Source organism: Mus musculus, chromosome 14, assembly GCF_000001635.26.
Source record: "Mus musculus strain C57BL/6J chromosome 14, GRCm38.p6 C57BL/6J".
Taxonomy (NCBI): Eukaryota; Metazoa; Chordata; class Mammalia; order Rodentia; family Muridae; genus Mus; species Mus musculus.
In genome coordinates, this window is record NC_000080.6 from 32,951,322 (window position 1) to 33,195,114 (window position 243,793).

The window sequence follows — 243,793 nt, forward strand, 5'->3', positions numbered from 1 at the left end:
GGGGCGCTCTGCCACATCACTTACTAGCATTGAGAGTTTCCCAGTCAACACATGCGGCTAGCATCACCTGGCTTGGCTGCCAGTGTCTTCTTTTTCCTCTCTGGCCAGCTCTCTTCCAACCCCATATCCCACCAGGACCACAGAGGGCTCTTCTGTTGCTTGCAGTAGCATGTATCTAACCCACGATGTATAGCTGGTCATTCCCCGACCAGGTATGCTCTCCTTCTAACACATGCATGGCTGCTCCCAGGCTTCCCTCAGGATGCAGCCTCACTCTGACCTATGGTAGTCTAGTCTACGTGATGGGTGCCTGAGTTGTGGCCCTCTTTACAGCAGTCAGCCAGCATCTCCCTCTTGCACTGGGCTTGGCTTGACACAAGGATTGTAGAGAAGAAGACGTACCCTGTGTGGGTGTAGGGACTGCTCAGGGAGAGGAGAACACACACATAAAGTGTCTCCTCCATTGCGCTGTGTAGGCAGCACATGTAAAGGGCAGAGGTGAAAGATCACACTGGTGACCTGGTCAGGTTCGGCACGGGAGGAACAGGCTAGGCTGTATCTCAGAGCCTGGTGAAGGCTCCTGGATCAAGTGGTTCCCTGAAAGCTTATGAGGGTGGAGTTCAGTGATTTCTGGGCTGGGCTTCACAGCTCGCTCTTGACTCTGATGTGCAGTCTGATGTCAGAGAGACTTGCCGAACCCAGTACTTTCCCCTTGAATGTGGCATTCATATGAGCTTCTTTTACTATAAGGAGTGGAGACTCAGTGACATCACAGCACCTGGATCAGTTTACCCTTTGGCATCCAGAGCTTTGAAGGACCTGTCCCAATGTTTCTGGTGTCCCCTGATACCCATCTCCTGGGACACTAACCAGGCACCATGCTTCTCCTTAGCCACGAGCCTCCTGTTCCCTGATCTCCTTGAGTCTATCTGTGAGCCCCCAAGAGTGGAGCACCTCTGTCTTGTGGTATCAATATATGAAGACACTTAGAAGAAACAGATGCTTCATCCAACAGTAGTTCTGAATGAATGTGGCATGGATTTGCAAGAAGCCTGGGACTGCGAGTCAGTCTAACAGCATGAAGACAGAGGCAGCCATCAAAACAGGGGGAGATGGAGGTACTATTGCCAACTGGAAATGCTACCTGAGCCCCCTAAAATGCTCACCTCAAAGCAGTGATCAGCACTGTGGCCACAGAGAAGACAGCGGCAGGCTCTACCTGGCCCCAAAGCTGCCAAGAGGGGGCCCTGCTCTAAATCCCAGACCACTGCTCACCATCCTGAACCTCAGAGGGCTGGGTGCACAGTTGCTGAGAAGGATTGTGGTCCGTCTACACCGCGAGATTCCTAGGTCCTCAGGCTTCTCCAGCTACTGAGTGGGAAAATGTCTTCCAACTGGGTTTGCAGCCTCCTCTCCTGTGGCTTGGGCACTGAAAGGGTTTAAGGAAATCTCTCCCCGCCCCGTCTCTGTCTCTGTCTGTCTCTGTCTGTCTCTGCCTGTCTCTCTGTCTCTCTGCCCCTCTGTCTCTCTGTCCCTCTGTCTCTCTGTCCCTCTCTCTGTCTCTCTCTCTGTCTCTGTCTCTCTGTCTCTGTCTCTGTCTCTCTCTGTCTCTCTCTGTCTCTCTGTCTCTGTCTCTCTATCTCTCTCTGTCTCTCTGTCTCTGTCTGTCTCTCTCTCTCTCACACACACACACACACACACACACACACACACGCACACACACACCTTAGAAATTAGTTTCCAGGCTCCTCTATTCAGGCATCCTCCTCCATCATGTGTTTGTGGACATACTTTCCAGCTGATGCTGTCCAGCTGAGGAATTTCCTACTATGTGACAGTGTGAACATGAGACACAATCCATGGAAACTGAACGTCAGACTTCAGAGTTCACGCTGGTCCTAGGCTTGTGGTACTGGGCAGCAGCATCGGGCCTCAGCTCCAGTCCAAAGCCCCAGGACCAGGAAAAGCAACAGAATGCTCAGGGTGTGAATGTACAGCAGTGTTCGGTTTAGATGTCTGTTTGCAGTTTGCTGTAGCTTTGGGAGGTACAACCATATCCCGCATAGGGCAGCACTGGCAGGTTTTCTAGAGCCACTTCCACACTGTGAAGACAGCACATTCCATCAAGCAAGCCTTTGCACCATTTCATGTCTTGTGGGCTAAACAGCATGTGGGTTCCCTCATAGCCTTGCCTGCCGGCCCTCAGGGTGCATAGTTTTCTGGGTTTTAGCGGGGGTGGGGGGGTGTTTTACAAATGCTGTCGTTGTCTCCATGTGCTTGCTTTCCCCCCCCATTCCTTCTTCCCTCCCTTCTCTTCTCTCCTCCTCCTTCCCTCTCCCCTCCCTCCCTCCTCCTTCCTCATCCCTCTCCCCACCCCTTCCCTCATCCCTCTCCCCTCCCCCTCCCTCATTCATCCCTCTCCCTCCCTCATCCATCCCTCTCCCTCCCTCATCCTTCTCCCCTCCCCCTCCCTCATCCCTCTCCTCTCCCCCTCCCTCATCCATCCCTCTCCCTCCATCCCCCCTCTACGCTCCCCCCTCCCCTCCCCCTCCCTCATCCTTCTTCCCTCCTTCATCCCTCTTCCTTCCCCTTCCCTTCCCTCCCCTCCCTCCCTCCCTCCCTCCCTCTCCCTTCCTTCCTCACTTCCCCTTCCTCTTTCTCCCTTCCCTTCTTTTCCCCCCTCCTCTCTTGTTCCCTCTCTCCTTTCTTTTCTTCTCTTCTCCTTCCTTTCTTGGTTCCCTTTCCCTTATTTTCTACTAACCACTTATTTTTAAAACTATTTTGAGGCTCGAGTATCCCAGGCTGGCTTTGAACTCACTAAGTAGCTGAGGATGCCCTGATCCTTTCACCTCCCTGGTGCTGAAACAAAATCCTGTGCCAATGCTCCCAGGTCTTATTTGCATTTTAATGACAGCGACATTGAGAGCCTTTCTGTGTGCCTGTTTGCCAAGCAGGGATTTTCTTGGTTTGAAGTGTAAGTTCAAGTGTCTTGTGTGTTTTTACTGTATTATTTATCAATAAACTTCAGGAATTTTTCATTACGGCCTGGGTGGGTGTCACTATTGCTTCTGGCCCCGCTCCCTTGGCTTGGGAGAATGTGTTCAGGGTCTCATTTTGGGCATATGCTTCCTAGACAAAATTCACTTTCTGCCCTAGGACCCTGGTAAGGACAGATTCTTTCAGAGGGCCCCAGGGGTCCCAGGGACACTTGAATGCATAGCCAAGGCTTTCCTTTCCATCTATCTTTGTGTTAACTACACAAAGCCACAGACTGCATCCAACCTGTGGCTTCACAGATCACAGATGCATAAAGGGAGTTAGTGTTGAGAACAATGAAATGAGTGACATTGAAGACAAATACTGTGTATATAACCGAGTGGGTGAACTAGACAACCTGAGAGTGCTGCAGCAACAGGGAGCCATGTCACATCTCAGAGTGCTGCAGCAACGGGGAACCATGTCACATCTCAACGGGAACTCACACAGCTAGAGGCAGAGGGAGGGAAGGAGAGGCCAAGGCACCGGTCTCATTTCGGACTCTGTGTGAAAACTACATCTGCTCTCATGGCTGTTACTGCTTCCAAGGCCCATGCTCTGTACTAGGAGTTTCATACAATTATCATATTTAACTTTCAGAACAACCTACACATCATTAATTGCTTTTCCCCCCTGTGCTGTAAAACGACAATAAGAGGTTTTGTGTAACCCACAATGGCCACAGATTTTAAGGAACTCTGCCTGGGCTCAGCCCTTTTCTGTCAGTTTCTCAGCTTGGCATAGACTGTATACTCAATGGACCCCATGCAAGGCAGGTGACTGAACGGCTTGCCAAGTGCTTCAGTGGATGGTAGCATCATCTCTATCAGTAAGGACTCCTGTGCAGACCTCAGGCTGCAAAGCATCACTTTTATGGCACCTGTAGAGTGTTCTTTGCCCTTTCCCATCATGATGGGATCATGAAAGCTATTGTGGTACATTCCTGGTAAAAGATAGTGAAGAATCTTAGACAGGGGTGTTACGAGGATACAGCAGTTTGGCAGAGCTTAGCTCAGATCTCAGCTCAAGGCAAACACAAGTACTCTCTGAACCTCCAGGAACTTGGGGGCAGGAAGCAATTTGGGGTATCCTGCTGTTTACTGGGGAGGCTAACAAAGGCACTTCAGGAAGCTTGTCTTAAGAGAAAAACTGAAACCAAAGCACGCACACACAAACACACACACACACACACACACACACACACACACACACATGCCTGCAGTTGACACGCCCCCACGCACGAACACACCCCTACCTCCGTCTGACATGTGATATGTGCCCAAGAACTCACTGATAGAAAGCTGATTTGGGCTCAGCAAGATTTGATTTTTATGTTAAACAAATTTCATCTAGATTTCCATCTGAAGAGTCTATTCCTCCCCAAATGTGCCCTGCCTTGCTGCATTTTAATATGGGCAAATCCAATCTCTGAGTTCTCCACAGTCCCTGAGACTCGGTTCTCCATGATGGCTCCTGCTGCTGGTTTGGGTCAGGCAGTTTCTGTCACTTCCATGGACCGAGCTTCTCTCCTGGAACATGAAGGAATGAAAGATAGGGGCCAAGGTAGATCAGGAGGCCATGGCCTGTGAAAGATTGCCAGAAAGAACCTAGAAGTCCCTTGGTGGTCCCAAGACTCATGAGCCCTCTCTGAGACTCCATTGTTAAATGCCAGTCTTCTCTATATAAACAATTCATTTGTCATCTATATAGTCCTGATAGTCACCATTTGGTAAATACAAACACAAGACACCTGGTTAAAATTGAATCTCTCAGGTACAAGGAATATTTGGTGGGTGTGTGTGTGTCTCAGGTAAAGCCAGTCCTGTCCAGATTTACAGAAGGGTCTGTCCTGAGCCTTTGGGAGACAGCTGCCAGAACTCATGTGCCCATCATTATGCCAACCCTGTGCTTTCAGAGCAAGCCCTGTTCTCCTCAGTCCTCTAGTTAGGATGAGTCCAGCTGCACAGACTGCCTTGCCTCATCCCTCATAGGATGCAGCAGGCTGAGTGAGGATCAGGGCGTGCATTCTGAAACAAATCGCTGGACTAGCGCATGCCCCTGGAAGGTGACCAGAGCTGGCATGTCCCTGTGGAGTAGAGGCTCAAAGTGAGGTGAGTGGGACCCTTGTAACCAGTGTGGTAGGGGCCGCATGGCTGCTGGGCCAGAGCTGAGCAGATTACAGCGGGTGAAGTATGAGGTCCCTGACCTCAGAGGCTTTGGAACCACAAGCTAGTTGGCCAGCTGCGTGGCAGAGGTGACAGCCTCTTCATTCCATTCTGTCATGTTTCCTCATGTTTGAAGAGGAGGCCTCCCGTGTACAGTGCCAGGACTGCTGAGAGCCTGGCTCCCATCCCAGCGTGCTTCAGAAGCGGCACAATCCAGTGCGCACTTCTGCAGTGGCCTCAGATGTAGTGTGGGGAGCAAGTCTACGTGCTATCCTCACCCCTGTTGCTCCCTGCCTCCTGCCCCTCTTCCCAGCCTTGTCACAGAGCTCCAGCACAGGGGCTGGCTCAACAAGACACACTAGTGAGTGAACGGATGGACACATTATAAAGTGAAAGCTTGCAGCGTGCCATGGATGTCAGCCTGAGCTGGCTCCTTCCCCAAGCATTTCATTGTATTTATGATAAGTCATATATCACAGAATGTGCCTTACTCTATATTCTATCATTTTATTATACACTGAACACTATTTCAATCTCGTGACAAGTCCAAAGACAGACACCGGGGTCCTGTTTTACAGATGCAGAAACAAGCTGCGGTTGGCAGGAAGTAGAGACGCTAGTAGTGAATGGTCCCAGACCCGTCACCTACTCACTTAATGGAGTATTTCCAGCTCTGTCTCAGGTACCATCTGTGCCTACAGGCTTTTCATGGACCCTGCTCAGACCTCGGCAAGGCAGCAGGGATCTGGATAATTGTCTCTCCTTGTCCCCAGTAGCTGATGCTCCTGCTTTGACAGACTTCAGTTGTGGCTGTGATACCAAATCAGCTCTCTCTCTCTCATCCTCCCCAGGCATCTGCCCTGTCTCCCCTCCATCAGACCAGGGTGCCTAGTACCATGTGACTGAATGACTGAGGTCACTTAGGTCAGCAAGAACCTCCTGCTAAAGCTGCCACAAATGCCTGGCCTTAGCCTCTACTGGATCAGGGCCTCTCGACCTCACCCCAGCTCTGCTCTGTCTTCTCTAGTCCCCCACCTCACCCCAGGATGATCTACTGCCGATGCCTCAGGAGTCTGCAACCCAGACTCATCTTCCAGGGTTCAGGGACATCTGTGTCCTCCTCTGGATCAGTATGAAGCAGTTTTCCTCCTGCAGGTAACATGCATCCAAGACCCCATTGCCAGGTGCCACCAAATCTTCCCAGATCCACAGCAGTGGCCAGTTCTCCCATCTTGTCCCATTCTCCTCCACAGTACCCTATCTTCCTGCAGCTCCTCCCCATCCTCACAGTACCTCCATCAATTCCATGGTATCCATCTTTCCCTGGCCACATTCTATCCTGCACACATGACACCCCCACACAGTTCTCCTCTAACTTCCTCCACACATGGAGGGTGTTTGTTTGGACTCCAGCTTGTCACTCCTGGGACCATCAGCTCTGAGCTCTGCCACACAATCCTTGCCTAGCTGACTCTTGGGGAGCTGCTCCCTAAGGAGGGCCATCTCTGATCCTTGCTCTCACTCACACTGCCCTTCATCAGCCTCCAGCCCCTGGATAAAGGCAATAGCTTCCACTTTGGTCCATTGGCTCTTCTTTCCTGCAGCCTGACACGCCCAGAGCCTTCGCAAGGGATACTGATGGATTAGTATCCATTAGAACTGGTGTCATTCTAAGAAGATAGTAGGGTCCAGACAGGCAGAGGGAAGGCCACACAAGGATGCAGGATACAGGAGAAAGTGCCTTCTACAAGTCAGAGAGGCCCAGAAGGAAATGAACCTGTCTGCACCCTGGCTTTTGACTTCTAGCCCCCAGAATTATGAAATCATTTCTGTCACTTAAACTACCCAGCATGGGGTACTTTTACACCCCTGAGCTAACTGCAGCTAGAAGGTCGCCTGTGCCTACTCTATAGTATGGGATATCGTTTCTTATCACCTCGAGTCTCCCTTGTTTGCATCGACACCTTAGCCCTAAGACTCTAGCATGAAGACCCAAGCTTGTCTCCTCTTGTAGTTCAGACCCAGCAGGAGCAGGTTGAGGCTAGGCTGGCAAATCCCAGAACTATTTGATAGGGGGTGAATAGAAGCTAAAACTCTTACAGAATGAGTGGACTGAAGGCAGACTTTTGGCCAGCATACCTTTCGACTCTGTATAAATGCTAAAGATTGTGTTTTGAAAAATGCCTGCAGGCCCAGCCCTGATATTTATGGCATGCCTCTTGGCCTTCCTAAGGAGCAGTATTCTCTGCTGTTATATTTATAGCCCTCCGTGCAGACCCAGCCGGACAAGGGATTGCAAATGGACTGTCTGCTAATAGTGCATGCAGATGATGTGGGAAGTGGCATGATCCTTGATCCCAGGGTCAGACGAGAGCCCTTCCCATCCGGGGAGGCTGTCCTGGACCAAGGAATAGGCCCCTCCCCCAGCTTCCTCTATGCTGAACCCTAGAAGTTTACAGATACATCAGGATGGCCGGCCGTGCTCTTTTGCTGTTTCCGTGTCCACACACTGCTGCTCCTTCCTTAATATTTATCTTTAGGTCGACTTACTACTCCTTAATGGTGGGATGACTCAGAGCCATCAGACACCAAGTTCATTTTCCTACCACCCCTAAGCCCGGAGGACAGACAGCCACCAGAGCCTCTCCGGGCTTAGAGAAACATGAGGTGCCATACCCCTACTTGGGCCCTATGGGGGAAATGTCAGGAAAAGGACTGAGGAAGGCTGAGGGATTTACTCAATCCCTATTTCTCCAAGATGAGCAACGGCTCAAATCAGCATGAGGGGCACAGTGAAAAGACGGACAAGATGACCAAGACAGGGCCTGACTGGAAACCGCTACCTGCTTTTGTTGAGGTAAAGTTGAGGGAGGGATGCCCAGGCCTGGTGTATTGTTCTACCTGACACTCCTGCCAGGTGGCAGTCACATGTATGGCCTGTGGTGAGCAACAGTCTGCCCGGCAACTCCTCTCACTCCCAGGAGCCTTGCTGACGTGTAAGAATTCAGATGAAACCAGACAAGGTAACGCTCAAGCAGCCTTCCATTAGGAAAATGGAGTTTTAATAAAATAAAGACAGTGGGGTGGTTTCCATGAACCAATACCCACCCCCTCTTCTTTTCCCAGTGCAATAAGCCTTGGTGAAGTGAGCCACGTAGAAATTTCCCATGCAGCGTCAGTTTCCAGCATCAGTGTCTACCAAGATCCTTCTTACAGAAGTCCCATAGACTACAGACATGTTTAGGGTACACGGTGCAAACCATCAGGGACTCCTTGAGAACTGTGTGGAGTGGAGCCCCCCCAAAACTTGCTCTGGTTAAGCAGCCCAGGCTACACATCATCTTGTGCCTGTAGCCTGTTGCTGCCGACCCCAGGGCTCCAGGCTTTCAGGTCGGTCCCTCCAGCTCCTTGTCTCCTACCCATCAGCAGACCAGCAGAAGATTCGCCCCTTCTCATCGCCAACCAAGAGCTTGCTCTGGTTCCTTGGGAAGATCAAGAAAAGGTAAGAGTGCTGGAGGCCACTGCATCAGAGCCACACACCCCAGCCAGCACTCGGGAAATCACAGGATGCATCCCCAGCCCAGGCAGAGCAATCAGCATGAGCTCCAGGGAAGAGCATAGGCCCATGCTTCTCCTGCTGCCCCGCCCCCACACCACCCCATGTAGGCCAGCCTGGCATCCAGAACACTGTGCACTTCCTACACCAGGCACTGCAGAAGGCTACTGCAGGCCAGGGAGTGAAGAAAGAGTGGAAAGTCAGTTGCTCTTGGGACTGCAACCCCTTGGAAGAATTAGCTGGATCACCATGACAGCTAAAATAATAGCCCAGGGTCAACTTTGAGACTACTCTGCATTGGCTAAGAGACTTCATAAGGCATTCCCCCTGCCCCCCCCCCCCATGTACCACGGTCATCCTGAGCATGTTAGCATCACTAGTGGGATTCAGGACAAAAGGACCTCTTTAAGACAAACCTACAAATTATAGTTCTCTACCATTTGCGTCTCTTTGTGAATCTATGCATACTCGTGACATAGGGATCAAGAAGAGCACATGGGGATTAGCAACAAGATGGGCCTGCCTGGGTCCCTGTAGTGATGTGATCTCCCTGGGTCTGATCATTGAGAACCCAGCTGGAAATGTTGGGACTTGGCTAGGTTGGCTGTAGCGCCCTCTGCTGGAGTCCTGGAGAAAGTTCCTCGGCTCATGGGCTGCTCTTACCTAGTGATGGCCAGAGCTGTCACAGCAGGACTTGCCTTGCTGGGCTTGCCACTCAGAGCAACACTGACATCCAGCTCTCGGCTCAGGGCAAGATTCTTGGCCCACTTGTGACCTGTGGAAAGTGTGAGAGAGGAAAGTTAGAGCATTGGCGGCTGCATGCACAAAGCCTGTGCACCCAATACGTAGGACCACACAGATACAAACATTTATATTTGTGGTCAGCAACTTGTTAAATTGAGGGGGAAAATATATTTAATCTTGGCCTGTGCTGTTGCAAAAAAGGGCCGTCCCAATTTAATTTGCAGGCTGTGATAGTTACATGTGCTGACGTGCCGTGGTATCCATTGTGTACCAAATTGGATTTGTGTATTATTGCTTTCTAAATTGCATGCCTAGTTCAGCAAAATTGTTCATCAGTGTTTACTGGCTTTATGCTTAATAAGATGCCCCACAATACCTTGCTGCCAGGGTGTAATGCTGCCTGTAATTGCCTAGTAAAAATAAATTACATAAAGTCTGCATTATCAACTTAGCTAAATCCTCTCACACCCAACCAATAATTAAATGCTGAGAGAATTTTCTCAAAAAAAAAATATAACTCAATGATTGTTACCTCACTCATTCTAATGACTGCATTTAGAGACAGACAGTCATTCCTTCGATGTGAAGGGTGAGATGGAGAGACAGCAAGTGGGCATGGCCCAGTGAGAGCACTTCATCATCTCGGGACCTGACTGCTGTTGTATCCCCGCCCCAGCCTTGCTGAAATGGCCTCCTCTGGGTGGGGAAGACCCAGTGCAACAGGGAACACATAGGATCTGAGTCAAGAGTGCTGTCCATGGATGGAGACAGACACTTGGAAATCCTAGCACAAGTCCTAACACCACTCCCTTCCTAAGTCGGAGACTAGGGGCCGTTTTCCCAAGCAACCGTGCTCCGGTGGGCTAGTTCTTCCCACAGATGATGAATAAATGAGTTCCAGGCAGAAATTAGATTACAGCTGCCCACAATGCATATCCTCGGTATGTTTACAGATCTCCTTCCTTGCCCCTGGAGACATTGAGGGTGTGCAATAACATACACACCAATAGGACACATATGCAAATATTCACATGACACATGTAATTCTGATCCCTTTCCAACAAAACGGTTTTGAGCATTGTGACGAGGGCATCAGGCTTCCTTAGAGCCCTCCAGTGGGTTACGTTCATAAATCTGCTCTAAGATTCGTTGACTTTAACAGAGATTCTATCAGATTTTTTTTTAACTATTTGTGCACTACTTTGTCTTTTAATCCTATCGGTGACCCCAATCCGGAAAGCCTACTTGCTGTCGATTCTGCAGGGCAGCAGTGACCTCAGGTCAGAACAGACAGCAGAGGAAGGATGAGGGTCCTGAGACTTCCTGTCAGCTAGAAACGATCTTGTAATTTCCCTAACGTCAACATCGCTGTGTTCACAAAGGAGAATTTTTTTTTTGGAATCCGAGGAATGAATTCTGTGGAGTGGATTCTTATCTGTCCGTCGTTTCTCGATGCCCTGTATTCTACAAGATTGGAATCACAGGGAATATTCTTAGCTAGCAGAAAAGAAACAGGACCACAGCAGCTGTGGAATGGAGTTGGGTCTACAGCCTGGTCCCCTTCCAGTTCTTCAGACCACGTGACTACTTCTGTTTGAGCCAAACAGAAGCTGGGGGCCCATTGTCCCCGTGCTGAGAGTCTGTGAGCTGGGATGAGTTCATACTTTAGGAATATGAAGGGGGCAGGTGATCTTGAGACTAAGATGACATTCAGTGTCACATCTGTGACTTGTTTCACAAATAGTCAAGGGAAAAGGATTCCTGAGCTGGCTCCTCCCATGGGACAGAAACAGGATTGAGGGTATGTGATTGCTGCTCTCAAAAGAAGTGTCCAGTTCCAGCACACATAGCTATGTGCTCTCTCTCACACTCATCATGAGATGACTCCTCATGGCCTCAAGCACCGGAGGGACCAGGACACTGAGCTGAACACAGTTCTTGGTCTTTTGATGTTTATGCTCTGACTCAACCCAGATTATGACAAATTCCTAGAAGTGCTAAAGGAAGGGATTTTGGGTATCAGTTGAATGTAGGACACAGTGGAGCCCCAGCAAGTTCTGTCTGTTTTCTCGGGAGAACTCACAATGAATGTCTGCATGAATCAGGGAGGCACAAAAAATGCAACAGAGGTAAACTAATTGAAAATGACCACCATGCCCAAAGTATCCCCCTGAGGTTGGAAAAAGTCCCCTCCTGTGGGCAGTAACAGGAACTCTTGGCAGATTTGGGGACTCTCCAAATATAGTAAAGCACTTCTTCCTTCATGGGTCAACAAGAGAGACAGCTTGGTGCTGGACCATAATCTTCTGAAGTTGGGGCTGAGCAGGAAGGATGTTTGCAGTGAAGACAGGGATGGTGGAAGGGATAACTGAGTAGCTAGAGGTGCAGTGGTGTCGTTTTGATGATGAGGGCTTTGCCTGCCTTTGTAGCAGAGGGGCTGGTGAGGGCGACTGTGTGATCCTGTTTGAAGTCAGCATCACCACCGCTGCTTTAGTGGCAGAAGTGGACATGGTGGCAATCTTTGGATGACTTTGGGCAAGTTACTGAGCCTCTCTGTGCCTTGGTTTCCTTATCTCTAAGTTGGGCACCTTGCTATAATCTCCTGTTCAGCACTGCAGTCAGAAAGGAGAGGACACATGGAAGGGTTTTTGGCAGAGTGTCTCATGCTTTAGGACATTGTCCCCCTGTGATAGCCTTGGTGGTGGAGACGGCAGATGGGTTTTGCACTTCAGTCTCACCTGTCACATGAGAAGAGGGTTCTGCCATAGAATAGTGCTCTCTTGTTTTTTGTGCATATCACCTGGGAATGTGTGTGACACATCCAGCCCAGGAACTCTGAGCTTTTTCAGTTGGTTGGTCTGAGTCCCAGGGCAGGAAAGAACATTTATACTAAGCCTCTGGCTGAACTGAAATGAGGCATAATGAGGGCTATTGGGGCATCTGAGGCATGATAGGTCTGCCTCCTCCTCACTGGGCGTATGGCACCTTTCTTCTGCTTACAGGTTGGCTGTCTAGATAATTAACCAGCAGTACTCAGGTGCTGGGTTGTGGCTTCCAGGACCATCAGAGAACATCAAAGGAGAACATGTGGATATATATACCCACTAAGCCCTGGGGCCCCTGACACCCACCATATCCTAGTCCACTGGTCCAATAGAGACTGCAGAGTCCAGCAGAGGACTCAACAGAGCTTCACATACTGCTTCCTAGTACCCCCAGTCCTTGCAGGACACAAACTATTCTCTGATGCCCCCCCCCCCACCCCGTCATGGCCTGGATCTGAAATGTCTCTCCTAGGCTCATGCGGAGAATGCTCTGACTCCAGCCCATGGGACCGTTTTGAAAGCACTAAAGAGGTGGGGACTGTTTGGAAGAAACGTGTTGTCTGTCAGTGTCACACCCAGCACCAGTCCTGGTCTCTCTCCTCCGCTGCATGGGAACACTGCCATTTCACATTCCAATGCCACAAATGCCACCATGCTTTACCCCCCAGTGAGAATGCCTGAAACCATGAGCTCAAATAAACCTTTCTGTCCCGGAGTTGTTTCTGCCAAGCAGGTATGGTATCACAAAAATCAAAAGTAATGTGTGTAGTCCTCGAGCTTGGCAGCACTTCCCTGCACTCTGATGCACCATGTGGGGCTGCAGCCCTGGTGCCGAGGCAGGGGGAGAGGCGTACAGGAGGGCAACATGAGTCAAGATCTCCAAGCAGGTACCTCTGGGGCTTAGGGGCTCCGTGGAGGGCTCCTCCATCACTGCCTGCCTGGGAACAGGCATCTTCACGTCCTCTGTCTTCCAAATCTGCCCAGAAAGGAGAGCACGTGTGTCATGGCCTGGTAGAATTATACTATCTTCAGGGTCAGGGTTGCCTGTCTCTGTTCCCTCGCACCTGGGGGACCCTGGCAGATGGGGATAGGCCCTGATCACTCATTTGTGAATGGTGTCATCGGGATGTGGGGTGTTTAGGTTTCAGCTTCCCAGGAGGTGCTTCAGCCCGTAAGGGTTGCGGTTTGCATAGCTTCACTTTTAAATAGATCTCCTCCTCCTTTCTGCAACCCTATATCATCAATTCCACATGTCTGGAGGCACATGCACCCATGAGTAAGCATGCGGAGGTCAGAGGTCAATTTCCGGTGTCTAACTTTCACTCTTATCCTATGGTTTGAAACAGGAGCCCTCGCCAAAGCACTTACCGTTTCAGCTAGACTTGGCTAGTTAAGCAAGCGCCTGTCACCACCGCCTAATACCTGGACTTCACACAAATCACTTTTTTTTAGACCTAGCTCCCGGGGGCTGGGAGGTTCCAGTTCAATCACTATGCTGAATGAATGAAGGCTGAGTCCATAGTTATTCCTACACATGCTTGAGCAGGCTCAGGGAAGTCGTGTCCACGTGGCTCAATCACCCCAGCTGCTCTTTCTCATCTTGGTTCAGATCATAACCACCAAACCTCTCTCTATGTGACCTTTCAATGTCTTGGCCAGCTAAGGCTAGGGGTTATGTGCCCCTCACTGAGAACACTGTAGGAGAGGCTCCTGGGGCATCTCTCCTCAGGCTTATCTCTTGCCATCCATGCTGGCCCACTGACCTCCACCTATACCAGCTGTTCCTCATTCTCAGATCTCAGCTAAAATACCACTTCTCCTGAGGTATGCCTGCCAGAGAGAAATCCATTCTTCACTTGAGCCTGACTGTATCGCTTCCCTTCTCCTCCAGAGGCAGCATCTTCTCACAGGTCAGGGCGTTGGGTGAGACTCCTGATGAGCCACACTCTTCCCCATTCTTTCATCCTTCTTGTCAGTCTCAGAAAACCTATCCCGAGTCCTGCTCTTCCCACCTCGTCCCCTGAAGTCAGTGTTTCCTTCTCTTCTTGGCTTCCTGGAGGTCCTTCTGAAAGCTCATGCTACTCTCTGATCTCAACTGTGGCACATACTACATGCAGAGCATATTTGTTTCTTTTTTAAAGCCTGGGTGTCCCAATAGAAAGGGTCTGCAGTGGCTCGTATGAGATCTTGGCATGATATTGAGTTAAGTAAGTGGATTGATAGATAGATGGATGGTTAGCTAGCTGGATGGAAGTTCTGATAAGTCGATGATTGGGTTACTGGATCGATAGAAAGACGAACAAAAGCATGGATGAATAATGAGTGAGTGCATTGGTAGGTAGAAAGATAAACAGTAGGTGGGTAGATAGATTAGTGGATAAATGGTTTGGTAGGTTGGCTTAATTCGTTTTATATGTTTTCCAGTCTTGTGCTATAATCTACTGAACTTAACCATTCATCAGGCATACCTTATAACACACACACACACACACACACACACACATGCTTGCTGGCTTGCTGGCTTGCTCACCCAATAACTCTCTCTCATTTTTCTCTTTGCTATAAAAATGGCCGCCCTTCCCTTCATTTGCTATAGGTATCTGGTATGGAATAGTTTCAAATTCCACATGCAGTATTTGACCCATGGAAGGAGTGGATAAACTAGAGAAACACAGTTACCGTGCTGGGTACTCATTCTGCTCAGAACTTCACTTACCCGAACCATTCCGTCCTTACTCCCCGTGATGATCACGTGGCTTGCATCCCACGCTGGCCCCTCTACTATGCAGCAGCACGTTATGGTTCCTTCTGGGCCCCAGGCTGTGGTAATACTGGCCAGGGGCTGTCCATTGACATTCCACAGGGACAAGTGGGCTCCGGCACAGGAGACAATGGTTCCCTATAGCAAAGAGATCTGGCTTTATTTTATGCAAGATTCACCAGCAGCATACACAGTACATATGCTCAGTCATCTATAAGTGGTACACCAAAGTGCCCCTATTTCATGTCTTCTTACAGGCTTCTGATCTCATCAACCCACTTATACATCATTTGATGGTGTTATTGAGATATCATGGAAACTAGGTTTGTCCAGGTTAGAAGAAACAGGTAACAGGTGTGTGTGTGGGGGGGGGTATGGCTTTTAAGGGTGTACCTTGTCTCTGTCCTTTCTGAGCCCTCTATTTCCTGAATGTCATGAATAAACAACCATCGTGCCCTTCTCCATGTTGTTCTGCCTTGACTCGGGTCCCAAGCAATGGAGCCAGCCTAGCACAGACTGGAATGTCTAAATAGTTAGCCAAAATAAGCCTGTGCTAGGCTAACTCTAGTTCAGGCTTTGGGCTCCTCCAAGATCCTGATCCCTTATAATATCTTGACTTCCAGGAAAGATACAGTCTGAAGACGGCCCCTGTCTCTCCGGATAAGGGGCTGTCCAACACTGTCTCCATGAAGAAATTTGGATTTCATCTAATGGAGGACAGCATACAGAGGTGCCAGTGACAGTAGGTAGCTCATAGAACCCTGCAATGTCATTCTGAACCTTCAGGAAGGGGTGACCCTATTGTCTCCTAAAAGGTTCATTTATATCTTGAGCCTTGGTCTGTCATGGGCATATTTTCCTGACAAGCCTTGCTGTGCAAATCCCAGAGCCATATCTCCTAGTGCAGAGGATGGTTGGCACACATAGGGTCATATCCATATTTGGGAATGATCATCTTATGTCTGTCCCTGGGTTTTCTTTTGCAGCACTGTCCAAAATACTATTGTGCAGGCTCAGAGACAGGGGAACTGGACCCAGAAATGGGGAAATAAAGCAGGTCTCACCGAGACATCACTGATGGCAATGGCTGAGATGCCTTCCCGGTGGACAGGCAGGCAGGCCACACGAGAGAGGTGGTCCAGGTCCCACAGGATACAAGTGCGATCCTGGGATCCGCTCACCAGGAGGCTGAAGGTGACAGAGGCTGTCAGACATGTGACCGCCTGAGTGTGTCCATACAAGGCCTAGGAACAGGAGGCACAGCCACAGGTTAGGAGAGAGACTTGCAGTATGGCTACTAATAGGTTGCCTCTGCTTCTGGGGGCCAGATGAGGAAACAGAGGTTCAGAGTGAGTCAGTAATTTTACAGACAAGTGATTACGTGGGGGTGGGGGGCACATGTGTGTCGGCCTCTCAGTCACATCGACTCCTAGGACCTGGGGAGAAGCAATAGTCAGTCCCTTTGTAGTCGTCCAGCAAGGGGCCCAAGTGTCCTTATGCCTGTCTGCTCCTTTTAATCTTCTTGAATCTGAAGCAGCCCCTCGGACTGTGAGTATGCAAAGGTTTCAAATGGCAAAAGACAGCCAAGCTAGCAGGCTCAGCAGATCTGGGGTCTTAGTGGATATGCTCCTGGTCTGTTAAATGAGAAACTCTGGTAGTGGCACCTTGGAATCTGCATTTTCTCACACACCCCCATCCAAGAAGTCTCATGCATACTTAAGTTGGAGATGTATTACACAATGAGAGACTTGAAAAAAAGCACTCCTTAAACCAGATTGGAAAGAAAGACTGCAAGCCAGGTCATTATATAAAAAGTGTTCAAACTTTTGTTGTTTTATATTGAGAAAGGGCTGTTAACAACATAGCCTAGGCTAGTCTTGAACTCGTGAACCTCCAGTCCAAACTGGAATTACAGTGTTAGAACTATCAGCATGAGCCACTGGGTCTGACTAAAGATGTGCATCAGCATCAGGCTGACAGGTTTGGCAGAGAGCACTTTTACCCGTTGAGTTTTCTGGCTGGCATAAAATGTGACTTTTTCAGACCTATGGATATGATATAAGTTCATGCCCTATGGTGTCTTGGGGACTTGCTCTAGACCTTCAGGCTTGGGCTATTTGGTCTTAGGCTTCATGGCTGGCTTTGAAGACAGTTCTTTCCAGATATCTTAAGGGGCCAGGTTCCTCCTGGGCCCAGTGCTCCTGGCTATAGTGAAGACTCCACCCCAAGCATCCCAGAGAGATACCTGAGCTGGTTCTATTTGAATATGCCTGCCATTCCTTAGCGTCTGCCAGAGGAGCTCAGAGGTGGCACTCCGGATGGGGCTGGGCTGGCTCAGCAAGGACAGAGCTCCAGCCCTGCCTGGCAGAGATAAACTGCTCACTCTTTTGGGTCAAGTAGACTGAGCATCATTTTTCAAAGCTGTCATTTTGCCTGGTCACAGCTATTAAAAAATTTTGCTACAAGCTCCCATTTGTCCTCAATGGATCCTAATGAGACATCAACCAGATGGTGGTGGCAAATCTCTGGACATGACCCATTGAAGTTTGAGTTGTCTCAAAAGCATGAAAACAGAGGAAAAAAAGAGATTGACAAGAATCCTCTGACCTTCAGAATGACCTGAGTCTGATGATGAAGTTCTGACCATGAAAGACATAACACCACCAAAGGACACATGCAAAGGGACCCTGACAGTCCCTGAGGTGGGTAGTCTGGGGCTTCAGAGAGTATGGCTCTGAGTCTGAGTGGCAGCACAGGCTGCATTGTGGACTCAATCAGTCTGCTTTGTGCAGAGAGGACTGTGTGCACGGCATGGTATGGCATTGCCTACATAGGCATGGTTTGCTGACATCCATCGGCCCAGAAACTACAGCGTCAGGGGACATCCAGTGCACACCATCTTGAAAGGCAGGAGACCCAAGGCAGAGCCCAGCAGTTCTAATGTGCACCCAGTGGGCTCTTTTGTCTTCCTTTCCTTTCTTCCGTCTCCTTTCTTTTTTTCACTTTCTTTTCTTCTTTTTCTTTGCAGAATGCATGTAACTAAAACGACTTTGTTATATCATCCTATGTCTAGCAAAATATAAATACAACGCAGTAAAATCAAACCTCTCAAAAATAATTTCCCATGACAGCCTGTTGTGGCAAGGTGGGTAGACTCAGTTAATTGTTGATGGCATTGGAGAGCTATAGGGTAGTTTTGGAAAACTTTGTATGATTGCTCAGTAACCCTCTTCAAACTACATCATAAGGAAACAATTAGTCAGAAGCAAACAGCGCATATATATATATATATATATATATATATATATATATATATATATGACATGTCTTCTGTGGCACTGTTGAAAATGGTTAAAATTTGCAAATAACCTAATTGTCTAGTTTTAGAAGAAATGGTTTATTAAACCGTGGTACACTGACATAACAATTGAAATGTAATTTTATGGAAATGGAATCATCTGGAACAATTGAAATGCAAATTATAGAGGCTGTAGAAAAATGAAAACAATTTGATAAGCTAGCTGAAAATGGAACAAAAATATCTGTATAAGACTTGGAAAGGTATAAATATGCATATAGGGGTCGGTAGTGTGCAGAGATGAAAAATTTTTATAGAGAAAGCAAAGAATTTCTTATTTTTAAAATGAATTTAAAATTGCCTTTAATGTTTCACGTGTTTGAAAACAAACACATTGTGAACTGTATTGAAACTATTTCATAAAGACATCAAGGAATACAGGTCAAGGACAGGCCCCCTTTGATGAACAGCTGGAGGTCTCTGTTCTCAGCCTGCTGTGGGCTCAGTCCATGGCACCTGTCTGAAAAAGTTCCATTTCCTGGATTTATGAACTTGAGACACTTGGCTTCTTTCTTTCTCTTTTTCCTTTTCCTTTTCCTTTTCCTTTTCCCTTTCCCCTTTCCCCTTTTTCCCCTTTCCCCTTTTTCCCCTTTCCCCTTTCCCCCTTTCCCCCTTTCCCCCTTTCCCCCTTTTCTCCTTTCCTTTCCTTTCCTTTCCTTTCCTTTCCTTTCCTTTCCTTTCCTTTCCTTTCCTTTCCTTTCCTTTCCTTTCCTTTCCTTTCCTTTCCTTTCCTTTCCTTTCCTTTCCTTTCCTTTCCTTCCTTCCTTCCTTCCTTCCTTCCTTCCTTTCTTGTTTTTTTTGTTTTTTGTTTTTTGAGAAATGGCGGTTCCTCTGCATAGCCCCTGGTCCAGGAAACTGATTTTTTTTTTTAGCCCAGGGCTACATGGGAGCAACAGTGTCATATGCTATGGTCAGGCGTCCATGGAGGTGCCTGCTCATCTGATCTACTCAGGGATTGAAACCATTCCCAAAAGACAGAGCTGTCTTCCAACTGACCTCCACTCCTGCTTTGGCACCATGGTTGCCAGAGATACCACATCTATGAAGGGCACATACCTGTCGGAGTTTCAGACCTCTCGGGCGACCTTTGACCAGGCTCAGCTCCCAGATGCACACCACTGCGCTGGCCCCGGATGTGACGATCATCGTGGGGGAAGGGCATACAGCGCACAGACAGGGACCCCAGGCAGCCAGGTTCTCAAAGGTCATCAGGATCTGTGGGAGATGAATACTGAATGCTGACACAGCAGATACTGAGCAGCCACGTCAGAGAAGTTGGGAGCCCATAAGTGAACCCACAGCCAGGCTTAGGCCATTCCTGATGTGTTCCCACTGGAGAGCTCCTACTCCAGCTTGTCGGGAGAGGCAAACAGGCAGAAACTAGCTATGCAGACACTGTAAAAACCCATGGACATGTGTGGAGTGTGGGGCAGCTTAGCCTAAAAATACTGTGAGACTATTACACAGGCACACACACACATACAAATACACACACACACACACACACAGAGAGAGAGAGAGAGAGAGAGAGAGAGAGAGAGAGAGAGAGAGAGACTGCCCTTCTTGCCCTTCTTCTTGGAAGCTGTTAAATGTTCAGCCTGAGCCTTTCTCATCTGAGTGGTGCCTGGGGCGAGGGGGCCCAGGCAATTCCACCCAGCATAAGTGCACATCTGGGTGGGCTCTGGGTAGCCCCATGGTCAGTCAGATTTGGTTGCTTGGGGTAATAGTGTGCTCTGCCAACCTGAAGTGCACCTGGGAGAGAGTCAAGACCCCCAAGCCCTGCCCCGTCACCCCAGGCTGTGTGCCGTCACCTTGTCAGAGCCGTAGCTCCCCAGGCAGCAACTGAAGTCATCAAAGCCCCAGCTGAAGGTCCTGTTCCAGAGAGGGGGCATCAGCAGCTTGTTCTTCTCCACTGCCAGGATTGACTTCTCAGTAGGGACGATGTGGCCGATGGCCCCTTTGGGGGATTCCGACCCTAGAGAGAAAAGGTACATATCTGCTCCCCAGTGAGTATATTGGGGTATGCAATGAGGAAAGCACCCCCTTTCACTGCACCCAGAGAGGAGACGCTGCAGAATACAGAGCTTCATTAAGCATCCTGCCTGGCCAGGAGCCACTGACTGGGGCTCCGGTGCCTCCCGTTTAGGAGCAGCCTGAGTGCCCCTTCTCCAGCTCCAGCTCTAGCTGGGACTCACAAGTTTCAGTGACTCCATCGGTGATATCAGAAGAAGCCCACATAGTATATTGGGACAGATGATCCAAGGCCACAGAACTTGGGTGACTCTGTCCACCTATCCTTCCTGTGTACTTTGGAGGACATGTGACCCTGATCCCACCATAGCTTCACTACCTAAACTCTGGAAGCCATCCCTGGCCCCAGTTGGAATCCAGCTCAGAGGTCAGCTTTCTGATGACCAGCTGGTATCCCAGGGAAGTCTACCCCTTCCTTCCTGCAGTCTCTTTGGAGAAGCAGAGATAATGGTCCCCTCCCAGAGTACGCTTCCTGGCCAGCACAGGCATACATAACATGGAGATCAATCTGTGTTCGATGCAGATATCCCTCTCTAGCACTGTTACAAGAAAACCACCCTCTTCCAGAACTCTACAATTCACACAAGCTAGGAAGCTGTAGGGCTGAGACTCCCAGGTACCTGCCCCAGGGCACATGTGCTTAGCTGTCAACTCCATACATATGTGCATCTGGATGCTTGAGAGCAACAGGGGTTGCACAGCCTGTCATTTGTCTCTGGAGGGGTGTGTATGGAATGTGTTTTTGTATGTGTGTGCAAGAGGTGTGTGTGTGTGTGTGTGTGTGTGAGAGAGAGAGAGAGAGAGAGAGAGAGAAAGAGAGAGAGAGAGAGAGAGAGAGAGACCTGTGGATCTTAGAAGTCAGGGCCTAACCTACAAGTTCCAGATACATTCACATCAGAGATCACCCTGCAGTGCCCACTGACTTTGGAGACAAAGCCATTGCAAAACTCACTTCTTCCCAAGCCTGGGCCCTTGAACTCTTAGAACAGTGTTTCTCAACCTGTGGGTCATGACTGCTTCAGGGGGATGACTTCAAATGATTCTTTCACAGGAATCACATAACAGATATCCTGTATTTCACATATTTATATTACAATTTATAACAGTAATAAAATTATAGCTATGAAGTAGCTATAATTTTATGGGTGGAGGTCACCATTACACAAGGAACTGTATTGAAAGGTCACTGCACACCATTGCATACACTAGCAAGATTTTGCTGAAAGGACCCTGATATAGCTGTCTCTTGTGAGACTACGCTGGGGCCTAGCAAACACATAAGTGGATGCTCACAGTCAGCTATTGGATGGATCACAGGGCCCCCAAGGAGGAGCTAGAGAAACTACCCAAGGAGCTAAAGGGATCTGCAACCCTATAGGTGGAACAACATTATGAACTAACCAGTATCCCAGAGCTCTTGACTCTAGCTGCATATGTATCAAAAGATGGCCTAGTCGGCCATCACTGGAAAGAGAGGCCCATTGGACTTGCAAACTTTATATGTCCCAGTACAGGGGAACACCAGGGCCAAAAAGTGGGAGGGGGTGGGTAGGGGAGTCGGGGAGAGGGTATGGGGGACTTTTGGGATAGCATTGGAAATGTAAATGAGGAAAATACCTAATTAAAAATTTTTAAAAAAAAGAAAGGTCACTGCATTAGGAAGGTTGAAAACCACTGCTCTAGAGGAACCCAGTCCCTAAAGAGAGAACCCCGAGACAAGGCAATCCCAGGCACTCACCTTTGACTGTGACCTGAGAGGGTCTCAGTGCTGGCAGGCTGTGGAGGAAGGACTGTGAGTGGCCTGGGAGGCCTACAGGGGTGGAAGCATCCTTTCCAGGCCCTGGGTTTTTCCCTGTGGTGTTTCTGGATGGGTGGGGTTTAGTGAAGATCTGGAGATACAGACAAACACACCACACAGGTCATTAGGTGCTAGATGCCTTAGTGGGGAGCCGTCACCCTGTGCATCACATCTGAATCTTTACTCTGGGCACCATCAGGGCTGGCCTTTCTCTAAAAGAACACAAATGTCAGCAGCCTCCTCAGATGTTATAGATGAGGGGCCAGGGGCTCAGAGAGGGGCTGCTATTTTTTCCAAGTCATAGAACAAGCTCTTCTGTTCTCAGCTACATCTTGATATCTCAGCTCATTAGGAATAATAGTAATATCATACCACCATATATGTTACAGAAGAACATAGCATTATTCCATGTCAATGACATCACCTTACCCTAGTTCTAGAGGCCAGGGATGACTCTCCCTTCACTGCTAACAGGATAGAACATCCTTGTTCTCTTTCCCAAGCATGCGCTGCCCACTCTTGATAAAGCAAGATAAATGCTGTGGGCTGCAGTACTTACCTGCTTGGGCACCTGTCCAAAGTTGCTGATGAAGCCCAGGATGGTGCTCTTGATCAGCGGGTCAGTGATGCTGCCCAGGTCTATTCTATCACCGTAGAAGTAGGGGTGGAAAGTGTTCACTGCCTCTACAGCAGCCGGCCCCTGCTGCTTATACCCAAAAATTAGGTCTATCCAGTGGTGGAGGTTGCTGCTGACGAAGTCACTTTCCAGAGCCTGAAGTCAAAGCCCAGAGAGTGTGAAATCTTAACTAATGCTTTAAAACAAACAAACAACAAAAGCCCAGTTCTCTACATTTAAGCCACTGTGTGAGGGTGTATATACTGTTGTCTTAGGTGTACATACATATAGAGGCCAGAGGATAACTGCAGGTGCCAATCTGCAGATGCAGCCCCTCCCCCATTTTAAGTTTTCTTTTTTTTTTTAATTAAATTTTATCTCTTTTAGACATGGTCTTTCATTGGAATTTGCAGAGCTTCCCAGACCCCAGTGAGACCCAGGGATATTTCTCTTTCTACCCCCTAACATTAGGCTTACAGACATGTGCAGCACCCAGTTTTTAATTATTGTGGGTGTGTCATAGCATCTCTTTCTGGTCTGATTAAGTTTCTTAATGACTAAAGACAATTTGGTTTCCTTATCTGTGTTTCCCTTCAAAACCTCATGATAGATGAGAGCTCTCTAGGGTCTCCAAGCCATCTCTGAGCTACACTGAGAACATAGACCAGGAGTGGCTCTACTGGCGGGGTTGCTGAGGGCACTGACATGCCACCAGAGAGTCAGACTCACTCCCGGTCATGATGCCCATCACAGCAACCTGTACAATTGCAGAGCAAACTGGTGTTCTTTAAACATCCAGGAAAACAATAATCCCTGGCCCCGCGCCTTCTCTGGTTTCTCCAGACATCAAAGCCTCAAGGTTTATTCCCTCCAGTGAGACAGAAAACTCTGTGGAGATGGGGAGATGCGGGAGCGCACATCAGGACAGACTGGAGTGTCTCACCTGTCTGTGCAAGCTGATGAATTTCCTCGGATCCCCGTCAGCCCAGGGAGGAAGCTGCACATCCCCCAGTGTCGTTCCATCCTGCATGCAGCCTGGGTGTGAAGGGAAACAGGCCAAAGTGAGTCTTCCTCGCTAGGTTCATCAACTCTGTGTTGTCTGCAACTCTGTGAAGGTTACAATGTGAGCTGCATCCTGCTAGACCACACTGCCTCCTGCCACTTCTATCCGCAGAACCCCCATTCCTCCTCTGCTTGGCCCTACATTGGCATCCTTCATGAGGTCCTCTTGGCTTCCCAGGTAACACTAAAGGAGATTCCCAATAATACACTATTGCTGTGTTTCCCTCTCCATTAACAGCGCCTTTTACCTGGAGACTGACCCAACTGAAGCTGGCAATAATAACCCAAGCATACAATCACGCAGGTCTATGCTAGGCACAACGAGTAGTTCTTGGCACACAATATCTTCCTAGGTCTTCAACCAATTATAATGCATTTTTAAATGGAGAGCTCTCAGACAGTAAGAGGAGGAGCCTGGATCCCAGCCCAAGACTCTCCTGTCCAGCAGCTACCAACTTTGAACAAGCTACTTTGACTTCTAAGGGACTCGGTTTCTCCATCTGTAAGTGTGACAGTGATGACAAAGCCATGTGGGGCTGGCATGCAATGAGAAAAGCAAGCATACAACACACACAAAACAATACTAGCCTAGCCATGACCAGCGCTCGGCAACGCTCCTATGGTCTTGCTTGAACTCATGGAGTAAGTAGAAGAGCATTGCCCAAGGAGGAGAAGGAGAGGGGATAGTGGGGAGAGGGATTTGTAAGTGGGGGAGACTGGAGAAGAGGGGCAAGAGGGAAGAGGGAAGGGAAAGGGAGGGGAAGGGAGAGGCTTCGATGAGGATGTAGAGTGAATAAAGAAATGAATGAAAAGTAAAAATAAATAAAAAACAAAACCATTCCCCTGTAGTCCGGGGCTTTCTGGCTGTGCTGAGTCTCATTTCCTCGTTACTCAGACCCAGCTCCAGTCTCCTCTTGGGGAACAGCACAACAACACAGTCTCTCCAGTTCACCTGAGAACCTGGACACTGCCAGGCTCACCAAGGACCTGTGTCAGGCTGGCTAGCTGGACCAGAATTGGAGTGGCTTCAAGCACTCCATGGCACTGTGGCCCCATGCTCAGGGCTGGAAACCTCATGAGGGTTTGTGGGGGAAAGATCTCACATAGCCTGGCTTGAGGTTCAAACCCTTGCTTGAAGGAAACTGGGAAGGACGAGCCTGAAGGATGCTAACTATCTGACTCTAAGTGTTTTCTGCAGCACCCACAGCTTCTCTTGACCTGGCTGGAGAGCTTGCCTAGATCCTGTCCCAGCTCTGATCATACATCCCCTCACTACATTCCTTCCCCTTCTCCTCACACGCATTCACAGGAGAGATGCCAGGTACGTGCACATCCTACTGGGCCTCTGTAAACTTCCATGCCTTCTCTGAAGCAGGAAGAAGGCCTGACACATCCTGGGCTGCAAGGTGGAAGATGTGGCACCCGGCAGTCAGACAGCAGAAATGGGGCTGGTGAGTCTCAAGGTTAGGAGCCCCGAGGGCAGGCAGTGTTAACCGGAAGTCATCAGCAAAGGTTCTAGATTGCAGGGTGCTATCTCACTACACACTGAGCCTGGGATCCTCAGAGAACAGGTAGGTACTCCGTGCTGTTCTGGAAGCCTGGAACCCAGCCAGCATCCTTCCCCAGAAGCCACTTGTGCAACAGCATTCTGTCACCCAGCAAGGACTTCATCTCCAATGCACTGGTCCTGATTAGGGGCCTGGTAAGTTTTCCACCAAAGAGACTGATGACATCGGTGTCTCTCTGGAGACCTATAGGAGAAAACCCAAGCTCCCTGGACCCAGGCTCACCAGGTTTCCCCAGTGTCTCTACTCACCAAACTCCACTGCATTACAGTTGGTTAAAAACTCGGGCAGGTAGAAGAATTCAGGTGTCAGCTCCCTGACATCGCTCATGTTCTCTTTGGAGGCAGACTCCCACGTGCTCTTTACACTGTGGAACATTCTATCAGCCACATCAAAGCTTCCGCCCTGTGGGAGAAAGGGTCACATGATCAGCCTCATGTGTGTGTGTGTGTGTGTGTGTGTGTGTGTGTGTGTGTCTCCCCCTCCCCCATCCATTCAGCCTCAGGGGATTGAGTTCAGAAGTTGGGAATGGGTTGGCACTTCCATTTTGCAGACCAGAAAACTGGTCCTTAGGACTTTCCCCAGGTCATTAAAGCATCGAACAGCAGGCTGGGGCCAAACCAGTGCCGTAAAGGGCAAATTTTCCCCTGTCAGTTCTGAAGGACATCTCTGGAAATGGTGCAAACTTGCCCTCCTGGGGAGGGGTTGGGAAGGGGACGGTTGAAGAGCTCAGCTCTTTCTGGGAAAGGAGAACCTGTCACATATGTAAGGTGTGTTCCCCCTGGGCAACCTGGTAGACAAGGACTGCGTGGTCCGTTTTCTGAGCCAGAGGCATTGACCAATTGTGAGCCACGGATCACACAGATGTCCGGGTCCTGTGAGATCTCGACCACAATACACAGCTTGAAGAGGCGCCTCCACCCAGGCCACTGCTGTGTTAAAATCAGGAAATGATGTCCATCATCAGGTTGAAATGGGAATGGAAATGAAGTGGGGGAAATGTAAATAAATCTGCACCTAACGAGTCGCTCATTGAAATGTATTAAGAGCTTTGTGTATTTAATCTGCAGCCTGAGCCTCACACTGTGGGAGATTGATGTCTTCTCACGGCCCCATTTTTCCTTTTGCAGCTTTTATAAGTGCTGATGGTAATCTCCTGAGAAACAATATGATTTGGTAATAAAAAGATTACCTGTATTAAATAAAAATAATATATACATAGGAAATACTGTTAGCGCTACAAATCTGGTTAAAGATATTACCACAAAGAAAAATGTTATTTTTTTCACAGCTGTCTAATGCATTTTAGCAAAAGTAATATCTTTAAAACTTAAGCCTGTATTATTTATAAAGGAAGCAATAACTGATTTTCCTATTTCCTATATTAATAAATGTATTTGCATACATTTGTTTCAAAATTAATGGGTTTTCTCACTTCTGCAATACAAAAGAAAACACCAAATTCCCTAGAAGAAAAAGTGGAGTTGCTTTGTGGTATTGTGAGTGTGTGAGTTGTCATATGCTCCAGTGGCTGCTGGTAGTCAGCCCCAGCCAGAACCCAATTCTTAGGGAAGAAGGCAGGGGTGACAGAGGAAAGGGCAAGAGGCAGAGGCGTGTGCTGCGTGGTTCTGCCCTACAGAGTGACCCTGGGAGGAAAGGCCACCATGAAGAGTAAACAAGAGCCAAAGGCAGTGTGGAGATGGGGACAAAGAAAATGGCAGGCAGGCACGAGGCCCCCCCACTGAGATCTGTCCCCCTGGCATGTGTCTTTCCCTGCACATCATGAATGCCGAGTACCCAAGTGGCCAGTGAAGAGGACATGAAGATCACCACCACTAACAACATCTCGATGGCAGACGATTTTCTGTGTGCCAACCCCAAGCCAGAAGGCAGTGGAGACAAAATGAGGCTACAGAGCTCAGAGACAAAAGGCTCGCACACATGGCAAGACACCAGCAACATTCTTTGAATACACTAAGGATCTCGGGATCCAACCTGAGGTATCCTGATCATTTATAATGTTAAGAAGGGCTCAGCAATATTGAAAGATACAAATCAGAATTATGAGTGGAGTGCTGCAGGGACAAGGGCATGCCAGGATAGGTCTGGACACTCAGTTAAAATCGGGGAAATGTTGGTTCTTGGGCGAGTACACAGATTATAACTGACTCGCACCAAAAAACAATGCACTTTCCTGAAGGTAACACTCCTTGTGTGTGCCTTTGTTTGCCACTGACCCTGGGTAAGCCCTTCAGGCGTGGCGTTCTTAAATCTGTCCCTAGCATGGCAGGGAGAGGAGGTCAGGCTGAAGACATTCCAATCTGAACCCATACTCAAAAGAAACTCAGTGTTCAAGGACATATGACTACACAGGTACTCTTTCTTAAAATTAAGTTTTATGGTGTTATTTTTAATTGAGTGTGTGGTTTATAAATGTGCACAAATGCTCATGTCAATAGAAGGCCAGAGGCAATAGATTCCCCTGGAGCTAGAATTACAAGCTGTTATGAACCATCCAGCATGGGAAGTAGGAATCAAACGCAGGTCCCCTGTGAGAACAGTAGCTACTCAGAGCCATTGAGCCATCTCTTCTGCCCACAGTTATCCTTACGCTATATCCTGAAACCCTTCCAAGAAAGACTGAAGCAAGTCCGTCCACTCACATCCAGCTAAGGGGTTGGATTGATCCTATGAGCAAATTGCTGTCCTATTAGCTCTGTAGGCATTTTCCTGACTAGTTTAGAAGTATCTCGTGGAAGCAGGGCACTTGCTTACTGGCGTCAGCTGATTTAAACGACTATCTGCCCATCAGGCAGTGAGCCGTGGCAGAGGGCACTGTGCTGTCACGGGTGAGAATTTCATCGCTTACTTACAGGACGAACGTTGAGTTTTCAAAATCTCTTTAATCACCTACCTATCCCCCACCCCCGTCAAGCTTCAGTGACTGTTTTGGTTATGAAATCAATAATCTATATGCCCAAGTGGATATGTGCATGAGAAGGTAAGATATAAGCCCAGGTGGCATGCTAGGCATAAGGAAAGCAGCACCAGATCAACAAGCCCTGTATCTTTTTTTTTTTAATTATTAAATTATCTGAAAAGGTTTTTTTGTCTGTTCTCTCTCTCTCTCTCTCTCTCTGTCTGTGTGTGTGTGTGTGTGTGTGTGTGTGTGTACACACACACCATGTGTATGTACTGTTCACAGAGGCCAGAGGAGGCATGGATCCCTTGGAACTGAAGTTACAAAGGTTATGAGCCACCACATGGGTGCTGGGAATTGAACCCGGGTCTCTGGAAGATCAGTCAGTGATGCTATTAACTGCTGAGTCATCTCCCTACTCTTTGCATCTTGATCCAGTATACTCCAGGGACTAGGGAGTGATCTTAGTCTTCAGATATGAGGAAGAAAACCAGGGGCTCTCTAAAAGGATAAAGAGAAGTGGAGTGGAAATCACTGGAAACAAAAGGTAGGGGGTTGGGGGTCGGGGCCCCTCTAGTGCCTGGGATGGGGACAGGAAGGTGGTGAAGGCCAAGAGTCCTTAGGGTGGGAACAGGAAGTAAGAGAGGCATTGTCAGGGCAGCCCATTAACCCATTAGAGGGGGAAGGGTGAACAGGCAAGAGAAACCTGGGTGTGTATCCCCTGAGCCTCAGCTAACAGCCCACCTCCGCATCCTACTCCAGAATGTAATGTTGTGGGTGGCATGTGGGGGCCCAGGCACTAGCTGACCTGCTATCAGTTGGGATGGGTTTGAAGCTGAACAGCCCCCATTCTGCTTTCCATACGTTGAGGCCTTTCCCTTAAGCAGGTAAACCCCAAAGCATGGTGACACCCAATCTTTTTGCTGTAAGCGAATGTATCACAAGAAGACCGGCAGGCAAAAACTTTCATCCTCACTGCTGAGTCAGGGGGTTGACAAGGATGGGGCAGCTGCAGCTCAGTTACAAACCATCATGGAGAAAGTCTAGGGACAGTTTCCCTGGGGCAGTCAGACATTACCACATGTGCCTTTCTCAATACTCGAATAATCAAAATCAGACCATACTAGAGACCCTGGAGAATTCTTGTCAGGTTACAGTTTGGGACCTTGATGACCCCTATGTCCTGTTGATACCTTCAAAGTGTGACTGGAGGTTTTCTGGTCCAGCCCTGTCCTAACCATGCCCAAAGTCTTGGGTACCAAGAGTAAGGTACGTGGCTCAGAGGCAGTGGCCTCGCGGTGAGCTGTGATGACATCAGGTAGGATCCACAGAGGTATGACCACTGACACAGTCTCTTTGTCTTCCTCATATTACTGTCACCCTGATACCTACTGGAAGCCCGTAGGTAACAAGCCAGGCCACGTCTACCCCAGGGTTCTCAGTTTCCTGCAGATAATGTCTGCCTAGCACAATGCCCAGCCATCTTGCCTCAGGTAGTTTGGAAAAACCCATCCCCACTGCTGGTAACAGCTGACTTCGCAGGGGTAGGACTTAATTAGCACAGTGCTTTATTTCCACTTCTTATTAAATACAGCAGCTGCCACCACACTGTGTCCTTGCTGGGAACAGGCTGCCTTGCTGGGCACTACCCAGGCTGGATCTCATCTTAGGCCTGAGAATATATGGTGCTTTTGCTAGGACAGAAACAAGTGCCAAGGCTAAGGTCTTACAGCAGGGGTGTGGCCTCACAGTGACTCAGCTTTCAAGAGACTCACAGATTCTGGATCTCTATAGGCAAAGCTCATGAAAACTATACAATATTTGGCTTGTCATTAAGGTGTAGTACCAGCTACTTGCTCGAATACAATAGTCCACTTCTCCCAGCAACAGCAAAACACATAATTAACACAAGTCTGGTCCCACTCCACATATATGCTACCTGCTCAGACCACATATCTCACACATTTACAGTTGGCATTCCATAGCTGAAGGATCCACATTCAAAGATGCAACCATAGACTGGAAATATTTTAATAGATCAGGCTGTCTCGAGGTTTTTATACCCTTTTACTCTTCTCACAGTCTACCGAACCATATAGTATTACAACTGTTTACACATCATATGCACTGGAGTGGATATTATAAATAATCTATAGGTAGTTTAAAGTACGTGGGGGATGTATAAGTTCTATGAAAATATGATGCCATTTTATATAAGTCGTCTGAGCATCCTCTGATTTCAGTATCAAAGAGGGGTCCTGGAACCAATCCCATGGATAAGCAATTATTCCATATTTTATAGACTATAAAAATCTATCATTGTATTGACAAGCTTGGGCAGGAAGATAAATACATCAATACTAGAGGAGCATCAATTCTGAAACAACCTAAATGTAGTCGCATTTAACCACAGGCTGTAAAGAGCCTCTTACACAGGGCCAGGGCACAGTATATGGAAGTCCAGTGTCAAACTGTGTGAAAATCCTGGTGCTGCCCACACCACTAGGTCCAGTACATGCTGAGCCAGCCATAATGCCAGATTGTTCTGTGCCAGCCTGCCAGCTGCTCAGCAGGCCACACCAGATGAGCCACATAAGTGGTAGCACAGACATTCTGTGGCTGATCCACTGGCATGCTCTGGCATGTCACTCTGGTACTTCATATCACTGAACTGCATGTATAAAAATAGCTACAGAGGGTGATGGTGAGGTGGCTCAGCAGTTGAGAGCACCCTCTGTTGTTCTAGAGGTCCTGAGTTCAATTCCCAGCAACTACGTGGTGGCTTACAACCATCTAGAATGAGTTTGATGCCCTCTTCTGGCATGCAGATGCACATACAGATGAAGCACTCATGTACATTAAAATAGATAAATAAATCTTTTAAAACATAGCTACATGGGAGATACTGTGTGATGTATATTTTGCCACGATAAGAAAGCTTAAACTTTTTAATGATACATGTAAGGTATTTGATTTGGCACCATTCAGAAACATAGTAGGTACTTGAGTGTTCCAGACAAGTGCTGTTACGAAGCAAACGCAGCATCTCAGCCCTCATCTTTACCTCATGAATAAGGAAACTGCATCCCAGAGAATGCAATAATCTGGTCAACATCAGATGACAGAGCCAGGACACAGTACCCTGAGGCCCCAGCCGGAAGCCCATGCATCCTCACTCTAACGCACTCACATTAGCGGTGAACAGCAGAGCCTGCTCAGCTCAGATTGGAAGAACATGCCAACACCCATAAACACACTGGCTCCACCTTCCTACAAGCACAGAAGGCCTCACTGCAGGCATCCTGGACGCACACACACCCCAACCCTCCGACTCATTGAACTTAGAAGTCAGATCCTCGGGAGAATGAGACAACGGGGGCGGCGGGGGGGGGGGGGGTGCTGATCCTTCCTGCCACCACAGAGGAGGACAAGCGAAGTTCTCCTGGGAAGAAACAGACCTGCCCCTGGGAGGCAGATGAACTCATACAAAGATGTCAGAACATTTCTCAGGTGATCCGGTGAGGCCTAGGACTCCTTCAGCAGATGTGGCCTTTGTACTTTTCAGAACTAAAACTGTTCTTGTTTTGTTCTAGGAAAGGACAGAGGATTGCCGGGTCTTCGGGCCAGTGACAACCAACTGAAGAAGTCACTTAAATGTCAGCAGCTAAGACAGATTAGTGTGGGGCAGAGGGGTTACACAGAGAAAGCAGATGGTTCCAACTTGGTTGGGCCAATCTGCCAAGGACAATCTCAAACCAAAAAACCCAGAGAATCCCACTTGAGATTCTCAGTGTGGTCACTCCAACAGCTACACAGGGGCCTCCTAAAAGCATACAAAGTTGGCTCTGATCATCTCACCCTGGGTTAGACCATATCAAACAAGTTTGAACCAGTTATTAGAGGAGCAAACTGGCTAAAATAAATTTACCCCAACCATTAGCAGCAGGGTAACCATTATCCAAATACTCTGGTGGGCTTGCAGGACCTGTTTCACCTGGCTCATTCTGCTCCGGGTTGCTTTATGGTAGTCCAGGCTGTCTTAACATTGTTTAACCCAGAAGAGACAAGTTCAATTCTGCTCAGATCAGATCTGGTTGGTCACTGACGGTAGAGGGGAAGTAGCCATGGTTACTCACTGGAGCGAGGGGCTCTCCCCACATTTTCTCATTTGTTCTTCTGGATGATCCAGTGGTCTGTGTATAACCAGCCCTCATGTCCAGAGGTAACACGACATGTGGGATATTTGTATGTGTTAAGTAGCATGGCTGAGATGTAAATCTCACAGCATACCCTGTCTCTAGTCCTCCCCAACACCCTGTCTCTAGTCCTCCCCATCTCTTCCCTGTGTGGAAAGACCCTTAGCAACAAGTGAAGCTGGGACCTCTAGCTTTAATGCATCTGTCTGTCGGAAGGGCCAAAGGGGAGGCTGTGAAGGCATCCTGAACATTTGACTATTTCAGCTCCCTGGCTGGAAAGCAGCAGCGGAATCCATCATTATCATCAGCAACAGTGATCATCATTTCTTGTGGATTAATGAGCAACATCTGGATGAGATTCCTGGCATGGGGTAGAGCTCTGGGACCATTCATTCTCCAAACTAAACTTACTTAAAATGCTTGTTGCCTGAGAAAGACCCAGGGGAAGCGCACTTATTATTTTTGAGTGGATTTCCAGTGATAGGGGGTTATACAAAGTCTAGACAAGCCACACAGTCAAGGAGAGGGGAGTCTGTGCCAAAACATAAACGATGTGAGTGGGTTCATCCCTTCCTGGAGAAGCTGCCTGACCTTCCTTGGCTTTCCACTGTTTCCCAGGGATGGGGAGTGCGTTCAGTGCCGACTGGGGGTGGCTCTTGTCTCAGGGACAATGTTTTCTGAGTAACCAAAACTCACAGTTTCTCAGACACTAAAGCTCCTCTGAGATAAGGCTCAAGTGCTAGAGTTAGGCCGTGGGTGCTCTGTAGGCCCCTGCTCCTGAGGCCCGTGGCTTTCTCTTGTAGAATACTGTAAGGTAGTGACCATGCCAGCCATACACTCAGCCTTGTAGTGCTTTCTCTACAGTGAGCTCCACCAGCTGGCTCAAGCTCTGCCTCTGAATGGGTGCAGGATTCCGGTGAAGAGTTGAGGAGGGAAGAGGGACAAAGAGCATCTCTGCACTGCCCCACTGCTGTTCATAAGGAACTCTGACTTAGAAATTGTGCATATCCAGGACTCCAGCACTGGTTCATCTCCAGCTCCCTCAGGACTGCCAGACTGAAACAACACAGGCGACCTAGATAACTGAAACTTCAGATAAGCAGCAGATAATCTTCCAGTACGTCCTTTTTGAGTGAAAGCCACTGTTTATCCAGAACTGAAACTTAGCTAGGTATCTGCTTTCTTATTTATGAAACCTGGCAACCCTAAGCTGGTAAGATAATGGTTTGTTAGCTTAAGGATGGGCAAGATGACCCGATGACCAGTTTCTTTTGCTAGGTTAGACAGTTTTTGTTTTGTTTCATTTCATTTCAAATATCCATTTGTCCCAAGGAGCCTTTTGGTTGGACTGAGCACAGATCTGTGCTGTCTGATGGTCACTCCCCTTCTCTTGACTGAGCTTTGACTGTGACATTTTCAGCATCAACAATTTCTACTTTATTTTCTATTCTATCTTATTTGTATTAATTTTTCACATGTCCCACTGGAAATTTTATTATTCCATGCTATTTGGTTTTTTTTTTTTTAATGACAATCAGGCAGATACACAAGTATTGATGATAACAAACTGCCCTCCTCTAAGCATAGGAACCAGCGCCAAGTTAAGGTTTGAGTTCTCAGAGAGGAAGCACCGTCATTATCCAAGCCTGGGACTCGGGTGTGTTCACGCCCTCGCACTCAGGAAGGAGTAACAGCAGCTTACCTGTAAGGAGCAGAAGGCCTGCGTGAATGGTGGCATTCGGACCAAGTAGGAAGCGACAATGATGGCTGAGGAATAGTGGGTGTAGTAGTGGCACTGCACGGTCATGTCTCCTGCAACACAAGGGTGCATTTGAGGGTTGCTGTGCTGTGCTTGACAACAGTATCTCTAACTGCACTCATTGAGATTCAGGAAGCAAGAAGACATACAGCAGAACATTAAGGCACTAACAGATCCGATGGCATGCAAATATGGCAAGGATTGTAAAGGCAATGTCCAGAGTTTGAGGACTGAGTTTGAGAGCAAGTCAAAGGTAGACTTCTATCACTCACAGGTAGTTAAGTGCAGATCCCTCCATCTTCCCCACCCTTAGAGATAAAGCAGTCAGCTCTCAGTATGTTTCCATCCAGGACAGCCGTTAAAATCTCTCCATAGGTTTTTGTTTTGTTTTGTTTTGTAAGTTTTCCTTTTATTTTGCATATGGGAATGTTTTACCTTCATTAAGTAAACCACAAACAAGCAATGCCCACAGGGGGCAGAAGAGGACATTGGATCCCCTCTGGAACTGGAGTTACAGATAGTTATAAGTATGGGTGCTGGGAACCAAACTGGGGTCTTCTGCAAGAGCAAGAACTGTTCTTAACTAGCGAGCCATCTCTCCAGTCACCTTAGTTAAATTTCTAAAGGTGACACCTGAACTTTAGTATTGTTCACAAATTCTTCCAGGTGATTCTCTCATGCAATCACAACGCCAACTGCTGGATTTGAGAGTTCTTTATTTAAGCTCAAGGATTGGTAGACTGGGTGATCAACTAAGTCGTTACTGATCTTTTTCAAGAAGTTAAGAAAAGTGGCACTGCACACGCTGTGTACACTGGTGTGTGTGCATACATACAAGCATGTGCATGTGTAAACACACACACAAAGAGAGAGAGAGAGAGAGAGAGAGAGTCAAAATTAAGCAAGTATGTACCCACCTTCAATCTTTTCAACATCTTTAAACCTCTGGGTAAACTTCAACTTCCTTTCCTTGGTCTGAGCCCCCATTGGCTTAGAAAGATCCCGGAAAGTCTTGGGATTCGTCAAGTTCAACATCTAGAAGGCAGATGTGCAGCTGGGTTAACTCCCCCAGCCCCCTGGTGCCCCAGGAGCCACGCTCTTTAGTTTTATGGCTCCCTTTATTGGTTTATTGTCATTTGGTCTGAACCCCTGTCGTGATTAGCTGGCTACTTGGAGTTTTATGGCCCTGAAACCAGTGATCCACAAAGACTTAATAGGGGAGAGAGGAGAAGTAAGAGGAGGGAAGATTGAGTTCAAGCTGAGCCTGTTCCAACTTGACCCAAATCAGAACATGACCACCAGGTACTGAGAAGGGACTTTGAAAAGAATTCCCATTGCCTACATGACTTTTAACTGTTGCCCTTACTAAATAATTTACTGCAACAGTTCAGGGACCTGCTTTGAGTCAAACTGATTTTACAGGAAGATAGAAGTGATTTGTTTGGGGTGGAGGTGGGGGGGAACCTGCTCATTTTTCTGGGACCCAACCATCTTTTGGACAATTAAGACACAGAATGCTGGCCCTGCTCCTGACCTTGAGAGTTCACCTTGGTGGGGATGGGAAGTACATTGGTGACTTTAGAGACATGCTCTGTGTGTTGGGAGCCAGGGGAACACAGAGTATCCCTGGGGGTTGCATCTCTTTGAGAGGGATTGTTTCTTCCTAAAACTCTCTTCACTAGCTTGTACACAAAGTGCTCTAATTCACTGGGCTAGCACTGAGTCACAGTCCCTTGAGAGAGGGACAGTGCTGTTACCACCTCAAAGGCTGGCAGAAAGCAGTCAAGGACAAAAGAGAAGTAGCCCCTCCCCAGGTTCCTGACAGGTCAGAATGGTTAATAGCTACCAGAGCTCCTCGATTCCCCAAATTTCTAGATGTTCAGGAGAAATGTCTCATGTGTGTGCTTGTGTGTGTGTGTGTGTGTGTGTGTGTGTGTGTGTAGGAGAAGGCTGTGTGTATGTGATATAGGTATGCTAGTGTTCAGGTGCCCATGCCATTCAATACACTAGTAGGGTAGAGGATGGATCTTCACTAAATTAGAAGTCCAGTGCCATGGCAAAACTAGCTAGCTAACAGTGCTGGGTTTCCCATCTCTGCTCTTAGTACTGCTATGATAGGACACACTGTCATGTCCTGCTTTGAACACCTTTATGCTTGTGCACAAAGTACTCTAATCCACTGGGCTCTTTCCCTGCTTCCCCCACCCAATTAAAAATATTTCCCAATTTTTAAATACAAGAAAGTAAACACAGTTATAAATACAAGGTATGTGTTAAACAGAGAGCATTTATATAGTAACTACCACTTTACAAGTATGGGTGAATCCTTTGACTTTGAAGGTTCATTTTTGTAAGACCTTGATTACGGGTGGATCATTAGTGTGAAAAAAGAAGTGTGGCTGGTGGAAAAATGTTGTATTCCCTGTCTTAAGTGGAGATGGGAAGTCACAGAAGACTGAGCCTCCTCCATCTTCCAACCCTGGCCTCTTCCACATAAGCGTTCATAGGCCAGGGTGGTCAGGCTTCTCTGAACTTCTATTCTTCACACACCTCTCCTGATAACCATCAGGGTCTAGATCTACTCCGTGACTCAGTTACACACACACACACACACACCACTTATGCTTTGCTGTGTGGTTTTCCTCCTCCTGACTCCTGCTTGCTGAGATGAAAAAATGGAGGTCGAGCGAGATGAGAGGTTTGATCTAGCTATGACCCTCTCCATTCATGGCATGTCTTCGGATTCTAGAGCAACACCAGGCAGAGTGAGCTACTATCCTTTTCTCTTCATCTCTCTGCCTCTATCTCCTGCCCCCTCTCTCTGGACACACTGATGTTAGGAACAAATCCTATGGCCAGGCTCACTGTCAATGAAGCATTTTCATGTTGTCTTACACAAGCATGTCAGGAAATGGGCAACAGTTTCCTTCAGGGGTGACAGGGAGGCCTCTGAGGCTCATGTCAGGCACGTGTTGATTAACATAATCACAGATGTGTTGATCACCTCACCGGTGCATCTGGATCAGGAACCCAGGTAAAGGCTGGCACAGCTTCAGGAGAATCTAGTGGCCTTGAGGCCCAGGAAGCTGAATCTCATCGCAAATGTCTGTGTGCTCATGACAGGGGTAGAAAGCCTCAGAAAGCCTGTGTCATGCTCCAGAGGACACCTTACCTCTGAGGTGTAGTCAGCGAGGACCCAGGGAAACACGGGATACTGCATGTAGTCATTGTAGGTCCTTCCGGCCAGTGTGTTGAGGTACATGAGGTATTCAAAGTTGCTGATCTCCCTTTTCTACCAGAAGAGACACAAGGTGACAACCCAAACACATCTGAGACCTTTCTGAGGTCATTCGGGCCTCACCCTCAGCCCCCAAGAGGAAACCTAGATTTCAGGACAAGAAAACGGAGGTGAATGGCACCTAAGCTCTCTGTCTACATCTTATGCAGGAACCCACACCAATGCAGGGTGGCATCCATTGATCTGAGTATGAATGGGAAGAGGCTATGTTGGCCAAAGAAGAAGCAAAGACCAGCAATCTGAAGCGAAGGGTCTGGCTTTCTTTGATCTTAAACCTCAAAAATGACACTCAAGAGCTAACTGAAGGCCAGCACAAATGCTGAAGATGAACCCATTGCTGACCCTTCCACCATTAGAAAAAATGTACTGAAAATGGTAGCTATGGAAAAGGGAGCCCTCACTAGTCTCCCTCTGATGCTCTGGAAAAGGCTTTTTTCCATCTGTCTATATTAGTTTAATACTCTCCCAAGGGCTCTCTGGCTTAAGCTAACCATACACAGATGGATATGTGGGATACATGTGGAAATATCTGCAGGGATGGCTTCTTTGGGGTCTCTTCTTCACTAAGAGCACAGGCTAGTGACTCATTTGTTGTGCTGGGAGCCACACATGTCTTCCTAAGAAGTGATGTGTGTGACACCCCCTTCTCCCCAGTGTGTGTACTAGTGCACGGCCTTAGGGAGGAGAAAATGTACATTCTCTGGGTCATCGTCAAAGACTGCTCAAAGACAAATCTTCCATCCTGAGATCTTGTCAGAGACAGGTCTGGAATTTAGTAAATTTGAAGCATAAACTTCGTCCTTGAGTGTGTGGCACACTTCTTGCAAGCTCTGACTCCTTCCTACTTTACCTCCTGCAGGGTGCCCCACCACCACCACCATCACTGGTGAGCAACTGTTACCTGCCACCTCTGCAGCATGGTCCTATCGAAGCCTGGGTGTTTCCTGTGGTACAGAAAAACACAGTGTGATTAAACATCCAAGACATGAACATGAGTATGGGAAATAGAGATTCCTGGAGATTTGTGGGGCCAGGGCATTCAGGAAATTCCCAGACTTCCACAAGCATTTGACAGTTTTCAGAGGTCAGCACAGACACATTGTCATCTTGGCTCTCTTGCCTCAGTCTGTCTACTAAAGGTTAGTTTTTCATACCCACCACCCTTAAACACGTTCCAGAACATGGTGAAGTGTAACCTGCAGAGATGTCCCCAGAACACGCAGAATGGGGTCATGGACCTCATTCCCAGGCCTTCCTGGATTCTCATGGATTCTTATCACTTGGCCTCCTTTGCCTCATATATCCTCTTAGACACCAAATATAAATATAGATGTGATTCAGGGGAAAATGCAAACACCATAAGGGGAACTATACATTAGTCTACAAACTACTGTTTGAACTCAATAAGCCTAATTAACAGTTTCTAAGTGTGCTGGTGTAGAAAACATTTTCCCATACAAATGTCCATATGCTTATGTTATTTTGTTTTTAATTATTATACATGGACTCTGGCCATATCACTTCACTTGTTCAACAGGCTCCTGAGAGACCAGCTCACATTGCCCTGAGTTTGACAGCTTCAGGACTGTGCCACACAGGTGTGTTTCTAGCTGTCACACTACTGGGTTAGAGAGTAAGGAACATTTTTAGCTTTGAAATGATTAAGCAAATGCCCAGATATTTCTTTTAAAAGGTGGCACTCTCTTACACTTCTACAATTAAGACACACAGAGTGAAGCAAGGCGATAACAGTGGTGGGTCTATCTGGAGGAATGCATTGAAGGGTGCATCAAAACACACACTGTTGGGAAGGGTGTGTGGGGAAGGGGCCCTGTCTCCTGCCATTCAGCAAGGACATGTAGAGCTCAGTTCTTCAGCCTCTGTGCTGTCCTTGGCCATGACATGTAATGTCCGTGAGAGTTCCACTCCACCCTCAAGATCAGGTCACTGCTCCATCAAGTCAAACCATATATCACATCTCCCCAGACTGTTCATCTTCTGGTCAACTGTTCACAAATGTCCCCCTACTCCCCAATACACATGTCACCTGGCAAGGCCTTCCAGTACTCCCTCCTCCCCACAGTCATACATGACAGGCTTCCCTGATGGCTATAAAAGCAAGCAGAGCCAAGCTAGTGACAGTGATCACTGCTACTTGGAACCCTCCAGATAGCCCTGAATGTTCTGAGCCTTCTGGAGCCAAGAACATGTGGACCTGGCATTTTGAAACCTCATAAGCTTAGATTTTATTTTAAAATATGAAATAGCTGTGAGAATTTGGGTTAAAATGTGGCCTTTCAGAGTTCAGGAAGTGAAAAGGCCTCTATCACCTGTCCTTTCAGAAACATTCTAGAACTCTGCCCATGGTCATTTGTGAGGTTTCTCTAGAGCGGAATGGAGCTGGGGAGAGCAAGGGTCTCCTCTCCCTTCCTCTAGATCATCGGCTATGAGCTCCAAGGAAGACCCATCCTTTCTGTTACCACCAGAGAAAGACGCCATTACCAAATGGTGGTAAGACATCCAACCAAAAGTGAGTTCTACTTTTTGACATATGGTTTCTCAACCATATCTTTTTAAAGTACGTCTAGCTCTTGAAATACTCCACGAGTTGGTTATACATACCTGGTGATTAATAAAAAAAAAATCACTTCTTTATCTGATAAATTGCTTTGTCTATCGTAATAAAGTGTGTTTGAGATTAAATAAGATGTCAGATGCTGCTCTTGACTTTCTAAAGCCCTCCTGAGTTTTGGGAAAGGCAGGAATGTTAAAACCTGTGGCTTTGAAGCAGAGAAAATCTGGACTCTCATTCACTTGACACCATTTGACTAAGACTCAGACAGAGGGACACCAGGACTGTCTGAAACGTTCTTAGCTCATACATTCAACATGCTAGCCACACTTATGTAGTAGTGTGGAGAGCAAGTGTTATTGTGAGTATGGATAAGGCTGGAACAGGTATGGGCACAGACTCCTCCCTCATAGGTGTGACAGTTAACAGAAACTGGCATCAGTCAAGCACAGCAGGTTGACTGTTTTCTACTAGAGAAGGAGGAAGAGTGTGGTAGCAAGAGCGGGGACCTGATTTCTATTGAAGATGTGCTCAGTTCTTTTGATACCCTTCTGGGTGATTCTGAAGTGATGTATAACCTCCTGTCAACCCAGTTGGTTCCCACAGTTAACCAGAAATCCATATGGAGTCTGGGGCCCATGGGCAACTTGGAGCTAAGCTTAGAGGAACAGAGGACTCAAATGAAGCCATTGAAGACGAAGGGGTGTGACCTTGTCTACCCTGAAGGTGACCCAGCTTGGTCTTCACAGAAGATACACCTCATCTACTTCCTCTCCATCCCTGAGTACCATTATTCACTCTCTTGTGGATGACTTCCAAAGATGAGAAGGCAATCTCCCAAGAACTTCATATTGGATCCCCTTTCTTTATTCTGAAGGGATTTTCAACCAGGTTTCTCTATTGTTATATCATGTTACCTTTGGACCTTCCAGACCCCAAATACCATATAGATCAATGCTTAAGGGTTACTTTATGGCCATGCTTTGATTCTGCTTGCTGGGGACAGCTCTACCAGACCATCACAATACCACATGACACCAATCTTCAGGAAGGGTGGTAGTGAGTAGAATCTCAGCTGTGTTCAAGAACACACATCTTCCTTAGAGGGCTCAATCGACCTACCTAGAGGTTTTGGGTTGTTCTCAGAAGAGGGTTTTGGTTTTTTGGTTGTTTGGTTGTTTGGGTTTTGTTTTATTTTTTTCCTAAGTACCTGAAATCTGGATCCTCTCCCCATCCTGGAAGGAACCTGGGGCTCCTCCCTAGCTCCTGCCTCTTGGACTAGGAGGCTAGGACTAGCCCCAACTCAGAAGACATTCAATGAGGGCCCAAAGTTTAACATGGGTTTCTGAGTCAGAGTAGAAAGATCTTCATACCTTGCCTCCAACCCCCCAACTTCTCCCTTGCTGCTTTGTCTTCTAAAAAACAATTGTAAAGGCATGATAGACCAGGCATGCAGATAATTGGGAGATCTGATTCTCAAATGAAGTCATTTCAGCAACAACAACAATTAGGCAGAAACAACCCCGCACAAACCCAAAATAAAGAAAATTTGCCAATTTCAGCAAACTGGAACCATATCTCTGCTGGTGGGCATGTTGTGCATCTCAGGACAGGGAAGCCTGTGTCTTGCACTGTTCTGGGCCCCATAATGTTCTCTGAATAGGGAAAGAATGTGCTAAAGGATGCTGGGGGCAGTGCCTGACATGAGGAGTCACCTACCAAGAAGTCAAGAGGCTGGCACCAGAAACCTACTTTGCAAATCACCTTGTTTGACCCTTAGGAGCAAATGCAGGTTAACCTGAACCCCAATTTTCAGATTCAGGTACTAGATCAATAGCAATCAATAGGCATAGAGGCTCACACATGTAATCTCACTACAAGGGAGGCTGAGCAGGAAGATCACAGAGTTTCAGGCTACCCTGGGCTACAGGGCTAGACCCTGTCTATAAAAAAAGAAAAAGAAAAAAAAAATCTAGAAGACAGAAATATACTTTCAAATTAGAGGCTTCCCTTGACGAATGGACTGCTGATCTTTCCCCGATGGTTTTCTCTGCCACCTCCTTAGCATGCACACTCTGTATACAGTTCTAGACCTAATAAGAATATTTGACGACTGTTCTAGCCTGGTTAGATTATACAGCTACCTCATCTGTGTCTGATTCTCACTAAGGCCCATTTCCTCCCCATGAATGACGATAACAGCCTTTGCACTGTACCTTCTACTACATCCAGATGCCCGAGTGACACCTGGCTTCCTTTCCATACGAGTTTACATATCAGCACTTTAAAGATATTTTTCTTCTTGTATGTTTTCTCTTATGAAAGATATTGATTTTATATTTTTACTTGATTTCCTGACTTTTAAATTGTTTTCTTACTTAAATTACATATATATTATATATTTCAATTACAAATATACCTTGCAGTAAATTTTTGACTATTTTTTAAAATATCTAATTATCCTTGTTAATTCAATTAAATCACTTATTGTATAGATTCAGCACAGCATTTTATCTTTATCTTTAAACTTAAACATGAAATAGTAGTGGTATAATGCCATCAAATTCTTTCCTTAATGGTGATTTTTTAAAATATATTTTGGGATTAAAATTAGTTTATTTTGCTCTTCTATACTTTAAATTTTTATTGCTTGGATTAATTATGAATTTAAAACATTTACTTATTGATAGCCATTCTATCTATTTTCTAATTTATGTTCAGTTAGAGGAGTTTATATTAGTTTTTATTTCTATACATTTTGCTTCTGCAATGTCATTTTCTTATTTGCAGAATAACATTGTTTGGCTAGTTTTCTTAAATACTAGAAAGTTAATCTAAAGTAGCCTTTTCAAGCTGTGGGCGGTGACCCCTTTGGAGATCGAGTGACCTTTGCACTGGATGACCATCAGAAAACACAGATTTTTATATTATATTTTATATTATGATTCACAACAGTAACAAAAAATACATTCAAGAAATAGCAACCAGTTGATTTGACGGTTGGGGTCACCACAACAGGAAGAACTGTATTAGAGGATCGTAGCATAAGAAGGTTGAGAACCACTGAGCTAAAGGAAAATGATCATTGGCAAAATAAAAATAAAAAGCCAAGAAATACACAGGTATATGAAGGGCAGCCTTACTCCCTGATGGGAGTATCACAGCAGCACCAACAGGAAAGGCCATGCTTTCACATCACAGCCACATTTACTGACAACAATCAACAGAAAGTGATGGCCCACTAGTGTGACCTCATGAGCTTTGTGGTTGCTTTGATCCAATAGGGTTAAAAGAAAAACAAAATTGCAAGAAAAATAAACTCAAGTAAATAAACATATAAAAGACAGCCCTCCCCACAAATGAAAAGCAGGAAAATGCACAAATACATGAAATAAGAAGAAAGTCACATATGAGGTCCTGGGGCTGGGTGCCCCGGGGACTTTTCAGTGTCACTAGCATGGTTGCTATGGAAAGCTGCTTTGTTGAAAACTCTCGCCCTGCTGCTGGAAGTGGGAGGATGCACCCAGCTGCAGGGGTCACGTGTTTGGATTACGGCTCAGATTCCCGCTTCCTGGAAACAAGGTACCCTGGAAACACTTTGAAGCTTGTTTTCCTTTCACTTCGTAGGCTGGCGTCAAGATTATGCTGATTAACTCCAAGTCCCAAGACTCTTGTTGGCTGGAAACCAAGTTTCACAGCAAAGGAGCTTAAGGACAAAAACACAGGTAAGGCTTTGCTCCCTGGTGCCTGTTACCTATTATTCTCTTTCTGAACTGTGCTTTTCCCTCTCCTCTGAGGGATCAGCCTTCAAATGCTTGCACTCTCCTCTGCTTCCTTTACCAAGTCTAGACGCTAGCTGATCAGCTGATGAATTATTTAGGAGAGGAGGCCACCTACTCTGAGTCCTGGCCAGGACAGCTGGCTGGGGACACAGGCTGATCTTCAGGTGCCTGGAACCGTGCACAAGCTTGGCAGGGGAGATATATGACCAGTGGGAACCTGGGACTTCTCTAACGCCTTTGCTGGCCCATAGCAGGGGGAGATAAGATGCAGGCTCAGAAATGCAGAGAGTCTATGCAAAGTCGCAAGTAGGAGGGACAGAACAGTGAGTGGCCTCCAGGCTAGAATGACACATTGTCCTCTGGGTTTGAGTGAGGGCCTCCAGAGCAGAAGGGAAGTTCTGAGACAGTCACTGTCTCCTGCAGAGTTCTGGAGTGCCCAAGCTTGTCTCCTGATGGTTTGTTTGGGCTGGTGCTTGGCATCACTAGCTTCTTTGTGAGTTTCCAGGGGTCCCCTGGGGCTGGGAGGCAGACAACTTTCTAAACTGCTCCCTTCTGTTGGCAGAGTGATGGGGAACAAGGTGATCTTTCCAGGTCCCTTGTATCTGTGCTTACAAAACCCTAGGCAAGTAACCGAAAACCAGCCCTCAGCCTCCCATGGGAGCTGCTGCAATCAGCACCTTAGATCATCACCTATTTGATTCACCAGTCATTCCCAGCTATCAGTCTCAGATAATGAGACCTCTTAATACCATGGGTCTGTGACCTACACACACCTTCTTCTCTGTCTTTGAAAAGCCATGAGGATAGGACTTGGCCTGGACAGGATAAACGTCCCCACAGGACCTAGCTCAGCTCCCTCCAGTTCCTAGGGAAAATGATGAATCAGGAGCTTGCCTCTTGGCACAGAAAAGCCAAATGCATTGCAGGACACTGTACAGTCAAACTTCCATGGAAAAACTAACTGGAACAGCACATGGAAACAAGAGATGCTGGCTCGAAGACGGGGTAGGGTGTGGCCCAATAAAGGAAAGGCTGTCAAGGCTTGGACTTTATTCCTGGAAGTGGGGTGTCTGAGTTAAATGAGATGAGACTCACAACATACTGTCACAGAACCTAATGCCCCATTAAAAGGAGAGGAAACAAATAGTACATGCCAAGGCCTTAGAATTTTTCAGTCTATTTTTGAGTTTTCTCTGTCTGGCTTACAGTCTAGAAGGCTCCAAACTGCTCATACAACAGACACAAAACATACCTCTGGGGGCACACTACCTTTCTCTCCTGCTACCCTGCTCTGTCTTCATCCACTTAACTTCCCCCCTTTCTGTCTTCCCAGCAGTCAGCTATTCCTAGCCAGACATATGCAGGCCTGCCCCTGAGCAGGCGACACCTCTCACACAGACTAAGCCGTAGTCATTCACTGCCTGTCACCTGACCAATAAGTACAACCACAACAAAACAATGGATGAATGAATGCATGATGTATGAGTGAATGAATGAATGAATGAACGAGTAAATAATTAGCTTGAACTGTAGATGTAAATACATCTATAAGCTGCTTTTACACTCTTTTATTGCTGTTGTGGTATTGACAGCATGTGTTTAAAGGTTGCAGTGGTTTTGATCAGGAGTCTGCAAGGACTATTTCCCAAGTCCACTATTGATATAACAGCAAGTGGGGAGTGTCTAGGGCTGACGGTGGGAAGGAGGAAATGGTATGTGTTTCTTACAGATTAATCTTAGTCCACAGGTGCTGGCATCACCCAACACACCCCTTAGTATATGTTAATCACTTCATTTATATTTTTAACAAATTATAATTTACTGATCTATTTTGCAGATAAGAAAACTGAGCCCAGACATGTTATAGCACCTCAAACAAGCTGGCAACCATGGTGCCTACTGCTTAATCCTCTATAGTGCTTGCACACACATCTGGAAAGGAACAGAGCAGAGGGCTCCAACATGGGTGGTCTACACGATTAGAAGCTTTGTCTTATCCTAAACACAGTAGTAATAGTTTGGATCATTCTTGGTAACAGTCATGTCTGTCTGTCCAAAGTCAGCAGGAAGAGGCCACTCATGTGCTTAACATCTTAGAGTCTTGCTCTTACACACACACACACACACACACACACACACACATACACACACACACGTACACACATGTACACACGCACACATACACAATTAAACAGGGCAGCAAAAGTCATCAAAAATTTGTGTAACATGAAAAAAGTGTCCTTTTGTATGAGTGTATGTGAATATGTGTGCAAACTGCAGAGAGTCTGGAATCTGCTGACAAGCAATGCTCTCATCTCCAGAAAGTTCGATTGTTGCTGCTTATCTGCTTCTTCCATTGCTTATAAGAACACTGGGCTCATGTGGGCATTTAATACTTTGTTATTATCTTAAACACCTTATCTTTTTGTACTTTCAGGGTTTGTTTCATATTTAATTCATTCTGTGACTATATAGTAATTATTCAACAATCATTGTTTATTCCATGTTTTAACTGCTTCTATTTTATATGTGGAAAGTTCTATATTTGTTCCCTAAAGACAGTCTTAGAAACAGCTCCCTCATCTCTTCATCTCTCCAACCCAACCTCCAGCATCCACCCTAGACCATCTCTCCCTCTGAATGCTTTCCCTTCTCTTCTGGGTTTTGTAGTATGAATTTTGGTTTCTTTTAAAAAACACAGAAATATTATGGAAATATGCTTTTGTTTTAATCTCAGGTGTGGGATGGAAAAAGGACTGCTTCAGATTGTCCACAGCAGCTGACTATGATTTATCTCGTGCTATAGCAGGGGTGTGATTTTTCCAGCGGCAGATAGTTTCTTCAAGTGTTCGACATTTGGAATTCTGGGAACTTTTCAGAGAATATATAAATGCTAAGGCCCTGAGAGAAGGGGTTATGGGTTGTTAGTTGGTTACTGTTACTTGCAGTTTTTTAAGTAGTCATTCACAAAGAAGAAACAAGAAGAAATTAGATGGTGAAGATCAAACTTGTACCAAGGAACTCGATGCCTCTAATCAGCAGGAAGTCGTCTATCAATAACTTGACCCCCTTTCTCCTCTGTCCTTTTTTCTCTCCTATTAATTGTCAGGGGGTGAAAGGGTGGAAGAAGAGGGGTGGAGAAGGGTGGAAGAAAAAAGAACCCATAAAGTAGAATGTCAAGTCACAAGGTTTAACTCAATTAAACCAGCTTCAACTATGATGCTACTGAGCCCTTCTAGCATACTCACATACCACCACACATGTTAACATAGAGGGAACATGTCTGGAGAGGTGGATCATTAACCAGGAACACTTGCTCCCAGAGGACTCAAGCATGTTTCAAGCATCCATGTAAGATAGGTAAGTCAACCACCTGCAGCTCTAGGACTAAGAGATCTAACACTGACTTCTGGTGCGTGCACGTGTGTGTGTGTGTGTGTGTGTGTGTGTGTGTGTGTGTGTGTGTGTATGTGTATATATGTGTGTGTGTGTGTGTATGTGTGTGTGTGTATACCTACTATATATATATATATATATATACACATATACATACACACATACATACACATATGTATATATATATTTATATATACATATACATACACACACATATATATGTTTTTTTAACTGAAAGTATTCCTGACCCTAAGAGTGCCACACCCAAGGCTAGCCATCATATTCAGTGACCAACAAACATTGGCATGCTTGAATCTCCTTTAAGCCACAAAACTTTAAAAAACATGTGTTCTAGAAATCATTTTAATGTATATAGAAAAACAATAAATCAAGTTAGTTGTACCAGGGACAAGAGGTTTTGTGCAATGCACACAAAAGTGCGTGTACTGCAGGCATCCCCACATGACATGGGCCCTGTGCACCTTGAAGGGTCCACGTGTCCCTTTGTCTTCCAGGATGAAGAAAAAGCCCAGGAGGCAATGATGGCTGACATAGTGCACCAGTGGTTCTCAACCCGTGGGTTGTGACCCCTCTGGGAGCTATCCTGCATATAAGATATTTACGTTATGATTCATAACTAGTAAAATTACAGTTATAAAGTGGCGAAGAAATATTTTTATAGTTGGTGAGGGAGAATCACCACAACACAAGGAACTGTATTTAAGGGTCACAGAAAGGTCAAGAACCACAGTAACACATGCAGGTGTCAGGCTGAACCCCACAGTGGGTTTCCATTCAGCCCAGGTCCACTGCTGGCAGGTTCTATCCCACGGTTCGTGCTTCTCCCCTGACCCAGCCCCTTCGAAGGCTGCCATGCTCTTCGCCGGTACCTCAGCCCAGCCTTAGACTGCGCCTCTGCATTCTCTATTGCCAGAAGAGGAAGCTGAGTTCACAGGGTTCAGAAGGCTGCCCAGCCCCCACCCCCGCCCCGATGATGAGCGGGGAGCAGGTGGTCAGCTCTGTACATCCACCCACTCTGCCATTGCTTCCCTGAACCCCAGTTTTCTGGTCTGTCAGAGGAAGGGTGGCTGCGAAAGAGACAGGGAGCAAATGTGTCTGTGAGAGTGGAGCTTAAACCAGGGTGGCTGCCACAGAGCTGAGCCCTCTGCCCAGCATCTAGAAGCAGTGTGTCTGACAGGGGGTCCTTTGTCCTCTGCTTGCGTTCAGGCTGCTTTGCCTGTTTGGAACTTGGGGTTGATGAACAAGGCCTTTCTAGTCTGTTAAACTAATAATCTTAAAATTTTATTTTAATTGTAAGGCACCTATTCCCTTTTGTTCCTTTAACAAATCCAATTAAAACAGAGTACATCCAGAATTACAAAATAGATGCTATTAAACCAATAAGAAATCATAATCTTTCGTTATGGGGCCATGTGACCCCTGGGGAACTTTTGCTCCAAATAAAAGTTGAATTCTTATTACCCACCAGGGGGAAGAGGGCAGCTTGACGGATAGTGGCATCCAGGCTGCATGAATGCCAAGCCATGCTGCTGCACAGAGAGAAGTAAATAACAGAGGGCGGGCAAGCCTGCAAACACAGAAGGTCCCAGCAAGAGCCACAGAACAGCATTACCAGATTAACCAGATAGCTGCCGGATCAATGGGCGATCACCATGTGATCACTGCTGTTCTTCAGGCTGGGGGGTAGGGGGGCTGGGATGGGCGGGGGAAGAAGATTCCTCCTCTTCAATTTTAGAACAAATCTCTGTGTGAGCTGGGCCAGATCACTCATCCCCTCCCCCACCCAACCACTCAGCACCCTCCCCTGCAGAACCGGGAAGAGCAGCCCTGATTCTGAGGGGAGGTGTAAGGATGGAAGGAAAGACAAAGAAAAAAACCCCAGGGAAGAAAAGGGCATGTGTGTGTGAGGCTGATTCAGCCAGGTGACACCAGGAGAGATGGAAAGGGGACAGGAAGCATCAACCTACAAGTGATGACAGATGATGTGTGTGTGTGTGTGTGTGTGTGTGTGTGTGTGTGTGTGTGTGTACAGCACAGCTTGTTGCCTGCCCATAGACCATAGGCCCTGGTAGAGGTGGAGGTACCTCTCAGAAGGCTCTCTCTCTCTCTCTCTCTCTCTCTCTCTCTCTCTCTCCCTCCCTCTCTCCCTCCCTCTTTCCCTCCGCCCTCCTATATGTGCATAGGTATATGTTTATGAGACAAGGTCTCACTGACCTTAAACTTGTGATCATCCTTTTGTCTCTACCTCTCAAGGCCTGGAATTGCAAGCACCCCCCACAATTCCCAGTACAAAAGTTAGCTTTTAATGTGAGCTCATGTGGAGAACATCACCCAGCACTCTCTGGGGCAGAAGTGCGACTGCTTAGGTAGGGGCAAGGAATGCAGGTCACTTCTTAGCACAGGCCATGCCTGTTGAGAATCCTGTCTCCTTACCTTCTCAGCTCATTCAGTATAAAAAATGTTCAAATTAAGTTGACTCGATGGTTACAGAAGGAGCTGAAGGACAAAATCCTCATCTTCATCACTGCCCACACAGGCAAGCAAGGACACACGTTTATGTATGACTTCTAAAATCTTTCTCTCATTTGCTTTAAACAGTTAAACTACCCCACCAATGCTATTGAACATTATTAAAACTTATACCATATATACACACATATGTGCATAAATATACATATATATTCTCAAATATAGATTCTGAGGACCCTAATACTGAGAAGCTGGGGACCCTAACACACTTGGATCCTACTGTCACAAAGGCTACTAGTAAGGATTCACCTTCTTGGAATGGAGTATGACGTTAATATTGTGTTGCAAAAGGCTGGGCAGGGCTTTTAGTCTGGGAATACATGGATTCCAGAATGCTTTCCCCATTTGAAAGTCAATGAGAGCCAGCATTGTGATGCCTTCAGGAGACATTTGCCACTATTCTAGCACAGCTAACACAAAGGAGGTTGAGAGACAGCAGATTACAGTGGAAGTTTGTGTATACCTTTAGCTATCAGAATTATCTACATTTGACTTTGACTGTGCCCTGTGTGCCCTGGGGCAGGTCACTTGATGACTCTGAGTCTTAGTTCCTTTCTTTTAATAAGCAGGACCAGTGTCTGGTGTAATGCCCATAGGACTGGACACATGAGGGCCCGGTAGCATGCTCACATCAAGGAATTCAGCACATCTCACCTAGTCAGTGACGGTGCATGACTGACAACTGGCAGCATTTTCACAGTAAACTTCAGGAAACCCTCAGATCAAGTCCCTGTAAGATCTATTCACACTGTCCACATCTGTCCTAAGTAGAGGGAATTAATAGAAAGAGTAGAGCACTTCCTAGTTATAGCCCACAGCAGTCCCTGGCCCAGAACGGATGCTGGGTGAACAGTAGTTCTTTCCTCCTGTGCAGAGACTGCCTACGTCAGAAAGCAGGGCTGATGTGGGGGAGATCTGTGAGGAGTTCCAGAATCATCATCTCCATACAAGGGACTCAGTGGCCTCCATGTCCCTACAACCTAAGTAACTAACTCGGGTCCTAGGAGTGAATAGACCTGTTTGGGGGAAGGGACTGAGGACACAGGAAGTGGAGCCAGCTTGTTCTCTGCCCAGTAAACGAGATGGGATAAAGAACAAACAGTATCCGAGGATGCTCAACCTGTGATGATCAGGCCTGAATTTATCGACTTTCAAGTGTGATAAAAGTAACACATACACAGCGTTGTACTTGAAGTTTGAATCTGTGTAGTTTTCCCAGTCTAACAACGTGACATATGATGATCCCCCCTCTCCTCTCTAGCAACAGCATTGTACAGGTGCTATGTGGCTAAGCTGGGATGTTTGGGGTATTGGATAGAATCAATGCATTGTTCTCTTACAAGTGAGGAGGGTTTGTTGGGGTATATAACATTATGCCTCGTTGATAAACATTTGTGCTTTGGGATTAAGGGATTTCTCAGGGAAGTTCTTGTTACCACCTAAGAGACAGCCCACAAGCCTAGGGTATTTCTCATCCATGTGAAACAATTTCCTCCAAATGGTAACATTTGGTGGGTCCAGTTCAATTATGTGTCTATGCTACATCTAATGCATCAGCCAAAGACTGAAGTAATTACTATGTTACTATGTTGGGAAGTTATTCAATCATATTGAACCTGTAAAAACAGTTAGTGTTACTTAAAAATGAAGTCCAAGACTCTTGAGTAGGAAGCACCAGACACACATACTAGCATTATGATGGTTATAAGCATCTTAGAGCTCAAGATGCCTGCAAATGTTTTGATGGCTTTCAAATATAGGCTGCCATTACATTTTTAATTTAGATATCCATGGGGTGTCCTTCCATGCTGTTTCATTCACAATGACTAGATAGAAAAATTATTCACAAATTAAAATCAGACCAACTGGCCCACTTTTTCTACAAGTAGAAAACACTGCTAATTGCAAAGGACAAGAAAACAGGGCTTACTTGGAACCCTCTTGTACTGGGCTTTATAGTTGTTCAGGTGCAACAAAATCTATGACCCATCTATTCCTCCCTCCCCCCCTCTCCTCACCCACAGCCCATCTGTCTATTATATATTATATGGAAAGATCATCTGTTTTACTTCTCTACTGTCAGTATTTACTCTCCTGTTCCATGGGTGTATGGGCCTGGCCTTAAGCAGAAGAGTTACTAGGGACAGGTCCCTGATTTCTCTGTCCCTGAAATAGACTATCTCATGGTACTGCCTGATTTTAGTGATGGTAAAGAGCTTCCAGCCTCAGAAAGGTCTCTGATCAGCACAGCGCACCATGCCTTCCACAGCTGATGATCCCAGCTATCAAAGGGTGACCTTGAGGACATGCATTAAGGATGCGGGGGTGGGGGTGGGGTGCTTCTCATGCTCCCACCTGGCTTCATCTGTCTGGGGATCCAGACTCACTAGGGAGGTTTTAAAGTGCATTAGTCCAGTCAGGCCCCTATTCTGCCTTAAGGTGATTAATGGCTAGGCTCTGAGCCAAAGGTCCTATTGGAGAGGGGCTCCTTAATGGAAGGGTATGCTGTAGCCAGGTCCTCACTGCTTCCTTGCCTCCACTGCTCAAACCTGGTAGGGCTTCTACCCACAGTATGGGTGGGCTGGGTGAGCAGGTTCGGCTGGTCTGGCTGAATCCCAGTCTAATGGAAGCGTCTTTTCCTGTCTAGAAGCCTTCTAACCAATGCTTAAAATTTGTCTCCAAAGAAGAAAGCCCAATGGCAGCCAACATTTGAATATGCAGGGCAGTCTGGTAGCCAGGATTAGTGACCATCTGGATTTTTAGCTAGTAAAACTTGAGGTGAGAGTTTATTTGAGACTTGTGTCATTCAGAAGCTAGATACCACAAAGAACCCCAGTGCATTCCATCAATGAGTAAACAGATGGACTCAGGTAAGAATAAACAAAGGTGCTTGGTTTAAATAGGTCCCAAAGGACTAAGAAGGACCTCAGACAAAGGGCAATTTTATTTACTACATTTTTAGGCTCCCAGCTATGGCTGTCAAATATAGGACTATACAGAATTGAGACAGATTATAAGTATATAGGCTTTCCTGAACGGAGTTCATCTTTGTGTGTGTGTGTGAACTCAAGTGTAGAACAGTTTCTTGGACATGCCTCCTGTGAATCTCTCTTCCCTCCATTCACAGCAAAGCCCAGGTGCTCCACACCTGCCTGCTCTTTAAAAGACAGAATGGGGCTGTTGTAGACATACACAATCCTAGATGTCCATCCATCCTAGGCTGAACAAAGAGGCACAGGAAGAAAGTCAGAGATTGGCCATACAGTTCCAATTAGTTTCAAGTTCAAAAGAACATCTTAAAATGTAGCTACAATACCATCTCTCCTTTGGGGAAGCAAATTTCTGAGCTATAGATAGATAGATAGATAGATAGATAGATAGATAGATAGATAGATAGATAGATAGATAGATAGATATCTCCAAGAAACTGTGCCCAGAGCAGGGTCTAGGCAGGTCCACTATCACTAGAAAAGTCACACAACTGTTCCCTGGTAGTCTAGTGTCCCCACCCTGTAGTCCCTACCCTGGTGGATCCATTTCCTGCAGCTACATAAATGGATTCACTCATCATGCAGACCATTCCAGTGGCTTCTTCTGGGAAGCAGTGTGCTTTTAGGAACAGCTTAGGTTGTTATACATACGAGTGAATGTGTTCTTTTTTACAAACCGTTCTTTATAAATATTTGAAATGCATTTTTATGTTTCACAGATACATCCTAACTATGTGGGATGAGGTATGACATTTCAGTGCACACACACAAAGTGTAAGAAACGGGCAGAGGCAGTTAGCATAACCTCTCTCTCTACTCATGCTCTGCCATATGCAGGTATAAGGAATCCATGTACTTAAGGACGCTCTTCCCTTTTGGGGAAATTATGGACACAGGAATAAGCTTTCATATGAATGTGATGGTTTTCTTTTCCTGGAGTAACATGCCTGCTGGGGAAGACTAACCTCTTATGGTGAGACTGTGGTTAATTTTATATGAAGGAGCCAAACTGTCTCAAGGCTGCCCTACTGTGTGCCCTACTGTGCTCACTCCATCTCTGTGCCATTGGTTTTATGTTTGTTTTCACTATAGGCCTTCTTCCTGTAGTCTGGATTCCTGACATTTGCTTACAAATGCTTCCCCCATTCTCTGACTTACCTGAACATACTCAATAGTTTGTTCACAGAGCAAACCTTTTAATTTTTCAAGCCCATTATTTTTTATAACATCATCTTTTGGAAAATGTACTTTTGCCAAACTAGAGGTCATAAAATTTTTCTCCAGTTTCTTCTAAAAGTTTTATAGCTTACATCCATATCCATGATCCACTTTGTGTTAATATTAGTTATTTTCATTAAGTTGTTAATAGATTATTTCACTTCTTTAAACAGATGGGTGACCAACTATTACCCAACACCATTTGCTGAAAAGTTTGTTTTTCTACTAAAATATTGCCAGAAATCAGCTGACTATGTTGGTTACATTTGTACACATTTATGTTCTAGACAGTGTTTTTTGTCTCATTACTCCACATATCTGTCCTGCTGATAACATCTATTAATCACATGACAAGTTTTTAAATTATTGTAGACAAATCTTCCATTTTCTTCTGTTTTCAAAATTGTTTTTTGTTTCTAGTTCCCTTATCTTTCAACATTTTAGAATTTTAAAATTTTAGGAATTCTTATGCATACAAACATGAAATATAAAATCCGTGTATAGAGAGATATGTATAGATATATATATATAGAGAGAGAGATAGAGAGAGATGTATAGAGATATGTACAGAGAGATATGTATATGATCTTGCTGAGAGTTCTTTTGGAATCATAGTATTTTGACTGATTCCAGGAGAAATCATATGGGTTTTCCCATTCATGTGTGCTTTGCTTTTACATTTATTTAGATTCTTTTCTTAAGTCAGTATTTTGTAATTTTCACCATAGAAGTCCTCATTATTATATATCTGAAATATATAAACCTTTCTTTTGGGAACATTTTTCTCCCTCAAGTTTTAGCTTCCAATCATTACTTAATAAAATGTAGATACGTATGTTAATGTTGGTTCCTAAGATTCTGCTAATCTTGGTTATCAGTTTAAAGAATGTTCAAGAAATTTTGTGATAATCTCTATGTGGACAATCATGTAACCTGTACATACAGACATCTTTACTTCATTTCTAATGGTATGCTCTTTTTTTTTATTGCATTATGTCACTGCCTAGAATTTCCAATATTATGCTGATAGATACAATTGGACCCTGGTCTTATTCATACCCCTGTGTTCAGGGAGATATTCAGTTTCTTTTAAAAGAAAGGGCTTGGATTTTAAGTTATGTACATGTGTATGTATGTGTGTGTGTGTGTGAGAGAGAGAGAGAGAGAGAGAGAGAGAGAGAGAGAGAGAGAGAGAGAGAGAGAGGGAGGGAGGGGGAGGGAAGGAGGGAGGGGGAGAGAGAGAGAGAACCTTAATGTAATATGCACAAAGGCCAGAAGGGGCACTGCATCCCCTGGAGCTAGAATTACAGGAGGTTATAAGCTGCCCAAGGTGGGCACTGAGAACTGAATTCCTGTCTACAAGGCAGAAAGTGCTCTCAATGGCTGAGCAGCCCTTCTGGGCCCTAGATCTTCCTCCCACTTTGAGAACAAAGGTTCCTAGTCTACCTTGAATCACTGTTTTGCTCTCACGCACTGGTTTTGATCATCTTCAGTTTTGTTCAGGCTGTGGATTATCTTTGAATGCGCTGCTCCCTGGATGACTACTACCTGGAGCAGTAGACCTTAACCTGTGAGTCACCACCCTTTGGGGGTCCCACACAGATATCCCAAATATCAGATATTTACATTACTACTCACATCAGTAGCAAATATACAGTTATAAAGTAGGAACGAAGTAATTTTAAGGTTGGGGTCACCATGACATGAGGAACTGTGTTAAAGGGTCACAGCATTAGGAAGGTTGGGAATCACTGGTCTAGAGCCTACTCCTTCCTAGCTGTTGACCTCCCTCACTTCTGGGCTTCAGTCTTCCTCTCTGAACAGCAGAACAGCACTGGATCTCCTGGGAGACACTACGTGTACCTAGTAACTTATGTTTAGGAGCCAGCATCATGAGTGCTATGCAGCACTAGATGATCTATATTCCCTAGGAGCTCTGTAAAGAGACCACTTTCACAAATGTGGACACAGAGGCAGAGAGTTTAAGCAAAGTGCTAGCTGCAAAACTTGACTTCTAAGACAAGCATGCCGAGGAGGCCAGGATCTTCTGTCACCCTCTACATTCTAGGGGCTCTGTGTAGTGCTCTCTCTATACATGTCATCATACCTAGTTATGCAGAGCAATCTTTACTTGATGTCAGTGTGAGATGTCAGTGTGAGGGATGTGGGGGAGGCTGTGGAGCATTGGAGACAGACAAACATTCCCAGGGAACTTTGCCAGGGCCACCCTGGGTGCCTCCAGGAGCTTCGCCAGACCCACCCTGGCTCCCTCCAAGCCTGGGGAGAGGGGTGGAATTCTGGGTGCTGCTGTGAAGATAAGCCCCAACTCCCTAGGCCCAGGACTGTTCTCATCACTCTGCAGTCACACTAACCAAGGCCTGCTAGCTCTTCTGGGTCCCAAGTGTGAGAGGAATGTGATAGCCATTTTAAACACTCATTCTGTTTCCTCTCTCCAGGCTTCTGCTGCCTCTGACAGCAGCAGCCCCTCCCTCCCCAGGATGGTCTCCTTTTGACTAAGGAGACTATATGTGAGTCAGTGAGGTAGCACATAGACACACACACACACACACACACACACACACACACACACACAGGTTGAGGCATGCACACAACCTGGAGTCGGAAGGCTAATTTTCAGGACAGTAGCCAGAGAATGAGAAAGAGAAGTACTGAATATCCTTCAGTCCCGTGCCTCTAACATCTGGGAAACTGAGATCTGAAGAGATGAAGAGAGAAGACCTCTGGTGTTGGTTGCTACTGCAGCTGCCCTGACTCCTCTCTGTTACTGTTTGGTTTTGATTTTGAATTTTTGCCCCTCTTTATCATGGGGGTCACAGCACAGTGTGGTGTCGCCTACTAATTATATCTGTCTCTTCTGTTCTTAACAGAGCTTACCATCTAGCAGTTTCATGTGACTTCTTCCTCAAACACATCACCATCGGCTCGGGAAGGACATCCTTCAAATACACTCCCATACTTCGAGACCATGGCCAAAGGAGGGAAAGGCCCCAAGGGCAAAAAGATCACCCTTAATGTGGCAAAGAACTGCATCAAAATCACATTTGATGGGAGAAAACGCCTTGACCTGAGCAAGATGGGTATCACCACCTTCCCCAAGTGTATCTTGCGGCTCAGTGATATAGATGAGCTAGATCTTAGCCGGAATATGATCAGAAAAATTCCCGACTCCATCGCCAAGTTCCAGAACCTGCGATGGCTCGACCTGCACAGTAACTATATTGACAAGCTCCCTGAATCCATTGGCCAGATGACCTCCTTGCTCTTCCTCAATGTGAGCAACAACAGGCTGACCACCAACGGGCTTCCTGTGGAGCTGAACCAACTCAAGAACATCCGCACCGTGAATCTGGGCCTTAACCACCTGGACAGCGTGCCCACCACACTGGGGGCCCTGAAGGAGCTCCATGAGGTGGGGCTGCATGACAATCTGCTGACTACCATCCCCGCCAGCATCGCCAAGCTCCCCAAGCTGAAGAAGCTCAACATAAAGAGGAACCCCTTCCCAAATGCAGATGAATCGGAGATGTTCGTAGACTCCATCAAAAGGCTAGAAAACCTCTATCTGGTGGAAGAGAAGGATATGTGTTCATCCTGTCTGCAGAGATGCCAACAGGCCAGGGACAAGTTGAATAAAATCAAGAGCATGGCCCCCTCTGCACCGAGAAAGGCCCTCTTTTCCAATTTGGTTTCACCCAACTCAACAGCCAAGGATGCCCAGGAAGAATGGAGGTGACCTGGGACCCTGAGGCAGGAGGGAGAAAGGAGGGAAGACGAGACAGTAGGCTGTACCCAAAGGAGAGGGCTCTTGTATTACTGTGGGAGCCTTTCCACCCAAGCCATAAAACACCATTCCCTACCTCTTGGACTATGGTTTGGTTGATTGAAGGGCTTTTGGTTTCTTGCCAGTCTGTGCAGTTCACTTCTTTCCTGCACACACATACCCATGTTTGCAAGCACAGGGAGCCAAGAAAAAAGCCGCATCAATCTGTCTATCTCATTTCTGTTCTGAACTCTCCTGGCAGCCAATTATGACCAGGGAACTAAGGCTACCAACATCCTCTTACTATCACTGGCATTTAGGGACATGTTGACAGCCCCCAAATGTAAAATTCATCCTACCAGAAAAGGTTGGATCTAGGCCTTAGAGGCCAACTATCTGAGATCATGGGTTGGTAGGAGAGTAATGGCTGAGAGATGAAGCATCAGCATTAAATAGCACCAGGAAAGCCAGAGGCAGTTCTTTCTCTAAGTTTGCAGTTGCTCTCTGAGCTTTCCTGAAGGCCTTTGGTTAACTGGATATGTGCCAAATACCTTTTCAGACCCTTAGGGAGAGAGGTGTGTGTGGGTCATTGTGGTAGGTGCAGGCAGCATGTGCCAAGGAGAAAAGCTTGGCTGTCATTGTACAAGCTGGAAGAGAGGCCAAGTAAAGAGAGATGGGCAGAACATTCTGACCTGAGGAACTTAGGGGTCAGGGACTTTACCATTTCAACTTCCATAAGACAGTCATTCGCAGGGGCATTCACTTTCACAGGCTGGGCTGGCAGCAATAAAATCCATAGAGTGTAGAATTGGACAGATGAAGGTTTCTGGCAACTCATCTATCTCCTCGGGGCTCCTTACTCCTTACTGTCTGGTTCCTTCATCGGAGAAAATGAAATGCTAGAGCCTGTGGACTTCTGAGGCAGGTGGCCTGGAGCAGACACACAGCAGACTCATTTCCTCTGAGAAGGAAATCCCGGTGTGCAGCTGAAGGACGGCTACGGGCAGAGTCAGGAGTTGCATCGGTTCCTCAGGCAGAAATGGCAAGGGTGGAGGGAATGTTCCCACACTGTGCGCTCTCCTCAGACCTATGGTGCCTCTTTCACTCACAGCCTCACAGGCATGGGAGTGAAGGGCAGAGGAAACACCTTGCACAGGCCTTCCCCCTGACTTGGCTGAGTGGGTGGCGAGCTCTGCAGCAGTGGCCAGTGCACACAGTTCTGGAGGCCTCATTGCCGGGGCTAGCTCATTTCTTCTTCACACCATAAATGACAGCAGACAGCACCCTTCATCTTCCAGCTCCTAGGGACTCATTTTCCTTTCTTGATGCTTAGCTTGCAACACTCCGAATCACACTTTCAAAATCTCAGAATAATCTAGATTCAAATTTCCCATTATGGTTTCCCCAGTTATTAAATATTTTTCATTTAATATTATTAATAAATTAATATTATTAAATATTTCATACCACGTCCACAATTTTTTGACATAAGCCAGCTCTTCCTAGTTACTTTTCTATATATTTCCATATGACAAAAATTAGTCTTCATGTCACTTCTACCCTGTTTTGAAGCCCATGTTGTCACATAGTCTTTGGAGCCAACATTGTAAACATCTGCAAGACAGTTGTTCTCATGGCATGCATAACGACATGTTCTTGTGGGCATTAACATTGTTTCCAATTTTGCACTAATGGAAATATTTCTGTGATGAGCATCTCGATTGTCACGTGGTTTAGATTATTTTCTGGCAGTTCTGCACCCTGAAAATAGTGTGTCCCAGGCACTATTTTAAAATAGTTGTGACACATACCATCGAGTAGACTGTATTTAATTCACCAGTAACATACATCACTAAATCTGCTCACCACATCCTCCTCAATGTGGTCACTTCTCTTTACATCTTTCTCCCTCTTTAATATAGCTGATGATTTATTGGAAGCCCATCGAAAGATGAGGCTGCTGCCATATCTGTAACAAGGCCCTAGGTATGAGGATCTGCAGGAAATATCTCTCGGGAGTGGAAATGGTCACTCAAACAGCCCTGATCTCAGAAGAAAGATACCCTCAGGTCTGCTGCTGGTACCCACAGCTACATCGGCATGAATGGATTTCCTGGCCTTTGTTTCTTCTTCTCTTCTTTTTCCCCCCAGACAGGGTTTCACTATGTAGCCCAGGCTAGCCAAGAATCCACTGTATAGACCAGGACAATAAGCAGATGATGAGACAGTAAGAGAAGTACTAAAGCATCCTCCAGCCCAGCCTTGCAAACATCTGAGAAACTAATGTCTGAAGATGTGAGCTTTGGTGTGGGTTTCTGTTGCTGATTCTCTGACTCTTCTCTGATATCCCCTGTACCATCAGGGATCACAGTACAGGATGGTGTCCTCTCCTAACTAGACTCATATTTTCTCCTCTTCTCACTGGGACAGTCTTCCAGAAGTCAGCCTGTCTCTTCCTCCCAAGTGCTTGGATTAAAGGCACCACCCTTAAGCTCTTTCCTCTTCTCTATAATTTCTAACATTGCCATGAAGAAAAAAAGACACTTAGAACCCTCTCTTCCAAGTTTTAGGCCAATCTTTATATAAATAAATTCATACATTTACTAGCCAGGTCTTAAGGTTGGGAGCTCTGCTAACAGAGTTAGACCACACAGGAATAGCGTATGGCTCTGCCTTTTAGATGGGAAACTTACAGGGCTTCCATTGGTGGCTCGATGGCCATCAGTGAAAGTAGACATGGGGATGGTCCCCTCTGTTGCCAAAACTAGTGTTTACTTTCTTTCTCTCTTCCTCTCTTCCCCCTTCCCCTCTTCTTTCCTTCCTTCCTTCCTTCCTTCCTTCCTTCCTTCCTTCCTTCCTTCCTTCCTCCCTTCCATCTATCCTTCCATCCATCCTTTTTTTCTTCCTTCCTTCCTTCCTTTTCTTCCTTTCTTCCATTCTTCTTTTCTTCCTTTCCTCCTTCCTTTTCCTTTAGCCAGCATCAACAACACCTTCTGTCTAGCCTGTGATAAAATAGAAGTACTGAACATTCCTGCAATCCCAACACTTGAAAGACTAAGGCAGGAGGATTGCTGAGTTAGGTAGCAGCCACAGTTAAATAACAGGATTAATCAACCTAAAAGAAAAGATTTTAAAGGGCATGTTTTGGGAATGACAGACACAGTTGTCATTTGAAACACAGGTTTCATTCCTTTCGTTTCTTCCTCCATTGTGGCTTTTAGCCAGTTTGTGACTCCTTCCTCATTAGGATTCTGGGGTTCTTTTTTGAACCCAAATCTGGGGTTCTTTTTTAAACTGCTTATTACAGAACTTTGGATTTTTGTTTGTTTGTTTGTTTGTATGTATGTATTTTTGATGCTAGTGTGTTAAGACAGAAGAGGCTCAGAGCCCAGTGCTGTTTGGACATCCTTGGTATGGTCTGCATGAGAACCCAAAGTGTCACTTCTGAACTCCCTGGAGAAGTATGGATGGTTGCTTCATTCTTGCAGAACTGCACGGTGCATGTGATCTAAAATGCACTCAGATAACACAGCTTCTTCTGAGAAGTGGCTGGATGGAGTATGTGGGCCACTTGTCTTGTCCCTTTTTGAGGTCCTAGGTGAATTCAAACCTCTAGTGCCCCAGTTAGTATATAAAATAAAGGATGTACCCATTAGGAAGCCAGGCTCGTGACAACAGACACATCTTCTCTGAGCCTGATGCTTCTGGACCCACACAGGAATGTGGTCTAGAAAGAGCAGTAGCCAGTGTGTGGGTGCTGTGTAGATCAATCGCTTGCCTGAAGCACTTTCTCTAGAGAATGTGTAGTATGTTTTCTAGGCATCCATGGAAGTCAGCAAAGAGGAGACACTAAGGAAGACATTGCAGCTACATCCTGTGCCAGGAAGGGTCTGGGTCTTGACTGCAGATTCCTCCCTCTGCTCTCTCTGCTGTCCTCTCCCTGACTCTTCTCCAATGAGCTGCCACATCTCAGCATGGTGGTCGTCAAAAATCTCCTCGCAGATTTGAAGTCCTCTGACTAGCTGGCATGCATGTTGATTCTTTCTTTCCATCCTCAACGAAGCTGCTCCCTGCACTTTGATCTTTTCTGAGTTTTAAGAAGCGTTTTAGCATATTACTGCATCAGGATTGAGAACCAAGCAGGCAGACATCTTGAATTTGTCTGGCAGGCACTCCAGTTAGACACATTTTTAGCTAGGAAGTGTTGGCTACCAGACAAAGACTGGTGAGATGGAGCACTTAGCAGTCATAGTCTACATCTTACTTAATATTGATGTTTTTATCCTGCTATGAAACACCACTGCCATGTTTTCACTTAGCTGCAGTAAGCCTAGAAAGATTTGATACAAAGCCATAGGTGTCTCTTTCCTCAAGCAGAACAGAAACTATGCACAGTGACAGTAGTCCCTGTTCTCGAGAGCCAGGTATAATCTGGGTGACCCTGGAGTGACCTCAGTATGACCTCTGTTTTGCCCTGGTAGCCTGGAGCAGTTGCCTTAGTCTCTTGTTATCTCCATTCCCCAGGTTACGCTCACCATCCACCTTCTAGAGTAGCTTATGGCAAAATACATGAAGACCAATCAGCTAACAGAAATAAACGACTCTGAAGAGGAAGAGTCCCAAATTAGAAGACAGAGTGGCACAGGGAACATTCTGGAAGACAGGCTCTCCGGTGCTGCCCAAGCCACTGAATTGCTTTATGATTTTTACTTTGTTTACCTTGTTTCTATGCTACCTGTTTGTGCAAATGTCCTTGAAAGATATTTCATGTGGTTTTCTAGATGTTGTAAAGAAAACATGTAAGAAGGTTATAGGTATACATTGATAGACAATTAAAGACTTAAGAGTCTACAGTAAGACTGAAAAGTCTTTCATTCTCTACATGCCACTCAAAATGATACAATATCACCACCAGTAACTTATGAAAATTACATGTATATAATTACAGACATCAAGGAGCCAAGACACATAAAAACACACATCTAGAGAAATACATGCACACTATGAACAAATTGAAGTGGAATTTTAACCATTCCCTTAGTTGTACACAGAAAGGTAGCAAAAGAAAAACAGAAATAAAGAAAGCATAGACAAAAATTAAAAGGTCCCGGTGTTCTAACATCTTAATAATTACACTAAATGTAAATGGTCAGTTTTATTTGTAGTGGCTCAAAAAACAATCAAATGGCTTTTAATCCACAAGTAGGTGAACAAAGTCTGGTGTTACATTTTACATAGAAAGTACTAGTCAGCAATAAAAGGAGACAACCGATTTGAAATTACAACAACTTGGACAGATCTCAATGGTGGTATTCTGGGCTTTAAAGGGCCAGTCTCCAAAAACTACACACACTGTGATTATATTTATAGAATATAAATGTGTCTCTAAATGATAAAATGCAAGTGGTGACAGGGAAGGTCAGTTGTCAATAGTCAAGAATGGCAGGCCTTTCAGCGGTGAGCTTCATAGTGATGAAGTGGCAGTACAAGAGCTGCCTTTGAAACAATGAAGGGATTGCACATGAGGATTACGGTGGCACTCACATGAATCTGGGCACAAGGCAAAAGACACATCACAGAGATGTAAACAGGCATGGGTGGTTCTGGTCTTAAAGCTGTATAATTCAGAGGTTAAACCACCTGCTCCCATGGAGGGTGGGGAGTGGATGATGCATGTGTAGAGACTCCACAGTTTTACAACTTCCTATGACTCTACCGTCACTTTAAAAACAAACCTTAAAACAATTACAGCCTAGCCTCAACAACAGGCATGTCTTTGTACCTCTCTCCAGTACCTACTTAAGAGTCACTATGTCATAGTTAACATGATACTCTAGCAGACCCAGTAAGCCCTGAGCTATATGTAATTCTTCAGCTATGCCATGGAGTTAAGGCATTTCAAGCAAAGGGACACTGTACCTTCTGTTCACTGGACTCATTTGAAAGCACTCATTGTTGGTTGTATCCTTGCAGGTTCTAATAGATTTGCTTTAAAAAAAATAACATGGCTTCTGTGTCTATGTTCTAGGCTTCTTGGAGTTGGCTGGGCACAGGTTTATCTGGGGTAGATAAACAACTAGGCTGCTTCCCAGCTTCCCTAACCACATGGTATTACAGGAATGTGTGGGGAGCATCTGAATGCTGGGATATTGGTTGTCACACTCATTCTGACTTAGTGGCAGGCATTTATTCTATGTCTGGTTACACCTGTTATTCCGTAAGCCCAAAGGGATGGATTGTTTCAGCTTCCACCTCTCAGGGCTCCAGAGCATCAAGAAACCCAGGAACCAGATTGCTCCATTTGTGGAGGAGATGAAATGATCTTTACTAACAGAATCACGTGCATTACAGGTATCAAGTCCCTGAGCTAGTCACAGACCCTGATCTCTGAGGAGGGGGACTGGAGGCAGAGCCATGATAAGAAGGGGAACTTGATGTTAAGTCCAGGCACTGTCCCTGACCACAGAACATCACCATCTTACACGACTGGTGTGGCTTTTTGTTACTGACATTCTAAATTCTTTGTCTTTTATGATTTTCAAAGAGAATTTATAAAGGTAATAAACAGAGAGCCCTCAGTGACAGAACACTGTGTTTAAACATGGGTTTTGTGAACTCTAGAGCACTGGATGATGTTCCCAGAAGAAGATAGACGATTCCTACAAGCATCTCTGTGCTTGAGGGCGTGCTGGAACTGTGCCAGGAACAACCCAGAGTGACCCAGGCAAATCCTGCCACGATGTGAAAAACCATCACAGTGGAACTAAAAGAAGATATTGCACATGTGCGAGAAAGCACACAAGGATGAGTGAAGACATTACACATGTTTGACCCATCACAGAGAACCATCACTGTATCACCTGACCGGCATCTCTGTAGGGATTCCCAATGTGGTGGGCATAGCCAGTTAATCTACATTATCTCCTCTATCCCATCTCTATCTGCCTCCTCCCCAACTGGACTAGAACTTGAGACAGGGAGAGGGTATGCTTGGCTGGGGCAGAGCCTTTTAAGAGTCTGAGGACAATAGCCGAAGAATGGTTATGCCCAGTTGTGGAATCTCTAAGTGCTTCACATGATACTTTTTTTAAAAGCACGCTGTCCTGATCTGACCAATGTAATAATTTGATTGGTTCTCAGATCAGCATGTAGTGTAAATTGAGAAAATGAAAATCGGTTCATGGACATTTTGCTAAAAATAACCCAGATAGAGTGTATGGTTTGAGGCAGACTTCCTATGTGACTGTTGGTCAGACCACGCTGGAAGCATGGATGCTAAAGTGTTCGTAAATCCTGGCTGGAACAGGACTGTCTGGGGAAGTCCTTGCTTGGAAGACAGCTACAGCTTCTAGGAGACTTTCATGAGCCTAAAAAGCCAGCTACACATGATGATGAGCTGTGGTGGTGTGTCTGCTTTTTGGCTTTTTGTTTGTTTTGTTTTTTTTCTTCAGGCACATGAGGTAATGAGCCCTCTCTTTTGCTTCTATTCATTCATTTGGGTGGCTGATGACAACTTACAGTGAAAATGACCTGAAAGCTCTGAGGGTAGACAATGATCTCTACTGGATGTTGTCCCTGGCCCTCCTGAAAGTGTCACAGATATCTCTAAAGTCATGTGTCCCAAACAAAGCTCCAAATACGCAGCACCTACTGCCCCCCATTCTAGCTGTCTTCACGTCATTTCCCAACTACTCAGGTCTAAACCTTCCACTTTCTCTAAGTCTTCGTTCCCTCTCACGAACACCCCACACTAGTTATCAAATCCAATCGCCGTATCTTTAGCACACATCCACAGTCTGACTAATCATATCTCATCTGCTGGCTTTTACCCACTACCAGTATCAGTAGCCCCGGGTCATTGCAGCAGGCTTCGCACCAGTCTCTCCTTTTACCCCTGACATACCTGACCTAATTGCCAAGGTAATTCTTCTCAAACATAAGTCTGGTCTGTCCTTCCTCTGTTGTCCCTCATCCCCTACCTCCCAGGTATTCATAAAAATAGCACCATGACCAAGATTCCCCTAGGATTTTATAGTCTCACCAGCAAGCCTCTTTATCTCTTCCTATCGAGTGCCTAAAGGCCACACATAGCAGCCTTTGCTAGGCTAACCAAGCTAGCTCCCTGTAGGGATGCAGTTCTGCTCCCTAGTTCCAGCAAAGTTCCTTCCTGGTCCTCTCTAGGATGATGGATCTGTCACTGACCAAGTCTTAACTCAAGTTTGTTTTCCTTTTTAACCCCTCGCCACTCCTTTTGTTTCTCAGACTAAATGGAGATGTGTTCCTCCTCATGAGAATAGAATAAATTCAACAAGAAAAAGGGAGTGTGGCATTGTTTCGCTTGTCAATTCGTTGAGCCCCAGACACCACATATCACAAGCTACCAATACTTTGAATAAATAGGTCAGACCCATCCATCCTTAACACAAAGTTACTACATACTATTCCTGGGATGACAAGTGCCCTGCCCACACATACTCCTGGATAAAACCGGTCCCCATTTCCCTATTCTCATTCCCACCAGAAATAACAATGTTTACTGATTCTGGGTTGGCATTTCAAGGAACTGGGCTCCTGTAGAGGAGATGCCTATTTGGGGACAGAACACATGCTATGCCCAGCAGGATGACCCACATACTAGGCTTTTAGGTTCCTTTCTAACTCATGCCCTGGCCACTATACTTTGTATCCCTTATTCAAAATGCTTAGAACCAGAAATGTCCAAATTTCAGATAGTTTGGGAGTTTTGATATCTGCATATACATAATGAAGTGTCTTAGGTCTGGGACCTAAGTCTCACCAAGAAATTCATGTTGGTCTGTCAGCAGGCTCAATGGTTGCTTTGCATGCATCCTCTACACAAATCTTGGAGAACGTTTTAGGCAATACTTTCAGTATGCCTGCCAGGACTGTGACCCATGTGTCACCTGAGGTAACACACAGACATTTCTACTTGTGACATTCCATTGGTACTCATAGATTCAGCTTTTGGAGAGTTTCAGATTTTATTAAAAAAAAATAAGCTGATCCTATCTTGATCTAGTTTCTGAACATGCAGAAACCCTCATGGCTGTGCACACCCCTTCCACAAGGCCTGGTTCAGGCTGTACTGGAGTTAGTCCCCCTGTGGCAGGGGATACTTGTAGGTCAGGTTGGAAAGGAACTTGCAAACAAACCAATGTGCCCTTTGCATAGCTCCAGAGCGGGTGGTTGAAGAGAAAGCACGCCTCTGAACCGACCTTACCTTAGGTTGAAGGGGTCCTCTGTGGTGCCTTTCCCTTTCAAGCTGGGTTGAAAAGTGCTAAAGCTAAATAAAAAGAGAAATAGTTTCATCAGCAGAGTCACGGACCTCCCACCAGCAGCAGAAACATCCTCAGACCTGGTAGTTCCATATCCCCTATCCATGTCCCTTATTCCATGCTGACCACAGGGCCTTGGGCGCCTCTGAGGTACCCACTCCTTTAGCAGCCTCTTGCATCACCCATTTTAGGTCTACTGATAGCAACAATACTTACTGAATCAAAGGGTTTGGGGGTCTTTTGTGGGGGACCTAAGCACCTTACATTTCCATGACCAATTTGACAAGTATTCCTGTGTGTCATTGTGGGTTCAAAGGTTATCTTAGGTCTCCTAGAGTACACACTGCATTAGAGCTTCCATTAGGCCATCTCCACTGCCCAAGCTCTGGGTAACATTTGAATCTGACATGCTCTTCACCGGCCCTGTGGAAAGGCTTGGTTCCCAGGGTGCTGCTATGGGAATGTGGCAGAACTGTGGGGAGATGGGACAGAATGAAGGTCTTTAGGTCATGGTTAGGCCAAGTCTTAAGGGACTGTGGCGCCCAAGCTGCCACCTCTTGCTCCTGTTTGCTTCCCTGCCATGAGGTGACACCTTTGCCTCATGCTGTTAGCATGATGCACTGTTGAGCAACAGGTCCAGAGTAATGAGGCCAACTGGTCAAGCACGGGCACCTCCAACATGTGACCTCAAATAAACCATCCCCTTAGAACCTGGTTGTCTCAAACACACCACTGGGGTGGCAGAAAGGAAATCCTACATTGCTGAAAGGTCATGAGGCAGCTTAAACACAGCATGTCTGCTCAGCCTGTTCAGACAGCGGGAGGTGCCCAGACTGTTTTAGAAGGCAGAGGAGCCAAAATGGGTGTTCCTGGCAGGCACAAACCTGTGCCATGTTGTCCTCCATTCACACACTGAGCCCTGAAGGTGGCAACTAGCCCTGGGGTCACTTACCAGCCAGAGCCACTAGGAAAACAAAGCTGGAAGTTCCCCCATGTCAGGGGGTCAGAGGTCACCTGCTCTCCCTGGCCCCTGCCTCTGTGTGCTCCGCTGGTGACCAAAACCCTGACTTTCTCTAGTTTCTCTGTGGGACTGTCCACTTCTCCATGACTTCAAGTAACGATAGAAATAAATAACTCTGCGTGTCAAGAATCCAGATGCTGGCTGCCATTGCTTAGATTGACTCATCTACTTGGAGAAGAGAAGGGGGCTGGAGCAGGGCAGCAGGCTTCTCTTAGAGAAGATGCTTCAGCGTGCACATGGGAATCAGTGCTTCAGGGGTTCTTCCAGTGAAATATGAGATCGGGATGACTAAAATTGGAATGCAAAAGAAAGATTAAGCCAAAAAAGAAAGATTTGGAAAATTAGAAAATACAGCCAAAATATTCTGGCAGGTCCATTGCACACCAGCTTCTTAAAAAGCCTGTGTCAGCACAGCTTCCTCCCTTCAGTCTCTGCCCCCGCTGCCCCAAACAGGCTCCTCTGGTTTGGTTTGTACTTTGTTCCAAAAGTCAGAAAGTACTTTGTGCCTCACCTAAATTCTGCTTGCTACGGGTTGGGGACACTTGCACAGAATAGGGCTAGGATCCCTCGCTTCTCTGGTCACCATTCAGGATTGTAGCTTTGAAAGGAGCTTTTGCCAGTCCTTACCTTTTCAAGGCTTTACTCCGGTCGCTGTTATAGAAGACTAAGAGCTTGGAATACCCGTTTTGGAAGAAGATCTCCAGGGCAATATCCTATACAGAGAAACTCCTATTATTATGAGTGCTGACTCCCAGACTGAGGTACTCCTGGGTATCAGAGCAAGCAGAGACTGGGCACATGGGTTTCTGTGGTAGGAAGCCCTTATGGTTAGCACAAACCTCTCTCTAGGAGTGAAAACCTTGGTGATGGGTGAATAGGGCTCTGATAATAACATGTGCAGATGAAGCAGAAAGTGAAGGCTTTGTTTGTAGATAGGTGAAGAGCCCACAAAGAGAGCATGCTCAGTTGCACAGTCAAGTTGCATGCCATTTCTGGGTCATAGGTTTAAAGTAGGACTCATTTCACCAGAAACCCTCAGAAGCTACGGAGTAGGGATGAGTTTCCAGCTGGGCACAATGCTCTGCTCATCTGTGGATGTCAGATGATGGAGTGCTCCCCACACCCATTTCCTGCAGCCATTCTGGTGTGACTACACTGCGATGCGTGAATCAACTTTACATGTTGTTTTTTTTTAACTTTTCCTTTGGCCATTTTCTTCTCTCTCTCTCTCTCTCTCTCTCTCTCTCTCTCTCTCTCTCTCTCTCTCTCTCTCCCTCCCTCCCTCCCTCTCCTTTCCTTCTCTTCCAAGCTATTCATATAATAGACTTGAAAGAAGGAATCCCACAATTCCAGATGTGGGAGGAGCCTTGGGGATGACATGGCATCATGGACGGAGAATTCTCGGGGGTGGGAGGAGAACCAGGGAGTCTGAGGCCTGGACAAGGAGGGCTAAAGTCAGAGACTTAGATCTATGGTTAGTTAGGTACCCAGCAATGAACACCACCTGCTTCTCCTGGTAATCAGTAAGGTTTTCCTGCCCCCAAATCCCAGCAAGAGTGGATTTACATGGGTACCTCCGAGTCCCTTTGTACCACGACATATAAGGATGTAGGAGGCTTTTCTCTACAAAGAGAAACATACACAAGACAGACAGTGAGATCTGATCCCTAGAAGATACAGCTTACTCAGATCCTTTAAGTGACAAGCTCTAACTCTCCTGGAAGAACCCAGAACTGGATAATCAGTGTTTCTCTCTCAAATACCCTGTTCACTGGAGACATGGATACTCTTCCACTGACCTTCACAACCACCCAGAAACAACCACCTGGAAGCCATTTTCCAGGAAGGAGGAAACACACTCGCAGTGACGCTAAGTTGTGAGTGTAACCCGCAAGACAAGTGTAGAAGCTTAGGAAGGGACCAGCCATCCACTGTGCATCCAGTATGTGCTCAGTGCTGTGTGCACGGTGTGGAAAGGGCAAGGCATGGCTGCCATGACCGAGGGTGAGATGGCTTGGAGAAGTGATCAAGGGCTCTCCAGGGCCAGCTACCTTGCCTGGCATCTTCCTGGTGGGGACTTCTTCCTTACTCTGCGTCCTCACATTTGCCATGTCCTTTAGAAAGAGCTCAGGATCAGGAAAAATAGCAGGAAAGCCTTCAGGTAAAAGCAGCAACAGTGGAGAAAAAGCAGTTGGGGCCAGCGGGATAGCTAGAACTCTAGAATTTACTCCCCCGGAAGATCTTCCCGAGCTTCAAACTTTAGGGAATAACAAGGCTCCTGCAAGAGGCTTTCAAGAAGAATTAAAGTGTTCCACATAGCCCAAATGAAGCCACAGATCCAAGGAGCCCTTAGTAGGTTCTTCCAAGTCAAGTAGTGCCCCTTTCTGTCCTTGGGAAGTATCCCAGAAACTGCAGAGAGGGATGAACCCTGGCCCTCTCCTGTTGGGATGGGTTTGTGCACTGTGTATTCGGATGCTGATGTCTATGCCCAGACATCTGGTTGCAGTCTGGGAGTCGGCATGGTCAAGTATCTCTGGTCTCAATGTTAGGTAAAAGTTGTTTTCCATCCCCTCTGATTGGCTAATAAAGAGCTGATTCAGCCAATAACTGGGCAGAGGAAAGAGGGAAGGCAGGGCTTCTGATCCCAGTCAGACGAATCCAAAGAGACAATTGAGAGAGGAGGGGAAGAGAAGAATGGATGGAGAGAACAGGAGTCATCATGAAGACACACATGGATTAGAGAGAGCCTGAGCAAGACTCAGAATACATGTAAAGGATCACCTGACTGGGAAGTGGCCAAGCTAACACAGTCGGGTTAGACTGATGAAAACCTACCCAGTTAACAGGGCTTTCAGCTTGTTAATAAAATATACCACGTCTCTGTGTCATTTATTCAGGAGCTAAAACAGGATAGAGAGGGCATAGAAATGTGTTGCCCTTGGGAAGCAAAGGGGGATCTTCCTGTGTCTTGAAGCTACCTTGAAGGCTTGGGGAGGCAGCCCTGTCCTTGCTGAGTTAGACTCACGGAGGAATTTTGGGGTGTACACCACTGGGGTCCAGAGCTCTTCCTCCTACCCATGCTGCAGGTGATGCTTCTAAATGGAATGTTCTACGCAGAACATTGCGCAGGATCTCATGGCTGAACCCATTCCCTTACAGGAGCCTCTCCATCTCTGATTAGAACCTAGGACGCCATTGTAAGAAGTGGGGAGGCTCTGGGAGATGTGTCAGAGGGAACAGCCATCCAGTCCCTAACTCGTTTGGCCTGGGAGATAATGAGAAGCTCAGAGCCAGGCAAGCTCTGGGGGAAGTCAGGAGGGGACTGGTGACATGTATTCAGGATGCCTCTGGGTCACAAGCTCTCCGTGATGCCCACGATTCCTAAAGCTTCAACCTAGCTTTATATCACAAAGAAGATGCTGACTCCCAGAAGACTCGGTGAGCTAGAATAACCCAGCAGTTTTTGCCTTGGCTGGAGAGCCTGTTGAGATTGCCAGAGCTCCAAGTCCTCTGGGATCCAGATGAAGCCCAGGGAAGTAATAGTCAAGGTTTCTCCACAAGAGTCCTGAGCTATTAATAGGAGCCAAGAGGGATCACAGAGACATATGTCTGATGACTCCTGGTTCACCTGTGTCATGATAAGCAGACCACCTCCTTATACCCTGGGTGGGTCAGGACCCCTCAACTAACCTGAAGGAGAAAGCGGGCCTGCCGGAGCTCTCTGAGGTCACTGTAGGCATGGCGCTGGCAGGAGTAATGGTCAGAGGACCGGTCTTTGCTGCACATGTTGAAAATGAAGGGGTCACTGATACTGAAAAGGAAATAAGATATGATGTGTACACACGTGGACATCCATCGAAGAAGGTACTTACAGTCTCCCCCCGCCCCAGTTACTCCCCTCTCCTGGCCCCACAGTTTTCAGAGCTACCCTGGAAAAGGGCTGTAGTTATGCCAACTGCTCTGCTGATTTGATGAGCTGATGGCTTCCCATATCTACTCAGTTCTGCCCTTGAAGAGTAGGCAGAGAGCTAGCCCAATGGGTGAAGAGTCATGTTGACCCAGGGTGCAGGGGGTGGGTATGTGAGAAAACTCCCTAGGTTCAGAAGTCTGCAAATTTGTTACACCACATGGATCTATGGTACTTTAGACCCATGTCCTCCAATCTACCCTGCAAGCTGTTGAGAGAGACCACCCAGAGTGGTTGGATACACCTGTCATGAGATAGACCACCCAGAATTGTTGATGTACCTGTCGTAAGACAGAGAGCCAGTGAATTAGAAGACATGGTATAATCTCATGGCAGGAAAAAAAAAACAGATACAAGAATTCATTTGGTTTGCAAGATGCAGGCTTTGTTGAGAGAAGGGCGTTGATCATCTTCTAAACTTTCCAAAGTTAGGCCTTAGAGGGCAAGCAGTATCCTACCAAAGAGCAGAGTAGAGACTTGCATGACTTAAGTCTCACCTCTTCCAACATGGAGGGGTAGCCTGTAGGACATAGAAGATGATCTGGAAAGGGATTTCCATCAAAGGGTTCAGAGCAAGCCTCTCTCCTTGGAAGGAAGTGGAGGGGGCAGAGAACCTCAGATATGTCTGAATACTCATTTCCAAAGAGAATGTTCTGTGTACTTGAGGTGTACTCAGTACTCACACAGATGGGGTCTTGGGAAATAAAATTAACTCTCTTTATAGACAGATCCATTTATGAGTAGCTAGGCCATGTGGCCAGTATATTTGTATTTATTTAGATTCTATTTTATCTCAAACTCTGTGTATACCACCGCAAACATTCTGAATATTCTGATAACATTTCCCTCCCAGATAAATGGCACTTGCCCTAACACATTTATGTCCTAATCAGAGGACTAGAGAGGCCAGAGGTGAAGGAGCCCTTGCCAAGGTGTGGATATGAGGGAGGGGAGTGGAGGCAGGGAAACTGTTTCATCTCCTCCTGGTGCTAGCCCTAGAGTCACCCATGAGGTCCCATGCCACCACTCTGTGGCTGAGAGTCACGTTCTCACAGACCTGGTGGGGGGTTCTGGTCTAGACCCTGGTGGCCCAGGTTCCATACTACACAGAGCTTGGAGTTTCCCATCCAGCTGAAGGTCCCTGTAGGACAGGGTGGAAATCTGGACTCTTTGGGTAGCTCCTTATACAGATGTCTTCAAGGACACAAACTTAGGCTCTTTGCTACCCCTCCTGGTGGCCCCTCTGCTCAGAGACGCATTGCTGTAGGGCTAATCAAAGAGAAAATGTGGTTTTGGTTTTGGAAGCCTTGGCCAGGAGGCTGTTGCGGGCTGGAGCCCACTGTGCATTACTAGAGCCACCGCTGGGTGGAAGTTGAGTTGTTTCCAAGTATTTCTGACTTTCACGGGGAGTGGGGGGGGCAGTGGTGATTATTCCACCTCCCACCCTTTGCTTAAGCTAAACAGCATTCAGGCCAAGGTCTGGTGGGAATGACGAGCGAGTGCTAATCTTTCTTGTGCTCCATAGGCTCCTGCTATGAGAACTACAGAAAGCACTCTCTACACCTTAGCTCCTTCACAGAGTTGTCCAGCATCTCCTATGCAGGCTGGGTGAAGGCAGCCTCTACTCATGGCCTCTGTTCCCTTGTCTTCCCCTGAGCCTTGTGGATGCTTGCTAAGTGACCGCCATGCTCCCTAGCTGCCCAGAACTCCCACATCCACTGTTTATTTTGTTCCTAAATGAGTCTCCCCATGCATGCACCGTGTTCCTTTCCAGCTATAAACCTGGAAGCTGCTTTCCAGAGGCAAGACTTCCCCAAAGGTTGCAGTTTGCTATTGCATCAAACCCAGGTCCTCTTGACTCTTAAACTCAGCAGTGTCACTCAGCAGTGTCCTTGGAAGCTCTCCTCAGAGTTGTTGCGGAGCCTTTTCCAGCTCCTTCACTTTAGTTTACCCCATGCCTTAGGCCCCACAACTGATACAAGTGAACCATGGGTAGCCTGTACTAGAACATGGGGCTTTGGGGCGAAAAGAAGCAGCCATGTTTTTCTCATGCCTCTTGGTCTGTGTAACTACATAGGACAGAACGAGCAGCCACGGATCCTCAGAAAAGTTAAACTATGTCATTGTTGAGTTCACTGATAGACATCCAAGTTGAGGCTGGCTACATGCAGCATTTATACAGGTGTCACTGGGTGCTCTAGATAATCATTCTTACATATCCTGCTAAGTAAATCAAGATAGATCAGCGCTCAGACATCCAAGGTTAACGGGAGGGAAGGAGCAGGTTGATCCTAGCTCATTATTAGGAGGATGCTGCTCAGAGTTCTACTTCCGGGCAATCACCTCCCCATATCAAATTGTCTAGAGTTGCTTTAATATAGATTTTAATAATTATATCAGGAAAACCCACTAAGTCAGGTAAATGATGGCTGTGATGCTGACCGGCCTAGTTTTCAACAGCTGAAGTAGGCTTCAAAACAAAATACACTTCAGTTGGCCTCTATTTGAAGTCATTTAATTTTGTAAGAATGATAGTGGTAGTGTGTAGCTGGAATCTCTCAGGGATCTAAACATTTTAGAGATATCGTGTCACTGTAGCTGTGGAGCCACCACCATGCACACACATGGTGGATGCGTAGTAACTGCAGAATTGAACTCAACAGAGAATTGATGCCCAACAATCCACGGACAGGAAGTGAGTGTTCCATACCTGATCTCCAAGGTTCCCATAGATGCCACCCACTGTTTAGGGTAGAACTGTGACTTCCTAAAGAGATAGGTTTATGTCACAATGTGACTTTATTTGAAAGTGGGTCGTCTATAGAAGCCTTCAAGCTAAAACCAAGTCACTGGAGTGGGCCCTAAACCAATATAACTGATGACATCATAGAAGGGTACTTGTGAACCCTGAGAAAGAAGACATTTGTATAGCTGGCCGGTGTGTCTATATACAAGCCAAGGAATTCCAAGGATAGCCCAGACACCAGAAGCTGAGGGGAAAGAGAAAGGCTTCTCCCCTTGAGCAGCTGAGGAAGTGCTGCTGACACCCTGACCCATCCTTTTAGCCTGTAAGGCTGCGTAAGTTTAAAATTCTGTGATCCTTGCAAGCCACCAAATTCTTGACAGCCCTAACAAACTAATACAGCCACTAAACATTGCACTGAGGAGAGAGCCCAGTGCCACTGAGAGCCAAGCTTCTCTGGACCTTCTCCACCTCTGCAGTACATGCCTAAGTCCAGTCACTTCGAGCGCATTTAGTGTTCTTGGACTTGATTGGAGATATTTTTATGGTGCAGCAGCAAGCTTCTTCCAAGGTCTAATGCTCAGCTATGCTCAACTCGATGGCTTTTAGAGAAGCATTTCAGGGTTGGTTCAGCTTTATTTTTAACAGGCTTATTTATGTACCTTCTTTAGTCTCCATGGTCAAAATACAGCCCAATTCCCATTGATCTCACAGGATCTGGGAGCCTGGCTGGGATCGCTGCTTCTCTCTTAGCACTTTCTCAGGTCTTAGAGAAGGCTGGTGGGGGCAGTGACTGTCTGATTAACAAACACTTCCTTGGGGTGACTAAAAATACCCAGGCAATTCCCTGGAGATATCCCAAGGTAGTCAGTCATTTCCATTCTACCCGAGTTTTAGAAAGTACATTTCCAGACAAGGGAAATCACTCTTGCCATTATAAGTCAAGTGTCCAACCACTGGGCTTATATTACAAGTGCAGGGATAGACGACTTGATGATTAAAACAAAGTGTAGCTGATCAATAACATCTTATCTAAGGCTAGCTTAATCCAAGCCCAAGTGAAGTTAGAAGCAATGGGTTGTGCATGTCGTTACACGGGCATGCTGAGCAATAGAAAGAGCAGAGAGCTTTCATCAGCAAAGAAAGGCCAGCCTGCGGACCCAGTGTCCGTATTGATCAGTATCAATAAAACATGAGTGAGAAGATGGAATGAGTGTGCCAAGTATTAATTATGCTCCTCCAGCTTTGGAAAATCATCAAAGACTTGTAACAACGGGAGAGATTTTGGTATGAATAAAAGATGGAAATTAGCAAGAGAGGATGTCAGTAAGTATAATAAAGCAAATTTCAACCGTAATCTAAACAGGGTGGGCTGGCAAACACTCTTGCACATACCCTTTAACTCCGGCTTCCTGAAATCACGATAGCTGGGAGTTAAAACTCTTACCACTGACAGGTCAAGACGGAATTCTTTGCCAACATCTGTAAACAATGGCTTTCGAAGTATATAGTCCCCGATGACTGGTAGAATCAGCCTGAGCTAGGAGCTGGCAAAATATCAGATCCCACCAGACCTACCAAATTAGAAACTACAGAAAGGGTAGAGCCTAGAAGTCTGTGTGCTAATGATCCTTCTGGGTGACTCTGGAGTAAGCCACTTTGAAAGTCACTAGACTAAGAAGTTGCTCTGTCACCAGAGGAACCATGGCAGACCACAGTGAAAAACTCTCCATCTATCAAGAACAAAGACCATGAGAAAACACACAATTTGACAACTGCAAAACACTATCGGTCTGACTTCGGATGGTTGTCCTTCATGAGCACAGAGCACAGTACTCTGTGGAGTACTAGTCAGTAGGAGCTGGCTGAACTCCAAAAGAGCAAACATCTATCATTACAGAGAGGCCTTAAGGTTTTTCTGCTGATGATGTCTGCTACTAGTTGTGGAAAAGACAGAAGACATCGTTTCCTCACTTGGTCACTTCGCATTGTTTTTTCTTGAGATAGGATTCTCACTTGTAGCTCTTGCTGGCCTCACACTTGGCATCTCCGTGTCCCAGCCTCCTGAGTGTTGGGGATAACCCATGTGCCACCCTACCCGGATAATTGTTGGAAAAGTACTGTCCAAACCTCGGCCTTATTAGATTCTAGCCATATCATCAGGCAGCTCTCCCTTCCTTCATCAGTCAGGATGTCTCCCAGCTATGGTAACAGAAGAGCCCCTGTATCATGTATGCTTTGTTCCAGAATGATAGTGTGCTCTGACCTCTTTGCCAAGAAGCCTGTCTGTGTAGCCCATGTCATTCCAGTGACTTGGGCAGCAGCCACTATCTCATAAGAACAGTGGGCAGTCAGTGAGTCGTTGAATACATACCCTGATGTGACTGAAGTCTGTTATCCAAGTAACCTGAGGGAAGGTCCTCAAGTACTAAGACACATGGCCTGGCAGGGGAGACATACAGGGCTGCCATGTTGCTACCCAGCCCATAGGCTGTCTTTGGAGAGTCATCTATTTTATTCCATGGCTCTAAGCCTATGATAACCAGTAGGAAGGGGAGAAGAGGAAACCAGAAGTAGGCAGGGCTTGGGGGAATCTGCTGGGGGAAGTGGAGAACTCACTTGGATAAGCAGTGGTGGGTGCAGTAGACATCGCCTGTAGGAGACAGAGTAAAGTTCTCACAGATGTAGAAGTGATGCTGGCCAAAGAGCAGGATCCCCTCTGAGACCAGGTGGCCCTGCACAATCACCATGGGGACCTTCTGTGACACCTGGAGGGAGAGAGGGTGCCAAAGTCAGACCGCGTGCCTGGGAAACACGCCACGCCCGTGATTTTTATGAAGAACTCACAGGACAGTTGGAACTGTCAGTGGTAGTGGCTTGCAAGAATGGCAGGCTACACAATCTCAACCACAGCCCATGTGGCACAGTGATACCATCATCCCATGTAGTTTTTAATCTACATATGGACACAACCATTCTTATCAATCCATCTGGGTGTCATTTAATATATATATATATATATATATATATATATATATATATATATATATATATGTATTTAACATATACATATGTATCATTACACCATTTCTCCCTTCCCTTTCATCCCTCCAAATCCTCTGATATATCCCTCCTTACTCTTTTTCAAATTCAAGACTTCTATTGCTATTAATTATTGTTTTACACACACACACACTCACATGCACACATGCGCATGCATACATTTATGCATACATATTTTTAAATACAACCTGTGTAATTATGCAGTCTGTGTAATGTTACTTTTAAGTATGTTTTCAGGGCTGATAATTTGGTATTGAATAACCACTTGGTGTGCTCCAACAGGAGACTATTTCTCCTGTTCTCAGCAGTCCTTAGTTGCCAGCAGTTCTTTGTGTAGGATTGAGCCTCGTTTGCTTTCTCCTATCCCCATTAGCACATCTATTGTCCTTGTCCTTGTTGGATAATGTTTAGGTCATCATGTTGGTGAACTTTCTAGGAGTATCTTCTGGCCCTTCCTAGGAGACACATACCACAACAAATTCCCTGATTCTCTGCCTCTTACAATCTCTCTGCCCCCTTCTTCTGCCACATTTCCTGAGCCTTATGCTGGGGAGTGTTTTGTAGATGTACCACTTGGGACTCACTGCTGTGGTTCCTAAGCATGTCAAAGTTGTTTCTCTTCTGTTAAGCTCCACGACAAACAAAGCATTCCCCAGTTCATATCAAGACAAGTTTTACTGGGGACAAAAACTTGCCCAGGTAATAGCCAATGAATAGCTGAGCCAGGAGTAGAACCAAGGTATGTTCAAAACAAGTGTAAGATTGGTACTGCTGTCTCTGTAAAGCCAAGGCAAGCATGGGTATTGAATGTTCATTGTCCATGTAGAACCTTGCTCCTGGACCGCAGGCCACACTCCTTCACTGACAGAGAGCACCCGGGGCGCCAGTGACAAGTTGCCCTCAACAACAGGCCAACATGAATCATGAGACTAGAGCCCCTTTGCCTCAATTCAGAGCCACTGTTTGGGTGTGATTAGCTCTGCATTACAACCATCCTGGGTCAGCTCTGACTTCCCCACTCCAAAATACTCCCTGAGAGCATAGCCACATGGAGATTCCAGCTTGCTTTCCAAGGATTCTGACCTGTGACAATGCAATGACTTACATTCCAGCAAGAATGAATAAATAATGAATGAAAACCAAAGGGACTAAGAATAAGGCCAGCGTCCATATTGTCTCCAAGTATTTCCATCCTTACAAATGCAAAACTGAAAGGCAAGGGTGACACACACCTATAATGCCAGCACTAAAGTGTGAAGGGGCAGGGGTGTCTGGGTGAGATTGACCCAAGTATGTGTGTAGTGTGTGTGTGGTATGAGTGTGCGGTATGTGAGTGTGTAGTGTGTGTGTTGGGGGGGTGGGTAAGTGATGTGATATGTGTGTGGAGTGTGAGTCTGTGGTGTGTGTGTCTGTGGTGTGTGTGTGTGTGGGTGTGTGCATGTGTGTGTCTGTGGGGTGTGTGTGTAAGTTGGGGAATGATCTAAAGGCTGAATGTGACATGTGTCTGTATTCCCAGTACTTGGGATTCTAAACCAGGAGGATTAGTTGCAAGGCTTGTTTGAAGCCAGGCTGCACTATAAACCCCATCTCTAGAACTAGATAAGTAAGCCACGGTCACAAGCACTGTGGTTTGAATGTGGTTTGTATCAGCAAAGCCAGAGCTGAGGTTCAGTTCCTGCAAACAGCCTGAGCTGATGAGGCCTTTGGAAAAGGCAGTTAGGGCTTCACCGTAGATTCAATCAGTTTGCTATTTGGTGGACTCAATGGTTAGGTTTGGTGGATTCAGGAGTTTAATGGACCCAGTGGTTTAGTTTGGTGGATTCGGTGCAATGAGGTTTGGGGATGTTTCATCTTACAGTGAGTTTACAAAGATTAGAGGGGAACCAGGCTAGGAATCAGGGGATGTCTGGCTGCCTCACAAAGGCCTTCTGAATGCAAGCCCCTCTGGGCTTTCTTTACACTTTTCTGTCTTTACATAAGTGCCATGTTTCACACAGTTACCTTGTTACAGCTAGTCTGCAGCCCACTGCAGGGCCCCTTCCTAATGACCTCCTGTAGACTTGTCTGATTTTTACTATGTTGCAGGATATTTGACCAATCTTTTATAGATTAAATTGCTTTCAAATATTTGGCATACCAGAGCTGCCAAACTCATTGTGAATTGGTGGGTACAGCAGAGGAATAAAGTTCTATTAACAAGACTGGAGGTTCGGGGTGAGGATGTTTTAAATTCCCATAGCTATTGCCAATTGCTCCCTTGTAAATCAGCACTAAATTTATGCCTTGCCACCGTTGTTAGGAAGGTGCTACAACTTGAATCCAGTTTGACTATATTTTCCAAGAACTCAGTCTAATGCCCATTGTGAGGTAAGAGGGTATAAAGGAGGGCCTTTTGGATTCCCTCGCATGTGTGGTATATTTATTGTATACTTATAATATGTAGTATAGTAGTATATAAAGAATATCATCAGGGTGAAGCCTCTAAGACTGGGTGTTTTCCTTAAAAGAATATCAGAAGAAAGACACACATTCACACATACTCCCTTTATCTTACATGATGCCCTGTGTCACCCTGAGACTCTGTCATTTAGAAGATAATCACCGCATACGAGCCTCCAGCCATTCAGACTCATAAACCTAAAGAAATCTCTTTTCTTCATAAAGCACTAAGCTTCAAGTCCTTTAGTATAGTATCACAATACAGACTGATAACCTAGAGTTATGCCAGGCTGCTTCAACTATTTTTTTTCCCTGTATCTTTTACAGGTAAAATTTGGAGGTCCCATCCCCAAGTTCATAAGGTGACACCTGAAGCCACAGCACCAGCCCTGGCATAGGCACCCCTAGAACATCTCCCCTTCCCTCGATGCCATCCCCATTAAACCCTCCACAGTTCCGGCAGCGGGGCTTTGGCTCACATGCCACAGTCTGATCTGATGCTTCCCTTTGGGAGGCTTAAGTAACAACCAGAATAAACCAAACCACAAGAAAAATGTCTAAAGAGAGCTGGGTTAATAGCTTAAAAATTGATTCTGCTAGAAAAGAAATGGCATTTTAAAATCTAGAAAACGAGCCCAAGTGAACTATTACCTGCTCTTCCATTTAAATGAGCCCTGAGAGGGCTCCATCCGTGTTTACTCATGACTAAGAAATCCCTCATGCCTTGATGCTATCGATCACTTCAGACAAGGGGAACTTTTGCTTCTCCAGGAGAACTTTTTAAAGACCTGCTAGATGATGTATGGTCATTCCCAGTGGGTGGATAACTAAGAAAGTAAATATCCCTCCATCTGCGGATGGTGGTGACCAACAGGTTGTCTGGAAAGCCGGAGAGGCTGGAGATAAAACACGAGGGACAACAACAACCGGAGTCACGGAGTGTCAGCTTGTAAGAACACATGGCCCCAAAGCCAGATCTCAGTGATGTGTCTAGGAAGGGCAAGGGAAGCTGTCGGTAGCATAACTAGTCTATAATCTTGTGCGGCACTAAAGTGTGTAGATGGAAAGGCTGAGGCCCAGACGGGTCAGTGGAAGCAGCCATCATTGGAGAGGCCCACGTCTATTTTCTCTCTTCTGTTTCAGGTGAACAATGTAACTCTTTCCTGGGCCCTCAGTTCATGCTATTAGGACTAGCGAACAGTTCAGGGACAATCATCCCTTGATATCCTTGGGGACACTTCTAGAACCTGTGTCCACTGTCACCAAATTTCACAGATACTCCAGTCCCTTCTGTCTCTCCTATTGCTTTAAATCATCTTTAGATGATTTATAATACTTAATATCATGCCAGCACTGTCTACACCGCTATACTGTGTTGTCTAGGGAAGAATGGACAGATTGGAGTCTGCAAGAACAAGAGCTCAGTTCAGACACAATGCTTTATTTTATTTTATTTTATTTGCTTCACAGGTGGTAGAATCTATTGACAGCCTCTGAGGTTATGAGGGTTTAATTATATACTTAATTTTCAAAAATATTGCTGAGAAAAACTAAATTAAAACTACCAAAAAGGGACAGGCTACCAAAATCATAATTGGGTTCGTTCCCCAGAAAACTCTCTACTTTTTCTAAGTGGACCACAATTACCTTGAGCTTCAGTCACACTAGGAATGAGAGCAAAGAATCCTAAAGCAATAGGTTCCACTAAGTTTGAGTGCCTCAACGCAGCAGCAAGGCAAAGAAGAGCAGCGCTGGGTCTCTTTAAGAACTCTCTCCCAGACAAGGAGCAGGAACGCCCCCTGCCTGCCTACCTGTGCCATTTCCACAGAAGCAATGAAGCCAAGCCTCCCTCCTCTCTCTGCAGGCTCTGGGGACCAGGTGGAAAGACAGTGACTTTGACACTGTTTGCCTACTCCAGTGTAATGTGAAACATACCACAAATCCCAAAGATGGTTCAAAGCACAGCGCTCACCCCCGCAGTCAATGAGGATATGTATTAGCAATTCACCCACAGTGTATCTAGCAAGGATCTCTGAGTGTTATAAACCTGGATTTGAGGGTCTGCTGAGATTGCAATACTACAAAGGCTCCGTGTTAAGGCTCGGTGGTCAGCTGGCTGATGGGATAATGGTCAGGGGACTGGATGATGAGGGATCTAGCCTAATTAATCAATGTATTAATCCACGGATGAACTTGTCATTTTACGCCTTACTGAGATCTGAGCTCTAGTTGGAGAAAGTGAGTCACTTTGGGCCTTTCCTTTGCCTGGCTGCTCTCTCTCTCTCTCTCTCTCTCTCTCTCTCTCTCTCTCTCTCTGTGTGTGTGTGTGTGTGTGTGTGTGTGTGTGTGTGTGTGTGTTTCCTGGTCACCAGTGAGCAACCAATCCCTGCCACGTGTTTCAGCCACCATGATATTCTCCCTTAGCTCAAACCGAATGCAGCAGAGCCAACACCTCTACTAAATGTAAACTAAAGTAAATCTTTTTTTTAAAAGTTGTTTTTCCCAAGTGTTTTGAAACAGTGACAAAAAGCTAACTAAGAGATATGTCCTGGAAACAGCAGAACATTGAGTCCTAAAGGCTGCTGCACAAACCTCATCCTCCCAGACCACTTTCTAAAAGTTTCATTCTAGCAGGTGCAGAGTTGGGGCTTAGAAGTAGCATTCTGAGACCACACCTAGGAGATGCTGGTGTAGATGATATGAAGAACACTCGTTAAGAAGGTGAGCCAAGGACACCAACTAGGCAGAGAGCAAAGCTGTTTCATGTGATCTAAGGGTATTGCTTGGAATACACCTGTCTATTGGTTCCTTCATTCATTCAATCTTGCACAGCAGTATTAGCAAATGCCCCACTCACTGGAGAAACAGAGGGAATGGAATCATGCCTTCAAGAGGTTTATGGTCTAACCAAGGCCGCTGTACAGCTAAGATGGGAAAGGACAGGCATTTGAAAGTGCAGTGAAGCCTATGTCTAGCATAGGCTGCATGGGAGAGACTAGGTCACAAAGAGGTAATCCCAAGGCTGGATTAGGGTTAACATACATACATACATATATACATACATACATACATACATACATACATACATACATAGTTAAATATGTGTGTGAAAGAAGCACTTCTGTATAATTAGGAAAAGGGCCAGCCATGCACATGCATACATGTGCACATATGTATGCATGCATATATATGAGCTTATGCATGTACAAAAATGAGGAAGGCAAGTTATAGGTCAACTCAAGGATCACTTTGTATAAAAGGTATGTTGCAGAGGGCCTCGAAGGCATTTATCAGGGATGATGTAGACAGCTGTGCTTTTTATCAAGTCCTAGTGATTCACTCAAACAGGCAGTTCAGAAACAACAATGTTAATACCCTCGTTAGCCTCCTGCAAGCAGCTTTCGTTAAAAACACCTGGGAAGAGCTTGTGAGCGATGCTGTCCAGAGCAAAAACTTCTCCCTTTGATCTGGCTATCACAGTCCAAGTCGCATTTGGCATTCAGTTTGTAGGCAAAAAGAATTCAGTTGTTTAATTTGCCATGGAATCAAAGATAATAACAAACAGCAGAGAGAATCTAACACTGGAATGGAGTTCTAAGCCTGGATGGATCCAGAAGTTTCATGGGAGGGTATGACATACTACCCCCAGCATGGAGTGACTGACGGGCCCACAATTAACATGCATTAAATCCACCACACAAACAGCAAATGGAGCTGTTTGCAGAGAAATGTGCTGTAGTTCTGGGAATCATTAATCAATGGTGCAAAGGCAGCGCTGAGTAACAGAATAATTACCGTCCCAGGTATTGCTGGAGGCAGCAAGGGCTCAGTTGATCACACAAGGAAATGAGTTCCGCTGAAGCCACCCGGAGTCCCAGGGCTGTGACAGCCCTGGGTCTTGGATAGATTCTGCAACTCCAAAGGTCTCAGCAGAGACAGACCACCAGGTTCACTAGAAGGAATTTATGCCCTGGGGTCTCTAGGAATAAGAATAAAGGATATTGGGGGCGGGGGGAGAAGGAGACTCTGAGATGCAAACATGATTACATTGCCATGTCCTGTTCTAGGAAATTTGGAAAATGTGGGAGGTCTGGTGTACTGTGAAGACAGGGGCAAACTTTATATTTGCTTGAGTGTGTTCATATTCTGAAGTCCCCAGACCCACACATCCCACCTCAAACTCTAGTTCCACGTTTGACAAAAGCAATGGTAGACCAAGCAACATCACAGAGGATGAGGGATAAGACCATGAATGAGCGGAAATAAGGTCGCCATACACTAGTGATCAGGCATGGCAGACTAGAGATAAAGTCAGAGTATGCTGAGCCCGAGGCCATGGTGTGTAATGAGAATATTCGTTTCCCATAACGTAACAAAACCCAGGTCTGTTAGGGGAATATGTTTTTGTTTTTAATCCCAGGTGTGGGATACGGGGCTACTTCCTATTGTCCCCAACATCTGACTATGATATTAGTCTTGTGCACTGGCATTTTGCCAGCTGAAGATAGTTCACGTTTGAAATTCTGGGGACTCTTCACAGGGTATATAAATGCCCGGGCCCTGAGAGGCAGACGTTGCTGCTCCTCACTGTGCTGTTTGCTGCTTGCTGGATTGCTGGTTGCTGGTTGGAGATATCCTGACAACAAAGACCAGTCTTGCCTCCAAAAACTCAATGCCCCTAATCAGCAGGAAGTAGTCTGACAAGATCAACACCCTCTTTCCTCTCCAACCTTTCTCTCCTGCCTGGGGGGGTCGGAAGGATGGGATAAAGTTTGGGAGGAGGTGGATAAAAGAATCCAATAAAGTAGCCAAAAGTCCAATTTCAGTGATAAGACTCTGGTAGACCGGGGATGAGGTCATTATAGATCAGAGCTAAGGCCACAACAGAGCAGGAACTATGTCCTGGAGACTATGCATGTGACCTATGCAGGAGACTCAAGCACAACCTATGAAATGAATCCAAGCATCACTTGCAAAGCACCAGTGCTCAGCCTGGGCGAGACTCATCTTGTACAGACTTGCTTCCAGTTCCAGGTTGCTGATGTTGGATTTCCTTCCTCTGCACCCAGCCTCTCCCTGCAGGTACAGGATCACAAGCTCTAAGTAGGAGCTGGCAGTTTCAACTTCTTCACATCTTTCTACCCCTGCTGGGATTCAGGCACATTCTGGGGACCCCTGCTGGGCACTGTGATAGCATCCTGCTGTGTGACAGGGAAGCCAAGGAAGACTGAAGCTTAAGTAAAACTCCAGGGAGGATGAAGTCTCCGATGCTTGCCTTGCCTCCATATGGGAAAGGCAGTTACTTATACACAGTCCGGATTCTAGTCCATCAGAATGAGGCCCCAAGAAGGCTGTCACTGGACATGCATGTGCCTGAGAAAGCCGTACAATGACAAAGGAAAGACTCTCAGACATAGGGAATGTGTCAAGGATTTCTGTCAGCTGCAAGAGGTTGGAACTGGGATTCCTCTGGGCCGGGTCTATAAACCTCAGAGCTTATCCACAGTTGTGCCCAGGAAAGGCTGAACCCCAAATGTCACCTTGTTGGTCTTGGAAGAATAAGGAGCTTCCTGGATCATCTAGTGAGGCCAAAGTGAGCTCTGACTCCAGCAGCATAGGATTCCAGCAGAGATGAGCCACAGAAGAGAAGACAAAGACTGGGTAAGGCAGAAGAAGAGAGATTCACCAGAGAGAAAGTTTTGACACAAGCCTCTTGCTGCCTAGGAAGATGGGGAGAGGGGACCACAGGGCGAGGAATGCAAGCCTTTCCCAAGAAGTTAAGCAGGACTCAGCTGACAGCCATCAACCCTCACACACACAGAGGCATGGACCAAAGTCCACCAGCATCTGAATGAGTCTGGAAAGGAATAGATTCCCAGAGCCTCCAGAAGGCTCCCCAGCCACTGGCAGCATCCCTGTACTCTGAGGCTCTACATGAACCAGCAGAGCCCCACAGTGCTGGATTCCCCAGGAAGTTACTACACATTGTTTCAAGTCACTAAGTTATATGTCCATATGTTAGCAGTGGAAAACTAACAGAGCATTGCAGGGCTGGGTTTCTTCCATACTTATTTATTTTTATTGGTTATTTATTTATTTTCACTTTATGTTGGTCTTGAACTCTAGAACTCTGGACCTAAACAAGTTTTTGTCTTTATAATTATTAATTATTTTGTTGCAGCAATCTGAAGCTAATATACATTCCTGTGCCCATGCTGGGACATCTAAACACCACCCAATAGGACCCCAAATTGTGTGCCCACCAGCTCTGGCCTGTCTCCAAGGCTGGCACATACTTCCTCTCCATGCAATCCTTTGGAAGATGTATGACACTACACACAACTCAACCCATGCACTCCTAGGCCTGAGAGATGGTCAGGGAGCATGCTGGTGGGCGTGTCAAAGCATAGTGCCCCTCCAGGTGTAGGTGTACTTTCAGGGTGGCCAGATTTTGGTGGGAGGCCTAGGAACTGCTACAAGGTCAGGTTAAGCATTTAGAAGACATTTTATACAACACATTGTTAGCTTGAGTCTCATCTTGTAGATGTTTTGACATAGGGCATATAGGAGACCATGGAAATTAGGAGGCTGCCCCCTCTGCTTATTTTGTATGTAGTAGGCAGGTGTGAACATTATTGAAGATCCCCTATATGAGCGATGTCATCCTAGTTCTGTGCCATCAGACAGTCTTAATGGATTACCGAGACTCTACCAATGTGTTTATTACCTTTTCTCCATCAAGAAGCTCTTGTAAAATGACTTGTCTTTCCCGGCACAATTCCAAGAAGTCTTCTGAGTGCAGGCTTTCATGCAAAGCAGGAAAGAAGGTCAGTTGTGTGCAATCCACTCCCACCTCATCCGGCCTGCTCTCAGCTTCCTCTGTTGTCAGCTCATCTGCAGTCATGAAAACTGGACACATTGTCTTGGTGTGAGCCACATGACGTCACAATGGGAAGCATACAACATGAGCCTTTGTCACTGAGAGGAACTGTGAGGCTCTGGTGTAGAGGTGGTCAGTGTGCCCTTCCATGGTTCTGAGAAGGAATACCGCCACCTGACCTGTGTTATAGCTCATGTACCTGCAAGCTGGTTCAACTGGGTGTGCCTAGCCCTGGCTCCTCTATAGCTATCAAATGGATGCAAAGCAACATTTTGGAATTCATTCTCACTGATCAATGGAGCATCTCTCCTTAGGTCTGTCTAGGATTTGCTCCTTCTGAACCCATTTATTCTCTCTTCTACAAGGGTGTCATTGATATAGTTCTAAATAACAGAAGCCCCAATATTTTGTTTAAAGGAATCAGAAATGCCATGGTGCACTGATGAACAAAAAGAATAAGACACTTGTGTGCCCTAATGCATGACAAGTCTCAGTCTCCAGTAGGTGCTCTGGGCTGGACACTGAGGTAGCATCTGTCTATACAGTCCTGTCTCAGCTACAGCATCTCACCCTCAGTTTGCAAATGAAAATATCTGAATACGGCTTGAGACTCTGCCCATGGCCATATGGCTACTGAATTGGAGGGGACGGGAAGCAGGCCTTCCTGAGTACAAAGCAAGCTCTTTTCTGCCTCAGTGTGTTTAGCTGCACTGTTCACAAAATGACTAAACAATTCTGCTATCCTTTCTATATGTATATGTGATTTTTAACATAATGTAAATGTTGCATTTACAAATTTTCACCCAAGATTATGCCATAAGTACTTTCCCAATCCACTTAAAAGTTTTTCCAACAATTTAAAAGGTATAGAAGTATTCCATTGTGTAGCTATTTCGTTATCAATAAGTTCCTCTTCTGCTGCTTAGAGACACAATGGCTTTAGCAGCAGCAGCAACAACAACAAAAATGCAACTTTGCCGTCATTTCTGTTCATTTCTTGATTTGTTTTCCAAGAGCCAGGACATCTGGACCTAAGCTAAGCAGATGACAGAATGGATGTCCTCATCTTGCTCTTTCTCTACTCACGTGTTCCCAGTGTGCCCATGGCTGCAAAGGGCATGCTGGTCATACTGCAAAGCTATGAGCCATTTTCTTTGTGCCAAAGCTCAGCTCTTTAACAACCTTGCAACCTGGGAATCTTATATCTGGAAGGATAAAAGTATCTGCTGCTCCCAGGGCCAGTCCTCACTGGCTTCGTCATCTGAACAGAGCATAACTCTGAAAGGATTGGCATCTGAGAAGGTCCTTATTACTCTTTTGCAAGAGATCTGCCATATTAGGGTCTGTACTGGCAATATTAGGAAGCCCAGGTTATAGATACCTAAAGGTTCTGCCCATCCAGCTAGAGGATGAAGCTGCCCAAGGATACATCTATGGAAAGACAGCACACACTTCCCATCACTTAGCCCCTACCTCTGAGAGGTAGAGCAGGTGAGGATGCTGTGATGTTGGAGCTAGGAGCGTAGAGCATAGAGAAAAGAAGCTAATGAGCGGGCCACAGTGGAACCCCAAAGTCAATCTGATATCAGAACCTGAGATTCTCAGGTCTGGGCTTGTGTTACTGCCAGCTGGCAGGCAGCAACCCTATCAGCAAACCTGCTACTCAGGCAGCAGAGAGAGAGAGAGAGAGAGAGAGAGAGAGAGAGAGAGAGAGAGAGAATTTCAATTTTCTGTTTTCACTTGTGTCTATCTTTTGAACTCAGACCTGCAGCCTGTGATGTGAGGTCCTTAGATCTTAGGGGTGGCCAGTGGCTACTCTCAACCAGTGACAGCGTCTCTGCACTATTAAGCCCAGCTCTTTGCTGTGTGTGTGTCTCTCTCTCTCATGTGTGTGTGTGTGTGTGTGTGTGTGTGTGTGTGTGTGTGTGTGTGTGTGTGAGGTGTGTGTGTGTGGTGTGTGTCCTAGATTTTCAGCAAGTCAGAATTGACTCTACACATCGTCTTTAAGTCTGATGTATATGATGACTGTCATGTAGTTTGTGTTTTGTAATAGAAGAGTTCAATGTGAAAGAATTAAATATCTATACCATCCATTTTTATTCTAAGAGATATTACTATCCTTCTACATGTTTTGATCATATACAGAACATGTATTTGAACTGATTTCGGGCACTTTAAAAGTCTACCCAATATACCAAACTGATGAGGCACCCATGCTTACTATTCTAAGCTTACTAAAACTCTCCCACACAAAGAGCTCTGGCCCTGGATAAACCCCATACATTCCGAAGCACAGAACTAAAAGGTTCATGTGCCAGCAACTCCTGTTCCTAGCATCCCTTCCCCTCTACACACACACAGTGATATCTTTCGTGAGGTATTAAATGAAATCAGCAATATGTTTAATTACTGAAAAGAAAAAGATGAATTTATAAACTTGATACCTTGGTTTCCAGTATTTGTCTGAGAAACATCACCCTTTCCTTCTTGGCTCTCCTGAAATAGGATGAAAGAACAGAGAAAATAAATCCCAAGCATTGCTTATACCTGACTCCTTTCCACAAATTCACAGATACATGTATAATCCCCTCAAGTTACTCCAGACTCGGCTACAAGAGGAAGACTAGGCGAAACCCTACAGGATCATGTCAAAATGCAAGTGCTTATTGTTTCTCAGTGAGAGCGGAAACTGCAGTCTTCCTTTAAGTAGGATTTACAGTAATTATCAAAGGAGGTGCCAGGGTAGGATTACACAGGATGTTGGATGTCTACATGTGGTCAGTCTGAAGGGGAACTGGGCTAGACAGCTGGCCGTGGGGACCAGTAGCCAAGTTACAGAGGCAAGCCTTGGCATTGTTGCCCACATAATGGACAAAATACCTTTCTCCTGCCCCCAAATCCTACAAAATGATTTGAGGGAAATTACTACAGGCTCCTAGTCATTGGTGACAGTTAAAATACAAGTGTCTACTACTGAATAAATTAAACTTTCTCATTAAGTTTTAGCGATCTTAGTATGCATAAACACCACATCTTGGAATGGATAACAGGAAAATTCCCAGCACCCCAACGTTCCCAGAGGCTGTCATATGATAATAATTTTAAATTAAGAATATTCAATGAGGACATAAAAAAACTATTGCCAGTTATTTTTCTTCATCCACTATAAAATAGATTCAAATGAATTCTGCCCCTTAAAATGAAGAAAATATGTTTCTGATGACCTAGTGGTAAGAAGTTCAGGGGAGCCAACTCACAGGGCTAGCCAGATCCCTCCTCTTGGAAGTCAATACAGCCTGGGTGTTATGTGGACTAAGCGGGTCACTGGTTTGAGCTTGCAGAGTTGCTGAGTTTAGGAGGTTTTATTCATTGTAAACTTATTACAGGATTTTGTGCAATAACAAATTCCTAGCAATACAGACACCAAATGTTCAATGACAAAAAGACTCATGTGAGTAAGCAGTGGCCAATGCCAGGCAGGAATCCTCCTGGATGTTGTGGGTTGCCTTGTGGTGATGGGTCAGGGTTTGATAAGTATGACCCACTCACACATTGCCCCACCCACTCACCCACCTATTCATTCAGGCTTTGGGGGCCTGGGGTTTAGTGCCTCACTTTTTTCCTTGTTAAAACGCTTCAAGAACCAAGTTTGTGGATTCTCCTGAGGACTCTCCTGCATGCTGTCTTCCTGGTAAGGGGAGGGGTGGAGAACACACAGCCATCTCTGCACACTTCCCACCATACCCAGCACCTACCTTGTATCCTAGGTTCAGGGGCTCCCATGCTAACAGGTGTCTGATGCGTTTCCTCATGCGAGCCGGTCCTTCCCTCCCATCCAGTTCCCACCGGGAGCAGCGTGTGGATTCTGTCATTTGGCCCCACAATCCCAGCTCCCCAAAGAGCTGTTCCCGCATCCTGGCCCAGGCTGTGGCTGCCTTGATGCTGCCACTTTTCCTCCTCTGCAAAGCAGAAAAGCAACACCACACTTAGATGCCTGCCCCTTGCAGGCCTGCCCCATAGCTCCTATGGTGGTTATTGGAGAAAGATGGCCCTCCAGGTAGCCCTTAGGCTTATATAGCATCCTCTCTGGAGCCAGGACCGGGCAAGGAGAAGGAAGTTATTTCTCAGGTTCCAGATCATTGAGATCTGGAATGCGGAGAAAGAGAAAACTGCAGCCTTTGGCCCTCCTTATCATAGACTGTTGGTGGGACTGGGCAGGCAATATTGAGTCCTAAGGATATGGGGTTTCCATAGCCCCTGCCTTCTGAAATAGTTCTTGCCCCTCCAGGAGACCCAGTCTGCTGGCAGGGTAGGGACCCACAGTCCTGCGATGACTGATGATTTGAGAGTCAATCTCATCTTTGGGCTTTAGAATCCACGGTGATTAAATAAGACGCTTGCCCTGCATGGTGCATGCGAGCCTTCCCATCCTAACGTCATATGATTCTTGAATATGTACGGGTTCTAGAATAGTCAAAAAAATTAAAGCTTGAGTGTATTCGCAAGTAATCTGACTTTCATGAAATCCTCGATTTGTTTGTGTGGTTTTTACTTCTCTATCTTCTGCTGCCACGAAGCTTGAACCTTTTATAAAGCACACGGACACCCTACACTGTTTTTGAAGGCCATACCAAGGTTTCGTTCACACCATGCCTATCAAAGAAACAGTTTAGTTTGAATGGCAGGATTAACTTCAAATGAACTGTTGTAGTTCTTCAATTATTTGACGTCATTTGTCCTAAATTTTCATTTCTCAGAAAATGGCCAGGTAAATATAGTAATGAAAGTATCAGATGTCTCAAAAAACCAACATAAACAGACAAGAAAGATGCACATGTGTTAGGCTACTTTTTGGGCATGGTGCTTTCTGAGGCCCAGGCAGAGGAAGTCCACAGGGCATTGTTCCTTGGGCAGGGATTGCCCTGCAGATATGTGGCCTGACACTGAGAGTGACTTTGGACAAACTAGAAAGTGATCTTGTTTCTGAATGAGACCCGGTGAACAGAGGGAGTTAACCCCAGACCCACCCTTTTATCCACGTGCCTTCAAGCTTCAAACTCACAGTGTGTGTTTGTGAGAGAAAACTGATGACCGAGAGAAGGACAGACAGACAGACGGACAGACAGACAGACAGACAGACAGACAGATAAAGGTGGGAGAGAGAGGATAAAGAGTGAAAGACAGGAGAGGGAGAGGAAAAGAAAGGGGAGAGGGAGAGGGAAGGAAGGGTCAGCAAGGAGGGAGGGGATGGATGCTGGTCTAATGGGTCAAGCTCTGCTTGAAGTCTGCCTTTCTCCGAAGTGCCTTATCATTTTATCAGTTGCATAAGCCAGTCAGAGTTGATGCCCTGACCCTAGCTCCTGAAAACGCTGTGTAAAGACTTAAGGAGACAGAGTCTGGGAGAGAACAGAAACAGCCCATCAGTCCCCGGTGAGCCCAGAGGACTGCACAGCTCTCACACACAAAGAGCAAGGGTATTGGGAGTGGGGTGGTGAGCAGCACCTTGCAATGAGTTTTAGGAAGCTCAGGCAGGCTCAGGCATGCCTGTCCACCACAGCAAGACTCCAGCATGGGAATAGCATGGTCCAAGCACGGAACAGAAGCAACTTCTGCAGAGAAGACAACAGACTGGGCTTGGACAGAGCAGAGGGAGGGACAAGTGAACGCCTCGGAGAGGAGGGAGGAATGGCGGCAGAACTTTTACAGCTGACAGAGATGTGGCAGGGAAGTATGTATCGGATAAGACAATGCTGGGGTGACCTCCAGGGCACCGTGTGGAATAGCCAGGAATGCTCTGGGCTCCCTCCATCTCTGGGGACCTCTAAGTGTTGGGTCAAGTGGAGGCTGGAGAAGTCTTGTTATTGGGAGCACTGCAGCACTGCCCCTGTCTCCACTGTCATCTCCTTGGGAGCACAGTGGTTTTCAACATTCCTGATGCTGTGACTCTTTAATATAGTTCCCCATGTTGTGGTGATCCCCAACCATAAAATTATTTCATTGCTATTTCACAACTGTAATTTTGCTCCTGTTGTGAGTTGTGATGTTAATATCTGATATTCGGGAGATCTGAGATGCGGCCCCAAAGGGGATGCAACCCACAGATTGAGAACCGATGATGTAGCAGAAGCTGACCCTTAGAAAACATCCGATTTCAGAACACTGACTTCTGCCACATTTTGAGCTTATCCCAAGAGTCAGGGCTCACACCTCTCATCCCAGAACTTGGAAAGTAGATGTAGGTGGGTCTCTGTGAACCTACTGTAGCCTGAGATGTCTACGTAGGGAATTCCAGGCCAGGCAGGGCTACATAGCAAAAACACACTAGAAGTTGAGCTTGGCCTTTATGGACATGATGTGCACTGAGAAAGTGGGCTGGCCCTCAGAAAATGGGGTGAGCGCTCCATTATCTCCAGCAGACAGTGATTACATCTGCAGCCCTCTAAATATTGAAACACTTTAAATATTTAAAGACTTGGAAACATGAAATATCTTCCAAAATGCTGATTTTTCTAATAATAATAAAAACCCTAACCAACAGTAAATCACACACATTTTTCAAGTACTTTCTGAATCCAAGTCAAGTGAAACCGACTTATGAAACTGAGCCAGACTAGCATTGCAGGAGGCTGGTGCCTCCCTTCTGGGCTGGCACTTCTGTTGACTCCTGGCCCTACCCACAGGAACTTTTGAATTTGCAGAGTCAGCAGGAACTTAGACTGCCCAGACCACTGCTCTCTCTTCTAGACAGAAATTAGTGGCCCAGGTTCTTGCAACAAAAATATAAGGCTCTTGGTGAGATCCTGATTAAAAAGTGTTACCTTCTGCCTCAAAATAACACAGGTGTGATGACGGTTTCTCTAAAATAAAGACGGACACCCAAACTCATCCATTTTCCCTTTCAGTGGTAACTGAACTTAATAGCCGCATTGCTCACTCAGACAAAATGAGCAAGTCAATTTGGAGGATGAACTGATATTTGAGGGACTGTCCCACAGCCACAGATAGTACCCAAATATGTCAGAAGACGCCCTCCAGCTATGTAAGGTAGTCTGCAGTATGTAAGGAAAGCGCTCATGGCAAAGTCTTGGCCCAAGTCTTACTAGATATTCTGGCTGATTGCTGTGACAGCTTCCAAGGGCCCACCTCAAGCCTGTCTCTCACACCTGCAGGGTCTGATGTCCGACTAAGTTGTGCTGATAAACTGAGTAGCTAAGTGTAGGCTACATAGCTCAGGAAACCCTAATCCCTGCGCATGCCTGGGCTAACAAGCCTGTTACCTAGGCCAGGAGGTCTTCCGGGTCTCAGCGCCTGGGCTCTGTTCCTCAGCCTTTAGCCCTCCTCCACTGCACACCTGCACACCTGTGCGCTAAGGATTTCTTTTCCCCATTGAACTTTCACAATGGAACATTCCAGTTTGAGCCTTGCCACCCTGTCCTGTAGATGCTTCTTCACCCTTGCCTTCAAGGCAGAGTGGATGCATTATCAGTGCTGTATTTTCAGCACAGGATGTAGGCTTTGGCATAGACACGTTCCTCTGCAAATAAAAGATTGATATGCTTGGACACTGCATGCCATGCTCACTTAAAATGTTCTATTTTAAAAATCAATTAAAACCCAACTTCTTAGCCACCACATAAGCATAGGTGGAATATCTGTTGTCTCCCAGTCACAGGCTAAGGACATCTTTGATCTTTCGATCTTCATGGTTAGGAAATATCTCGGAATGGGGAAGCCTGGGGTTCAAACGGTGCTCTGGCTGGCCTGGGCGTGATCTGCCTTGACTGTGCAGAAAACACACCTGCATGTGTCCTTATTGGTGACAGCCCTCTGCATTTAGAGTCAAAATCCAATGTGACAGGTACCTCCTGTGGTTTGGCCCCAGCTTCATCTTCACTCTGTGTCCCAGGCTCTTCCACCACTTCTTCTAGCTAAACAATGGTATCCAGTTCTTTCCTCCCTCAGGACCTCCACATGCATTTCTCTCTGGCCAAAACACGTTCCTAAAAATATTTCACCCCATATCTTCCTCTTCAGATCTCAGATTAAACATTCCCTTACTCAGACAAAACATCTGGTAGTCCAAATTAGACTCTGCCTTTTGTTAAAATCTCTTCTTTCCTTGCTAAATCCATACCATACCACAAACTGGAGTTTTATTTAATAATGTGAAACTTCCCCATATAGTGAAGCCATCCAAATAGGAGGCCCAGTTCGGTGTTTTGTGATGATGCCTCCAGCTCCCAGCAGGCTTTGAGGCACCTTGAGATCTCAGCGTCCACCGACTGCCTGGTGAGTGAGCACAGATGTGAACACTAGCAGGGACCAGCCCCTCTGTTGCTCAGCAGTGGCTGCTGTGCCCAGTGCACGAGCCAAGAAGGGTGAGCCCATCACTGCGAGTAGCTGTCGACTTTTGTGCTCTAAAATGTAAAACAAAGGCCCTCTGATTTTCTCTCCTCTTTTTCTCTCGCCTTCTTTCTCTTAACTCAAGGTTGCTCCAAGCACACTCTGCGGTAAGAAGGTATGCTTCGTTTCTTACCTGCACATAGTCCTTGTATATAGATGCATACAGCTCCTGTCCTTTCCTTCTGTAATTCTCGATGCAGGACACAAAATCCTGGAGAAGAGAGAAAGGGAGCCACAGCTTAGTGATACCTGGGAGACTGGACTAAATGCCTCCAGTCTGACCAGTTGCCATAAGAAACGATGGTCAAGACTCTGGTGGCAAAACCAGGCACAGGCTCACGACTAGTGATTTTGCCTGTGCTGATCCACTAACAAGACACATTCACATCCACACTTGTGTGTCCCTTTCTTTTCCAACCATGAGAGACTCAGCCCTCCTCTTTAAAATAATCACCAAAATGTAGCCTCGGCTAATCAATCTGCTTTACCACAGTAAAGAGGCCGCCAAGAGAGAGAAGACTTGAGCCACAGTCTTGGAAAGAAAGAAAACTCATCAAGGTTTGCCTAATATTAATGTTTTTGCTTCTTTCCTTGAGATATTTGCATATTTTTAAGTAGAACAGGAGGTTGGACCACTAAGTAGAAAGTATCCTGTAGAGAGATAAGTTTAGTGGGGTTTATGGCTCCAAGGGGGTGGGTGCAGCTGGAGAGTTTATAATTTCTAAGTCCACCAAGATGTTCCAACATGGGAAACAGGTCAGTAAAAAGAACCACACTCGGCTTTCTGCATTTGCAACCTCCTCTGGCAGCTGGTAAGGAGAAGCAGGTTGAGATGGAGAAGCTGAGACGGTGAAAAGCTGAGAAGGTAAGAAAGGGCTGCTGCAACCTTCTTTATTTTGGAGGGCTGCTTCAAGAAGTCGTGGTTATAGAGTCAGCCTGCTCATGAACCAAACTAGTGGCTTCTGACACACAAAAACACTGTTTTTATTAGAAAACAAATGACCAATGGACAAAACTACAGTTACTACTATTTAGTATTTGGCAGATATTCTCTTGAAAATGACCCAATGGGATAAGCCATCACCAGTGAAACAAGTGGAGGCATTTGTTACCGAATGTGGCCAAAACCAAGAGGTGACCGGTCAGGACGCTGGAAAACCTGGATCCATCCCTGAATGTCACAACAGCCAGGGGATTTTCTGATTAGGCAGCTGATGACTTGAGCATGCCTTTTTTATACTGTGTGCCCTAGGGCTTTTATTGCTGTGATAAAATACCATGACCAAAATCAACCTGGATGGAAAGGGTTTTTTTGTCTGTTTGTTTGGTTGGTTTTTTCCACCTTACACCGCTCAGGTCACACCCCATCAGTGCGGGAAGTCAGAGCAGGAACTCAAGACAGACACCTGGGTGCAGAACTGAAGTACAGACCACGGGAGAGCACTGTTTACTGGCTTGCTTCCCCATAGCTTGAGCACGCAGAAACCCCTGCCCTGGGTTGACAATGTCCACAGTGAGCTTGGCCCTTCCATACTGAACATTAACCAAGAAAATGCACTACAGATTTACTTACAGACCAATACTATGGAGGTGGTTTTTATTTTCTAAAATAGTGTAAATCTGGATTTTACTTATTCCAGAGCCAGCGGTGTTGAACAGCATGTTTCTCACTGTAGCACACTTACCCCATTGTTTCATTGTAAGCGTTCTCTTGTAAAACCCCTTTCTGTATCAAGGCTCCAACCTGGACCTTTCTCCTTCCTTCCTTCCTTCCTTCCTTCCTTCCTTCCCTCTCTCCGTTCTTCTCTCCTTTCCTTCGTTCCTCCCTCCTTCCCTCTCTCCCTTCTTCCCTTCTTTCCTTCTTTCCTTCCTTCCTTTTTCTTTCCTTTTTTTCTACCCTGATTAAGGTTTCCAGTTTCCCTCCATCTACTCCTCCTAGTTCCTCCTCCTTCTCTCCCCTTCCTTCCCCTCCCATCCTGATCTATCTCCTTTCTTTCTCTCATTAGAAAACAAACAGGCTGCTAAAGGATAATAATAAAATAAAATAAGATTAAGTAAAAGCTAATACATTGGAATTGGACAACACAAAAAGAAGGAAAGAAGCCCAAGAGAGAGCACAAGAAACAAAGACCCACAATTCACACTCAGGATCCCATAAAACACTACACTAGAAGCCAGAAGATGGATGCAAGGGTCCAGCAGTCCCCTGCAGGTCCTCTGCATGCTGCCCGGGTCTCTGCTGGGCTTTGTGCTTTGCTCCTGTTCACTGAAAGGGATTTGCTTTCTCTTGTCCTCCATCTCCACTGCCTTTTACATCGTCCTTTCCACTTAGAGATGGTTTTGTTTGTTTTCTTTTCTTTCTTTCTTTCTTTCTTTCTTTCTTTCTTTTTTTTTTTTTTGCAACTGAGGTGTCCTCCCAGATATGTCTAGATTTGTGTTGACAAAATCTTACTGGCACACTGAGTAATGAAATGTTTCAACAACTGTGAGATACAGCTCAGGAGAACAGTCTTTCTAATGTATGTGACACACATGCTATATAATGTGTGTCTCAAAATATGGATCAAAGTCTCTCTTCTTTATGCAACAAAGAACAGAGAAAAACAATTTCATGTTACAAAGTAGAACTATTTCACTGACTAAGATTTCAGGCGAGCTTTAAAAACGTTGCTTTATTTATTTATTGTGTCTTAGTGCGCTATCAAAGGAAAATGCCGATATTTCCTAAAAAGTAAATTGTTACTTCCTCCCCAAGTACACAGTTAGACATTGAATTAAAGGTATTATATTAAAATATATATTAAAATATAAAATAACAAATTTTCTCAGTCTTTTTGTTTTAAAAATTATAATTACTTATTAGGCCATCTTTCATTTTTGCAGACAATAGATTTCTCATTAGTATTGCAAATTAATTAGTAAGTGCACTATTTTTTGAATTCTGGTTTAGTTTCCTTTACAATAAATGCCAATATATTTATAACCTAAGTAAATAAACATTTTGGGTTGATTTTTCAATAAATTTTAAGGATGTGAGGTGTTCCAGAGACCAAAAGTCTTGAGAATTCTCTTTACCACAGAGAAGATGAATTGTTGCTGTGTGCAAGGACGCCATAGAATCTTATAAGCATAATTGAAGAGAAAGATGCCTACAAAAGAGTATATATGTTTCTACTTTCTTTGCATAAAATTTAAAATGTGGGACAATAATAGGTAGCATTCAATATATGCAGAATCTGGGGCTGAGAGGTTGGGGCGTGAATGGGGGACACCTAGTGAGGCTAGGGGCCAGAATGCTGCTAGCCTCGGGCTTTTTATCTGGGTGACAACTATATGTTCTCTTTGTTAAAATACTTACTTTACATACTTGCCATTTGGATATTTTCCTTGTTTATTATGTTCCAATAAAACAGAAAACTGTTTGTTGGCAAATTAGGGAAACAATATAATTTTTAAAATCCAATTCTGGAGTAATGAGTGTAGGCTGATTTCTTTCTTTCTTTCTTTCTTTCTTTCTTTCTTTCTTTCTTTCTTTCTTTCTTCCTTCCTTCCTTCCTTCCTTCCTTCCTTCCTTTCTTTCTTTTTTCCTTTTTAATTTTGTTTGCAAAATTTCTTCAATTTCTGTTAGATCCTTTGTGGACATTTGTGAGTGAAGCAAAGGTTATGATCAATGCTAGTGAAGTAAGTGTTGAACAGCTCACAGCTGCTGCATTAAAGGCAAGAACCCGATTCTTCCAAATGCAATGCCTTTGGCAATATGAATTAGGTAACGAGGTTCTCTCAGGGACCCTTGAGATATAGCAGATACCTTCTAATAGCAACTTTGTCACCTGTCAGAAAGAGCAGGGCCTTGTCTGACTCCTTGAGGAGGTGGGGGGTGAGAAACTGGCCCAGGCATACCTGCTTCAGCAAGATGATAGAAAAGGCTTTGCATTGGTCTGGTATTGTAGGATGTGAGTGTGGCAGCAGAAAGCAGGGACTTAAGACATCTTGGTTCCTGGCCTTTGGCAGCCACACCATATGAATAAATCAATTAATCTTTCTAGAACCAAACCCATCATTCGTGGTAACATGAAGTGGCTAGCATCTCCTTAGTCTATCTGCTAAGCTGGTATGAAGCTGAAATGGTGTTGTGGAATAGAAGTATGTTGTAAACTGTCACTCAAAGAAATCATGGGTATAAAAATACCAGAATTGTAAATATGATCAGTTTGGGAGAGAAAGAAAAAGATTTAGCTACTCTCTTCAAAGGTACACTCATGGAAATTTCTGGCATTTGTCTTTAACTGTGGGACATATGACGGCTTCCTCAACAAGCTGTTTTCTATGATGTTTTGTTTTGTTTATTTTATATCTTCTTTTGTGGGGGAGGTTGCAAAGGCAGAAAGTGGATATGAAGGGACAGGGAAATGAGTGGGAGTGGGGTGCACTATGTGAAATTCACAAAGAATCAATAAAGCGTTAAAACAAACAGACAAACCAGCCAATGCCCTGTATGTAGCAGCTGTGGCCAAGGCTGTCTGTATTCCTGAAGAGACACTCACTCGTGTCCAGTTAGATTCACCTCTCTTGTTGAGCACACAAGCATCCACTAAGCTTCTATAATCTCCAGGCTCTGCAGTATAGAGGTGAACCACATGCAGTATAGAAGTGAACCTGGCTTGTAACGGGAAAGATAAAGCCTCAGGTGATGGTGACACAGAAGAGGGAAACCTCCGGAATCAAAGTCCAGATGAGGCTTTGTGGATGTCACTTACTCCTCAGTGTCACCACAGAGGTCTTACATAAAAGTCTGGTTCAATTCACCTTTTCCTCATTTTTAGCATTTTTTTTTAAAATTTACTGCTTCTTGTGGCTACCCTGGCAGCAATTTTGGATGGATTTGGTGATGGTAAGACTGAATGTGGGATATTTCCTGTTTCCTGGTCACTCTCATGACAATACAGGGGACAGTCCACCTGAGATGAAAGCATCAAGTTCAAGGACCGCCAGTAAAGAAATGTGTGTAGGAGCTGGTGACTGTAGGAGAGGGCAGGAGCAACTCTAAAGTTTCTGGTTTGCTTACCCAAGTGAATTAAATCTGATAAGCTTGGAAAATAATAGGGGAGATTTCAAAACAAGAGAAAAGGAGCAAACTTGATTGTATGATTTTAAAAAAAAAGCCGGGCGTGGTGGCACATGCCTTTAATCCCAGCACTCGGGAGGCAGAGGCAGGCGGATTTCTGAGTTCAAGGCCAGCCTGGTCTACAGAGTGAGTTCCAGGACAGCCAGGGCTATAAAGAGAAGCCATGTCTCGAAAAAAAAACAACAACAAAAAAGACAGCTGGGGCTTCCCAGAGGAAAGCGCAGGAAAGTGGATCAGGTCAGTATGGATTTGTGAACTATTAGCAGTCAGGGGTTAGTTAAGCCTCCACACGCCATGCCTCAGAAGAACAAGGTGGGTACTGATGGGACAAAGTCCGAAACCTGAAGAGCCCTAGCAAGGTTCAGACCAAAGGCTTGGACAGTTGTAAGGGAAGCATAAGGAAGGCTTCAAGCTCAATGAATGCACAGAAGAAAAAGTGAGGCCAGGAAACAGACGTGAGTCCACACTTAGAGAGCGGGCTGTAAGGCATTCGCAAGAAAGACTCGATCCGCCATAGCTCAACTAGTGACGGAACAGAAGAACGTGGACATAGCCAATAGGAACAACACATTTGAGAAGCTTCACTCTGCTAGAGAAGAGAAAGGAAGCCGGGAGCAAGGTCACAGGCTCCAATGGGTAAAGATAGACTCGAGCATTCCAGGAGTCAACCAAGAGAAGAAGAACAACTTTAAACCCACATTCTTATATACACAGTGCTACGTAGTTAAGTCTGGAATGATTTGCCTGTTCTGAATATTTAGGGATTTTTTTTTTGTTGTTGTTGCCTTCACTCCTTAAATAGTACAGTGTAACAACCAGGCACACAGAACTGGCATTGCAGCAGGTGTTATTAGTAATCTAAAGATGACTTGAGGCATATAGAAGTTCAGAGGCTAGGCACAAATATCTATTACACCACTTGATGTAACACACGGGAGCTTCCGTGAATAGTGGAGGGCCCTGTAATCAATCTAAAACATGTGCCAAGGGCTGAGTGCATATTAGGCGGAGGTGAGACATGGAAAGAGGAACAGCAAGGTCAAAAAGCAAAGACAAGAGGAAGGTCCCTGGTGGCACAGGATATGAGCAATGACAGAGAGAGCCCCTCAGGCTTGGACACTGAAGGGAAGAGGTACAGCTGGGCACTTATGTGGATTAGAGGTTGGTGTCATCTGCAGAGTGACATGGTTCACCCCTCAGAGTTCCCATCTCCAGTACAGAGAAGTATGAAGTCTCTGCTTTCTCCCTGAGGGCTCAGCGGGAGTCCTGGGAAGACCTGCAAATGGGAGGGGGACTGACCAGCAGCTCGGCAGTGACGCATCTACAAGCATGGAGAATCCAAATGCTGCCATATCCTCTCTACTGACAGGCACAGAGCACTTGGCAGCTGATAAAGGGGTCTGTATGTGAATAGCACGTCTACTAGTCAGCCTTCCCATAAGCCTGTGCTGCTGTTACTCCTATTAGCTGAATCAGACACCGAGGCAAAGCGAGGATGATTGACTGTAAGTGGAGTGAAAAAGAAAGATGCATGCTCGACCGTCTCCCCCATTTTCACCTCCTCCTAGGGCATCTCCCCAATGCTAAACAAACCTTAAGTGCCTCTGACCTCAAACTGAAAAGCTGTTACCCACAGGATGCAGGGATTTGTCAGGAGATTTGAGTCAATTCAAGGGCAGAGGCCCATCTGCCTGGACAACAGTGGACAGAGCACACTGATTAGGGACAAATTCACAGCAGAGTTTTGTGTCACTTATGGGAACTGAATAGCCTTTGCTTAGCAACTGTCAGTCTGTTAAAGAACTCAAGAGCCTCTGAAGCAGAACAAAGGGCCTCCGAAGGCTGCTGGAGGCTTTAAGAGAAGGTACCCAGGGCCCTGCTTTCTCCCAGTCACCTTAGGGAGGAAGCAAGCCCTTCAGGATAGAAGCCTGATTCTGAGATGGGGACTGGATTACATCCCATCATTTTTAAGTCACTGGCCACAGCTTGATGCTGTCACTTTGCCAGGGGTATCCCTGGGGCTGGCCTGTTGCTGGTGACACTATTGTCCAAAAGGGAAGCACCCGCTCTCCGCTGATAGGAGTCATTTGGCTTGTGTGCGTGAAGGGTCATTAGTCCCGTAATCACAGTTGTGCGTCCTCCAGAAGGGAAAGGCCAATAGCAGAGGGCGGAGGCTCAGACCCCCAGTGCAGAGACTCTGGTCTGAGTCCTGGCTTCCGTGGATCAGCACTGTGTTGTCCTTTAGTGTTCTGACCACGAATTTCATTGCTGATAATTTATCCCAAGGATGTTACCAGATGTCTGCACACACACCTAGATGGCCTTTCTTTTTATTTTTGGCCAACCTATTTATAGAAGCTGACAATGAAACAATTTACATGTGTGCACATGGAGGAAAGCTTTGGCCCTGTCACAGAAGACTATGCAGCCATTGTGGACTGTTCACACAAAGGGTTGTCACAAGTCTCCGCAGTAAAGATGGGCGCTTCCGTTTGCTACTTTAACCAGATGCTCTACACAACAGTTCACTGCAGCTCTAGCATCAGAGAAAGCTCTAGTGACATGAGAACCAGGCTCCTGCCAGGGTGTGAGTTTTTGATGGAACTAGAAAACAATAGGCAATTACAATGAAAACAATGACAATTATATCTGCATGGAAAAGGAAATGAAAATGCATACAAATTATCATATAGATAGCCAAAACATTTATATACAAATATACTAATGAAAACATATGTATCTATGTACCCACAGACATATATACATATACATACAGACATTAGTGCTCTTTGGCCATGAGTTCTAGATCCTCCCTCCTGTTTTTCTGTGATATCAGAGTTCTTGCTGACTCTGGGCTACATGAGAACAGGGGGATGTGTCCTTAAGCTCTTTTTTAACTCGATCATAAAATAGAACATTTTGGATAGCGGCTGTGCTGGGAGCCAGAGTAACCAAAGCTAAGGCCCTCTGAATCCATGGCCAATTTGTAACGTCCATGCAGGATACGAGTAAGTGTTAGTGAGAATGAACTTGCTATTTTGGGTCAGATGGATCTGAGAGTGCTTGTCACTGCAACTTAACTGGAATTTTTCCGAGGACTATACACAACAGAAATGGTAGGATGCTTTAGGAGGCAACTGTGGTCAAACATTTGTGAGTATAGGCAGTCCGGATCAGTGGTAGACTCCATATCCATTGTCTCAGAAAAACTGAGTACCTCCCCAGCAAAGCCCCACCCAAACCAAAGAACAACAACAAAAACATACTTGAGGTCAGGAAAGGAGATCAGGAGGGTTAGAGTAAAAGCAAATATGAAGCCAGTTACGAGCAATATGTTAGAATGACTTGAAAACAAGGCACGTCACCTGATGGGCTTAATGGATCATAGCCCTAATTCTGCAATAAATATAGATGAGTCCATACTGAGATAAATAAAAGATGGAATGGATACATAGATGGGGGAGAAAAACATAACCCTTCCTCGCAGGAGAATCTCCAATGACAAGCCTGATGCCATCCTGCTTCCGCAGGCAGTCGGGCGCACTCACTCCTGCATTTTAAGGGTGGGGTGGACTTAGTGGGTTGAATTCCAGGTAACGGGGAAGGAAGAAATAAGCAATGGCAGTAGAAAAGGCTGGCAGATACAATCTCACAGCGTGATGAAGGTTGACACCGTGTGATGATGTCACATGACTATCACATACTCATTAACACCACCTTTCCAGACCTCTGTCTTCTCCTTTCCAAAGTGACCCCAGAAGAACAGTAAGAAAATAAAATTTGGCAGACACTCTAAAAAATAGCTGGCTGGTACTCCTCAAACCATCAAAATCAGAACAAGAACAAAGACTGTGTTGACTGTTGCTGGGCAGAGGAGGCTAGGGGGTGAGGCTGACAAGTCCATGCAGCGTGGCTCCTTGGTGACCCTGGATTAATGGTAAAATGGAGAAGACAAGTGAAGTCTGGAGCTGAGTCAGTAGCCATGTCCCAGTGTCAGACCCTTGGCCTTGACAGATGGCTACAGACGAACGAACGTCCCCTCCTCACCACCTCACAGGTAGAAGATGTGTTACAGACCACAGGTTTCAGCATCTCGGCCATGTGAATTTTGTCTCTCTTTTATTGTTGACCACTTCAATTTTCTCTGTCTCACTGGCAATGTGAGTACGCAGCCCTATTGGCTGGGGCTGAGGGGCTGCTCACAGAAAAAAATAAAAGATATTGAACACAAGCCTTGTGTGCCTCAGTGTTCTGTGTGATCGCCAATTGCCGGACACTGCTGAATTTAGTAAAGAAATCACGTAAGCAAGATGGCTACCCAGCAACTGATGGGGAGTAGGTGTGTAAGGCATGGGGATGTCAGATTAAGTGGCAATTTACAGCCTGGGCACAACAGAGTGGGGTCTGAAGGTCTTCATCACGCATACACCACTGACCATAGCTGTGTGGTGAAAGTAAAAATATTTTCAGACCACAGGTAACTGAAACTACAGAGAGCAAAACCATGGACAAAGGGCATGGCCATACCTCAACAGTGCCTATAGTTTACATCGTCTTGAGCTACACAGCAGAGCAAATAAAGCAGACATACCCTGAATTGTACAGGATAAGAGTAAATAATAGAAGCAATTAATAAGAAAGAAAAAAACTTAATGTAACACTCCCCCCATTTGCTGACAAACCCTGTGTCATGTCTGTCTGTGCTCTTAGATCCTAGCTGCCCGCTGTGAAGAACACAAGAATGATAGAGCAGCCTGGAGTCTGCATCACTGAGGGTCTGGACGACTTAGGCCAGGAGATTTTCTTACTCTGAGTGCCCAGATAATTGCACTTTTCTCTGCTGTGGAGGCTCAGCCCCTGGATTCTTAATAAATGTCAAGCAATACCGGAGTAATAATCATATTTCCAGCAATAATGACAAACAACTGGGGCCCAGAGTGGGTGAAGAGGGACCGGCTCACCACAGTGCAATTCATCTCTTGTTAAACTCACTCACATATTAATTTCTAAGATGAACAGTGGGTTCTAATTTGTCTTTTTTTGAACTGTGATGTTTTTATTAAATTCAATCGTCATGAGTACATGGAGAATGACTACTTGAAAAAAAAACACTCTAGTGTAGCCAGGAATAAAGACTTTAAAATTGCAAGATGCAAGGTGTCTTGAGGAAACAAGCCAACCATTTCTTCTTCCTCAGGGTGTCAGGGCTTCTGTGTGGCTCAAGACAGCTGGAAAATGTCACTAGGCTGGCCTTTCCCTAACAGTGTATTCTTGCTGTGTCTCTGAAGTCCCACTCACAAGACTCCCCCTCAGAGAGGAATTACATTTAGGAATTACAAGAAGGGACATTGAGTTATGTCAAGGAGTTTGCAACTCAAGGGTACAGGTCTGAGGCTTAGGATACTGTAAGGGGCTGTACTGTGTCCGAATCCCTGGTTCCTCAAAGTACCAAATGGGAAGGGGAACCACGAAGTGAACAGAGGAGGAAGCTAGCTCCCAGGGAAAGCACATCAGCCTTCTGCTACAGCTTCCAGACCAGTGACGGAATAAGTATTTATAGTTGATGCTGCCCCACATACAGCATTGTGTTACGAAGGTCTGTGCTGTGTCAGCATCCTTCATGCAAATGCCAAAAGTGATACAGTTTGGCACACTCTGGAAGATTTGCAGATCCATGAAGAGATATTATGGATAACTCATGCATATATATCACAAGCCAATCTATGCTTCATATGAACCCTATGGCCTCATGGGCGAGTTGATGTATTTTCAGTGTACCCCTGTTTGGGATGCAATTTGTCAAACGGGGTCAGGTGTGAAGTCTCCCACTTAGGGAGCAATGTTGGTGCTCAAAAGGTCTAAGGTTGGGGACTTTGGCTGCTTTGGTTGTGGAGATTCAGTCTAGAGCCGGTGCTTTCACTCCAAGCAACGCCTGACACTGAAGCACCTGAACAACACTGATGATGTGTCATGGACAGAGAGAAAGAAAAGAGGAGCTAGAACTCACGCTAGAACTCACGCTAAGCTGACTGAGGACCGTTAGCCACGCCTGCTTGTTTGTTGCTTCCAACCTCAGAGTAGACCTTTGCTCTGTATTCTTAGGACAGCTCCGGCTACCACCCAGGGCTCCAAATGGAGCTTTCTGAGAGACACTCAAACACACACACACACACACACACACACACACACACGGGTGGGGGGGAGCTACCCATAGAACACTCATCAAAACTGCTATCCTGAGTTACTCTTGAGACCCACACCGGGGCTTGCTAGTAGGTGCCCATTGTTGATCCATACCAGATCTCCAAATCACCTGGTCAGCAACCAGTTTTTTTCTCCCTTTGTCTGGATGCTCACAGACATTGTGGGGAAAGAATGCATAAACAACGGCCACCCTTTATCTGGGCTTTGTGCTGACTCCAGAGCCTTAGAGATGAGCAGGGCATAGTATTTTCCCAATATGGATGTGAAACTCTCCTGAGAAGAGTAAATAAGACTAAGATGTAGCAGGCCAGGCTCATGGTCAGTCTAGACAAGGTTTGGTGGGCTGTCAGAAGTAGCTTTGTTCTTTAAGCATAGGAAAGGGGATTGGCCAATGGAGGGAGGAGGCTCCAGTAGAGAGGACCACAATGCCCAAGGGAAGAAAGTGAGTTCTTGCCTCAAGGGGAGGGTCTAACAGGATCAAAACATGACTGCAGATCCGAGTCTGTTCCAGACATTGTGCGACCTGATGATGGTTTTTTAGCATGTGACAGGACAACCAATGGGTATGATCCTTAAAAAGTCACAGTAGGGGAGTGAAGGCAAGCTGAGGCAGGGCTAAGCTGCCAGGCAGGGGCCACCTGCAGTGTTCCTCCTGTTCCCTTGGTCTCAAGCCTAGGCCCTGTATCAGGGTAGCAGCAGTTACTGGATGAGACATTAGTATGTGAAATTTCCAATCTCCCAGCACAGGGTGGTTCCCAGGAAGCTGGGCTTAGATCGAAGCTTTGACTTACTTATGTCTTTATAGACCTTGTATTTATGATCCTAACTCCTCAGAAACCACTTGCTTCTATTATGTTTTTTAATCTCATTTCTTTATTGAATGCATCTTCATTTAAATGTATCATAAACAATTTGGAGAGTGAGTCAAAATATAAATAAATACATAAAACTAGATATGGCACTCAAGTCATTCCGAACTGGCAACCGGCCCGTAGGCAGATGGCCATGGTCATAACTGACTGTCGCTTTGTGTCAGAAGGGGCCACTCTTTCCCCACCAATCTGCCTTTATACCCTCTTTCTCCCTCAAGTCTCAAGTTGAGTTCTTCCTAGCCCTGCTTAGGGTTCTGCTTTCCTTACAGAAACCTCTCATGCCACAAGTACTTTACTTACCTATGTTACAGTCAGGGGCAATGCTTTTTGTTCTTAGCATCCCAAACCCCAGCCTGAACCAAGAGTCTGTGTGTGAAGTGCTGGAGGAGGGACTAATGGAGAAGAGCTATGACAGTCAGAGATGGATGGAGATAAAGACACAGAAGTAGGACTCACAGAGGATTATGTCCCTCTCTGACCCTGGACAACTTGGGAAGTTGCTTAGCAACTGGGTCCTCTCCACCTCCTTTTGGTCCACACCTCCATCTGATGTCTACACTCAGCTGGAGGAGCCCGGCTGTAGCCTCAAGGTCATTCTCACCCTAAGACCTTGCCACTAGCTCTTCCTTCACCCCATTATCACTTCCCTGAGAAGCCTTCTAGAACTCTCTGAGAGAGCAGGCATTTCTCCTCTGGCTGGTTGATTCTACACATGGCTTCTTAATCATTCATTCCTTTGGTTTTCTGTCTGGCTCTACTCAGAGAGAGGTCTCTTTCTGTTTTCTCCACTGTCTGTTTCTCTATAGACTGGGTCCCTGATGCTAAGTCTACGAATCCAAATTGGTCCAATACAAGCTTTCTCACTTGCATTGTTCTTTTTACTCAAAGCTCCCAGCCACTGTCTTAATATTCTCTGCTAGGGTAGGACTAGCTGGTAGATTAGTAGCCAAGGACCCCTGAGTCTTGTGCTCAGCCCATTCAAGACCAGATCTAAAGGCTTTCTTATACTCTCCTCATACTGTCTTCTATGTTCAACCTCTCCTCTCTTCTTTGTCAGGCCAACGAGCCAAGTTTGCACCAACCCCCATCAACAACGGCAAAGAGAAGAAATTTTCTGAACTTCCCGTTCTGAGACTTTGAAAGACTTTTTTAATTAACCAAAATGGTTTCTCATAATAGATGGGTCCCAGGACGAGAACGCGGCTGTAACTCACGCGACAGGCGCCCCAGCGGCCGGGCTGCTAGCGGGGCGCCTAGCGGGTTGTGAATGGCAGCAACGCCTCAGGAGGGCCCCAGCCTGATTCTCCACTCCACGACCATCTGCCGTTCTATCATTTATATAGTTGGGGACACTTCTGTCTTTGGGAACAATAAAGCTTTTTTTTTTTTTTGCTTTGATGAATACATTTAAGTCTTTAAAATGTGAATTTAGAAAAATCAACAAAAATGTATGTCACCTCATTCCAAAATTTATAATGCCTAATTGAAAGCATTTCCTGGTCACTTAGACCAGAACTAAGTCCAGTTTTCAGGTTTTAAGGTTACCAGGAATTTCATGTGCAGACATCGGAACCTCAGCGCGATCCCTGAGGCTGACTCTCCTTTCAAGACCCACGTTCAGTTTTCAAAAGGTTTTGAGGCAGGCTTCCTTTAAATTGTAAGACTAAACGCTTTTAATTTACAAAATCTAAGCACAAGGATGATTTAGAAATGACACATCCTTCAATATGCAGTGGCGACCCCAGGTAGAGAAGGAGCCGCTGACTCATGGGAGCTGCACTATCTCTGTCCTGCTCTCTTGAATGGCTTTGCACACTTGCCCATCACAAACAATTTGTGAAAGGCTTGATGATCGAAAGGATAGTCAAAAAGGTGAGTTTGCAGAGTACTGTGACAATTGTCTGAGTAAAGGACAGACCAGACAAGGGTGAGTATGACCATTTATGAAAAGGACTGCAGGCAACCACACTTAGGCAAGCTACATTAACACTGACTATTTAGTACATAAATTTTGCCACCTCAAGTTGTGAATGAGACAGGCTATACAAAGAGAAGTTTTCAGAATAAATCAAGAGGAAAATCACGCTGTAGGAAATCATATTGGGTAGATCAGGTAGATGCTTGCTGCACATCAGATTGGCATTATCAGATTGGCTTTATCTTGCTAGCTCATCAGTGTCTGTTTAATGAATGAGCTAAGGGGAGTCCACTTTGAATGGATATATGAGAGTAAGCCATCCTTCATTAAGTAGATGGTAAGCACAGCATAGCTCACAGCTTTCTGCAGAGCTCAGAGTGAAGTCGGGATGTGCATTGCAGATAGGCTACCATGTCGTTTCTGTGAGCTTTAGTCTGGATGAAGGTCAAACTCCTGACAGTGAGGCTTTGCTTACCCTGGCCAGCCACCTCATTCAATGCATTTAATGACACCACTCTGTTTCACTAGAAAACCAGCCACTCTGTTTCAACAATCAGGTATCTGTCTATACCCACAGTGATGAACAGTCAGTGGTTCAGGCCATGACCTTGAACTTATTATGAGAACAAGGTAGTCTCGATGCCTATGTTCTCTGCTTTCATCTGAAATCTGTTTAAAACTGAAAGGCCTGAATCCAGTATATCCGTCTCCAGAATCAACATCATCCAAGAAGAAGTTGAAGTAGTTTGATATGAGGACGAGAGACTCTACACCAATGAATCAGATGGCTTCAACTGAATCCTCAAATGACACAGAAATTCACGCACAAAGATGACAGAGAGAACATCGTGTACCCTGGACCTTCTGCTATATTAGGAGATAGATATTCAGGATCTAATCTCAATTATCCCACTAATGAAAGCTTTGGAGTTTTGGATAAAGAGGCTTCTTTCTTGGGGAGCTGTTCCTCCAGTAGGTGTCTGGGGGGGCGCCCCAATGTTTCAGAAGGATCTTAATTAAAGGAGGTTCCGATTTTATTAGTCCTACCGTGGACATTTTACAGTTCTAACATTGCACTAGAAATCACAGGCTACACAAAGAAAGCAGAATGTAACGGTGGGACCAACGACCACACGCTTGATGGATGCAATCTCTCTTTCCTGAGTAGGTAGAATAGATCTCTCCTGCTTTCCTCAAAACACCAGTTAACTTCCCAAACATAACTGATAGAAAGGATACACAAAAATAGGTTCAAAAAATGGTTCAGACATTAAAAGCATTTGCTGCTTGCACAAGGGACCTGGCTTTGGGTCCAGCACACAATAGGCAGCTAACAACCACCTGTAACTACAGTTCCCAGGGATCTGACATCTTCTAGTTTCCATAGTGTCCTGCACATTCATGTTGAACTTAGATACGTAGACACACTCAGGCACATAAGATAAATAAATCGCCATATATATATATATATATATTAGCTCTGAAATGTCTTTTAAAAGCAAGCTTAGTTAGAGAATTTAAAATATGAATTATGAACATCTTTACAAGAAAGTATCCGTTGTAATATTTTTTACATGAAGAGCACAATCATAAGGAAACACTTTAAATAAAGTGACCAAACAAGAAAAAAAGACCACAACGCACAGCAACAAATAGCTGAGTGTCATGGTGTACAGTCCTTGCTGTAATTCAAACACAGAACAGTGCAATAGTAACATTAATGCTCACTGCTAATAGCAAAACGATTCTTTTTATTGAAGAAGGAGAAAAAAAATAAAAACGATGTTGCTCTAAGCAGTTTTGAAATGAATATCTGATTCAAAACTTCCCCTGTGCATATAATTGCATGCTAATTTACATTTTAATTACTTCCTAAGAAATCAAAAGCATTTGTTGACAGTGGAACATAATGTCAACTTCACGGTGCACTGTTGGTGGATGCTTAATGAACTTAATTAGATAATTAGTGATGTTAATTATCCTTCTATTATGAAGATAAAGATGCCTCACAAATGATGTACTCAGTGAAGAAACATCATTAAAGGTATCCGTGTTTGCTTTTGTTCATTTACGTCTGTTTTTCAGATTCTTGTAACTGGCTCATGATAAACGGTGACAAATAAAATTCACTTAAAATGGGGGGGAGGGGAGAGAGGAGTCACTGCCTTCCTTCAGCATGCTGTTGATCGTCTCCAGGATTCTGGGTGCTGGCACCATGGTGGGGCTGCTGCTGTTGTTGACAAATGTCTACTGTGATAAACTACAGTTACACATGTGTAACTTCCGAGTATGACATTGGTCTGTAAAACTATAATGGAAGAGCAAATCCCCATCTCCTGGTGGCCTTGTTGTCATCCTAATGTCACAGCACCACAGCTTGTGCACATTGGTGGTGATGCTGGGGTGAACAGACCTGAGCTGGCAGCCTTTAAAAGCATAGCACCCGCACACATAAACTCCTTGATAATAGCCATTGGCAACTGCACAACTAGCTCTGGCTTTCAAGCACTGTGCTTTTGGGAGCTAGCATGCTCTCCATCTCCTCCAGAAAAGTGGCCTCCAAACTGTGAGATGGGCTTCACCAGCCACAGCCTGCAGCATGCTGTGCATCTCAGAAATGAGTCACCCATTTCAACTCAGAGTGAGCTTAGTCTGTTAGCCACTGGATCTGTGATGCATGTCTTCACCCTTGTTATTTCTCAGCTCAGACACCTACTGTTGCTCAGTCTTATCACAAGATCTAGACCAGGACATTCATGGAACATCACTACACTGGCAACAGAAGGGAGTCAGGGACTCAGCAGTTCCTGTAGTCCCAACACAAGCACTGAAAACCATGTAGTCCTGTGATTTATAAACCATAAAGCCAAGGTGCCCTCGTAAGGCAGTCACAGTACTAACAGGAAGGACTCTAAGTTCTGAGGTTAATGCCCTGCATAGAAGCCATAAAGAAGCCCATAGCCCCTAAGGCCAGCATTCTATATTTACATGTGTATGCACATGCTCAAATACACACCACTACCACCACCATCACCACCACCACCACCACCACCACCACCACCACCACCACCACCACCACCAACACCAACAACAACAACAACAGCAGCAGCAGCAGCAGCAGCAGCAGCAAAAACCTGAATAATGATCACTGAATAATTACCAAATTTTAGTCTCACCTTCAAATCAATAAAAGCCTCCCATTTCTTTGTTCAAGAAGGCAGCCTGGCCACCTCTGGCCATTTCTGTGCCCCTTTGGTTCAAATCCCCATAAATGAAAAGCCCTTGTGTTGTTCAAAAGATGATGAACTCATGATAGTACTCATATGTACTATCTCCATGCCAGGAGATCCTGCCATCTGGTATCAGAGTGAATCTTTGACCACTTTACCCACCACAATTACAAAAACCAAAATTCCGTTTTCTAGGTCTTAGCAATGGTGCCTACACCACTAAAATTTCAAAATATATTGTTTTCAAACATATCTTAGTGGATGGTTTTGTTCCTCAACAGATAGACCTATTTAATTGCTTTCTCTTGTGATTTTTTTCCTCGCCACCAAGTAATTCCTCACAAAGTCAGTATGTTCTGGTCTCAGCCACTATCCTTGACTTCTAGTACTCCACACATCTCCTGTCTTGTGGGCACAGTGGGAATATCTTCTTTTCTTCCTGCTGGTGAGAACATTTCAACGAGACCAACCCCTCTCTAGACCCTCTGAACCTCCATTTTAGAACTCCCTATACATTTTAATTTTCTCCCAACTTTAGACTACCTGCTTGCTCCAAAACGTATTTTAAAGTCATGTTTGTGTCCTGTGGAAGCCCTTTCTTACCCACAAACATTAGATTGTATTTGCTATATATTTATATAGTAGTATTCAGTGTGACAACCCTGTGGGCTTCAAATTCTCTAAATGTTTCATTAAGCTCTTCAACATCTCTGACTCCAACTCTTGACAACAGAGCATCTGAGAGCTCTGGTTTGCTCTGGTAATTGCCTTTTTTTTCTTCCCCAGCTCTTACTCTGTCCTCAATCATACACCTCAACTTTGTCTCAAAGCCCATTGTAACTATTTTTGAAAGATCTGGTCTAACCCTTGGCCTTTCATGATCAGAAATTTTATATCCTAGGGAGTACATTCAATCCAGACTACAGAAAGGCTAATGTACTAAACTAGAAGATGGAGGAGGTGTCACCAGCAGACTGCATTCCTCCTCCAGGCTCAGGCTCAGCCTCAGCAAGATCATCCTCAGTCCCTCATCACGAGGCACTAGCATAGACACAACAGCAAGGCACCCACAAGCCACTCCCTCACAACCCTCCAGTTCTGTCTACTCGCTCTCTCGTCCCCAATTGCTTTTGAGCTTTATGACTTCTTTAAGAAGACAAGTACACAAGCATTTAATAATGTAGATGATGGCTGGGGTGGCAGGGAGGTGAAAGGGCAGAGGAAGACATCTTGGAGGAATGAATTGATACCACAGACTCATTACTATTGCTCCCTTTGCTTCTGTACATGTTTGAAAATGTCCACAAAGAGGTGAGGAGTAAAGAGTTTAGAGGAGATGGCCACAAGTTTCACTTCCTTCACCAAGGACATTAGCAAGAGTGGTCCTCAATGGAGCTGCCAGTGATTTGCTGGTGTGGGTCTTGGCCATGGGTAAGGCTGCCCCATGGGAGGCTGTGTCTATGGTATAGGATCAGGAGGTCATAGGAGATGGGCTCTGAGTGGCAGACTATCCAAGGTCCCCAAGTATGGCTACTGAAGGTGCTTACAGGGATGCTGATACAGTTGGCGTATATGGTCAAGGACAATCTTTAGAGGACCCTGGAAGCAATATTAAATGCTTTTCTGGTTTTGGCAACCACCCCAAAGCTTTTAGCAACTCCATTGAAACATTTGCACAGCTTTTCTGTGCCTCCACAAGTCCATCTCAGCATTCTGCCATGGTATGGAAAACAGCAACTGGGAGGAGGAAGAGTGGAATGTGGTAGACACAGGCTCATCACTTTGTCAAGTGCCCTTTTCCTACAAATGGCCTCAGGCTCTCATGGGAGACTAGTACAGGGTCTCCCTCCTCAGGTGGGGCTGGTGGCTGCTTACACAGGAAGCTGTACACAGGTAGACAGCATCTATGTGAGTTTCCAGAGACAAGGAGGAAGAAGCCCAGCTTACACTCCACACAATAAGACATGGATTAGCGGATTTATGCATTCAGATGCACTCCCACCCCTTTAAGGACCCCCATGCCCTCTGACTCTCATCTTCTTCATTGCCAACAGATTCTCTACACTGCTCTCACTCACCTCACATCCCAGGCCTTCTCTATTCTCAGTCATTTCCGCTGGCCTTAGTGGGCTCCTGTCTTCATCCCTCCCAGCCTTGGGCAGAATTTTCCCATGCTCTTTGATGTTGGATACTCCTACTACTGCAGGATTAGGGTAGTATAGCCTTCTCCACTTAAATGGTGGAACACCCCCTTGGACACCCTTTTGCCTCAGGTGCATCATCCTTAACCTGGCCAGTACATAAACGAGACCCCACCACATGACCCCCATTCAACTTCACACTTACAGACACATCCAGTATATACTTTGCTTCTTATCTGGCACTGGCTCCTGTCTTGCCCTTGCCAGCACCCTTGGGCTTTTACTGCTTGGCCTTTCTTCCCTACACTACCTTCCAAGTCTCTCCCTTTCTTACCTCCGACCTAAAGTAATCTTCTTTGCTCCGTTCCCTCCCCAGTGCCTCCCAGTGCCTGGGCCCCTCTTCTCTTTGCCAATGCTTTTCCTTACATGTGTGTCAGTAGATAGTAATATGTTTTGCATTTTGGAATAACTTTAGGTCAGTAGAAGAATTGAGGAGACAATACAGAGCATTTCTCTCTACCTGATATCAATGAACACTATGTTGTGACAGTGTTTCTGCCCAAATAGGGTGGTATTTGATTACTGCTGTGGTTTGAATACAAATTGTTCCCCCATGGGCTCATTGTGTCATTGTGTCAGGCACTTGATCATCAGCTAGTAGCAGTGATGTTATTTTAGGAAGGTTTAGAAACCTTAGGAGGTGAGGCTTATCTGAACGGCTCTTCCCTACACACACTCTTGCCTACCATGGTGTTCTGTCTAAGCACACGGACCAAGTCACCATGGGTCAAACCCTTGGAAATCAACTAAAACAAATCGTTCTTATACCAGGTGGAAAAACAGCTTCTCAGCTTGTTCTGAAACAAGAGCAACTGACATTGATTGGGCAGAAAAGCAATATCCCCGCTAAGGAGAAAACTGGCTGGTCACAGTATCAATCACTCAAGATTCCCCAAGCAGACAGTGGTTAGATGGCCTCTAGAACACCCCGAGCTGGCTTTTGGAGGCCTGAGGAGGGAGGCCAAGTCCTCAGCCTCTGACTCTCAAGGCCTTCACCATGTCAGAGACAACATCACGATCTGATCCCAGAAGGGACTGCGATGGGGTCAGGGAGCGGGGAAGGGGGCGGGGGTGGGGTGGGGTAAGAAATCACATCTATCAAAGTAAGTGACGTCTATGAAATTGGCCATGACTCAAAGCTCAGCTTCCATGTCAGGACAAGTCCATACTCTCCTGCAGAGGAAAAGAGGTGTGAGCCATGACGAATCCTACCTCATATGCCTCACTCCCAGGAACAATTTATCAGTGCTATAGAGCTGTCAGTGCTGACATGATAAGGAATAACACCGGATGAATAATGCTTCCTCCAGCACCAACTCCTTTAATTACAAGCCTCTTCTTTCCAGAAGAGAGACAGAAGATGCGAAAACACCAATTTCATGCACTCGTGCCTGAATAATGTCTCCATGCTGCTTTTTCCAGATGGCGACCTCCTCACTGGAGGGACTAATGATGTGGGCATATTTAGGGAAAAACCAATAACGGAGTCTTTAACCTTCAACAACAAAAAGCGTGTTATACAAAATGTTCCTTGGGATGCATTAGAAAATATCAATTACATTGCTCACTGAGGTGTAATCAGCTGTAATAATCAAAATTAATTTTTAAAAATAATTAAACAGACCCCAGGGCAAATAGTTGATGCTCTTATCTTATGACATCACAGTGTACATATGTACCTGAGAACCGTGCCTTCTGGTAGCGACAAAGGCAGCTCGTGGAGATGAGTGATGGATGTGGGGTCTGAGGGCTGCTGGGTCTCAACGCAGTGCTCCCTCTTTCCAGAACCTTCCATGCCCATTCTTTAGTATCCTTGTCTGTGGCTGATCTGTGCCCATCCCAACAGGGTGACCAGTGTAGGGAAGTCTAGCCGATTTTAAAATTTGAAACGTGTTCTCTTCGTTTCAAAATGAATTTGTTTTTTAAAAATTTAGGTGTTCCAAGAATACCTGCTGAAAAGTAACCCAGATCCAATTCCAGTTAAATCTAGTTTTATACCTGGCTTTTCTATACATAGCCCCAACGGGGAAGGCACATGCACACCCTCAGGCACTCAGAGATTGTGGAACGTGACTACAAGTAGCAGACAGCAGAGAGGAGATAACACAACTGGGGTTTGAGATCCCTGAGACATTTCCCAGGTCAAGGGTTCTAGGCTCACCTCTGCTCTGCACTCAGGATCCTTTGCCTGTCGCCCTGGCATCAGTCTCATGGCTGAGGATAGGCTCCCACTCCATGAAGTCACTTTGCTGTGGTGCATGACACTTGAACGGCTGGCCAGTGACTTCTTCTCGGATGCTGTGGGAGGAGATAAGAGCTGAAGCTGAAAGAAGAGCACACACACACACACCAGTTCCACAGCTGGCTTGGCTGGCAAAGGGCTCTCTAGGGCCGGGATACTGCATCCCTTCTGCCAAAGAGAAGCAGCATAAACTGCAGGCTCACCCTGTGGTCTTCAGATGTTCCTTCTACTAAGAAATGTGTGTGGTCTGTGGGGCCCCTAGACTTGGTCCAAACTGTCTTCATGGCTCACTGGTGTCTAGCGAGACATGAGACATGAGAACATAAGGTGACATCCCAGAGTCACTAAACCTCACTAAACCTCTGTGTTCTCATAGGATGGAATGGAGATTGAAGAATTCAGACCCACTGGGTATCATGAGGGTGAGCTAAAAGCATGTGCTTAAAGGACCTGGAACATTTAAAGTGTTCAGTACTTGACTGCTAGTGGAAGAGCGCTTCAGAGTCAGTCTCAGCTTTGTATACCTTTACATCTCCATGGGCATATGTGCCTTGTTTTATTACACTTTATTACTGTCACACACAATCTAATATTGTGGCTCCAAACTACATGTGCACCTGTTGCTACGGCTTGAGTGTGCTCCTTCCAAAATTCATGTAATATCCCCATTGTGATGCCAGGAAGTGGCAAAGTCATGAGGCTTCATCCTCAGGGCTGGATTCATGCCTTATAAAGAGGCTGAAGGAAACGGGCTCAGGCTTTCTCTGTCCTTCCATTCCTTCTATTAGGTAAAGACACAACATCCCATCACACTGCAGAGGAGATTACAACAAGGCCTGACTTGGAAGCAGACAGCTCTCTGACTAGACAACCAATTTCATATACCCAGATCTTGGACATCTTAGCTTCTAAAGCTCTAAGAAATTGAATTGATGTTATTCATTAACTATCCAACTTATGTTGCAGCATGAATAGACTAAGTTAAACATATGAAGCATATCTTCCAGTACAGTTTGGAAAGCCAGTTAGATAAGGGCTCTGGATATCTGGACAGTAGGCCGATAGACAAGCAAACACCTACCTCTTGAGGTGCTGTAAACTTTTGTGGTGTTGAAAGACTTTAAAGAAGCGTATGAATTTTGAACCTCAAAACCTCACCGCCAAAGAAAATTAAAATCTCATTGCTGAATCGATAACCATGAAGGCAGAATATTTGCTTTTTTAATGTTACTATTTTAAGGATAGTTATTCACTTCATGAAGTGACAGTGCATAGCCTGAAGCTCAAGGCTGCTGTGTAGCTTGGAGCCAAGTTTCAAAGCTGATCAGTGGTCATTGGGGCCAGACCTAGTGTTACAATCTCACAAGCCTTAGCCAGAGCCCTGGACAAGAGACCAGCCCCTCTAAGGGATGCAAGCTGTCTGCAAGCTGTCTGCTTGGTTGGTATTTCCAGCCTTCCTTTCCCCAGCACGTAAATACAGCATTCATTCTTTGTGACGACAGATAAGAAAAGTTCAGTGATGTAAGCTACACCCACCAAATGTATGAAACAGAAAAGGTCCTGGCTTTGGGAGGAATCTGGGTTTAAAAGTCTCTGGCCCTGAGTGGAACCTTGGAAGATAATGGCTCTATGAGACCTAGCAGTTTTTTGTTCCTTGACTTGAGGGGACAGAGACCTAAGTAATGCTGCCAGGCTCTGAGCATCGTCTCCTCCCAAAGTGGGGTGATCTCTTCGATCTTCACTTCGATTTCCCCAGCCTTCACGGAGAGATCTATCTTGAAGGCATCCTCCAGGGTCTGTCGCCTCTGTGCCACCAGCTGCTGCCACAGCGCCCGCACTGACTTCTGGATGCTGTGCTGAACTAAGAAAGAGAGTACACAACATGGTGAAGGTGGCCTCCCCCAAAGAGACCACAAGACAGAATATCACTTCTTAGTGTCTTAATCATCCAGCATTGCAATCTCCACCCAGAAGTCAGTATGTAGAGCCAACACTACCAACATCCATGTAAATTGGCTTTTTCCTTCTTCCCATGTCTACATCTTACTAAGACCTGTCTGCCTCTCATGCCCAAAACTAACAAATGAGATCAAGGGATAAAGGAGTCTCTCTCCAATCCCCAATTCTGTCTGATACCAGTGGCATCCCTCATGTGACTCCTTAGTAACTGTGGTGGTTTGAATATGTTTGGCCCATGAGAATTGCTATTATTAGGAGGTGTGGCCTTGTTGAAGTGGGTGTGGCCTTGTTGGAGTAGGTGTGGCCTTGTTGGAGGAAGTACAGTACTGTGGGTATAGGCTTTGAGGTCCTATGTTCAAGCTCCACCTAGTGCAGAAGAGACACCCCTCCTCCTCTTCCTAGCTACCTGCAGAGGAGAATGTCCTCCTGCTGCCTTGGGATTAAGATGTAGAACTCTCAGCTCCTTCTCCAGCACCATGTCTGCCTGCATGCTGCTATGCTTCTGGCTATAATGATAATGGACTAAACTTCTGAAACTGTAAGCTAGCCCGAAGTAAATGTTTGCTTTTATAAGAGTTGCCTTGGCAATCTCAGGAAATAGGAAGTTGGGGGACCTTCCAGAATGCACCAGAGACCTGGGAGGTAAGAGACTCTTAGGAATCAAAAAGAGGGACCTTAGATGAAATTCCCAACAGTAGGGAGAGGAGACTTCAGCAGGAAAACAGGGCATCAAGTGAGGGATGGGGTTTCCATCCCACAGTCACGTCTCTGACCCATAATTGTTCCTGTCTGAAAGAACTGCAGGGATGGAAATGGAGAGGAACCTGAGGAAAAGAAGGTCTAGCAACAGGCTCAAAGTGGGATCCAGCTCAAGGGGAGGTCCCAAGGCCTCACACAATTACTGAGACTATGGAGTGCTCACAAAAGGGAACCTATCATGACTGCTCTCCAAAAGACCCAACAAGCAGCTGAAAGAGTCAGATGCAGATATTTGTGCTCAACCAATGGACAGAAGCAGCTGACCCCTGTTGTTGAATTAGGGAAGTGAAAGGAAGCTGAGAAGGGCAACCCTGTTAGAGGACCAGCAGCCTTAATTAATCTGGACCTCTGAGACTGCTCAAACACTGGACCACCAAACAGACAGTATAAACCAGCTGATATGAGGTCCCCAACACACATACAGTAGAGGACTTACAGGTCTATGCTCATTCAGAGATGATGCACCTAACCCTCAAGAGACTGGAGGACCCAGGGAGTTTAGGGATCAGGTGGGGTGGGGGTTTAGGGGTATCCACATGGAGACATGGGGCATGGGGAGGAGGTGCGGGATGTGGTGCAGTTGAAAGGTAGATGGGGGTGGGGAATGGAATATGGGGTGTAAAAAGTAAATTAATTAAAAAAAAAAAGAGTTGCCTTGGTCATGGTGTCTCCTCCCAGCAATGGAAACCCTAACTAAGACATTAGCTAAAGGGTTACCCCAAGCATCCCCTAATGGACCTTCTTAAACGTGTTGCTTTCTGCGGAGAATGGAGCCCAAATGCCCAGGCGGATTATTTCATTTTCCTAACATTGGATCTGCTTCTCAGACTCTACCCTTCTCAGTGCCCTGGGTTATCTAATCCGTAGACACATCAACAAGCCAGCTCTGCTTGGCACACTGAAGTCTCTAGTCCCTTGAACTGTGTGTGTGCATGTTTATTCAGACACGTGGCTGCATGGAGGCCAGAGATCAGTGTTGGATGTCTTTATCACGCTCTACCTTACTCTGGCTGATCCTGAAGCAGCAGCTTACTGGATTGGCTTGGTTGGTTAGCCAGCAGGTCCCTGGGATCCTCCTGTGTCTATCTCCTCAGTACTGGCATTACAGGTATTTGCCACCACGGTCTGCTTTTTACATGAGCAGTGGGGGATAAGAACTCATATCCTCATGCTTATTCTGTGAACGTTTTGCTAACTGAGCTCCTCCCTTGGTCTGGGGTCTGTTTTGCTAATCCTCCCTCTACCAAATTCCAGGGTATAGCCATGCATGCTGTAACTGACACTGTGTCCGTATAAAGTTGAAAGGTACAAGCTTCTGAAACCAGGAAGGCTTAGGAGCCTTTCTCACCACAGCCCTGATGATTCATATTACAAGGTGCACAAGGCATGTGGTACAGACTTCAAATTCAGCAGCAGAGGCTTGGGCCGTCTCACTCAAGACAGAATGGATGCAGTTCTTAACACATGGATGAGTGTGCGTGTGTCCTTTGGTGTGTGCACATGCGAGTGTGTGTGTGTGTGTGTGCATGTGTGTTATTAACTGACAACTAGGGGGAACAGAGCTGAGAGGTAGTGAGGTACTGAATTGGCATGTCAGTTTCAACTGAGTGAGGAGCCAATGGATTGAAGTAGGGTACATTCCTCTGTCTTTTTACCCATCCTTCTATGTGACCTTCTATGCCTCCATCCTCCCGCCCATCTCTCTATCCTCTAGTCTGTGCCTTCACCCTCCATTCATACATCTTTCCTCTCATCCATCCCTTGTCATTCTGTCTGGAGCTTACGCTGCAACTGCTGCTGCCCACCTCAGCCCCACACAGAACACCCAGCAGAACCTACCATCACCCAGACTTGGGAGGCCCTCCTCCTTCTTATCTTTCACTTCTTCATTTGGGGAGAGGAAGACTTGGTGATAAGGAGTAATTCTGGGCTTGGGCTCCAATCCAAATCCTTCTGGATAACTAGTAAACAAAAAAAATTTCACAGTAAACTCAAGCTTCCTCAGGACCATACCATGGCTCTCTTTGTTCTTCTTCGTCTTTTTTTTTTTTTTTAAGGCGAGGCCACTCCTAAAATTCAGTATATATCAACATGGAAAAGCATACCAAGTTAAAGAAAATACAACTTAACAATGTCCATAGCTGATATTGAAAAATGGGTTTCAATTACAGCAGAAAAAAAAAGTCTTATCATTATAGGTTGTCCTGGTTGTAGAATCCTTCTTGTGCCTCCAGCAGAACCCATGTTCCATCTCTTAGTGTCTCTCCCCTGTCATCTGAACTGGACCTTCCAAAGCACTGATACTTGACTCTGTTGGACCTCGATGTCATCCCATATTCAGGGATAGTTTCCAGGGCATGTAAGTGCACAGAGTCCTATATGCTGAAGGACTCTGATGCTACCATCTTGACAACACTAGTAATTGTTAAATGTATGCTTCATATTTTATTTTGTCAGGGCCCCACAGTCCTAATGGGAGTGCATGGCTCATATACTGGATTCCCCTGCAACCTTATACTGTGGCAGCCCAATGCATGATAGTACCCTGTGCCCTCTTCTAGAGGGCCCAGCCTCCTGGGCAGGAAAGAAAATACTTATAATATGTAGATAAAATCTAAAACAGCAAACATAGAAATACAAATATGCCCATGTTCAAGAAAAACCACTGTTGAAATGTAAAGAATAAAATGTTTTACAGAGGGGCCTGCAAAGGCTACCATTCCTAATATGTTCTGGTTGCTTCAGCTGGGCTCCCACACAAGGAGACTAGGAAAATCCTCCAGACTTTACCATACACTGAAAATGGATGGTTTTCAAATTAACAAGTGGTAGTAAGACTAGTGCCTCTCTGGGATGGAGACTTCCCCAGCACTTTCCAAGGCCTCTAGTTAGTCTCCGCTGGCCTTGACCTCATGAGCTTGCTGCTTTACCCTCCTGAGGCTGGGATGATAGGCTGGCACAGGCACAGGGTTGGCTTCCTAAACTGCCTTAAGCAGAGTCAACCCTGTGCTGATGTTCAATAAGAGTAGCTATAGGCGGACATACACCTTTAATCCCATCACTTGGGAGGCAGAGGCAGGCAGATTTCTGAGTTCAAGGCCAGCCTGGTCTACAAAGTAAGTTCCAGGACAGCCAGGGCTATACAGAGGAACCCTGTCTCAATAAATAAATAAATAAATAAATAAATAAATAAATAAATAAATAACCAAACCAAACAAACAAACAAACAGAGTAGCTATAGGATGCAGAGAGGTTCTTTTATTCAAGTGATTAAACTTATAATTTACACTGGCATATGTATGATTGAGAAAGGTGGACTCAGGCATGGTGGCAGATTCAAATAATCATTAGACCCTAGAGGTAGAGACAGCAAGATCAGAGGTTCAAGGCCAACCTCAGTCACACAGCAAGTTTGAGATTAGACTAAGCTACTTCTCAAAACTAATAAAACAAGAGGTGGAGAGAGAGAGGAGTCGGAAGATGGCATGAGTGGTGTTAAACCTAGCACTCTAGAGGCTGGAGGAGGAGGTTGGCTGTAAGTGTGAGGGGTGTGTAATGTCCTGCTGCTCTGTTCTCCCCTCACTCAATATGGCTCTCTTAATAAGAAGCCACATCCACAGGCTCAGTGCAGCCAAGCATCCCCAGCCTCAAACTGGGGTTCAAAAGGCCCCAGAATCTGAAGCTTTTTAAAACAAGATGACACTGCAAGAGGAAAATTATACACTCAACATTACGTGGTTCCCAATAGAAACAAAATGTATTAAACATAATGTACAAAATTGTTGTCAGATCACAGGTGTAAGGTATATTTGAAATAAATGTACATGATGTTTACTGCTGTGTACCATTCTCAGTATATTTCACTATATGTGTGTGTATACACATATATGTGTGTACATACATATACATGTAAAATGAAATCATACACACATATAAATATATACATATATATAATGAAATATATAGGTATAATTAAATAGATATGTAAATATTTACAAAATTTTTAAAAATCCAAACTATGAAAGACATTTGGTTCCAAGCATTTCAGCTGAAAGAGTAAATCTCTTCTACTTTGTGCAGGGAGATGAGTTGAATACAATACAGTAAAAAAACGTAGATTCAAATGGGGCTTCCAGAAGAGGGGCTGATTCAACATCAGTTTGTCAGTGTTTCTAAGGTAAGTGTGCTGGTTGATATTGTTCTGAATCCCATACATATTGTGTGCTGTTTTCTGCAAAGAAAAGTATTTCTAACTCGTATGGTACATTGAATTATGAACATTTTTCCATACTGAGATCGCATTTATCAAATATTAATGTTTCTGAAATCTGGCTATATAAAAAGAAATCAATGTGTACACTTAATGTTTGCATCTTCTGCCTCAAAAATTGAAATCAATTAAATATCTTAGAAGTGTGGAAATGAGGTAAACTGTTATTTTTTGATGCCTCTAGTTGCTTGGTCACACTGAGTTGGGGATGGCTTGACTATCAAGCACTGCACACAACTTCAACTTGAACAGAAAGCTTCTTTCATTTATATTGACCTCCCTTCCACGTCCTTCCCTCTGCATCTTGCTTTTCTGCCCCGAGCACCGGCACAGGGAAGAAAGCTTCAGTTCTTACCTCCTGGCATTCAGCAGCAAAAGACAATGCATGAGGCACAGGAGGAAGCTGACATTGGAATTGTAGGTGGCAAAGATGATGTCCCAGTGCTCCTGCAGGAAGTCCAGGATGGTGAGGAGGCCAAGGCACTCAGACAGGGACTGCTGGGGCTTGGAGAGGCAATGCAGGATGACTTTATTCAAACTGCTGTACAATGCACTCATGACAGTGTCCTTTTGGGAAGAAGGGTTCTCGATGACCTGCACCACCAAAATGAGACACACACATCCTCAGGAACAGTTTGCTACTTAACACATTGACCCAGTTTACCATGGAAACAATGTTTTGAAAAGTTAAACAGTTGCAGACAGGTCTGTGTACAGCAGGCAACTCTTAATGTAGAGACTCCCATCTGGTCAGTATGAGGAGACACAGCCCTAAACAATACCTCTGTTGCCTCCTCCAAAGACTCAGAGAACAGCACACAAGACTAAGAACTGGCGGATGGGAAGGAGTTCTGTGGGGGAACGTTCTTCTGGTCACGATGTGGATGATGCATCTGGAGCTTAAAGCCACTGTGGCTACCAGTACATGACCTGCACAAGGCTGGGCCCATCGACATTCCATCATAGATGGAGGGCAGGGTCTGGAATGGTCCCATCTCTCTCAGAGGAACTCTAGACAATTAATAGTTCCTGGGGAGAGGGGGAGCCACTTCCTACACTCCTCAGTGGTACATGACCTCACACAAGTAAACTGTAATGAAGTGAAGTGGGCTACAAAAAAGACACGAAATGGGGGAGTCCGGGGGTCTTGGGAGGAAGGAGACATTCAGGAGGAGGGGGAAGGGAAAAAGAAAGGATAGTTTGGAGGACTTTGAAAAGAATACATGGGATTGTGAATGAACATATTTTTTTAAGCGACACAACCTGACCTGTCACTAGGTTTCTACACTCTTGAGCCTCTACTGAAGAGAGGATCAATAAAGGCAATTTGCAGAATTCAAGAAGAAACTCATAAAGACAAAGAAGCTAAGAGCTGACCACAGCCATATTGTGGAACATGGATTTAGTAATCACAGGTTTATGAAACACTGGTGAGATGGCTGACATTCACTATATGAACATATGCTGTTCATATCTGTTTTAAAACAGGTATGTTACTAATAATTACAATAATGTTAATAATTACAAGAGCAATTAGCAATAGTTCCAGGATACATGTTTGTATGTACATATGTATATGTATATGTATATGTATATGTATATGTATATGTATATGTATATGTATATATACTTCATTTAAGTGGCACAGTATCATAAAGTAGACTATTAGATGACCTTATTGTAGGGAGGAAAGGCTGAGGTCAGGGTGGTTAGCTGGTCAGCAAGGGTCAAGCCCATCCCGGACACCTGAACTATGTCCCTTCCTCTCTCTTATCCCCTAAAGGAGTTAGAAGCAACAGACTTTATTCAGCTCATCAAAAAGTCAGGGAGGCTGAAGAGGGCCAGAGTATAGGGTCTTAGCATTGCTGGCTCAATAAGTCCATTTTCCCTCTGCAGGACACAGGTCACTAGTGGGCAGTTTTGTATTCTGTAAGATGGCTTGTCAGTTGGGCTCTCTTAGAGTGGAGCAGCTGGTGCTGCACTTCTCTGCTGTGGAGTTCCATTTGCTGATGGACTGCTGAGAGTTAGGGCTCAAGGCTTCATCACCATCCTGTCTGCACCTTTCAGACCCACTCCCACAGTTAAGGGCTGTGGGTGTGGATTGCAGAAGGCAGGAGAAAGGACCGGGCCTGAGGGACCACGCTTCAGGGTATGCAGGGGCTCTCAAGCATGCCTGGCCTTTACAGAGCTTTCTTTCTTTCTCATCTGTCTTGGATTCTATCTCAACTCCGGGAAGGAAGATCAGGCTGGCTGAAGGAGACTCCCAGTCCATCCAGGGGATGCTTCTTATCGCCCTGGGGACGCAGCTTCTTACCGCTATGATGTGCTCTGTGATGAAGAGGAGGATGTGCCTGGGATCCGCTGAGAACACCCCACTATATATCTTCTCAACCAGCTTCTGGGTGAAGTAGGAAACGCTTGCAAGGGAAGGCACAGCACCAGCCTCTGCATTTGGCAGAGGCTCCTTACTGCCTGGGTGAGGTAAGAAAATAGACCAAAATTAGTGTCTGGTGGATTTCTTCACCCCACAGCCTACAAATCCTTTTTGGTGTCCATGTCCTAGTCACCTGTATACCTTAATGTTCTGAAGATGGAGTCTCTAGTCTCATATTTATTCAAAGCAAACTAAGCTTAAATAAGTCAGTTGGTGATATAAATCAAGGGATAAGAAGGAAACCAAGAAAGTATTTTCTCTGGGAGACATGAAAACAAGAGAGTTGAATATTCAAGGCTAACGAGAAGAGAATTTAAGACCATGCCGACATGCTGGACTGATGTGTGGGCTAGTATTTAAACAACGTGATACAAGCTAGAGTCATCTTGGACAAAAAGAACATCACTCATGGATTTGCCTCCATGAGTCTGTCCTGTAAGCAAGCCAATGGGGCGTTCCCTTGATTAATGATTGATGTGAGAGTGCCCAACACACTGAGAGTGGCAGGAGCCCTGGAAAGATAGTCCTGGGCTGTATAAGAAAGCAAGCAAACTGAGCAATGTATGGGGAGCAAGCCAGTAGGCAGCTTCCCTCCATATTCTCTTTGTGCATCGCTGCCTTGACTCCCCTTAGTAATGGACTGAATCGGGATGTGTAGGCTAAACAGACCCTGTCCTCCCAAGTTGCTTTTGACCATAGACCTTTATCACAGAGCAGAAGGCAAACTAGGGCAATTGCAGAAAAAGCCTTAATGTAAAGCAGATATCTAGAGTCATTTACACAGCAGTTAATGTGTTTACCTCAGTGTGTGGAGATCTCGGATGGTTCCTACACTCACTCTGAGTTAGCTGAGACTGTCCCATGCACAGTCCAGGTCAGCAACCCAGTCACTCTGCCATTCAGAGTCAGAGATAAGATGAACACTTATCTGGGTTGCCATGTCCGCATTCTGCCTATACAGGCCCATACTCTCCTTCATGCCAGATAGCAAGAGAAAGGCAGAAGCCAGCTTTACATGCTGTGTTGCAGGGGAAAATCCTAGAGGCCAGCTGTGTCGCATGGATTCCTGTGGCTCAGAAAACACTGGTGACACATGGCCTTGATTTTTAAATGAAGCCTCAGCTGTCCTAGAACTAAGGTCTCAAGTGTTGCAGGATGGCTGCATTTTTATTCGGGGCCTTTTGTTCAAGAAATGCTTTCTGGGCAGTGAGTCTGTCATTAGCATGGGTAAGATGTTCTGAGTGTGTTAGGCTCAATTATCTTACAGTCCCGAAGCATGTGTCAAATTTCTGATGAAGTCACAGGAGACCGATCTGAACCCAGAAGACGGAAGGAGTTTCTACCTCAGAATGGCCCAACTCTGACAGGTCTCATGGAACATAGCAACCGTCCCCCTATCCTGACTTGTGTCAACAGAGGTCATCAAACTCTCACTGAAGACAGATGCAGAGGGAATGGTAACACTCAACCTGGGATCTTGGTGTCCCAGTGATCTGCCCTACACTGGGAACAGAGAAGAGCACAGAAGCCATGTGCTCCCCTCTTAGAGTTGGCATGCTACCCCACTCACCTCTTAGGGTCGGCATGCCGTCCCCACTTGGGACCTGGAATATGTCCATGGTGGAAAGTAGGACCTCGGTCTGGAAGTCTCGCTTCTGCTGGCTGGTGGCACCATCTGGGGAAGCCTGAAATCATGGCCCAGGACTGAGATGCCAGCCATCGTGTCATCATGTCCCCTTAGTGACCACATTCTCCTTGGCTAACTAGTGAGTATGGACTGCTGATTGACCATGACTGCCTTCTCTGAGGCATTGTCCTCTGATGACCCAGCCACCTCACCTAGGAGGGAAAGCTGTCTCTCAGAGTGAAAAATCGAATCAGAGGAGTACACAGCCAATGGCTACCCGGCAGGTATCTCAATGTAAGGCTGACTCTAGGACACAGCATGCTACTGCCCTTAGGGACCAGAGCTGAAACCACCCATGAACAAGCTTCTGCCCCAGAATTCTGTTTCTCTTCCCCTTCTCCTGAATGCCTATGTACAAATCACTTCCACCAAACCCTTGCCTCAGGCTCTGCTTCTAAGGACCTCCCATCTATCATCTGTTGGTCCACCTAGGCCTGAGGTTCACAGGTCCCACACCAAGTCACTGCACTACTAACAGTCAAACTCCCAATAGCAGCTGGGGTCTTAGGTCTTGGCATGCCCCGCCCCTGAAGGTCAGTCTCCTCCCACTGCACACAGTCCATTAACAGCCCCTTTCTAACCTACCTCCAGGATGACCTCCAAGGGCAGCCACTGCTTGGGATTGGACCCTCCAAGCAGTAGCTCCCTCAGGAGGACTTGCATGAACTCTCTCAGCTGCCTCAGAGCTGGATGTGGTTGGAAAGATGCTTGGAACCCCTCCGCAGCATGGCTGGCTTCAGCAGAGGCTCCAGGACTGCTCGTGTTTCTAGAGGACTCAGACGTGGTCTCCTGGGAGAAGTGACAGAGCAGTGTAGCTGGCTCCACTTGGAAGCCTTTGCCCACATGCCACTGTGGGCAAGGTCCTCATCAAAGCTACCTAACTCCTGCATGCAAACCTGTTCTGCAGAGGAAGGAGATTGGCCCAGTGTCAAACTTGTAAGGTGGCAACATCTGTCTGAGTTGAACTTTGAGAGCCACAGAGTCAGAGACCATCGAGGAGGTCTAGAATGCCATACTGGGCATGGCAACGTCTGGTTCTGGGACTCAGCTCTAAGTCCAATGCTCTACCTGTCCCAGCCCTGCTAATTCTGACAGACAGCATCCTTGGATAAGAAGGACAGAAAGGTAGTGCTGGAGGAGGGGAGAGAGAGAGAGAGAGAGAGAGAGAGAGAGAGAGAGAGAGAGAGATGGGTGGGTTCACTCCTCTAGATAGTCCAGGACAACATGGAGATGCCAAGAGGCCAAGTGATAGACCCAAGGACACATGGCCAGGGACTCTTGACTCCCGCCCCGTGAACTTTTCATGTGCCTTCATCTGTCGGCATCCCCTTTGCTCATTCATAAAATTAATGCAGCCATTCTTAATTAAGCCATAAAATGAATTTAATGGCACCTAGGGAGGTGGTGACTGCATTAATTAGCTCCGTGCGGCCTCGACTGGAAAGATGCCATATAAATTCACAGCAAATGGAAGGCTTTTGGCCATCGGCCACCTACAAGAGGTTCTGTCTCATTGTCTATGCAACAAAGAACTGGCAGAGATCACTTGGTTGAGGCTAGGGAGGATGAAGGCCACTTCAAAACTGGAGCAGAAGCCCTAAGATGGGGCCTGCTTGGCCCGCAGAGCTGTTTGTTGGCTGGAGAGATGATCTGTGGAGGAGGGACTTTCTCCTCTGTTTCCCTCCCACAGAAGTGACAGGGGGCCGTGGAGAAAGAACCTTGGGCCAGAATGCACTTGGCTAAAATCTCCCAATTCAGCAGATGCCAAACCTGGCTCAGACACAGGCTGAGGTAGCACTAGGGTCACAGTGCCAGGCCACAGATTTTGGGAGCCTGGTTCCCTAAGACCCATTGGGGACAGTAAGAGCAGCCTGAAGGACTGTCCTCCCTGCTTGGCCCAGGTCACCTGGTCAAGCTTGCATTTGGGTCTCTTAGCTGCAGCCAGCTGGGCCTTCTTTGGGTCTTTCTGGCTTTTCTGCTCATTTCTAGCAAGTTACTTGAGCATATATGGATTTGTCAGACCATTGTGGGACAACTTTCTCATTTTTTACGCATCTTTCAGTCTTTTTATTTAATCTCTTTATTTAAACTAAATATGCTCGTCCCTTAGCATCCATGGGATATTGATTCTAGGAACCCCTGAAGATACCAAATTCCCCAGATGCCCAACATTTATACAAAATGTTAGCATATTTGCATAGATTCTGCCCAAATCCCCCTTCCCTGTTACTTTATCATCTCTACATGAGTGGCAGTGCTTAATATAGCATCAATGTTGTTAAAATGCAATGTTTATGGAATAATAATGGGAAAATCTGCACATGTTGGGTACAGACAGAAACATGTTTAACGTCTAAAAGTATTTCTGTCTGAAGCTGGGATCACTCCCAAACAAAGCTAATGGACACAGAGCACTGGCCAGGCTTAGTCAGCTGTTTATTTTAAGTTGATCACAGTGGGAAGGAGACAGGTTTGGAGGACTGCCACTTTAAATCTTGGAAAGGTAGCATTTCTCAGTTTTGCCACCCTTTGGCCAGATGGGCCTGAGCCCAGGGACACAGAGGGACATTTTTTCCCCCTGAGGCTCTGTTCTCTTTCTTATACTGCCTTCACCTGGGGCTGCTGGGCTTCACAAAGCACCAGGTTTGGGCCTGTACACCAGGGGCTCAGGAGATGAGCTCTCCACATGCACACCTGTGGAAGGGGCTGACTCAGAGCCCTTCACTCGATCCACTAGCCTTGTTTGTGATGAGGCCACTCCATGCTCAACTCTGAAAGTCAGGGGTCATAAGCCCTGCTTTGAATATGATCTTCTAGCTAATGTTACAGCTTGCAAACAAACATCACAGCTCCCTCTGGGTCTCCGCTTCCTAATCCACCAGAATGGGGACTGAAGGGCAGATTTCTGCCTGGCTTCTTCCTGTGTTTCATTCTCTGCCCCGCGCCCCTGCTCTCACTACCTGCTTTCACTCAGATCCCTAGCGCTCTTGACTCACCTGACTCTACACCTGGCATGGGTTCTCTGACTCAAACTCACAGTTCTTTCTAAAGCCCCTCTTCTAAGCTTTCAGCAACCAAGCTTCAAGGCCTCCTCTTTTAGACCTAAGTGAGTCCTCACTCTTCTTGGTCCATTGGACTCTGAGCTGGGCTCTCATAAACCTACTACCCAGAAAAAAAAACTGGATCAAGTTCCAGGGGCCTAAAGACAGAAAAGAATTACTGAGAAGGAAAAGTGGAAAGACAGTGGTACCACCTAGTCTCTGTCCATGACACAGATGGCAAGAGGCCCCTGGCATGGGATACTGGTTTCCCAACACAAGGATGCTATATATTCCACAAATATATATTTGAACTTGAGCTATGATAAAATATCACATTATTGAGATTTCTAACAACTAAAACAAGTAAACAAACAGAAACTGGACTCTGGAGCTGAAATTGACCTTGAACTGCACCTCACAGCCAAGAAAAGGGAAATTACCCATGTTGTTTATTCCGTGTTCAGTCAAGTTGCTTAACGTGCATTTTAACTTTGGGAGGCAGGGAGGTACGCAGCCCTTCACCCGTGAAGGATGACGCCGTTCATGGCTGCTCACCCTGAGGCCTCAGAGCAAGGCGAGTCCTACCTTCTGGGTTTCCAGGGGGAAAGTGATAATGGCCACAGTCTGGAGGAAGTCAGGGGTCCTCCACGCTGAGTCCTGGGGGTAGGAGCGGTGCACCAGGCGGAGGAACTGAAGAACACTGCTGGGGAGTGTCTGCTCCCAGGCGCCGTCTCCTGAACCTGCAGGGGGCTGAGGACACACTCTGTTAGACTTGGTGTGAGACACAGCATGCAGCAGCAGGACAGAGGGACAGGGGGGTTAACTGAGAGAGGCCAAGGAGCTACAATACAGGGGGACATCTTCCAGAGTCTTGGTGTGACCTGCTTCTGGCAATTGCCTAAGACAGCTGGGCAGTAGCAGGAACTGGTCACCAAACAGGTGCGGACATTGTTCTACGTGTTTCATATATGATCCTTCCCTCACCTTAGAGAATGGATTCCGTATTTACTTCTGTTTTGCAGTTGGAAACACAGAGGCCTGGAGAGGCTCACTCTCACCACAGACCACCCAGTATGTGAAGGTCAACGAGAGTGAGCCCAGGTGATCTGTGTACTGTGTCCTCACACCATTCCAGTGGGCATGGACATGGCATGCTGGGCTCAGGGAAGAGTGTGCCTGTCAGTCCTCAGCCCAGCCTTCCTCAGCCTAGAGCCAACTTCCCCACTAGAGACTCCACCCTGACCCACACCGGGGTCTTCCTAGTCTGAGTAGGGCTTGAAGAGGCCTACTCATGCCAACCAGGAGCCTGGCATGTATTGTGCTGAGCTGTGCTGTGCTATGCTGTGTTGTGCTGTGCTGTCCTGTGCTGTGCTGTGCTGTGCTGTGCTGTGCTGTGCTGTGCTGTGCTGTGTGCTGTGCTGTGCTGAGCTGAGCTGTGCTGTGCTGTGCTGTGCTGTGCTGTGCTGAGCTGAGCTGAGCTGAGCTGTGCTGTGCTGTGCTGTGCTGTGCTGTGCTGTGCTGTGCTGTGCTGTGCTGTGCTGAGCTGAGCTGAGCTGATCCCCAGTGCCCTGTCTGAGCTGGAGTTTCCTCCCATACTCTGCTCTCTTCTCCTCTGGTCCAGACTGAGCCTCCTCCACCCAGTTCCCTTGTGTAACATACTCAGCTGCCCATTCGGAGACTGGCATGTGCCCCAGCCAAGACATCCAGCTACTGGCTAAGATCTTGCTATTCTGATGTCTGGAACTTCATATTGAAGCCTCAGCCCTAGGTAGGCTCTTTCTCTGCATAGCGACACCAACACACAGAGTCAACACCCAGCCTATTCCAAGTGACTCATGGGTAGGTATTAGAGTTATTCTTAAGATTAAATTTAGCCTTTGTCTCTCATCCCTCTACAAGTTTACCATGTGTAGATCTTATCTATTAAGGTTGGCAAATGTCACCTTTATAACAGGTCTGCTCATTGTATTAGATCAGTACTGAGTAGCTTTGCCCATTATTATGATGTTAAACTAATATCCTTCACATGTGAATTTAATGTGCTTGCTAATGCATTGCAAACACTTAGCCTTATACTTTCATTTCCCTCTGCATATTTTACAACTTTTTCTTTGTTTTAAATGAGCTTACATATTGCTTTTGCTTTGCTTTTGATAACATGTTGGTTAGGTAGACAACAGGTTCCTTACACTATGAATAAAAAATATACATCTTAGATATCCACAAAACTAATTGCATATTAGCCCTCCAGTAGAATGAATACAGTTTTTAAAAATGAAATGTAATTATATGTACATATATTTACATATACATATATACACACATCTATGTACATTATATATGCTTAGCCACATGGACATTGAGAGTATGAACCAAGAGATCTTTAAAAATGTAACTATAGGAATTCTAGAAAATAGCAAAATTGAAAGATGATAAGTACTGCAGTCTTAGAAAGTGACATAAGTAAGTCAGGGTACTCATCAATATATCCAAGATAGCACTCTTAAAATAAGTCCACAGGCCTTCAGGTTCTTTAAAAATAAAAATAAAAAACCTGCGATGGAAAGAAAGCTCAAATCCCAAAGCTGAAAGTGAGGAGGTAGAAACTACCACCCTGAACATGAGTTAGAAGCCACCTGCTGGGGCTGCCAGGTCCCGCAGGGGCCCATGTGTTAGAGCTGCACTGGTAACAACTGTACAAACTTGGGACAAATTAGGAAGTCTTGAGTCATTGGGGGTGTACCCCACAAGGGCAGTGTAGGATTTCAGGTTCTTCTCTGTTTTCCAAGGTAAGGAATCATGGAGAAAACCCAGGCCCAGGAAACTTGCATTTAAATAATATAAGAATTAGTAAATATAACAGTCTTTTTAATATAATGAAGGACCTGTATTTTATTTTAAAACTTGCACAATATCAAACCTCACAATAGCACAGTGGAAAGAAATCTCAGCCCAATAGCCTTTACAAATGTTCATATAAAATCATAAATGGAAATCTGTTAATAGAACATGGAAATGCACTGAAAGTAACAACACAAGGATTGAAGGAGATCTTTACAAGAATGCAAAGGATCCTGTTGATGGAATTTTATCACATGAAACTGATTGAAAGATACAAACACGTGATCACTTAACAATATGGCCAAGACAACACGAAAAATGGTTATTCTTTCAAAGGCTAATAACACGTGTGTCAAGGAGAGGACTCAGCCAATAGAAGCACTCGCTGCACACACAGCAAGTGACCTGAGTTTGGTGTGCGAGTTCCTGTGAAAAGCCTGGTACAGCAGCGCAAACCTTAGCCCTGGCACTCCTACAGTGAGACGGGAGGTAGACAGAAAATTGGTCAAAAGCTTACATGTGAGCCTGCCTGGAAGATGCAGCTATGAACAACTGGAAAGATCCTCAAAGAGGAAGGAGTGGATCAATGCCAAAGTTATCTATTGACATCCACACACGTGCCACAGCATGCACATGTCCGCACATATGCGCACATGTATACAGCTTTTAAAGTAAATGTTTTTGTTTTTAAGTGAAAAAAGACATAGGGTCTGTGCCTTCTCTACATAACCACATCTGCATGCAGGAGGGAGAAAGAGAGATTGGTAAAAGCTGAAACAATGTGGTTTTGATCTAATGCTAAGGAACTCTAAGGAACCATTATGTGTGTTCCTAGGTTGCTGAGGTTCTGAGAACGGGCTGAGCATCTCTGCACAAGAGTGCTAAGGTGAGCAAGAGATGTGTGTGTGTGTGGGGGGGGTTGTGTGGCTGTGGGGGTGTATTTAAAGTCTACTGAAGTGTTTCTGAAAAGTGCATTCAGACAAAAATGCATAAGGTATGCTTTAACCCCCTAACACACACACCACAGATTTTGACCCAAGAGGTCACCAAGCTAGAGAGCAAAGATGTGCATTGCAGATATTTTGTAAGAAGGAATGCATCAAGCAACACCATACATTGTCTATTACAGATATGGGTACCTCGTGACACACAAGTCTTACATTTTTCTACTTTATTGACATAAAAAAATAAGTCCACAAAATATTGTGGAAATAAAAGAAAACTTGTTTTTTGAGACTCCATCCTCTGTAAGGACATGGCATGATTTCCTGAAGATGCGTGCTGGTTATTTCTGTCTAGATCACAGTGGCTGTGTTTGGAGCTGCGGTGGGTGTCAGAGGATTGTTAGGTTTGGGTTGCTATTCTTTGCATGTGAGAGACAATACAGCATTTTTTTTTACAAGAACAATGGCATTCCCTCACAGAACCAAGGCTCCCATGAGGTTTGGTATCTTCAGAATGAAATTGAATTTCTCAGCCTCTTACCCTTGCTGACCTTTTCCCAGACCAAACAGCCTTCACCTCTTACAGCTGCCACAGCGTTTAAGTGAATCCCTTCTACCCAGTTCTCACAAGCTTTGAAAGCCAAGATCAAGCAGCTCTTGTACCAAATGGCTCATTTTCTCTGAGACAGGTATCTACCTCAAAGTATCTCTCGGGCAAGGACTGATGCAGATGACCCTCCCCATGGTGACATTTGTGTCTTATAAGAAGGAAAAGAGAGACCCAAGGTAGCACAGTTGCTCAGTGTCACCATGGGGTCCCCTCCACCACACTATGAGACAGCAGCAGGCTCTCACCACATGCCAGGCAGATGCTGGTGCCATGCTCCTGGACTTCCCACCCTTCAGAACTGCGAGCTAAATTGGCCTCAGTTCCTTGTAAATTACGTAGTCACAGGCATTTCTCTATATAAGAGAATGGGTGAACACATAAGCTTTACTAGGAAGCTTCTGGAACAAACAAACAAACAAAAAAAACCAAGCTGACCCTTCCAAACTCCTTTCCATTGGAACCTTCTGGTATGGTGTGTGGGGAACAAGTCTCACCTGATTCATGATGGCTTTCAGCATCCCCAGGAGTAGCAGAGCACCTTCTATGCACAGCCCAGCCTGGAGGACTTCTTGCTGATGATGTTTCTGAAGAAGCCACTGAAGCATCAAATCCAAGTTCTCCTTATGGAGAAAGAAGAACCTTAAAGAGATCTGCCCACCAGTGGCTAGCTTTATCACAGTGCTTCACACGTCCCAGGGTTCCCCAGTAGGAAAAACAAGAGGACAGAAACAGAATGGGCCACTGGCCCTTAAGGAAACTTCCAGCCCCATGTGCATTAGAAGCACACAACTCTAAGAAGGTGCAAGATCTACCAGCAACTTGTGGCAAGTGGATTTCTTCAGGGCTAAGGGTGCATCCCAGGCACAGTGTGTGTCTGGGATGCACAAGGCCCTGGGTTCTAATCTCAAAAAATATTCAACGTCCCAACCAAGTTCAGTGGGTATGGTCAATGAACTTATAGTAGGCAAGAAGGATTTCAAGGTTCAGGACAAGTGCAGGGAAGGAGCAGGGTGTAGAATCAGGAGACCTGACGCTGCCCTTTTAATAGCTCAGACCAGCTACTCAGCAAGCTCTTCAGCCTCTTGGCGGTTCATTTTCCTTCTCTATGAAATGGAAGCTCACATTATCTACTCCCACGGGATTGTTTAAATATCAAGTGAAATGGAATATGTAAAATGTCTCCTACAGGTCTTAGACTCCTAGATGTTTGTTTCCCATAATACAGAGAAATAAAAACGCTGGGTCTCAATGAACTTAACACAGCATAGTCAGAACCTTGGGCTGAAGTGGTCTACACTGTATTTGTGTCTGTGGAGATGTAGATCAAATCCATAAAATATGGGAGTGTGTAGTGGGCTGAATGTTTTAGCCATGCTTTTGTTCTATCCCAGTTCTGTTCAGTTCAGCTCAACTAAAGGCTAAGAAGTTATTTCCGGTTCTGCTATTCATCAGGAACCTGGGAAGATGCGTCAAGGGTCAGATCTGTCTCCCATCTGCTCAGTATTTAAGGAGACAGCTCACCTACAGGCACCAATGTTATGTGAGGCACAACGGAGGAAACTGTCTAGGGATGTCAGCAGGAAGTGGCAGGTGACAGTGGGAGAAAGGAAGAAGGGCACATGAGACATGTGACACATGCGACAGCTGAGCACATAGCAGCTGTCCCCTTGTGGACATAACTCAGCAGAGTTATATGGGGGAAGATGGGGTTAAGTTGAAGCCAGCTGGGAAGGCTAGTCAAGTAATCAAACTGAAGGAGTTTTGATGCAAGCTGGGGCCTGCATCTGACCTGGAAGGTGAGAAAGCCCAGGAAGGCTTGGACCAAGTGTAAACATGGGTTACGGGGAGATGAGGAGGTGAGCATGGGCTCTTCTTTGGGGAATTTGAGTAACAGGGAAAAAGTATGAATTAAGAAGCACCTTCTGGTCTCGGGGACATGGTTGGACATGCTTGTGGTCTGCAAGGGAAGGGTCAGCGAGAATTGAGAAACTAAAGAGGAAGAGGGAAATGCTGCATGTGGTAGGTCACTCAGGATTAAAGAACATCCTCTCTTGGTGACAGTGAAGGGGATCACTCATGATGAGCAGAGCTGAGACCTAAGGTGGGACACTGGGGCAAGGCCAGCACTAGTGTGCTTCGATTTCTCTAACCAGAAAGAGATTCAATTGATCACATCAGGTATTCTACAAGCAAGAGTGGGAGGTGGGAGTTAAAGAAGTCATTAGTGCTGATGGGAGGGATTTAAAGGTTAGCCAGGGTGCAGGGTGTGAGGGAATGAAGCAGGTCAGACATAGTTCCAGTTGGAAGGAGCAGAGGGATAGAGAATCTTAGGGAACAGCCATAATCATAGGAAATCAGAAAGCAAAGAGTGCCTCTCCTCCCCAGGGTGCACCCTAAACATACTCTGGGCCCATTGGTCAGCTCTGTAAGTGGTGTCTGGAGGAAGAAGGAAGATACGATGAGGTACACTTCCGGAATGAGAACATGGTAGGCCAGAAAGTCATTCAAGACCCGGAACCCAGGAAGCAGGCAGGGGCTCTGGTCAGGCACTGCAGGGCGGCTCTTCAGGTTGTCTATCGATCAGGTAAAAGAGGCACAAAAATCAGTTACTGATACCAAGTCAACACACTGAATACACCACAGAAACACTGGATGAAATGTGCTTCATATAAAGAGCACATGGAAGTTCCTTGTGACCATGCCTGGCCAGTTCTTAACATGCTCACCCATTCATTGAACCATCTACCCATTCATCTATCCATTCATTAACTCATTCATTCATCAAAAACAGACACTAAATGCCAACTATGCAGAAAGCACCAAGGCAATCCTGTATTGGACAGAGGAGCTATCACACTTCAAAAAGAGGTACAGATTCCAGGCACATATGAGGCACACAATGTAGTGGGGAGGGCAGACATAAGGCGATTCATAAAAATTAATATGTGCTTACGAATCATGGCGGGAGTTAGAGAGATGTCATAACGGAGCAGAGAGATGTTATTCAACCTCCCAATTCTGGTTGTGCTCCCCCCACCCCCGTCCTGAGGGAAGGGCACTAAGATGGGACATGAAGGACGAGTCAACCTCTACAGGAAGATGCATCCAAGGAGAAGAGTCAATGTGCAAGGTGCCCAGTGCATAAACGGATAAGGAGATTTGAGGGCTGGAAAGCAGCCCACAGAAGCCAATGAGCATGTGGTACTAGAATTCAGCAAAGGGAGTCTAAGGAGGCAAGGGATGATCTGGGGACTGAGTCACCCAAGTGGGCAGGGTGTGGGCAGGGCTTGGTCCTCACTCACACCCAGGACAAAATAGTAATGGCTTCATGGAGACACTCACCCATCACAATGTCCACCCCGTCCATGCAGTTCTCTACCCAGCATCCAGCAGATAGGCCATCCCTAAATCGCCCACGGAGGGGAGGGCTTGACAGAAAGTACAGCAGCAGCTTCAATGCCAACGTGGTGGTGCTGGGATGCAGGTGACCCTGCAGGAGGAGCAGGAACCAGTCGGGCCCCAGGCTCAGAAACACCTGTTCCTTTAACCTAGAGGGGCAAGACATGAAAGCAAGTCATCTCTCAGCCCATGAGCAAGAGGCATGCCCAGAAGACAAGTGCAGCTTTACAAGTCACCGCAGGAAGGGCCACTGTGCACGAACTGTGATTATAATTTGAAGGAATACAGTAAAAGTCTTTCAGGATCATGGCACAATGGATGGGTTCATCCATCGACAGTGCTGTGTACGCAGGCAGAGCTTCTCCAGGCAACTGGGAACTAAGTCAAGGCATGGGGATGTGAGCGCTCCTTGTAACCCTACCCACTACTATTCATGCTTACCAGTCTCTCTTCATTACCATCAGCAGACCAGTGATCTAAGACATACAGTCACCAAAACTAATCCAGTGGTTAGCTGTGATGTTTGTACCTCTCAAACATGGACGTTAAAATGCTGAGTTTAGATTTGTTAGAGGGAACTAAATGGCAGGGAGGAAAAAAAAACTGTCTAGAAAGGACAACAGAGAGAGTAAAAGTCCCGGCCACTTAAGAGCCATAGAAAGCCATCTGAGCAGGGCAGATTCTCAGCATCAGCTGCCACACTGGGCCTGCTGAGGGCTGGCTGCTGGCTGCTGAAATGAGCTAATACTGGGCTAGAAGTGGAGAGATTGCCTTCCTTTTAGTGTTGTCTTTGGTGCTTATTAACTGGATGGCTTTGACAAGACTCTTTATGTGCTCCGCCATTTAACTTAATGATAATAGGAATGATAGTGATGAAAGTGGTGGTGATGCTGATGATGGAGTGGTGGGAACTATGACGATGGTACCCATCCTACTCATGGTGGTGAAAGCGATGCGATGATGATTGACATGGTGGTGGTGATAATGACGAGAATTAGCTTAGAGATTCCTTGGCATCCCAGGCAGGCACCCTTCTCAGAGTCACCTGCCAATCACTTTATCCTCACCCAAGCTCACCAGGAAAACTACCATTTTCCTCTCACACTGAGCAGAAAGAGGCATATGAAACTCACGGGACCTTTTTGGGACCTTAGGGAAAGAGCTGAAACTCCAATCCTAGGTTGAGATTGAAGAGTTCAAATGTGAGAGAGTCACCCTTGATTCTCCTCCAAAGAGATAGAAAGGGAAAGGGCTGGGCTCATTCATCTCTAAGGCATCTCTCAGCTTGTGTTTTGATTCTAGGAATATATAGGCTCATAGGCTGGTAAGAGTGGTTTTTGGTGTGTGTGCATTCTGTGTGCGTATTGTGTGTGGTATATTTACATGTATGCACGCACAAGTGCAAGCGAGGGTGAATGCCAAGTGTCCTCCTCTATCACTCTCCCTGTTATTTTAGTAACAGGGTCTCTTACTGAATCTGGAGATCACAGTTCAGCTAGACTAACTGGCTAGTGATCTCCTTAGCTCTATCTGCATCTACCACTCTCCCCAACATTAGGTTAACAGATAGACATCACATCCAACTTTTACATGAGTGCCAAGGATTCAAACTCAGGTCCCCATGCTCCCTGACCGAGGCGCCTCTCCAGCCTCAGCTGGAAAGTCATTGGCTACTCTTTGCTGTTTCTTTGCTGGGGAGCATCTCTCTACCATAGCACCAAACACTTTCACACACTGACTCATAAACTCAAAGAGAGTGCAAAGTCATGGGATGACTGGCTCAGAGCTGCATCCTCCAAGCCAGGAACAGTATCTGGTATACAGTAGGTGCTCAACAAATAGTGGTTAGCTGAATGACTCCAGAGTCTTAGGCAGGCAACAGGAAAAGTAATGTAATCAGCTTTGTGATTAAACATTACTCTAAAGGTTAACTGAAGGCAGATCCTCCTTTTAGTCCAGGCTGGAAGAACTTACTAAAGCACTAAGTGAACAGTAGAAGAGTTTGGCAAGCCTTTTCTACAATAGATGTACTTTATGCTAACCCTTTCTCCATTTTGTTGCCTGCCAGGTGTAAGACATCAAAGAAAGCAGTTGTCACAACTGCCAGAACAATAGCCATTACAGGATACGATGGTGGCAAAAAGAATTTATTGAAATGATCTCAAAACTGTTTCTAGTTCTCTGTGCCCATTGAGCATTTGCATCAGGATATACCTCAGGGCAAGGTCTGGCTTACTGACTGGAGAGAATATAATTTCTATTCTGACTAGTGCAGAGCACACTGCAGCAAGCAGACTCGAGGATGCTAAACTTTTCATTAAGAAGAAGTTTTAATGCCCCACCCTGTGTGAGGCAACCCCAAGCCAACTCAGCCTTCCTGGGTCTACTCACTCAGAGGTCAGATGAAGTTGGGAGGAAGATATTACACCAAACAGCATCTCCAGCAACTGGTTTCTAAGCCAGATTGCCTTTCCAGATGTTTGGCTTCCAGCTACAGAAAAAAAGAAAGAACAAAATTCAGATTTGAGAGAAATCGGATGTAAAGAGACATAATACTTGCATACAATTGTATTCATCAAATACGTAGTTTTCTTGGGAATTGAGCCACAGATAGGGCTCAAAATCTTGGCATTGAATTCTAGACTTCTGTGCAAGACTTAAAATGAGCTTCAGAATACTGCTGTTTCCCTTTACTTGGGGATAGCTTCAGTGTGTACTCTTGGGGGAGACAATCTTTGAAATGATAAGGTCAAAACTATTTTTCAGTGAGAAGCAGCTTGACCCTTGAAGCATCAGAAAAACTCTAAAGGACACGCTAGCAATGTTTAACAGAGATTTACATTGAAGACTGATAACAGGCATCTTTCATCTCAGCACTCAGGAGGCATAGGCAGTAAATTTCTGTGACTTCATGGCCAGCCTGGTCTATACAGGGAGTTCCCAGACCAATCAGGGATACATAGCAAGACCCTGGCTCAAAAAATAAGAAGGTGTGGGTAGAATTTTCACCACGAAATCCATGTGAGAAGGTCTGGCCAACTATCATCTTCGACCCCCTGTCCATCCACTCATTCTCTGGCTGTTTGTTGTGATCAATTCAAGGAACACACACCTCACAGCAGAAGCTTGGAGACGAGTGGTTCCATTTCTCTCTCTTTCATTCTGGCCCTATCACCCATTAAGTCCCTGATCTTGCTGACCTTTCAGTTCTGTCCTCTGAGCAGAAAAAAATAGCAAGTTCCATTTTTGAGGCTTGGCCTAAGAAGAGGTAGGGCTCAGCAATGCTGCCCCAGAGACCATTCTGTGACCGTGAGACTGTTTTACTTCTGCCTCGTCCCATGCAGGGGGACACTAGCCTCATGCTGTGGCCATATTTGGAAATATGGCCAATGTGAAAATCCAAAACTGTAATTTTTAACGATTTAAGTTCTTCTGTATTGTTATGTGTGTAAGTGTATATGAATGAACATGCTTGAGAGTGTGCATGCACCTGTGTTTACATGTGGACAGAGAACAGAGGGCGATGTCAGAATGTCTGTTGCTCTCCACTTTGAGAGACAGAGTCTCTCTCACTAAATCTGGAGGTCACTGATTTGGCTACACTAGTTGACCAGAGAACCCTACAGATAAATGGTCTCTGCCTCTCCAGCTTTAGGGTCACAGAAACTGTCTAGTGTGTCTGGCTTTTCATATGGATATTGGAGATCCAAGCTTATGTGGCAAGCACTTTACCAACTGAGCCATCTCTCCAGCCTCCAGTTAGTTAAATTTTACATGGAAGTGGTCCCATCTTGGGCAGCACAGACCCAAAGGGTCAAGGATAAAGTGGTTGTAGTTGCTACCCTATGCCCTCCTAGCAAAGGGAGACTGGGTAAGATGGGGAAGCTGTTTCACATGGGTAAGAGAGTGGCCCAAACACATATCATAAACTCTACATCATGAGAAGCCTGTGGACTTCAGAAATAAAGCCTGGTGGGACTGGAAATGACTAGGCTATTAGAGAAGGCAGAGAATGTGGTGGGCAGGATGCCATTCCTAGAGAGACAATGTGTTCACGGCATGCACAGAGGTTATGAAATCTGTAACAAACACTTCAGAGTGTTAGCTTGAGGCTCATTGATACTGGGGAGAGTGAAGGTTCAACCAAGAAAGGTCAGGACTAGCATATAGAGGCTGCCTATCCTGGGAGCCTTAGAAGCCATTGCAGGTTTTGAAGCAGGCATATATGGTTTGGTGTATTGTGTAGCTTGAACTGTATAGCTTGAGGTTCCACGGCCACTGTTTGTCCATCATAGCTGCGAGTGTCTCCCTTCTTTCCCACAGCTCATATCCATGCAAAGTGGTTCCCACTGTGTGCTTTTGGGTGTCTTGAGGATCATCCCGACTCTCCCATCTGATGTCTGAGAAAGGGGGCTCTCACCGGGTCTGGAGGGGTCCTGGGCTCCATCCAGGCAGATCTGCCTCTCGTTCACTGATGAAGGCTTGAGGGTGTATATGACAAACAGCCCAACCCTGCGTGCAGCAAGATGAGAAGGGTGTGCTTAGGCAGTGGTCTCAGCTGTGCCTGGGATTGCGCTAAGTGTTTTCTACGTGATCCACTGAAGTGGGGCTTCTAGGGAAAATCTGAGGGGAAATGGGATTTGGCCGTGATCAGCACTGTGCTTCTAGAGACTTCCAAATATGTCAAGATTTATCAAAGAAATTAACACTGGTTCTTCCAGGTCGGTTTTTCAGATAGGAATGAAGAAGAAAGGGTGGGATGTGGAACTGCCTGACCACCGAGGGAAATCTGCAGGCAGTAGACAAGGGGCTATGGCTGCTAGCGTGTCTGTGAGAGTGGATGTTCTTGAATTCTTGAGCACGGAATGGGTGTCTGAATACCAGAGCCTGGAAAATCTGCCGTCTTCCACCCAGAATCAAGCAAATGCACTCTCGTTCCGATGTTCATTCCTGACCAGGGATTTCTACACCGTTTTGAATTATGTTAAGTGCCGGGGGTGGGGGTTGGGGAGACATATTCCCTTACAAAATAGTTCTAGGCTCTTCCACCTGCACTACCCCCCTGGGGAGCTTGCGGAAGTACCTGAGTAAGTCCTGGATGTTGAAGTGGCCCTTCAGCTGACAGCCCAGAATGGCAATGATGGTGGAGACCTTGGACAGAGCCAGACTCGGCTCATTGAAGAGAAACAAGAGCTTGGGTAGCAGCTGTGCCTGGTGGGCTACCTCAGCGTTCCTGGGTCCTTCCCTGGTGAGCCCAGGAGAGAGGCAGTAAAAGCTTTTACCGGAATGAACCAAATCTGCTGTGTTTCTGCTAAAATGGCTTTCCAAGCTAGGCTTGTTCCGTGGCCCTCTGACACCAGTGGTCTCCTGGCAACTTGTCAAGATGCCATCAGACACTCGTCAGGTGTGCGTCTGCCAAGTGTCAGAGCGGCTGGAGCATGCGATGCTTGTCCCTTCCAATCCCCGGAAACCGATTTTAAAGACAAACCCAGTTATTGACTCGAATTCTGAGCCTCAGGGAGGACTAATGCTGGCCTCAGAGAACCCAGAACAAAGACAGCAGACGCACGTGTGACCCAAGAGTACTCCCCAACAAGCAGCGAAAACAACTCAGACCCATAGCGCCCGTCTGCCTGTGTGATCTTCCTGCCCACCCCAAACCACAAAGTGGATGAGAGCTCAGTGGAGAGGCAGAGGAGAGAGAAAGAATTCAAGAACCCACACCCCCCCTCCCCAGGATAATCACAGTCTTATTTCCAGTAAGTTTGACTCCTCCAAAGAGAAGAGCCACGAGAGTAATGTCTGTTGCTTAGACAACAGGTACGGAAAGTGGAGCCTGGCAGAAGGAGGGTAGGTGGATATGGGTGGAATCGCTCCTTTGAAACTTTCTTGTTGACATTAGCATGTTCAGTTCTGCAAAGTTCCACACCCCATATGCTAATGGGACAGATACAAGGTGGTCTTAGATCACAGAACTATGTGACAGGAAAAGACCTATGACCTTCCACCCAAAAGTGAGGGCCACCTGCGTGGATAGTCAATAAAAGCCTGGATGAAGTCTATTTACATGTGCATCCAAAACAAGGAAGCATTAGCAGTTAGGAGAGCAAGCAAGGGGAGAGACCAGGGCTCTGCCACTTTCTTTCTCTGCTCACAGCCCTTTATGTCTGGAGTAAACTCCTTAGCCTCTAGAGAGGAAAAGCCATGCTCTTGACCTGGCCACGGGACATGGTGACCATGAGGCCATGGAACCATGGTGGTCCACGAGGACTCAACTCTGTCCTAGGAGTATGGTGTAAAGCCCATGGAGGGTGCCCAGCTGGGACAAAGATCCAGGGAGGTGTCCCAAGGCCACCCAGCTGTCACAGAAGAATGTCTGTCCAAGTGGAGCAGTACAGGCTAAAACAAGGCAGAGAAGGCAGAGGGGATGTTCATGTGGTACCTCAGCATCCTTCACTTACACTTAGGAAGCTCTTAACTGCCTTCCTCCAGCCCCCTCTTCTTCCATCCCTACTCCTCCATGCATTCTTCCTTCATTAAAAATTTGGAGCTTTTATGTCTTCCATTTTCAACTCCAAGTGAATGGTTCAAATCACTCGGAGAGGTCAATTACAGAAACAATGTACAGAAAACAAGTTAGGACCTACAGCAGACATCTCTTCTGCAGGCTATATTTGTCACTTGCTGAGCTCCAGTTGACCTAATTTTGGACTAGTCCTTGAGGCTATAGGCCTCTGATTTCCCAACACCTATACCACTGAGATTCAAGTTTGTCAAAGGAGAAAGAGCTATCCAACTGGTGCCCCACAGGGGTGGGTGGTGACCAGCATTCTGGGAACTAGTAGATAATACCACTAGTTCTCCGGTCCCTTTAACCCATATCCTTTGTTTGAAGGCGTTAGTTCTAAGTCCCGGCTACTGAAACCCAGCCAACCTTGGTGACTGCAGGATCTCCAGGAGATGAGAAAAGAGCGTGAGCTCCAGGTTGTCTGCAGTGTTTGTCCAGAGCTGGAAGACAGAACAAACATGGGTTAAGGCCAAGCCATGTGTGTCACGGGGTCCACTAAGTCTAAGACTAGCACCTGACACTTAGCAGACAAAGGGAGCATCTCTAAAGAGAATCTCAAACATCTCTCGCAGGGCTGTGCACAAGCTGGAGCATTTGCAATGTGCCCTCTATTTGCCAAGGCCTTCACCATTTGAACTTTGTAATCATATCCCAGAACTCCTGGTCCCTATGTCTGCCTCTCTGCAGCATTGACAGGAGATGACAAACTGTCCTTTTGGCCCTTCTGGAGTTAACAAGGGCCTGGATCTTGGACATCATTGAATCTCCAGGACATGGTCAATACCTGGGTGCTGTAGGCATCCAGTAAATGCTGCCCAGTAAATGGAATGGGTTGGTACATCCAGAGATCTGTTGATCCTTCCATTTGGCCAGTATCCCCATCTCTCCCTCTCAGGTCATTCTTTAAAAGAACACTGGGAACAGCAAACACCGTCCAAAGGGACTGGGATATTATCTTTAATTCTTATACATAGATGGTTCTTCACAGGGTCAGGATCCTGTCCAAGACTCTCTCTCTCTCTCTCTCTCTCTGTGTGTGTGTGTGTGTGTGTGTGTGTATGTGTGTAGTATATGTGTATGTGTGTGGTGTGTGTGCATATATATATATATATATATATATATATATATATACTGACATTATACACACACACACACATACACACACACACACACACATAAATATATATGAGTCTTTAACCCGTATGACAGCTTGCAAAGAAGAAATAATGTAAGTTTCATAAACAAGTGTAATGGATCAAGGCATAGCGACACCTGCTTGGAAGCTCAGCACTAAACGGGCTGAGTCAGGATCCTCTTAGAGCATGAGTTCAAAGCCAGCCTGGGTTATATACCAAGACTATCTCAAAAGAATAAGGAGGATCAGAGTGATCAAGACACACCCTAAGGTGATACACATCAGAGACAGCAGGGCTGAACTGTAAACCCAGGTTTCTGTGCTCCAAAGCTATTGTGATTCTCCCACCCCACCCCCCATCCCGGTCTTAATCAGACTAAGAAGGAAGGTGAAACACCAGTATTATTGTGTTTTACTCTCTTACACACATATTCCCGAAGGCCTAGGGGCCAGTCTCTGCTTTACCTCAAAATTGCAGAGCACATGCTGGAAGATACACATGTTAGTGACAGCAGACGGCCTGAAACCCAGCTCCGCTGTGCCAGCCACTGAGAGGATCAACTGGAAAATGCGGTGGTTTAGAAAGGATGTCTTCTTCCGCAGGAGAAAGGCTAAGATCTGGAAAGGTGACATGCACAGTGGGATTCTTTCTCCTGTACTGTTAGTTCCTACAGGGCCCCTGCTCTCAGACCACAACCCCTGTTCTCAGACCACATCCCTTGCTTTCAGACCACACTCCCTGCTCTCAGACCACACCCCCTACCCTCAGACCACACCCCTTGCTCTCAGACCACACCCCATGTTCTCAGACCACCCCCACTGCCCTCAGACCACACCCCCTACTCTCTGGGACTGCCATCCTTCATTCTATGTTCTCACAAGCGACACCCACACCAGTATCTGTGCCCCTTCGTTTTCTGTGCCTGTTTTACTGGGCTTACGAGATGTTACCTCGCGCCTCGTGTCTCTGTGCTTTCCTCGTCTCTTACTGGGTCTATATATCCATTACTGCAGCCTCTCCTCAGTGCTGCAGCACTGTCAGGAAGCCACCACAGGCCCACACCCAGATCACACAGCCTCAGGTCAGGCTGTGTCATTCTATCCTGCCCTAAGGTGAGCACGGGCAGCATCCACTCTAGGATGGAGACGCTGGGACCAAGACTCTTGTTTCTGAAAATACATCTCAGAACTGAGAAAGATGCTTCCCAGAAAGCTTTGCGCCCTCCTGATCTTAGAGATATAAAAACCCAGGCTACCCAGCCCCCTGCTGACATCTGAGCTGCCACCCATCCCTTTGGGACTCAGATCACGGTGTACACAATCCAATTTCCTATTTCTGATTCTGACAAAGTCTACTTTCTGTCCCTGTTCTCCCAAGACACTCCTGTTGGTCTTCCAACATGCCCTCTGAAAGAGATGCTTGTGATCAGCAAATGTGCGACATCTTTTCACCCCATTCTGCTCACTTTTTTTTTGACACATCTGCAATCTGACCTCCTTCTTCCCCCAACTAAGACCTAAGAGCTGGCTCTTCTTCCTGTGGTTCCTCTCAAAGCCATGGCCCTACCAGGCAGGAAGTTACTGGAGGGCAAGATCTGATCTCATCTATTGCAGATAGCCGTGGCAAGGCTGTAAGCACATTTGCAGCAACTTTTGTGAATGGACGCTCTTCTAAGTCCCCTGCATACACACAATTCACACAATCATCCCTATCTGCATGTCGGCTAGTCATCCTGTCCTGTACACGAGAGAACTGTCACAAGGAGGTTAAGAACTCAAAGCAGCTAATGTTAACTGAGCACTGGCTCCTAGTCAGGCTTAGAATCTGAGCCCCATCAATTGTATGAAGTCTTTCCATCCTCATTATAAGCCAAGAGACAAGAGGGATGAAAGCCCAGCTCTTCAGGTGCGGAGACTGAGCAGATGTAAATAATTCTTTCAAAGGTTGAATAACAAGGTAGAAGATGAGGCAGGATTTCAAACCAGTCTGGGTCTATAATACAGACTCTCATCCCCTGTGAGGGAGGCAGAATGGGTCAATCCTAAATGATTCTGGAATCATCAAGGAGAACGCTACAGCAGCAGACTGATAAGCAATCTGGTCTAGACAGAGCTCCTTGTGCTGACTGTCACCAGGCCCTCCTCTGCGATGAACTGTAGGCAGCAGCATGTCTGTCAATGAATCACTCAACAGTCTCCATCTGGGGTGATCAAGGTCATGGGGAATGCAAGGCTTGCTGGGACACTCTTTCCCAGAAGTCACTTCCGACCTACTGGGGCAAAAGAGGCAGGCATATCCTGGGGATGGCACCTCTTTGGGAAGCTACAGGGTCAGCCAGGAGGGCAGGATTACCTGGTACCCACAGATGTGCTGCATCAGGTAATCACACATGGCATTGCTGGTCAGGACCGAGTGCAGGACCTTCATAGCTGCATACATGGTGTGGTCATCTGTTGCCAGGGAGATGAGGCCTAGGAGGATGGCAGGTCCTCCAATGTAGTCCAGGCTGCTGGCAGCAGGGCTGGAATGGAACACCCTTACCCCTGAGGGAGCCAAAGAAGACATGTCATCAGTATGTCCCAGCAGTACTGTGATACAGCACTCCTGGCAGTTGCCTGTATCTATGCCCATGTACAGCCAGAGAAGTCTCATGCAACAGGATAGGCTGGAAAGAGAGACTGGATCTCCAGAAGTCTTGGCAATAGGTCTGCTGCTTTCACTCAGACAATACAACCATGGGTCCTGCTCACAGGCCACACTGAGCTCATCAGCCAGAAGCAGTAATCTGACTGAGTTGTACTCTTTGGTCACTCTCAGGCTGGGCTTGTTCTCAGTCCGGCCCTTCTCACAAGACCTCCCCAGTACAATCCATCTTGTCTCCCACCCCCAGAGGGCTAGAATGCACAAGCCCTCCTCCCCAAAGCAAAGCAGAGTCTAGTGCTTGACCCACCTAACTGGCCCACAGCAACAGCCCCGAGAGTCCGCAGAGGCCCTGAGAGGTGCCCGGCACAGTTTCTCAGCAAGAACACAGGTGTGGCATTGTCACGGGAGGAAATATTCATCTAGAGGAAATGACAGCAATTAGTGCTACAAAATCCCTGGGAAAGAAGGGTGCTGTTCAGGAGCCCCTAGAGGATAGACATCCAGAGGCCCAAGGCTGGGGGCATTCTACATGTGACAATTAGTGGATGAGACAGCATTGTGGGCAGAAGCTAATGTGTAGGATCACTGTTCCACTTCCTCACTGTGGCCCAATTGCCTGGGAGTCAGCTGTAAACACACAATCGCATTCCACTCCTGCTCCCCAAGAGGAAGCCATGGGGTAGGAGGAGCCCAGTGACAGCAACCGAGAAACACTAGTGCCAGATCTTCTCTGTCCAAGCTCTGAGAGACCCAGCTTCCACTACTTATTCCAGAGACCCAGGAGGAAAGGAAGTCTGCCTTCCTTTATCAAGACACAACGTTGGTGCATGTCAGGGCCTCAATGCTGACCCCTGGGCCTCTCTGCTCATGAAAATGAAGAGTTCTGCACTCAACCCAAAAGAGATATTTATGCAAGAATTAGGAAATGGTGAATCTCTTTGCACAAGCATTTGCTTGTTATTCTGTAAGGACACTTTAAAAACAAAGTTACAGCCACTCGGCCACTTTTCAGAGTTGGTTGAACAGTGGAGTCCAAAGCAAAGGTCAGTAGTGGAGTTTCCAAAATCAAAATGATATTGAAAAGTATTCAGAGCTCTTCACCAGGAAGAGGACACATATTCCTCTCTAAGCAACTTTAAAAGAAAAGCTTTGGTCCTGGTGTGGGAGCAGGCTGTGTCCAAGCAAATGAAGGGAGACGTGTGGTGTGCATGTATCTATCCATCCACAAATGAGCAAGCACAGGATAGTTCCTGGAGCCCTGGAAGCCGAAGAAAGGCACACGGTGATGTTTGCCTTGGGGAAGAATGGGGTGGGGGTTGGAGGAAACTGTACCTCCTTGGCGATCAAGCGGCTGTCCACCTCATTGTAGGTGTTTCTGATGTTCATTATGCTTGTGATAGAAGAGCTGGGTACATAAAGACCAAAGGAAACCCTTTCCTCCGCGATGAGGGGCGTGGCTTCGCCATCTGGGTCTTCTCCTACAACAGCATATTTTTAGTCAGTTCTAACCTCTCTAGACAGAGAAAGAAATTGACCCTACAACCATGAAATACCTGCTGCCACACAGCAACATGATCCCTGGAGGATGTCTTCCTGTCGCTACATTTTACATATTTGTGTGTGTGTGATACATTTTACCCCCACCAGTGCTTCTCTGATACTTAATATAAAAATGAGGGCAGGACCAGGTGTGGTAGTGCACACCTTTAATTCCAGTGCTTGGGAGGCAGAGGCAAATGGATCTCTGGGAGTTTGAGACCAGCCTGGTCTATACAGTGAGATTCTAAAAAGACAAAGATAAGCCAAAACAATAACAAATACACTTAAAGCATTCTCTCAAGATGGAATCTTCTAGAAAAGAAAGGAGTTTCAGGTGTGGACCAACCAGAGTAGAAACCTCTATCAAATCTATCAGTTCACTTCTAAGCTACTAAGTAACATTTTCTCAAGGAGGAAGTGAATGGGGCTGACAGACCTATGAGCTACAGAGTTAGTTACTGTGAGCTGCACTGCTACTGTGAACATCCCAGTTAGCATTAGCACTCTGGTCCCCAGAGGACTGGCAGCAAAGCTCTACTAGACCAACACTGTGCAACTACAGAGTGAGTGCACCGGACTCCAGACCTGACCAAGCTGCTCTGGTCAATGCCATTTGCTGCAGGAAATGAAGTTCGCACAGGACCTGGTCCTGGAAACTCAAGCACTCAGCAGCACTCAATCGCCCTTGGCCACACACAAGGCCTTCACTCCGATGCATTTGTCTTTCTTTCCAGATGGGAACTGACCCCCCTAGACCTGGCAGAGCTCAGAGAGCAAGCTCCTTGCTTGAACAGCCAACAATCAATAAAGAAAATGGGGCTGCTGTCTGCCTGTTTAATAATTGAAGACAACGGTATACTTTAGTTAAAAAGCGTCTTCATTAAAAGGAATGTAACTTATTTATCTCAATCCCCTCCCTTTCTTTGCTGATGGCATTGCTCACCGACCCTCCTCCATTAGGTGCTGTGGAGTCGAAATCTAAAGGATATTGTCATTTCCTCTTCTATGACAGTTTCTCTTGGGTTGTAAATATATAATGATCCAATTACAAAGGCCTTCCCTCATGATTGACCTGTGCTGAGTTTATTCCTTATAAATATGCTATAAATAACTGGGTGCCCACTTAAAAACTAATACTGGCAGAATCATTATAAATCAAAGCATGCCATACCTTGAAGGTGCACAGCTTGAAAGTTACCACAGTACCTCGGGCCGAGTTTGATAATAAGTGCTAGAGTATCCGCTGATATGTCTTCTTCAAAGAGGTATGCAGGCCCGAGACGCCAGGTTAGCGATGATTTCTGTTTCCAAACTCTGGGGGTCCCAATATAGCCATAAACATCCACAAATGATGAGGGATCCATTGAAAAAAAAGACCCCGGTAAGGCCTGAATATACAACATCTGTTCAAACAGGACAGAGGGAGGGAGAGGCACTTAGCCCCAGAACTGATGGAAGTAATAGTTAGTGATACAGCGTCATGAGCCATGTCACTCTCACTAAAATCAATTTTATCTAAAACGTTGTAAAGATACACACGCATAAACATACACAAGCATGCATGTGCACACACACGCACACACACAGATAACAAGAAAAATGGGCAAACGATTAATTAGCAGATCCTATGAAGGCAACAGCTCAGCTCTGACATTGACCTTGGCTGAACCAATGGCTTGCCCATCCAGGTACGTGGTAACACTGCAATTCCTCTTCATTTCTTTGCTGACCACCACAGCCAGGTGATACCACTGACCACATGTCAGCAGCTGGCTGCACCTGACCTGGAGCTGGCGGCCTGCAGAGGGCTCTGCCTCATCCTCAGGCTCCATGGCATCTGCAGAAGAGAACAAACACTGAATGTCACATGATGCGTCGTATAACACAGACCCAAAGGCACTAGAGATGGAAAGATTCCTGGTCAGCCCATGTGGACTTTACATCCTGTGGAGCTATAGACCAGACACTTACTTTCACTTAAAAAAAAACAAAAAAAAACAAAAAAAAAAAACTGTCCCCATCACTTGCTGAGCTTGGACTTTGTATCAGACACTAGTCAAGCACAGCTACAAGCAATACTTCATTTAACAAGCCCACTGTCCTGCAAGATAAGGTGCTGCCATTGCTCCCACTTATTACTCCCAGGCAGAGAGCTTAATCCAACGACCCAAGGTCAGCTCCAGCAGGCTTCAGCCAAGCACTGTCCACTGAGTACCAGGGTGACAGTCTGTGTCAGGTTACCTGAGAAGGAGGACTCAAGCAGCCTGGCTGTGTGCCAAGAATGTGGCCATTCTCAGGGCCTTCCATATGCTTAGCTGCGAGGCAGTGACTCTTAGCCTTGGCCTAGGAGTGATGGCTGAGATCTAGGCTTAGTCATGAGGCAAGTGAGCTTGAGAGTATGCTGTTTTTTTTAATTTTTAATATTTAATATTTTTATTACGTATTTTCCTCAATTACATTTCCAATGCTATCCCAAAAGTCCCCCATACCCTCCCCCCCACTTCCCTACCCACCCATTCCCATTTTTTTGGCCCTGGCGTTCCCCTGTACTGGGGTATATAAAGTTTGTGTGTCCAATGGGCCTCTCTTTCCAGTGATGGCTGACTAGGCCATCTTTTGATACATATGCAGCTAGAGTCAAGAGCTCCGGGGTACTAGTTAGCTCATAATGTTGTTCCACCTATAGGGTTGCAGATCCTTTTAGCTCCTTGGTTACTTTCTCTAGCTCCTCCATTGGCGGCCCTGTGATCCATCCAATAGCTGACTGTGAGCATATGCTGAAGTTTTAAGGGCATAGCCAGCATCAGGCTCCTGGGGCACTCAGAGTTAGCAACCTGCCGTACAGAATGCCTGTGAGCCCTGTGGATTTGGGTTATTTGTGGACAGGTCTAGGGCCACTTCAGCTCCAACTCAGTTGAGCCTATCCTTCCTAGACCTTGCTCTGATGATGTAGCTCGTGTTCCAGTGAGGCGAACCCTAAGTTCCAACAGTCTTCCTCCTGCCCGGGCAGAACTAGTATTCTCGAAAGCCAGTGAGCATGCATTTTAGAGCCATACAGGGCCCAGATCACAGTGGCACACTGCAAATATTTCATAGACATTTTACCACATATGAAAGCCAAGGGTGCAATTTCAAAAGATGAAGAGCTACAGGAAGTCCCCAAGCTTCTAGGTACATCCATGTCAACATCTGGCTCAGCCCCACTCCCCAGGAATGGCCCATGCAAGCTTCGGATCAATCCCCAAGGCATTACCCAGGGGCTGGAACTCTTTCTCTTCTGTGGACACAACCAAGGAGAGGTCATCCATGCAGAGGCTGATGGAGAAGCAGACAAAGGGCTGCTCTGTCCTGGCCAGGTGGCGCACCAGGGTTAGGAAGCGCAGTGGGTGGCCCTCCATGACATTGGCCTGCCGGCTGATCAGAAACCAACAGGAGAAGGTGAGACCTCCAGGCGGAGGGAACGGCCTGGGAGCTCCTGCGGGGAGAACAGAAGCAGAGCTTGGCACTCTGTCCTACCAAGGAAGTGTGCTGAGACCCCAGGCCGCTGCTCTGACTCCACCTCGCTGGCTGCCTACAGCACTGCATCTGGCCTGCTCCATGCTCCACACTCAGGCCAACTCCACCAAGTGCCAGGACGCACCTCACGATTCATACCAGGATAAGGTGCCTGAGCCCAGCACCTCCCTATTATCAAAGCCAGGTCCCTGAGGCTTCACAATAGCTGGCCTTCTGCAACTGATCGAAAGTCAGTTCCATTGAGGTGAGAACACTAGCTCAACTGAATCCAAGGTAAAGAAATAACCTACTCCAAGGAAACCTCTTGTCTTCTCATGTCTGAGCAGGCTCTGCAGTCCCGGCGGGGCCACTGTTCCCACTAGCCCAGTATCAGCAGCCGTGTTAGCACACTTGGTACCACCCACAGAAAGGAAGTTTGTCCTGAACTGGTAGACCAACCATGTTCTCATTGAAAGTTGGGACCTGGTTTTGATAATAGGGAGATGCTGGGCTCAGGCACCTCTGGGAACTTACACTGCCCTGTCTAATGTTTTCTAAGTGTAGTACCATCCTTTGAAAAGCCTGCCCAGGCTCTAAGCTAATGTCCAGAAGCCATGTACCATGGATTTGCCTCCTCCTGATGGAGGAGCTTACACTCCTCTCTAGCAAAAGCTGACAGCATCTGATGCTGCAGTTCAGCCTATCCCAGGCTCCCGTACAATGAATGGCTCAGACTCAGACACTGCATCTTATAGTTGTCAAGGCTACCTGAGCCCCTGGCTTTGAGCCCATGCAAAGATGAGTAGAACACCTGCTCTAATGGAGTATGAGCAATGGAGAAGGCTGAAGGATCCTCATCTGCAGAAATACTTACCTGATCCAGTCCCTCCAGAGATGGAGTGCTCTGTGCTGGTCCCCATGACTGTAGACAAGGTCGGAGTAAACAGACAGCTGGAAATAGTAAAGCATTGCAGGTCAGTGGGCTGCATGCCAACCTCTTGCATCAACTGCCGGGCTGTAATGCCGCCATCCTCCATCCTACTTCAGAGGCAATATGCCATCTTAGGCCACAGGTTCCAAGAACAGAAAGCAGTTGGTGCTGGTGTGATAATCCAGGGAATGAATCCTCACTAGAGACCACACAAGATGGAGAACATTCTAGACCAGATACAGAGAGGAAGGAGGCATCTCTAGTCCTCCATATAGACACTCAGAGCATCTAAACACTCTGCTCTTCTCTGTTAGGTTGAGAGATATCTACTACTTAAACACATCTCTGCTTGAGCACCAAAGACCAGTGGAGGCCACAATTTTGTAGCCAGTGTTATAGATCATTAGAGGTACTAAGACATTAGTAAATTATTTTCCAAATATTCAAGAGGTCTCCATACCCATAACCTTCTGAAGACATGTCAAATTCCACAAATGATGGTGTCAGGGCCGCCCTCTGAGGCTGCAGATTTCGAGGGGAGGTCATGGAGATGAGGCTCAGTGTTGTCTGGAGGGCTGTGGCCGAATATTGGGAGGCCCATGAGGGCCTGAGGGCCTGAGACCCTCCAGGACGTGGGCTGGAATCTGTAGGTTTCTCAGCTGTAGCCGCACATGACCCTGAGGCAGAACACAAGAAAAAGATGTGTCCTTGCCTGGTGCTTTTCTCTCCCATTTTTGCAATATCTCAGATGTATCTGCCACAGCCTGATAGAGCATCCTGCAAAAGCCACTGGGCACACATGGACCCCCAGCCTGGACTCTGCTGGTTTAGATACCATGGAGTGGTGGCAACAACCAGGTCTAAGTGACAAAGCACCTAAAGCTGCTATTGGGTTTGCTGGCCCAGCTAGCACTCCTTACAAGCTCCACATTGACTTGAGTGGTGTCCTCCATGTCAGCCTGCCTCTGGCTGACAGCTCCAAGCCCAGCTCCCCACCCTTGCCTTTCAGCTGGCCTTTGCTTAACTTGGTGCTCAGTTTGGTCTTGCATTCAGGGTGTCTATACAGTCCTTTTTGACTCTGGGCATTATCCAGTGCTTTCTCTCTCAGTGATTCACATTGCTCCTAAGCTGTGGACTTTACAAGAAGACGGAGGCTCTGGTCCCACCTTTAAAATACATTTGCTGACCAGCTCTGCCCAGTACAGCACCTGGTACCCCTGGGTTGTAAAGGAAACAGAACCATTGTTTTGTGATCTTGGATATAAAGGGTCAGACAGATGCTATCCTATCTTTGTCTAGGGCGCCCACCCCTATGTATACCCCTATCTCCATGACTGAGCAGCAGGAAAACACGCCTGCTCATTTTCCTGTCTTATGAACAATCACCCATCAGGAACAACAACAAAAAAGTTAACTCTTTAGCCCCACAACCTGTCCTGTTCTTTCTCCTCACCTGAGCACCCAGGATTGTCTTCATGCCCAGGAGGTAAATGGAGGCTTTTTACGGCAGCTGACCGCGGTGGGCGAATTCCAAGGCCTAGGAACTGTCTATAAACACCATAACATCGAGAGAGGCAAATAAAGATATGTTGCAGGCAAGCTCTTACAGACCACTTCCCTAGACATCCAGGGTTCATGGCTCCACTTACATACTTTCCAAAAGTCATGTAGAAACTGTGTCCCTGCCTTTTTCTCCAGCTCAGAGTTAATGAAGCTGGGACCTTCAAGCTACACACTGTTCACAGCTTTCTAAAGAGATTTTCTGTATGCATAGCTTGGTGGCCTGATCTGGCAGGGCTGAGAATGACTGAGAGGGGTTGCTCCAGCCCCTGGGTCCCAGACCTGCTGGCTGGAGAGGCTGTCCTCTGTTTCCTCCTAAATAGCAGACCGGTGAGTGTGAACATGAGCCATCCTCTAAGCCTTGCTCCAGGGCAGTAAGGGTTTTGACAGACTCAACCTCTCTTGCATGGTGCATGTCTCTCCTCTGCATCCTTGGCCCTTCTCCTGAGTCCTTTCTATTCTTCCTGTGTGCGGGATTCAGTGGACTCCTGCCTCTGCTTCCCTCCATGCTTCTTTAGCCACTGCCCCTACAAGCCCAGCTCTTTGCAGTCCCCTGGATCCGGGGCTTAGCTCAGGGCTAAGCTCCAGCATCATATCCCTGAGCCCGCCATTCCCCAGAGCATCCCAGACGAGCCTATGTCTGTTCTGTGTACATATGCATCTGGTGCTGGAATGGAGGAGGGGGGAATGGGGTGGCCTGCCCCTGTAGACTCATTTGTCCCCGGTACACCTTTTATCCTGCCATGGGCTCTGTGGTGTTTAATGCTTAGTGCATGCAGTACCTTAGCACATCTGGCTCTATGGCTTGGGATCCAAGCTTTTCAAAGATCCTGATGAGAATCGAGTGCAGGTCACTGCCACCAGTGCTGAGGGTCCTGGGGCAAAATGTCATGAGTGTCCGGAGCATCCCTGCCTCACACATGACCTGGCGGTTCTTCTCCGATTTCACCAGGGACAAAAGGTGGCGGGCCACAGAGCACTGGATCTCCTCAGAAAGCTGAGAGGCAATCAAAGCAAGCTGTAAGTCTGGGCACGCAGAATGTCCTCTGGGTGGCTTTGCGAGGCCACCTGTGCCCACCACAGCCACTTGTACAGCACCTGTCTCAGCTGTTCTTCTGAATTCTAGCCTTACCTGAGATGACCTGCCAGGTAAGGCCAGTTACTGGGGGGCAGCCACGAACTCAGAATATGGGCTGCACAGCGGCAGGTGGGAGTCAGCATCACCCTCAGAAATGTGATGTTGGAACCATTTAAACTGGGGACACTTTCTGAATTGGTCGCTAACACTGAAAAATCTAAAACTTTCATATCGAGATCGAGACTTACAGCATCTATGTAGGGTGGGAAAGTCTAGTCATACAGATTTATGGCCTTCTATCAGGAAGCCACTGGTTCTGGAGAGAGGCAGTTGACATTCCCCAAGCTCACTGGATTGACTCGTTGGATTTCTACATCTTACTTTGTAGCCCCGTGTATAAAAGGTAGGATCCACCTAGATGAATGAGCCAGAAAGAGTCAACACACACAACAGACACAACACACACACACAACAAGAGAGACAGAGACAAAGAGAAAGATGGGGAAATGGAGACAGAGACCGAGAGACAGAGATGGAGAAACAGAGAGACAGAGATAGAAACACAGAGAGACAAAGATGGTGACAGAGACAGAGATCCAGAGGCAGAGGCAGCAACAGGGACAACACTACTAGCTCTGGCAGAAACTGTCACTGTCATCTTTCAAGCCATCCTGAAGGCTGACAGGGCAGCTAGTCATCAGGTCCACACTGAGGCATCTGCCTCCACACACCATCTCCAACCCTGGCATCTCCTATGGCCTTCTCTTAGTCCTAAGCTCACTGTGCCACATACATACACACACACACACACACACACACACACACACACACACACACACCTAAATGTACACAGGCATGCATATACGCACATGCACATCCGCAACTGTACACACACACATGCCACAACGTATCTTATGTGGACAGCATCCTCTAGGCTCTGAAGCTAGATACCAGCGAGGACTTAGCCCCTTTCCCTGCACCACTGCCATCCCTATTTTCCTCTACATAAAAATTTTCCACACAGTCCTTTACAAAAAAAAAAATGCCATGGTGTTTCCACTTAGCCCCTAACGTCGTCCTGCATGCTTTAAGTCATTGTTAGGCTACTTAGGACATTCAGTACAATGCTGATGCTGTGCTATCAAGGTTCTGCTCTATTGAGAATAATGACAAGAAGCAAGGGCCACACATTTCTACTGTTTCCAACCCATGGGATATGCTGATACAAAGGCCAACCATGATGTCTCTCTCATGAAGACTGGCATCTTGTCTCACCAAGTCACAGACATTTGCCACTATCACCCTCTACGGAGGTTTCCTTGAAATCTCCCTCTCCTTCCTTACTTATTCCTCAAGAGTAGGAGGCCCTGCACCGGTAAGGCAGACATTGCCTGTTTTTAAGAGATTCATGCACTAAAGGTAATATGGATGAGAAGCCGGGAAGCTAACTGTGCACAGTGAGGGATATGAAATAACATGATTCAGTGTCTGGGAGAGGCGATGTTTACCAAAGCCCTGAGCACGCTTCATGGACTCTTAAAGGTAGAAGGGAGGCTGGACCTGATATTTACTTTAAGGCCCACATTTTACCTGTGGCATCAGAAACTCCTGGGTATTTACGATGTGTCCTCAGCATTCAACATGGATGCACTGTGTGATCATGATGCCATAGCCATCTCTACTCTACACATGAGGAAACTGAGCCCAGAGAAAGTAATTGCTCAGAGCCACATGGCAAGGAGGTTTCAGGCTCAAAATGGCTTCACCACCTCATCTTCCAGGTGCAGCCATCTGAGTGCCAAACATAGTCAAGTTTATTTTCCTGTCACTAAGGGACAAAAACGACTTAAGAATGGTCCTCCACTGGCTTGCAATTTTGTGGCACATGGGTTTCAATGAGGAAAGAAATGTATTTATATTATTTGCCACTAGTTACTAAATCTTTAAAAAAAAGTATTTCCTACAGTCAACCTCAAGACTTACCTACCTAGCCCCTATAACTCCTGTCTCAAACTTATGACATTCAGTAATTTCCCTTCATTTTTCCCTGTCTCGTGTGTGTGTGTGTGTGTGTGTGTGTGTGTGTGTGTGTGTGAGAGAGAGAGAGAGAGAGAGAGAGAGAGAGAGAGAGAGAGAGAGAGAGAGAGAGCAGGAAGGGGAGAGAGCAGTCATTTGTTTGAATGAGCCCACTGGTGTGCCACAATACACATGCAGAGATCAGAGGACAACTTCAGTATCTGTCCACCTTCTCTCAAGACAGGAGCTCTTTGCTGCTGGTTTGGTTTGTTTGGTTGGTTGTTTGGTTGTTTGGTTGGTTGGTTGGTTGGTTGGTTGGTTGGTTGGTTGGTTTTTCCCCACTGTGCCTGGCACACAATCTTCCAGGGTTGTTGGTTTCTGCTTTCCACCTCCTAGTAGGAGGAATGCTGGGATTACTCATGCTCAGGGAATTGGGCCTAAGTCCTTAGACTTGTGTGGCCAGCTGTCTTGCCATCTCCAGCTTTTTAAAGTTCTATGTTTAAGTTCCCTTCTGACTTAAAATCTGGGAGGCATACAAGTATGTAAGAATGGTTTTAATGACTTTCCTGCTGAGTAGGATTTTGCCATTCAAAAATGTCACTGCTTTGTCGATATTACGGTTAGGAGGAGATAGCATCAGCCTGGTTTCTGTCATTGTAGTGAAATGACTGGTACTGTATATATATGTCGATTTAGCGTATGTCTGAAGATTCAAGGGCATGACATGTGCATTTGCTTGGTTCCAATTATGGCATATCTACTTGATTGTCACATTCAGACAGACAGTACTATGGCAAGTATAGAAGCCAGGGTGGGAGATCAAAAGGTGAGAGCCAGAGATAACAGAAGCACCAGATAGGCAGTGTCCCGCAGTGTCCCCAGGGGTCTTACTCTAGGTTCTGCCTCTTAAAGGCTCCACCACCTCAATACCACTCCAGTAGGAATAGAGCCTCCACCACCGAGCCCTTGAGGGACACATTCAAGCCAATTCTGGACCATACTCAGCTTCATGTTTAAATGTGATCTCTGCCAGGTGGTCTGAGCTTCCTGACACCCACGCTTAGCCCAACAGGGGCCAGATTCTGAAAGCAACAATGTTGGAGATACTATGTATCAAACACCTCCAGAGTCCTTGCTGGTACCTGCTCTATGTGGAAATGTATCAGCTTCCCTGACGCGTTCCCCTTTATCTTTCTTCTGATGTCTTTTCCTGCATCTCCTCCTTTCTCCCCACTCAGACGGCAGAGAGTGAACAGCACACACACATTCCCCTGTCTCTACCACCATTCTCTCTATCAGAACTCTGGCTGTCATTTGATAACTGTGCTCTTTTAATTTGGGGTGAGAGTTGGGGAGACAGGCTGTATGAAGCAAGACGCAAAAATAATATCAGAATGTATTATTAATAAGAATTAAAAAGAAATGTCTCCAATGTTCAATTTTTGTTACCAGTAAGTATTTACTTATTGCTTTAGAGGCTTTGTTCTTGTGTGTGTCTTTGCTCCCTTCCAACAACCAGAGACATATAATTACAATCTAAATATGCAAAAAGGAAAAAAAGAAAAAGTTTTCAAAGGGGAAATGCCGATCCTGTCTAATGTTGCCACAAGTTCACTCCAAAACTGCTCAATACCCCATAATGGAGGAGTCACAATTGATTGTCCTCATGATCGCTGCAGTTCCATCAATACCAATATTGTCTTGTTTTGAATAAAATGTGCAGGGTTTTTTTTCAATGCTGGTTCCAGTAAAATGGGGTTTTAGTGAAAATATGAGCAGTAGCAGGAAGCCAGTCTGGTTTCTCCCTCTGCAAATGGATTGATTTCCCTAACACACACTACTTCCAATGCAGGAAAGGGGAAGGTGCTTCAATTAGGACTATGAGGTAAGATCAGGGGTCACCAGGCTGGCTGGTGGGTTGGACTCTCAAAGCTAATTCACAAAGCAATTGTAAGGTGGTCCTAAGGCGGTTTCTACTTTCTCTACCTAACAGTCAAGACTAAACTCCATCCTGGGTTGTTTCTGTGATTGTTGTTGTTGCTGCTGCTGTTCCTCCTCCTCCTCCTCCTCCTCCTCCTCCTCCTCCTCCTCCTCCTCCTCCTCCTCCTCCTCCTCCTCCTCCTCTTCTTTCTCCTCCTCCTCCATTTTCTCCTTTCTGCTCAACATTCTTCCTGCTCCATATCAATGAGTCCCTAAGATCTAGAAAGTCTCAGTGGGATGGTGACATCATTTAGATGTGGCTTGTCCCCTACAGAGTTATGGGCTGGAAGCTTGGTTACTGTGAAAGAGGTGTAAGATGAGGTAGGATATTTAGTAGAAGAACACTAGTGGGAAATTGATGTGTCATTGGAGATTAGGTCTCCAGCCGGAATTAACCCATTTCCTGTGGAATCCCAATTTCAAGCCATTGGCTCACTTTCTCTCATGTTTCCCTCCACCACAATGTCATCTGTCCAGAGGACATCGCCAGAACGGAGCTAAATCCAGTACCGCAACCAGAAGATTTTCCATCTCCTCTCCCTAACAAAGTCAGCAATTTCATTCTCTTCCTTATAGTAACAGAAGACGGGCTCATAGAGCTAAGCCTGTTCAGGGAGCCGATGTGTCCACACATAAGTCCACAATGCTGCCATGACACAGGCATAAGATCACTACACCCAACGTCAGCTTCTTCCAGAACTCATACAGAACCAGGGGCTCTTTCACTCATCCATATTTAGATTAGTTGTTTGGTTGAAATTTTCTCTCATTTGGGGATGGAAGTAGCATATTTTCTATGATATTTGTTCTTGCTACCAAAGATTGTAAGAAGGATGGAAGGGCTGCACACTCTCTGGGGAGAGGAGGACTTCATAGGCTGCTGCGCACCCTCCCCCACCCCCATTTGCTTACCTAGAATTGATTCTTTCTTTCCATGGCACAGATTTGCCCTCTTGCCACAGTCCCAACAGCATGGCACGTTCATTTGTGCCAATAGCATCCTAGGCTTGGGAGTTTGTGGTCTTGGGTTAAGTGTATCTTAGTTTTCTTATGATGCTATGTTAAAATCAACTGACATAAGCTTCTTGAGAGAAAAACTTTTGTATTTTGTTTTCTTAAGATTTTTGGCTCACGGTTTCAGGTTATCATCCACCTTTTCAGTGAAGTCGAGGCAGCAGCAACTTGAAGAAACTGGTCTGATCACACCCATAGTCAAGTACATAGAAGAATGAATTAATACATGTATGTCGGTGATTGGCTCATTTTCTCTGCTGTTATTCAATCCATGACCTCCTGCCCAGGGAATGGAACCACCCACAGTGGGCCTGTGAAACCATTAGATCCTTCAGCCATATCCACCCATGATGGTGCAAAACAAAGTTACCATGTCCGGAGTTCATGTCTACAAACCACATAATTATGTTACCCCCTCCCCCCAAACAATATAATCCTTTGTTTGAAGTAAGTGATGAGCCACAATCTAACTATCTTTGGTAGCATATGGCCATACACAGCCTATGAGGTTAATCCTCACTGCAAAAGGTGGGTCATTAAGGTGAGGTTGAAGGTTTTATAGTCTAGTGTCACTTCCTGTCATCTCTCTGCTTCCTGATCTTGAATGAAATATATCATGCACCCCTTACCGCATGTTCCCTGTTAGGATGGACTGTAGGCCATCTTAAACTCTAAGCCAAAGTGATCCCCTCCTCCCTTAAACTGTCTTCTTGTCAGGTATAGAAGAGAAGACATTACTAACATACCCACTTGCTCCCTTCTTCTGTTTCATCCACCTGACTCTGGTATGGGGATAGCCTAACTCTCTCTACTGAAAACGCCATGCCCCCTTTTGACTAATACCTAAAGATGAGCATATCTGCCCCAGCCCTGTCCTTTTAATGATCTCCTACTTATCATCAAGAGGCATCTATATGTGGTCTCATCCAAGACATTTTTCTCACTCCCAAACCAGCACTGCATCCATAATTCCAGTTCTCAATGTCACACTGTGACCAGTTTATCTCCTACTCCCCCTCCTCCCTTTTCTCTCCCCCTCTTCCCTCCCCTCCCGTCCCTCTCCTCTCCCTCTCTCCTCTCCTCCCTTTCCTCCCTTTTCTTTCCTCCTCCTCTCTCAAGTCTGCTCTCCCTCCCCCATTGCTCTCCCTTTCTCTCACATTCTTCCCTCTCACTATCTCTCCTTCTCTCCTCTCTCCTCCACTTCATCCTTTAGATTCCCCCAAACTGTAAGCCTGAGACTACAACTCTAACTGACTATAATCCTTTCTCCCTAGTGTCTATGTACCTCATACACAGTATCTGCCTAATAAGTGCAATCACAGAATATTCTAGATAGGAGGTACATCCCAATCAGAGAGCTGACAAAGAATGGGAATCAATTGGTCCACCAATTACCTGCTGAAGAATACTGAAGAGAGAGCTAACTGGACAGAGTGTGTTTGGTTAATTTAGGATTAGCATGTGCAAAGGCCGGAGGTAAGAATGAGCAGAGCCTGGAGCGGGATCAAAAAGTCACAGGGCATACCTGTGACAACATGATGGTCTCTGGACACCATGCAAAGGTACTTAGCTTCTTCTTTCTGATAGATCCTGTCCCAACTCAGCAACTGTGGCAGAGTCTGAGTGTAGCACAGACCACTGAATGCCTCAGATTGCCAGCCCTGAAGAGCTAGGAAGTCTGAAAGACCAGCATTGACCTCATTCTTGGTAAATGCTTAGACACTCACTGTCTTCTGGCACAGTTTTGGGTCTGGGGAGCCGTGGAGCTGAGAGGAGCTGGTCTGGAGCAGGAGTGAGGTTGAGTCATGTCCAACCCTGGAAATCTTATCTAAAGAGCAGTAGGGCTGTTACCACTCCCTCCTCTGCCCCAGTCCTGCATGACCTGCACCCCCACACACCTTTGCCCAAACCAGAGGAAGTCACACAGTCGCAGATTCAACTCAACCTCTCTTTATAAGGCTGCTCCTGCCTCCCTCTCAGGCTATCAGACATGATCACAGGCAGAATGGAAAAGATATAGTTACATCAGAAATCACTGAGTCCCCTGGCCATAATCTAGAGGGTGTCACACATCCAGTTAGTACCCTAGAGAATGTCACAGGACCCAGACTTGGGAGTAAGGGACTTGCAAGACTAATGGCTCTCCCTCTGTAGCCATGCTGCAAGCTAGGACTCCAGTGAGTCCTTTGAGTAAAGCTCAGAGCCTGGCCATCTGCCTGTGGGGGCTCACTTCGTCCCACAATGGAATACCCATGTGTCATCTGGATCCCTATTGTGATTGCAAAATGTGCCCTGTAATCACTGAGACTCTCCACTCCTGTCCTTTCCCTCCCTGCATGGATATGCCTTTAAAAGACTCAGGTATGGACCTGGTAATCCCACTGAGTTCTGTCCTAGTGATTACTGATGCATTGCTCTGACCGACAGGAACCTCCCCTTCTCCTCCTCCCATCTCTTACTCCAGCCGTACGTTGGCTGATCTTTGACTGGACTGCATTACCTTCCAATGAACATTTGCAGGATTGTCTATGCCATGACCTCAGCTCCCAAAAGCCAACTATGCAAGCCACAAGTTCAAGGTGAGACGAATACCTAGCATGCACATGAAAGGACACAGCACTAAAGCCTCCTGGATTCTCTCTCCACTGCTTTTCTGAATGGGAACCATGACGTTGAGGCCTGAAACACTTCCATCAATCTCCTCAGATCATCATAATGAGAGTCAGAACAAGTGCCATTTCAGGCTGTCTTCTGAAGCCTGTGGTTCACAGTGGATGCTGCTGTGCTCACTGGATAGAGGAGAAGTTGGTGTCTCAGAAGAAACACAGATGGATGGTCATGGAAGTGTCTGGTTTGCTAGGTGCCGTTTGCTCTTATTCTATTGTTACCGTTAGTCCAATGTGAATGGCTTAACACCGGTAAATTTCTCTCCTGTGGCCATAGGCCTTACTACTCCCTATTAACCTGCCTTTATTAATGCATTCCCATGATCCCTGGTCCCAAGAAATCAAGTCTGCAAGTTTTGTACCCTAGACATAATCTGAATAGCTGAATGTGAGGTTATAATAATAAAAAAAAAATGATCTGCCATTTGGGCCACATGAATCCCAGATGACTAAAATTTCTGCCCCATCATGCCAGGCCCACTGAGTCCTTCAACCTATTTATCTCCATGTAAGATTGTGTTCCTTTGCTCTGCTTAAGATACCACCCCAAGAGGCCTCCTGGATTCTGAGTAGAGCCTAATTTTTTTACTGGAGAATTATGAATCAGTAGGAAAGGCAGAAGACCCGGAATATCCACTACAATGCAGTGTAGCAAACACAGATCTTTACCAAGTTCCTTGTTGGAGAAAATAGCTCTTTTCAGTCACCCAACCTCACCTAATGCTATCCATAGCTATTAGCACTATCAATATTTTAGTTATTTGAAACCCATGTGATTAGTTCAAGTGTTTGAAATATACAGGCAAATTCCAGAAAATGACACCCATTTCCAAACTTAGGCACAAACGAGTTCACAGATACATATAGCTTATGTCTCTCCTGTCTGTCCCATTGGGCTGTGCCGGAAGGTTCCACAGCTGTCACACTGCCCAGAGCCTTCAGGTCTCTGGGGCATATTTGACACATGTCAGACTACAGGGTGGAGATAGACAACAGTCTCTCAGATGCCTGGGTCTGGCTGGGTAACTGATTTCAATGCTCTCTCCTGACCACGCCTCTTGCAAAAAGGGAAACATGGTCAAGAGCAAGTGGCCCAGGCCTCACTTTGAGAATGTTCACCCAGCACTCAGCAACAATGCTAACTTCCCCCACTGTTGTCTGAAGCTGGGGTGGGGGTGGGGCGTATCTATATTGAATATTGTACAAGGCTCATTGACTGATTAAAATAGTCATGATTGGAGAGTTGGAATGTTACAGATCCCAAGCCAAAATTGCTTGGGCTACCTTGAATCCCCTTGAAAGTCAACTCGTTGCTTTTCTCTGTGTCTGACCTAACTCCTTTCATCTAGCAGTTAAAGCTTTTGAAATGTATTAAGTCAGCAGGCCACTAGCTTGCACCAACTCCTAAGCTAAGAATGTCACCAAATGGCATCTAAAACTCACAGCAGGCTTTTGTTCCTTTGCTATAACCCACCTACCTGCCATCCTCACCCACGTAACTGGGAAATGCTGGGCTTATAAGGGATTTTGTGCTATGGCTGTGACAGTCACATGACCATGCTCATAGTGGAACGTGTCATTCGTGTTGTTTGAGAAACACGGAATCTGTGTCCCTCGTCCACAGCCACTCACATTTAATTCATAATAAACTACTTCCTACTTACTGAGAGAACCTTTGGGTGGGGGCTCAAGGGCAAACCACTTTGATAAAGGAGCCATTTGATCAGGATCAGGCACCAGCATAGGTTCTTGTTCAACCATCCATGTGGCCTGAATGGGTGGATGCCATTGAGTCCTCCCTGGGAGCTGAGCTTCTCTATGTTTATCTGGAGGCCCAGTGGTTTATTCTGGGGTGCTTGCTGAACATCCTTTTACTGGTGAAAGTGTTCCTCAGACCCATTGTCAGCCAGAAGTCTTCCCGTTTCTCCTCCATTCCTCCAGTATCTAACTCTATCCTCTCTTCTGCCTAAGGGAACCTTGCCTCTTTTAGTTTAGAAATATGGAGTGCCAAGGGGCTGGAGATATCAGGGAGAAGGAGCACAGGCTACTCTTCCAGAGGACTCAGGTTCCATTCCTAGCACCCATATTGCAGCTAACAACTGTAATTTCAGTTCAGGAAGCTCCAACAGCCTCAATGGGCACTAGACACGCAGGTAAAATGCCTATATACATAAAGACAAAAAAAGAAAGAAGGAAGGAAGGAAGAAAGAGAGAGAGAGAGAGAGAGAGAGAGAGAGAGAGAGAGGAAAGAAGGAAGAAAAGGAAAAAGGAAGGAAGGAAGAAAAGGGAAGGAAGGAAGGGAAAGAAAAAAGAAGAAGAAAAAAAGAGGAGAGAATAAAGAAATACTGAGATCCTGATTATGAAGATGCTGGAGGTAAGAGATGCTTCCTCCCTCTAGTCCAGTAGAATAAGGTGTTGGAACACAGCAGCCTCAGCTAAGACAACAAATCCTACTCCACTGACTTAGGCCCCTTCATGTGCAAATAAATGTTTAAAATAAATCCAGATCGGAGAAGGAACCGGCTTTGAGGAGTGCCCAAGGAAGCTCCTCCCAGAAGCCTCACATCAATCTCTCCCATCTACACACCCTACCAGCAAGCAAAGAGGCCGTAATTTGGAAAGACACTAACACGAGAAACAGGATTTCAAGGAAAAAGGAAAGGCTCTGAGAGAGGCCACTGTGATAGCAGTGGGAGCCCTGCTTGGTGAATGTGGCAGTTCAACTCTCAAATGTTGGAGACAAACATGGAACATTTGCCATTTTAAATTGTTTTCGCTTTGTTTTGTCCACATTGAACTAGATAAAGATGAGATATGGCCAACAAGATTTAATTGTAGCTTTAAAACATCTGGAAGCAAAACTAGATTTGCTAACTCTCAAGAAATTAGAAAATATCTTCAAGACAGGTGTTTTAACAACAACAAAAAAATAGGAAACCACCAAGAAAATTTTAGAGGCTTTGTCAAGACCCATCGGTCTTGACAAATTAATTAATTAAATTAATTCTGAACTCACTTTTCTCAAAACTACGTTCCTCTCTCCTCACTGACCTACCCTCTCCTCCATCTTTATCACCTTCCCTGAACATACTTCTTTAGAAATCCCTGAGCAGAACAAAATTCAGTCTGGAAGGGAAAGAGTGTTGTGGTGTCCCGTAAGATAGAGCAGGAGGCAGGGGAGAGCCTGAGACTGCTCAGCCTCTGTGCAGAAGCTGACTGTGGTGTGCCTGAGTCAGGCTAGACTCTTCTAAAACTTCCTTTCATACTACCCTGTGGAGCCGACAGCAGGCTTGCTGAGTCTTTGTACTGGCCTGGAAGTTTCCCCTTGTATGGGCACCCTGCCCCCTGCAGACCAGCTACTGAACAGGGGACACTAGCCTGACTCTGTATGGGAAGTCTCTTCCTCAGACCTCTCTGCTTTCATTTAATAGATACCGATTTTTTCCCTCAGGTCTTGTGAGAGTCATGTCTTTGGAGGTGAAGGTTCAGAATTAAGGGTTGCTGAATGCTATGGGGAAAATAATCAGATCTGTGGTCGATTAAAAATGGCAAGTGGTGCATCCAAATGAAAGCTACAGTGTCTTCAGGGACACTGGTTTTGTGTATGTGTGGCTGCATATGTCCTCAGGGGTGTTATGTCTGTATCTTGTTTACACAAAAACCAAAACTTTATGAGTGTCCCCATGAACTGAAGTTGTTAAATTAGCCCCAATTCTTTGTAGCTCGTGGTATAGCCGGAAGTTTAGGGCAAAGGTGTCAACTTGGATGACAGGTGAAGCTCCGCCTTTGGTCACAAGGACATAGAAGGGACTTGGTCCATGTGACACTTTGAGGAAAACAGACAGAGGGCTCCTATGTTAAGCTGCCTATCTTCAGGGTACTGACCTGGCCTTTATATTTAGATGGAAAATGAATTAGGAAAAGAGGAAAGTGGTACTGGTAATTATGCAGCCTTGGTAAAGATGAGGTCAGCTTGACCATCCTCCTTTATGGTGCTACAGGGTGGTCCAGAGGAGTCCTCACTGCTTGGGTCGAGAAGTTGGTTCTGCTCTAGGATACAATCTTACCCTTAACAAGAACTGTCTCTCATGGGAGATGGCCTGTCCCAGGGCGCTTCGCAGTTCCTGGCATCCAAGGTGACTGCAGCTTTGGAACAATCATTTATTTCTGTGTCTTTAGCTTTGATGGAATAACCTTATGCAGTCACACCTTAAGTGGCTGGCATGTCTGTGCAGAGTTGTGCATGTGTCTGCCTTGAAGTGAAAGGGACAGAGTAAAGACAGAGACGGCAAGCTCTATGCTGGTGGGCGTTCCCCTGTGAGCCCAAGAGAGGTGTCAGCACATTTTAGCAAAAACAAGAGCTGAGCACTCTTCATGTTACGAGTCTTTTAAATATTTAACCAAATGCTTAATTCAATTATTTTTGGTAGAAAAAAAGCAAATGTCTCCAGGAGCACTAATGTTCTTTACCTGTGTACCTGCAACAGCTTTCTGGGTTTTCACCAGAATATGACATTATTTTATTTAAAAGAAAGTTTCCTGAATTTCTAGGAAAAACTAAGACACAAAAGAACCACCAAGTAACAGTGATAGCAACAGTTAAAGTATCAGTTGAGGAGGCTGAAAAAATGTAAAGGAAAATGCTTTTGCACAACGAAGGACCTTGTATTGTGAAATAAAATTTTGTCCTAACATAAATAACTTTCCAAAAATGGAAAGGCGAGGGAGAGCAAAACTGACAGGTTAAAGTATGTTGTATGAAGGTTTGTGGAAGCTAGAGCTTAAAAACTATATGTCTATAGCAAAGCTCATCAAAGTAAAGTTATTAAAACTTTCTTAGGTCAGTATCAAATTCATAACATGAAAACAAAGCTGAATTTCTATGCCTAATAAGGCATAATAAGGGTTCACGTTTAGGAACACCTTACGTTAGAAAGCAAGGATCTTATGGTTCATCCCTTCATTGAATGAAGTGTTTAAAACCTGATGATTATATTTCATTTAAGTTCTTTCAGCTCAAAAACAAAAATATGTCTTAGGGCTAAGTTGGTGTGGTTCCTCTATTGAATTAAAGTCAGGTGGCTGCAACCTTAGCATTCATTCATCTTCATAACTGTTATAGGAACAATGATATTGTTGATTGAGAGGTATAAAGATGTTCCCTAACTTCCCCTATGGCTCTGTGATTATTGGATGGCACACAAGAGACCGGAACATGGCCTACTGTCTCCATACCCCTTTAGAATACCTGGTCATTAAATCTAGAAATGTAGGTGGTCGCGAGGCTTGGTAACCCAAGGCAGTTCAAATCTCTCAGCTTGGCATTCAGACTCTTAGCATTATGGCTGACCTTCCCAGGCTAACTCACACAATTTAACCCAGCTGAACAAAACCAAATATGGCCCCTTCCTTTGTACCGCTCAGTATTTGAGCCTCTCCTCCCTCTCTACTCTTGTGTGGGTAAAGTGGTTGGTGCCACTTTAAGTCTTCACACCAGCATCAATACTTCTCACTACGCCTGTAGAGGAACCTCTCTCAGCCAGCTGTCTTACCATCTCCTGTGACTTCTGCCTCCTCATCCCCAAAGCCAGAGCACAAGTCTGGTACCATTCGTCTCTGAATAGCTAGAGGTGCAAGCTAGGAGATTCCAGTTATTCATGGAAGCAAACCCAGCCCATTGGTTGCTCCCACACAGGCTTAGTGCAGCCAACTCTGTTCCTTTGGGTCTGACTTCCTACCCTCAGAACTACAGCTCTCACGCATAAGCAAATATCCCTCCACCAACAACTGACAGAACACTACAGTCCTGGAGGAGATGGAGAGGCATCTGGAGCGGTCCGAACTCCACCCACAGCAGTGTCCTTGCAGTATCAGACCCTTGCAGCTGCTGAGAATTCTGGGAAAGGAGAGCATCTTCCAATGGATTGGGTTTTTCCAAGCTAAGAAACTGAGTTGAAGTTTGTTTTTTTTTTTCCTTTGCACAATTAAATTTCTACCTCCTGGTTTTTAATATGTGTGAAAACACTAGAGGCAGAGAAAGAGCCGGGTTATCCATTTCTAAGAGCGGCCTGCAGTGCTGGCATTTTTGAGGACAGCACATAGAACAAACTGATTCTGGCTGTGATTAGAAATAGACCAGAACGGGACACCCATAAGGTCAGTAAAGCCTCTGGTAGCATCCGTGTCTCAGCCGAAGGGAGGAGGGCTCAGAGCAAGATGAGGAGCAGAGAGAGCATTAGGAAGGACCTACAGACCCTCAGGATCTGAGCAAGGGTGGCTCTCCATCCCTTCCTAACACTGCCATCTACTGAGATGTCCCACTCCTCTCTCCCTGCAGCAAGGTCTGCAGAAGCTTAGAATCAGTTTGCTTTCAGCGATTTTTTGGTGTGGTTTCATTTCTCCTTTGATTTACTATTCTATCTGTTAGCATGAAGTTCCCTCCACCCTCCCTTTCGGAAATTAATTACTGTAATTATCCATCTTTTAATAGCTGCTGATTTGGCATCTGCAGAAAATATCTGAGAAAATGCATCTCTATGTCCATTTGCCTACTTGAGAAACAGCGAAGATGAATCAGGACTTTTCCTCAATTACTTATTGACCTGAATAGAAGAAAAGGATTGTGCCAAATGGATCTCTTATTTGCATCCTCAATTTGTGGGGTTGAGATCACAGAGTGAGCAAAACATCTAAATGCTGGGTTCAGCCACATCTGTGGGGGATTAGTGGGGTGAGCAGCAGCAGGCCAGCCTCTTTCCATCAGCTCTGCCTCTTCACTGCCCATCACTGGAGTGGGTTTCCGCAGAACACAGACATCAGGTTGACTGCCAAGACACCCAGCCGACTGGCATGGCCAGTCTCGTAGTATTGTATAAAACAGCTGAAGAAGCCAGCCTCAAGGTAAGGTGAATGCACCGGACAAAATTGCCAGTGCATGTCCCTGCATTCCATAGGCGCTGCACGATCAGAAACCTACTCATTGAGCATGCCATCAGGTTGGGTCTGGGTGAGTCTCAGATCTTCTCCCTCACGAATAAGATGATCTTAGGATGTCACATAACTCTCCAGATCCTTAAGCACTTGCAGAATGGAGCAGGGAACAGACTGCTGTTGCACTTCTGTTAGAGAGGGGCTATCCAATGTGTGTTGAGGATGTTTAAGAGAGGCATGTGTTAGGCATTAAGGTATAGAAGCAAAGATCTCAGGTTTCAGGTAACTCAGTGGCTACAAGGCACCTGATATAAGGGTAGAATGCTTTAATCTGACAATCAGATGCTGAAGGGAGCTGGTCTTTGAAGCTGAGGCCCAGTGAGTACCCCTTTCCTGTGCACACAGGACAGCACTCATATTGATAAAGGGGTGTCTGTCTCCCTCTGCACTGAGCCTAAGCTGAACCTGTGACCAACTCCCTTGGAACGATGACATGTAACAGAGACAATGTTGACTTGTTTCAGACCTGAATTTCCAGTAGAATTTCTAGAAAATCTGCTTTTGTGCCTTTGAGATCCCTCGGCTGTTGTGTTCCCTCCCAAGAACCCACATAGAGACACAGGTAGAGGCCAGATGCAAATGACCGTGAGGCAGAGACCCAGGCCACACTGACAGCTTGAGCCAAGAACACAGGTAGACGACCAAGCTGAGTTAGCTCGTCAGTGGCCACTTGTCTCATGTGTTGACCCCCTGAAGTGCTGGATCGATTAGTGGGAAAGTCTCTGTGGGGCTCCATCCCAGCCAGTATCATGAGGAGCATGTCCCATCCCCATTGACACACAGTGTCATGAGAAATACTGTCATGTACTGCTTTAAAAAAAAAAAAAAAAAAAAAAAAAAGAACTCACCCTGTCAGGCAAGTTCACTGTACGAACATCATAAAGTGTGCCCACAGCCCAAGATGACTACCCATCACTGGGCTGTGGAAGCTTAGGGTGTCCCTGATACACAAAGTCTATGAGCTATGTATCATCCCGCGACCCAGGACTGTGATGGCATAGTTATAACTAACTTCCTAGTCTGCTTATCCAACATGTCCCCTGCCACTCTGCTGCATCTCCCCACTCACCAGCTTCATGCTCACTCTGTCATTGCTCTCCAGGAGAACGGAAGTCAAAGTAAGTGACAACACAAGGGAGCATGTGAACAGGGACCATATTCAGGCCATTTTCACTCCCATACGAGACGCCACTGTCTCTTAGTAAGACCAGTAGCATCCCTACCAATAAGTCCCCTCCCCACTTTCCTTTTCTCAAGTCTCAGAGGACCTGCAAAATTTGTACCACAACACTATTATGTTCAAATGGCATGAGCACCAATTAGCTGTCATTTCTTCCTAAAACGGATGCCCTCGGGTACAGGTGTCCATCAGAAGATACCTGTGGGTGATCTTCGAGGTATAGACGAGGCAGCAGTCTCACCATGATGCAAATGATCCCAGGATGCATGATCATGACGTCACCTTCATCCATCCTACAAAGAGAGGGAAGACAGGAAATGTGATCTTTCTAAAACAGAGCATGATCCACGTTATCAGTGCACCGCCACCTAAAGAGTAAATGACCTTGAGCTGATACATCTGAGCCTAATGTAGCCCAGCTGTAAAATGGAGTTAACAGCACCACATTTTCCTTCCAGGGACACAGACACACCTCTATCTCAACCTGTTGGTGCCGGGATTATGAACGTGCACCACCACTCTGGTTTATTTTTCTGCACATGAGATCCAGGGATTGAACTCGGGTCCTCATGGTTGCAAAGCAAGAACTTTACCAGCTGAGCTGTCTACCTAGTCCCTCAAGGGGCAAAAAAAAAAAAAAAAAAAAAGTGTTTAAAGATGAAATAGAAAAGTGCTGCTGGGCGTGGTGGCACACGCCTTTAATCCCAGCACTTGGGAGGCAGAGGCAGGTGGATTTCTGAGTTTGAACCCAGCCTGGTCTACAGAGTGAGTTCCAGGACAGCCAGGGCTACAGAGAAACCCTGTCTTGAAAAACCAAAAAGAAAAAAAGAAAAGTGCATAAATGGAAACATTTGTGGGACACTTGATAATGTGTTGCTTTAAGAAGATTATGGGGTGAAAAGTGCTTACATTACACAAGAAATAAGGTCTTGGATCAAGCAGCCTAAGTGTCCACCTTCAGATGCTATATTTAAAAATAAAATATGTAAACTCAAAGCAAGTGAAAGAAATATAGTAATACAAACCGGAATGCTCACTCAGAGGGTAGAGATGAAGGACAAGGAGCAAGCAGCATGTTCCAGCTTCTGAGACCTGCTCAGGACGGAACTGGGTAGCCATCTTGAATGGGTCTTTCCCACTCTTGCTACTTGGAAAACAAGAGTCCATACATTTTCCTTTCCCATGGAGCTCACCACTTATATCACCATGCTTCCGAGTCAGCATTTACCCAGTCATCCAGTGTGTCCCCAAAGGGATGTCACTGAAGCAAGCCATTGAAGAGGAATGAATATATTTTGCAAGAAGAACAGATGTGCAAGGCAAGCCGGGAAGGGACTTGTCCTGTCTAACACAGGCTACTGGCAAATTCCTAATGGTCAGCGAGGAAGAAGGAACCAAACCACCAAACAACCGGAGCAACCAGCCATCCCCCCAAAAACTGGAAACGCTGAAGAAGTGGACGCATTGCTAAGTGAGAGTGAACCAGCAAATTAAGCCAAGAATGTACTGATAACTTAAACAGATCCATAGCAATGGAATTGAAGAGACAGCAAAAGACCCCCCTTCAAGGAAAAGCCCTGGACCAATGAGATGGTTCCATTTGTAAAATCGCTGCCACCAAGCAGTAGATCTGAGGTTCCTCCCCAGAATCTACATGGAAGGAGAGAAGCAACTCCCACAAGTCCTCTGACCTCCGCATGAATGTGTGTTCGCATGCCTGAACCTGCACTCACACGCACACCAGGTGAGTCAATTAGTAGAAAGATAGATGCAACTTTTAAAATATTTTTGAAATAAATAAATAGAAAGTAAAGCTTAGACTAACAGATCTATGACTCAATTCTACCAGACTTTTAAGAAAGAACGGACACTAACGTTTCCCAAGCGGTCCCACAAACAACAGGGGTTGAGGGAACACTGAAAAACTCATTCTCGAAAGTCGGTGTAACCCTGATACCCAAACTGGATAAGCACACACCACCACCAACACAACCGCAGACCAATTCCCAGATGCACATGGACACAAGTGCTCCACAGTGCTGTGCACCAAAGTCCGGAGCACATTAAGATCATATGTCCAGACCCAATTGGTAGTCCGTCTGCACAGTGAGACAGTCGCCTCCCAAAAACAAAGGTGAATGCAAACTGGCAGGCTTTCCAGCTGCCCTCAAAGCCTCAATCCCAATGAAAGAAAAAAATAAAAGGAAAGAAAGAGGGAGGAAGGAAGGGATGGAGAAGGGAGGAGGGAGAGAGGAAGGGAGGACTTCAAAGAACCAGAAATCAGAAACCAAATCTGTCACTTGAAGGTAGGGATCATAGACAGAATCCAGCCAAAGCTTAGCCCACGTGGTCTATCTGAGTCTAGTCCAGGAGTCCCCTCTTCCCACAACAGGAACTGGCACTGAGGAGGCTCGTGGGGAGGAGCGTGAGCTCAGCAAGCAGCCTCAGAGGAAATACGACTGATGCCATCCTAGCTCCTTTGTGTTTCCTTTTGTGTAAATGTTTACTTCTAGTTTTATTTATGTATTTATATATTTGTGTGCTTGTCTTCCAATAGCTTAGAACTTCCTAGAACAGGCTTTCATGGCTGTTCTTCCCCTACATATACCTGCTCTGACATATGCTCTACCATACCCTGTTTATTTATCCTTTAGACCGCTAATGCATATATCTTTCATTCAGACTTTATTCTTTCCTCCCCTTCCTTTCCAGTTCTCAATTTACTACTTAATCATCAACACCTGCAGCTCTAAAACCTGTAAACCAAAGTTTTCCACTCTTTACCCAAGTATAGCTATCTCTATACCTCCTGTAAGACACACCTGAAATGTGCAGGTGTCTTCTGCTACAGGTTACTATGACTGATGTGAAATCCTTGAGTCTGTCATTCATTTGGCTTTCCCTCCCACCTAAATAGTCATGAAGAACATAAACATGAAGACCGTTAACCAGGATGATTCTGGTAAAATAAAACAAGCAGACAAATACTGTGGGAGAAGGAAGTAAGAACTCTCATCCTGTCAGACACATAAAACTTAACAAAGAAACAACCAAAAACCAAGAAGACTAGCCACAGGGGGGAGGATGGGTTAGGGAGGCACGTGTCTGTCTTAGGTCCAAAAATCTATAGCATATATTTCTAAAAGGGTAGAAAGGGGCAATAAAAATAACATGTAGAAATGATGATGGACAGAGATTTCCAGATAGAGTAATTTCCATGGATATCAAGCAGAATAAAGTTTCAAAATAATCCACACCAGGATACTCGAAGTGAACCCACAAAACAGGAGTAATGCAGCTCTTTAGAGAAAGCAAACAAAGCTGAGAAATCAATGTGTGGCACTGACAAAGATTTTTCCAAAGAAGAGAAAATTAGTCAACAGCCACAGTCAAAAACAATAGCTAAGAGGACCTTTCATGTGTTCCAAGAAAACAACCATTGGTCCAAAGTGCATGCCGCGCAAAACTATCTTCCCACCATCAGGAAGAAAATAAGTATTTTTTTCAGACTAATAAAACTTAGTGAGAGGGTATAGGAGACTTCCAGGATAGCATTTGAAATGTAAATGAAGAAAATATGTAATTTAAAAAAAACTTAGAGAGTTTGTCACAAATAGATTTTAAAGAAAGAAAAAACTTCAGTGGTGTTCTATGGTAAACAAAATAATATAGCTTAAAAGAGCGGGCATAAGGAGCAAAGGGGGTATGGGAAAGATAGAGATAAGCCTAAAGAAACTTTGAGTAAAAAGTAGATAAAAAGCTTGAGAGGTTAGTTGAAATAAAGTGAAACTGTACTACAAACCAACATTTAAATACAAGCTAGTGTAGCAGTGCTAAGAACGCCACAGCTCTTTCTGTATTAATACAAAGGGAGATGAAGGCAAAATTTAACTTTAAACATTTTGAAAATGCCTGATAAATTACTTCAGGGCAATCATTAAAACACCAAGCAGAGAGATTATGCACTGAACGCTAATAGAAAACATTGAATTAAAAATCCAGCTATTCAGATATGAAAGAAAAAGTGGGCCAAATATAAAATAACACAGTGGAAAATGGATATGCACCTGAAGAATAGCTAGATCCACATCACTCATCCTGCAAAATAATCAATTCAAAATTAAATGTCTTAATTTAAAGCCTGAAACCTGAACCTGCTAAAGGAACGCGTGTCATAGGTCCAGTAACACATGTCATAGGTCCAGCAACACATGTCATAGGTCCAGGAACACATGCCATAGGTCCAGGAACACACGATATAGGTCCAGGCAGGAACTTTCTGAGCAGGACTCTAGTAGCACAAGAAATAGTTCCAAGAGTCAGCAAATGAGCATATATAAAATTAAAGAACTCCATTGCAAAGACAGCTGTTGCCAGAGAGAAAGGTCAACGGGCTACAGACCAGGAGAAAATCTTTGCCAACTGTATTTCAGACAGAAGTTGGTATCTAAAACACATGAAGCACTGCAAAAATTAAACTGTAAGGCAACAAATCATATGATCGACAAAATGAGTGTTCTCAAAAGGAGAAACACAATGTGCCAATATGCATTTTTTTAAGTTTTCAACATCCTTAACCTTTAGAGAAATGCAAATTAAAACTTCTGTAAGATTCTGTCTCACATCATTCAGAATAGCTAACACCAAAGCCAAAACCAAAAACCAAACAAAAACTGATAACAAATGCTGGCAACTGTGTGAAGAGAAATGGGCTTGTAATCACTGCTGGTGGGGATGTAAACTTGTACAACCACGATGGAAATCACCGTGGAGGCTTCCAAGCACTGCAGAGAGAGCTAGGCTGAGCCTCAGCTATGGTATTCTTAGGCTCATTTCCAGTGGACTTTATGTCCCACTTTATGTCTCACCACAGAGATCCTATCACATCTGTGTTTACTGCTGCTTTATTCACAGTAGCAAGGAAATTACACACACACACACAATGTGTGTGTATGTGTGTTTGTGTGTAAATGTGAATAGAGACAAGGAACTAAAAGAGTCTGTGGGATAGGAGGGAGAGTTTCATGGAGGGGAGTTGTGGAAGTTGTCGAGCACGTGAGATGTACAAGATGAAGGGGATGCTGGGGATGGAAAAGGTATAGTGAGAGATGGGCCAGGGAGATGGGAAGAGAGAATCAGTCAAAAGTAAGTTATACATGAAATTACCATAAAGAAACATGTTATTTAAGAAAATTGTCATTTTGTATGCAACTTAAATATAAATGTTAATATGTTAGTAAATACATATTCGCCAATATAGTGGTTTTTAATATATATTCCTTGACAAGTGACATGCCAAGTTGACTTAACAATTTAATAATATTAGAAAACAACTCCTAGTTTAATGCAATGGTCAAAAACGGGACATTGTTCTAACAATTAGAGGGCGTGTATTCTTCCCATGCCCATGTGGGGTATTTATGAAAATTTATCACCTTTATGTCCATGTAGTTAAAACTAATTAATTCTAAACAATAAGAACAACACAGCCAATTTTATCTCTCTGTAGTGAAGATGGCAGTGAATGGCAGACGATGAGGAGGGCTGGTCTGTAACATTGCAACAAAGACACCAAGCACAGATCACAAAGGAAGGCAGAAAAGCACTGAGCTGCATAACAATGTAACACCAACAGCAGTGGGCACGGACTGGAAAGGATGTAGAGAAATGCAGGGATTTAAAACACAGATTGGTCTCCTAACCATCCAAGGCAAGAAAAGGATTCCAGAATAAGCCCAAAGGAAAAATAATAAGGACAAAGGAGAAGAAAATAGAACATTGAGGTAAGAGAAACAAGAAATGCCAAAAACTGTTCACATGACCAATTAAAAATGAATTTCTGGCCAAAATGCTGAAGGGAGGGAGGCAAGACAGTCACTGTGCAGGATGACAGGCGGGACAACCCAGCTGAGACAAATGCTAAGAGACACCGGGTCTGCCAGCACGCACTGCATTCCTGGTTACTCACGAGACTGAGCAGGACGGCATCTTGAGCCCAGAAGTTTGAGGCTAACCTGGGCAACATTGGAAAAAGTATACCCCCTCCTACCCTCCTATTGTGTGTGTGTGTGTGTGTGTGTGTGAGAGAGAGAGAGAGAGAGAGAGAGAGAGAGAGAGAGAGAGAGAACAGCTAGCCAGGTCAGGTGATGGAGACACATGCCTTTAAACCCTGCACTCTGGAGGCAGAGGCAGGCCTCTGAGTTCAAGGCTGGCCTGGTCTAGAGTGAGTTCTGGTATAGCCTGGGCTATACAGAGAAACCCTGTATTGAAAAATCAAAAAAGCAAACAAACCAAAAGAGCAGCCTTTTCTGATAAATTGGAAATTGGATAAAAAAAAATTGGGGATAATTTTGAACACTAACTTGACCTTGGCAAGTTCAAAATAAATAGAAATTTGCTCTCCAATAAGAATTGTTCCAACAAGAAAGCCCCAGGCTCTTGGAAGTTGGGTGGTAAGTGCTAGCACACAGTCTGGCTCTAGAAATATTTATAAACTGACTGCCAGGGAACGGGGACAGGCCAACCCATGACTGGGGACGCTTAGATTAACAGTAAAAACTGAATATGAAAAGCCAAAGGCTCTCAACATAGATACTAAATCTCTCCTAAAATTAGTGACTCAGGTTGACGATACATTGTTACCATCTTGGCTTGTGCAGGGAAGCAATGTTAAACAGGATTGCGGATGTTTGTGAGGGCACAGCCACAGATACAAGATTAGAAACAAAAAAAACCCTTTACTACACCAAATTATCCACAAAACAAAATGTATCTTATGATTGTCTCAGTTTATGGAGATTTATCAGCAGTTGCTCTCACCTCCGGAAAATGGGGACCTTCTCGGGACAAACTGTATTGACTCCCAATATGGACGTCACCATAGCATTGACGTCATTTGTCTCTGTTGCTTGTGTGAAATGAGAGGAAAAAGGCCATTGACTACTAACATGATCTTTCCTCTCCTAACCCCCCCCCCAATTTGTGGGATGGGTCCACACATTCCTTGCTTTAGTGGAACTAAGTTCTTCTACAGTCAAATGTTTTAGCAAATATCTGAGCTATTGAGAGGCACTGCTTGTGGAAAGGAGAAGGTAGTCTTCGCTAGGGAAAATTGCAGTGGTACAAAAGACAAAGAAGAACCCTGTGGTTGGACCTGTGGTTTCTGCCATAACAAACTGAAAGCTCTCACCCAATCCCCTGGCAGCACTCTGGGAAGGAGATGAGACCACAGAGGCCAAGGCAGCCTGAATATCCAAGAAGGCCCACCTAAACTCCAAGGAGCGCAGAGTGTCCCAGAGGAGAAAGTCTGTCTCCAAGAAGGCCTGCTCCAGCATCCAGAAGCCTTGCAGGTTCTCAAACAAATCAATAGACAATTCAAGGCCTATGCTGATTTGGGTCAAACATGCTATAAGCCCCGAGGGTAGAGGAGCTTGGAGTCTGGCAACTCTGTGGCTCACCTACTACCCACTATCCCCACAGGGATATCTGTATAACAAAGGAATGGACCACACACCCACTGGTTACCCACAGCAGAAGTAGCTAGCCCAGCTCTAACCTGTCCTCCATGTCTGGCCACTGCTTGAATTTGCCTTGGCGGCCACCAGCCTCTGCCTTTTGAGCATCCACAGAAGGCTCCTGCCCAGCCCTGGCTGGCTCCATCAGGTCTCCCCGCAGGTGGAGGGTACCACTGGCCATGCTCTCTAGGAAGCTGAGAATCTGTAAGCAGCTCTGCAGCCTGGGTGGGAACTGGCAGCTGGAGGAGAAGGCACAGCTCAGCAAATCCATGAAGGGCCTGGCTTTCATGTCAGATGAAGAGTCCCATCGAGTGCGCTCCTCCTCTGGGGTCCCAAAACAGCCCAGCAGACAGAGGTCCTCAGCCAGCTTCTCAAAGAGTCCATTGCTCCTGAAGAAGTGCTCGTTGACAGGGTCCAAGTGCAGAGCAGCAGACACTACACAAAGGGTGTGTAACACCAGCTCCAGGGTCTGGCTGGGGGACACTGCACCACATGTTGTCACTTCAGGTACTTGGAGGGACCCCTCCAGGTCGGAAAGCAGGGACAGCAGCCCATTGAAGCCACTGGAGACGCGGAATGCAGCATGGCCCTTGGGGGTCTCCAGGATCCGGAGCAGAGACTGAAAGAACAAGCAAAGAAAATATGTAAAATCCAGCAGGCGGGTCAAGACCACCTATGAGCCTACTCACCACGACCCAGCACTGTTAGTCACACAATCCAGAAACTAGGCAAGCTAAATGGACAGTTCTCAAACATTGTGATATCAATCTTGTTCATTTAGCTATTACTTTAGGTTGTCCGTGTGTGCCTTTTCTTTCTTTCCTTCTTTCTTTCTTTCTTTCTTTCTTTCTTTCTTTCTTTCTTTCTTTCTTTCTTTCTTTCTTTCTTTCCTTCCTTCCTTCCTTCCTTCCTTCCTTCCTTTCTTTCTTTCTTTCTTTCCATTTATTTTATTTTATTTTATTTTATTTTATTTTTTGGTTTTTTGAGACAGGGTTTCTCTGTATATCTGTATAGCCCTGACTGTCCTGGAACTCACTTTATAGACCAGGCTGGCCTGGAACTCAGAAATCTGCTTGCCTCTACCTCCCAAGTGCTGGGATTAAAGGTGTGCACTACCACCACCCGGCCGTGTACCTTTTCTTAAAGAGTGGTCTTTAAAGTTCCATCTCCCTGCTGGCATCTTTATAGAAATGTCTTTCCCTCACAGAGGTTCTCAATCTCTGTGACTCTTTGAAGGGGAAGTCACATATCAGATATCCTGCATATCAGATATTTACATTATGATTTCTAACAGTAGATAAATTATAGTTAAGAAGTAACAAAATAATTTTATGGTTGGGGGAGTCACCACAACATAAATTGTATTAAGGGTAGTAGCATTACAAAGGTTGAGAACCACCGTTCTAAAATGAGTTTTTGACTGCTGGTCCACAGCCCTCACCCCATCCTGAGAACATAACTTTTACACACATGTGAGTGTGCGAGAGTGTGTATACATGTGCATCACACACACACACACACACACATACACACACACACACACACACACACATAGTTGCTTGGAAGTTGTCTCAGCTTTCCACCAAACTAGGAATCCATTGATTAGGAACCACACCAGACTTGCTCACCCCGATAGAACTCAGCAGCATTTAATTCTCTGGATGCGGAAAGGGCCATCCTTCCGTGTGAAGGAGATACACAGTGACATTGTAAAGCTTCCACTTATTATTAGTTACCTCCCTCTCCATACAAGCAGCAGGGCTCTGCCACACGAGGAGAGAGAGAAAATGCAATTTACTCATCAGCTGGTTATAAAGGTGAGGATTTCCAAAAGGCAGGACAAACCTAGAGCAGTGGCTCTCAACCTAAATGCTCCAATCTTTTAATATCAGGTTGTGGTGACCCCCAACCATAAAATTACTTTGTTGCTACTTTATGACTGTAATTTTGCTACTGATAAAATCATAAGGTTAGACTATTATAAACCATAATATCTAAGTTGCCCAGACAGCCTACACGCTGTGTGAGAAATGTAGCTAAAGTAGTCAGAGCACACACAGAACCCAACACCCTCCAGTTGGCTGAGATATCTAAAGGCAACCTTATTCCCCTGTAAAAGTAAGTCTTCACGGAGCATGGACAAAATACATTTACTTGCCACCATATACGGTGTATAAAAATATCCCACACACAGAAGAGAAGGAGAATGAGAAGAAAGAAAACAGGGAGGAGAGTGTGGGAGGAAGGGAATGGAGGAGGTGTGGATAAGTATGCATAAGTATTTAGAGCATATGGTCCTGGGTATTGGCCTCAAAGATAGCACCGGAACACATCTGAGACCAGACATCTCTGACCCATTTTTGGATCGTGGATGGCCTTTGTAGTAGGCTCTGGAGACCGGTTTGAGTGCTTTATTTTTTTTAGAAAGTTTGTGCTGTATTGAATCAAGGAAAACGGCATTGTTAAGAATCATCTCTGGGAGGTTTAAGATCTGGTTCAAAGGTCAAAAGTGAAAAAGAGATTCCCACTTTGGGCCTAGAGCCAATGCTTTGACTTAACCACATGGCTTAGGATATGGAACGACAGCTTGTCAGGTAAAGGTCAACAGATAGGGAACCTAGGTACTCAAAAACCCAAGACACAGACCAGCCCTTCAAGACAAGTATGTATTATGGGGTCATAGCCAGATTCCTCCGGAAAGGTAGATGCTCAGGAAATGTGAAAGCTCATGGTACACGCTGGGCAAGACCGGTGTCTGTATAGACAGTCACAGCTACCTGCCGTTATCTCTGGAAACCCCTCTCTGTGTGAGTAACTCGCTCCCAACTCCGAAGCATTGCTTTAGTTAAACAGGAAACTCACTCTAACTCTAAAGTGAGTTGTCACTTAGAAGTTGCTGCCGTCTAAGTGATAATCCACACAACAATGTGATTTATAAGAGCATGTAAATTAGTGTACTTACCGGAGACTGACTTTGTGCATGGTCATGGGATATACGCCATGAAAAGGTAAGTCAGTCACCAAGACATTAGGATACCTCCTAAGTACTGACGTCAAACAGTACATGTTTCTCCAAGAGTTTCTAGTGGCTCCTGACCACTAGGAGGTAGGCTCAAGCAAAAGGAACGAAGAAAGCCCTTTGTTACATGACACAGGCCAAAGCAGATGCAAAAGGGGACAATGATAAAGCAATGCAAAATGGAAGATTATAGCTAATTGTCTAAGCACTGGATGATCATGGGATACCCCCAGGCCCCCAAAGTCCAGTGGTCCAACCTGATGCCACACATGGCTAAAAAGAGTTCCATGTATCCTTCCAAGAGTGGTTAGAACAGATATTTTAAAAGAGAATCAATCCAAAGGTAATTTTTACCCATGATCTGTGTCTCTCAGTGGGTGTCACCTAGATGGCCACTCTCTTCCCTCTGGTTGGGAGGGGGAGGAGAAATGGCTGTCCTTAATTGTTGCTTTGTTCGATTTATTAAATTCCAGGTCATTATCTAAAATGGGGGTAATCTCATTAGAATGTAGACTGCTCTATTATTTCTTGGGATGGGGTTAATTTCATATTTGCAGAGTCATAAAGTAAAGAGTCCAAAATCCAATTACAAAAGCTTAATTTCATAGCGACTAAAGAGAAACATTTCTATCATAAAGGAAAATAAATATTTCGGGACTTCGGGAAATGATTAGTCAGGAGCTGGGGGCCTGGGAGGAGGGGTCTCCATTACTGTCATTCAACTTTGCATGATAATGCATCACACAGGGTTCCGAGTCTGCCGAAAGGAATAAATCGAATCAACAGAAGTCAAAGTAATCAGGGTAGGGTTGACACACTTCAAGAAAGGTCAGCCTTAAGCACGTTTTCCCGTCCTTAACTCAGTTACCATGTCATTGGCTCTGAGTTAGTATTCCTCTAGCCTGAATCTATAAAATGGATGTCTGCTGCGTGGCGCTAACTGCGTTAGGACTAACAGGATTTATTTCACACCCTGTTATTTGTTATTCCTCGTAATTGTCCATGTGTCATGCTGGAAGACTGGGGAGGAAATGTGATTAAGCTCAGAGTTGAACAGCTAAATGTATATTAGCAAATCAATCTGAATTTGTGCATAACCCAATCACAGCCCCCCTGGCCACGGGGAGGAAATTCATTTGCTTACATTATCCTTTAACTCAGTTATCCTTTGCCAGGATTGGTGGTGTAGCCACACGGCTTGGTGTTGGTACGGAAGTGCCACTGGATTCTAGAGACATCTACCCTGAGGTGGTCTTCTCCATATGTGTGATGTGACTGCTGCCCTCCAGAGATGGAAACTTCACTGGGAAGGACACTGCCTGCTTCCTTGCCTGGGGTCCCAACACTTCATGATGGCCCTCCTCACCCTCTATCTGACCCCCTACATAAACCCAATGCCCTGGGCACAGCCAGCCTTCAGCTTCTGAAATAGTGATCCAGCCAGAGAGAGCTTGCTTCACATGGATGTTTGCAAAGCTGCAAGGAGCTCTTGGGTGATTTAAAAGCAATCACAGATCCCACATCAGATATCAGCAAACATTCACTATCTACTACTCATGTGCTCCGAATCTGGGCTAGGCTCCATGGACTCAGCCTTCTCTACCACCCACTGCACAGCAGTGTGTGGTGGTCCTAGTCCACTGAGGGTGACAGCAGCTCCTAAGGCCTCCTAACTGCCCAGCAGAGCCTTGGAGTGAGGAGAAGGCGGGAGGAGAGCCTGTGGGCTCTGACTTTGTTAAATGAGCTCACAGAGGGCTCGTTCCTTATGAACTCTCTTGATGCTGTGTTTCTGAAATTATATTGAATCTGTAAAACACCATAATGGCTTTGCATTGCTAATTCTAGAAGTTCCGCCCTATTACCCAGGGGCTAGCTCTCCAATAAGATGCCTCTGGGCTACGTAGTAAACAAGACAAACTCGGAGCAAGACAGAACACTCTTCTCCACGCTGAATAGAAAGCTCCTTTCCGTTTTTCAGTACAGTCAGAGCGTAGCTCTCTTCTCTGTGGATCTGTGTGGATTTCACTACAAACATCAGAAATAATTTTGTACCTAATAGAAAACCAAAGTCCTGGCTATGGTCCTTCCCCGTTCCTATCAGAACATGCAAATCCTGCCAACAAAAGCTTGAGCACGTGGAGCAGTAGGTCCATTCTTGGTTGCTAGGCTTATCATTTGAGTGGCAACCAAGTGGTCTTCGAAGCCCTCTGGATGCTTCTGCTTCAAACAGGAGAAAACTAGCTTGTACTCAGGTCTTACCCAGCACTAAATTTCAATGAATTCCTCTATTTTCTCTGGTGCTAGGTATTGAATCCTAGGGCCTCCCTCGTGCTGGGCAAGCCCTCTGCCACAGAGTCCCACCCAGCCCTCATTAGTTTTTGTCTTAGGTCACATTTTGGCACTAATGCATCTTTCAAAAGACATTGGTCTTTCCTTTTCTGTTTATTAGTAATCTCCTTCACTCATTCTTTGCCCCATAGTTAAATCATTACTTGAGATCTCATCATCCATGAAGTGTATAATTATGATCATGATGTTATTTTTCTCTTGAGCCCCTTGGAATGCTGTAGCTCTATCTTGTACTTCAGGCTAGGCAATGCGATAACAGGAGCGAGTCCCTCAAATGTCTGGCATGGACTCTGCAGAAAATTAGACACAAAGATGCAAACTACCACAGTCCTCACATTAAAAAGGAATAGTAGAGAGAGAACTATAGTTAAACCTGTTCAGTTTAGATGTCAGGGAAAATTTGTATTTTTTTTTATAAAGTTGTTCAGTAATCAGCTATGGCAACCTCAGGAAACAAGAATGTGTTTCTTTTGGGTTGTATCTCACAAAGAGGTGACAATTTCTGCTTAAATCTACAAGGGAATATTTACATTTGTGTCCTGTAGCTCAAACAGCATGAAACTAAGGAGAATTGCTTTTTTTTTTTTTAAATTACCAGTTGATTGCCCAGCCATTAAAGATTCAGGCTCAAAATTGGAAAGACAAGTTAATTAATATGTTGGTTAATTAAAATGGTAGTTGTTTGTTTGTTTGCTTGCTTGCTTGATTGCTTGTTGAAGCACAAGGTCTCCATACGTTTACAGGTTCAGCTTTCCTGGACCTCTCTATATAAATCAGATTGGCCTTAAACTCAAAGATTTGCTTACCACTGCATCCTGAGTGCCAGGACTAAAGGAATGTGCCACCACACCAGCCCAGCCCCAAAACAGAATTTTTTAAAAGGCACAAAAGAATAAAGAAAAAACAGCAAAAACTTATAAAAGGGTGGTAAATTAATATTGTATATATTTCTTTGACTACTTGAAGATAATTTGATTATTGGCAATATTACAAAAATAAATACCTCTCTTTACTGTACAAATGTGATAACGCAGCCTCACTAGTCCATTGGTGTCCCTGCCCCCACAGCTTTGGCTCTCTTTAGTTTCCATTCTAGCTCACACACTCTCCTCTGTGAGCTCCCAGACCAAGTGAAACTTCTCTGGCCTCTCTTATTGTTCTCTTTCCACAGCCACCAGTACCCATCAGGTATCTACCCAGAGTACCCACCACCTTCCCTGAGGTGTGATCTGCACTCATGTATGATGAACGCTGGTTCCTATGATTTCAGATAGCAAAGGCTGTGTCTCATTTTAATGTGTATCCCAAGCACTCTTGCCAGACCTGGTCATTGGTTGATGCTCAATAAGTGGAGTCAGCAGAGGACCTGTCAAGCCCCTACTAATTCATACCCCACTTTCCTGATCTACAGTGGTGCCTGGTAGTTGCTGCCTAGCCAAAGAGTACATTTCCCATCACCCCCTGCAGCTGGTCAAGTCCTGCTGAAAAGTGTGTCCAAAGAAAACTGAAGCTAGAGTGTGTTGATTCCCAGCCTGAATGAGGATGTCTCATGCCATTCTTCCTAGCCCATCGTCTTCCCTTATCTTTCAGCTGAATTAGGTTCCTGCATGACAGCTGTTCCTGAATTGCAATCCCAATTATTCATTGATTCTTCATTTAAAAAAAGAAAAGAAAAAGAAAGAGAGAAAAGAAATTTAAGGTCAGATTTGGAGATGCACGTTTGGAATCCCAGCACTTGGGAGGTGGAGGCAGGAGGATCAGGAGTTCCTTGCTCAGGATCATCCTTGACCACACAGTGAGTCCAAGGCCAGTCTGAGCATCTTGAGACCTCGTCTCAAGAAATGTATATGTCAGGCAGCTAAGTATATGGGACTTATTTGTTATAGCAGCTAAAACTGCCTGGCACAACTATCTACCTATCCAGCACAACGACCCAGTGCATGAAGGAAGATGAGTCGCTTGGCGCCTAGGTCTGAGAAAGCCAATCACAAAGGAGGACTTGACCTCACCTTGAGAAGATCCAGCTTCAGCTGCAGCTCCCCCTGAGTGGACGAACACAAAGCTCCCACAATGATGCTCATGTACTCCTCTGCATTGATGACTGAGAGCTGCTCCAAGATGCTGAGCGAGGGGCCCCGGTAGCACTCATCATCCAGGAAGATCTTGATGAAGGGCACCATGCCATGGTCTTTTAGGACAACTGGGGGCAGGACAGACAGGACAGTGGCAGAGAAAGGCAGACCTTGGCACTGCAATCTGACCACAGGGAAACTTCCCCTTTCAACTCCCCAAGCCCCTTATGCTTCATCCTCTCTTTGGTCCCTGGTAAAGTTTTATGTTTTGTAATCCACACCTACAATGGGTTCATGGGAAAGAGAAATGTGGGTGCTAGAGAATTCAGAAGAAAAACCACATTCCTCACTATCGAGAATTCTATCTCGGGGAAGAAAAAAATCCTTTGGCCAACATCTTCCCATAGGAGAAAGTTCAAGATAAGACAGAATAAGTTCAAAGGACTTACTGTATGACCAAATGCCTAAAGTTAATGACAATGTAATATGGTTTTGAAAAAAAGAAAGTTGTTTATCGAAATCTAGGTAATACAGCCCTGGAGTGATCAACCTCATTCCTGAATCCATGACCTGCACCAACTTTTCATCCTCTCTGCCATGGTTCTCTGCCAATGATTTATTTACTCTTTGAGGATTACGTACATTATATTTTGATCATATTATCTCCCCTCCCCAACTCATCTAACTACATACTCAATTTTATATATTTTCTCTACAAAACAAAGAAGGCCCAACAAAACAAAACAAAATCACCAAAAATAGATCCTGACTTTTGTTGGTGTTGTTGGCCAATATTCCTGAGCATGGGGCCTGCTCTGGGTGTTTTGATATATCCATTGTCACTCCAGTGAAAATAAAACTCATTTTTCCCTTTCCCAGCAGCTATCAATTGAGAATACTCCCTTAGTTGGGTTTAGAATTCTGTCTTCTACCTAAAGTTTATAGAATGTAAACAAGAGTTTAAATTAGGGACATATTTAATTTCCCAGGTCTTTCCCTGGGGAGAAAATTAAAAGAATCTACTTATGGGCCTGTGGATTCATTCTCATTGAATAAAGATTCAGCATTGACTAGAGCCAAGAGCTTACTGTGGATTCGAGCCCTTCAGGTCCTGATCGGTGACACTCAATCCATGGCCACACCACACTAAGTGAAACCATGCCGGGAAGATTCTGAGCCTGAGCTCCATCTACTATTCACCGATTGTCTGAGAGTCAGTCTACAAGTGTGAACTCTAACGAGCACTTCCAGGCAACAATGTGCAGGCTTTCCCCTGCTAAAGTGAAATAACAGGCTTTTGCACTTAGCATAGTCACCTTTTGAGGGCTTCAGTGCCCTTGGCATCTAAGTCACCAAACCTGTTGACAGGACCCATTGCACCTGCTTCATGTCATGAAAAGGAATCCCTTTTTAAAAGAAAACCATGAGGTATTAACGTTTTTAGACTTTGCTCTGTGGTTTATAAAAAGCAATGAAGCAAGACACTGATACTTTATACTTAGAAAGTAGGGAACCAGGTTCTGTGGCTTCATTAATTTAGAAAATGTTGCATGAAGCATTTCTTTGTTATACAATATTAACAATGTTGACCAAAGTGTCAATTTTGTGGATGGTCACCATCAACTGGCACATGGACATTAGCCACCGTGCTGACACTGGCTGTCCCTTGACTGCCACCACAGTCCATGTTCTGTTGCAGATGACAGGGCGAGGTTAGAGCTAGCATTACCTGCATTTCGAACAGAGCCTTGCAGAAGTGTGACCACAGTGCTCAGCATCACGTAGGTGAGTTCCCTCTCAGGATCCTGCACATCAGGGCTGCACTCTTTGTTTCCTGCCACATTTAAGAATCGATACATATCAGTACTACGTCTGCATGGTACAATCCACAATCTCCTTCTCCTTTGGGGTCCTACCTTCCTAAGGCCAACGGGAGTGCAGTCGTCCCATTAGAAGGGAGCATACACCTCAATTCTGAAGATACAACCTGGAAAACCTTAACCTCACTGGTTCTCCAGCTTGAGCACATCAGAAATCTGAACATCCAAAAGACTGTGGAGCCCCTTGCTCAGGTCTCCTGGGTTAGACTTTGAATGAGACCAGGTAATTCTTGTATTTAACATGGCCCCAGGTGAAGCCGATGAGCCTGTTGCAACAGCCCCTCTGAAAGAAGCACTCTCCTCTTGACGCCAAATCAGCCCTGACCTTCCCCTTATAACCTGGCACTCATGTCTAGAAGGAACAACTGCCAGCTCCTTAGCTAAGAAGCAACTCAAGGGAATCTGGAACAGACAGACAGACCACTAGATCCTTGAGGCCCAAACCAGGCTGCTTAATCCACCTCTGATACCCAAGGCTGCAGAAGTACCAAGACAAATTGAGAATTTAGCTTTGATTTGGAGCATTAAGAACAAGTAAATGAACGAGAACAAGAAGAATTTATTTACCAGACACAGCGTGCGTAAGAATCAATAGGTCACATTTAAAAATTCAAACCGCAAAGGAAAACTGGAAACATTAGCTCACAGAAAAAGCTAAACTCTTCTGGGAATGGTCATAAGCCTGGGGTCAGATCGAAAAGTGGATCCGACATTAAGTTGTTGAAAGGCATCGTCTGTCTAGGGTGCTGTGTGCTGACTCCCCTGTAAACACAAGGAAACCAAGGGAGCTGCTGTGTTAACTTCATGCAGAAGAGGATTGGAGGCAAGAAGTTAGCTATGGTTGGAACGCTTCCCCCAAAGCCCTGTGCTGGGAATGTAATCTCTAACTCACATGGTAATGGTATTTGCAGGTACATCCTTGGGACATAATTGGCATTGGATGACATCATGAGGAGAAGTACATAAACTGGCAGAATTGCTCTGTCTCACTGAGCAATGCTCTTTGCTGTATTGTACTAGAGCAACAAGACCTTCTCCATATGCTGGCACCATGACACTGGACTCCCCAACCTCCAGAACCATAAGCCAAATAAACTTCTATTTGGGAAGATAGCTCGGTGGTAGCTCATTGGACTGCAAGTAAACTTCTATTCTTTATAAATTTTCTAGTCTGCAGTCTGTTACTATAACTACTTTGTTATAGTAACAAGAAAACAGTCCAAAACTACCAAGCAAGAGAAAAAAGTACAGAGCCACCTACTTCCACGGCTTGGTTTCTCTAAAGGCCTAGACAGAGGAAAGTATGCTGGAAGCACATTGTCCTAAGTCCTCACCCTATTTGCAAACATTCTGGGTTGGACACAGTTCCTTCCGGAACTCCTGAAGGTGCCTAGGCTCAACCACCCTCAGAGCAATATTGAAATGATAGTGTTAATGTGTGCAGGAATTCCTGGACACCTGTTATGTGCCACACCCAACAGTGGGTGCCTTTCTCTTCGTTCCTATGGGGCCTGTGTCATAGCCACTGTCGTTTTACAGGGGAGAAAATGGTCTCATAGAAGTGAGGTGACAGCATAAGACTGCCCTGCTTACAGCACAGCTATGTTTCCAGCTGAGGCTGACAAGCTCCCACATTATCATGCTCTCCCTCATCTTCTTCCTTACAAGAAGCAGAAAACAGACACGTTAGCAGTGTTGACTAAAGTCTGGAGCAGAATTCCAAAAGCATTTGGTGGATGGGAGGAGCTCCCAGGCCTGCCCCGCCAGTGCAGCAAAAGGGAAGGAGAGAAGGGAAAGGCATGGAGGCATAAGGTAGGCAGCTAGATCCCTGTGTCCTGCTGCCCCACCTCCAGGCTGGTCTCCCAAGGGCAGCAGGAAGTGACAGAGTTGAGCAAACCAAGAGGAACAGGGGAAAGAGACTTTGTGCCTTGTTTCTATTTGAAAAATCACAGGAGGTGAGGATCTCAAAGCTCCTCGCAAAGTGTGGGGCACAGTAAAGCAGGTGTATAGGCCATTTGGAATGAGAGGCATGCTGGGTCAGCAGGACTCTGGAACCCCACTCTGAGAGTTCCACAAGGTGGGAGACCACAAGGTCATACTTCAGCAAACCCCACAAGCACCTTCAAAGCCTAGGTCTCTGCAGGCCCCCAGTACCCCTTTGCTTTACTGAGGGATCACAGTCCCCTGGTGGGTTTCATCTCTATACCCAGGGAGGAGTAACTTAAGAATTCCTTGAGTCCATTCCTGGAGTTCACATAAAGTGGTGTCTGTCCCTCTCATCTCTGGGGAAGACTTGGAGACTCTGCCTGTTTTTTGTGAAGCTATAACCCCAGAGCTCTTTTGTCTATCCACCACAATATGAGCCACACGTTCGCACTCTCCGTTACCCTGCAAGGTGGTCAGATTGGCCCAGCCTGGATAGCAATGACCTCAGCCCATTTGCCCACCCCTCTGAAGTCACACCTGACTTCCTCATGATCTTGGCCTGTTTCCGCAGCTGGGCCAGCAGCAGACCTAGTAGTCCCGAGTCCCGGAAGATGTCTGTGAAGAGCCGGTCACTGGCTGTGATCCTGAGGATGCTCCGCAAGGCCACGAGGGTACAGGAGAGCTCCGAGCTCTCCTTGATCAGACGCTGCACCTTAGCCAGGACCTCGTGGGGCACATAGAGCAGCTTGAACACCAGAGTCTCCAACAGCTGGAAAAAGTGCTCCTGCACTGGGGTTGGCTTCAGGGGAATGATCTCTGCAAACTGTGAGATGGGTTGCAGGGTCCACTCCAGCAGGAAGAAATTGCGAGGATTCCAGGCCCACATGGTCTTGATGGCCAAAAGCACTTGAATGCAAAGGACAGAGTCACTGGCTCTGTGGAAAAGATTCTGCAGGACCTGGAAGGCCTGGAGATTCTTAACAGTCACTCCTGGGGAGGAAAAGCAAGAGTTCTGCAAGTTAGCTCCCTGCCGGCCTGTCTAGAAATGCATCCTTGAGCTCTCACAAGGACTCAGCATGTAATGATTCTCTTTTTTAGTTCCTGTAAGTGCACATCTTAGACATCTAGAAATCTTCAGCAACTATGATGGGGGGGTGGGGGGTTGGAAAGGGCTGCATCTGCATTCCAAAGATTGGCAACTGACTAAGCGTTCCAGTCATGACTACTCTGAACCAAAGCGTGCTCGTGAGGGCAGGAGCCACACAGGATTTCCAAGGGGCAGCACGGGGAAAGAAGGAAGCAAGAGTCTCACTAACTGCTCTGTTTGTGGCTACACCTTAAGCATTCCTTGAGGATTTGGGGTCTATTGAGGTAGATAAACATATGTTATCAGAAATAATCCAACCAGTTTCTTCTTGCTAAAATCGAGATAGATGATTGGTCCACCTTATATTTCCACAGAACAAAGCTGGACCAGGAGATTTGGGGTTTATCAACTAGAATCAAGTGATGCTGTAGATGGCTGTTCTAAGTCAGATTTCCATCTAGACAGCGGAAAGGATGCACCTTCATTGCCCACTCCGGCTTTCTCTTCTACCCTTATTGTCTCTCACCCCAGAATACCTGGTTCAAAGCTCCTGCCTGTATGTATTTCTGCCTTGGATTTGCTAAAACTTTGAGGCTCTCTGCTGCCAGCCATCTCTGATCCTCTTTGTCTAGATTCTGCCTAACACTCTTCTCTAGCTGGTGCTTGCAGCGTTACAGCTCCTGCCTCTTCCCACAGCTCCTAACTTCCTACCCTAGCTAGCATCTCGAGATCCACCCAGCTGTCTCAGACCACTGTTTCTTCCCCACTTGGTACTTTGTGCCTTTAAACTCTTCCCTCTCCTTTCAACCTAGACGACTCACACTTAGCCTTTAAAAATTCCCTCAGCAGGATGTCTGTGCAGGGTTTCCTGACAGACCCACTCGAGGCAAGGCATGTGCCAGTCAAGCAGCCTGTGGTTTGATATATGTGTGACAGTCTCTGAGGAAGGATTTTAGAGCTGACACTAGTAGTTCACATTAGCACCCAGTAGGGGGCAGAGCACCTGCTGCTCAGAAAGCATCAGTGTGCCCACTGGTATTCTCAGTTCATGTTCAGCATCCTAGGAAGAAAATCCACTGACTCTGAGCCTAGGTGGCTGAGTCAGGCTCATCTGTTTCTATTACACAAGCAGATGGTACAGGCTAAGTCACCCCTAGACAGGGGTGGAATTCCAGAGGCTGCCTCCCTTACTTGATAAGGGTTTAGCCTCTGTTAAGCAATATTTCCTCCACTTGCCACACAAAATGAGCTTTTTTGTGTGCAAAGCTGAAATTGCACAGGTGGAAAGTAGATTAAGGGAAGATCTAATATCCACGGGTCTAGGTCATGTCTCCAAAGGTCAGAAGCATCAGACCTTGTGACAAATGCAAATGGACTCAGAGACCAGCATAGCCTGGTCAGGACATCATACTGGCTCTCCAGTTACCTGGAGACACAGTGAGGACCCACCAGAAGCCTCCTGATGGAACTTGAAGCCTTCAAGCTGAGGATAAGTGACGCTGTCAAACACCTTCAGCTCTGACCTCCCACAGGTTGTCAGCCACATCACCAGCTCGATGAGCTCCTCCAGATGGGGCTCCACCACACCCTGGGTCAGCCCGTTATACCTGCAGGACAAACAGGGTCAGCTCCTGGATGGAACAGCTATGTGTGTGTACAGTGCTCCTCCCAGAGGCCAGAAGAGGATGCTAGAGCTCCCCAAACTGAAGTTACTGGTGGTTGTAAGCCACCATGTAGGTGTTTGGGACTGAAACTAGTCCTCCACAAAAGCAAAGGCTCTTAACCACTGAGTCATCTCTCTGACCCCCAAAAGTTCCCTCTCATCATGTGTGTACTCTGTAACTTCCATTGCCATTCGTCATCTGTGGCCTCCAAACAGCAACTGGAACTTGGGTGTAGGTTGTTTGATAAAGTGCTTGTCTCGTATTCAGAGGGACCTGGTTTGGATCCCTAATACTGCATAGGACCAGTCGTGGTGACGTTTACCCATAATCTTAGAATTCGAAAGGTGTGTACAGGAGTATCGAGATCATTCTTGATAATATAGAGAGCTTGAGACCATCCTGAGTTATGTGAGTTACATGAGACCTTATCAAAATAAAATATAAAATAAAATAAATGACATTTCTAAACACACACACTGAGAAAGAGAGAGAGATCAGCAAAGAATTCCAGAAATTAAAAAAAAAATCATGCTTTAAACTAATTTGTTATAATATGGCTACATATATAAATATTGAATTTTGCTATTAACTATTGTTATTAGCCTCTTACTGTACCCAATTTACAAGTTCAACATTGACTATCAGTATGTGTGTATCAGATTCTGTAAGATTTGTATTGCAGATGCCCACTGGAGCTCTTCAGAGCAGACCACTCTCTGTCAGTAAGCAGAGACTGCTGCACAGAGGAACCTGTGAAAGACCACAGCTCTGTTTAGAGGAAGGCTGCTTTCCGTGGCTGGACTCCCAAAAGGCACGAATTTAAGGGGCTCACAGAGCAAAGGGCACCCCCAGAATGGAAGATTCGATATTTCCTAGAAGGAAAAAGAAAACTCAGACCGCATGGGGAAGATGTGCATTTCTGTAGTCTTCCTCACACCTAGCCTGTGGTGGACATGTGCATTTCTGTCATCTTTCTCATGCCTCGCCTATGGCTGATACCTCCAGAGTTTATCTGATACTTTGCTCTGCTTACAGGGCAGAGGGGCCCCGGAGTCTCTGTCCAGATCTTGCCTTCTCAGATCAGGAGTGAATGAAGCATGGCTCCTGGGAAGGCAGACAAGAAGGGATTGAGCCGAGCAGCCGCTTCCTCACACTGGTTTCCCCTTCTGTCTTCTATAAGAAACCTAATGCCCATCCATCGACCAGAAGAAACTTGTAGAAAATGCTACCCAGGGCACCACAGTGGTCACAGTCATCTGGCCACTAGCCAGGCTGCTTACTGTGCAGTGATAGTATATACCCAAAGAAACACTTATTCTTAGCACCCTTTTGAAGGATGCCTCCTTTGAAAGAGACTCTGCATCGACAGCCTTCAGCTTCTCTCATCCAAACCATCTCCAGTGTATCTGAGGCATTCGGTCATGCCTCATGCATCTGTGAAAGACATCGCTAAGGTCCACTCCATTGAGGAGAAGCCAAGCAAAGTCCAAAGGAATGTGCCTAGCCTTGCCCTGAAGCAGCTTCCCCAACTTCAGTGAAAGAGTTTGGGCCACAAAAGGATTTCTTTTATTTCCATCTAGTGCCCATGCTAATACCTAGGCACCCATCCCCTGAATACAATAAGCCTGAATAAAAATTTGGTCCAGCCCCAGATACACAGTGTCTTTTCCACAATTCATGGGTCTGAGAGAGACCTTCAGATGAGAGTTGATCTCAGAAACTACAAGCAGAGGGCAGACATGTGAAGTAGGAAATGCCAAAGGAAGGAAACTTGCTGAAATGCATTCCCAAACTGGCGTTTCCCTAGACGACGGTACTTAGCCCTTCTGTGATGGTGTACTTAGTCCTTATGGTGGCTTTGCGATGGTGTGGAGCAGAAGCAGTCAAAGGACAGCTTTATTGGGTGGTTACCTATCAGTTCTGACAGTGCTGGAGAGCTAAGGTTGGCGCACGGTTCCCACACAGCCCTCCAAACACTGAGGTAGGGTAAAAGCCATCTGATCGCAGAAAGATTCTGAGAGGCACATGAGCTTTACGAGGTGGAACACGCTGGTGGTGTTTGCCACTTGGTGGACTTGATGGAGTGGCTATTATGGTCACTCATTGATTCCCTAAAGAAGGCCTTCCTACATCTATCTGCATGTTCAGTTACTGCTACCAGGAAGGGGGTCTTACTAGCCATGCATGCTCTTAGGAGCCTTGAATTTCATAAGACATGCTTAAACACTCTTGCTATCTCTCTTCCACCAAAGCAGCAAGATGATTCTGGGCCCCACAGCTTGAGGGATGCTGTTTCTCTCCCCTCTCACCAGGCCCCACAACTTACCGCAGCAGTACCTTGAGGAGAAGAGGGTAGCCCTCCCCGTTCTCAAACTCCAGGAGCAGCGCAGAGGAGATGGGGTAGGAGTCTCTCACAAAGTTCAGGATGAGGCTCACAGCCTCGCTCACCTCCGGCGCGGGGAGAGTGTCTGCCAACTTGGAGAGGTTCTGAACTGAGAGCCGGACACAGTCTGCAGCTGTGGGAGGGGAAGCACAGCCCTGCTGAGCCAGGAAGCAGGGGTTTCTGCTGCTGCTCTCCGCTCTCCCCACCATCTACTTCCACTTGAACTTGCACAGCAAGACTTGCGGGAGAATAATTTGAGGCTACTTTCTGTAGGCTCTTAGATTCAAGAATCGAATCCCTGCGAGAGGTGCCATCCTGAGAGCAGCTGACATGGGTGGGGGTGGGGCAGCCTCTTAGCTCCTCCTTTCTAGAATGTAAGAGAGCCCCGCCCCTGAACCCGGGCTCTAGATACTGAGATGTCATGTAAGGCCAGAGCACTGGGGAGAGCCTTAAGAAGCATCATGGAGCCAAGCATGGAAAGTTGAGAAAAAAAAAAAAATCAGCTTGCGGAGCAGTCCTAGGAAGGAACAGTGGGTGAGTGCAGCAGAGGGGATGTTTCAGAAACTCAAGAAGCCAGGGCACTCAAGCAGAGGCCGGAGCTGTGGGGAAAGGAGAAGGTGGGCTCTATTCATGAAAAACCTGCCATCCTTCCTCCCTTCCTCCTTCCCATTCTCTCTCTCTCTCCCTCTCTCCCTCTCTCTCTCTCTCTCTCTCTCCCTCGTCACCTGGAATGGTGGGAAGTCAAAGAAAGATACAAGTCAGAAGAGGGATGCCCTCAGACTGGAGACTCTTTTAAGTGGCAGGAAAGTTACAAAAGTGGGAACCAAGAGGATGCAAGATCAGCTGTGAAGGACTCAGAAGAGCCTGAAGTGAGCCCTTTGAGCCCCATGGTGTCTCCTCCAGGGACTGATTTACAGTAAGAAAAGAATCATGTGGTGCTTTCTCAATTCTAACTAGTAGATTAAAAGAAGACAGATCACAGGGCATGTATTTGTGAACATGCAGGTGATAATGGCAGCTCAGAAACCCAGCTATACAGAGCCCATTCTGAGGCATCAACCAAAGAAGAGAAATGTTGTGTTCCAAGATGGCTGCTGTGCTCACCCAGGAGAGCTGAGATGTTGGGCAGGGGGGAATGGGAGGTGAGTAGAGATAAACACGAGCCTTAACATGTCCTTTTTAAAGCTGTGCAGCCTCAGAGGTCTCCATGCTTATCTGAAGCATTATCTGGGTCCTGAAGTGGCAGTGGATGCTAAGGAGGACCCCTGAGGTAGCTAATGTGATTGACTCACAGAACATTTCATTTTGAATAAAACCCAAGTGTCGGATGAGATGCAGAGGCCAAGTGCTGTAGACTAGAGGCACTGCATGTATGTCATGTATGTATTCATGTGTGTCTTGTATGTATGCATGTATGTCAGTATGTGTGCACATGTGTTATGTATGTGTACATGTGTGTCAAGTATGTATGTATGCATATATGTCAACACTCCCTGGAAACCAAGGCAATGCAAGGCAAGCAACACTATCATTCTGCCCGCCTTATAAATGAGGCAGACAGAATAGTTCAATGGCTATGGATCACTCCGCAGAGCTGGAACCCACGGAGTCTCTACATGCTCCCTAACACAGGCACTAAGATGCAGGAGTCAGACATCTTCTTGTTTAGAAACAGTTTGTCAAGATCTTCTACCAGTCTTGAGCTCCACTTTCCCCATCCCAACATCTGTCTCCAAGAAGCTAGTGATGTAATGAGCAAGCCGGCCCCACGTGCTGTCTGTGTGGGGGTCCGCAGGTGGTAAATGAGTCCCCTCTTTCTCCCTCCTCCAGTGAAGCATCAAGGGGAAGAATGCTCACAGCTTCACAAATGGGGCCACATAAGATAGGATCCTGTACTGAATAAGTTGTCTATCTCTTCTTTCCAGGAACCTGCACTTACGGCGACAAAGACAATGGGCCCTTGAGCTTTGCTCTCAGCTAAAGGAACCCCTTGAGCGACCTGCAGCCCACACCTGGTCTCCTGGAACCTACTTCGCAGATATTGGATGACGCTGGGGCTCTGAGCCTTGGAGATCGCCCGCAGCACACAGAAGGTAGGCTGTTTCCAGAACAAGCAGCTGTGTTCCCTCAGACAGGTGGTGGCGATCAGTAGAGACTGGAGCTCGCTTCCTGAGAGAAGTCCCTCCAGACCCTGAGATTCGCTGCAAATGTTTAACAACATCTGGGAGGGATACACGACAAGGACATTCTGGTTAGGAGGGGTTCTCCTATGGTAGCTTGCTCCCTGCTTCTCTGGAGCTCTGACAGCCATGCCTCAGTCGAAGGAACTGGCTAGTGTGCAAGATCATCCTGCCTCCCCAGCTAGTGCTGTCCACACAGCCAGCTAGGGAAGGGGCATCCCATTTCTACTCACAAACACAACTTCCTGTACAGCATACACCTCTTGAGGGTCCCACTGGGTGAGTCTTGAACAACCATCTAGGTCTGTGTGCCTGTGCCCTATGCTGCTCACACTGTGACGGATGACATCACTTAGTGATGGTGCTCACGCAGTGATGGATGACGTCACTGTGTGATGTCACACACTTCTCAGAAGTGATGTATCAAGTGGCATGTGACTGGGGAAATTGTTGGCTCCAATTTTCCAAGTGGGACAGAGGGGAAAGACCCAAAGAAAGGCACGTCCAGAGGCCAGGGAGGAGGTGGATCTTGGGAGCAAAGGTGGAAGGAAACAGGGGCTGGGGCAGGAGGGGAGCCACGTTGGGGAAGGACGCCACTCTTCACAGAGAGCACAGGGAAATGAAGATGTTGCTACATGAATGCCCCAAAGAGAACAAGGGAGAAAAACCATCTTGCAGCCAACCCCGACGTTGCAGAGTGGAGATGGAAAACCGTTCCTGGAAAGGTCAAGGTGCTTGGGAACTGTGACTGAGAGAAGAGCCTGGCCCTTGCAGAGCAAGCTCAGGGAAGGGGCTCGGGGGTCGGGTCCTGCTAGCTCACCTGCACAAACATCCTCTGCCCTTGAACATCGCTCTCCAAAAGGTCATCCTTTTCCACAGGAAAAGCGAAGAAGAGATACAGGCACTGAAGGAGCAGGGCTGGAAGCCCTGAATCCACCACTCTGCCCAGTGTCTCCTAGAGGGGAAAGTAAGTCACACATAGGTACCCACAGGCAGCGGGAACTCTGACATGCATCAAGCTCCACATCTGTAGAACTGTAGGAAATCCACTTCCCCGCTCTGCATTCCATGTCCTCAGTTGGGAAATGTCGGTGACCGTGGGACCCACCTATGGTCTTCTGCTCCTCTGAAAGGTGATGCCCTCCCTCCCCTTTAACTTTTCTTGACTTCCTTGGGCAATTTGTCCCTTTGCTGCTTCAGGGCCGACTGCTTCTGTGGACATAAAGTCCCCACTTAGACAGCAGACAGGTCCCCCCTCAAGGGCAAACACTTGAGTATAGGTCAGGGGTTACCCTTGCAGCTAGCATCTATGATAAGTCTGTGAAACTGCCCCGAGGAGCCATGACAGGTTAAGGCAGCCCAGCTCCACACAAACACCCAAATGCCTGCCTGATGCTTTATGCTGAGGGCTGCTGCCCCCTCCAGGTCACTTGCTCCCTCCTATTCCCTCTGCATCTCTTGGCCTGTCTTGCAAGGGTCTCTGGCCATTTCTGCTGCTGATTCCAACTGTCAGGTTCCCAAGAGGAAACTAGCCTCTCATCTACCAACCACTCAAGAGGAGGCTTAAGAGTCTCATTTCCATAAAGAGAGGACACAGCCACAGCCAGCATGGGGCACAATTCACTTAGGACAAGGGCCAAGAGTTATATATACCTCATTCCAATTGGACCAACTCAGAAGCGCCATGGAGCCCAGAGCAGGAGCTCTAGGGACAATGGACTAGATTTCTACACAGGAAGCCGGCCTTCTCCATGCCTTCATGCATCTCTAAATCCAACTCAGGGACCCTGGGATCACTAATTGGCACCATGCATAGGATACACCCAGCCTAACCCTTACAGGTAGGGAGTGGTTGATAAACTCAGCCATAAATGTTCTCACACTGACCATATAAGAGAGGCCTGACTGGGCTGGAGAGATGGCTCAGTGATTAAGAGCACTGACTGCTCTTCCAGAGGTCCTGAGTTCAATTCCCAGCAACCACATGGTGGCTCACAACTATCTGTAATGGGATCTGATGCCCTCTTCCCAACTTCTAAAGTCAGAAATACAATACAACCAAGTGGTAGAAGTGAACTGATTCTCGTGTGGTTACACACAGCTCGTCCATTGAGAAGGCAGGGCCTCAAGCCTGGACCTCAGGTCATGAAGTCCATGTGTATCATCAGAAAGGGAGAAGGGAGTTGATTACGAGTCTATGAGGAAAGGGGACAGGTCATTACCCTGGACCTTAGTTCTCCCTGTCCACAGAGAAGGAGCACCTGGGAACACCTTCGAGGCCTGGAACTCACCGAGTCTGTCCCCGTGAGCACATACACTGACTTTAGGAGCAGGTTGCCATCCTGATCCGCGTCACTCTTCCACTGCAGTAGCTGCCCAGCTGCGGCCCGGGCTTGCTCTGCAAGATGCCAAAAGCTCGTTGGTGATGCATCCTATCCACGCAGCTCCCAAAACCTCCTCTTCCCTGAAGATGTGTCTGTCCTGCTGCAGAACACATGTCTCCTTGCCCATGTACCTCAAGGCTACATGAGAATGTCCCAAACATGACTCTCTTCCAGGTTAATAGCCCTGGAGGGGGTGGGTTTTATTACCCATCCGAGTCACCCATAGTTCCCTACTGCAATGATTAATAACTAAGCCTCCAAAACTGGACCCCTACCATCCAGACTTTTCACCCCACTTTTTGTATCACCCAACACCTTACACTGCTGAAGAGTCAGCAATCTATGTTAGTCTTAAGGTTCCTTCCACCTGCAATTCCTTCTGTCCCTCAGCCCACAGCCCCATGACACACAGCTAGCCTCCATGGGCCGGCTCACATGATTGGAAGAATGCCTATCAGACACTCCAATAAAAGGTGCATTCTCAAGCTTCAGTGTCTTTACCAGACCAAGCTCGCCACTGCACATATGGGTCCTTCCTTCTCTGACCCCGGGACAGTCTCCAGATATCCAGGATGGGTATCTGTGTATCTGTGTATCTGTGTGTATCTGTGGTGTGTGTGTGTGTGAGAGAGAGAGACAGAGACAGAAAGAGACAGAGACAGCGACAGAGAGATAGAGAGGGGGAGAGGGGGAGGGATTATGTGCCTCTGCTTGTCTGTGTCTGTGTGTCTCTATGCATGTATTTGTATGTAGTATCTGTCAGTAGTATCTATATATGTGTATGTATGATGTACAGTTCTGTGTGTGCCTCTATATGAGATTCTGCATATGTACATATACTTTCTGTTTATGACCTGTGTCTCTTCTATGTGTATTTTTGTGTGTAAATATTTATGTATAGTTTCTATGTGGGGTGCAGTGTGTGCTATGTGTATAGTGTGACTGATAGTGTGTTTCTGTTTGTGCAGATGATATGTGTTTAGGGTCTGAATGGGCAGTAGGTATAGAATGAGTATTTATGTGCATATGTGGAAAGTACTTTTGGTTTGGGTTTATGTGTGCAGTACAGAGTATATGACTGTGAAATATATCTATGTGAAATAGTGTGTGTGTGTGCATATGCACACATGCACTCATGTGTGATACAAATACAGCATCTGTGTAGTGAAGTATTCGTGTTCAGTGTGGTGTTCGGAATGTATGCAATGTGTATAGTGTGCCTATGAACATCTCTGCGTGAAATTTTTGTGTTTTGTGTCCATGTGTGCAATGCGACTGTGTATGGATGTGGATGAACTCTGTCTGGCATGACTCTGTGTGTGTGTGTGTGTGTGTGTGTGTGTGTGTGTGTGTGTGTGTGTGTGTGCACTCGCACGCACATGCTCTGTGTGGTGGGACTGCATGTGCCTGTGTCACAGGCTTCACTTCTTGCTGTGTCCCTCCTTTTTCCCAAGTCCATGACTCTCTCCTTTCAGAAGAGAGCAGAGAGAAGGAGACAGGTGAGTCTGCAGCCTATTTTGTCCTCCATCCTCACTCCTGAGCCTCTTCTTTTACCTGCGGGCTTCCCAGCAAGTGCCTGTTGTATTTCCTGGGCAAGTTGGTCAGACACATCTTCTGCCAGCCTTTGGAGACTTCGAAAGCAGATAATACCCACAGAATGTTCCCAAGCCTGAAAGGCAACAATCAGACTCCAATTAGAGAGGGTCGTGCAACAAGCCAACCATGAAAGTCACCTGGCCTGCCTCCAGCCAGCCAAAGGCTCCACTCCTGCCCCAGGAATAACCAAAAGTTTGCCTATCATCCACTGTGGACATCCATTGGCTGTCACTTGGCAAGATCTGGAATCGTCACAGTATCTGATCTCTGTGCATGTCAAGGGATTGTCTACACTAGGTTAACTGAAGCAGGAAGACCCACATAATTTGGGCATCATCTCTCAGTTTACTCAACCCAGGCTGAATAAAGAGGGGAACTAGGCAACAGCATCCCTCTCTCTGTCACTTTATCTGTCTCTCTTTGTCTCTGTGTCTCTGTCTATCTCTATTTCTCTGTTTCTCTCTGTCTCTATCTCTGTCTGTCTGTTTCTATCTGTATGTTTCTGTGTTTCTGTCTAACTGTCTCTGTCTATTTCTGTTTCTTTCTGTCTCTCTGTCTCTCTGTCTCTCTCTGTGTGTCTGTCTGTTTCTCTCTGTCTCTGTGCCTCTGTCTCTCTGTGTTTCTGTCTCTCTTTCTCTCTGTCTCTCTGTCATTCTCTTTCTCTCTGTCTCTCTATCTCTGTCTCACTCTCTCGCTCTCTGTTTGCTGACTGGAAATGCAATGTGGCCAGCTGTTCCATGTGCCTGCTGCCATGACATGCTGCTATGATGGGCTGTGCCCTGGAACCATGAGCTAAAACACACTCTTCCATTTCTGATATACTAGGTGTGGAGGATTTGTGAGCTAGGTTTCGAACTAAATGTTGCATGGGGGCTGATTTTTTTGTTTTGTGTTTTAAATTTTCTATTCTGTAAATGGTCAGCTAACTGGCAAAGGATTGTAAATGGAAGGAAATATAGAGCTTTAGTAAAACAACAAAACTGCTGATGGCTATTAGACACAGTAAGTCTTCAACAAATATTTGACAAGAACATTATTACAAGATCCACAATGCACAATAATAATGATGGCCAAGTGCATAATATGATGGTCTTATTTTCACCAACACTCTTACTAGCCTTTGAGGTTGGCATTATTTTTAGACACACTTCGAAGAAATGGAGTATGATGGTTAGTTTTAACTTGCCACAACCTTGAATCACCTGAGAAGAAAGCCTGGATGGAAAAGTTTCTAATCGGGTTGGCTTGACTAAACAAATCTGTGGGGGGTTGTATGGGTTGTTAATTGATATAGGGAGACTCAGTCCATAATGGGTGGCACCATTCCCCAGGCTGGGGTCTTGAACCATGTAGAATAAGATAGAGCTAAGCGTAAGCAAGCAGGCAGCATGAGTGTATCCATTCTCTCTGACCTTGACAATAGATGTGATGTGACTAAGTTATTTATGTTCATGCCTTGACTTCCCCTTAATGATGGACTGCATCCTGGAATTATGAGCCAAGCAACCCCTTTCCTCTCCATTGCTACTTTTGGTCAGGGCATTTTATCAGAGCAACAGAAATGAAGCCAGAATGATGAGAGTGAAGGAGAGAATAAGCAAGGGATTCTGTTAAGATGCAGCCTCAAGAGTTAAGCTGTTTCAGAGGGGCATGGTGGTGCACACCTGTGGTGCCAGCACTCAGCGGCTGAGGCAAGAATATAGCAAAATCAAAGCTAGCCTGGGCTACATGATACTGTGTCTAGGAAGGAAGGAAGGAAGGAAGGAAGGAAGGAAGGAAGGAAAGAAGAGGAGAGGAAAGGAAAGGAGAGGAGAGGAGAGGAGAGGAGAGGAGAGGAGAGGAGAGGAGAGGAGAGGAGAGGAGAGGAGAGGAGAGAAGAGAAGAGAAGAGAAGAGAAGAGAAGAGAAGAGAAGAGAAGAGAAGAGAAGAGAAGAGAAGAGAAGAGAAGAGAAGAGAAATAGAAAGAGGAGGAGTTGGATTCGGATTATTTCATCCACAGAGAGCCTAACCAGGTAGCCTTTTCATATCCATGACCATGGCAGCTACCACCTGGACTCGGTCACTCAGACACGTAATCTCTAGATGGGAAACAATCCTTTAATCTTGGAATTTCTGAGGTAGGGTACTGTCCTTCCCTGGGACCATGAACTCTGTGGTACAAACTTTCAAATAAATTCCTTACCTCCTCCCTCAACTCCCAAGCCCTTCAAAGACCAATTTTCAGGCCATTGACTCTGGAGCATGGATATTGTCTCGGGAGCAGTGGGACTCCTGGAGGCACGCGACAATAAAGCAAATAGGGCCACTGTGACTTGAGCAGTAATTGTACTCAGAGCCAGGGCTCCCAAGGCACAGCTTCTTCCTGGGACTGTGATGGGCGCTTTCTCCAGGCTGCCTTAGCTCTTTCAGGCCGCCAGGGTGCCATTTGATGCACAGAGCCAATCATTCGCTGAATGGTACCACAGAGACCCCCAAAGAGTTAAAGCAGCTTCCAAAAGGCCCTAATTTTTTCCCAAACTGGGACTTGCATGCTGAGAAAATATTGCTCAATATTTTTTTAAAAAATCTTTTATTTACTAACATTATCTAAGCTGCACCATCATGCCTCGTGGCTGTCCCTTCTCTTCTCAGGCAAGAAAGGAAACAATGCTATGATCTCCAAAGGGAAATAAACAAAGACAGACACTCATGTGGCAATGGGAGGAAACCCCAGCTGCTCAGGACAAAAAGTGTGGTTGCCTTTCCTGCCTGACCATGATATTATTACTCTCACTGTGGTCTGAGAGGTTGGCCTTTGAGTTTCAACCGTTCCTGGGGCTTTACATGAGACTTCCTGCTTAGTGTGGCACTGTGGACAACCACCCTTATAAATTAAAAACAAAAGTAAAAGTGCTATGGCAAAGCTTCTGTTAAAGTAACAAAGCTGCAGTTTCCCTGAAGTGAGAGTAAACTAGGGTCGGTCTCCACTGCCAGGTAGAGTAGACTCAGGAGTGAGCTAGGGCAGACGTTGACATCCTGTGTCCCCTCTAGAAATCACACTAGAAAATAATTGTTGGTTAGTTCTGCTATCATATTCAGGGGTGCTTATCTTTCTTTCAGTACCAGAAGACCTACTTTTAAAATGACCATATTTATTGATACAAAGTCCATTGGATTGGTAGTTAGCTTAAGAATGAACATAGCGGACATGAACCCATGTGTACAAGGTGCACACACACACACACACACACACACACACACACACACACACGGAGGTAGAATGTGAACAAAAAGGAGAATAACCATATTCCTGCCCACACAGCTCTTTACTATATTCCTACCCACACAGCTCTTTACTCGGGACTGTCTAATCTTCCTGCTACTTGGCAGCAACACTCTACACTCAAGGATCCCAGCACTCCAACTGACAGGGAGCTACCACAGGAGTCTCCTGAGTGCTGTGCCTAGAAATGTTTGCCCTCCCTACTCTTATATTCAAGCCACCAAAACTCTCCTAGATTCAAGAAGAAGGTTGTGACAAGTGAGATGTGGAGCCTAACAGATATATCTATAATACAACTCCCACAGATACATCTATAATACAACTCCCACACCTATGGCTCAAGAATCATTGAAGAAGTGGAGGAAGGAAGACTGTGAGAGCCCAAGGATTGGGGAGTCTTCTGTAAGATTGTGTCTTCTAATAATGTTGGAAGGTACACTCATGAAGTCTCACCAATAGGACTCGGCAAACATGAAATGAACAAGAACACAGCAGTAGAAATACTAATGTGAACAAGGAAACAAAGAGGTTTCAACCATGAACAAAGAACTATAGCCAACTAAGAAGGCTGGGATCAGGAGAAACAATCCTCCCAAGGGAAGGACATACACTTGGTTATCCAATACCAACTGGTCAGTCTTTCAAATACATAGAGAGAAGTAGTACTACACAAACTGAGCAGGTTATATTTATGTATTTAGGAAGATGTGTGTGTATATATTTTTTTAAATTGGTGCACAAAAGCTTTTGTTGAAATAAAAAAAAAGGTGTGTGTGTAAAAACAACAAATAATGAAAAATGCAGCCATAAATCTGAAAGATCAAGGAGGGGGTACATGAAGAATATACAGAGAGACCAAGAACAGGGAAAATGATGTAATTGTAATCTCGCAAGTCAAAAGAAATATTTTTAAAAGAGAAAGGAACATAGACCTTCCTTCTCAGATGGAGGAGTGTGAGACCATTTACAGAATTCCCCAGCCTACCACAACCACAGATCTCCCTTTTCTCCAGTGTATCTCTCCAGTTCCATACACTGAGGAATTTTGCAATCACTTCTGGGTCCTCTCTGTCTTGCTTCCTGCTTTTCTCAGAGCACAAATCCAAGGACAATCTCAATCGATGAGAGCTACAGCATTGGCTCTCTTCATATCTGTCACCACAGAGTATTTTTGCATGACCTGGAGTGCAGCCTATCTACTGAAGCAAATGCAGTCTAAGACCAGAACTCATCTGTGCTTTCTTCAAGCATGCTTCTTCCTCCAGCATGAAATCCTAGGATGGGGAAAGTTCTCAGAATTCAAAGCCCACAGTTCTGTACAAAGAACAGCAATCTTTACAACATTGCTCTGTGTGCCATAGAAGCCACTGGCCCTGTGTTGCTTCTTATGTGATGGAATAACACCTCTTCTCTGCCCTCACCACCCTGGAGTTAGATACCCAGACAGCATGTGTGCAGGGAGTGGCAATCATTTTGTCACCAAGGGAGAAGTAAGGTCCTAGCAGGCAAAGTTGTTGCATCATGAGTCATCATGGACCAAGAAAAGGAAAAGCAGATAGGCCCTACCCTACAAACTCAAGCACGGAGCAAAGGAGCCTAGTGGTTAGCAATGCAGGCTTCAGGCAGGCTTTCCACTTCAGTTCTGCTCCCAACTAACAACTGGATGACCTGGGGCAGGTTGCTCAACATCTGCAAACCTCTATTTCTCCACTTTCAGGGTTGCCATTTATGTAGCTTCATATCAATATCCACAGGGTTATAATGAGGACCTGTAAACACGTAGCAAAGTGCTGGGTCAGGTAGGGCTTGCTGAGTGTTGTTTAGGTCTCATCTATGACAGCGTCTGTTCAGCTGACATCACAACACAATCCTCAAGGTCTTCCTTCTGCCCCTGCTATGTGCTTGAACTTGGAGCACCACTCTCCTTCAGGTGCCTTTTGTTTCTATTCTGCTCCTGGATTTACAACGGACTCGCATCCCAATAAATCCACTGTAGATGAGAATATACCAAACACAGCTAGCCTACTGAGCATGCACTGCACTGGTTGTTTGGCTGTGGTACCTAGGCCAGCCAGGAGCTGGGACTCACAGTCTCAGGCCAGCAGAGCGAGAGAGGATAATACCAGACACTGGCAGACCTGGAGAAAAGCAGCATTTTAAGCCTAACATTCCACTTCAGCCGACCACACATTACTTTGCACATAAAGGTGTAACATCTTAAGTCAAACCATGGTAAGTCTGTGGCCATATTTGTATAGTTTGGTAGTACTACTTAAAGGCTGATTGGTTGTTTGAATAGATTTGGCCCTCATAGACTCATTTGTTTGAGTACCTGGCCTATGGGGAGTGGCACTATTAGGTGTGGCCTCCTTGGAGGAAGTGTCACATGGGATGGGCTTTGAGATCTCCTAGTTTCAAGCTCCCCGCAGTGTGGAAGAGCCCCTCCTGCTGGCTGCCTGTGGGAGACAGTCGCTCCTGGCAGCCTGCAGATCAAGATAGAACTCTCAGCTCCTCCAGCCCCGTGTCTACCTGAGTGCTGCCGTGCTTCCCACCATGATGATAACGGACTGACCCTCTGAAACTGTAAGACAGCCCCAATTCAATGTTTGGTTTTATAAGAGTTGCCTTGATCACAGCAATAAAACACTAACTAAGACAACAGGACAAGGTGATACTTAGAAAAAAGCAAGAGAGCAGCCCTGGGGAAGAGCTGACCCTAGACCAGGACTGAGACACTGCTGACTTTAGCCTGGCTGAGAATGCATCTTCCTATGCACTAAAGACATGAGAGCCCTGACCACAGGGAAGAGCCTAGCGCCCTAGAGGTGAACTTGATTTCTGACTCATCCCCCAGGTCAGCCCTTGTCAGAATTCCAGACACTCTGGGTTTCCCATAGGCCTCCCTGTTACCAAAATGGTAACCAAAATCTTGCTTGGGTTAGCGACTCTTCTGTCAGTCTCAAGAGTCACCAACTTAAAGCGTGTATGACTGCCAACCTTCACCACATCTTGCCGCCACAAAGCTCACCCCTTCTCTGTTAGTCTGACTGACAGAGAAGCTGCTTCAGTCAGGCGTGACCCCACACCTCAGGAAATGCTCCTTTCCAAGCAGGAGTAACTCAAACTCACATGTGCACATTGCCTTCATTCAAAGAACATTCTAGATCACATTATTTTTCCTTGGTCCCAAAATGAAGAGTCAAGTTTAGACATTGCACCTCCATCAACCAAAGTAAATGAGAGCTCTTTTATGTACACTTGAGAGTTTCAACTGTCCAGGTGCTGATGTTATCATAGCTACCATTTTTTTTTCCAAAAGAATTGAAAATGTGATTTTTATATTGCTCATAAGGCATGATGCTTATGGAACTTTATGACATCTCATGAATAAAACTAAGGCAAGCCTTCTCTGGGCTCATCTGAGACCTCTTGTGTGGGTATTCACACCACCAACTCTATTTTTAGCTATCTGTCGAGTGTCCTCAGAGCATGATATCAGCCTGTGGTGCTGAAGAGCGGCAGGATCCGCACATTAGCAATGGCGTGTTTTCCAGATAGCTAGAAATGAGGCTTCTGTACAATCTCACCAGAAATAACAATAAATAATAAATAAATACAGCCAAAACACACAGTTTACTAAATGCCCAGACTCAGCCAGTGCGTATATCAAAACATCACGCTGTACCCCACGAATAGCTGCTAAAAGCTTGTGTGCCAAACAAAAATAAAATAAAATCTGGGATTCTGACCTTTAGGAAGAGGGGGAGAAGGCTCAGCAAGTTCTTGCGACGTTCTTCTGGGTTCCTGGGCATTAGCTGCTGATAGTCCAGGAATTTCTGTTCAAGCATATCCCAGAGGACACTGGGGCCGGGCGACTGCCCTTCTAGTGAAAAACTGGGCTTCACAGCAGGGGATTGCCCTTCATTTTGGAAACCTGGGTCCTCGGGTCTGTCCTCAGTCTTTGAAAGATCTTCAGCCTCCATCGTTGGCGAAGCAGATCTGAATCCAGAACAAACGATTCAAAATGAAAAGTCCTGCTGTGCCACTTCCTGATGATTGGTTGGGGAGAAAAGTCAAACATTATTCAGTTCAGCTTCCAGAAGTGTCTAAGTGTCAGAACCCTACTAGAATGAGGAAGGACCATCCAAAAGAGATCCAGACTCAGATGTGATTAACACATAGAATTAACAGTACCACATGTTCCAGGCAGTGTGTGGGAGTCAGTAGATAAACCATATACGGTGACACTGAGTGAGGGATCCTCTCTGCAGATACCTAAGGAGACCCACAGGCCCAGAGGCATAAGGGGAATATATATCAGGCTGTGACTAAAGCTGGGGAGCTCCTTCAAGCTGATTCTCTTCTAAGAGACCGCAGAAATACAGGAGACATGCAAATGTAGGAGCAGTAAAGGCATGAAATTCTTTAAAATGTCTGGGAGGCTGGAGAGATGCTGCACAGGGTAAGAGTACTTGCAACTTTTGCAGAGAATCTGGGCTTGGTTCCCAGCACCCATGTGGTGAGTCACAACCATTTGTTATTTCAGTTGCAGAGGGACCTACACGCGTGTGTGTTCTCTGTGGACACCAGGCACACATGTGCATGGACATACATGCAAACAAAATTCTCACGCACATAAAATAAAATGAATCTTTTTCAAATAAATTTTTAAGTCATAGGCAGCTTATAAATAATGTTAACTAATATATAATTTATATAAGACACAATTCACTTTTTAACTTTTCTAAGTTAAGGTCATGTATGTTATACACACATATACATACAAATGGCATATCTGTATGTATATATATGCATTTATGTTATTTTAACAATTCTTTATGTAGTTAAGTGGCATAAGTCTAGTTAAGGATGGCCCGATGCAAACACCTGTAATCCCAGTGGGAAGGTGAGGGGAAGGACTGCAGATTCAAAGCCAGCCTGGGTGTATAGTGAGTTACATGGATGCCTAGGCTACATAGCAAGACCCAGCCTCAGAAAGAGAGAGAGAGAAAGAAAGAAAACCAGATGTACAACTATCATCGTTAGGAATGTCTAAAAGTTTTTATAGGTATGCAATCTATATTTATAGGCATTTAATCTATATAAACTGTAACATCTACAACTTACGCCTGAAAGGAGAGGTTCCCTGTTTGCTATCAGCACTGTTTGCTTTGTGCTCAGTATGTTTGGAGGACTATGTGCTCAAAATGACCCTTGGGTCCCTGAGCTTGCTGGAGCCCTCTGTAAGTATATACAGGATCAAGCTGTGACAGCAAGTGCCCTCAAGTCAGCACACAAAAGAATAAGAGCCTTTGGGGTGGAAGTAGCTATAGCCAGTTCCCCTGCTAGGTGTGTCTGCCCCAGAAGTTGCTTTTGTCTGTGTCCTTGACTGTTCATTGTCAAACATCTCAGGAGAGTTGTGCTTGGTTCACAGTACAGCACAGGCCTGGGGTTCATTCGACTGAAGTGAAACCCACTCCAAATAGAGATCAAAAATGTCTAAGCTTCCAGCATAACTATCTCCCCAAACTCAACATTACCATGTGTCTTAGTCAGGGTTTCTATTCCTGCACAAACATCATGACCAAGAAGCAAGTTGGGGAGGAAAGGGTTTATTTGGCTTACACTTCCATACTGCTGTTCATCACCAAAGGAAGTCAGGACTGGAACTCAAGCAGGTCAGGAAGCAGGAGCTGATGCAGAGGCCATGGAGGGATGTTCTTTACTGGCTTGCTTCCCCTGGCTTGCTCAGCCTGCTGTCTTATAGAACCCAAGACTACCAGCCCAGAGATGGTACCACCCACAAGGGGCCTTTCCCCCTTGATCACTAATTGAGAAAATGCCTTACAGATGGATCTCATGGAGGCATTTCCTCAACTGAAGTTCCTTTCTCTGTGATAACTCCAGCTGTGCCAAGTTGACACAAAACTAGCCAGTACACCATGTCAGAATCCATCCTGAACTCAAACTCAGAGGCACATCAGTTACACTTGACTAACCAAAAGAAAGGGGACTAGACTCCTGTCCCTGTATTTCCAGGCAATGCTAGCCATCCTCCAGAACGCCCTGACCTGGCTTAGGTGCAAATCCGCCATCCCCAGCCCTTTTCTGTCTGTCACTCATGCCTCCTACCCTCAGACTTCATTCCCAGAAATCATTTTTCGTATTTTGTTTTAATGGATTAAAAAAAAAATCCATGAGATGGGTGGGATATTGCTAATCCATTTAAAATGTAATGAACGAACCAAGAAATGTAAGTATCAAATAATTACTCTGGATGAAAGAACCAGGACCCAGAAGATCACAATTAAATGATCCCATGTTTATGAAACTCGAAAACATAATATCTGTTGACCTAGGAAGGCTCAGTGGCCACCTGAGTCTGAGGATAACGTCACTAGGCGGGGACATCATGGGATTTTTGTGGCTATGCAACTGTTCATTATTGATCACAGTGTTCGTTACAAGAAAGCACATATTTAGCAAAACTCATGAAAGGCAGGTTTTAAATGGGCACAGTTGTAGTTACCACGTAAAATGCCCCTGAAGTGTTCGGTGCAGGCATTGGAGTTAATGTCTCTCTGGAAGGAGCATTGGAGTTGCTCACGTCCCTCAGTCCCTTCCCTGGCCTTGGCAGGCTCTTCTGGCAATATCTATCTTCTTAGTCTTGGCTCTCCATTGCCCAGGTCTATACCCATGCCTGCTTGGTGGGTAATGCACTCCTGGCATGGACACTTGGGGAACACAGCCAACAGCCCCTGGTTTGTGTGCCTGCTTTTCAAGTACCCTGGTGGCTTGGTCCTTTTAGGATCTCACTCAGCACAGTGTCTTCGGACAGAAACACACAGCTGTGTATTTGTGAAGTTTGTGTCCTCCTGATGCCACCTCTTTACAAAGTGGTATTGTGTGTGCATCTACTTGACAGCTCTCGCAGTGGCAGAGGGCTAACTCACCCTCAGCCTCCAGTTCAGCACACAGTGCTGTAGGGGAATAGTCATGCAGACTGCCTCACAGGACGATACAGCGTTGGTATACATCTGAAAGCAGCAGAATTGAATGAAGAACCTATGCACCACGCTAGGTTCCATCAGATTCCACTCAGGTGCCTCCAGTAAACAGGCATGGGGCACACTCCCTCCTCTCACGCCTCACAGCCGGCCACCCTGGATTGGCATCACCCGGTAGTCTAGTGATTGACAATGACTTTGAACTGAAGACTGTTTCGCTGTCATGTTAATGTCTCTCTGGAAGGAGCATCTTCCCTGTGCCTTTTGGGCTTCTGGATCCTCCTTAGTGAGCTGACTACTCATAATCTTTCCTTAAGTGTCTGTGTCTTGTTGATTTCCAAGAATATATTATAGAAGGTGGTCTTGTTTGTTTCAAAAATTATAAGTATCAAGAAGATAGTTCAGTCAGTAAAGTGCTTGGGCTGAGATCCTAATTTCTATCTCCAGAAGCTGTATAAATAGCCAGCCATGGTAGCTCACACTATTAATCCCTAAAAATGGGAATTGGGGACAGGTGGAGCTCTGTGCCAGCCTAGCCTGCTCAGCAAGCTCCAATTCAATTACAGACCCTGTCTCAAAAAAACATGATGGGGCCTGAAGGGATGGCTCAGTAGTGAATAACACTTGCTGCTCTTAAAGGGAGCCCAGTTTAGATCATAGCACCCACATGGCTATTAACAACCTTCAGTTCCAGGGGCTCCAAGCACATATGTGATATACATACATACATGGAAAATACACATAAAAATACATACATGTAAAAAGCAAAAATAATGAAGTCTTTTATTTTTTAAAAAATGATGAATAGCTCCTGAAGAAAGAAACTGAAGTCTGATCTCTAACCTACACACACATCCAAAAGCACCCATACACATGCAGGCACACATACAAGTTCACACAAACACGCAAGTACACACAAACACACAAGAACGCACACACACATGCATGCACAAAAGTGCAAGTATCATTTTGGATATTCTTCTCTTATAAACTGCTTCATTATTTTTTTTTTGTCTTAGTACACTGACTCCTTTCCAATTGCCCTGAACATCTTTCTCCACAGAGGCTGAAAGTAAGAGGCATGGCAGTCTTTGAGCTCATAGACAAGCACTAGGGGAAGCTGGCATGTTAGGACACAGGGTTGTCCCTTCAAGAGAAGGAACGCAATATCCATTATCCACCCAGAAGTGGGTGAGCGAATGCGCTCCCTAGCCTGATGACTTTTGCTCTAGCTGTGTGGCTAGAGACTTTTCTGGCACCAAATCCTCCCCCAGACCCTTATCATAAAGTTGTTTTTCTCAATGAATCTATAAAATCTATCATCTGCATTTAGCAAATTCTACTCCTCAAGGGGATTTACATAAGCTTTGTTGTTGTGTGTGTGAAATTGAGTCAATTGTTGCCAGAATAATTTTCACCAAATTGTGCTGTGCTTACATATGCCTGGAATAAAACTACTCAGGCTCGAATTCCAGAAGTTTAAACCAACACCAGCTACTGAACCATTTTGAATCAAACTGCCTTCTTGGCTCTCACAGATCATCTCTCTGCTGGCTGTGAAGGTCACAGAGACTGCCACAGCTGAAGAGTGATGTCCATCACTTATTTAATGATGCCACAGACTTAGGCCAACTACTCACCATTGCAGACAGTCTTCCCATCTAAATGATGAACCGTGATGCTTTCCTAAATGTCTAAAAAGGAAACAGCCAGTTCTAAGTCACCCAGTGTTCTAGGCCTTCCGTCCTGTTCTCAGCACATGGTGCCACGGGGCCCAGGAGTGTGCTGTCTTGGATAACCCTAATTATTTTATTAGCCTGTGTTCATTTTACAAAGTTAGGGCTTCCCTTCTGACACTTTTGCACATGTGCATGGCACACTTTGATCTTGTTCACTCCCATGTCTCCTCTTGTCTCCCACTATGCCAATACCATTGATTTCAAGTCCTGCTGACTTTACAAACACAACAGACAGGAAACAAACTCCTCCCTGTACTTTCTGGCTGTGTGTGTGCTTCAAAGGGAGGCGCTGTGGGTGCCATCTGTCCAGCCTGCACCCTCAGAGCCCTCCATAGATGCTATTCTACTGTCAGATCCCAGCATGTCCTTGTCTCTTGCTTCCTTGTAGGGGGTCTCAGCTACTTTCCATGGCTTTATCCCCAAGGAAACATATCTAAGGAGTATTACGTTTAAACATAATGTGTTCTTAACTAAGTACATGAAATAATGCTTGAGCCAATGAAGGAATCAGATTCCATGTTGATTGTGCAACACATACACATGCACACACACACACACACACACACACACATATATGCACACACATGCTCCCTCTGTGTCCCTTTTTGGAACATGTTCTCTGTAATCAGTCTAAGATTTCCACGTGCTTTCCCCAAACACCGAGAGACACTCACACTGCTATGCCTACAGTGCTGAACCATATCCAGAGCAGAGTCACCCAAAGCACAGCCCTACTGAGAGGCCACCATCCCATGGATCAGTTGTGCTGTGGCCAGACTCATGGAGTCTGCCAACCAGCACTTTCAGAGACCCTCATCTTGGGAGTAAACAGCAGAGAGTCAAAGCCACAGGTTGGAAAAGCATGTGTGAGCCTGGTAGGTATGACAATGGACACCTTTAGTCACAGCACTCAGGAGACAGAGGCAGGAGGAGCTCTGTGAGTTAAAAGCCATCCTGATCGACCTAGCATGTTCTAGGGCAGCCAAGGCTGCAAAGTGAGACTGACATTGTCTAGCAACAAAAATGGCAAAGAATGCAGGACATGGGGTTTAACACACAGCAGACATCGTGTGTCCTGTTCCCTCTGGGTGCAGAAGCTGGGTTTGTTGAACTGAAACACTTGACTCACATGGGGTGGGGGGGAGACACACCAAGCCAGTGGAGAAACAGAAGTGTCTCACAAATACGGACCCGTGAAATGAGCTCCTGACTCAGATATAGAGCTGTGGCCACAGCCCTCTGCCTCTCGGCTCTTACCTGTGTCTGCTTCAGTTCTGTTTATCAGGGGAAGGAAAACCAGGAGGTTGGTCAGGGTAACAACCATCAAGAGGAAGCTGCCATTGTGGTCTCTTTACCAAGAAGCAAGTGCCATAGGTAAGCTCTCAGATTTGTTCCTACTCAGAGAGAAAAGGAATCAGTTTGGAGTAGAGGCCACTGGAGGAGTCTCTGGAGACAGGGCCAGAACAAGGCATTTATTTACCTACACACAACATTCAAAGATTTGTTTGTTTGTCTGTTTAATTTTCGAAGGTGGGCCTTGTGCTCAGAAAGTACAATGTTTAAAGAAGCACTAGAAATAATGCCCTCATGCAGTTTCAAAAATAAATAAAACACTTGCATGTCCTGCCTCTTGCCCCCAAGCTGCCATCTTGGATGGACACATCTGGATCCTACAAAAACTTGAGTTGTTGGTGTTTTGCTGCTAAAGAAACATTTCTAGGGTTGGGGAAGTAGATCAATCAGATGGCCTACCACACAAACAGGAGGACCCAAGGTCCCATCCTAGCATCCATATAGAAGCCAAAGCAGCAGTGAACATCTGTAACCCGGTGCTGGGAAGATGGACAGCAGTAGACCTCTGGAGCTCACTGTGTAGCCAGCATAGCCCAAGCAATGAGCTTCAGCTTTGATGAGCTATCCAATCTCAAAGCATGCAGTAGTGAGGAGTCAAGAAAGACACCCGATGTCAATCATTGGCATCCATGCACACATGTGTATATACCCACCCTCACATATACATACACCAGAGAAAGAGAGAGAGATTGAGAGATTTTATTGCCATTCTTTAATTTCTGTTGAGTTACAGGCAGGTAACCCTTTCAAGATGTGAGATGTGACTTATCATTGTGGCACTCAAGTGCTCTAAGAAAAGCTCGTCTAAAGCAGTGGTTCTCAACCTTCTTAACGCTGCTATCTTTAATACAGTTCCTCATGTTGTGGTAACACCCAACCATAAGGTTATTTTCATTGCTACTTCAGAACTGCATATTTGCTACATATGCAAATTTGTATATATGTATTTACTTGTATATATGCAAATACCTGACACACAACCCCTGTGGGGATAGCAACTCTCAGATGAGAACCACTAGTCTAGTACTGGACGTCATGTGAAGCTGCCTCAAGGGTAGGCTGGAGGGTGGCCTGAGCTTCACTCTGCAGCACAGGGAGGCCTAGAGATGAACGATGATTGAATGAAATGGAAGATAAAGTCTCTCATGCCTGTGACTCTGTTTCTAGTGTGCAAGCCCCTAGAATAGAGATACTACATGTATCATCGGTATCACATATTATATGTATCAATGTACATATGTATCAATACATTGCGACATCTATCACAGGTCTCCCCGGAGTTATGGAAGCCTGTGGACCAGGAACTACAGAGAAAAAGGCTGCTTTCCTTTCCACTCATCTAGTGAGTTATCCACACCAGCCTGTGTCCCAGGCTTTACACAATCAGATGGGCTTAGCTCTCCCCAAAGTACAGAATGCCCTTCCCTTCCTTTCTGTAAAGATGCAGACACAAGGGGCTCATTTTGACACTAAGCAAGTGTGCTTACACAGCCCATTCCTTGGCAGAGACACATGAAATCTCTTCCAGCCGGAGAAGTCGGTACATTTGCCACATTGTGGCAGGCATTGAATCAAAAGAGAAATGGGAAATCAGTTACAGGTTGATAAATGACAAGCTCTGGTCAGAACCTATGTCTTTAAAAGAGAAGGAGAAGCCGGGTGTGGTGGCGCACGCCTTTAATCCCAGCACTCGGGAGGCAGAGGCAGGCAGATTTCTGAGTTTGAAGCCAGCCTGGTCTACAAAGTGAGTTCCAGGACAGCCAGAGCAACACAGAGAAACCCTGTCTCGAAAAGAGAGAGAGAGAGAGAGAGAGAGAGAGAGAGAGAGAGAGAGAGAGAGAGAGAGAGAGAGAGAGAGGGAGGGAGGGAGGGAGGGAGGGAGGGAGGGAGAGAGAGAGAGAGAGAGAGAGAGAGAGAGAGAGAGAGAGAGAGAAGGAGCACACAGTGATCCCCAGTAACAAGACCAGACAATAGGAGAAAAGTGGCGTGGAGAACACAAGGAGAATTTGCAATGTTGGCAAGAGCCTCAGAATTCCTGGAAAATGTGGTCCAGGGCCTAGAGCAGCATGGCTCTCTATTAGTCTGGAGCCTGAGCTGTCTGCAGGGCTTGCACGAGCAAGCTAGGCTTGCATGCTAGGCTTGCATCCTGAGCTAGGAGCTCCATCTGGGCCTCTTCTGCTCCTGTTGTGAAGCCCAGGCATCGGCCCCTGAGTCCAGCATACACTCACTGTCCAAAAAAAAAAAAAAAAAAAGAACATGCATTTCTCTTGCCCACAGCCTTCAGGCAACACCAGCATCCTTCATTCTGCAGTGTGATATTTAATTAGTCTTTAGGGTCCAGCACCAAAGCAAGTTAAAATGTTCCAATCCCACCCAAGACCCCACTTCTCTTCTGCATCACTTCCTCCTGGCCTGGCCACTGGGTCTGTCACGTCTCAGGTTTGATCCCAGCAAGGAGCTGGTCTGGATGGATGTCACAAAGCCATGTACAAGTGAATCTGAGAGTTCACCAAGGCAGGGCTGGATGTAAGGATTAAAGAAAATGGGCAACACCCGAAATGGGAATACTGCCCCCCAGACTATAAATATAAATATAAATCAGGGACACATCAGAAGTTGATGGAGCAAATGGCCTTACCAAAGAGCAGAGTGGGGAAGCAAGGTAAGAGGATCCCAGGGGCGCTGCATAAGGGGTTCTGCACATCTAGGGTCTCAGGTGGAACAAGGCAAGGATCGGGTCACCTCAGGACTTGACCTCTCAGATGACTCCATAAAACCCCTTGGTGCTTCCCCACACCCCTTTAGGGAACAAGAATTGCCAGTTTCTACCCAAGCCAAGTGTCATATGTACCCTGGAAGAGAATGGCAGAGCCAGGACCCTACAATCTGCTTCACAGGCCTTCAAGGAGGGATGTAGTTCAGGTTGTTCCCAGAAGCTCTGGAATTCCCCTAAAGACTAAGTAGGCCCCCCTTGTCAGGAACCAGAGAGGTCTGCAGAAACTTATAAAGACTCAAGACTTCCTTTTTCTAATTCCAGACCTCAATGCACTTAAGGCCAGTGCACACACCTCTGTGGTTTTTGCAACAGCAACTGAACACAGAAACTCTCCATATCCTGCAGAAGGGGCTGGCTTTGTATCTTGGTATGTGTATCAACTTCCACATTGCCAAAAATGGCCAAGGACTGGTTCCCTGGCTGAGACCCTGATGCTTAGCTATGGCATAAGCTAGGAACAGCTCGATGACAATAGCTCCAGCTCCTAACCATTAGCCTCTTCACCATAGAAGCTGGCATGTAGCTTAGCCTCACTGAGTCTTAGAAAACATTGCCTCAGGTCTTCCAACAGGGTGGCCTGTGTTCTCTAAACACAGAAAATCTACTAGTCAAGAGTCATTATTCCCATTGTCTGGAGGGGGTGTGCAAGACTGAGAATTCTTGACTCCAGAGGGGAACTGATGAATCTGAAACCAAACTGCTAGTAAGCACTAGGATCAAAGGCAAACCCCTGCACCACTGAGGCTGTAGCTACCCCTCCCTCACCTTCACTTCACGCTGGATTGGCACAGCGGTCAACCATCGAAGGAATATGCCTGGGACCTGCTTGGATGCTCTTGCCAGCTTCACTGTAGGGATTTCCAGGCTGACGTTTCAAAGTTGTTACCAAGTGCTCATGACCCCAGGTAAGACCACAGTCAACCAGGCTCTGAGCAGGAACCCCACTCCCTCCAGTGGCCCCAGCATATTTGGCACTAGTCACTCCCTTGCAGCCTACATCAATGGACTAAACTCTCCTTGCCAGACTCTGCGTGGTGAGCTATAGGATTATTGATCATGGAAGGAACACCATCATCTAAATCCACACCTCAAAGTCCACTGTCATAGATGTTGGGCAAAGACATGGCTGCCTAAAGACATGGATTGGCCTGTAGTCCAGCCTGAGTAGATCATGGAGATCTGAAAAGGCTGCTCTGAGTGCCATGCTGGACCACAGTTCCCCTCTGGGATGTGTAGCTGAGGCAAGAAGACAGACCATCCAGGCAGGGTGAGCATTTGAGAACATGTTCTGATTCTCAGGAAGAAACCAGAGCAGAGGAGGCCTGCAGCAGTGAGGGCCACGCGTAGGCTGAGAATGCCTAGCTGACAAGCCCTAGTCTCATAAAGAGTTAGGTGTCTTACAGAAGCCTTCTGCTGGCTTCTGAGGACCCAGACCTAGTCTCCTATTGTGTACAGCCTCAGGAACAGGAGTCAGGGAAACTGGTGCTCAAATACAAAGCTGGAAGTAGCCTTGGGAGGAGGGCAGAGTCTACTCTGAGAGAAGGAGCTGTCAGTCTGGGGTGATGTGGGGTTGGTAAGACAGTAGGACATAGGAGAAGAAGCAGAGGAGATCTCTGAAGAATCAAGAGCAGAAGTAAGCCAGTTGGGGAAACTGATAGTATCTGGAGTGGTTAGAATTTGAATGGCCCCATGGGTGCACATTTCTGAATGTTTCCCCAGGTAGTGGAACTATTTGGGAAGGATTATGTGGTGTGGTCTTGTTGGAGGAAGTGTGTCACTTCAGGTGGGCTTTAAGGTTTCAAAAGCCCACACCATTCCCAATAATCTCTCTTACCTCTTTCCCTCTTCCTCTCCCCTCTACTCCCTTCTCACCCACCACCATCCCTCTGCCTCCTCCTTGTAACTCACATGCGAGCTCTCAGCTACTGCTCCAGTGCCATGCATGCCTGCCTGCATCCATGCTCCCCACCATGGTCATTATGGACTCACCCTCTAAAGCTGTAAGTGAGTCCCCAGTTAAGTGATTTCTTCTATAAGTTGCCTTGTGTCTCTTCACAGGGATAGAACAGTGTCTATGGCAGCACGGGGGAGGCCCACATGTGTCTGCTTCTGTGCATAAGGTAGGTGCAGGGCAGAAAGCAGGAGCATGTCACACATGTCTCTAGACTCAGCTGACCCATCTTACTTGTCATCCTCTGAGAGAAGCACAATGCATATACCTCTGACGTTACCAGTCTGGGACCTCCCTAGATTGCTTGGGTGGTTATATATTCATTCTGTTTTGCTTATTCGACATGCTGTATAACTTGTTCAGAGCTCAGGGGAAGAAAGACTGAATGGTGAGGCGTGCCTGGGAGTTCACACACTCAACTTCTGAGAACTGAGTACCTCTTACTTCTCAGAGATCATGAAACACTGTGAAGCATGGGCCAAACCACCTTGGGGAGTCATCAAATGTACCGCAAAACAAGAGCCAACCCTCCGCAGTCACTGGGAGTTGTAGCTTTAATGCTGGAAGAGAGCACTTCTCTATTGCACCAAGCAAACCTGAGCCTGGGGATGCTGCTTTCTCAAAACTCTTCAATGAGAAAAACAGACACTTCTGGCGCAGCTTTTACCCATGATGCTTTCTTGGCCAAATATGGTGGGACTTCAGCTTTGGGCAGAGTCTCCCCACCTCTATGACTCAGGTTCCCACCTATAACACCCCCACCACCACCATAGTGCTTGAATAGATGTTCTCTATTAGAAGTATAGTTACAGAATAGAAGTAGCTGTTTGCCCGTGCAGGTCTGCTTTGCCAACAGTTACTACTGTTCCTAGACTTCAGCCGCTGACAGATGAATGATTGTTTAACCACAATAAGTTTCCCATGAGAACTTGTTAATGTGTCGGGGATATTTCTTAAACCAGATCTAATTTTTCTATGTGCACAGCAGGGTGGGACCCAAGAGAAACGGGAGGTGCCAAGGGACCCACACAGTGCTAACCAAGTAGGGTGTGTCCAGGCAGCTAGGGGCAGATGCTACACTGCCCATCAGTACTTTACAGCTCTTCCCTCACCTTGTCATAGCAAGCCTGGCTGCCTACAGCCTGCTACTCCACCCTACACTGTCAGATTTAGGGACATGGATCTATCATGTACCTAAAATATTCACTCAAATGTTTTCATGGCTTCCTATATCCTCTAGGAACTGCCCCAAGCATCAAACCTAAGGCAATATTGAGCCACTATCTTCCTTGCCTCATTTCCACTGTCCCCAGTGGAATCTGGCCAAAGGAACTCTCCACGCCTACCCATCATGACCCTCTACCTCTACTCAGCCATCCCTGCAGCAGACTGACCACAGCTGTCCTCTGGGCACCAGAGATAACCCCTCCATTTCCAGATCCCAACTCCTCACAACTGGAGTTACCACACTGACTGTAATATGAGGGGCTCTCTCAACTTCTCCCCCATTTCTCATGACTCACAAAAAGAATTTCTTTCCAGGGCTTCCATTTCCTCAAATAGGTTTCTATCAATTATGAAATGTCACTGTGACATCAATTATGAAATATCACTGTGATTTCATTAACATGTTTTAGGGAACGAAACATATCAAACCCATATCAAAAAAAAAAAAAAAACAATCTATTCAGGCATGTTAAGTTGTGCTTTCTTGGTATAAAAGCACTGTTTGGGGCAGGTTATCAGGATACTCTTCTTGCCAAGAGCAGAGGTACAGTTATTCTGCAGGGCACATGTCTCCCTTCTCCTCTGCCAAGCTCTGCCTGGGCATTCATCCCACAGGTCCATGAAAGGAACTGCCTCTGCAAGCTGGTAGCAGGGTAGTGGCTCTGAAGTCCCTACCCACCCATCCTTGGGTAGAGGATGTCTTCTTCCCGAAGGCTTTGCAGCTCTCCTTACCACTGCTACCTAGGCGGCCCTACCCACTTCCTTCAGAGCTGCTGCTCAAGCATAGATCCTAACCTCCACTTCCACCTCCCACTCCCATCTCCCCCCACTCCCATCTCATCTCCCCCCATTCCCATCTCCTCCCCTCTCCCATCTCATCTCCCTCTACTCCCATCTTCCCCCACTCCCATCTCATCTCCCCCTCACTCCCATCTCATTCCCCCCCACTCCCATCTTCCCCCACTCCCATCTCCCCTGACTCTCACCCCAGCCAGAGGGAAAACCTCTGCCAAAGGATCGCTTTCCTCTTTTAAAAGGCATGTGTTCTCAAGGCAGAGACACGGGGTGGTGGGGGCGGGGGGGGGGGCAGAGCTACAAAGCCTTTGACCCTGCCTAGGTTACATTAACCTAATCTCACCTGCTACACCTGGGGCCTCTCTTTTTTTTATTCTATTTATGGTCCCAGGGAGCCAGGGACAGAGGTGTGGGCACTGTGACACTGTGACACCAGCAGACATTATTGATGCTACACATTTCAGCCAGCCTCCAGTACACACACCCCTCCCCCATGGGCATATATTCTTATGCATTACTATCTCAAAGGTTTTGCAGATATTTTTTATTAATTCTTTGAGAATTTCATGCAATTTTTTATTATGTTCACACCTCATGCCACTCCAATTTCCTGTGTGTTTCTTTTATTTTTTTTTATAATCCATCCATGGTGCCCATATACTCCTAGATGTGGCATGACCACTGGACTATAGCAGACTTACCAAGAGCCATGCTCTTAAAGAAAACTGACTCTCTCTCTCCCCCAGGAATCATCAGCTGTCCACAGCTACTCAGGGGTCAGAACTTATGGACATCACACACACACACACACACACACACACACACACACACACATGCGTGCGCCGAATTGCTCACTGGCTTCATCTTTTACCGGCAACTACAGCTGCTGTGGGCTCATGACTGCTGTGTTCCTGTTGTATCCAGGAGACACCGGCTCACTCTGATCCTCTCAGATCTCGTTCTCTTATAATCCTTCTTCCCCTGTTCATTCATCAGGGATCCCTGAGCCTTGGGAACATGTAATAGAGAAGCCCCAGTTATGGCTAAACACTCCACAGACACTTATGCTCCGCACTTTGATCAGTTGTGAGTTTCTGCAATAACCACACCTCCACTGCACAAAGAAATCTCTCTAATGAGATCATAAAATTCATAGAGAAGCACAGAAGACCTCAAGTAGTCCAAGCAATCCTGAGCAATAAAAATGCTGCAGGACAAATCGTTGATGTCAAGTTATTCTAGAGAGGGAGAGAGAGAGAGAGAGAGAGAGAGAGAGAGAGAGAGAGAGAGAGAGAGAGAGAGAGAGAGATCAGTGAAACTGACTAGAGGGCCCATAGATAGCTCTGTGTAACTACAGATAGGGAAACTTTAGCAAAGATATCAAAAATCCACATTGGAGAAAAGACTGCATCTTTAACAATGGTGCTGGGAAACCTGGATTTTATCCTGAAGAAAAATGAAACCCGATCCTTACCTCTCACCCTGCACCTGGGTCAAAGATTTTAGCATTAGACCTGAGCCTCTAAAACTTCTAGAAGAAAGAGTAGAGGGTGCATCGGGATATGGGTTCAGGTGGGGATTTTCTGAGTAGGACCCAACTGCCCAGGAAATGAGACCAGACGATATGGAGTTAAACTCTTCTCTGCTGCAGCAGAAACAGGTAAGTGGCTGAAGGGGCAGCCTAGAGAATGGGAGGGAAGCTTTGCCGGATGGACATCTGACAGAGGAATTCTATATAACAGTGAGCTATGGAACTGAACAGGGAGTTCTCAGACAAAATACAAATGGCTAAGAAATATTTTTAAAATTCACCATCCTCAACCATCCATTATGGGATCCAGGAAACTGGAAATATGGCTGGTGGGAGAGGGAAGAAAGGCCTCCAGGGAGGGCCACAGTGTAGTTCTGAAGATACAAAGAGGAGCACTGGTTAGGGAAGAGGGAGACTCAAGTGGAGAGAGGGGTGGGAGGGAAGGGCAGAGGATGAACTGGGAAGAAAATTAACCTTAAGGATGTCTTATATGTTTTTAAAGTGTTATTTTAAAATTTGGTCAACATGTATTTAGAACGTTTTCCAATTGTGTTGAAAAAGGGAGCATGATAAAATGTATTTTGCATGCTCTATTCCAATACAAGCGTAGTGTATAACTGATAGGTAAGATAGCTTGATTGGATAATCCCCTACATTGTATCATAAATACGTGATATGTTGTCGTCTTTCTTAAGTCATCAGGCTGAATTCCCAGGAACCGCCCTCTTCCTTTACCTGAGCTGCCTCCGCCATGGTCCAGTAGCCTGCTGCTCAAACTGTTAGAGGGCTGCTGCTGGCAGAGAGACCCTTGCCACGGGGACTTGGTTTCCTTCACATCGTCTGAGACTATGAATTCTTAAAGGATGGTCTGGATAATCACCTGGCCCACGTGAAGAGAATCTTCACAGTTCTGCTGTGGTGACTGTGAAGGAGGTCTTAGTCCTTCAACAGAGGGAGCATCGGCCAATACAGAGTGCATGGGCTTTGAATCAAGTATGGTGAGGATCGAATCCCAGCTTAATCACTGTCTCCAGTCTCTCCTCTCCTCTCCTCTCCTCTCCTCTCCTCTCCTCTCCTCTCCTCTCCTCTCCTCTCCTCTCCTCTCCTCTCCTCTCCTCTTCTCTCTTCCCCTCCCCTCCCCTCCCCTCCCCTTCTCTCTCTTTCTCTCTCTCTGCCTTTCTCTCTGTGTGTCTTTCTCTCCCTCCCTCTCCCCCTTCTCCTCTCCCCTCCCCTCCCTCACTCCCTCTCTCTCCCTCTGAGCTTCTGTAGAATGGGGGTGGAGCTAATCTCAGCCTGGGGGGGTTGATGAGTTCTAACCCACTGTCTGGTTCCTGGGACCCTAACTCCATTGTTAGCATCAATACTTTCCTTCTTAGAATTAAGTGGGGCTGGCAGCTTCACACTTCTCTGGCAAGTTCTTCACAGAAGCCATGGGACAGGAACTATCCTGTCTCTGACAGGCGCTAAGCAGTACTAACATAAAGCTAGCCACTGAGCCCAAGCTATGTGTGCAATTTGTACTTTCTGGTAGCCAGCATTAAAAAGTCCTATGAACAAATAGATTAAACTCACTTTAAAATATGCTTCCCTGAAGGCTCTCTACATCTACAAGTTCTACATCTGCAACAGAAAATAATATAGGAAAATTTGCATCTGTAAATAGACATGTATAGACTTTCATATCATCAATCACTTATCAATACGGTATTACAACAATTTATATATCATTTGCATTGAATTCGATATTTTAAGTATTCTTAAAACCATTTAAAGTAAATGGGAGGTGTGAATAGGTTGTATGCAAATATTAGGACATTTTAAGTAAATGATTTAAGCATCCTTGGTGTTTGGTATGGGCAGTAGATCCTAAAACCTTGCAGATGCTTGGTTCTAGAATTACACGTCCAAAATAGTTTATTATTTACCATTATTTTTAACTGTTAATAAAATACTTCACATTTTATGTTAATTCATAATATCCTTGAACGTCAGTGTGGATCTCCAATGTACAGCACATCTCAATTTGGACTAGCCCACATTTTAAGTATGGCATATCTTTTGTAATTGATAGTACAGATCTAGACCTTGAGATGCAAGACTTTGGCATGTGTAGGCAAAGCCTGCGTGGTATGAGCTTCAGATGGGACCAACAGCCAAAGACTTAAGAATATAATCTGGAAACATCATTCCATCTTTGAACTTGGAGGGAGATGATAACACATGCAGAAGTGTTGCATTTCTTGTAATTAAAATGAGTGATGGCCCCACTGTGATATAGCCCATGGACTCTGCACTGTGATGTAGCCCATGGACTCTGGAAGCTCCTCCCTCCTCCCTCTCCAGGTGACCAAGCTGCCTTGCTTTGTTAATATGAACTGGGGCTGTGGGAGGACTGGGGCCAACACTTGATTTTCAGATCCATGTCTGTCTCCACCTTGCTGTTCCTGAACCACCACTGCCTCCCAAACCTTCATCTATGTCCTTGGCCTGCTCTCTACTGGGCATCCCCAGTCTCCATGACACTCTGAACTCACTCCCATTTGCCTTTTTTCCCACAGTCTACACCTAGAAAGTGTTCAAACGCCACACTCAAAACATCTGGAATCTAACCAGCTCACATTATCTCCCCTCCTATCAGTTTGCAGCAAGCCACCATCACCCCAGCCTACAGTACTGCAGAAGCTTCAAAGCCTTGCTCTTTCCCCTTCCCACAGCCTCTTCTTCACATAAGAGCCAAAGAAACTCCTTTATAACATGCCAGGGCATATCAACAATCGCACAAATATTTTTGTTTAGTAACGTTGAAATGATATAAAATAAAAGCCAGAATAGAAGTCAATCTAGACAGCAGACATACTGCTTTTAAGAGAAAAAGTATAAAACTCTACTGTGATATTTTTATATATGCCTAATTATATAAGGAGCCAAGCCATGTTTGTGAGCTGAATGAGTTGTCTTCACAAAGCCAAGATTTCTCCCTGAATTCTATTTGCATCCGAACACGAGCTTTGCTCTTCTGTTGAGCTCCATAAACTGATTCTAAAATTTATGTGAAAAAGCAAAGTACTGAAAAAGAAAGAATAATAGAACATTTCTTTCCAGATATGAAGGTTTGTAATAAACAAACCTTCGGTAAGCAATGTTGCTTAGGGCTTGGGATAACAGACAAATTGAGAAAATAGCCGTAAGCAGAGATATGGATGAGTGGAGAGCTTACTGCAGGGCTCTTCTGTAACAATAGACCATCCATGTGGGGAAACCAATGAGCATTTATAAGTGACCTGGAAGTGGAAGTGAGAGGATCTGGGGAAGAGGGGGGAGCAGTGGGAGAGTGGGGAGAAGTCAGATGTGACTGTGCTGGATGCTTGTCACAGAGTGAATGGAAGCATCCTTAACATGGCACCAGAGAAGAAAGAGACAGAGCGCTGCAACACTGCAGAGATGCTCATCTAGGACAGCACTGCAACACTACAGAGATGCTCATCTAGGACAGCACTGCAGCACTGCAGAGATGCTCATCTAGGACAGCACTGCAGCACTGCAGAGATGCTCATCTAGGACAGCACTGCAGCACTGCAGAGATGCTCATCTAAGACAGCACTGCAACACTACAGAGATGCTCATCTAGGACAGCTGCAGCACTGCAGAGATGCTCATCTAAGACAGCACTGCAGCACTGCAGAGATGCTCATCTAGGACAGCACTACAGCACTGCAGAGATGCTCATCTAGGACAGCACTGCAACACTGCAGAGATGCTCATCTAGGACAGCACTACAGCACTGCAGAGATGCTCATCTAGGACAGCACTGCATCACTGCAGAGATGCTCATCTAGGACAGCACTGCAACACTGCAGAGATGCTCATCTAAGACAGCACTGCAACACTACAGAGATGCTCATCTAGGACAGCTGCAGCACTGCAGAGATGCTCATCTAGGACAGCACTGCAGCACTGCAGAGATGCTCATCTAGGACAGCACTGCAGCACTGCAGAGATGCTCATCTAGGACAGCACTACAGCACTGCAGAGATGCTCATCTAGGACAGCACTGCAGCACTGCAGAGATGCTCATCTAGGACAGCACTGCAGCACTGCAGAGATGCTCATCTAGGACAGCTGCAGCACTGCAGAGATGCTCATCTAAGACAGCACTGCAGAGATGTTCATCTAGGACAGCACTGCAGCACTGCAGAGATGTTCATCTAGGACAGCACTGCAACACTGCAGAGATGCTCATCAGGGACAGCTGCAGCACTGCAGAGATGTTCATCTAGGACAGCACTGCAGCACTGCAGAGATGTTCATCTAAGACAGCACTGCATCACTGCAGAGATGCTCATCTAGGACAGCACTTCAACACTGCAGAGATGCTCATCAGGGACAGCTGCAGCACTGCAGAGATGCTCATCTAGGACAGCACTGCAGAGATGCTCATCTAGGACAGCACTGCAACACCACGTAGAAGTTCATCTAGGATAGTACTGTAACACTTCAGAGATGCTCATCTAGGACAGCACTGTAACACTGCTGAGATGCTCATCTGGAATTTATATATAGAAAAAGACAGCTAAACTGCTATTGCTTCTTAAGACAAGCTCATCTGGAATTTATATAAAGAAAAAGACAGCTAAACTGCTATTGCTTCTTAAGACAATATGATTTCTAATTATATTCTAAACACGTATGCTTACACCCACAAATAAGAGCAGCTCTCACTCCTCATCAAGGAGCTGCTTTTTGCAGCAGATACCGTTACAGAAATCTACCACTGGTCAAAATGCAGAGAATAAGGGACTATGAAGTGCCCCTGTGCCAACTGATACATCTACAATGCAATCCCTAGGCTCAGAAAATCACAAAAGAGAGCGTGGGAAGAGTGTAAGAGCCAGAGGCCCAGGGTGCCTGTGCTGGTCAGTGTCCCCTAGACATGATAAGGAAAACACACACACACACACACACACACACACACACACACACACGAATATCAACAGTAAGGTTGCCTGAACAGAACCAGCATAATGGCAACACCAATAGACATGCCAACACAGACAGGGACAATTACACATGGTTCCAACCCCACAAGAGCTATAGGCTGTCAATGGCTCTGAAAGACAGAGAACAGTTTCTTTTAGGCATGAGCTCTTTCATAGGATGTCACCAATACCAAGTGGTCAGCCCTGGGCACATGTACATATGAGCAGCATCAAATGTACTGAGTTGATTATCTGTGTGTGTGCATTCATATGTACACATGCACACATATATGTGAGAATTATAAACAAAGAAGAGGCCATGGATTTTGGAAAGGGGGAGATGGAATTTGGAGGAAATGTGTGAGTGATATATAGTACTCATATACAAAATCTCAAAAAAGTAAAGTTCAAAAACAATTTTTAAAAAAACATATTTAACCCATACTGAACAGGTGAAAAATAATTTCCAGCTGGATAAAGGACTGAAAAATGAAAGGCTAACGTGCATTTAAAAATATTGCTCCTATCAAATTTGGTAAAAACTGTGGAACAGAAGCAGCCCTGTTGCTGCTGATGGTTCAGTAAAATGATCCGCATGTTGGATCTGAGGCTCCACCCCTGTGGGTTCAGCTATTCGTGTGGGTGGGGGTTATATGTAGGTAATATCCATATACTGTACCAGTTTGTAGATTGGACTTGAACATATGCAGACAAGTGTAAGGGGTGTCTTGGAACCAATCTTCAGAGCACACACTAAAGCTGATGATAAGTTTGCCTGTGACCCAATTCTATTTCCAGGATACACTCTTCAGAGAAATTGTTACATCTATGCTAGGATGATGTAAAAGAAGAACCATAGTATCACCGTTTGTAATAGGACAAAAACAACTAGAAATGTCTCACGTGCCTATCAGCAGGCTCTCAGAAAACTATGTTCATGAAATAAATGCTGCACAGAATTGTATATTAACAAATTAAAAGGGTTTCCAGCAATACAAACAAATTTCAAAAACATAGCTTTGAGGCAATTAAGCAAGTCTTCAATAATGTTTAATTCAGGCTGGAGAGATGGTGCAGAGGGTAAAATTGCTCGCTGGGTAAACATGCTGACCTGAGTCCTGTTTCCTAGCTCCCACATAAAGGCTAGCAGAGCAGCACAGATCTACATCTCTGGATCTGGGAGGCAAAGAGAGGCAGATTCCCTGGGCTTACTGGTCAACCAATCTATCCAAAGGGGCATTCAGAGACCTTGTCTCAAAGATAAAGATGTAGAACAGTAGAGTAAGACATCTGATATCAAAGTCTGTCCTCTCCATATGCATGCACAGGTATGTGTACCTGCATACATATGCACACACTCATGCATACAGTATACTCTGTGTGTGTGTGTGTGTGTGTGTGTGTGTGTGCGCGCGCGCGCGCGCCTAACTTCAGGCTAAGTTCAAAAAAGTATAAAATAAAGCCATATATAGTTTGGGTTACCTTTCCGTTGCTGTGATAAAACACCATGACCAAGACAAGTTACAAAAGAAAGCATTTAATCTGTTGCTTACAGGTTCGGAGGATTAGAATCCATGATGTCAGAGCAAAGGAACAGTGGCAGGAACAGCTGAGAGTCTAAAAATCACATCCAAGAGGCAAAGAGAGAGGCCCTCACTAGAAACAAAGGGAGAGGACTTTTGAAACCTCAAAGCCCGCCCCCAGTAACTCACCCTTTCCAACAAGGCCACACCTCCTAACACTTCCCAAACATTTCCACCAATTAGAGACCAAGTATGAAAATATATGAGCCTAAGGAAAGCACTCCCATTCAAACTACCAGACATGTATTAAACAATTTAGAGATAGTGGAGGAATCAGAAATAAAAACAAGGAAACAATAATCCCAAAGCTGGGACAGAGGGTCATTCAGGCTAAACACCTATACACACAAGATAATAAAATAAGGTTTTTTTAAAATTTAATAAAAAAGAAAACTCTTTTAGGCCCATAGGAGGTCAGACCAGACACCAAGGATGTAAAGACAGGAGAATTTTTCCCACACTTGAGCCCACACCCAACTCTCTGGCTAGTCCCCAGCCCCCAGCACACCCTTCACTGCAAGGTACCACACTGACCTCCAAGCCTTCCTGAAGGCTTTTAAGAGCAATTCTCAGAAACCACAGTGCAGGGCTGGGCTCCTTCAGTGTCCTCTCAGCAGATGTGTGCCCTCCCTGTCCATCCTGCACATTCCTCCAACCCACTTTATGTCACCGCACCGGCATCACAGGCCCCATCTGTAACTTGTCTCTTTACTAGTTCATTGGACGTAAGTGGATAGAAATGGAGACAATTATACTTGAAATATTCCCTAGAAAGACAGTACCCAACGCCCAGTCATCACTTCGGAAAGACTGGGACAAAGGATTAGGTTCTTGAAAGCTGGGTTTTGAAGGAGAAAGGGATCAATCCTCAGTGGCCCAGATGCTGCTGTTAATGAGAAACATTGGAATTCAAAGGCTGCGTGTGATAACGCAGGTGAAGAAATGCCACCTTAAGAGACTTCTACTTACCAGATCCTGGGGCAGGCAAGGGTGGGGCCAGCTAAGGGCAAGACCAGGTCTGCCCAGCTGCCCCGAAGGCCAGGGTGGGTGGTCCACCCTTCACAAGCTACACCAGGGCTATGAGAGGAGCGTCTCAGTCAGTGTCCCGTTCTATACCTTGACAGTGGCACAAGCCAGAGTTAGTTTTCCCCAGCTGTGGCAGACTCCTACCTCTCAGCAGAGTCTAAAGAAGGGACTTAACCCGTGGTCAGAGGGTAAGGAATGATCTAGTGCCTGGTCAGCTCAGCAAAACTCACAAGTGACAAGGGTGCTGAGAGGCACTGACCACAAGGACCTCCTTCACCGCTCACTTCCTGCCAATCGTCCCTCCTCTCTGCCACCCCGCATTCAGACTAAGTACTGATGGTCACACATGTGCTCCACAGTTGGCTTTGCAGGAAGCAGCGGGGCAGTCTACCGCAACAAACAGCCCCCACCTGGCTGATCTCTCTTATCCAAGATCAGAAAGACGTACCTGGAGGGTGGTGGTCAAAGCCTGCGGATGTCACATGGTGTGAGTGCTTCTATCCCCAGCCTCCAATGGCTCAGCTCAGGGGAACAGACCAAGACCTGGCCTCGCATGGCAGCCATCAACAACAGTGTTTCATTATGAATCACTTGTGCTGGGTTTCTCTTCATTTCCTGGAGAAAGCAGAAGTGGGAAGTCAGCAGATGCCTGCCCTTCCCATCCTTCCCTCCAAGGAGCCAATGACAGAGCTGCTTCACCAATGACTGGCAGGACAACATGGGTTTCACAAAAGCTCCCCTGAGACTGTGTGTTTGGTGATCAAGCAGAGCCAGGTGGGACCTAGGAACAGAAGGGAAAGTACAGCCTGGTGCCCATGTCTGAATTCCGCCTCTGCTGCTTACTAGCTGTGTGCCCAGCAGGCTGGGGTCCGTATGGCTCCTCGTCCTAACCCTCAGCCTCCCAGTCCTAATTTCAAATCCCTAGGAACTAAATCTAAATGCCTTCCCTTCTCTAAATGGTAAGGTATGGGAGCAGGTGTGTGGAATACCAATATGGAAGAATGGCTCTTTCTAAGACCCCAGCAGAGTTCTTAATGTCTCCACAGGATGGAGAAGACTAGATTGGAGCAGAAGCTTAGAGAAAATCAGAAACGTCTTTGTAGATAAGCCAGGCACAGGGGGGACTGGGGGAGACAAAGCCAAGGGTTAGGGGTTGCAGGAGTGTGAGGCTCAGAAACACACAAAGGAGAAAGTGGGGTGTTCTCCTGATGAGGTGACTTCATTCGTGCAGGTGATGTTCTGCCCAGATGACCCACAGGACAATGTGGGTCAGTAGGGGAAAGGGCAGGGTCCAGGCACTTATAAGAGCAGAGAGGAATCTCTGATTGGATGTTGCAGCCTTGTGCCTTTACAATATGCACATTCCCATAACTCCAGCTTTTCCTATGGGGAAAGTTTCACACTCGGGCTCAGCAAACAACTCAGGCCCAGTGCAGAAGCCACCCACCAGGGGAGCAGAGAGACTCCTTCCACAGGTGGGCATTGCCATGTGGAAGGGAAACACCCTTAGGTTTTCCATGGTCAAAGTCATGAACATCAAAAATAATGTTACCCAATGAACAGTGGGCAAGAAAAGAAACACAGGGAACAACTTGATGGCGACTTAAGCGAATGCTGTATCAGAAACAACAGAAGTCAGAAGACAATGGAGGCTCAGTTGACTTTCCTCTATCCATGATAGAACACTGGCTGGCTTGATCTTGAGCAACTCTTATGCATGAAGCCACAGCTGCTGTTGGCTAATGAGTACAGCAGTCCTGTCGTGTCCAAAGATACCTGGTCCTCCGTGACCTCTGACTCTTATAGTCTTTGCTCTCTGTCTTCCATGATGTTCCCTGAGCTACTGACAGCCAACAGCAGCTAGAGGAATGAGAGTCAGTTATCTTGGGCTGTGTGGTCCTCAGCAGGTTGGCCATGCTCCAGCGGATGATCCCACAGGACATGGATGGCACTTAGACTCTGCTATTAAAAATAAGAAAGAAAGATAAAAGAAAAGAAAACAAATGGCAGGAACACAAGAAGGAAACGTGGAGTGCTTTGTGTACAAGCATGAGAGTCTAAGTTTGGGTGCCCAGCATCCATGAAAACATTGGGCATGGCAGAGCACATCTGTAACTTCAGCTAATTTCCGAAATAAAGTATGTTAATTTTGCACATTATGTAATAATGTAATAAATAATGGAAATAAGATTAAAAATGGCTACCGTCCTAATAGCTGACAAGTATATGCTTTTGATCATTATTGTTGTTGTGTTGTTGTTAAAGCTTTGGAGTCAGGGTATATATTCTCTGTAGCCTGGGCTTGTTGATGTTGTTTCACTGCAAAGACTTCAAGCTTTCTCTCTCCAGAGACTCAGTATCATCTTTAACAGCAGCATCAACATCCTATCTGTCTTTGCCAAGTTCATGGACATCATTCACACACGCTGGAACTGCAGTACCATGAACAATGTGTTCTGGATGAATGGGTTTTCTTGTCGGGAAGTAGGGGGAGACAGCTGGAGCTTTGTTTTATTTTTGAATGCCTTTATATTGTCTCGCTGATCATGTGGCATTGCTAGAAATGTGGTCTGTGTGGCTTCAAGGCACCTCTTTCAGAGACCACCTAATCTGCCTGGCCTTACTCTGAGCTCTCTGTTGTGTTATTGTGGTAGATGTTTCGTGTCTGTTTCATGTCAGCTACTGTGACTTTGTAATAATATTTTGAAATTTGGCATATTAAGGATTTTTTTGCTGGTTTTGCTGAAAATTCAAGTCTTCTGTGTCCAGATGAACATCAAGATTTTTGTATGTTTCTGTGAATAATCACATTGGAACTTTGAAAGTGTTTATCTTGGCTTTGGTCACAACTATAAAACCAAGGCCATAGTGCTCCTAGAAGGAAACAGAAATATTAGCTAGAAGAGAGGAACCAGTGCATCTGGCTCCATCCAAATCCAAGTTTTCCTCTAAGAGGAGACACTATTAGGGAAGAAGACACATGTAATCCGATCAAGGAAGTGCGCATACAGAGCTCCAGGGAGAGGTGTGGTTCAGTGGAAGAAAACTGACCTAGCATGCACAGACCCAAGGGTCCCAAGCCCTTCGGAAAAAGAAGAAGAGGATGGAGAAGAGAGGAAGAAGAAGGGGAGGGGAGGAAGAAAAGGGAGGGGCAGTGGGAAGAGGAGGAGGAAGAAGAGAAGGAAGAGAAAGAGGAGGAGAAGGAAGAGGCTGTGTCCCAACAAACTGACAATCAAAAGACAAACAACTTGGGCCAGCAAGGTGACTCTGAGGTAGAACCCAGGATAGAAAGAGAGATTAACTCCCAAAAGTTGTCCTCTGGCCATTACTTGTGTACCATGGTACATACATGCCTAAACATACATACATACACACACACACACACATATACTAATTGAGTGAACATAAACAACTCATCAAAAAACAAGTGAAAATCTTGAATATACACTTCATTACCCCCAAGTTCACAAATGACAAGAAAGTGTTCAACATTGTTAGTTAGCAGAGAGGTGTAAATTCAAACCACACTAAGGTGTCTGGGCCTCCCCTGCTGGCCTGCAATGCTGGTAAGAATGTGTGGACACTGGCTTTTGTAAATGCCCCAGCAGCTCCTCACAATGTAAACAGATGGGTGGATGTGTGTGTATGCATGGAATTCTCAAATAATAAAAATATGTATCTTTAGAAGTCAAATATAAAAGTGCCAAATGACCCAGGAACTCGATTCTGGAGAAGATAATGCATGCACATGCATGATGGCTATATCATTTTTGCTAAAACACAGAAGCAACCCAAATGGCCTTCAGGAGGCAACAGGTAAACAGCTAATGGTAAATACGTTCAATATGTCCGCGTAGCAATAAAAAGATTACAATAATGATCCCCTTGCAAAATGAATGAATCTCACAGACACTGTGAATATTTTTTAAAATACACAAAAAGCACTTTTCAAACACAATTCTCAAAGGGTGAAACAGTGCTCGCCCTAGTAAGGGGTATTGACTAGAGACAGCTTTAGTGAAACTTCCTGAAGTGATGAAAGTTTCTAACTCCTAGCTTCATAGTTTGGACTATACACATGGAGCAACTTGTCAAGATCATGGAGATAAGACGCGTGCATGTAAATATTCGTAATATTTTAGATTTTAAAATGAGTCTAGGGAGACGGCTCGGTGGGCAAGAGTGCTTGCCGTGCAAACCTGAGGACCTGAGTTCAATTCCCAGCTTCACTCTATAGTTCTTTCTTCCGATGGAAGAGATGGGTGCTGATGAATTTGTATGGTCCCCAAGAGCCTGGAACGGCAGCAGACTAAAAGATATACTTGCTCCCACAACTTCCTTTGGATATGCAAATACCTGATCTAATTTTTAAAAAAGAAAAAAAAAAAGTGTGGCCCTGAAATCTGGCCAGGGATGGAGGTTGTAAGCTGTGTAGTTCAGCTCCACCCTGTGAGAGATCCCCTGAGGCTAGGGAAACCCAGCTGCACTACGCAGACCAGAACACCCGGCCCCAAGTTCCATGAAACGGGGGCGGGGGAGGGGGCACCAGACTCATGGGCGTTTCTCATCCTGCAACCTACAGGACCAGTTGCTGGCTTCCTCCTCATAGACCCTGCGAGACACCATATGTTAACGTGCTTTTTTGCAGAGGGACCCAACGGCCACGGTCAGGAGGCTGGGGTTAACTGCAACGGACCCTGTGGGGTCAGCAACCCTCCTGGGGGTAGCACATTTTGGGTGGTGGAGCAGAAAGAACGAGATTGTTTCTGTTCTTGGATGTGTGAGTTTGACTGAGGTTGAATGCCTCTCTCAGATGGAATCTCCCTGGAGACTGTGAAGATAGATGAAATGGGCTATCTCCTGCCCCAGGAACATCTGTTGCAAGGATAGAGGTCATGCCTGGATCTCTGCTTGGCACAACCCTCTGCCCCGGGGTTTCTGTTCGGAACGGAAGCTGCAGCACTGCACCTGTGGCCGACTCCACAGCCCCCTCTTGCCAGCAACATGGCTCCCCATCGCGCCTACCCCCAAAGATCTTGCCAGAGATGCTCAGCAGCATCAGCTCCTACCGGATGTACTGCACCTGTGCTGAAGAGGGTGACAGGAAGCCTGGAGCTGGAGAGACGGAAGCTGACGCACGGCACGCACGCACCAGCTTCCGGGATAGGGATCCGTACTCCGACCAAGGCCTGCACATTTAACTGCACTGCGGCTGTTTCTTCCTCTGAGATGGGAAAACCCGTCACGGAGTCACACAGATTCTGTTTCCATGAAATTAAGTACTGTAAACTAGCAGGTGTCTTGGACCCCTTGTCACAAGGGACCTACTGTGGGCACAGCAGAGACTTTGTCTAGAGTGCATTTCCGGCGGCTTCGCCAGCCTTGTTTCAGGCCCTCTCACTAAATGTCAGGAAAAGAAATAGGGCTGGTCAGGTCCCTCACCTGAGTGGAGGAACTGTGGGACAGGACCAGGTGTTTCCTGCTGGCTATATTTTCTTTTGTTTTGCATTATAATTATTAATGTGTATTAATTGTATGTATCAATGGGTTAAGCAGGTGACAGTTCCAGCCACACACAATCCTCCTTTTGATGGTCTCCACCTTGCCTAAAGCTCTGCTATAATCTCCTTTCCCTTTCCCATCCACCCCTTAGCCCCTTACTCTTTCCTGCTGGGTCCTCTGTTTCTCTCTCTCTCTCTCTCTCTCTCTCTCTCTCTCTCTCTCTCTCTCTCCCTCTCTCTTTCTCCCTCTCTCTTTCTCTTTCTTTTTCCTTTGGTATGTTTCTAGCTTTCACAGATGAGAGGAAATATTTGAGGCCTATCTTTGCATATCCAACCTGCCTCTTTTGTCATGATAGTATCTACTTCTATGGGCTTTCTACTTAGAAGGAGTGTGGCGTGGGAGGCACAGTATACTAGCCAATACTAGTTTAACTTCCTCAAACCCTTCACTGCAGAGAACAGGAAACTGCCCAGTTGAAGCCACTAAACTGCAGGACTCTGAGCATCTATCTCACACCTCTAAATCTGGAGTAGCAGAGATTAAAAATAAGGACAGACCATGTGGCCTAAGGTGGTGTTCTGCACCCTATGTATAGATCTGTAATGTTGACAGGCATCTGGTGTAACCAATCCCACCCCCTCCTGGCTGTCATGGGCAGGTGGAGGGCCAAGGGAGGGTCATTCCGAATGATGGTGCATGCGGTGTAAAGCAAAGGACCCTGTAGACAGGATGAGTGCAGAGCAGACAGGATCCAGGAGGGAAGGAAAAGCTGTTCTTTAAATACTAATCGTGGCTTGATGGGGTTTCTTTGTGAAATTATTCCTACATGTGGCAAAGAAAAGTCCGTTTGTAAGAACCTGAGAAATGACTTTGCCTTTCGCCTGGGACCATCTCCCACTTGGACAAACGGTCGCTGGCCATGTGCTGGTTGCAGTGAGAGCCGTAACTAATTCTCCTCCAGGGTTAATTCGTGTTAGGCATCACCTTTGAACATAAAAATCAAGGAAACTGGCCTGGCATGTAGCTCAGTGAAAGCACACTTCTTCCTAAGTACGTGGCCATAGGCCAGGCATAGCCCTGGGAAGGAGGGGGAGGAGACAGAAGAGAGTCGGGGGCAGGGGAGACAAATGAACATGAAAATCATCAGGCCTGCACGGTCTTCTTTCTTTCGCTGGCTTCTGTGTGATTTGTAATATTGCATTTCACTTTACTAAAACTGGCTTTAAGACTTGTTGGTTATATTTTATATGTCCATTCAGTAAGTTTATTCATGAATGTATGCACTTGTGTTCACCTCTGTGGGTATCCAGTTTAGGCAATATTTGTTCTACAGAGAGCAAGGACTTCAGCATAGCTACCCCTAACCCCTCTTCTCGCTGAAGTCTCATTTTGCTTGTTGTGTTTATATCACCATGGTTAAAATTATTTATGTGAACTAAAACTCTCTTACCTGTTCTGCATGTTGGTCTTTGTGTGTGTGTGTGTGTGTGTGTGTGTGTGTGTGTGTGTGTGTATTGTGAGTATGTATGTCTGTGACCATGTTTGTGCAGTACTTCAAGAGGCCAGAAGAGGGCATCATATACGCTGAACCTGGAGTTACAAACATTTGTGAGCTGCAACATGGGTGCTGGGAATTGAACTGTGGATTCTCTGGAAGAACAGCAAGTGCTCTTAAAGGTGAGCCATCTCTCTAGTTCATCTCCATGGAATTTAATTCTGTATAATTGATCCAATTTCTGTGCCGTAATAGTTTAAATTATAGGAACTTGTAATTAAATAGTATAGATTAAAACAAAGGTAATATGAACTGATTATTTTATTACACATTTCTGTGACCTAAATCGGTTAGGTTCACCCATTGGACACAAGCCACAGAGATGACTGCCGAGCATCTTCCTGGCTCTGCATGCAGAGATGCCCACTGGTAGATTAAAATTGGCCATGGAGGAAGAATGTATACCATAAGAATTGGGGAAAAGCTACAAACAAAAGCTTGGCTTGTTATTTAGGTCACTAGACTTTTTAAATGTATGGAAAATGTTTTCTGTCTATTGTTTGTTTCTCCTCTCATTTTTGATCACTCCTTTGAGCATTGTATACAGTGTGTTTGATGATGCTCATTCCTCCCTGACCTTTCCCAGATTCATCCCCATTCCCAACCCACAAAACTGTTGTCTTTTTTTTAACAAGTCATGCCAAGTTTTTACTGCCCAAGTACTATTGGATGGGTGGTCTTTGCTGAAGGGTAGCCAATCCACCAGAGCCTCACCCTCTAAAAATAAAACTGAACCTTAGACTCCCAGTAGCTATCAGTTACCAATAGTTCCTTGGCCAGGCATGGGGCTTGGTACTCACCTTTCCTCTCCATGCTGAAATTTTGTCTGGCTTGAGCTGGTCCAGGTCTTGTGCATGCTGTCTCAGTTCATATATGCAAATGTCCTGCTGTGTCCAGAAAACAAACACCTGTGACTCTTAAAAACATTCCACCTTCTCTTTCACAATAATTCCCAAGCCTTGGGCAAGGGGAAAGGTAGAGGAAATGCTAATAAAATAGGTTAAACATAATTGTTCTGTATTGACAAACTCTACAGAGGGAAAAACACAGAAAACTGTTGGAATATTCTCCAGCATTTGAAAACTGTTACCCAAGTCAGCAAAGTGACTTGTGTCACTTATGTCACGGGCAAGTGGGTGGAAACTAGCCCATGAAGAGCTGGAGGTGAACTCGGCCTCCATTTAACAACTGGTAAACCTCTGCCAGTACACTGTAGGTCAGATTTCACGACTAAAAATATACTGATAACGCAGTGTAGATCGGGATGAACCTGTCTGTCAAGTCACGGTTAAATTAAGATCATAGTTTGACTGAGACCAAGAGCTTGGCAAAAAATAAATAAAAGCATTAGAGTCAATCAACTGTGCAGGATTTATAGGGAAGAGTACTTACTGCATGCTTCACTGATGGAAGAGAATTGCTGTGTATCCTTTGTATCAGTACATCTATCTCAATTTATTTTTATTTCTTCTACACCCAGCTACATTCCCAGCAATATCAGTAAGCTTATGGTAAACGTAGCTGTTTTACATACACAGACAGACAAATTTGTTCCATGGCTTCCATGATAGTTAGATCTGGAAGCACCAGTCGTCATCAAAATCTGGAGGTTTCCCAGTCCCGTCCGTAAAATGTTTGCATAGAACTAGACTCACAGCCTCAGATATTTTAGATCCCCTCCAGATGACTTTCATACCTAAGGCAACGTAAACAGCACATGAGTTGCCCCTCTGCAGCCTCTCATCTAGACGAATGACAAGAAAACCTTACATTTGTGCTCAGTACAGGTACAAGGGTATCTGGATACTTCTTACCTGAAGATACTGAATGAAGGGTATGGACCTGCAAATGCAGACACATGGCTGTGCTGTCTCTTACTACCAAAAAAAAAATTTTTTTTGAGTGCTAAATGTTGAGCACTGACTGAATGCCACTTTCTCAGAGGTTCATCTGACCTTTCCACTACATCACCTAAGAAAGCAGAAGGAAATAAACAGAAATATCCTTCCTCTTTTTCCCCAGAGCCAGCATAGCCCATGGGTTACAGCACTGCCCCAGAGGACTGGTAAGCTGAGACTGGGAGATTGGGGCAAGCCAACTCCCCAGGACCACCAACCCTTAAAGGGCTGGCTGCCCTTAGCTCTCTCTGCCTCTTGGACTGTTGAAAATGACATTGTAGCTGTGAATAAGGATACACAGGCCAAGAGGAATGCTAGGCAGTCATAATTCTTCTGACTACACACTCACCAGTCCCCCACAGAGCATGTGGCTTCAAATGCCTCATGACCATACGGCCATTGATGGCAGACCCCACCAGGAGACGCTGGGCAATAGTCTCCCTGAGCCCAGTTCTTAAGTATGAAAATCGGACAGAGAAACAAAGCCACCACTTCTGCTTTCTGCCCAGGGCCACCAAGACACCAGCCCAAGAAGCAAATTTGAATTCTCAGACCTCAGCACAGGTTCACTTCAGGTTTTGAGGAAAATTTGTGGCCAATTTCACTATAACTGTCTGGGCTCTCCCACTTCTGGAGAAGCTGTGGAGGGTGGGAATCCTTGTTCTAAATGTGTTGGGTGTGGCTGTCAGTTCACACACTGAAAACTGATTTTTGCTTCCAGACATGAAGGAGGGGGGGGAGCAGAGGGGGAGGAAGAGGAGGAGGAGGAAGAGGAGGGGAAGAGGAGGGGAAGAGGGAGGGGGAGTAGAGGGGGAGGGGGAGGAAGAGGAGGAGGAGAAGGAGAAGGAGAAGGAGAAGGAGAAGGAGAAGGAGAAGGAGAAGGAGAAGAAGAAGAAGAGATAATCACCTTTATTTCTCCTAGTGTGAATCCATCCTAAGGACACAAGACAGTATCAACAGACATTTTTATACTTACCTGAGGTCCTTTGTAGGAGTGTTGGGGGAAGCTGGGGTGTAGGAGTGGTTCTGTTGCTTTGATCGGGAATCTGCATACAAACACTGAAGGTCCTGTTCCCCAGTTGGCTCATGGTCAATCAATAGATACCAGCCACCAATGGTTGGTTCCTGCAGGCAAGCTAGGAACTTCAGGAGAGGCAAGGGATTTTCTGTGCTTCGGAGGAAGGTAGTTCCACCAGCCGTGGCCATTGGCTGCTTCCCAGATTGGGCCTGAAGTA

The 243,793-nt window shown here is 45.9% G+C and overlaps 2 protein-coding genes across 10 annotated transcripts; one reads left to right on the forward strand and one right to left on the reverse strand.

The window, feature by feature from the left end:
• Positions 1-8,225: 8,225 nt before the first annotated feature.
• Wdfy4 (WD repeat and FYVE domain containing 4) lies at positions 8,226-242,534 on the reverse strand. 6 transcript variants are annotated; one of them, XM_011245119.3, is made up of 65 exons: positions 242,475-242,534; positions 241,461-241,547; positions 235,380-235,565; positions 234,052-234,218; positions 211,389-211,638; positions 204,336-204,450; positions 202,689-202,795; positions 201,218-201,352; positions 200,249-200,438; positions 198,161-198,350; positions 195,620-195,777; positions 193,621-194,073; positions 191,007-191,111; positions 189,215-189,405; positions 181,879-182,456; positions 174,523-174,616; positions 158,182-158,396; positions 157,293-157,387; positions 156,300-156,516; positions 155,783-155,859; positions 154,667-154,888; positions 153,072-153,250; positions 152,585-152,816; positions 151,207-151,352; positions 150,182-150,293; positions 149,584-149,774; positions 147,696-147,848; positions 146,462-146,535; positions 144,611-144,772; positions 143,948-144,039; positions 141,919-142,018; positions 139,471-139,676; positions 138,532-138,701; positions 136,623-136,745; positions 132,319-132,483; positions 129,278-129,481; positions 128,576-128,690; positions 126,886-127,043; positions 124,927-125,165; positions 122,141-122,262; positions 119,259-119,444; positions 117,503-117,639; positions 95,925-96,002; positions 91,144-91,347; positions 89,833-89,884; positions 87,236-87,417; positions 77,626-77,774; positions 71,987-72,107; positions 68,924-69,009; positions 67,221-67,283; positions 38,592-38,634; positions 37,565-37,684; positions 35,310-35,427; positions 34,336-34,445; positions 25,769-25,922; positions 23,834-23,925; positions 22,834-23,046; positions 22,215-22,365; positions 20,257-20,441; positions 19,502-19,660; positions 16,152-16,331; positions 15,043-15,225; positions 13,218-13,302; positions 9,421-9,532; positions 8,242-8,683 (listed from the first exon to the last, which is right to left on the reverse strand). In XM_011245119.3, the coding sequence occupies exons 5-65, from the start codon at positions 211,620-211,622 to the stop codon at positions 8,617-8,619; spliced, it is 9,549 nt and encodes a 3,182-aa protein (XP_011243421.1). In that variant the 5' UTR covers positions 211,623-211,638; positions 234,052-234,218; positions 235,380-235,565; positions 241,461-241,547; positions 242,475-242,534; the 3' UTR covers positions 8,242-8,616. The 6 variants fall into 6 exon arrangements, with proteins under 6 accessions (NP_001139494.1, XP_011243421.1, XP_011243420.1 ...); XM_011245118.3 differs by having other exon boundaries at positions 136,623-136,748; XM_006519277.4 differs by lacking the exons at positions 235,380-235,565; positions 241,461-241,547; positions 242,475-242,534 and adding an exon at positions 238,673-238,744 and having other exon boundaries at positions 136,623-136,748.
• Positions 40,061-63,979, forward strand: Lrrc18 (leucine rich repeat containing 18). Of its 4 annotated transcripts, none has more exons than NM_026253.4 (4): positions 40,061-40,220; positions 43,890-43,987; positions 57,087-57,948; positions 62,504-63,971. In NM_026253.4, the coding sequence occupies exons 3-4, from the start codon at positions 57,185-57,187 to the stop codon at positions 62,526-62,528; spliced, it is 789 nt and encodes a 262-aa protein (NP_080529.1). In that variant the 5' UTR covers positions 40,061-40,220; positions 43,890-43,987; positions 57,087-57,184; the 3' UTR covers positions 62,529-63,971. The 4 variants fall into 4 exon arrangements, with proteins under 4 accessions (NP_080529.1, NP_001139493.1, XP_006519520.1 ...); XM_006519457.4 differs by lacking the exon at positions 40,061-40,220 and adding an exon at positions 40,861-41,153 and having other exon boundaries at positions 62,504-63,979; XM_006519458.4 differs by lacking the exon at positions 40,061-40,220 and adding an exon at positions 40,861-40,988 and having other exon boundaries at positions 62,504-63,979.
• Positions 242,535-243,793: the final 1,259 nt, after the last annotated feature.

Bases quoted from the DNA above. Each gene is read 5' to 3' on its own strand.
- Lrrc18 (NM_026253.4), top strand. From the start codon at position 57,185: ATGGCCAAAGGAGGGAAAGGCCCCAAGGGCAAAAAGATCACCCTTAAT. The intron at 57,949-62,503 runs GTGACCTGGGAC...TCCATTCCCCAG, and splicing joins GATGCCCAGGAAGAATGGAG to GTTACGCTCACCATCCACCT.
- Wdfy4 (XM_011245118.3), bottom strand. From the start codon at position 211,622: ATGGAGGCTGAAGATCTTTCAAAGACTGAGGACAGACCCGAGGACCCA. The intron at 154,889-155,782 runs GTAAGTATTTCT...TTCTCCCCGCAG, and splicing joins CTCTGGAGGGACTGGATCAG to GAGCTCCCAGGCCGTTCCCT. The intron at 149,775-150,181 runs GTGGGTCAAGCA...TGGCTCCCTCAG, and splicing joins TGTTGCTGTGGGCCAGTTAG to GGGTAAGGGTGTTCCATTCC.